The sequence below is a fragment of the Mytilus galloprovincialis genome, chromosome 2 (assembly GCF_965363235.1).
Source record: "Mytilus galloprovincialis chromosome 2, xbMytGall1.hap1.1, whole genome shotgun sequence".
Lineage (NCBI taxonomy): Eukaryota > Metazoa > Mollusca > Bivalvia > Mytilida > Mytilidae > Mytilus > Mytilus galloprovincialis.
In genome coordinates, this window is record NC_134839.1 from 75,302,730 (window position 1) to 75,564,000 (window position 261,271).

At 31.6% G+C, this 261,271-nt stretch overlaps 6 protein-coding genes, 1 long non-coding RNA gene and 1 pseudogene across 12 annotated transcripts; 2 read left to right on the forward strand and 6 right to left on the reverse strand.

Moving 5' to 3' along the window:
- Positions 1-2,985: 2,985 nt before the first annotated feature.
- Positions 2,986-152,105, reverse strand: LOC143064395 (secretin receptor-like). Of its 3 annotated transcripts, XM_076237201.1 has the most exons (14): positions 151,760-152,105; positions 112,256-112,338; positions 18,377-18,476; positions 17,299-17,409; positions 16,779-16,915; positions 14,500-14,594; positions 13,313-13,481; positions 10,685-10,841; positions 7,869-7,929; positions 7,223-7,292; positions 6,696-6,787; positions 5,907-6,045; positions 5,016-5,057; positions 2,986-3,629 (listed from the first exon to the last, which is right to left on the reverse strand). In XM_076237201.1, the coding sequence occupies exons 2-14, from the start codon at positions 112,256-112,258 to the stop codon at positions 3,267-3,269; spliced, it is 1,539 nt and encodes a 512-aa protein (XP_076093316.1). In that variant the 5' UTR covers positions 112,259-112,338; positions 151,760-152,105; the 3' UTR covers positions 2,986-3,266. The 3 variants fall into 3 exon arrangements, with proteins under 3 accessions (XP_076093316.1, XP_076093314.1, XP_076093313.1); XM_076237199.1 differs by lacking the exon at positions 112,256-112,338; XM_076237198.1 differs by lacking the exons at positions 112,256-112,338; positions 151,760-152,105 and adding an exon at positions 32,857-32,987.
- LOC143061947 (uncharacterized) lies at positions 105,152-109,894 on the reverse strand (annotated as a pseudogene).
- An 11,506-nt stretch (positions 152,106-163,611) lies between the features above and the next one.
- LOC143064397 (integrin beta-1-B-like) lies at positions 163,612-191,165 on the reverse strand. The gene is made up of 8 exons (XM_076237204.1): positions 190,938-191,165; positions 171,228-171,277; positions 169,410-169,567; positions 168,122-168,231; positions 167,367-167,453; positions 166,796-166,946; positions 164,168-164,269; positions 163,612-163,794 (listed from the first exon to the last, which is right to left on the reverse strand). Exons 1-8 carry the CDS (start codon positions 191,007-191,009, stop codon positions 163,712-163,714), a joined length of 813 nt encoding a protein of 270 aa, XP_076093319.1. The 5' UTR covers positions 191,010-191,165; the 3' UTR covers positions 163,612-163,711.
- Positions 173,831-205,341, forward strand: LOC143064396 (uncharacterized). Of its 2 annotated transcripts, none has more exons than XM_076237203.1 (5): positions 173,831-173,849; positions 200,206-200,358; positions 201,753-201,885; positions 202,304-202,672; positions 204,749-205,341. In XM_076237203.1, exons 2-5 carry the CDS (start codon positions 200,321-200,323, stop codon positions 204,944-204,946), a joined length of 738 nt encoding a protein of 245 aa, XP_076093318.1. In that variant the 5' UTR covers positions 173,831-173,849; positions 200,206-200,320; the 3' UTR covers positions 204,947-205,341. The 2 variants fall into 2 exon arrangements, with proteins under 2 accessions (XP_076093318.1, XP_076093317.1); XM_076237202.1 differs by lacking the exon at positions 173,831-173,849 and adding an exon at positions 195,100-195,533.
- Positions 205,342-217,067: 11,726 nt separating this feature from the next.
- Positions 217,068-224,343, forward strand: LOC143064398 (uncharacterized). 2 transcript variants are annotated; one of them, XM_076237205.1, is made up of 6 exons: positions 217,068-217,643; positions 219,338-219,566; positions 220,302-220,372; positions 221,076-221,099; positions 222,367-223,506; positions 224,247-224,343. In XM_076237205.1, exons 1-6 carry the CDS (start codon positions 217,343-217,345, stop codon positions 224,324-224,326), a joined length of 1,845 nt encoding a protein of 614 aa, XP_076093320.1. In that variant the 5' UTR covers positions 217,068-217,342; the 3' UTR covers positions 224,327-224,343. The 2 variants fall into 2 exon arrangements, with proteins under 2 accessions (XP_076093320.1, XP_076093321.1); XM_076237206.1 differs by lacking the exon at positions 221,076-221,099 and having other exon boundaries at positions 217,069-217,643.
- Positions 224,344-225,301: 958 nt separating this feature from the next.
- LOC143064399 (uncharacterized) lies at positions 225,302-230,809 on the reverse strand. The gene is made up of 5 exons (XR_012975239.1): positions 230,646-230,809; positions 229,048-229,551; positions 228,003-228,182; positions 226,768-227,054; positions 225,302-225,855 (listed from the first exon to the last, which is right to left on the reverse strand). It is a non-coding gene; the product is annotated as an uncharacterized LOC143064399 (long non-coding RNA).
- A 2,967-nt stretch (positions 230,810-233,776) lies between these two features.
- Positions 233,777-238,278, reverse strand: LOC143064400 (uncharacterized). The gene is made up of 4 exons (XM_076237207.1): positions 237,795-238,278; positions 236,068-236,247; positions 235,278-235,555; positions 233,777-234,626 (listed from the first exon to the last, which is right to left on the reverse strand). The coding sequence occupies exons 1-4, from the start codon at positions 238,266-238,268 to the stop codon at positions 233,894-233,896; spliced, it is 1,665 nt and encodes a 554-aa protein (XP_076093322.1). The 5' UTR covers positions 238,269-238,278; the 3' UTR covers positions 233,777-233,893.
- Positions 238,279-246,915: 8,637 nt separating this feature from the next.
- On the reverse strand, positions 246,916-259,564 carry LOC143064401 (uncharacterized). 2 transcript variants are annotated; one of them, XM_076237209.1, is made up of 5 exons: positions 259,429-259,564; positions 256,817-257,411; positions 254,833-255,012; positions 249,398-249,678; positions 246,916-248,591 (listed from the first exon to the last, which is right to left on the reverse strand). In XM_076237209.1, the coding sequence occupies exons 3-5, from the start codon at positions 254,944-254,946 to the stop codon at positions 248,012-248,014; spliced, it is 975 nt and encodes a 324-aa protein (XP_076093324.1). In that variant the 5' UTR covers positions 254,947-255,012; positions 256,817-257,411; positions 259,429-259,564; the 3' UTR covers positions 246,916-248,011. Both variants share the same exon structure in this region, with proteins under 2 accessions (XP_076093324.1, XP_076093325.1).
- Between the last annotated feature and the right edge of the window lie 1,707 nt (positions 259,565-261,271).

Genomic DNA, 261,271 nt, shown 5'->3' on the forward strand with positions numbered 1-261,271 from the left:
TTTTACGGAAATTCGACCATACGATTTTCTTACGGCATGTTTAAAATATAAGTTTAACATGTATTCTTTCATTTAAAAAAATCCAGGTGTGTGTTCTTTGTGTGCATTAAACTCCTTAACTAAGCGTCTTTTCAGATTTCGCCGCTACACTATAGTTCGATCTGAAAAATCAGAAATGAATTTTCCGTTTTTGCGAAGCCTGTACAGATCATATGTCGATATCCAAGTATCATTACATTTCTGTGGAACATTATTCATCGCCGTTTTATGCTGTTTTGCTGAGAAATCAAAATGTGACATTATCATGATGTCCTAGAAAAAGTCATAAAACATATTTGCCGTCACAGTGTCACGACAATTTGTAAAATACTCTTGAACAGTCATAAGCTGGTCGCATTTCACCTATTTTTATGATCATGCTTGCTTAACAATTATGCATGTTGTAAGATAACAGATTGACTGCCTTTAAACTACTTTCATAATGAAACACCTTAATAAATCCAAACAAGTTTAGTAGGTGAATGAGAACCATGCAACATACTTTACATTTCCGATCTTAAGTCACAAGCCTGTAGGTTCATGTTTTTTTTCAGTTTTGTTTCATGATATTCAGTTTGCTTCGGCTATACTTTTGCCTTTTTTGGTTTATCAATTCTTCACTTTAAATAACTTTTGGGTTTTCAAATAATTTGGCCCCGAGCAATCTGATGATTCATATATTGTCATTTAGTGCAGAAACATTGGAACCGTTAATTTTATTACTTTACTACCTTATAGTGAAAGCACAATTTTCGACTTAGGAAGTGCGGGAGCGCCTTTTAAATGATCCAAATTAAGTGTACGGTAAACACTTAAACGATACTCTTCGACTTTTCTATTTTTTCTATTTTATATTTATAAAGAAGATATTATAGATTACCTTTTAAGTTCGCGAAACTAATTCAAACAAGTACATCGAATTTGATATAAAAAAATGAAGTATTTGATCGACGACAAATTTTGATTTCAATGAACTTATATTTCAACAGACAGTCGGTTTTCCATTTGAGTACTGAATTGTACATCCCAACAGGCGGATGAGTTTTTGTACTTGTATGAAGTAGAACGAATATACATATACTGATCATTCTCAAAGACAAAAAGAAATAGCATCTTGCAAATTTTTAATTTCATTTTCAGATACTATAGTATATTGATGATGTCCTGTCACTTAATATCCCACCTTTTAGTGAATACTGACATCTCATATATCCAAGTGAATAATGATATTTTTGAAACTTCGTATATTGATCTTTTCCACGGTATTGACACTGATGGACGATTTAAAAATAGAATCTACGACTAACATGACGATTTCAGCATTCCGTAGAGTGTCAATGTCCCATTTCTCAGCAGTAAGATATATAACCTCTGTCCAAATGTACATTTCTCAACTATTTGGTTTCGCTCGTACGTATTGCGGTCTTATATCTTAAGATACTAGGATAATTGTATCTATAAATTTATCGATTGTGTCATATTCTTAGTTTATTTTTACTGAGTGTGGATAACATGGCTTGTGTTGCATGCTTAGAAGGGGACAATTATCCTGTCGATGCACACGGTTTCGTATCTTTGGTGGTTCATGTGGTTTTTGTTCTCTTGATTCGTATATTCCAATGGATTTATAAGATTTAAACTGTTGTTGCCTTTAATTTAGATAGTATATTTTATGGACATATATAGTCAATGGGAATGTTAAATATGATGCACTGTTAACTGTCTTGTTTTGTTAATTGTTTGATTATTATATTTAAAAAAAAACCGGTTTTTGAGCGTTCTTAATGAAAGTAAATGCAGAAAAGTTTTGTTTCTGACGCATGCAATTTTGAACTCGTTGACTTCATTTTTTAAAACACATCGATACATCGATACATCTGCAGGTGGACTATTAGTCCCCCATGGTATCAGTAGCTTAGTAATCAGTACTTTTTGTCAGTTTATGAATTGATATATTATAAAGAAATTAAGGGTTTCATATCTCTCAGACAAATTTGACATTAGCTGGATGTGGTTATATTCAGGTCCTTTTTGGTCATACTACTCTTCAACTTGTTCAGTTCCTACACATTTTTGGCATTCGGTTTGAGGGTTTCTTATGAAGGTAAATGCAGAAAAGCGCTCCAGAGCGCCTAAAATTTACAACGCGTTGTTTTCATCTTCACAGCACTGGTTTGATACCTCTGCTGGTGGACTATCAATCCTATAAGATATCATCAGTTAAATTGTAAGTACTTCATATTTGGCTATAGGTTGGATTCCTTTGGTCATGTAGCTCTTCAATAGACTATTTTCATATTACCGACTTTTGACTCCGGTTTATATTTTTTTCGACAGGTTACCTACGACACCCTGATACTCGGTCAATTAAGAGCAAGTAAAATCAAACATTGAATCGGTGTAATTTGAGGGGACATTACTTTTTTCCGATGAGTTTGTCGTGTAAAGAAAATATGAAGAAGTTACGTTGCTCTACCTTGACTTGATACCATGAAGTCCTATGTAAACTTCAGAGTCAAAAGCTGGTAATATGAAAATAGTATGTTGATTCGGTTCTTATACAACCTCAGCCGTCGAATATTCGACTAAAAATGAAGGTATATCAAGATAAGCACTTTGGATGCATGAAATATATACGTATTGTTATCTTTTGTCTAATGATATCGCGTATATGCGGTATACCCAATTTTAGTCTTCGGTAAAATAAATCACATAGAACATGAAATCTCCAAATTGGACCTCATTTTTGTTAACGATAATTTTTGGTCTCAACTAATTCACCAGTACTTATTTTTATCAAACTTTTATCGCAGTCACAAGAGACAATACATCAGTTTTCTTTTGAACAATCTCTCATGAGGGTTTAATGCTATACATATGCTCTTTGTATGGGCTTTGTAATTTATTCTTTTCCTCAATCTATAATAGTTTTGCTTGTCTTTGACGTTATCTGAACATATAATTTTAATCATCAAAAAAATTAATTCATGGAAACATCTTTGAAACAAAATAAAATCAACAGATTCCGTATGAAATTCAAATTTGCAGGAAACAGAATTTTAGAATAAGATATTTTTTTATGTTTTTCATAAGACTTCTTATATTTATCAATTCAGAGTAATGGTCAAAATTACTTTTTCATTGTTATACTTGAACAATGTATATTATATAATGTTTTAGTATTACAAACAGTTTTAACAACAACACCGTTACATAAGGATCGTACGTCAAAGACAACTCTGAGCTCGTCTAAGGTTGATTTGTAAATTACAGTATTTGTTTTCATTTCTTTTCATGTAATGCCGACATAAATGGCCTTTAGAGTCTATGTGCCATTTGAAAATCCTGGATCGTACATTTCGTGGAACATTATCTGGAGTAATGTCCGTTGATTGAGTGTTCGAAGAATTTTTGTTGGTGTCGTTTACTGTTCCTGTTGAACGAATTTCAAAGTTGTCATATATACCCGACTGTGCCCGGTCCGAACATGAATTTTGTTCTTGAGATGCTAATCGAGCTGACCTATAATATCGAAGGTAGTGGTTATATGGTCGTCGCCTACATACTCTCTTTAAGATTTCAGATTGAACCTAAAATTAAGAGATTAGAAACAATAAAACTCACAGATTAGAAACAATAAAACTCACATATAAAGTTAAACTCTTGAACCCTAATTATTTATTATAACAAATGGGGTGTGTATATGTATTAATAGTTCTGCGAGGGGCATTTCAAGAAAACAAAGACAAATGTAGAAAGGTATTGAGAAGAATTGAGCAACAAATTTAAGCCCGCAACACTCTTTTTGGTAACGTTCCAAACCCGGAGCCTGTAGTTAAATGGTTGTCGTTTGTTTTCTTGTCTGTCATATGGTTTATTCGTCAATATTTGTCACACATCAGTTTTAGTTGGCCTTCTTAATTGATTTGTTTCATGTTTGCCACTTCAAGCCTTTCAATAGCTTATTATACAGGATGGTTTTTGATCATTGTTCATTCAGTGCGTTGATCTTGTAGTTGCTAGCATACACAGAATTAAGGCACATAGTCTGGTAGTTTTCTAATTGGCAATATACGTTTAGTGTGTTTTACAATTTTGTAACCTCCTGTTTTGGCCCTATTAACCCATATTATTGTTGTTTTAAAAGCTGTATATATAGTGATCATTTCCTTAACAGAGCAACGGTTTGATTTTAACCGTGGGTGCCAAAGATTAAAATACGGAGGACCAAACTTTTGTATATATATAAATTGGAATTACATCTATTAGGATGGTCAATTATACGGCTTTCAGTTCAACAATACACACACACACAGTTGATACTTTATAATGATTTTATGCATTGATTTTATATGGATAAAAAATAATCTGGTATACAATAAAAAGATGTGGTATGACGTCCAATATGACAACTGTCAAACAATGAACAAATGAATCATTTATAGGTCATCGTATGGTCCTCACCAATGAGCAAAACAAATTGTATAAAAGTCAGCTATAAAAGACCCCGACATGACGAAATGAGTTAAAAATTAAAAGAACAAGCCAGCAGTCTGTTTTTTGACTAAACAATAATAACGAACAACAATTATGACAGACATCAAACGACAACCATTAAAATATAGTATAAAAAAAGCGTGTTTTGAAAATAAGAGAACTTCAACTTCTTAAAACGAGAACAAGTTTTATTATGAAAGAATAAGCATAAAACAATGCATGTTATCGTTAAACTTTGCTGACCTACATTTAGCGCTTCAAAACCAGGAATCAGTTAATTAGCTTTAAATTCTTATGAGGTTTACATAACGAATCTTATTCATGTTATTCTTTTTTTATACTGAAGACAAATTTGTTAAAAAAAGCATGTAATATAAATGCTATTTTGCAACAAGGATACTTATACGGTAGCAAGCAATGAAGTCAACAACATAAAGTAATAGACTAATACATTTGTATAATTTGTTTATTAAAATTACCTCTCCGTTCATGAAGCAAAATAAAATTGCTACTACTAATCCCTGAAAAAGAAAAAAAAAAGTGTGTAGAAATAAATAAAAATTGGCATATCGAAAAACATCATATGGTAAAGTTGTTGTCGACCATCATATATTGAGTTATGAATGACACATGAATGTATATTTGAAAGCTTCAGATAACAAAACTTCTACTTTACACTCACTATATCCAATAATATTGAAGGGGATAAAATCCACATCTAGAGATGTGTCTGTTTAATAAATTTTGAATTCCATAAAGGATTTTGAAAGATATCATGATATTTGGTTCTCTCGTCAGACACAAAAGGAACCCATCATTTGTTTGTTAAATGTCCTGTACCAAGTCAGGATTATGGCAGTTGTTACCGAAAAGTCCAATTCTGTCTGCGTTTGTTTTTAGCTGCATTTCAGTTTTTCTGTTGTTCCGTTCAAGTTGTTTGTCGTTTAAAAGTTCATGTGTTTCCCTCGGTTTAAATTTGTGACCCGGATTTGTTTTCCCTTAATCGAGTTATTAAATCGAGTTATTACTATTGAACCGCAGTAAAATACTGCTGCTTATATTTTTCACCAACAGAAGCCAAATATAATTGGAACAAATTAAATAGAACAATCGGCATATCGAAAAACACCATAATGATTTTAATCTTAATACATTTAAAATAAATGTAAAAGTTTTATAAAACTCTTTATGTTTTTAAGTTTTATTCGACATCAACTGGTAATTAATTAACATTGAAGATTTATAATACTTTTCTGTCCATATTGTGTTCAAATAATTCCTTTAAATCTTTATCAAACGTTAAAATCTGCATTCCAATATTTATAACTGTAATTAAATACATGAGTAGGACTGTTATTCAAGTAAATTACCTGAAATGAGCTGAAAAACATTTCAAAATAAAGTTTGACTACTTCTGCCACAGCAGGAATATCATCAGGCACTCCTATAAATACTATATAATGTATCCCAAATAATGGAATCAAAACTAATGTGGATTTCGCTAGACGCCTGAAAGTAAAACACAACAAACATTACAAGAATATAAACAATAACGGTGGCAATGGCAATATGACACCGAAACACCAGTTGTACAGTTATTTATGTCAAAACCACCAATCGTATCTGGTGTAAAGAAATTTATCCATACTTTATAGCATAGTTTTTAGTAAGCAGTTGTTTTCAAATAGTTCGTTTCTATGTATGTTGTCGTTTGTTTTTGTTGTAATTCAATGTTTCTGTTGTTCCTTTAATTTCCTCCTATAGTTGATGTGTTTCCCTCGGTTTTAGTTTGTACCCGGATTTGTGTCTCTCAATCGATTTATGATTTTTGAACAGCAGTATACGACTGTTGCCTTTATTTTTGAATGTCTTGAAAATATGAATGATACTCGGTAAAGTTGTTGTCAATCACAAGACGTTGGGTTGTGAATGACATACACATATATGTGAAAGCTTAATATGACAAAACTTTTTAAATGTACACATACTATATCAAATATTACTAAAAGTGATCAAATCCACATAGCTGTGTATGATACCAATGATATTTGGTTCTCTCGTCTGACGCAAAAAGGTGTGCTGAGATCTGATTACTCAGCCAAACTAACTCCATTAAGGTATATCGCATACCACACGATAAAACAACACAAATTATGTACCTGTACTTGTTCTTTCTTGCTGACCTTGACAACGCCTTTCTCATCTTAGTATTCAAAGACCATAAAATATTGATGAAGAAGAAAAAGTTCACCTAAAATTAAAATCAATGTTAAGTAGAATGTATTTAATAATAAGAAAGTGCGACTGTGATATGTTGTAACATATCCACTGTTCATCTGTCGAATATAATTTTTTAGGTTTGTAACTATTTCAACATAAACATATTTATCTAAAAATAGAAATTTAAAAAAAGCGTTGGCAAAAGTTATATTCCGGAATAGAAATTCACTGATCAGAAATGAAAAAGCACTGAAATAGATGTGAATTCTATGCATAGTTTTTTTTTCTACTGTTGATGTGTTTGACTTTCTTGCTTTTATTTTTCTCTCTTAGATATTAGCTGTTTAAACTGTTTATATGTATCGGTGTTCTATAATTCTTGCATTTTTTCTTTAAACCAATTCTAAAAATGACGAATAACATTTGATAACATTTTAAAACTTGAGTCTAAAACTTGAATAATTACCACAATACTTAAGACGACGGGTCCTCTCAAAATCCAAAAATAACCAGGTGTAGGATTAGTATTCCAACATCTGTAAATAGTAAATACATTTCAAGATTATGAATGTTTTTGCATGTGTTGCTAACTGCAAAAATGAAAACTGAAAAATGGGACTCAAGTTTTCTTTTTTTTTTTTAAAGGAAAAAAAGTGCATGTTCAGAGATACCACTTAGACAAACGAGGAGTAGCTAACATATAACACCACAAAGGAATAGTGTGTTTTCTCTCTCCATTTTTTATAGACTTACCCTATTTGAATTTACCTTGGAGTTCAGTATTTTTGTCATTCTGTTTTGATAGTATTTGATTTGTGTAATAGACGTGTAGCTGATTACTTCAGGTCATAATTCTAAGTCTATATAACTAATTAAATTTTGATAAAACAAGGAGAAAATTTTGTATTTTACATTCTTAAAGAATGCTGGAATTTAGAATTTTAAAGTCGGACAATCAGAACTCTCAAGCTTAAAACCAAAATGAGACGATCGTGTATCAACCTTTAGAAACAGCATGAAATAAGTATCATAACCAGAATTGTTTGTATCCGAACACAGTAAAGGATCACCAATTACAGTATTCTGGAACATAACTGAACGTACAAACTTACAAAGTGTTTTCAAATTTTATCCTTAATCCAACCCATGGAAATACAGACAATGTTGGTAAGCCTGTAAACATACAAAACAAACTATAAATACATATTTTTATACACTACAAAAGTCTATGAAACTTAATCACTCAAATATTTTTTTCCATACTATCTTAGTCGGAAAGGTTAGTTATATACAAATATTTGCAATATTCATTGTGTATGCTTTCCTTTGCTGCAGTTAATATTAATATTTATATAAATACTTCGATTTAAAGGAATAACTTGTAAATTTAAACCCCAAAACGACTTGAAATGTTGCAAAGAGCAGGAGTTTTCAGCGCATTTATAAATATAATAAGCTGATCCTGACAAACAAAAGTCTTATCTTCCTCGTCTCTTTTAAAGCATTCGTTTAGAAGGATTGTGTTGAATATGAAAAATAACAATTGTCTAGACCAAAATTGTTTCTATTATTTGTTCATATAAATGCCCATGCAACATCCTATCTTAATAAGTACACGGATAACACAATAACTTCCACTTAATGCCGAGGTATATCAGATTAGTATAATTAGGTTCATCAATAATATAATTCAAAGACCGTTCTAGTCTCAATTATTGCTTATTTACATATAATTACCTACAAATTACTGTACGCTTTCTCGATAATACATTTAATTCAACATATTTATGATTAAGTTTTCCGATTATATATAAAGGACAAAAGTTAAGAATTATAATTTCGGAACATATCAACTCGATAAGTAGAACTAGTCTGGCTAATGAGCTAAAAAAGAAGAAAAGTCCTTTTTCTGAATAACATTTAAAAATGATCAAAGTGAAGAAATAACCAAAACGATTTCTCAAAAATTTAGAGAGAGGGATACCATAAAATCTGTAACACGTTTGCATGTGTACCATCATTATCAATTTCAGATAGTTTTAACCGATAATAAATCCTCAATAACTAATGATGCTAAATAATATACTAAATTGATTTTTATATATTGTGGGGTTCACGTTGCTTAGTCTTGGGTTTTATATATTCGTCGTTCATGGGTTGTTTTTGCTGTTTTAAATTAAAATTGTCGCTTAACTATGTTCGGACTTTCTGTATTTATATATTTCTCGAAAACAGCATATAATCTACCACAGAAAGCCAAAAAGTATTTAGATTAGGACAATCAACTGTATACATGTGATAAATTGTAGACAATTCTAATGTGTCTAAATGTTGTTTATATGGCAACAATTACCACAATAACAATAATAACTGAATATGCTGACAACAATTATGTATCTGACATGCTTTCGGTGTTTAATGCTTATATTTTTATATCCATTTCTTAATATACCGTAATGTAATTTTACAAAAAGAATTTATCGGAAAACATTTAAAATTAAGCAACGAGAAACGTACTTTTATACAGACATTTCCTTTTATCTCCTTTGATAAATATTTAGTTACTAATGAGGTATTACCGTCTATACAAAAGAACATATCATTACGAAAAAATACAATTATTTTAGAAAATGTTTTGCTATATGAAAGTACTTGTTGGATTTTTATGCAATAATTGAAAGATATGATTATGCATAATTCTATTGCTAATATAGATTTAATGTGGAAATAACTTTTGTAATAATAGACTGTCAAATCCTCATCAAACTGATTATGGTAAATCTTGATTAGAGAAGTCTTTATATTTACTTCCTGGTATTTAAGATGAGTTTATGTATATGATATTTAATTGTGTATTGGCTTTCTACATAAGAAAGTGCCTGTTACAATACCAAGTCAGGAATATGAAAGTTGCTGTTCATTCGCTTGGTGTGTTCATGGTGTTTGAGCTTTTAAATTTTGTCATTTGCTTAATGAATTTCCGTTAGAATTTTCCTAGGAGTTAGTTATTTTACTTTTTTAGTGTGCAGATCAAATTAAGAAAGAAAATCATTTAAAGTAATTTTTGGCAATGTATTACTAGATTTATTTCACATGACTGGGTGGGGTTTAAGAAGTTCGCTTATTTTAGACCGGTCCATCTATAGACAGGAGTTTTGGGATAAACTCATCAATGAAGTGTCTAGTTATTCGTCCCATATCATATACTCAGTTCATTTGTATATGCGTTTGGTGACACTGACAGGTGATTAGAATTCAATATCAATTATAACGGCAATCATCCTTATCACACACATCTTCAAATAGGCTGTCCTTATGCAAATTAAAACATAAGCTCCGCCCGATCAGTTGAAATAACATTGGTAATACCATTCCTGACATTTGCACAAAAATCCAAAACCCAAACCATATGCATAATACGTACTCTATCTATAGAATTTCGAATTGTATTTTTTTTAAAATTTTGAATGCATTTAGAAGTCTTAGAACTGAATCTGATTATCGAAAAATTGATAAATGTAGCTTTTATATTTTAAGTGATAAAAGCAATAAATACTAAAAAACTATAAAATGTATCGCATTCACGCGAAAACGGACAAAAATACTTTTTTTTTGCTTTAGATTTGATTTCTCGTATAAATTAAGTTATTTAAAAATCATGTCTGCTTTTGTTTCATTTTCATTTATATTAATTTATAAGAGTTCCATTAGACTTGTTTCTTTAGTAAAAATCAATTAGGAGATATTTTGAAATGATAAATTGTTTAATTTGTTTACATTTATCATTTAATCTTATCTTGTTTGAACAGCAACAACGAAAACGAATAACAAAAGAAACGATGCAAATTTTCAGATTCCTAGTTTTTCCCGTATAAGTAACAAGAAAAACCCAAATATATTATTAATATCAAATAATGAAAATACGTACCCCAACCTAGTAGTATATACCATCTAACGCATTTCCGTTCCGAAAATACTGAGACCATTATTAATATATACAGGTGTAGTCCCTCAACAAATATCCACATATAACTTGCAGACAGTATATAGTAAAACGTTGTAAAGAGGAGCTTACATTCCCAATGCTGCAATTAAAAACATAATTACTCAGAAAAAACCTTTGTATTCCTTAAAAACATGATCTATTGATTTATACTCAACCTTATCGTTCGTGTATATTTTGAGTTTTTGGATTGAAACAATCTCAACTGCAAATGCCCTGTGATGACATGGCAACAATAACCCAACCAACACTGGAAATTGAAATTAGGAGCCCAAAAAGGTTAGCAGGTCATGCGGCGCATGTAACACCCATCGTATTGTTCGTGCAAATAAAATGCAAATAAACATTCGGTGACATATCGTACTCGGACTCTTGGTTACTACAAATGGTACATATCCGAGGTCACCAAAATACTGATAGCGACCATAAAACTCTGTAAAGGATGACTTCAACTATATAACTTGTAACCGTTGATTAGATAGCACCATGTAAACAGTTACCCTCTACCAAGAAAATTGTGTTATGAAACGCAAACTTTAGATTGTTTTATGAACTTGGAAATCAATAACCCATATACAGGAGTTGCACAGAATAGAAAGTTCATTATTGGAATATAGAAATCGTCCCGTTTTCATAAAATAAAGTTCTCAAACGATTTTCATGTTCAATTTCACATTCCTAGATGTAGGTCAAGATATGAAATATACTTTGATATTAAGTTCTTGAGATACATATTGGCAACATAATCACTATTCCGAGAAAGGCTGTCATAAATATAGCGTGAATTGAAGTTAAGCGATAACGCCTGCTTCAACTTTTTCTTTCTTGAAAAACTACTACATGTCAATGCAAAAATTATGTGAAACACAATGATTGACTACGCTAGTTAAAAGATGTTGATCTACTGTAACAGCAATTTTGTTTGAACCGAAAATGTCTTTCGATAAATATTTTGAGATGTCCACTTCAAATTCAGTCTTGTTAAGACACTAAGCTAATGTTCAAGAACAACCGGTTGGCTGTTTTGGTAGTTTTATTGACCTTTGGCAAATCAAAAAATAAACTGCATAATAGAATAGGATTGACATCACTCAGTATGCCTACGCAATACTAGATTTACATACGGAGACACACAAAAAAAAACCTTTCTAAATCTCATATCAAGAATAATTTTCTTAATATATGAACTATAAATTTTACAGACAATCCTAATCTTTTAAATTATGTCATGCAAAAACTGACGATAAAAAGATAAAACAATGAAACTAAAGCAAGTAAGAGATATATTTCCCCGAGGGTATCACCAGCCCAGTAGTCAGCACTTTTTGTGCTGATATGAATTAATGTATCATTGATATGGTTATATTTATAAATTAACTGTTTACAAAATTTTGAATTTTTGAAAAACTAAGGCTTTTTCTACCTCAGGCATAGATTACCTTAGCTGTATTTGGCATACCTTTGAGGAATTTTGGTCCTTAATGCTCTTCAACTTCGTACTTTATTTGGCCTTTTAAACTTTTTTGGATTCGAGCGTCACTGATGAGTCTTTTGTAGACGAAACGCGCGTCTGGAGTATATACAAAATTTAGTCCTGGTATCTATGATGAGTTTATATACATGCATGATATATGGTATAATGCCTTTAAAATCATATTTTGCATTAAAATGCAAAGATCACTGAACATTGTTAGAGCATTCATCAAATAGCACAATATACATTTAAATAATTCATCCAAATCTATTATATAATGTGGTACTTTTTACACCACGCAAACGCTCTGTGCATCTGAACTTTTCAAATTGATTGTAGTAGCAATCAAGGAGTTTCTAGTATCATTAAATAATATTTCATTGATTGTATATCTAATACTGAGAATCAAAACAAAAACTTGTATCATAAATCATTGCAATAAATGAACATATGAATGAATTCTCAGAAATTTACTATATAATGATAAAAGGATCGTTGTAAACAACGTTGAAACAAGTAGACCATTAAACGTTACACGATAAGTGGCAGATAACAGGTATGGTTTATCAGTTGATTTTTCTTACGTAAACAAAGGAGGATATCATGCTTTCAATCTACAAAATATCAATATGGACTCTACTTCTGAACAGGTCTTCCATGGTTTAAAAAAACAGAACTTATTTCGTTGGCAATTTCTTTCTGTTGTCTTAAACGAATCTTAATAACCGTATTTCGATCATCAAACAAAAATACTTATAGTTGGTTTGATCAAAGGTATAAGATTCGAGGAAATCAAAACATTGTCATTGCAATGTCATGTACAACTTACGGATACTATTAGAGATAGAACCGACTTTTTATTTTATTTCAATAAAGTCAACATTTCAATGCTATAAGATATTGTCTGACAATCATTTAGTTTAACACTTTAACCAAGTTACTAAATTTCTTTAGTCTTTTGTTTAAATGATAGACCACATTTCGTTAACTGCTTTCTTGTAATGGAACCTGATTCTTCCTTCAAAATGAAAATTATGTTACATGTAAGTCTGCCTAGCTATATTCACTGGAAAACTTACCGTGCCATTAGTTATAAATATCACAGTATCATAAGGCGTCTGCTCGACGTCCCCTGGTAGACCTAGTCCCTGGACCAGTACATTGTCTCGTATGATTGTCACCAAAGAACGTAAAATGAATGATATGAACAAATTCACGTGAACCGTGTTTCTGGGACAATGTAGGCGCCTGCAATTAGACAATTTAAATTGATACAGAAAAACTTTTATTTTTGATACAAAAGGCGAGTTCAAAACAGTTAATTGAAAATGTTTAAAACAATATGTATAACTTATAATTGCCGAGATATGATTGAAAACAAACAGTGTGATAAACTTAAAAAAAACTGATGAAACAATATTTTTGCTGTCTTACTAAATCCATACTTAAATTTGACATGTTTCTACAAAAATTAATTATACTTTCATGTGAATTACTAGTCCATTGAATTAAAACTTGGTTTCCCTGAATATCTATGTCCCCTTTCTTTTATTTCCATTCAACAAATTTAAAAAAACAGGGAATATCAAGGTTTTAACTTTATGAATCTATCACTAAAATATACTTTACGCATCAAATATGTAAAAGCGCAATAAGTTCTAGATATTTGACAATAGGACCCCGAATTTCAGTTGAAAATACATACACGTTTATTAAAATGCAATACGGTTCTTATAGGATTCTTTTTCACATGGAAACATTGTACATCAGATTTGATGGACCATAAAGTTTAAGTTTCATACAAAGTTAAAATTTTGGAACCAAAACGATCGTCGCCATTGGCGAGTTTTAGATAAAACTATATATATCCTGTCTTATGAAAAAAAAAACAAAAAAAAACATAATCATTTTGAGGAGGGTTATGGTGAGACTCTTTTCTGTTCTCATATGATACATTTTATATTATAAATGAAGACGTGTATTAAACAAAAGACGGATGCTATCATGACGAGGGAGGTTTTTAACAGAAATTAAAAAAAAAAAAAAAAAATACTCAACAAAAGACCGAAGATCATAGTAATATAGTATACCCAACACTCTTCTGAATTTCCTTCCATAACAAAACAATGGGACATTCTATCTTGTATTTGAATGTTTTCAATATATTTTCATTTCTTTTAATAGCAGTTTAACATGAGTAGGTTTAGATATTCAATATGGGTAATTGAATCTTCTGGCAAACAACATATTAAACTGTAAAACATACCTAAAATATACCATAACAAACACGGCTAAACTCAATGACACCAGAGATATACCATAACCGACATTGTACATAATTTTGATGTTTTCTAGATGTTGCTGAAAAAAGAAACAGAAATTAAATCATTATAACTAATAGCTTGATAACAAATAAAATCTACCGTGAAGGTATTTTTATTGGCAGTTTAGGTTGGCTCAACATTAGGTTGAAATATGATGAGCATTAAATCCAAATATTTGCAAATACTTGTGCAAAACATGTTTCCAACTATGCAAGCCTTGGGTAGAAACAAGATTAAGTGTTTTGAGTAATTCAATATTTTAAAGACAGAACAATTCTGATTCATGTCTTTTCAATGGAATTTCTTGTCAATAAAGGAGTGTTGACTACTGAGCTGGCGATAGAAAAATCAAGGAGTTAAGTCTGAGGAAGTCGCAAGAACTACATAGGGAGAGAGACCTGGTGCGTTGTCTACATGTTAAAATGTTTTCAACAGGAATAGTGCACAAGGGGTATAAATTACAGATTAATCTTGTACAGAGAGTTGTCTCATTGGCACTCATTCCACATCTTCTTATATTTATACACGTATATTCTGGTATCTAAAGAATTTTGACATGTCTTCAGTGAATGAGAAGTGGCAAAAAAGACCAAAAAGACGAACTAATATACTAAACACAACATACACATCTTAACACTGAGCAACGTGAACAATACAAAACCAGGGTGTGATATCAGGTGCTACGTAAGATAGGCACATTCTGATTCACATGTTGTACCTGTTATGTTGCTATTGTAAGTACAATCCCTGTGATAAGTCTAATTAAGTAGGTCACATTTTGAGGAGAGAGGACGGGATTGCGGTTACAAGAATTGGAACATATCCGTTGTCATCTGTAAAGCACATATTCTATAACAGTCAACAATCTCGAGATGGTATCCATATAATTTACGAAGGAAATACCACTTTACGACTTGGTACTCTAGGTTTAATAGTTTCCATCTGAGAAGTAACTCTCTGTCAAGAAAATAATGATAGGAAATTCAAGACCTGGAATATTTTATAAACTGGGAGATATATATACACCTTCTGTAGGATGGCTTGAATGTTAAAACATAGAAACGGAAAGTTCACAACTGAGGTAGAAGACGAAACGTCAACAAGCAGGTGCATCAATTGGAATCAAATGAACATCTTTGTCAAACGATATATTGTTTAAAATCTGATTAAAAGCTTAGATGTTTCTGCTATAGTAATCAGAAATCAAATATTAAGTTGTGAGCGTTCATGAATAAGGCAATAAAAAAAGCGCTGCTGACGTATACAACTTACAAAAAAGATTTCTTGTATTTCGTTCTGGTAAAAAAAATCCGAAAATTTGCTAAAACGACTACCATTGAATCCTACCAGAAACTGAGAAAAAACTGATATATCTACAGAGAACGACCGATCTTGCACATTGAATTTTGATCTCTTTGAATGTTGACCGATTTTGAATTTGACACATAAAAAGGCAATTTGTTGAACTGAAATGTTGTCTATACGATCGTATAACCTCTTGCTCGTATATTCGTATCTTATATCTTATTAACATCGGGTTTAATTTGTAAACCGGCTTTGTTTTTGCTTAATCAATATATTATTATTGAACAGCGGTATACTACTTTATTCATAGCAATATCGTTGCACAAATCACAAGACCTTTATAAGCTAATCAATTCAAGTTGAAATTCTAGCATAAAAAGATGATTTTCGTTGTTTTGTTTGGTTTATAAAAAGTGTATTCCTCTCCCTTGTTCAACAACAAATTTGCTTAGCAACATATGGAGCATAACAAATGTGTAGTCATACCTTTTCATAATTTTGCCGAAACCAATTAAAAAATGAAATAGACAACATTGTGTATATGTTTGTTGTTCTCGTTTTTTGAGGTGTCCATCCAAGAATTTAAAACGGTATACTCATTTAATATTTGCCTAGGAAATTTCTGATATTATGTAGTCAATCGGTAATGAGTTATATTTGTTAGGAGTTCTCGACACTGACGGCAAGGTCATAATCGATTGAAAGTGATGTCAAAATATCTTGAGTTTCATTATCATTTACTATTATACTTCCTATTATTCCGTATCATTTCCTTCGGTCATCTCTAGATACTGGTTTATTTTAGTAAAGTTAATTCAGTTAATACGCGCCTCTTATTAAGATAAAAAAGCAAACATCTGACTTTCAATTTCAACTCTAACGCAATCTTATTGTAATGATAAATATACCAAATTACCTGTACTAATGTTGGAACCATTGTCGGTTGATTTTGCTGCCTTTGATTATAGCAAGATGTATAATTTGTCCATGTCTTATTCAAACCATTGTGAATGTACCATCTCCCGTCTGACATACAATGTTTCGATGCATTATCTGAAGGAAAATTTCTCATCAATTATTTATGCATCTTGATACCACAACTGAAACAAAAGTACATACTTTTATTCCGCAGCCAAGGATGTCGATAGTATTGTCTCTTATTAGTTTTGATACTCACAAATTTTGACTACATTAAATGTTTCAAGTCTGGTCTAGACTTGGAATGATAAAGTTTGTTCTATAAAGGTTTCTCCTATGCAGTAAAATTATAAGTTGATAAAACTAAAAAAAAAAAAAAAAACATAATATTTTTACATGGTCCATTTTTAATTAAAATATGCAGACATTTTACCTTTCCTAAAATGGTGTAGCATATACAATGAAATTACAAATTGTTGAGTTCTCATATTGTAAACGAAGAGTATGCAGGAACTCACTGTTGTAGTAAAATTCATGGATATAATCTGGACATGACAGGATAACCTCTTCATCTGCTTTGGTCTCTGGCCAACACAGTATACCATCCCATGTTCTATTGCAATATACATCTGATGATCAGAAAAAAAAGTAAAAATAAAATGTGAATTGTTTGTAAACTACTGAGTATTCTTTTATTTAAATTTCGTAAACCTCTGTGAATACAGATTTTTTTTGCATAACAACTTATGGGATAAGAACCGTAAATCTCTGTTTTATAGATAATAGTCCCTTTTTTCACAAACCGTAAATGGGTTGATGCCCCTGAAGTCAAGGTCAAATCACTCTGGTCAAAATATAACAAAATTGACATGTAATGACCCGAACTCTTTCCATTATTCAAGACTTCGCTTCGAACGCATGTAATTTATTACGTGTTGTTTGAAGGTTTTTTTTCTGGAATTATATAACTATTTAACAGCATCCCCTTTTAATGTCTAAGGTCAAAGTCTTCTGACAATTATATGAGTTGAACATCACATGTGTCTACATCTAACGGTTACTGTTTTTTCTTGTGGTTTTTGTAGCAAACTGATTTCTGTTAATTTTCAAAATACATGATTCTACTAAGGTGTCTTTAATCTTCTATACCTATAACTAGTATGAACCACTTACAAGGGTTTTTAGTTTCTGGCAGATAACTCCATATCGTAAAAATCTTACGATTTACAGGGTGATACAGGTGTGAACATGATTGCGACAATGTATAGGGTTACGGAGGATCATTGTCTAAAGGTTGGCGGAAAATGCACTTTACATAAGTAGGTAAGGTGGATCACTTTTGTAAAAGGAAAGACCCTTAAAAAAATATCTTAAATAATTGATAGCTTAGCATTACAATATATTGAATATACATAACAACGGATGTACTGTGCGACATTCAGCTGTAGAACATAAAATTACTGAGGCTAAAAACAGTATTCATGGTTGGCAATTGCTTTATAACTTACAACTATTATGTAAGCAGATAACGCAAATATGAGTAAAGCAATTAGTATACAAATTTCAGAAGTATATAAATTTAATCTAAATAAGTACCATTACTAGAATGTGGTCTGTGTGAAGGCTGTGATAAACAGTCAATATGTGCACGTAGAATAGCCTTTTCTTGATCATCTGGACTTATAAATACTTTACCCTAGAAAGAAACATAAACAATACATTCAATTTGGCAACAAAACAGTATTTACAATTACATTTCATTTTAATGCGTTAGAGGAAACCTAAGTGATATATTCATGAATTGATTAATGAATAAAACTACACGACACGAAGAAAATGTACAAAAATATATAAAGAGGCATTATATACGAAAGTCATATTTTGAATGGAAACTGACAAAGCGTTCAATTATGGTAATTTTAAAGATACCAACGAAAACAAATGTTTCGTGTCATTAACTGTACTATATTGATAACAGTTACCATTTGTTAGAGCAGACCTTAATAATCATACAAGAATTTTAATTCAAATCACAAGTGATGACATACAGACGGAGAATATATATCATTGACCTGCATACGGACTATATATCTACCAATTGATACGATATTCCTGGGCCTGTATTTCCTATCATGATTTCCTTGATAGCGGGTTGCTGCTTACAAGGAAGCTATTAAACGAAAAGTTTCAAATGGTGCAGTTGAAATCATCCCTTCGTAAATTTTACGGACGCCATCACGAGTTGGTTGACCGTTATGGAGTAACCGTGTCACAGATGATACCAGATATATCCATTGTGTCGTACATACAAACCCCTCCCCTTTTCACGAATGTGACCTACCGATTTATACTATTTACCGGGTTTGTAATAACACGAGCACCACGACGGGTGTCACATGTGGAGCAGGATCTGCTTACCTTTCCAGAGCACCTGAGATCAACCCCAGTTTTGGTGGGGTTCGTGTTGATTAATCTTTAGTTTTCTATGTTGTGTCTAGTTATCTGTTTGCCTTTTTATTTTCTAGCCATGTGTATTTTCGATCTAAGAGTTTGACTGTCCCTCTTTTTTATAAATAACATTTTATAAATAAAATGTCCAGAATAGCATTATATTAATTTTCAATTCACGGAACTTAATTTGAACATCATGTAAACAATCAGTAAAATACAGATAACACGACAGGATATTTCAACGAAAAGATGCAGGTTTCTTAGTTCCTCTTGTCAAGACTTTATAATTACAACATCCACGAATGAAATAGATATATCATTGGTTTTTTGAAAGTTGATTGTCATATTTTTAGTTATTTTTTTTTTTTTTTATATTGTGAAAACAAAATCGGTCAGGAAGAAGTTGTCATATTAATGTTTTCATTTCTCAATTTTATTAAAGAATATCTGATATAATATTCAATTTCAGCTCCAGGAGATTTGAAATATCATTTGAACAAAGATTGACATGTTTATAAAACATCATTTCAAAACTATTTACATGCATACAACTTGAATTGTATTTTAATCAATATAACAAGCTGAATGGCTAGTGACGACTTAGATTGGTAGTTTTATCTAATCTGATCATTTCATGTTTTTCAATTTACACGAGTGACATCAAGTAATGATATAATATTTGGAGTCTTAATAGGTAAAGTTTGATGATCATTCAATACACACCTTAATTGTATTTCATTTTAAAATTATAATATATTTTTCGTGAAAAAAAAAAAATTAGTTCCGTCACCAAATGATATATGTACACTATAAGAATGACAAGATATAAGCGAAAAAGAATTGGAGATGCTCGAACATAAAGCGACATTAGTTTCGTTTTTTTTCCCGTTGATTTTTTCCATTTAACCATAACTAGTGTTTTGTGTTACTTTTTTCAATATTAAATTTTAATGAATAAATACAAACGGAATGTGCACTAATGCAATTACGTTACTTAATTTGAAAATCTGTAAACATGCAGTTAAAGACAGATGAAATGGCAGACTACTTCAACGAAAAACATGCAGGTCCCCTGTTCCCGACAAGCTTATTATAATATCCTCATTTGAAATAGACCTCATTTTAGACGATCACATGTCCGCATTGAGTTGGATATTAGACACAGCTTTTCTGCTATTCAATTCGAGATGATGAACGTTAAACTTATGACACGTCGATTTCGTCAAGTGTTTATTCAATTTTTCACTCGTGTTTTCTTGTATATGTAATTCTGTAGACCATGTTTTCGTCAGTTGAACGCTCTTAGATGAAGTCAGTTAAACGTGAACAAGAACGAACGTTAAGTTTAATTTGAGATAAATGAAATTTTAAATATTGGGCAGCATGTATGGTATTGTTGAGAAATGGTATTCAGTACGTTGGAGAAACTGGACGATATTTATCTAAACGCACTCAAGAACATCTGTATCGTTTCAAAAGACCAAATAAATTCAAAAGTATCATTTACCAACACCTTAAGAAGCACAACCATCCTTTTAAATATTTAGCAGTTCAACCTTTGGAAGTAGTAAATAAGCAGCCTGGTGAATCTCATTCAAAGTTTATACGATCACGGAAAATAATTGAATTAAATTGGATTAAAAAATTACAGACAGTCTACCCTCTCGGTCTTAATGATAATATCATGGGAATTGGTAATATATCTAGAACCGATTCCGTTAACATTTTGGATATAGTTTCTAAAACTGTTCGTAAAACCCGTTCTCACGGTCGTAGAACAAATCGCAATCAAAGAAAATTTCGGACCAATCATACCAATATTTCGGACCTAATTTATATTTCAAAAAACAACGGCAGACATTATCTGTTAACAAAACTCTGTTCATTACCGGTTAATAAGTTAAATAAAAATTTGGAGGATTGCAACACAATTTCATATAGCAGTCCTAAGTATGAAATTGTTCAAATTATTATGGCATATTGTTATTCTAAACTATTTCCCAAAATTGATCGCCCTGAAGATCATAAAAAACATTTTATTAAAATAAAGTATGTCAATAAAGGTTTTGATTTTGTAAATATTGCCGGTATATTTAACGACCATTCTGTTAAAGAACAAATTCCTGGATATTTTGACAATACTGAGCTACCTCTTATTTGTTATATTTACAAGAAATCTACCCGGAAATTTGTGTTTAATTATAGTCAACTGTGTAAAGATGTTAATAGCAGTGAAAATACACCTACTTCATGTAATTGTAGTACCTCCGAATATATTTATGGACCCATTTCCCATGTTATAACAGGAGATCTTAACATCGTTCAAGACCGAGAGTTAAAATCATTCCTCAGTAAAGGACCTAAATATCGTCCCCCGTCAATTATTAATTGGAATCAGTGTCGTAATATCATCCACGACTCACTCCATACTTACTGTATGAAATGGATAAAACGGGAAAAAGCTGACAAAAAATCTTTGGACTCTTTTTTTAATTCAGTAATGAAGATAGTTGATATACGTATTCAACATTTTAAAGAACATTTTACTATTAACAATAACCACAAAAAACCTATTTCTCGTATCAAACATAAACTAAAAGAACTAGCCAAGAAATTTGTTTTTGTCCCGGCCGATAAAGCTGCTAATAATATTATTGTTGTTTGACGTAAATTTTACATTGAGGTTCTGAAAAAAGAAATCACCAATTCACCAACATTCCAACTGACTCCATTTTCAGAAAACGACATCTGTAACAAACATAAACTTTTAGCTACCGCTTTACAAGCAGAGCCAAATACAATGAAAGTCCCAACTATGTACTGGCTTCCGAAGCTACACAAAACACCTTACAAATATAGATTTATTTCTTCGTCAAGCCATTGTTCCACTACTAAATTGTCTATTCTTCTTACCAGCACACTTGGTACAATTAAAAACCTAATAATAAATTGTTCAAATAAGGCCTTCGAAAATAGTGGAATTAATTACTTTTGGAGTGTCAAGAACTCGTAGGAAGTACTTGATAAATTGCATGCTTATATTGGTGATTTTGAATCTGTTCAAAGTTTTGATTTTTCTACCCTGTATACCACATTGCCTCACATTCTCATTAAGAAAAAATTCACACACCTAATTAAATGGGCATTTAAAAAGTCAGAATGTGTTACAATTTATGCCAAAAATAAGCAAAGACCCATCGAAACAACATCTGATAAACAAATTTAATAACACTTTTAGATATTTGGATGATATTTTGGCTCTCAATAATGACGACTTCAGTATGTATATTAAAGAAATTTATCCTGTTGAACTTACTTTAAATAAAGCTAATACTAACAATGACCACTGCCCTTTCCTCGATCTTGATATCTATATCACTAATGGAAAGCTGAATACTAAAATTTATGATAAAAGAGATGATTTTTCATTTCCTATCGTTAATTATCCATTTTTAGATGGTGACGTTCCCTTGTCACCATCTTACGGTGTTTATATATCTCAACTTGTACGATTCGCTCGTGTATGTAACAATGTTTTAGATTTTAACGAGAGAAATTTATGTATTACTGAAAAATTATTACACCAGGGTTTTCGATATCACAAACTAGTCAAAACATTTACTAAATTTTATCATCGGTATAAGGACATCATTCGTAAATATAGCTCAACATGCAGACTTCTTATACGTTCAGGTATTTCACATCCAATTTTTTATGGAAATATTCTTTATAAAGCACAAAGGTGTCAGTATTCACCTCAAAAACTAACAAAACCTTTGAATAGACTTATTAAGAAGGGATATAGTTACGATACTGTTGTCAGGTCATTAAAGATTGCATATTTTGGCGTTAATATTGATTCAATTATAGGGTCTTTGCATCGGAACTTAACACATTTATTCAAAAACCAGTTGTTGGCATGACACGGGTTATGTTCTTCTCATATATGTTATGATGGTATGATACTAAACCCCTAACGGGAAGGATTGTGCCTGATGTTCATATGATGAAATCATAATCTTTCAGTCAGTTTAATTGAAGTCTGGAGCTGGCATGTCAGTTAACTGCTAGTAGTCTGTTGTTATTTATGTATTATTGTCATTTTGTTTATTTTCTTTGGTTACATCTTCTGACATCAGACTCGGACTTCTCTCTTGAACTGAATTTTAATGTGCGTATTGTTATGCGTTTACTTTTCTACATTGGCTAGAGGTATAGGGGAAGGGTTGAGATCTCATAAACATGTTTAACCTCGCCGCATTTTTGCGCCTGTCCCAAGTCAGGAGCCTCTGGCCTTTGTTAGTCTTGTATTATTTTAATTTTAGTTTCTTGTGTACAATTTGGAAATTAGTATGGCGTTCATTATCACTGAACTAGTATATATTTGTTTAGGGGCCAGCTGAAGGACGCCTCCGGGTGCGGGTATTTCTCGCTACATTGAAGACCTGTTGGTGACCTTCTGCTGTTGTTTTTTTCTATGGTCGGGTTGTTGTCTCTTTGGCACATTCCCCATTTCCATTCTCAATTTTATTATTAAGTTCATCAATCGCATGTCTAGAAGTATTCCGTTTGCCATAGACAATCATTTGAAGTCGTACATCTGTTGCAAAATCAAGGACAAAGTCATCATTTTGAGCAGATCTAATGACATTACAATATAAATAGTGTTCTATATAGGGTGTTTTGTGCAGTTAAGTGACCATCACTCCTTATGTGAATAAAAAAAGGAGAGAAGGACGCAAATCCGAATTTATAAAAGTTCGGGATTCAATTACATGACTGTTGGATATAAAAGGAACATGTTTTAAGCTTTTTCTGATGGAACTAATATGTATTAAAAAATTCATAACTCACGGTGCTCATGGTACAAAGTAGTTTTTGAATTCACTTCAGAGTTTATGAACCACCAGCTATGATCGACTGATATGAAGTGTAAAGTTCTTTCGACTTTCTCTTTACCAATTTTATAGCATATTCATTAACTACATAAGTAGCATAACGTTTTCTAGTTTATGGACTTGCGAAATAGATATTGTGGGATTTTAGGTTCTCGACAGGAATGCAAACTGACGGTTGAAAACATATCACCAAAATGTAACATTTTATAATGGCATTTTAATGTTTATTACAAAGGACGCATTATCACCTAATATATGGTATTTGAATCCATATTGAACATTTCCAATAAATGTAAACAATGATGATTTACTTCTTTCAACCAGTCTGTCGATTTGAAATAGAGAGTATCTTAGGGGAGAGTTAAGCTTCTGCTTACCTTCCGAAGCATCTGAGATCAACCGCAGCTTCATAAGTATTTTGATTTGAGCGTCACTGAAGAGTCTTATATAGACGAAACGCGCGTCTGGTGTATGAAATTATAATTCTGGTACCGTTGATAACTATTAAGTGTAAATAATAGTCTAATAAACTGAAAGATTATGACCTAAAAGTGCATTTGTTTAAAAGAATATATAACAGTATGGGCGTACTTATACAACACTTGGTTTCTGGTGGAGAGTTGTCTAATTGGCAATCATACCACATCTTATTTTTTTATGTCATTTGAATGATCAGTATTTATTTGCAATCAACTTCACGAGTCTTTTCGGAATACACCTGCGAAATCAAAATGTCAAATCTTGAAATCATTTGCTTAACGGATATGTTTCCCTTTTTATATACTTCTAATAACCATTGTTCTTATAATATAGTCGTTTTAATATCAATCCTCAAGTTAAGAGCAGTGTCGATAAAATCCATCTTTTATATTATGCTGTAACTAATATGTCAATAAATCGTAGAATTGTCGACTTTTCAAGATCCTTTGACAGTAATAACTTTATATTCGAATCTTAGTAATCACCAGATAATTGAATGTCAAGATTTAATTGAAAAGTATCCTAAATTATTACAGCTGAAAAGTGTACTGTTTAATCTTGAGTATAACTATGCTAAAACTCCATTACATTGAAAACACTTGTCTACGTTGAAAATATGCTACGTTTGTCAAATTTGAGCATTTTTCAGAAAATTATCTTCGATTGTCTCTTTAATACAAGACAAGCTTTGAAAGCAATTATATGGATTCTATAAGTAGAGGGAATCAAATACTGTATATTTACATAGCATTTAAATAACCACAGCTGTCTAGAGATACATTGTAGTTATAATTATTCATAAAAAGGAAATATTGAAATTAAATTGTTCTTAAATAAAAACATACTCGTGTTATCACAATAAAAAAAGCAAACATATTTACTTAAGAAAAATTATATTAAGTTGTCATTTAGCTGAAATTACACAAAAATTATATCCCTGATCACATTTTAAGTCAGGTAAATATTTTTAAGGGTTTATGATAATATCATAGAAAATAAAGATCTCGTTACAGAATAAGACATCATTACAAACATCATCAACATCTATCTGAAATATTCTCAAAAGACTTAAATGGTAATTTGTCTTCATTTTGCTTTTAATTGATTTATAAAATCTGATTTCCTGCTGTTCATGCATGTTTCACCTGCCCTGCGAATCAACACTCTGTAACAATGTTATAATTGGTAAATCAATAGACTAGACATGTTTCTATTATCTGAAAATCTAAGACCGCGAAACATACCACTAGATAGTGGGGACACGTCTTCCTAGAAATTAAATATAAAATAAAGATAACTATGGAGCCTTTTGTTAGGATTGACGTATCAAACATTTATTTTTTGTTTTTTGGGGCGTTCTTATGAAGTACCTCATACTTTGTGGATTTATCGCAGGCATTTAAATAGTGAAGCGTGACGGATTCTCTGTTACATCACAGCAAAGTGGTATGCAAGGGAAGGTGCGGCACCTAATTGAGAAAATATCCATTTATGTAGAAAATAAGGTTTTAATTTTGTGGCATTGAAACTATATTTGTTAAATAGGAATAATATTTTAAACGTGGGTGTATATTTAGGTTACAAGGAAGTAATTATTTACATAGGCGACAATGGTAGCCTTATTTGGTCCTGCCTTTTCACTATCAAAGATCCATTGAAAAAAATTTCGAATTCTGAATTATCAACACCTTTGGGTGTAATTACAATGGTCAAACACATATGGTGCCGCAGCTTTTTTGATAGAAAAATGGCATTTTTTAAGGGTACTCAACGGTTCCGGAATTTTCGAAATAGTATGAATGAAGAACACCCCTTGCTTAATTTGGCACAGAAAATGTTGCTTGTCACGGAGAGTTTTCTCTAAATTTCTCGTTATTTCTACACCAATGGCCAACACCCATTTCTCACTATTTCAATTTTAATTTCTTATTACCAAGGCAGCAGAAAATAAATTTACTTCTACCTATTATCTTGGATGTAAAATCCAGGTGGCGCCAGCCATCTTTAGTTACTTCCTTTTAACCTATACTGACACATATTGAAATAAAATCGGACAACCTTTACGTTAGTCGATTACTATATACTACTGCTGCTTAAGTTCAAATTTTTGGATTAAAGATACAATTGTTCACCATTTAAAATGACTTTCTTTACAGGTACCCCCTTTACAGAAAACGTTACTTTTTACAGACTTGGGGCCATTGACCAGCTTATTTTGACTGTTTTGTTATGTTTAAAACGCGGTTTTTGATTGATGAAGTTCGATTAAGGTCTTTTAAAGACTTTAGGCTGATGATTTGATAACTGTGTCCAATTTATATGTCTTTATCACGAATATACGGACACCGTTGCATAAGAGTCAAAATATTTTATGAAATAGACTATAAAAATGCTGAAACTAAGAATTCATCATTGCTGTTATGTGTTTTATATGAATTGTGTTCAGAATATTCAATTCGACGATATCAAGGAGAAACATGTATAGCCTTTGATTTTTTACCTAATTTTTAATATTTTAGGGTCATTTTGGCACATTTTAGCCATTAAAAATACAAAAATTTCGTGAATATGAGCAAAAATAAGCCCCCCTTTTTTCAGATATGCATAAATACATTCAGTGTTATTAAGGATGAGGAGAAATGATTAAAGACAGAGTCCTTGACAGAATTCTCGTTTTTACAGTAGATTAATGAACCCTACCCCTGAGGCAGAAGAACAAAAAAAAAACAGTAAAAATTTGATATAGACTATAGTTTCATGGCGATCAGCAATTTTCTTCTGTTATAGTGTATCACTTAGTACCTTATTAATTTACCGATCCAATTTCTAAAATATCTCGAAAAATACAGTGATGCGCCAGAAATCGTCATTTCGCTTTAGGTTACAAGGAAGTAATTATTTACATAGGCAACAATGGTAGCCTGCCTTTTCACTATCAAAGATCCATAGAAAAAAATTTCGAATTCTGAATTATCAACACCTTTGGGTGTAATTACAATGGTCAAACACATATGGTGCCGCAGCTTTTTTGATAGAAAAATGGCATTTTTTAAGGGTACTCAACGGTTCCGGAATTTTCGAAATAGTATGAATGAAGAACACCCCTTGCTTAATTTGGTACAGAAAATGTTGCTTGTCACGGAGAGTTTTCTCTAAATTTCTCGCTATTTCTACACCAATGGCCAACACCCATTTCTCACTATTTCAATTTTAATTTCTTATTACCAAGGCAGCAGAAAATAAATTTACTTCTACCTATTATCTTGGATCTTTATTTACTTCCTTTTAACCTATATCTCCTACGCCTTTTCAGTGCTTATGAATGAATTATTTGATATATCATATAAGCGTCGTGTGGGCTTTAATCTTTTGCAAAAACTTATAAATTTTCACATTTGCAGATGGTATTGATCTAATTGTTCAATTATAAGATCTACAGGCGTTAATCCACGATTCAAACGATAGGCATCTTGAAATTTGATCATAATAATATAAACGATACCAATTTTACAGCGTCAGACGCAAAAGAATTATAACAAATGTCAGTTAGTCTTTTAAATGTTTAAATTTGTCATCAAATGAATGGTTTAGTTTTCATTGAAAGTAAACAATAAAGGCAAATAAAGGCAAACTGCAGCAAAAAAAAGTTTGAATAAAATGCATTTGAATGTCATATATCTAGGTCCAGAAATGGTTCCAGTTGCACAGGTTTGTCTGAACTCAGAATAAATGTTGTTGTGATGAACATTGCAATTTTTATCCAAATGTAAATATGAGGAAACATGAACCTTACAAAATGTTGATTTTGATTCAACAAACACCAATATGCAAGCTTTGAAATAACAAAGAAGTTAACAATTATATATTAAGATAATCAACATTTACATGCTTTCTGATATATTAGAAAAAAAGGACAGAACTTGATCATATTAAGGATGTACGTAGGTGAAGTTTGGAATTTGTGTAAGATATTCGGACTCCTTAGTGTTTTTCCATACAATACAAGGTAAAATATTTTGCCCAATAACACCTATTTATCTTTTGATATAAGAATTAATAGCTCATAAAAGTTCATTTGAGAAAATTCTAGCAGATTCTTGTTTTTTTTTTTTTCTATTGATTTGAGACCCAAATAATACCAACGCAAATATAAGGTAAAAGTCATAGTCAGCCTTTATCCGCCAAATTTTATAAATCAAATATCTCGAAAAGGAGCTCCATGACCTATCAATATTTTAGCTTATTTTGATCCTTAACTAATACTCTATCAGCATATATAATTAATTTTAAATTCTTGATTTATTTAATTTCACCTAAGATCACCTAAGTACATCCTTATGTGATTATGGGATGAAGACGTAGTTCGCTGTCCAATTATGCTTATGTCATGATTGTAATGTTATCGAGACATTGTTTTTAGAAATTTTATTAAAAGAAGACCTCATGATGTGAATTTTATTGTAGTTATTCATGAATATTTACTGATTTTATGGTTCTGATCCTGCTTAGAATAAAATGTAAAGGATTTATATAAGATGAAGAAATATATGTAGGTTAATGATTATATGCACATAAATGTCTTATTCCATTGTGAATATATTTTAAGAAATCTAAAAGTAATGCTTTGTATGGGAATGGCATGTGACTCATTAATGGCCATTTATTCACTTTAATTTTACCTTTACTGTTAAGCCTTTTTTTGTAATATCATTGACCTGGTTCGGTACTTACACATCCCGTCACTGTGTTCTTGTGCAATGGTAAATATTCATATTCTTGTCTTTCGTTTTTGTAATTGTGCTTTGCTTATATGCTTTTATGTTTTTTCTTTGTTTGCATGTTTGTTTGTTTGGTTTAAGGTGATAAAGATTATAACACAATGTTGACTGATGTACCCCTATTTTGACATATTACCTAGTATATCTGTTTGTTCTGTTCACATATTGTTGTCAATAAAATGTTTTTTTTTGTTAGCTAGATAATAAAAATATGCATGTTCCAAATCAGGAGTATGATACTTGTTATCAATGCGTTTGATGTGTTTAAGCTTCTGATTTTGTAATTTGCTAAGGAACTTTCCGTTTTGAATTTTCGTTGGAATTCAGTATTTTTGTTATTAACTTTTGAATGTGAAATCTATTATCATCAGGGAAAGTCAACTCCGACCAGCATTGTAGATTCTCAGGTCTCTACAAAATTAATTATAATTTCTGTTACTCGATAAGGCTTTCATTAGAATTTGAAATCACCATATAATTATTTCATGTAATTACATTTTTGAGACTCACCGGTGAAAAGTGAGGAGCTGAATGAATCTCTCCTTTGCATTATAACCAACATACGATTTTGTTTCACTGAAAAACCAGAAAAAGACTCTAAATCTGATATTGCGTAGACAGAGTTAGGAAGGTGAACCTGTTAATTCACCAACGTTTAATTAAAACTGTAACTTAATACTGTTCGGGTTTAACTACCAAAGGTAACTAGGTCAAATTTATTTCTTTGATCAGGGAAAATGGGAAAAGTCAAAAACTTAGTCAGCTAAAAACGGTACCGTGATTGGATTATTCTCGTCTAAGTCCATCCAAGATTCATGAGATGATATTGTATCCAAGTCTGCTATTTTTTTTTAATCGAAGCTTCCTTTAATCTTTGTTACTATATAAACATTCATAAAAAAAACTGTGACCTAGAAAACTTGTACCAGAAAATTATGATAGTGACGGCGTGCCTTGATATCACACATGATATCTTATTATATAACAGCTTAGGAGGCGTAATTCGCCAATTAATTCGTCTTAGGCTTATGGTCCCTAATTGGGTTATTTTTGCAACAGACACGATTGGTTTACGGTAACTAATTGTATTATTTTAACAATAGACACAACTGGTTAACGGTCCCTAATCGTGTATTTTTACAAAAGACACGAACAATTTGGAGGAACAAACTATTCATTTCTTTAACACTTAATTCAAATAATGCTCTTCAGCACAATGAAATATAAATACAAATACAATGACTGATTAAGCAATTATGAAATATATCTGAATGATGAAATTCAACGAATGGATACTCACAAGTCGGTTCTACGTTTAAATACATGGAAAAGAAATGAACGTAGGTAACATATGTGTTTTACAATTGCGCATATCATAATGCTAACTAGGGATTAATTTTAAAGCATTGTAGATTCATTATTATTCGTGGGATACCAATTTCCGTGAATTTCGTTGGTACAGGCGAACCACGACATTAAATATTCAAGAAATGACAAATTTTATCCAGACTTTGACAAAACACGAAATTAAATACCCACTAATAAGCAAGTTGTCCTTTATCCACGAAAATTGGTATCCATGAAAATAAATGAATCCACAGCATTTAATACCTCATGTCAGGTTATCTATTCAAACACCTTCAATACACACCAAAAGTCCCACTCAACACTGCAAACTTTTAAACGATTAGATCAACATACTTTTCTAAGAATCAAGCAATCCCTATTAAATGCAATGAGTGCCACGGTGAAATATAATCATGCCGTTTTGCGACATACTATGTTCTTTTATCGAGCCACCGTGTAACACGATAGCTTTGTCGTGTTAATGAAATTGCACGTTGTAATAACAACAATATGACTCATTATGATAGTATAGTTATCTTTCCGACATGTAATAAATTCGATATCGTATGTTAAAATCACCAAATAATTATGTCGAAGGACTACAGAAAAAATGACATGTCCAACTAAAGCACCAAAAACTAAGAAGCTATCGCAATAACTATATATTATCGTTGGTTATCTCAAAGAGATTTATTTACTCGCTTTAGCCGGTACGGCGAAAGTAAGAAAAACAATCTAGTTGAGATGACCGATGATTATCTGTTTATCGCTATTGTAGCTGTGATGACTTTGTTTTTCAGTGTTCATTTAATTGACAACGGCACGTGTGTTCCCTTACAATGTAGTTTCTGGTGATAATATTTTATATCACTCTACTCCGCTGAGAAAGGAAATTATCAGTCAGCAAAATCAAAGGAAATTGTCGTAAAATAGCGATAAAACGACATATTTTATTGTATTAAAGAACACACAAATAGTCTTTCGTACTTTTTATGTAATGTCGATTTATCTTACATTTTTTGGTAAACAAACTTTTGCTCAATTGTACGTCATTTTTTGGAAAGTTGTATCGTTTGCAACCATACCACATCTTCTTTTTATTTCAATATTGACAATATTTTGATAAAAACAAAATTATTGTTTATAATCACTTTTAATAACGTTTATTAACTCTTAATGTGAATATTCTTATCCGAAAGAAATATTTTTATAATCATAAAAATCCTTCAAATTGTATAATACTCAGTGAATAACACTAGTGCTTTTAGTTTTAATGAGGTTTCAAGTTCTAATTTTTCAATTCGCAAAATACAAGAAATTGCGGGCCCTCGACAGTAAACAAACTAAATAAAATCTCACTAGATTCTTGAATTTATATACTACGAACTCCTTCAAACGTCAACTTATCAATATTTCTAGACGATATACACATAAAGATATAATGTCTCAACTATGAACAAAGTATCATCCAATTCTGCTGTGTGTATTCAGAGACGTTGCGATGACAATCTGTTGTAGTAGTTTATAATTTGTCTAAAATTAAATCTAAAAAGGGAAAGAACTCCTAGAAATAAAATTAACTCATAAATTCATGTTGTCATGCAAATCTAAGTAGTATGTCAGTGTTATTAACAAAGTGTCAGGAAATTATGTTGTGTGGTTTCAGAGGAGTACAGATGTCACGAATATTATTTACGAAACGAGGACGGACAACTAGACTAACAGACGGTCGGGTGACCGGTCACAAACATTATGTCCTATGGAATTTTGTATTGTGGAGTATAATTAGAAAAATAGGTAAATAAGTTGAAAAATATATTGGACAGCAACAATAATTTTCAACATTTGAAGTCTATTATCTAGTAGTTATAAAGTATCCTTTTTTTTTAATTCAAAGAGACCAAAAGAGTGGCCTTACAATCCTTCATTTTGCAATAAAAATGAATATTGTTTCACTTGTTAAAAATAAATGCCGTATACATAATGTTTTAATGATATTAAAAAAAACCTGTATGCGTATGCTTTATTATAAAAAAAAATGATGAACTGTTTGAAGCAAAATAAATGATTAAATCGATTAGTGATATCGTTTTGAAAGAAAATGAAATATTGAACGTTTTACCTCATATGTTATGAATCCATGTGCACACCACTCAATCAAAAATAATACAAAACAAATACACGTTCCTCTTGTGATATCCATGTTAATGGTTCACTGTTGTATTCTGTTGATGGATATATTGCATTACCAATGAGTGGGCGAGTCTTTATTTCTTTCTAGTAGCACAAGTAGAAAAGCTAAATACAGAGGAGTTGTATATACACATTTAATTAGGTATGGTATTATCTCGTATTTATCATAGAAGATTGAACTATGATTTCTTAATCAATTGTTCCATATTCATAAATGAATTCACAAGCAAACTTTATTTAATATACTTGTTTTTTTTTCAGCAATCGAAATAAAATCCAACTAAATATCGTGTGTTGCTTACACCAAGGTTTCACATACATATATAAGTTGTTTTACAACCATTTAAAAAACCCTATACTATAGTAAATAAATTTTAGTCTTATACAGTCATTTTGTTTTCAACGGCATCATTAAAGTTTGAATAATAAATTCTTAAGTTATATTCAATCTCTCAATAAATTTTCAGACTTATACACTGTCGTAAATTCAGTCTTGTTCAGACAATAAGCTTACAGTCAACTTATAACTGTTTAGTAGCTTTTATTTAATTCAGTATTATGTATATGTTGAGTGTACAGGTAAATAGCAACTACTGAACAGTCTGAACAGAGCTTCATGGACAGCAAGCGAATTATCTGAACAGAATTGAATAAAGAGTTATGGATGATTCAGAAAATCAATCAAAGGTCTGAAGATAGAGACAAAAGATACCAAAGAATATTCAATCGAAAGTATACTGGAAACGACATAAAATAACATAAGGATTTATTGTTCAGTCTATTTAGATCAGTTCAGCTCTAAACTGGTTTACTGGTGATGTATTCAGCAAAAATAAAAACCCAACTACCACAGGTCGCTTAATATTTACTTTTAGTTTTACTTTAGTATACTATGCATATCTGAATTATTCTAATTTCACCTTTTAAATGCCAGTTTACATCTCATGTTTGAATTAATGTATTGAAATGGGACTTTACGAAAGTCACCTTATACAAAAAAACAGTGTACATACTATGTTACTATTCTTCCCCTAAAGTGTAATTAAAATTCATGGACAACTGAGTTTTTTATTCACCAAAAGTTTTCTTCGTGTTTATTTATTTGCTAGTTTTAGAAACAAAAATACAACATCAGACTATATCCTGTATGAGTAGGGTTACGTTTACATTCATTCTCAATACAGATTAGTTGAAATGGTGTCGTGGATATTCCTTTTCAATACGTCATTGTACTTGTATTACCCACATTAGTAATATGTGGTTATTTTCAGAATACCTGGTTTGCGTTCCATATCGTAGAGGATACATAGGGCTACGTAAATTTATGACCATTGAACATGTACCTAGCTAAGTTGCTACATAGATATTGATAGCAGCTAGACTAGCTACTCGTTCAATAGTTATAAATCTACGCAGCACTACGTAACCGCTACAATATTAAACGCAATCATATTCTACGCATATTGATCAGATCGAGTATTACCTTTCAAGTATATGGGTATTGTTTTTATTTATCTTTTTTAATAGTACCTTCGATATTTTCAATTTGTTTGAGAACAAAACTAGCCCTTAGCTGTATTTGGCAAAACTTTTAGGAATTTTGGTCCTTAATGCTCTTCAATTTCGTATTTTATACAAAATTTAGTCCTGGTATCTATGATTGGTTTATTTACAACCACTTGGTCGATGCCACTGCTGGTGGAGATTTATTTCCCCGAGGGTATTACAAGCCCGTAGTCAGCACTTTTTGTGCTGATATGAGTTATCATTGAAATAGTTATATTTACAAGTTAACTGTTTACAAAATTTTGAATTTTTGGAAATACTAAGGCTTTTCTACCTCAGACATAGATTGCCCTTAACTGTATTTGGCAAAACGTTTAGGAATTTCGGTCCTCAATGCTCTTCAACTTCGTATTTTATTCGGCCTTTTTAACTTTTTTGGATTCGAGCGTCACTGATGAGTCTTTTGTAGACGAAACGCGTATCTGGCGTATATACAAAATTTAGTCCTGGCATTTTTTGTGCTGACATGAATTATCATTGATATGGTTATATTTACAAATTAACAGTTTACAAAATTTTGAATTTTTTGAAAATACTAAGGCTTTTCTACCTCAGGCATAGATTGCCCTTAGCTGTATTTGGCAAAACCTTTAGGAATTTTGGTCCTCATTGTTCTTCAACTTCGTATTTTATTTGACCTTTTTAACTTTTTTGGATTCGAGCGTCACTGATGAGTCTTTTGTAGACGAAACGCGCGTCTGGCGTATATACAAAATTTAGTCCTGGTATCTATGAAGAGTTTATTTACAACCACTGGGTCGATGCCACTGCTGGTGGAGATTTATTTCCCCGAGGGTATCACAAGCCCAGTAGTCAGCACTTTTTGTGCTGACATGAATTATCATTGATATGGTTATATTTACAAATTAACTGTTTATAAAATTTTGAATTTTTTGGAAATACTAAGGCTTTTCTACCTCAGGCATAGATTATCCTTAGCTGTATTTGGCAAAGCGTTTAGGAATTTTGGTCCTTAATGTTCTTCAACTTCGTATTTTATTTGGCCTTTTTAACTTTTTTGGATTCGAGCGTCACTGATGAGTCTTTTGTAGACAAAACGCGCGTCTGGCGTATATACACAATTTATTCCTGGTATCTATAATGAGTTTATTTGCATTAGAATATAGTTCATATATCTAAAAATAAGAAGATATGATATGATTGCCAATGAGACAACTCGTCACAAGAGACCAAAAGGACATAGAAATTAACTATATAGTTCATCATACGACCTTAAACAATGAGCCAAATCAGTACTGCATTGTAATCTATAAAAGGTCCCAAAATCATATATGTAAATCAATTAAAAGGAGGAGATTAAATGCCTGATTTATGTATAAAATAATAACCGAAAAACAAATATGATCTACAGCAACAAAAGACAATCACCGAATTACCCACTCCTAACTTGGGACGGAAACATTCAGAATGTGGCGGGGTTAAACTAGTTGGAAGACGCCAATTCTCTCCTAACTTGGAACATTGGTGAAACATAACAACATAAGGATAAAACGTTTAATCTACTAAAAATTACTAAACTCATTTAATCGATGCACAGCAGAAATATTTTTAACAAGAACACAGACCGGACGTGACATGGTATTTATACATCCCAACAACATAAACGACACTAAGATCTGGAAATACTTGCAGTTATTGAAACATAGTACAAAGCCAAAACAAAACAAAACAAAAGCCAAAACAAAAATATAAAAGCAATTGTACATCTAAGACTTAAATGTCAATCAGTACACATCCAACATCCACAGGAATTAGTGTAGGTACGTCATAGTCTTCTACCTTCATGGGTTTTTAACTTTACCTCATAGTTATATCAATGTGGCAATGTGACATTTATTATACACATTTATCGCCTGTTGTTTATCTGTTTGTCTTTTACTTTTTTAGTCATTGTTTTTTTCTGTCTTTGATTGATATTGATGGTTTCCCGTTGTTGTCTCGTCTCTTCTATTTATTTGCGGGAATTTACAAACGTAATATGAATACTCGGATATCACTATAAATGTAAAATCAAATTTGGACACTGGATTTTTTAGATTCTATAGATATAGCTACTTAACAAAACAGTCACATACTAGTAGAGGAAGATCTGTATAGAGTACACGTTAAATAGACAAAAAACAGAAAATATCATATTGAATTGCTGAGTACTTCGGCTTTCTCAATAAAAAAAACAAGACTTCCTGATGTCCCATAACTTCCGTTTTGTGGGTAGGGACTGTCATTGTAGATATTGTTGTTGATACGTTAGTGCCAAATCTGCCTTTTAATCATTATGAGTGTATACGAATTTCATTGTACCCTCGCAGCTCTCGAGTGGTGCTTATATACTTAGCCATTAAGGGGAGATAACTCTTTTAATTAATCTTTTCTACGAATGATCGTAAAATTTTCAACTTCGGTAACACTTGTTTTGCTTTTTTTCCTTAAAGCATTTTATAGAATTCATCTCAAAATTCTATCTCAAAGATTTCTTTTTTTCACATACATAAATGCTTTTTATGAACTATCTGTACACATTTGGCAATTTTGCACAACTTGTAAGTTAAAAAATTGCATAATGTTCCATAATTTTATTATATTTTTGAAAAAAGCATAATCAAATCATTATTTTGGCAATAAATTAGAAAACCGAAAAGACGTAATATATATCTATGATCATCTTAAATGGTACCAATTTCTTACTACCAAAATATTGTTTTTTTTATAATAAAATAAATACTACTACTATAAAATTTATAATTGCTGTATTCATCATTCAAGAGTGTGTATGTGTTGTGTATAAAATCTTTTTGCAGTTAAAGTGTTTGACTTATTCATAATATTGAAGTGAATTCATATTCATTCACCTGCTTTTAAAAATACAAAATTTACATAGATTTTTTTTATCCATATTCACATACAGCTCTTTATTTACAAGCAAAAATTAATACATGCAAATGATCATCGCGTCTTACTAAAAAAAATGTGTATACAAGACATTGATCAGAAACTTTAATTATTTTTTTTTCAAAATAAACTAAGACAGACACTCAAAAATGCCTTCAAATCCAGATTCATTTTGATAATGAATTGATTTTTTTGCTAATATCTTACTTGCTTTCGAGTTTTACATTAGAGTCAGTTTAGATATACCAACAATTGACATAGAATTGTGTTTTGACTGATATTTCTACAAATATAGATATCAAAAGTTTCGTTTAAAAAAACAACAGTTTTACGGTAAAGATAAAATGTATAGTACGCTTCGATTTTCGGGTGAATATGATTTAATTATGTAAGACAACTGATATTTTTTTGACTTGAAACCGAGTTTAATATGAATATAAAGTATATGTGATGAATAGTATTTTTAACTACACATTAAAAAAACATCAGGGATATTAAATTTTCTTGTAAGTTGATTTCATCTATTCGGATGTCGCAAGCTTGTACTAGAACAATTCTAAGAACATTTTCATTTCAACATGTGAGACATGTTAGACGATAACCTTTTGGTATACATGCACATGTACAACAATTCTATATTACTTTACATTTACATTTACCTTAATACTTGAGTGTAGATGAATGAATACAGTCATTTTGAGATAAAATAATTTTTATATGCATCCATATATTTTCGAGAACTACTGTTTGGATTTTTGTAACGTTGCATCCAAGTTTGATTTAATGTGATCTTTAAATGCATACACGTGACAAAAAAAATGAAGTTTATTATTATAAAGGAATAGTGAATAAAAAATAAAATAATACACAATAATTACTTTAAACGACTTTGATAATGGTGAACGTACACATTTCCTAAAGTAATTGTCCTTAATTTTCCAAAAGTGTGCTTTTTGACAGAAAACGCTGAACATTTGAAGTTTTCCCGATAGAAAATTTATTTTTCATTTATCGTGCAATTAGAAAAAAGTAAAAACATGTAACACTTGGATAAGAGCTTGCTTTAATAATTTATTTATTTATTTTACAAAGTAATATATAACAATAGACAATACAGGAGTATGGAACGCCACAACTGCTTTATGATAAGAAAAACCATATCATTAAGGTTAAAATATTTCATGAAGCAAATGTTCTATACTATAAAGACATTTGACTATTAAACTCTGTCAATTCGCTATATCACTAAGATACATTTATATACTATAAAGACATTTGACTATAATACTCTGTCAATTCGCTATATCACTAAGGTACATTTATATACTATAAAGACATTTGACTATAATTGCCAATTCGCTATATCACTAAGGTACATTTTTATACTATAACATTTAACTATAATACTCTGTCAATTCGCTATATCACTAAGATAAATTTATATACTATAACGACATTTGACTATAATACTCTGTCAATTCGCTATATCACTAAGGTACATTTATATACTATAAAGACATGTGACTATAGTACTCTGTCAATTCGCTATATCACTAAGGTACATTTACTACTATAAAGACATTTGACTATAATACTCTATCAATTCGCTATATCACTAAGATACATTTATATACTATAACGACATTTGACTATAATACTCTGTCAATTCGCTATATCACTAAGGTACATTTATATACTATAAAGACATTTGAATATAATACTCTGTCAATTCGCTATATCACCAAGATACATTTATATACTATAAAGACACTTTGATATAACATTGAGCTGCCTTTTCATACTATTCTGTCATTTCAATGTGTTACGAAGATAATATTTCATACTATGAAGACGTAGACAATAATAGTGCATTGACTTGACATATCGTTGATATGTCAAGTCAATGCACTATTATTGTCTTTATACTGCAATCTAAAAAAAAAACATTTTCAATTGTTGTTTAATGCGTTAAGGTTATTTATTTGATTTAAATATTGGGGGAAATACCCTTTAAAAATACATCACATCATGCTCGCGGAGAAATATACAACACAATGAAATTTACATTTACCTGTTGAAACCAACACTCGATGGTGAACGAAATCGTTTGAGTGTGGACTTAAATATCAACCATAAGCATAAAACATAATGATTTATAGGTTGCAAACAAAAAATATTAACAAATTAAATATGTTTTTCCAATAATTGCAAAAGAAACAATGTTGAGTCGTTCCACTCATCTTTGTATGCATTTGAAACAAGAACAGGTTGAAGAGGTCGTATGAATAATTCAATATCTTTTCGGTAATTTCTATTTAAATATTCATGAGGAAAGGTGATATCGGGTCAGCGACTGTATATGACATAGAAATATACAGTCAACGCATTTTGACTGCTCAAATAGAACGAGTGCAGTATAAATCTGGATATAGCATGGAGCTACGTTTTCATACTGATTTGTCATTTTACTAAACTGTTATGTGATATTGCTATTGCATAAAGATACATTTTATACTACAAAGACATCTTAATATAAGATTAATATAGTGGGAGATATTATGGACATAATTGTGCAAGTCGTGATACAAGCATGAAATTTTGTATACAGGTTGGCTAATTGATAATTAGAAAAATTCAGCTGCTGGCCATCAAAAAAATTCATTTTTTCAAAATGGCCACCGTTCATTTGTAAATGGCGTCATATCAAATTGGCTTCATTCCATAAATTCTGTAAAAGATGTTTTATAGGTATAATCCAATGTAAGTTTTGATAAAACTTCAATTAGAATTCCTACAATACGATAAAACAATGCATACATGAAGAAAAAGGTGACTTCCGGTTCCAAAATGGCGGCAACAACGTGGAAAATGTCAAGTTTATCATTTCTTTTAACTTAACAAGAGATGTCACGGTCTTTGTTAGGTTCAAATGCATATATACAGGTTGCCTATCTTATAATTATCTGACAGTTACCAATACACACACCTGTACAAGAAAGACCAGAACGGTAGCATTTACAGTTACCCACACTGCTTGATTTCTTGCATTCGCATTTCAAAAAATCCTGACACGAGGATACAACGACAGCCAAAGAAGTCCATTTTTGTTACCAACTTCCATTGTTTTCTTTTCTACCATCCAACTCCAGTGTTCGTGACTTGGTACATTAACCTGTCGAAAGCATAAATCCGGATGAGCCCAAACATGTCCACCTTGATATGATTCTCTTTTGATCCGGAATAGAACCTCTGGTAGGCATCATAAAGCTGCTGCTTCCTAACAAACGATTCAAATCGTGCCTTGTTAACAGCAAATGTTGATGTTGCCATCGTGATGCAAAGAAATGCTTCTATTGTGTCAATGTCTGTGTTCTAATACAAAAGCGGGGTAAAAACGTTCGTTACATCTGGAAATACTTTCCATGTCTGCCAAGCTGACCTCTTCACTTTCCCATGAAATGCCTACACAGTGTCACATCCATTGAATGCATGGCAGAAAGGAAGAACAGCTACATGAGGACCAAACCAATTTGCTATGACATGTAGAGGAAGCCATAGAAAGTCTTCAAAAACCTATTCACAATTTGTCCACATCTTATCTTACGATTGTTGCAATTTCTAATACTACTACATCTGTGTCAGAACTACTAAAAATTCCTTTGTACAATCATTTTCAGCGGCATGCATAACATTACCAATGATCTGTTTCTTCATGGTTACAAGGAGATAGCTGGGAAGTTTCCATATTGAAATTGCAAAGAATATTTTCCCCTTAAGTAACATAAGCATTTTAATAAATCACTAAAGAAGCCATTTTGTCAGCTAGAAGCATGAACAAATCCGTTTTGTTGTCATCTGCACAGCGAAATCTACTCCAAACCCTTAAGGTGTTACCAGAACCAACAACTTTACGTCTAGCACCAGTACCTTACCTTTTTTCTCTGCTCCCAGCCTTTAAATTTTTCATTTAGTAAACATCAAATACAATGTTTACTCTTGGATACTTATCGTTAAAAGATTTTAGGTAAGGCAGTATGACATCATTTGAATAATCATCAAATATTCATGCCCCACGTTGTGCCCCACCAACAACAAATGCGTCAGAATTTGGATCAGTTGATGCTCAATCGCAAAATGTATTAAGTAGACCCATTTGTTGCGATTTAATACAACAGTTTAAAGTGATATTGTTACGGCCAGAAATCGCCTTTAAATTGTAGCCAACAAAAGACACAAATCAATAATAAAAATTAACAATATTTATTATACAAAAGTTTACAAGAAGTATTACACAAATATTACTGTCAACTTAACTGTCAAAATATGAGTCCAATCTTTTATCTTTATCTGTATCCGGATATCTTTCGGAATCCAATCTGAATATTACGGTCACAATCCAGTATGATGTTGTTTGTAGAATAAAAGTGTCAATCCAAAGGCTATGAATATTAATGTCTATCGATGTCTAAGTCCAAATCCAAGAGTAAGTCCTCGAGTGACTTTAACTTTAGTGTCTGTATAAATATATATTTGTCATGGAAGATTCTAGAACAGTCTATAATGGAACATCCTAGAAAGTTACAACAGAAGTTTCTAGTAAAATGTAGAAGTTTATATAATGCATCTTTTATTAGGATCATTCTGGAAAGTTCCAATCATTCTGTAATTGTTCCAGAGATTTCTACACTGCACAATTCTAAAATTACTCTGTAAACAACTATCAGGCCACACAGTACAAATCAGGCCAACATAAATAAATACAATAATTACAATATCATAACACCTCCCCCATTAAAAGAAGTTTTAGTGTAACAAAAACTTATCATGAATAAAATGAACAAAAATACATAGTATATACAAAGTGTTTTAATAAGCTCTAGATAAAGCATCTACTATTACATTATCTTTACCTTTAATATGTTTTACAATTACATCATATTCCTGTAACAATAAACTTCACCTAGTCAACCGCTGATTCTTGTTTCTCATTTTATGTATGAAGGTGAGAGGATTATGATCAGTACAAACAAGAATAGGATATACAGTGGGATTCAAATATACATCAAAATGTTGAAGTGCTGACAACATTGCAAAACACTCTTTTTCAATAGTTGAATAATTTTTCTGATGTTTATCTAATTTCTTGGAAAAATATGATATAGGTTTCTCAACATTATCATCTGTCTCTTGGTATAAAACAGCTCCAATTCCTACATCGCTTGCATCAACGGCAAGTTTAAATTGTTTTTCAAAGTCTGGAGTAATCAGAACCGGACTATTAATTAAAAGTGATTTGCTATTTTCAAAAGCGTTTTGACAATTTTCACTCCAGATAAATTTAGAATCTTTTCGTAAAAGATGAGTCAGTGGTTGAACCACAGTAGCAAAATTTGAACAAAATTTTCTGTAAAATCCAATCATGCCTAAATATCTCATAAGTTGTTTTCTATTTGTAGGAGGAGGAAATTTGGAAATAGCTTCCACTTTAGCCATAATAGGTTTCACTTGACCTTGGCCAACTGTATGCCCTAAATAATCAACAGTGGCCTGACAAAATTCACTTTTACCAAGATTAACAGTTAAATTTGATTGTGACAATCTATCAAAAGTATCATACAAATGTGTTAAATGCTGTTCCCAGCTATCGCTACATACAATTAGATCATCAATATAAGCATAACAACAGTTTAAATCTTTTATAACATTATTGATCATTCTTTGAAATGTAGCAGGTGCACTTTTCATGCCAAACGGCATTACAGTATATTGAAATAAACCATCTGGTGTAACAAAAGCTGATATTTCACGAGCTCTCTGTGTCAGTGGAACTTGCCAATAACCTTTCAACAAATCAAATTTGCTCACAGATTTTGCTTGACCAATGTTGTCAATACAATCGTCTATCCTTGGAATCGGATAGGAATCAGATTTTGAGACTGAATTTACTTTTCTGAAATCAGTCACGAAACGAAAGGTTTTATCTGGTTTTGGCACAAGGAGACAAGGAGAGCTCCATTCACTGTTACTCGGCTCAATAATATCATTGTCAAGCATATATTTAATTTCTTTTCTCATAACTTCAAGTTTGAGTGGATTGAGCCGGTAAGGATGTTGCTTAATTGGAGAAGCATCTCCTACATCAACATCATGACAAACAGCAGTGGTTTTGTTTGGCACATCTGGAAAAAGATTTTTAAAAGAAAATACCAAAGTTTTTATTTCTTCTCTACGATCAAAAGAACAGATGTACAAGTTTTGAGTTTAAATTTGACAAAATTTCTGAATTTTTCAATCTAACTGTCTCTTCCATAGTTTTAGATCTAAAAGGTGGTTCAATTACATCTGGTTTGTCATGACTGTTCTCAAATTTAACCATGCCTAAAGTGGCAACTGGTTTACTCTCACATTCATTAGTACGTTCAAAATATGGTTTTAACATATTAATATGACACACTCTGTTTTGTTTGCGCCGACCTGGAGTTTTTACAATATAATTCAAATCATTGATTTTACTCTCTATTGTATAAGGACCACAATATTTAGCCTGTAAAGGATGTCTAGGGACTGGCAAAAATACAAGTACCTTATCACCAGGCTCAAAAACTCTATCCCTGGCATCTTTATCATATCATATTTTCATCTTGTTCTGTACATTTTTTAAGTTTTTCTGAGCAATTTGACAAGCAGTATACAATTTTTCTTTAAATCTAGATACATAGTCTAAAAGATTCAAGTCAGTATGTTCAGTAAGCCACTTTTCCTTAATCAATTTTAACGGTCCCCTTACAGTATGACCAAATACCAACTCAAAGGGACTAAATCCAAGGGATTCTTGAACAGCCTCTCGGACTGCAAAACGTAGAAAGTGAACTCCATCATCCCAGTCTCTGTCAAATTGAAGACAAAAAGTTCTAATCATGTTCTTCAATGTTTGGTGAAAACGTTCTAAGGCACCTTGAGATTCTGGATGGTACGCACTTGATCTATACTGAGCAATCCCTAACTGGTACACGACTTGCTGAAATAAACCTGACATGAAATTTGATCCCTGGTCGGACTGTATAGACTTAGGAAGTCCTACTAATGTGAAAAATTTGATAAGTGCTTTGACAATAGTAGGTGTCTTGATATTTCTTAGCGGAATAGCATCAGGAAAGCGAGTGGATGTACACATGATTGTCAATAAATACGCATTTCCAGTTTTGGTCTTTGGTAAAGGTCCAACGCAGTCAATTAGAACTCTGCTGAAAGGTTCGTCAAAGGCTGGAATAGGCAGAAGTGGTGCTGGTGGTATTTTCTGGTTAGGCTTACCAACAACCTGGCATATATGACATGATTGCAGTATTCTGCAACATCATTTCTAAGTCTTGGCCAGTAGAAATGCTGCAAGATCTTAAGGCAAGTCTTCCTTATACCTAAGTGTCCAGCCAAGGGGGTGTCATGGGCAAGACCAATAATTTCTTGCCTATAAACTTTAGGCACCACCACTTGGTATACCACTCTCCATTCCTCCTCTGGGGTAGCATCAGGAGGCCTCCACTTCCTCATTAAAATGCCGTCCTGATGGAAATAGCATTCAGCCACATTGTCTGCTTCCTCCTGTGGTTGAGCCCTCTTGCAGAGCTGAAGAACCTCAGGGTCTTTATTTTGTTCTTCCAAAAAGTTCTTTCTGTTTAATGAATGGCTGTTTACGTCTGGCCATGGCATAATTACATTCTTGTTAACATAAGTTGGTCTTATTATGGCCTTTTCTGAGCTACCAGGACCTTCAATGTCAGCTAGGAAAGTGTCAGAAAGGTCCATGTAATCAAACTGGTTTTCTTGCAAATCCTCATCTTGTTGTTTTCTAGCCATCACCCTAGTTACAACACAAGCTGGATACAATTCAGCATCATCTTCAGGTAATTTAACATCCACCACCGGTTCACTGGTAACAATTGGTTCAGCAACCACTTTGTTCCTAGCTAGATCATTTCCTAGCAATAATGTAACACCCTCAACAGGGAGATTAGGACGAACACCCACAATAACTGGTCCAGTTATCAAATCTGACTTCAGATAAATACGATGGAGAGGAACATCTATACAACCTAGCTCTACACCTTGTAACAAAACGGAGGCACCAACAGAAGTCTTCTCGGACAAAGGCAACACACCTTCTAACAATAAAGACTGAGAAGCTCCAGTGTCCCGTAAAATCTTAATAGGCTGAAGAGTGGTATCATCAACAATAGAAATAAACCCATCAGACATAAAGGGTTTATATTCCTCCATGTAATCACAAAAACTGGACTTAAAAGCCTGACTCGCAGGACATTCCAACGTACTGGTAATATAAGGTGTCGTACACGCACTGGACTTCGGCTTATTATCTCGTTCATTCTTCTTCTGGAGTCTAAAACAATCAGCCATCAGGTGACCATTCTTCTTACAATAAGCACAAATCAGTGACTTCTTCTCAAAAGTATCAAATTTTGGACTAGACATATTAAAACTGGACTGACTCTTATTTTGTGCAACAGGCTTACTATCAGTACGCTCAGTGCTTTGATTTTTGTAATTTCCACTTGAATTATTAACATTTTGACCCTTGAAACTTCTTGTATGTGAAAGGGTATAATTATCTGAAATTACAGCTGCATCATGTATTGTCCCAACAGTTTTGTCGTCTAAATGTGTTTTTAAGTCTAAATGAACACATTGTTTGAACTCTTCTAATAACATCAATTGTCTTAGGTTATCAAAATTGTTATCTGTTTTCTTTGAAGTAAGCCATTTATCAAATAGATCTTCTTTTTCCCGAGCAAATTCCACATAGGTTTGCGAATCAAACTTTTTATAAGATCTAAATTTCTGTCTATGTGCTTCTGGTACTAGCTCATAAGCTTTCAAAACTTCCTGTTTTACCGTGTCATAATCAGAACTTTTTTCTGATGGAAGTGCGGAGTATATTTCAGCGGCCTTGCCCTCCAAAACACTTTGTAGCATTGTAGTCCAATATGGCTTTGGCCAATTCAAATTATGAGCAATTTTCTCAAACTGTGGAAAATATTTATCGACTGTTTTTTCACAAAATCTGGGAACCAAACGTATATTTTTTGCTGCATCAAAATATTCTGATTTCTGCTGGACTTTAGTGTTGCTTTCTTCCTTGACCATTTCAATTTTCATTTTCTCCATCTCTATCCTTTCCTTCATTTCAAGTTCTTTTAACTTCATTTCAAGTTCTTTTAATTTAAATACATCTTCTTTTTCTTTTTTATCCATTTCCAACCTTTCCTTCATTTCCAGTTCTGCCTGTTTTAATTTAAGTTCATCTTCTTTTCTTTTCTCCATCTCTTTCATTTCCAATTCTTTTAATTTAAGTTCATGTTCTAATTCAAGCTGTTTTAATTTAAAGGCGTCAATATTTTCGACCTTAAGTTCAAGAGCCTCTTCACCTAAAATTTCTGCGTCAACTAATTTGTTTATAACTAAATTTTTTATAATTTGTTTTCTCATAGATACTTTAAAATCTAAAAATTAACAATATTTATTATACAAAAGTTTACAAGAAGTATTACACAAATATTACTGTCAACTTAACTGTCAAAATATGAGTCCAATCTTTTATCTTTATCTGTATCCGGATATCTTTCGGAATCCAATCTGAATATTACGGTCACAATCCAGTATGATGTTGTTTGTAGAATAAAAGTGTCAATCCAAAGGCTATGAATATTAATGTCTATCGATGTCTAAGTCCAAATCCAAGAGTAAGTCCTCGAGTGACTTTAACTTTAGTGTCTGTATATATATATATTTGTCATGGAAGATTCTAGAACAGTCTATAATGGAACATCCTAGAAAGTTACAACAGAAGTTTCTAGTAAAATGTAGAAGTTTATATAATGCATCTTTTATTAGGATCATTCTGGAAAGTTCCAATCATTCTGTAATTGTTCCAGAGATTTCTACACTGCACAATTCTAAAATTACTCTGTAAACAACTATCAGGCCACACAGTACAAATCAGGCCAACATAAATAAATACAATAATTACAATATCATAACAATATTCTGAGACAAAGACGGAGGAGCATATTGGTTTTCATGGCTAATGAAATCTTTAAAGTCAAACTGTCAGTTTGACAAGAAAATAAGGTATAGAAAAGAGATCGCAGTCACTTTTCAGGTTCTCCAGCTTTGTTTTGACAAAGAAGTTTTCAGTTTCATTTTAAACCTTTTATAAGGAATTGCTCTTTTTTATCTGGTTATAAAAAAGCAGATTCACCTTCGTTTTGCATTTGCTTCAAAAGGTCTTCGTATTGGACCCAATATCTTGGAGTTGATAAACATATATTACCCGCTTCCGAATCAGCAACATCCTAAGGGGAGTCAATTTTGTACAAATTTTATGACTAAAATGAATTTCTAAACTCGTTCATTACGTTGGAAAGCCTTTGGACTTTTTCGTAGAAATACTTTTGTGTATCGTAGAGTCTTCATGATGTCGTTTATCTGTTGTAGCATGACTCAAACCACTAGATCTTTCAAATTTATCTACCAGTCTACTGACTTCTGGTCCAGCTACCATTCATCGTCTCAAAAGGATCTTCGGTTAAACGTATAGCACCAACATCGTCCTTCACAATTGCATTATTCTGTTTTTTTGTCTGATCAATTGTAATATAAAAAACAACTTTCTGGTCTTACGCAAAGTGAAATTACTACTTGCAAATTCCATTGATACCTTTGGGTGATGTTTGTGAAGGGAAATGAATCAGTAACCATCGAACAAAATTAACATGATCAAGACAAACAAAATACGGTATCATGCTTTGTAAAGTACGATATATGACTTGTGGAATGGGCGTACTCCCGAAAGCACGAGAAGTTCTTAATTTATAATTGATCGCGATATATTAAACTGTGGTCGGAATGACTCTTTTTCCGTTCACCAGTTGATCAAATACTTATACGTCACAGAGTCATGAGCTATATTTTCCGCGTTTACGCTTTCATAAGCTGACATTATTAATTCAAGCAAAACACAAGCTGTTATCTGATGCACGTGTTTAGTATTTATTACATTTGAACATTGAACATGTAGGTGTTGCAATATCGGCTTCAGTGAGGGCACTTGTCCATGTTCTATCACACAATATTTCACTAAGACTTTTAAAACAAGCCATTGCATTGTACAATCCACCAAACATGACGATAAACTTATCTTCTCCGTACAAATCTGGCCATTCCCACTGAAATTGCTTAGTCTGTACCAAAGTGGTTGATCTGCAGCTATAATACATGGTTGACCGGGATTTAGAAAGTTAACCACCTTCTTCACCTTATCCAATGAATGCTTAATCATTGCACATGAAAGGGCGTGTTTGTTAACAGTGGCATCATAGAAGTTAAACTTACTTGATCAGAAGAGCCTAGATCTTTAGAAGAAAGAAATGACGACAAAGATAGTTTTATGAAATCCAAATCCTCATCTGTTAGATGATCTACGATTTACATCATTGTGTCCTTGTAGTGCGTGCAAATCGCTCTTAATGCTTTTGAAAAGTGTGCGCATGCACGAAATTGTTAAACTCATGGGTACCGTCACCTCGAAAATGTTATAAAACAAATTCATAACATAATTAAAAATACCAAGGAGCTAAGTATATAATGAATAGTTCAAATATTTTTGTGTGAATTTTGTAACATTTTCGCGCATGCGCAAACCATGAACATGTCAAATATTAATTTCTAGTATATATGTCACATGTAAAGAAGTTAGCCACCTAATCTGATAATATTTTATTGTAAAAAAAGGTCAAAGACAACATTTTCCAGAAAAATAAGTATTTTAGAACTGGAAAAAACAGCCATTTTAGAAAACGTGGTGGCCATCTCGAAAAAGTTTTTTTTTTTTATGGTCAGCAGTTATTTCTTAAAAAGTATATAATAATGATGCTTCGTGCTATTTTTAATGCTTGTATCATCATTTGCACAATTCCCTCGATTTTGCTTGCTAATATCTTCCACTAATATAACACTTTCAAGGTGCATATCATCTGTCATTGTAAAATTTCTATATCTTTATTCAACCTTTAATACAAATATATCTGACACTCTGCAAGTAAATCGAACATTTTTACCCATGGTCAAAAATTTGAATAGAAGTGCATTTTCCCTGGCACATAGGTTGTCGAAATACACCCCTTCAATTACTTGAACCTTGCCTTCAGAATTATTTCCCAAGTCATCTATAGTGTTTAACTTCTGATATACATTTTAAAATATAGTAATCTACTCCTGGATCGTCCGCGAAAACGGCTAGTATAATCCCGGGTTTTTATTAATTCGATGAAACGGGTTTTTGTCGCTGTTTGGGATTCGTCTTTCAATTACCTCCATTTCATACACAAGTTTATATTGACGAAACGTTCCGGCAACGACAGTTATAACATGAATAGCAGGACAAATCGCGAAGTAAAACATTCCGTGAACTGGTATTAAGTCTTTTAATATTGGTGATTGCACCTTACTGAAGTGACGACTTTAAATGATCTATTTCGGAGTACTTCCGCAACATAAATTTCAATTCGCATTTTACATTTAGAGGACTGTCTTGATGTCTCCAATTTGTCTTTGCAAAAGTTGGACGAGGTTCATATAATGAGATTCCCCCCCCCCCTCCCATTTAACCATTCTTTTAAATAAATCGTTAAAAGCTATAAACGATTAATAAAAATTGCAAAATTTAGCCCGTGTACAACCTATGTCCTCGGGCGGAGTCTATAGCAACATGCAATATTCTTTTTTTATTGTCAGCAATAAACAACCTCTTTTTTCCAAATTTCATAACACAATTTTTTTCAATTATCATGAACATTTATTTGAAACTTTAGCACATGTAACGACGGAAATTAGCGTCTTTCGGATTTTAGACGTTTTCAGACGTTTGGACAAATTGACTACCGTTTGTAATGTGTGGAATCATTTTATTCCTTTAAGACCCAAATATGTAATTAATAGGAGAAGAATCTTTGCATTTTTTACTCTTCATGTATCTAACTTTTGTTTTGATCAATTAAAATAAAATACGCGTTAACTGCTTTGAAAAATGAAATATCAACTTTGACAAAATGGCTACCGTTTGAAAAACGACTGTGTAGAGAAGATTTTATTGATTCAGCAATATTTGGACTCACGAACAATAAGGCAAATATTTGTACTTTGGTAGATATTATTATTGTCTTACTCTTTTTATTCATTTTCTGCTATATCTACTTATAAAAATCACTTTTAGTCGTTGAGTTAACGAAAAACGTTTTGGACATTTTTCTTATTCCAGCTTAATATGCAGCCACCGAGTCAAATGAAATTTGGCAAAAAAACGGAGTTAACGCCACAAAGAACCGACACATGTCGTTGTTCCTGTCAAGAATCAAGAAGATCAGTGACTAAGAAATAGGATCACTATACATAAGAGTTAAAGCAGTTTTTCATAAATGAACGTTAGACATCCGTTTTTTTCACATGGCTTTGTCATTTTAATCCTCAAATATACTAGATATTACTTAGTATATGATCAAGAGCTGTAAAAACTTATTTAAAGCATAAATTGAATTTGTTTTAATATTGGTTCGTGTTTTCTAACATTTTGATTTTGTGAAATTTCGAATATTCTGTGCCCAACGTTTGAAAGTAGAAATAGAGCAATCAATACTTCAATAAACCCTTATTACAAGAAGCCATGTAGTGTGCGCTTATTACCAGGGAGGTGGAAAGCTTGGCTTTCCTTCAAACGAGTGAATGTCAGGCAGGCCTGATATAACTGCTCATATTATTCATCCACACATTAGAACGCGTATCGCCCTTGACTGGCTTTACAGGCCTACCACGGACGACAGCTTATCAAACTTAAACAGGTTTTTCAAAATATACAAGTTTCTAACAGAAGGTAACAAAAGAAAGTAACGAAAGATTTTGCGACGATGCAAATATTAAACTTTACAATATAGATAAATATCTTTAACCAATGAATTCAAATAGCAAAAGCTATGTAATTAACAAATATATACTTATTAAGCTTCATGTTGATTATTTAACAATGACATACATTAAATATGAAATTTGGAGTTTTACCAAGGGAGCTTATAATTAAATAATAACACTGTTTGTCATACAGCCTTTTGTGGACTTTCCCTCTTGTATCTTTCGTCCCTCTTTTATAGCTGACTATCCGGAGGCTTTTCTAATTATTGGGGGCATTATGATGACCTATAGTTGTTAATTTCTGTGTCATTTAGTCTCTTGACAATCATAATACATATACTATTATATATATATAGCGATGTCGTTATTACGACATAACTTTGTTATTAAAACGACACAGTGATGTCGTTATTACGACAAGTTATATCAAAACTACGATATAGCGATGTCGTTATAACGACATGTTATGTCGAGAAACCACATAAATATTTTTTTTTGAACGGCCCTTATCGGCTTCCGTACATTTGCCCTCAGCAATGCGGAGTTGAAAAGACTCGGTGTCGACAAAATAGGCGACACATTCAGATCGGTACCCCTAAAAATAAACAAACAAAAACTAAATAACATAAAAGACAAAACCAAAAAGATGGCCTTTATTCTTTTCGCCATTTTCAAAGTTCAATGATCTGTAAAATGAAGTTAACAAATCCATGTTGATAGTTGATAAATCTTAACATATCTATATAATTTTTACGAATTTATCTGAGACAATATCTGAAAAAGTCCATGTCCATGTTCCTCACTTCACCAGCAATGATTTTTTTATTCAACCATCTTTTTTGAAAATTTTAAGTTTCAGTATAAACTAAATTATATAATGCACCAACTCCTGTCAATTAAACACTCATTCTTATATTTCTTCCAATAAAATATTGTAATTTAAATGTTCACCCCCCCCCCTAAAATCATGTTGTCCCCTGTGTTTTTTTGAAAACTAAATCATTCAAATAATATCCAAATTAATTAAACAGGCGTCCGATTCTCACATATATGATATATTATTTAATAAACTTGCCCCTAATTTGTCTTTTTATATTATAACTATAGCATGTAATAAAATTTTGCAAATTTTAAGAGAAAAAAAATTTGTCCCCAGGGGTGATTTCCCTCCTGTTACCACTGGTTTTTTTTTACCTGTGGAAACGTTTACAAGACCAAGAGTTATTTTCCCATTATGTATTGTGAAGAGCATCATTCCCTGAATGTATTAGTACAAAGAAATAGTTGGAAAGGCGGCCAGGTTTGAAAATTCAAGCCCATCCAAGGTAAGAATTTATAGAAAAATACTTATTGGTGTTCTATCCTGTTATAGCCTTTTTTTACACTTTCTGAGAATATTTTTAAGTGTGCATCACAACATTAAGTGTGTTTTATATCATCTTTTTAAAAGTTATATGCCACAGGAAATACACTTACATTTAATGTGATAAAAAGGACAAAAACTATCGCGTAATTCCTTTCTGTTACGTTCTGTCATGTTACCTGATCAAAAGTAACAGCATAACCATCATCAGTAACAGGAAGGTTGTTCAAGACAATTTCACTGAAGAATCGAACAGTTAATTTACTATATGCCAACCATTTCATTTAATATAAGTTATCACCACCATAGCAAATAAATTTCAAAATAATATACAGTATATTGAATAAAAAAATAGGTTTTTTGCTTTTGATAACAGCAGAGAACATTGTGCAATTCTAGTATAGTAGATAGTAACAGAAAGGAATTTATTTTAGAATTTTTCATTACCTAGGCAGATTTTTCATTTTGCAAATACAGTTTCAAAGGATAAATGACATTGTTTGCTGTTATCTTCCAATTGTGACCAATCTAAAATGATTTATTTTTCTTAAACTTAGAAAGTAGAAAGTAGAAATAGAGCAATCAATACTTCAATAAACCCTTATTACAAGAAGCCATGTAGTGTGCGCTTATTACCAGGGAGGTGGAAAGCTTGGCTTTCCTTCAAACGAGTGAATGTCAGGCAGGCCTGATATAACTGCTCATATTATTCATCCACACATTAGAACGCATATCGCCCTTGACTGGCTTTACAGGCCTACCACGGACGACAGCTTATCAAACTTAAACAGGTTTTTCAAAATATACAAGTTTCTAACAGAAGGTAACAAAAGAAAGTAACGAAAGATTTTGCGACGATGCAAATATTAAACTTTACAATATAGATAAATATCTTTAACCAATGAATTCAAATAGCAAAAGCTATGTAATTAACAAATATATACTTATTAAGCTTCATGTTGATTATTTAACAATGACATACATTAAATATGAAATTTGGAGTTTTACCAAGGGAGCTTATAATTAAATAATAACACTGTTTGTCATACAGCCTTTTGTGGACTTTCCCTCTTGTATCTTTCGTCCCTCTTTTATAGCTGACTATCCGGAGGCTTTTCTAATTATTGGGGGCATTATGATGACCTATAGTTGTTAATTTCTGTGTCATTTAGTCTCTTGACAATCATAATACATATACTATTATATATATATAGCGATGTCGTTATTACGACATAACTTTGTTATTAAAACGACACAGTGATGTCGTTATTACGACAAGTTATATCAAAACTACGATATAGCGATGTCGTTATAACGACATGTTATGTCGAGAAACCACATAAATATTTTTTTTTGAACGGCCCTTATCGGCTTCCGTACATTTGCCCTCAGCAATGCGGAGTTGAAAAGACTCGGTGTCGACAAAATAGGCGACACATTCAGATCGGTACCCCTAAAAATAAACAAACAAAAACTAAATAACATAAAAGACAAAACCAAAAAGATGGCCTTTATTCTTTTCGCCATTTTCAAAGTTCAATGATCTGTAAAATGAAGTTAACAAATCCATGTTGATAGTTGATAAATCTTAACATATCTATATAATTTTTCCGAATTTATCTGAGACAATATCTGAAAAAGTCCATGTCCATGTTCCTCACTTCACCAGCAATGATTTTTTTATTCAACCATCTTTTTTGAAAATTTTAAGTTTCAGTATAAACTAAATTATATAATGCACCAACTCCTGTCAATTAAACACTCATTCTTATATTTCTTCCAATAAAATATTGTAATTTAAATGTTCACCCCCCCCCCCTAAAATCATGTTGTCCCCTGTGTTTTTTTGAAAACTAAATCATTCAAATAATATCCAAATTAATTAAACAGGCGTCCGATTCTCACATATATGATATATTATTTAATAAACTTGCCCCTAATTTGTCTTTTTATATTATAACTATAGCATGTAATAAAATTTTGCAAATTTTAAGAGAAAAAAAATTTGTCCCCAGGGGTGATTTCCCTCCTGTTACCACTGGTTTTTTTTTACCTGTGGAAACGTTTACAAGACCAAGAGTTATTTTCCCATTATGTATTGTGAAGAGCATCATTCCCTGAATGTATCAGTACAAAGAAATAGTTGGAAAGGCGGCCAGGTTTGAAAATTCAAGCCCATCCAAGGTAAGAATTTATAGAAAAATACTTATTGGTGTTCTATCCTGTTATAGCCTTTTTTTACACTTTCTGAGAATATTTTTAAGTGTGCATCACAACATTAAGTGTGTTTTATATCATCTTTTTAAAAGTTATATGCCACAGGAAATACACTTACATTTAATGTGATAAAAAGGACAAAAACTATCGCGTAATTCCTTTCTGTTACGTTCTGTCATGTTACCTGATCAAAAGTAACAGCATAACCATCATCAGTAACAGGAAGGTTGTTCAAGACAATTTCACTGAAGAATCGAACAGTTAATTTACTATATGCCAACCATTTCATTTAATATAAGTTATCACCACCATATCAAATAAATTTCAAAATAATATACAGTATATTGAATAAAAAAATAGGTTTTTTGCTTTTGATAACAGCAGAGAACATTGTGCAATTCTAGTATAGTAGATAGTAACAGAAAGGAATTTATTTTAGAATTTTTCATTACCTAGGCAGATTTTTCATTTTGCAAATACAGTTTCAAAGGATAAATGACATTGTTTGCTGTTATCTTCCAATTGTGACCAATCTAAAATGATTTATTTTTCTTAAACTTTAAAATAAAGCAGAAAAATCCTTTCTGTTACCAACTCTGTCCTGTTACCGTTGTCCTGTTACTCAAGATTCTTTCATGTTACCGACATATATGACTATATTACTATACTAGTAAACCACAAATGGTGTCTTAAACTTATTCCTTATTTCCATTAGAAACTTTTTAAAAATTGATTCACTTTGGTAACAGGAAAGAACTGGATTTTTTTTGTACCATTTTTTAAAATCCCATTGTTTCCTTATTAAACAATTATTTGAATTACAGACAACAGTTCCTAGATCCCCAATGTGTGTTCTTCGATTTGTGCTATTAAAATACCGGGTCTAAAGAATTTTTTTTGGTTTTTTCTTATTGCCAAAAACTAGACTTTTTCAGATATTGTCTCATCTAACGTTTTACATAGACATCTTCGGGTCAAAGGAGCCCGGGAGGGGTGCATTTCAATACTCAATTAATAGAGGGTGCCATTTGGTTTCCGGTACCCTACCCTTTTTGTATAATTAAGATTCTACAAATGCACAACATTTAAAACTTGCATATGCGAAAGTGTGACCTTTTTCCATTTTGATTTGGTTTCATGAGGTGTGTTTACTACCAAAGTGACTATCAGGAAAATTTATGGACAGAAACACAGCCATGAACACCCCGATTTTTGGCTTTGAAAAAAATTCCGAGATTTTTAATTAACAAGGAAAGGGATTTTTTTAATTCTTATCATATGTTTCTGATATTTTTTCCCTACCTATTCACATAATAATTAGCAGAAACATGAACAAATTCAAGCAGCACACCCTATAACCTAGTATATAGGAAGTCTAACCCCCCTGTTGAGATGACGACATGCTGAAAACATTTATGTTTTGAAATATCATTCCGTACCCAAACCGAACAGTAACCTCCGTACCAACATCAGGCAGGTGCGATACTATTGGGTGACAATAAAGTGAGAAACGAAATAGAAACTAATGAATAAACCGAAATGAAGGATTCAAAATGAACACTAATTAAATAACATCGATGCGAAATATATATACTATATCCCGTTGAATTTCAAGTCTTATGCTGGATTGTTTAAAATTGGAGAAAAATGGATGAAAGTTATGAACAAGTGTTTATCGTCCAGTAACAAATATTACATTCATATCGGGACAGGAGATAGTTATGGTGGTTTTAATATCGGCATATTTTAAACAAGAAATGCATGCTGAATATGTGAATAGGTAGAAGATTATGTCAGAAATATATGATAATTTTCCCTCTTCAACATTTTGGTACTCAATTTCTTAACACACCAGATGAATCCAAACCATGCATAATGGAAAAAAGTTACACTTTCACATAAGCAATTTTTTAAATGTTGTAAATTTTTAAAATCTTAATTATACGACTGTTATTTTCAATAAATAATGATACTAAATGTACAGTGTATCATAATTTAAAAAAAAAGAAGATGTGGTATGATTGCCAATGAAACAACTAACTATAAGAGACCAACATGACACAGAGCTTAACTACTATAGGTTACCATACGGCCTTCAACAATGAGCAAAGCCCATACCGCATAGTCAGCTATAAAATGACAATGTAAAACACTTCAAACGAGAAAACTAACGGCTTTATTCATATCAAAAAAATTAACGAACAAAGATATGTATTACATAAACAAACGACAACCACTGAATTATAGGCTCCTGACATGGGACAGGCACATACATACATAATATGGCGGGGTTAATCATGTTAACGGGATCCCAACCCTCCCACTAAATAACATGGGACAGTGGTATAACAATACAACACAAGAACGAACTATACAAATCAGTTGAAAAGGGCTTAACTCATCAGATGCACAAAAATACAAGTGGACGTGGCCGGGTACTTGTACATCCGAACAACAAAAAGACAATAGGAACAGATCTGAGAGTACTCACAGTTATCTGACAGCTAGTGCTAGTTTAAAGCCACTAACAACATATAAAAAAATCATGCATCTAAAACTAGATCGTAACCCTATTTGGAAGACTGAAAATTACTTGTATATGTGAATGTAATTGTTTGTTATAATTCAGGTTGCACTTAAATTTTCAAATATCCATTCATTCTTATACGAAAAGGTTAGCGTACAAGACCCAAAGATGTGTACATGTATATGTAAGCCGCTAGATAAGTTCGTAAAATGTAGATAGAAAAGTAAAGATTTATCGACTTTCAGCATAGATTTGTTAACTTCATTTTACAGATCATAATGATTTTAACATAAATGTCAGTTCAAACATTTGCCGATCTTATTTATCTTTCAGCTTTACGTTAATAATAATATTCAAGAATACGGCTTAGTTATAATGGGTACGGGGAAAGTTGGTACGGGATACGGTTATACATTTTGCATCGTACCAGTATACCTGTCAAAATGATTTGCAAACACGTGGTTTAAGTAAACTATCTAAAAAAACAAGTTGCTTAAATGATGATCAAAATATAGGATATCTTTTTGTTTTCGTCTTTTATGTTCTTTAGATTGTGCTTATCTTTAGGGGGTACCAATCTGTATGTGTCGCCTATCTTGTCGACACCAAATATTTTCAACTCCGCATTGGCTTGCTGAGGGCAAATGCAACATTAGAGTCGATAAATGCATTCATCTTAAAAAAGGTCCGCAAAAAAGATTTCCTTCACGGCTTTTCTTTTTAATTACAATCGATGTTGCGGATGAATTTTGCAGGGAATTTTCGCCGCTATTTATTGCTTTGTCTTATGGTACGATGAAATGGACTTATGGTATGATGAAATGATCTTATACTGTAATCAAATAGTCTACTGGTATATAGATGACACCCTGTGATATAAGAATTGTTAGCTTGATATTGAAATATGTCTTTATAAGATAGTTATATGACATAATAGTACGACAAAATTGTTTCATGTTATATCGAGATGATTGTATAGTATAGAAATGTATCGTTATAATATACTGAGGTGACAACTTGGTATGAGAAAGTTGCTTAATGTTATATTAAGATGTCTGTATAGTATAAAATGTATCTTTATGTCATAGCAATATCACATAATAGTTTATTAAAATGACAAATCAATATGAAAATGTAGCTCCGTGCTATATCCAGATGTCTTCATAGTATTAAATATTATCTACATAACAAAGTGAAATGACAGAAAAGTATGAAAAGGTAGCTCCATATTATATCAAAGTGTCTTTATAGTATATAAACGTATCTTAGTGATATAGCGAATTGACAGAGTATTATAGTCAAATGTCGTTATAGTATATAAATGTACCTTAGTGATATAGCGAATTGACAGAGTATTATAGTCAAATGTCGTTAAAGTATATAAATATACCTTAGTGGTATAGCGAATTGACAGAGTATTATAGTCACATGTCTTTATAGTATATAAATGTATCTTAGTAATATATAGCGAATTGACAGAGTATTATAGTCAAATGTCGATATAGTATATAAATGTATCTTAGTGATATAGCGAATTGACAGAGTATTATAGTCAAATGTCGTTATAGTATATAAATGTATCTTAGTGATATAGCGAATTGACAGAGTATTATAGTCAAATGTCGTTATAGTATATAAATGTACCTTAGTGATATAGCGAATTGACAGAGTATTATAGTCAAATGTCTTTATAGTTTAGAACATTTGCTTTATGATATATATCTAACCTTAATGACATGGTTATTCTTATCATAAGGCAGCTGTGGTGTTCCAAACAGGAGCTTCCTATTTTCATGAAATGTTCTAGTACAAGCTTACGACAACGGAATAGATGAACGCAACAAACAAGATTTGAATATCCCTGAATCTTTTAAAATTATAAACGAAGATATACTGTATCTATAAATGAAAAGGAAAAGTGCGCAATAGATGTTAATGCGACGGCATCAGTAAGTCTTTAACAATATCAACGTTTCTATACCATATCTCTAGTTATTAATTGTCCTTTGTTCATAAATAATAGCAGGAAACACATTAAACAGAGAAAGGCAAAGATCTAGAATTGACATCTTCATGAACTTTGATATTCGCAATAGCTACACTCATCAAATAATTCAACACGTTGTTGAAACATAAAAAGTACAAAGCTGAAAACAAACCAAATAAAAAAAAATAATGATTCTCTATGTTTCCGTAAAATTGCAACGTTGTGGTGAAATTTACTCACAGAGCGTAGTTTAAGTTAAAAACTTGCATAATATTTAGAATAAGTTGGGAAGTAGTGAATTAAACTAGTGTATTTTCAAAATAAGGATTAATTGCATTTATCGTGTGTTATTTCACTCAATAAAAAAAACTGGTCTACACTAGAAATCGTGGTCAGATTCACTCAAAAAACCTAAACACAACAAAACCAATCGTGACTTTGACAATATGGTTTAAATATATGCTTTGTTTACGAAATTCGTTTTAAGAAATGAAAGAAGATTTGTAAAAAATATTGATTAATTGGTACTTTCAATATTAGAAAGTTAACACAAAGTAAGCTGTAGCTTCTTTGGAAATGTCATTTCAATAATGACGCAAGTACATTAAAATTAATACAATTCTCGAAATATGAAAATAGAAAATTTAGTTTATTGCTCCAATGGGAGCATATGATTATAAAACTGACAAAGTTGATACATTGTAATCCATGACACAGAGAGCATCAACAATATTCGTAACAGTAAAAATTGTCATATGAACTTTAAAAGTCCAAGACGAATGCTTGTTAGGAGAAAGTAAACCGATGTTAATCTCTTAACATTCATGACTGACGTATCTGAACAATTCTTAAACAATATTAAAAAAATAAAATAACAATAATATCGAACACCAAGGAATATTCAATTCGGAAAGTCCCTTATTAAAATGCAAAATTTGTCAACAAGGGCGTGGTATCTTCTGATAAACTTTATAGAAAAAGGACGAAACTGAGTAGCGTAGCAGCTGCAAGCTCTTGAATACCAATTGAGTTGGGAAATGGCGATCCCTATTGCAGGTAACGCGTAGGCAGTATACGATGATATACCAATTCATACATTAACCCCAATCGGACTTTGGTGTTTACAACACTATCACAACTCCTTATTTTTATAAGAGTTAAATATTGGTCATTTTAATCCATTTATCTTTCAACGAAAAAAAATAGGCTATATTCAAAGCTGCATGAATAAAAAAAAAAGATGTGAAATATACGTTAGACTCACATCAACCAACGACATAAAGACATCTGAAGAGTAAACAAAAACTTGAACAAAAGACAGGTTTTTATACAATGTGTTTTTACAAGATGTCAAGCTCTTATTCAGCGTTTACAAGCTGTGGATATTTAAATCAGAAATTATCAAAACACTGTGATCATTATCAAATTCTCAAAGTAACAAACGCATATTTTACAGTCACACAATCATATGCCTTACATTTTATTTGATATCCGAATCTTACATCTTCGGATCAATCTGTTGATTAAGAAAGAGTAAGCAAAAAAAAAAAAAGCCCCCAAAAACCTACTCAATTATAAAAAAAAACCAAATAGTGTAAACGAAGTGAAAGCAAGCCCAAAGTATTATTTTGATATGCAATCATGCTGACCTCTACTCTCATACCTGTTGCTGTGCTTAAGATTCCCCACTTTCATATCATTTTTTTTTATTAAGTAGTCATTTTATACACCTTATCGCTATTTGGAAATCTGTCTCGCTTGACCCGAGACTCTGTCCCGTTTGATCTTTTGACGATTTACAACAATCCCTTTTCATTTATAGCGTCAAATATTTTCAATTATGACGTCAGCATTTTACAGAAACTTTTGTGATGTCCCGTAATGGCGGACACATAGCGAATCCCCGATAATGTGTATTAAATTGGCCAATATTCTGAATTTATAATCCATTTCCATGTTAATGCATACAGTGCAGGAAGATACGATCTTATACAATGCATTTAGCAAGCTAACAGAATTTCATTGCATGAAAATATTATTAAATGAAATAAACACATACATGAAGATAAATGTACCAAAATTGTGACTAGTATTGCAATCACAAAAGTTTTGCTGATGCTAGACAAGATATAACATAAGATTTGTGAAGGATTAGTAGATTAACTGTAGGGATAAAAACCACACCTTTTATATACATAAGTCTGATCTTTACGACTTTGGTACACGCTTGTTATATCTCCACTATTATAATCAAAAGTCAGGGGAATGCACACATTATTTATATAACACAACGCTAAGTGAAGATGGTGTTATTATTATTATGAAATTTCTACAGATATTTTCGAACCATTATTAAAAACGAATGACGGTATATGTTCTTATTGTAATAACAATCCACCTTCAAGTTTGTCTATATTAAATAACTATAAACAAGTGAAAATAAGGGTAATGTTTAGTAACTTTAAGATCAGTTTATCCGCAGATTTCTTATCAAAAGCCTGTACAAAGTCAAAATTATGACAGTTGTTTTCAATCCATTACCTCGGCTGATATAGTTTTATTTAAACGGATTTTTTAGACTTCACCCTTTTTGAACGTATCTTGTACTTTAGTATTTTTGTAAAAACATTTTGATGATATCCATTGATACTCATTTTTCCATGAAGTATTTGTCTGATTTCTGATCAAATGTTCATATTTCGGATTTTTGAGCGCTGGGAATTTATCGTGTCAATAGCTTTCCATACGTTGTGAACATTTTTTTCTTAAATTCTTAAATTGAGATGAGCGTTTTGCTTTGAAATATGAGCTCACTTTTTTGCGCAGAAAAATGAAAATAAGCGTCTTTATGTATACAGAGAATTAAGGTTTTTAGATCTGGCGTTGCAAATGACTTTGCTTAAAGAAAAATCGTACAAACCAAATCATCTGTTATGTGGTGATTTATTCTTGAAATATTAGAATTAGACAACGAATTGTGTAAATGGCTGACACTATTGACGTAACAAAATCAAGGCATCGAAATCTCATCGAAAGGGAGAAAAAAAATCTTCTGGTGGTAAGTTTGATAAAAAAAAATCGTTTATATTTAATACGTCCTTTCAATAACGAAAAACAATGGTAGGATAGAATGCAACATACTCCCGATCCCTTTTCCATGGGTAATATGGCACTAACCGTGATTTTTTTAACGACATTATGAATACAAAAAAAGACAACAAATGTTCAAAATATATCTCTTGGTTTGAGAAATGCACAGGTTTTTTTCTCGGTAGTATATTACACACTTTGCGTTTAGAACTGTGAACATTATTTTTCCCCGTGGACATTTTTAGTAAACATCATTTGGACAATACCTAAAATTGACAACTATAGTAGACACGTACAATTATCTTATTCGCGTAATATGTTATATCGAAAAATGTATTTACTCGGATAATTGTCATAGAGTGCATAAAGTGAAATGACAATTTCATCTCATAAATTTATGTCTATATATAAACCCTGAAGTCACTTTCATCTAAATATAATAACTACAATATACTAAGCTAGCGAATGTTGACTCTTTCTCCACAAGTACAGGAAATAATTAGCGGCAATAATGAATATGACCATACATAGACGTCACTTTCTTCAGTAGCAGATCAAGTTTGCAGGTTGTTTCTATCGGTGTTAACTAATAAGCTTTCAAACACTTAATAAAACAATATTTATTCATCAAACTTAATTTTAAGAAATTATTACTTGCAGTCAAGTATCGTTTGTATATGTTTATAGGCAACAGTAGTTTACTGATGTTCAAACCTCATTAATTCATTACGAAGATATGGCTACAAATTTAGTTCCCTAGTGTTAAAATTTCATAGCTACATTTAAGAAGGTGTGGTATGAGTATAAATGAGGCAACTCTCTACCTAAATCACAATATATAAAAAGTCTAATTTGAGAAAAGGAGAACAGGATTGTCTCCAGATACTTGATCATTCCAATACTCAATAAAAGTCAGATGCATAATTGTATAGATACCAACATTAATAATAAATCGTGAATTTCTGTGCGGTATTGAAATCTTACAAAGGCATTTATTTTGTTAGGAAAAGTTTTTTGGTACATAATTTCACAACAGTTAATAAATATCGTTTCGCTTTACACATGTGATAGGTGGATATTCATTTATGGAACGCCACAGCTGTCTTATGTGGAACTCTGATATTACTTTATGTTGTTTTATCATTACTTAATAATAGTTTGTCTTTATTTGATATGGTTTTGACATTACGTAATGATGTTTTAATATAACTCAATACGGAATAGTCATTAATATAATGATATTTCGATATTACACGATATGGTTTTGTATTGACTTGATATAGTTTTGTAATTACTCAATATGGTTTTGTCATTACTCGATGTGGTTTCACCATTATTTAATATGGTTGTGTCATAAGTCAAGGTGGTTTTACCATTACTTGATGTGTATGTGACTTAACGTAATGTAGTTGTTTCATTACATGATGTGGTTTTGTTATTTCGTAATGATGATTTGTCTATTCTTTATATGGTTTTAACATTACGTAATGATGTTTCAAAATTTGGCCATTTTACACTACTTGATGTGTTTGTTTCATTATTTGATGTGGTCTTGTCATTCTTTGATGTGGTCCTGTCATTCTTTGATGTGGTTATCCCATTACTTGATGAGGTAAAACCACGTGACCAATTCCGAAAAACCTAATCTATTTTTAGATAGATTTCAATATTGTATGTGATTTGAATGCGTTTGGCCATCCATCTAATTAGTGTTCAAATTAAAGTTCGGGTTACTGTTTGAGTTAAACTTTTACTTAGTTTTCGAATTCAAGTCATACTTATAATTAAAGTTCTAGTTAGCATTGAGTTTTGAGTTGGACTTCGGAGTTCGAGTCACATTTAAAGGTTCTAGTTACAACTTTGAATTTGAGTTACTTCTTGAGGTAGAGTTTGAGTAAGATTCGAATTTAAGTCTATTTTTTATTAATTAAGATTTCGAGTTGAAATTCGAGCTATTTAATATATCTTTTTGAGTTCGTAATTAAATTTTCTATCGCGGAACAAGGGGTGATGCTCGGGCTTCCGAAAAGAGGGCTCCGAGATATGCGTACTAAATAAACAATGTTGCAGTATACAAAACGCAACATAGGACTTGAAATAAAGTCAGATGTAGTGTGATTGTCAATTAGACAACTATCCACCAGAGTTTAATGCAGTCGATGTGTAGTAGTGTCATTTTTAAGTCTATTAAATAATAGTAAAAATATCTTTAAAGTACTTCAAATTAATTGTATTTATTACAAATGTTTCACTCTTGAATTTTGAAAAAGGAACATTATTATTTAAATCCAAATCTACACTTTACTTTTTATATTTAGTTCATGAATATTCTAAAGGTTCTTTGTTAAAATTACGTATCTGATTGGTCATTGTGATTTCGCGGTCAATTTATATTTTGTATTGACCAGGTAGATTTGCATGGGAACTTGAAAATTGCAGAAGTATGATTTTGTGTGTCCCGAATTTATATACCTGTTATTGATTTAATTTATTGTGGACACAACATATTACCTGATTATTGTAAGTTAACTTCTTTGTTATATAATTAATATTTTCACATGTAAATGATAAATTTAGCAAAGTTTCTATTAATTATATGATTTCGTTCTCCTCGTAAGGTTTGGTTATTACATAAGTATGATAGATGTACCCGAGAATATTTTATTTAGCTTCGTGCTACATATATTTTATTATCTACCGTCAATTTGTCACGATAGAATGTATAGAACTAGATAACTTGCATAGCTATTTAATTATTGATAAAGATAATTGGTATTTCATAAATGGCGGCATATTAGACAAATTAAAATAAGGAAAAATGTTAAAGTAGATATTTATTAGTACACTTATATTATACATTGTAATGATAAAAGTATAACTATACATGAACTTGAGTTATTTTGGTCATATTGTATATTTTTATATTTTACGAGTCTGAATGTTTATGATTGCATTTTGGTTTTAGGATTCCATTGATGTAATTATATAGAGAATGTATTAGTGAACTGTGCCTTGTCTTTGCCAGTAAAAACTCACTCCACAAGTGGTGAGAGTCAATCTATTTTTTAATTATGTAATGTTGTAAACAAAACGTTCTGGATTATTTCCCTTTAAATATGCGGTTTTAAGCATATTTAATATATTGGTTTAATTAGTCTTTATAAAAATAGTATTTACAATTTAATGATTGTTGTAATGTAATTGTATCTAAAGAACAAATAATATCGTATGTTCCGATTACCTTTAGTTATATTTGCAGTTTTAACTTTAGTTTTGTACCGTACACGTAGTAAACCAGTAAACACTAGATGTGAGAGAACATCGAACTGTAACAGTAATGTAACAGCACAACACGAGAAAAAAAATGTAAACTAGACAAATAGATGCCACGCACTCCACTCATTTAACCGCTTGTACCCCAAAAAGGAGAAAGTTAATTTTTCTCCCAAAAGAGGAAAAATAATAATAATAAAAAAACCTGACCACATGCACATCATCAATACACGTACAAACAGCTAGCAGAGTGATAAATTCCTAGCATTTAATCTGTAGGAGGAGTAATCTGGAAACGCCCTACTTATGCAAGTAAATTTCCCAAAAATGACAAAGTTCAACTTTCTCCCGAAGAGAACATATTAATAAAACTTCAATATATGTACAAACAGACAGTAAAGAGAAAACTTCCTAGGATTCAAACTGTTGGAGAAGTTATGCGGAATAACTATATACCCATAATGGGACGGAAAGACGGACGGACGGACAAATGTTAAACACTCTACTCCCAACTTTTAGTTGCTGTAAAGTTGCGGTGGCTAAAAAAACATTTCAATTGGCTGGTTCAATAGTATGACTGGGTAATTTAAACCCATCGGGGTGATCTCGGATTCCCCAGAAAGGTAAGGAGATTCTGCTCACCATGTGGCATCCGTCGTGTTATTTGCGAAATTACAAACCGAGTGATTTGGTCTTATTTGGAAGTTCACATTCACGTAAAAGACGAAGGTATTATGGTTACGACAACTGGAACATGATCGCCGTCACATGTGAAACAGATATTCCAAAAAGTTTATTTTTCAATTAGTGCAAGGTAGATCAGAGAATTCAATTGATTAAAAGTAAAAGATTGATATTCGTATATATGTTCAAATGATCATTATTATTTTTTTTTTAGAGAATTCTTATTTTATAGTATTGGTGCTTTGTCGCTTAGTCCGAGCCAAACCCCCCCCCCCTTTTCCGATTTTCGTGTGAGTTGATTTGAAGTGTCTCATTTTGTTACAAAAACGTATTAGTCTTTTGATTTATGTCGAGCCTGCGACATAAATGTAGCGGCAGTGAGATACAACAACGTCATCAAAAGTGGCGTCATTTCGGGACCTTTTATAGCTTAGTATGGGGTATGGGTTTTGCTCATTGTTGAAAACCATACAGTTTTGTTTTAGTAAAATAAAAACGAATTAAACTGTTTTGACATGATAAATTTATTACCTCCATGAAGTGTTGTAAAACTTGTATAGGAGTTTTTCTTCAATATCAAGAAAAACCATCTACAGAAAAACATTTTTTTTTATATTTTTTGACCGATGAATGTACAGCCGATCAACATTACGCTTTTACACTGAAAGTAGCAATATCAGGCGAGACACAGCGTTCCGTGGACTTTTTTTACAAACTATTATAATACTGTTGTATTTGAAAACTTATAGATCAAATAACAGGACCAAGTGGTTTGGGGATATCCCAATTATGTCCGAAATTCTGTAAAATTTTTAGGATTTTATTTTTTTATTATTGTCTGCCGTTCCCCCTTTTCATACCAAATAACTTTGAACAACCAGTCGAACTTTAATTTGATTTTTAACTTTGGCGGTACCCATCCAAAGCACATTAAACAAACGACACATTGAAATGTGTTAAAAAATAGATTTTTTCACATTGTGCATGGTGGCCTTTTGTAGCTGACTATACGGAGTGTTAAAGGCTGTACGGTTGCCCATATATGATTTCTTACATCCACTGCATTTAAACTCTGCTGGATAGTTGTCTCATTGACAATCACACCACATCTAACTTTATTTCAACTCCTATGTTGCGTTTTGTATACTGCAACATTGTTTATTTAGTACGCATATCCCGGAGCTCTCTTTTCGGAAGCCCGAGCAAAAACCCTTGTTCCGCGATAGAAAATTTAATTACGAACTCAAAAAGACATATAAAATAGCTCGAATTTCCACTCGAAATCTTAATTAATAAAAAATAGACTTAAATTCGAATCTTACTCAAACTCTACCTCAAGAAGTAACTCAAATTCAAAGTTGTAACTAGAACTCTGCCTTTAAATGTGACTCGAACTCGAAGTCCAACTCAAAACTCAATGCTAACTAGAACTTTAATTATAAGTATGACTGGAATTCGAAAAGTAACTAAAAGTTTAACTCAAACAGTAACCCGAACTTTAATTTGAACACTAATTAGATGGATGGCCAAACGCATTCAAGGCACATACAATATGGAAATCTATCTAAAAATAGAACTGTTATTTTCCGAATTGGTCACGTGGTTTTACCTCATCAAGTAATGGGATAAACACATCAAAGAATGACAGGACCACATCAAAGAATGGCAAGACCACATCAAATAATGAAACACATCAAGTAGTGTAAAATGGCCAAATTTTGAAACATCATTCGGTAATGTTAAAACCATATAAAGAATAGACAAATCATCATTACGAAATAACAAAACCACATCATGTAATGAAATAACTACATTACGTTAAGTCACATACACATCAAGTAATGGTAAAACCACATTGACTTATGACATAACCATATTAAATAATGGTTAAACTACAACGAGTAATGACAAAACCATATTGAGTAATGACAAAACTATATCAAGTCAATACGAAACCATATCGTGTAATATCGAAATATCATTAAGTAATGACTATTCCATATTGAGTTATATTAAAACATCATTACGTAATGTCAAAACCATATCAAATAAAGACAAAATATTATAAAGTAATGAAAAAACAACATAAAGTAATATCAGAGTTCCACATAAAACAGCTGTGGCGTTCCATATTCATTCCTATACTAACACCATAATAGAAAAAAAATGGATTTTTGCTTGTTGGAGTATATAGTTCTTGTACGTTTGTTAACTTAAATATTTTTTTCTTCAGTTGATGTGATCGAATGAGTACTCACAAAGGCAACGACATCTGTTTGTTTATATTGTCATTTATATCTGTGGTAACGAATTCTGTGTCCTATGGTATGAGGTGTTTTATGTCATTCAAAAATTAATGTGGATACATGTTTTATTTTCTGTATTTTGACCAAAGAGTAACCAAATTGGATTTTGAGGATTAAATACAAAGCAGCTTAAATGAAACATTTCTCTGACAATCGTTCGTTTATTTATTTTCGTAGTAACTTTAATATCCATTCACTGGATTTTTCTGAATTAGTTTGACTGTATGATCGTGTCAATACAAATGTTAGTGAGATTAAACTTTGCATATATGCATTAATAGCTTTGCTGATAGGTTAATCAATTCCTGAGGACGAAAAGGTCAATATATTATTCTTATGTAACTTTTTTAGCGATTCAAATATTTATTGCAATTATATTACCTCAAATCAAAGGAAGAATAGTCAAAGACTTCTTCGTTTTCTGTTTAAATTTTTGCCTTATATTATGATGTAATAAATAAACTATGCAAGTACATCCAATATGTGTTTTCAAAAGTTTAATTTTATCAATCAAACATTTATGAGACAAAATGAAACAAGCAACATTTGTATATTTCACCAGGAGTTCGAAAGCCTCAGTGCACTTGATACAGATTGTTTTTTGCTTTAATTCCAATGTAATGAAATTGCTGCTGAAATATATTTATTCAGCTTTTCAAAACAAATGACCTTGAGAGTTTCTGAATAAACAGATAAACCAGGAAAAGGATTTTACTTTATATTTTTATAGATAACTTTGAATCTTCTTGAAGATGTCATGGTCAGTGCATGTCATAGTGACCAGCTCTTGTTTATATTATTTAAAAGCTTGATATTGTGTCTGGTTAACATCTTTTTCGTGTCACATTTGTAACAATAATATTTGTTTACCTATTAGTCAGCTTTGGAGAAATAATTTAATATACAATTCTGTATAACTATTTATTAAACATTTATTTATTGTTTAATTGATATACTTGGCAGTGATGATGTATTAAGTAGACTCGGAAACATTTGTTTACAAGAATCTGGCAATCATTTGACAGTTTATTTTACATGTAATCATTTGTGATTAAGTTGCTTTCAACATTTGTAAAAACATTTACTTATAACTTTTTTGCGCTTATCACAAGGAAATATTATACATTAACTGATTACTGATTCGTGTAAATAGGAAAAGCCTTCAGGTAAAAGATGCTTACTTCATGGAGAAATTATCTAAAAGAATTCATACAATTATACTAAGAAATCTTTTATTAAGAATTCTAATATGACGTGTTTCGTTAGCTTTGTAAACAACACTGTGATAAAATTCTCGATGAAGTATACTTAGCGCAGACTCAAAGATATACATAATAATGGCTGTTACAATATACTTCCCACGTAAATCTATATGTATTGCAACCTATTTGCAGACCCTCTGCCGGTTTTATTGTTTTAAAAAGGGCAATTAAAAAAAGACAAAATAACGTTTTTTCTTATTCTTATGCATAATAAAAAGAAGTAATGCACAAGAGCTCGGATAAATCAACAAAATAAAAATTAAATAAAATTCCGCGAAAGTCTATTAATCTTTTTGGCGCATTTAAGTCATTTCAAAACATGACGTCATACAAATGAAACCGCTAAAGTTGAAAGTTTTCTGTTGCGTGAACCATCGGAATTCGTATGATATTGTATTAAAACTGATTTTTGAGGTAGGTTTTGTTTTATTTTCTATTATATTGCATTATTCGCATATTTACTCGTTTCAGCAAGTCAACATGGAGGCTCCTTAGTTAAAAAATGTCAACTTTGGATTTAACGGAAGCTTACGAGAAAACATGTAAATTAAAAATGGCATATGTTGAGTTTGAGAATTTAAAGAATTAAAAAGTTTTTTTTTCTAGCAGTTATTCACGAACTAACCTACGCACGCTACATATTTATAAAGATATTTGAGCTTTATCTAGCAGGGAGTAAAAAAGAACAGCCACATATTTTTCTTGCACTTCTAGGCTTTGTTAATTTTATTTGTGTTTGTTTTTGTTCAATTCTTTTGTATTTGTATGTTTTGCACGTTAATGAAGTGTCTATTTCGCTGATTATACATGATTATTTCGGACTAGCAGAAGACAGCCTCCGAGTGCGGGATTTTCTCGCTGTGCGGAAGACACATTATTGGCCTTTATCTGTTTTCTGCTATTTGACTGGGCTGTCGTCTCTGTAACACATTCCCAGTTTCTATAAGACATCTCACTTTTAATGATATGCGAAGCAGACAATATTAGCACAAATATTTTTGATAATAACCTGTTGTTGTATACTGTATATTATCATTAGAAAGGCAAAAGATACAAAATGGATATTCAAACACAATAGCTAAAAGTTTAAACTGCCAATATCATGACTACACTTTTGGAATCACTGGCTATTCTCTGACTGTATCAATTGAGTGTGAAGTTAAACTGATATGCAGATACCTATTACAGATGAATAATCGAAATTTCAAACCATATCTTATATTGATGATACTAGTATATATATTGACTAACAACTGATTTTTATCATCGATTTCATGGCAAGGGAGATAATCCTTATTTATTTTATTTATTAAAAACGACTGCCAGAACTTAGAACGCTATAATTGCTACACAGTTTTAATGTTCTTATGACAGGAGGTAACATGAATCTATGATGAGTTTATTTAAAACAAAATATGTTTAATACATGCATATTCATAACAAATAATTCAAAGTTTGACTACAATATATTATTGTATTCTCCAAAGTAAAATATTGAATAGGTTATAATATTAAAACTTTAATGAGATTGTGCACTAGTAGCCAGATTAAAGTCTGAAACGGTCATTTTGGTCTGATCAAGTCTTGATCGACTTAATTTACCGCTAGAGAAATACGTTGAGACTTTTCAGATTTTAAGACACTGTTCAGATATGTTATGTCAAGTCTGTTCAGTCATGTCAAGTTAATCAAGATGGAAGGCTCTAGCGTTCAATTAAGTCTGTTAAGACTGTTTTGGACAAATTAAGACCAATCATAAAAAGTAACTTTCAAAACTTTCAGATCGGGTTAAGATCCGTTTAGTGTGTTAGAATGAAATTAGGAGTTACGCCCCTTTATGTGGATGATACATTGTATTATAAATGCTAGAATAAAAAATGTATATTATTTTGAATTATTAAACATAAAATCATTCGTTGGCTTTTTATTTCTGTTGGTCTCTGTTTAAGGTATAAGAGAATAAATTATATATTATACAGTTTTGTTAGCTTGTTTTGTTGTAGAAATAAATTATTCGCCAATAACTGTTTCTGATTTTATTTTTTTTTTTTCTATTTTCTGGTGTTAATTTATGTATTTATCTACTTATTCTTTGAAAAAAGTAATTGCAAATTTTGGATGTAACACTAACAAAAGAGTGACAACAACATCTTATAAATTTCATACGTCCAAATCACGTTTCTGGATTTTACTTCATCTGGAACGATCAACGCAAAATACAAGTATTTTATATGTCAGATAATTTATATCGTTAATTTCGTTATCCTCATCAGGCCGCATCAGGGAACCATGTCTCCGTTTGAACTAAGCTTCTGAAACTGCTCTAAGGCCGTGAAGTGAGAGTGTTAAAACTATAAGTAACATACCATCGGAAAGAGAAGGATGTCGATAGGTTTTACAGAAAAGAGAATGATCGGCTATAAATATGAATAATAGAGAAAATGGAAAAAAATATAAAGAATGGAGAATAATAAGGTGCTTGAATATAAAGAATTGATAATAATAGACAAAAAGTATAAAGAAAAAACTAAACATTAAAGAATACAGAAATGAAGGACCCCCCTCCAGATCCTCATAGATTAAAACAATATAACCTAATTTTAAGTTCAGCATCGAGTATATGTCTTAGTACATCTTTTTGTAAATGCGCTTATCCTTTCTTTCATTTGAATAAAAAACTTATTTGATATAAAATATGTATTTATTTGTTTTTTCAGATTGCACTATTATAAATAATTCTTCTTCGTCTTTTCCTTCTCAACTGTAAAAGTAACGTATGTATGCGTTAATATTCGGTCTATAAAGATTAAGCGCCAATAATCCAAAGGTAATAAAATCAACGATCCATAAAATAACGTGGCAATTACAATGGCTATTTCACAGTTATATCATACGTTCACCTGTCATGGTATCATACATGTACCTCCGTATGTGTAGTATAAGGTTCTAAATCATTTTTGATAGCTTCTTTCTAACACTATTGACGACATTGTTTAAACTACATGCTCATGTCACAAAACCGCAAATTTGGTATAGTTAAAAAGATAAACGATATTGAAAATGCATTTTTTTCTATCAAAAATGTATGGTCGTATATTTGTAACTCTAGGTGTTTACCTAAAATGTATTGAATATGTAAAAGTTGAGATTTTTTTTCAAATATTTGCCAATAGAAACATTTTCCGAAAAAAAAACCCCAATCCATATAATAACGTTTTGTCCTTTAAATCTTTTTTTGGGGGTCCGTAGAAATACCGCAAAAGACCCCTTTAGTGCAAAGAACAAAAAATTGCACTAAGGACCTGATGGAATGATAAAATTGACACAAAGGGCTGAAGTAATTAGAAAGTTATTTAATGTTCTATCGACACGCGCCACACTCAGTTGATTGTAATCTATAGAAATTCATGTTCGTTCAACCATGACCCGTTTTGAATACACTGGTATACTTATTAAAAATGTATATATTATGTTATTTTATGTTGTTCTCGTTTTTTATGGTATAGTTATTACTGCCGTATCTATTTTGCTTTTCTGTCTGCTATAGTTTTTACTTCTATGTAAAAGTATTTTCTACTTATTTTTGTTTCTTTTAATTTCGTTTGCTTGTTCCGTAAGATCACTTTTTTAAGTTTTCTAGTAATATTTTATAAAGATATTTTAAAATAGTAAAAAATGTATAGAGTTTGTTTACCAACACATACTGACATAGAAGATACACATGTTTCGCAAAGTATAACAGTTTATTACATTGTGTTGAGCCTGCGACTTTTGTTGCAAAAGCGAGACATAGCGATCCACAAACCACAAATATTCACTTTATGGTTAAAGTGTTTGAAACTCTAATAACTTTCTTAAACTATCCTGGATTTCTACTAAACTAGGACAGAAGTTTGTTTTTGATCATAAGATAGCTGAAAAAAAAAGAATTGTTTATCCGTATTTTTATTTATAACTGACTTTTTTGTTTTTCTGTAAGCTTATATAAATTCACTCTGTTTAATAAAAATCACATTTTTATGTCGGGGCCTTTTAATGATCGGTCGACTATATGGCAATGTTTTTCTCGTTATTGAAGGCCGTATTGTTGCCTATAATTGCTTTTCTACCTCAGGCATAGATTGCCTTAGCTGTATTAAGCAAAACCTTTAGGAATTTTGGTCCTCAATGCTCTTCAACTTCGTACTTTATTTGGCCTTTTTAACTTTTTTGAATTTGAGAGTCACTGATGAGTCTTTTGTAGACGAAACGCGCGTCTGGCGTATATACAAAATTTAGTCCTGGTATCTTTGATGAGTTTATTTGCTATAAGACGTCTATGACTATTTTCGACCTTGTCGTCTTATTTTTTAAATTACGTCATTGATGAGCTGATCACTACAACGTTTAAACAAAATATTCGTTCCCGTGAAAACTATAAGATTTGTTTAACTTTCAAATTTCATCGTGATCTCTTCTCAGGATATAACGGCTATCTGTATGTTGGTTTTACAGCTAATTTCCCAATGCATGTAAAGCGAGACTTTTGTTAGCTTGATTGCTTAGTTTGTATATTTTACAATTGTAATTGGGATAATGTCCAATCAAATTTAAATATAATATATACAGATTAAAATGTGCCTCTACATTGTTTGAAGATGTCAATGTTATTTACAAAGCTTGAATTCATGTTTATACCAACAGAGCAAGCAAGCCTACCAAAATTTTACTCTACAAGCATTAGGAAATAAGCTGTAAAGTCGACAAGATAACAGGTTAATGTATTCAAGTGATTTTCAGAATTTAAGATTTGTTGCAATTCTAAAGTACAATGGTTAAATCAATCTTATCTTTGATGTGCCACATGGGCATCCCTATAAAAAAGACAGTCCATTCGTGGCCCATGACATTAGATATTATGCATGTCAGTAGATATTTTCTTTGTGAAGCTAGCACTAATAACCTATATTATTTACGTGTCTGAAATATTTTGAAAAGTGTAACTAAACTCTTGAACAGACCATTTATAAACGTCGTTTGTGTGAATTCGGGATTTACACGTATTAAAAACTCTTCACTTTTCGGCATTCGAGAAAACATATATTTAGCAAACACTATTGAGGAACACAAATAAAAAATAAATTTAATTTGTTAATATTTGCAACTCTTAAACCCAGCTGATATTTTTTTCATTTCTCACCTGACAAATGGGATATACACGACTTCCCAAATTTAATCTAATATTCACCTAATATATGCTCAAAGTCAACTTATTTTAAAGAAGTTTTAAAAATAAAATGGTTAAATGCATTTTTTTACATAAAGCACAAATATATTTACATGTTTCATTATCAGATCAAAATATCTTAAATACCCAAGTCCAGAGATACCGTGTATATTCGGCTGAATATACATGTACCATATCGAGAATTTTACATTCATACTTGGTACGTAACGAGATATGTGCCCAGGTAAAAAGATCCAGCAGGTGGTGTATATTCTAAAGTGTTTATCGTCTTCTATTATACATGCCGATGACGATGACATTTAGCTTGAGGGCCATTTTGTTTTCGCAAAGAAAAACAAAAATTAAACAATTTTATAGATATAATATTCTGTTGAAAAATCATTTTTAAAGGTGAACAGATAAGCATAACGTCTTCGCAATTTCTTGTTAACAGCCATGGACACAGATGTCAGAATGAATAAGAAAACACTAAATTCTTAAACAATATTATATATTGTAAAATGGACAAACACATGTTGATAGAATAGTGTACTGATAGTATAAAAAAGAAGATGTGGTATGATTGCCAATGAAACAACTATCCACAAAAGACCAAAATGACACAGACATTAACAACTATAGGTCACCGTACGGCCTTCAACAATGAGCAAAGCCCATACCGCATAGTGAGCTATAAAAGGCCCCGATAAGACAATGTAAAACAATTCAAACGAGAAAACTAACGGCCTTATTTATGTAAAAAAATTAACGAAAAACAAATATGAAACACATAAACAAATGACAACCACTGAATTACAGGCTCCTGACTTGGGACAGGCACATACATAAATTATGTGGCGGGGTTAAACATGTTAGCGGGATCCCCACCCTCCACCTAACCTGGGACAGTGGTATAACAGTACAACATAAGAACGAACTATAAAAATCAGATGAAAAAAGGCTTAACTCATCAGATGGACAAAAATACAAGTGGACGCGGCCCGGTACTTATATACATCCCGACACAAAAAGACACAATGAACAAATCTGAGAGTATTCGCAGTTATCTGACAGCTAGTTCAAAGTCACTTACAACTAATAAAAAAATCATGCAACTAAGACTAAACTATCAATCCGTACACATCCAACATCCATCTATCGTTTTCAGATATTTCTTTTCCGCCATTCATAAGTGTAATGTTTACTTTGACTTAATGCTATACATGTATAATGTGTGTTCAGAGATGGATTTATAAACTTTATGCTTAAAATAATAAACCCAAACAGACAATAAACAGGTGATTTGGTGACCATTTAGACTTCGTTTAGATAACACACGTCTTCAAAATTAATAGTTTAAAATAAAATTTTGGGGATTTAAAATGTATATCCAAACCTATCCTATTACTTTCCTCTGAGCAAAGTCTTAAGAAAAATATATATTGAAAATGTAGGAGATCATAGTGCGTTGAACGACAACGAGACACTCGCAACCAAACAACAAAAATCACATAAGGACGGCTAGTGGGCAACATATAAGTGTTCACCAATAGATAGGTGTATACACAACATGCCAATTTCTAAATCATCCCTTATGTCTTTATCATTGTGAATAATTTATCCCGGGTAATAGAATACACGTACTAGTCATGTCTTTGATTTAACAGAACAAATGATAAAAGATTCAACAATTTGTTGTTTGTGATTATTCATAGTTGACTAGTTCTACATTTACCAGTGACACGCGTCCTAATTTTTAAGAAAAGGGACAGAAAAAGTATTAAACAAAAATAACCGGTTTTTCAAAACTATATTTTTGAAAATTCACTGCATGATTTAAACAGCTTTAAAGTGTTTCATTTAATTCTATCTTTTTGCGTATACGAAAAATTGATAACAAGTTAAACTTCAGTGTTCATGACTTACGACTATTTTATATTTCTTGTGAAATTGATAGATGAGCAGGTTTTCACAAATACTGAACAAAAAATATGGCGTAAACGTCAATTAATGGACAAGCAACACAACGAGAAAAATAAAATTTATATGAAATAAAGTAACAACATAAGTTTACGAATACGTACTTACATGTTGTAGGTGCATTTAATAAAAACAACATTTGAACTTATTATTAACATTTTTTTTTTCAATTGTAATTTTATGTGTATGTATATTTAATGTTACCCGAAAAAATCACTTGAATGGGTATTTCTGGTGTATATACATGTATCACACGTGCTATCTACATGTACAATATACGGAAATGACACGGCTGGGTATTGTAAAGTAACTGAAGGAAGATTAATGTCAGCTGCATATCCCCGGATGAAGAATTTACTGGTTTGTCAAAACGGTCAGTTGTAATTTGCCAAATTGTAAAAGTTTGAATCGCGCCCATCTCTTCTTTCTTTTTTATAATATGAATTGCGTCAATAAATGGAACTTTACACATTCCCCATTTCCATTTCCAATTTTATTAGTTGTGTCATATTCACCTCGAAACGATTTACTTATTTGCACGTACATGTTACATTATAAGACTGACTTCAACTGTTAAATAACTTTATAATTACTAAAGATATGATTATAAAATTTGAAATTAAGTACTTTAAGAAAGTCTCCATTTTTATGTCATGTTTTTGTGTCAGTTCTATTAAATGGTTGTTTTATTGGCGCAAATGAATGCTGCAGTTTTTACAATAAAGCATGTAAAATAAGAATTGGCGTAATTAAGTTGTTGCGCAAATTCATTCTTTTTCAGTGAAACTAGATATCCAGTGGCAGATTCAGAGGGGGCGTAGAGGATGTACGCCCCTCTTCAATGATATCTCAATGTAAATGTAGTCCTGCTTTTTTTTTAATTTTACACTCTATTCTGTCCTGCATTTTTTAGTTATTAATTTATCCTGACTTGTTTTTCATTAAGTCATCATGACTTTTCTATTTCGCAAGATGGACATACTGCCTTTCTTCGCTTAACTCCCGTCATGCTTTATTTCAATTTTTATACGTCAGACAAACTTCTTCATGCATGTAACTTCATATTTCAAAATGGATACGAAATGTTTTAATTGATAAGTTCTACATTGCATTTAAAACATCCATTGAAAGAATATTGTATAATAAGAAATCCTTGTCCGCTGTTGGAAGTTCTGTTTCGCCATTTTTCGTTCTTGTCATGAGACGATATTTCAGGGGTTTTGATTGTTAAACTCGTTAAATCAAATAACGAACATATTCCATCTCAACCTGAGAAAGAGTGGCTCATTTACATTTATCAATGATTATCGTTTATAAGATGTTGTACTTTCAATGCTATTTATAAACGCCGAGTAAAATTTTAAAAGTTTGGTATACAAATTTTAAATTATTGATCTTAAAAATATTCAGTAGACAATGGGACATATCAAACAATCATTATTCATCTATTATATTATAACAATTTTTATTCACAAAGGCTGACAATGATAAATGAAATCAATGTTTTGTTGTCAATGTTACAATTTATGTATTGTTCTCTGGTGACGAGTCTTTGAGTTCTGACGAAAATTATAGTGTTTTTCTATCTTTCCACAAAGTATATAAAAGTACCAAGCGTTTTTCTCAACTTTGACAACCTTCTTCTGTAACAGATGTTGGCAAAAATTTTCAACGGCAATGTTCAAAGCGCTTAGACAATTCCAGTGCACCGTTACGATTAAAATATGATGTAATGGTATAGAAAAACCTTGCAGCTGAGTAACTGTTGACAAAAACATGCTACATTTGAGAAAAAATGGCTGTAAAAATTTTACATATATCTGCCGTCGCCATATTGGGATAGTCGTAATTCCAGTTACGGTTATCAGTTTAATACCAGTGCAGTTGAAAAATATGGTACATTTATTCAAATGCAGATATAAACCTTATCAATATTAAACCCAATCCCGCAAGCAGCTGTGGTCATCCTGTTGAGGATAGTATTCACTATTTCTTAAGTGCCCTTTTATCAACGAAGCAAGAGAAATATTGTTTTCAAAATTAGAAAGATCTACTATATCCATTTTGCTTTCATTGGCTGGTGACGGTGACCTTTCATTGCAACTATTGTATCTGTAATTATATTGTATGTTTCTCTGAAAACTTGTATTTAGTTTTTAGAGAATAAAGTATCTATCTATCTATCTATTTCAGAAAAACAAAGATATTTTTGAGTCTGTACAATCATATATCAGTAATACACTAAGATTTAGAACATTAAATTAAAATTCGAAATTCCTACTTCCTATCTCTTCACTCTAGTTCAGTTTTAAATATTACTCTTATAAGTTTTGTTTTTGAAACAAGGCTATTTTTTGTCAAAAGACAAGCACAATAACCCCAAAGCGAATTGCGAGAAGTGGTTTCGTATTTCGTTAAAGAAAGAAAATACTAATAGTTTATGTAAAATAACGATTAACGACTCTCGTACGGTGTCGCGTTTATATCTTTTTAATGCATTGGTGCAATTGGATGCAAACAATAATGACCATAAAATATCAGGTTTGCGAGATCAGACAGTAAACTAACAACTAAACAATTGAAAACCTAGAGATCAATGTTTAACATTCGCCAGCAATGAGCAATTTTCATTAATAAAACATGATTTAGTCGAATACTTTGCGAGTAAAGAAGAAGAGACTACCATAGATTTGTTATTAACCCCAAATGCTTGATGGGTACAAATCAGTATTCAGGAATTAACTTTTTTTTACATTACACCACATTACTACAGAAAATAGAATATACACGTAGGACCTTGAAGTATTTCTAATACATTGTTGTTTTCCTGTTCTACGTAGCTTTCTTTCTGGCAAACACGGTTTTAAAAATGCTGACAGGCACCGACCATTGAAAAACAATCGATCTGATTAAAATAAGTAATGCAAATAATTGTTTTTTTTTTTATGGCAAATAAGAAAAAATACCGTTTGATTTAAAATTGTTTAAAATTATTTAGAATAGATTTATGAAAATAACGTATATTAATGTGAAAAGGCTAGACTTTAATTTGTGCCGTAGGGATGTTATTGAGTGGTTTTGTTTACAATTATTTCCCACGTATTTCCCTAGTGAAATCTGCAATAATTATTATATCATCATGTTGTTGGATTTTCACATTATAACAAAATTAAGAATATGACGGATGAATTTATAGTTAGCTGTTTAGTGTCCAGTGGCAACTATTAGATGTATCATTAGGAGGACATGTACAATGTTATAATAACATTAGATATATGTTTCATTATAATACGTTATTCTAATTGGCTTCTCTGCAATCTTGCGTTATTCCTTAATCAGTTTAAATACACAATAACATGTATCATTCATGATGACACGAGCCGGAGGTCCCACAATAGAGTGCACAAGTAAATAAACACAACCGTCCTATTGATGATCAATTTGTTAACTTGCTGGGACTATCATTCTAATAGCATAATAGTCCCCGTTAAATCAGAGCTCTACCGTTAAATAGTACTGTAATTGTTATTAATGTTATTATTTTATTTTTAAGCTGTCTTAATTTGTAATTTAATATAGTTATTTTTAAAAGTATAATATAGTGTCTTGTAAGTCATTTTTGGGCAGGATATTGTTTGTTTTAGAGTGTATGAATAATTTTTATTGCAATCAACTTAAAAAAAAACTAAACTATGTGGACCGTATGTCATCGAATACATTTTACCTTATACAAGACAGCTGATTGGATAAATATGATAGGTTGTTACGCCTACATTGATACTGATGTCCAATCGAATACCAGCAGACACAAGCGTGGCCGATTTATTTGTTTATTCGATATTTGAAAAATAATTTAGATAGCCGCTATTCGTTTACTCTTTTTCAGGTGAATTTCAATAACTGTTTTTTGTCACTTTCTTATTAAACAGAAAGGTATTTAAATATGAGCGTACAACCAGTAACGGAATACTACAAGCATTTTATATACCGTGTGTATAAAAAACATTATCAAATTATATTTGTAGATTGTAAAAGATTAAGAATATTTTTATATCTGTTCTAAATCATCTGAAATAAAATAAAACATATTTCTCTCTGCCTGAATGCAATCGTAAGCAAATTTTTGTTTTACTTTTTTTTGTTTGTCTATTTGCAAATGACGAAGAATTCTCCTTAAACTGAATTATTAAACAGACAGACTAACTTTAAAGGACAAAATACTAGCGTGTACTTCCATCCAAGGAAATGAATTTCTATAAAGTAACTAATCTAAGTGGCCATCGATGTGTAATATTTGACACTGGACATTATTTTTGAAGCCATGCAATACGTATAATGCATACTATCAATCAAAATTAAAGACTTTTGAATGTAACAATATGGTACAAATCCATTTGATTTATTGAATTTTTATATTTTTTTTTTTTATCTAAATGAAAATGTTGTAAACTGCTCCCAGTTAATATAAATAAGAAGATGTGGTATGTGTGTCAATGAAACAACTCTCCATCATTCAAGTCACATGGTATAATTTAATAAGAGGTCAAAAGTACGACCTCAACACGGAGCTTTGGCCCTCATCGAACAGCAAGCTATAACGGTCCCTAAAATGACTAGTGTAAATCAATTAAAAATGAAAAACAAAATTCTATTCTATAAATACGGTCATTTCGCTACGTTATTTTATAGCTTTTTGGTCAATTCCGAAATAGCAAGTAAGCGTCTCACTGTTTTTCAAAATGAGTAGTAACACTGGTGCTTCAAAATATCTGATACGAAACAGAAATATAAACCGTACATTAGATTTTATCAATCGTGTCTTAACTAACGTTGTTTGGTATTTTTCTATGATAAGATTTACTCTTGTATTTAATTCGTGCGAAAAAAAATGGCGAAAAAAAAATTCAAATGAGTTATCGACATCGGTCTTTATATGTATATAATGGTCAATTTAAACTGTCAATTAAATTTTTAAAATATGCTAATATAATTGTTGCATTTATTAAAAAAAATATAAAGTAATGTTTTATTTGTAAATGTAATAATTTAACCCGATTTAACCTTATACATCTTATATTAAAGATAAAACATGGAACTTCATTCATTATACGTCCAGTGACACGAATGCGTAATTATTTAGGTAGTTTATGCTCATCCGTTTCGGTTGACTGCTTAAATAATCCGTTTATTAAAATGTAAATAACTTTCACCAAGCATCTGTCATCTGTGTACAATTTTAAAATAAAAAGTAAATTATATACTTAAAATATACGTTTCTTGACCAAATATAGATAAGAACTATTACTCTACATTAGAAACAAAAAATGTTTAAGAACATCTTTGAGATATATTTAATACTGATCATTATATCTTTAGAGGCGGAATGCATACATACAGGACTACTTTATGTGAGACTGCAAAGTTTTTATGACAAATTTTCCGGTTACAACTATCAATCTTTTCTCATATAACCAATGCAATGTTAAAGATCCTATCGGAAATAAATGAATTGTTTTTAAAGTTTGCATACTTTATTTAATTAAATAGATATACAGTCATATTAAAAGATCACAAAAGAATATCATCCAAGATATAGAGATTATATTCATAAAGGGGGAGTAACCCCTGATAAAAACAGATAAAGTGTCGCCCGTTTTATTCAAAATATTTAAAATCTTAACACAACTGAACACGATCTTACTGCAACGAAACAAGTTGTTCACCTTTGGTCTTATTTAATCTGAACGTGATCTAATCAAGTCTTATTTGAATGCTAGACGAATCTGTCTTATTTATCTTGACACGACTGATCTGACTGAACACAATATATCTTAACAGAGTCTGAGTGTCTAAACAGGTCTTAACGTTTTTCTCTAGCGGTAAATTAAGTCGATTAAGACTTGATCAGACCAAAATGACCGTTTCAGACTTAAATCTGGCTACTAGTGGTGGGAGAGAAGATGAAAATAACTTTACGACGATACAGATTTTAAATAACTTACACCCTCAACACCATATTATAAATAGAACAAGTTTCCCGTCAGATTTTAATTTATACAAATTCAGAAATTATTGGGAAATATAATCGCAATAATTTAAACTCGCATTTTGTCAATTTGTATATGAATTTAACAGGATTTTTTCTAAATATCGCAGAAATTGAAATTGTGCATTTTAGTCTTAAATGACAGAAACGCAATGATAAATGCAAAATTAAAATCTGATAGGATAAAGGGCGTCAATTATACTGCTAAAATTGTTTAAACGTACAGCCGTTAACACAAAGACCGCCCCAACAGCCATTCAAGTAGAGACTTGAGTAGTCATCACGTCTGTGTTCACTTGAGTTATCATTGATATGTTCACTATCATAAATTACCTGTTTTCAAAACTTTGAATTTTTGAAATACTAAGGCTTTTTTACCTCAGGAATATATTACCTCCTTAGCTGTATTTGGCAAAACTTTTATGAATTTTTGGTCCCCAATACTCCTGAACTTCCTACTTTATTTGTTTTTTTTAACATTTTTTTCGAGAACGCGCGTCTGGCACAAATACAAAATTTCAATCATGGGACTTTGATGTCAGGTTATTGCAATCGACCTTTATTAATGTATAGTGATGATGACGGATTTGTTGCCTCATACGATTTATCGGTGTTTCAAATCAATAATGACATGTGTTTGTAGTTTTAGATATGTCGATACCAGTATAGTCGTTTGATCTGTATTTGTATGGATAGTGAAGTTTTGACTGAGTGTAAATTTGCATGCCAGTTGATGGAAGTTTACCATCTCATGTGATTCACTCACATTTCATTTGTTACCCTCATTTGTTTCTTCTAATTAATGTTTGGCTATTACCATTTTAAGACTACTGTCGTCCAAAGCAATATACAATATCATTGCTTTTCGTATTATATCCCGCATACAAAAAGGAATACAGTTACATTTCATAAGCGGCTGAAATTTATTTTTACAATTCTGTTTGCTAAATCAACTAGAAATATTCAACCACTAAGAAGGTTATGATGTCATTTATAAAACATAACGCACATGACCTGGAATTACTCTATAAGGACCTCAAAAATACGTAAGATTCAGATTATCTGTTCCGTATTTGAGGTTACCGTTAGTCTCGCCCTTTTTTGTTTTTTAAGAACTGTTGATTTCCGGGACGTTTTTATTCTTAAAATCAGAGTCCATTGTCGTCAATGTAAATAAATAGTTGCCCCGACGTCACACAACTTACGTACCTTCATGTACAAAAGAGTTCTTGACGTTCGGTAATCTGAATCTTACGTATTGATGTACAGTATTACAAAATTCGGTAATTATGATTGAATATAATTGAAATAATCTGTATAGATTGAACTGTAAGATTGAAGAAAGAGACTATATGCTCGATAGTGTGACTAAAATCTATCTAAATAAGAAAGAAAAGAATATATGTTTTTATGAACATAAATCACGAATGGGAAATATCGAGCACATGCTTGTACCACATAAATATTAACATGATTAGATATGTTCATAAAGAAGAACATTTGGGTAAATAATTCTGAAATAGTATCATGCAGAGAACTCTATCTTTTCTGGTAAAAACAAATACGAAATCTATATAATTTTGTGTAGAATGGTCTTTTCAGTGACGACACAACTGCAAATATAGTGACGTCATATATTGACAACTACCTTGGTTTTTTTTATTTTGGTATTACATTATCTGTGAAACATAGCAAACGGAACTCTCAAATCAGAGTTCAAATTATATGAACATAAGACCATACATGACTATTATAGCATTTTGTAAAATTTCAGTTGAATAAGGAGTTTAATATAACACGCTGTTATCTTCCGATAAGAGATTTTTCATTACTGCTATTTCTGCTTTAACCTTTGTATTTCTCGTCAAATCTCTACTTTTTACTTTATTAGACACGAAAAGGAAAAATAAAGTTAAATACTCAAGTACATAGAAGTACCAAACGTTATGATTATCACCGATGAACATTAAACGATTACAATAAAATACAAAAGTGATGTAAAAAGATATTTATGAAATATTTCTCGATCATAACCCATGAGCTACAACTTCCCTAACGTATTTCTCATCAATTTATTGTTTATATAAATACGAAAAAGGGATGCAATTTCTCCCAGGAGTATAATGTATAAGACAATCAGACTTGTCTGGTTGTTTTTTTTTATGTATGTAAGTTTGATTTCAACGCATTTGAAAAGTCCTTTTATACTATAATCTGTCTATTCATGGCAAATCTGCACGTAGTTGTCAGATAATCTATCAAAATCATTGTAACTGCACGAAATAGAAATGTATTATATAATAGCACTAAAACACACTAACAATTGTTATAAATTTTCTCTATTGATTGTGACTTTCAAAAGAAATGAAGAGTAGATAATTTCTACCCTAGAATACCTTTTAGCTCTCCATGCTCTCTAACCTCGGTCTTTAGATGACTTTAAACGTTTTCAGTCGGGCGTCACCGATGAGTCAATGTTTAGACCAAGTCAGAAGTTTGTTTTCACCAAATTAAAAACCAGTTATACTTGTTTGTCAGTTCTGTCCCAGAAATGATTTTGACAGGTCTATCCTAGAACAAAATGATTATGACAGTTTTTCCCTAGAGCGAATCTAGAATAGAATAAAAAATTAATAAAAGTTTAAACTGAACCAAACTCTATGTTAATATTAGATGTTCTGAATACATTTTATCAACATTCATTCAATGTGTATGAATTCCTGAAATAGCATAGGATATATTGTTTTTAATTGATTACATATACGGGGAGAAATAGTGCGGGTGACAAAATGCTTATGTTATATACAGTGCTTTACGTTTTATTTATTCTTGTTTTATTACAGATTTCACTAGTTTACGACGGGGAGTAATATTCGTTTATGTTGTACATAACAATAAATGGAGATTATACAACCATTAGTATATACTCCTATCTTGGAATAACAGATTGTTAGAGTACTTTCACGACTACGCTAGTCTCTTTATATTTTTAAGGAATGACTGTAATATTTTTCTGTCTATAAAGAAATAACATCAAGAATATTGTGCACGCTGAATAACACTTGTAGCATTTCTTATAATTAAGTCTTTCCACTTTTCTGTGGAAAGACTTATTGTTTTTGTTCTGATTATTAAGTCTTTCCACTTTTCTGTGGAAAGACTTATTGTTTTTCTTCTGATTATTATTTTTTTTTTTCCGCCAAATTTTGTTCTTGCGATAAATGTTTGTTTCGCAATATGTCGCTTAGATATTTCTCATATTGTATCGTATAGTTTATGCGCTTTTAAATTTCACCCTGCTAAGACGAACCATTTTCTTTGTAAGAGTTATCTCCCTATTCACTGTTTATCATCTGTGTGCATCTCCTTCGTAACAAAAAAAGATATCGACAAAATTCTTTTTACAAATTGTTCGTTACATCCTCAGTAATTTTTGGCTAATTTGGATCGAAGCGATTCGATGAAATTTTATAGGAGTTATCTACCTTTACAAAATAAATTTGTCGGTATGTTTATATAATTCATAAACAGTTAACCGTATAACCCTGGAATGTTTTTATTTGAGTCCCCTAGGTCCTTACTTAGAAAATGAGGTCAAGGTCAAAGGTCATGGTCAAGTTCTCAATTGTGACTTTTGCTTGTTTTTGCATTTTCTCTGACACTTTGAGAGATACATATAAAAGAACAAGTGCAAAATGTCAGCTTTATTGTAGTGAAGATATGCTACATTTAGTCTTATACAATTAAGTGGCATTTTATAGGAGTTGATGCCCCTGAAATGTCTTGATATGAGGTTATTTGATAATAACTTCAATTAAGTTCATTATAAAGACATTTGACCTTATACAAAAGGTTAAGTGACAAATGACCTTGAAAAATGGCTACCGGAAGTGACCTTGGGAAAACCGGAAGTAGCTTTTTTTGCAATTTTTTCACATAAAAGTACTCAGAATCCATATATTTTGTCATAAAGATACATGAACAGATAACTGAAGACTAAAAATGACTTCCAACAAACCGGAAGTGGCCAATTATCTCCCATTCTACATTCAAAAGTATATAGAAACTATATATTTTTGGAATCAGTGTGAAAGAAGCTATCATATGAGACCGGATGTGACATTCATTTCACCGGAAGTAGCATATTATCTCCCTTATATCACTGAAAAAGATAATTAAACCATTATTTATCGCATCAGTATGAAGAAACTACCTTCTTATCCAAATTTCTTTGGTGTGGAAAGACTTTCAATTGTTCTCTGAACAATTGGTTTTTAATTAAGTCTTTCCACTTTTCTGTGGAAAGACTTATTGTTTTTCTTCTGATTATTAAGTCTTTTCACTTTTTTGTGAAAAGACTTATTGTATTTGTTCTGATTATTAAGTCTTTCCACTTTTCTGTGGAAAGACTTATTGTTTTTCTTCTGATTATTATTATTTTTTTTTTCCGCCAAATTTTGTTCTTGCGATAAATGTTTGTTTCGCAATATGTCGCTTAGACATTTCTCATATGGTATCGTATAGTTAATGCGCTTTTAAATTTCACCCTGCTAATCCGAACCATTTTCTTTGTAAGAGTTATCTCCCTATTCACTGTTTATCATCTGTGTGCATCTCCTTCGTAACAAAAAAAGATAGCGACAAAATTCCTTTTATAAATTGTTCGTTACATCCTCAGGAATTTTTGGCTCATTTTGAACGAAGCGATCCGATGAAATTTTATAGGAGTTATCTACCTTTACAAAATAAATTTGTCGGTATGTTTTTTTAACTCATAAACCGTTAACCGTATAACCCTGGAATGTTTTTATTTGAGGCCCCCAAGTCCCAACTTAGAAAATGAGGTCAAGGTCAAAGGTCAAGGTCAAGTTCTCAATTGTGACTTTTGTTTGTTTTTGCATTTTCTCCGACACTTTGAAAGATACATATAAAAGAACAAGTGCAAAATGTCTGCTTTATTGTTATGAAGATATGCTACATTTAGTCTGATACAATTTAATGGAATCTTATAGGAGTTGGTGCCCCTGAAATGTCTTGATATGAGGTAATTTCATTATAACTTCAACTAAGTTCATTATAAAGGCATTTGACCTTGTACAAAAGGTAAGGTGACAAATGACCTTGAAAAATGACTACCGGAAGTGACCTTGAGAAAACCGGAAGTAGCCTTTTTTGCAATTTTTTCATATAAAATTACTCAGAATCCATATATTTTGTTATATAGATACATAAACTGATTACTGAAGACTCAAAATGACTTCCAACAAACCGGAAGTGGCCAATTATTTCCCCTTCTACATATAAAAGTATATAGAAACTATATATTTTTGGAATCAGTGTGAAAGAAGCTATCATATGAGACCGGAAGTAGCATATTATCTCCCTTATATCACTCGAAAATATAATTAAACCATTATTTATCGTATCAGCATGAAGAATAACTTCTTATCAAAATTTCTTTGGTGTGGAAAGACTTTCAATTGTTCTCTGAATTATTATTATTATTATTATTTTTTTTTTTTTTTTCTTCCGCCAAATTTTGTTCTTGCGCAAAATGTTTGTTTCGCAATATGTCGCTTAAATATTTCCCATATGGTATCGTATAGTTTATGCGCTTTTAAATTTCACCCTGCTAAGCCGATCCATTTTCTATGTAAGAGTTATCTCCCTTTTCACTGTTTACCCTCTGTGTGCATCTCCTTCGTAACAAAAAAAGATAGCGACAAAATTCTTTTTACAAATTGTTCGTTACATCCTCAGGAATTTTTGGCTAATTTGGATCGAAGCGATTCGATGAAATTTTATAGGAGTTATCTACCTTTACAAAATAAATTTGTCGGTATGTTCATTTACCTCATAAACAGTTAACCGTATAACCCTGGATTGTTTTTATTTGAGTCCCCTGGGTCCTAACTTAGAAAATGAGGTCAAGGTCAAAGGTCAAGGTCAAGTTCTTAATTGTGACTTTTGCTTGTTTTTGCATTTTCTCCGACACTTTGAAAGATACATACTAAAGAACAAGTGCAAAATGTCAGCTTTATTGTAATGAAGATATGCTACATTTAGTCTTATACAATTTAATGGCATCTTATAGGAGTTGTTGCCCCTCAAATGTCTTGATATGAGGTTATTTGATTATGACTTCAACTAAGTTCATTATAAAGGCATTTGACCTTGTACAAAAGATTAGGTGACAAATGACCTTGAAAAATGACTACCGGAAGTGACCTTGAGAAAACCGGAAGTAGCTTTTTTTGCAATTTTTTCATCTAAAAGTACTCAGAATCCATATATTTTGTCATATAGATACATACACTGATTACTGAAGGCTAAACATGACTTGCAACAAACCGGAAGTGGCCAATTATCCCCCCTTCTACATACAAAAGTATATAGAAACTATATATTTTTGGAATCAGTGTGAAAGAAGCTATCATATGAGACCGTAAGTAGCATATTATCTCCCTTATATCACTCAAAAATATAATTAAATCATTATTTATCACATCAGTATGAAGAAATTATCTTCTTATCAAATTTTTTTTGGTGTGGAAAGACTTTCAATTGTTCTCTGAACAATTGGTTTTTAATTATTATTTTTTTTTTTCCGCCACATTCTGAAATTTTTGTTTCGCAATATGTAGCTTAGATATTTTGTATATTGTATCGTATAGTTTATACGGTTTTAAATCTCACCCTGCTAAGACGAACAATTTTCCTTGTAAGAGTTATCTCCCTATTCACTGTTTATCATCTGTGTGCATCTCCTTTGTAACAGAAAAAGATAGTGACAAAATTCCTTTTACAAATTGTTCGATACATCCTCAGGAAGTTTTGGCTAATTTGGATCGAAGCGATTTGATGACATTTTATAGGAGTTATCTACCTTTACAAAATAAATTTGTCGGTATGTTTTTTTAACTCATAAACAGTTAACCGTATAACCCTGGAATGTTTTTATTTGGGGCCCCTAGGTCCTAACTTAGAAAATGAGGTCAAGGTCAAAGGTCAAGGTCAAGTTCTCAATTGTGACTTTTGCTTGTTTTTGCATTTTCTCTGACACTTTGAAAGATACATATAAAAGAACAAGTGCAAAATGTCTGCTTTATTGTAATGAAGATATGCTACATTATGTCTGATACAATAAAATGGCATCTTATAGGAGTTGGTGCCCCTGAAATGTCTTGATATGAGGTTATTTGATTAAAACTTCAACTAAGTTCATTATAAAGGCATTTGACCTTTTACAAAAGGTTAGGTGACAAATGACCTTGAAAAATGACTACCGGAAGTGACCTTGAGAAAACCGGAAGTAGCCTTTTTTGCAATTTTTACATTTAAAAGTACTCAGAATCCATATATTTTGTCATATAGATACATAAACTGTTTACTGACGACTAAATACGACTTCCAACAAACCGGAAGTGACCAATTATCTCCCATTCTACATACAAAAGTATATAGAAACTATATATTTTTGGAATCAGTGTGAAAAAAGCTATCATATGAGACCAGAAGTGACATTCATTTCACCGGAAGTAGCATATAATCTCCCTTATATCACTCAAAAACATAATTAAACCATTATTAATCGCATCAGTATGAAGAAACTATCTTCTTATCCAAATTTCTTTGTTTTGGAAAGACTTTCAATTGTTCTCTGAACAATTGGTTTTTAATTATTATTATTAAGTCTTTCCACTTTTTTGTGGAAAGACTTATTGTATTTCTTCTGATTATTATTATTATTAGGTCTTTCCACCTTTCTGTGGAAAGACCTATTGTATTTCTTCTGATTATTATTATTTTTTTTTTTTTTTTTTTTTTCTTCCGCCTAATTTTGATATTGCGACAAATGTTTGTTTCGCAATATGTCGCTTAGATATTTCTCATATTGTATCGTACAGTTTATGCGCTTTTACATTTCACCCTGCTAAGCCGAACACTTTTCTTTGTAAGAGTTATCTCCCTATTCACTGTTTATCATCAGAGTGCATCTCCTTCGTAACAAAAAAAGATAGCGACAAAATTCTTTTTACAAATTGTTCGTTACATCCTAAGGAAAATTTGGCTTATTTGGATCGAAGCGATTCGATGAAATTTTATAGGAGTTATCTACCTTTACAAAATTATTTTCTCAATATGTGTTATTAACTAATAAACCGTCAACCATATAACCCTGGAATGTATTTATTTGAGATCCCTAGGCCCTTTATTAGAAAATGGGGTCAAGGTCAAAGGTCAAGGTCAAGTTCTAAAACAGGAATTTTCCATGTTTTTGCATTTTCTCCAACCCTTGAAAAGGTATATATTAAAGAACAAGTGCAAAATGATTGCTATATAGTTATGAAGATATTTTACATTTGGTCTGATACAATTAAATAGCATCTAATAGGAGTTAGTGCCCCTGAAATGTCTTGATATGAGGTTATTTGATTATAACTTCAACTAAGTCCATTTTAATGGCATTTGACCTTGTGCAAAAGTTTGGATGACAAATGACCTTGAAAAATGACTACCGGAAGTGACCTTGAGAAAACCGGAAGTAACCTTCTTTGCAATGTTTTCGTATAAAAGTACTCAAAATCCATATATTTTGTCATATAGATACATAAACTGATTACTGAAGACTAAAAATGACTTCCAACAAACCGGAAGTGACCATGTATCTCCCATTCTAAATACAAAAGTATATAGAAACTATATATTTTTGGAATCAGTGTGAAAGAAGCTGTCATATTAGACCGGAAGTGACATTCATTTCACCGGAAGTAGCATATTATCTCCTTTATATCACTTAAAAATATGATTAAACCATTATTTATCGTATCAGTATGAACAACTATCTTCTTATCAAAATTTCTTTGATATGGAAAGACCTTCAATTGTTCTCTGAACAATTGGTTTTTAATTAGGTCTTTCCACTTTTCTGTGGAAAGACCTATTGTATTTGTTCTGATTATTATTATTTTTTTTTTTTTTTTTTTTTTCTTCCGCCAAATTTTGTTCTTGCGATAAATGTTTGTTTCACAATATGTCGCTTAGATATTTTTCATATGGTATCGTATAGTTTATGCGCTTTTAAATTTCACCCTGCTAAGGCGAACCATTTTCTTTGTAAGAGTTATCTCCCCTTTCACTGTTTATCATCAGAGTGCATCTCCTCCGTAACCGTAGAAAAATGCGACAAATTTATTTTATAAAATTGTTCGTTATATCCTTCGCATGATTTGTCCTATTTTAACCGAAGCGATATGAACACTCCATATGAGAGTTATTCCCCCTTTTGCATTTGATATTAGTAATATGCATTTCTAACTGGTAAACCATAGGTAATAGAGACCTAGGGTCTTTTGATTTAAGGTCCTTGGTCCAAAAAGATGAAAATTAGGTCAAGGTCAAAGGTCAAGGTCATATTATAAATTTTGATTTTGGCTTATTTTCACTTTTCTTCAAAAACCGTATAACATATCGACATGCTATTTTTACTAAATTGTTAGTAACGACATGTCGTAACTTCATAATTTTGGTTGAAAGGGTGCGTAGTCAATAAATGGGAGTTTTTAGCCCCTTTCATATCTAAAATTATGCGTAAAGTGATATAACTCATTATCCATACATATTAGAGACCTAGGGTCTTTTGATTTGAGGTCCTTGGTTTGTGACCTTGAAAATAAGGTCAAGGTCATAGATAAATTTGACGTTCTAGATTATGACCTTTGCTTTAAATTCATATCTATACATCATAAAGCCATAGGAACTGACATTTTAGACTGATTTTTAATATTTTAATATCGAAATAGTTATTTACTGGTGGAAAGACCTTCAATTGTTCACTGAACAATTGGTTTTTAATTATTATTATTATTATTTTTTTTTTTTTTTCCGCCAAATTTTGTTCTTGCGATAAATGTTTGTTTCGCAATATGTCGCTTAGATATTTTTCATATTGTATCGTATAGTTTATGTGCTTTTAAATTTTACCCTGCTAAGACAAACCATTTTCTTTGTAAGAGTTATCTCCCTATTCACTGTTTATCATCAGAGTGTATCTCCTTCGTAACAAAAAAAGATAGCGACAAAATTCTTTTTACAAATTGTTCATTACTTCCTCAGTAATTTTTGGCGTATTTGAATCGAAGCGATTCGATGAAATTTTATAGGAGTTATCTACCTTTACGGAATAAATTTGTTCGTATGTTTTTTTAACTCATAAACCGTTAACCGTATAACCCTGGAATGTTTTTATTTGAGTCCCCTGGGTCCTTACTTAGAAAATGAGGTCAAGGTCAAAGGTCAAGGTCAAGTTCTCAATAGTGACTTTTGCTTGTTTTTGCATTTTCTCCAACACTTTGAGAGATACATATAAAAGAACAAGTGCAAAATGTCTGCTTTATTGTAATGAAGATATGCTACATTTAGTCTTATACAATTAAATGGCATCTTATAGGAGTTGGTGCCCCTGGAATGTCTTGATATGAGGTTATTTGATTATAACTTCAATTAAGTTCATTATAAAGACATTTGACCTTATACAAAAGGTTAAGTGACAAATGACCTTGAAAAATGGCTACCGGAAGTGACCTTTAGAAAACCGGAAAAAGCTTTTTTTGCAATTTTTTCACATAAAAGTACCCAGAATCCATATATTTTGTCATATAGATACATGAACAGATTACTGAAGACTAAAAATGACTTCCAACAAACCGGAAGTGGCCAATTATCTCCTATTCTACATACAAAAGTATATAGAAACTATATATTTTTGGAATCAGTGTGAAAGAGGCTATCATATAAGACCGAATGTGACATTCATTTGACCGGAAGTAGCATATTATCTCCCTTATATCACTCAAAAAGATAATTAAACCATCATTTATCGCATCAGTATGAAGAAACTACCTTCTTATCCAAATTTCTTTGGTGTGGAAAGACTTTCAATTGTTCTCTGAACAATTGGTTTTTAATTAGGTCTTTCCACTTTTCTGTGGAAAGACCTATTGTATTTGTTCTGATTATTATTATTATTTTTTTTTTCTTCCTCCAAATTTTGTTCTTGCGATAAATGTTTGTTTCGCAATATGTCGCTTAGATATTTCTCACATGGTATCGTATAGTTTATGTGCTTTTAAATTTTACCCTGCTAAGCCATACCATTCTCTTAGTAAGAGTTATCTCCCCTTTCACTGTTTATCATCAGAGTGCCTCTCCTCCGTAACCGTAGAAAAATGCGACAAATTTATTTTATAAAATTGCTCGTTATATCCTTCGCATGATTTGTCCTATTTTAACCGAAGCGATATGAACACTCCATATGAGAGTTATTGCCCCTTTTGCATTTGATATTAGTAATATACATTTCTAACTGGTAAACCATAGGTAATAGAGACCTAGGGTCTTTTCATTTAAGGTCCTTGGTCCAAAAAAATGAAAATTAGGTCAAGGTCAAAGGTCAAGGTTATATTATAAATTTTGATTTTGGCTTATTTTCACTTTTCTTCAAAAACCGTATAACATATCGACATGTTATTTTTACTAAATTGTTAGTTATGACATATCGTAACTAATAAATTTTGGTTGAAAGGGTGCGTAAACAATAAATAGGAGTTTTCGCCCATCTTATATTTAGAATTATGCATAAAGTGATATAACTCATTATCCATACATATTATAAGACCTTGCATCTTTTGATTTGAGGTCCTTGGTTTGTGACCTTGAAAATGAGCTCAAGGTCATTGGTTAATAGGACGTTCTAGATTTTGACCTTTGCTTTAAATTCATATTTATACATCATAAAGCCATAGGAAGTGACATTTTAGACTGATTTTTAATATTTTTATATCAAAATAGATCTTTACCGGTGGAAAGACCTTCAATTGTTCTCTGAACAATTGGTTTTTAATTATTTTTTTTTTTCTTCCGCCAAATTTTGTTCTTGCGCAAAATGTTTGTTTCGCAATATGTCGCTTAGATATTTCTCATATGGTATCGTATAGTTTATGCGCTTTTAAATTTCACCCTGCTAAGGCGAACCATTTTCTATGTAAGAGTTATCTCCCTTTTCACTGTTTATCCTCTGTGTGCATCTCCTTCGTAACAAAACAAGATAGCGACAAAATTCTTTTTACAAATTGTTCGTTACATCCTCAGTAATTTTTGGCGTATTTGGATCGAAGCGATTCGATGAAATTTTATAGGAGTTATCTACCTTTACAAAATAAATTTGTCGGTATGTTTATGTATAACCCTGGAATGTTTTTATTTGAGTCCCCTAGGTCCTTACTTAGAAAATGAGGTCAAGGTCAAAGGTCAAGGTCAAGTTCTCAATTGTGACTTTTGTTTGTTTTTGCATTTTCTCTGACACTTTGAGAGATACATATAAAAGAACAAGTGCAAAATGTCAGCTTTATTGTAGTGAAGATATGCTACATTTAGTCTTATACAATTAAATGGCATCTTATAGGAGTTGATGCCCCTGAAATGTCTTGATATGAGGTTATTTGATAATAACTTCAATTAAGTTCATTATAAAGACATTTGACCTTATACAAAAGGTTAAGTGACAAATGACCTTGAAAAATGGCTACCGGAAGTGACCTTGGGAAAACCGGAACTAGCTTTTTTTGCAATGTTTTCACATAAAAGTACTCAGAATTTAGATATTTTGTCATAAAGATACATGAACAGATAACTGAAGACTAAAAATGACTTCCAACAAACCGGAAGTGGCCAATTATCTCCCATTCTACATTCAAAAGTATATAGAAACTATATATTTTTGGAATCAGTGTGAAAGAAGCTATCATATGAGACCGGATGTGACATTCATTTCACCGGAAGTAGCATATTATCTCCCTTATATCACTGAAAAAGATAATTAAACCAGTATTTATCGCATCAGTATGAAGAAACTACCTTCTTATCCAAATTTCTTTGGTGTGGAAAGACTTTCAATTGTTCTCTGAACAATTGGTTTTTAATTTAATTTTAAATTCTATTTAAAGCCGGAAAAAATTATGAAAAAACGTTGATGACCTCACGGTCAAATGACAAAATTGTGTCAACCAATCAGAAGACGTTTTACATCCAACATCAAATTATTTACACGTCGAAAGTTAAATTATATAATAACAACCAAACAAGTAGCAGTATTTTAAAAAGTTGGTATTGGAAACGAAATATTTGAACATGCCAAATTGCCCATAACAATAATAATAAGAAAAAAGGTTAGACGCATTAATCACTGACAGAAAAAGAATTATCACATTGTAAGTATGAAATCAACATATGAAATAATAGAACAAAAACCGATGGAATTGTAACCACGACCAACGGAATACAATTCTATGAATCACATTTTTAAGTTGTAATGGCATCTGCAACCCATATTCGAAATTTTATATGGTATCATAAGCCCAGAAATCAGTCCTTCATGATTTATAAAAAAACTAGTTCAAAATAATCCGTTGATGAATTTATAAATATAAGAAGAACTAGTGAGATTTCAACTGCCCTAGACAAAGTCGACCATGGAAAGATTTGGTATTAACTTTTATGTTTTTATTTGGTCATGTAGCTCTTCGACCGCTTCAATTCTTATATATCCTTTACTTTTAATTATTCGGCTGTTAGAGTTCCTTATGAAACCAGAAACTGTTTCCAGATCCATGACGTTTATAAAGAATCGGTGTGTTATCATGTTCTAAATTCAGTGGTTGTTGGAACACTGTTGCTTGAGAAATGAAACATTCTCAACGGGAAAGTTGCAGTCATCTCTATGCGATAATTATAGATGATCGATGATCATCTTAACGATATTTCTGTTTTCGCTTGAGCAGGTACGGCGAAAAGTAGACAAACAATTGAGTTGAGATGACCAATGATAATCTGTTTATCGCTATTTTACCTATGACGACGTTGTCAATTTCATTGACAACGCTACCTGCCGATTAGTTTCTAGCGATAATTTTCATATTATTCGATTCCGTTGAGAAAGGAAACTATCGGTCAGCAAGATCAAAAGAATATTTCGTGAAATAGCGATAACATTTATTCTCTAGTAGATGTCACTCTCAGTTTTCAACAGAAAATCAAAAGATTAAGTTTTGTTTCATTCAACATTATGAGATATCATGGTACTCAATAGATTATTCATTTCTTAGTTTAAATATTTTTTCTATCACAATACTTAGTATTTACTAGAAATCATCGATATCAATGTGAAATGCATTAAAGATATCTTTAATAACTACAGGTTATCTGGTAAGCAGCTGACATTATGTTAAGAAAGATTAAATAAATATCAAAGTCGTTTGGTGATTTTGTCATAACATCGAAAAATATGCAGGATAAAATTAGTATAATAATAAATAAGTTGCGTATATATCCAATACATATAAAGCAAAATCTGAAACAGATGAAATAGTTATACATCCACCAACCTTTTGAATACAAGCTATAGACAGACACATAATTTTGAGACATAAAACCACATTTCATCGAACCCTTGTTATTTTAGTATCAGTGCCACATGCAAAGAGGTGCTATTTAGCATTCTATTGCACCATGTTATATCCTAGATCCATGTCACAAAATATTTATTTAGTTTTTCGTAATTTGTTTTGTGTTTGTTTCTATATTAAGAGGGCAACTATTTGATTTTCTAAGGGGATGACAGGCGGTTGTTTTCTTTTCTGTATTCATTTTTAATACCCTTCAATCGCAACCGGGAAATCAAATCATCGTTTTCTTAGAGAATGTATCAAAATAAGAATTAATTGGGCTTAACACAACTTTTGTCTTGTTTCATTATTTGTTAAGTAGAAAAGAAACAAGTATAAATAGATATCTTACTGAATTATTTTTCTGGCGTGACTTTTGGTCATGATTTGTCCCTATTTCAGGAAATATATGCAGATAATTTGTAATGATATAACATAACATCTTAATTGCATACTGTATCATCTCTATGTTTTTCTAATTGGTTTAGTTGTAACTTATAAATGAAACTGACATTGACATAGATCTTTAGCATGATTATCTGCTATATATGTCAACATTTTTTAGTTAAAAGTTGATCTGTTGAAAATTATGTTTTTTGTGAAAACATTTTTATAAAAGTGATAACATTATATAAATACCAAAGCAATTAATCTGAATTCCAATTTGTATACAAGATACATTGTGTACATTCACCGATGATGACTATTTGGTCATAAGGGAAAATTATAGTGTCCTATTCATACGAAGCACAAATCTATCTTGTGTCAAAGGTGTCTTCTATTTCATCTATACAAATTTGCATGAAGCAGGCATAATATATATTAAGGTCCTAACAGCAATGGCAATTGATATTTGTTTGTTTGTACATGTATGAACTCTTTTATTACCTGTAAAGACGTATTAATTTGTTCCTGATGGAGTGATTAGCACGTTGCCGTAAAATCTAAAATTGTAATAACTCAAAGGCGTTTTCCCCTACTCCTTTTCATACTAATTTTTGAAAATCACATGAACATTTAATTTTTAACATGCAATCCTTCCTATGTACAATTTCTTAAAGGAAACGTAAACGATGAATAAGCAAGATAGTCTATCCGAGCTAGCTTTAGAGATCTTAAAAAAAAAATATAAAAAAACAAATAACTATCAATAATATTTAAATTGCAGTAATGTGGCAGCTTTTCTCCGTGTTGAAACCCTTACTGTTATTCAGTTTAAGAATAACAGTAGTAAAAGCAATATTTCTTTGTTTTTTTAATTTGAAGATTGAATATATTTATCTTGTGTCATGTACGTATATACAAATCCCTTGTTTTTCCTTGATTAAGGTTTGCAATCATAGGGATACATAACATTTTCATCCTCTGGAAACACTTAACTAATTGTCTGGCTTTTAAACGATATCATTCGGTCTTAAAAAAAGGAATATCGGTTTAAATCAATGACAAATAGCCGGTATTGTATTACAATCTGTAAAACATGCCGTGTCTACTGTAGAGTCTGTATTTTTTAAGGTTTGTCAGTGCGACGAAGTAGACAAGATAACCTACAGGCATTTATACTTTTATTAGTATTCAATGCTCCGGTCCTCCTATTATCTGTATAAGTGGAATAATGAACATACACTGCACTGAACATGATGACAATAATAAAAATACAAAACGGTTTAACAATCAATAATATTGGTACTCACTTTTTTTAAAGGAAACTTATTGCTAAGATATGAATCAGAAAATAGTACACAACCTAACTCTTTTTTTAGAATTATCAATTTGATTGAAAAATGGAAATTATTAATCCTGGTCTTCCAATCTATAACTCATTTTTTTTTTATTATTATGCTACAATAATATAGAAATATCATATTTATTAAAGTTATAGCAAACATTGCCAACCCCACTTTTTTCTTTTATCTATCTGACCTTGCTTTTTCCTTATTCTATTTTTATAACCCTGAACATGCATTTCATATTAATGCAGGCTTTAAAGAAGTTCCCATTATTTACAAATCATTTCATTATAGTCTGATTAAACATATACTGACACTTTACTGCACGAACAAACTTGTGAAGATCTGTGATGTTGCAACAAATGATGTGATGTCTAATCAAAACAGAACTCCAGATGCATACGTTTGCCAAAATTCAGTGGTATAAATAGAAAGTAATGACACATTAAAAATCTGATATTTGGCAACTCAGTATGTATATGTCTGGCTGATCTGTATACAAAGAGACGTTTGATCCTTATAACAATATTATTACCACAATTGTAAATTCTCCAATACAGAAAGCGCTTATGTTATCTCAAAAACAAAACCAAGAAATTGAATCGAAAGTTTTGATCAACACACATCTGAATAAACTTATTCTGTAATGCCAAAATCAACAAAAATGAATAAATTCAAAACACTGGAAATTAATAAGCATGTTTCTTGGTTTGCAGGTGGGCAATACATTTTCCAAAGTTATGGTTGGAGCCTTAATGGATCGATCGATAGACAAAGTAGGTTGTGCAACGACTTGAAATAATACCGGCTAATTTGGCACTTGATATAGACGTATTTAGAGTTGTTTGCTGCATAAGACATTTTGCCTTACAGCATTTCACTTACATACCCCTCGCTAATGTTGAGAGAGGGTTGCACTCTTCCAGCTACGCACTAACGAAAGAATTATTATAGGAAGCGAGATCAATAAAAATATTTTCAGGGGTTATGTTCAATCTATGTGATGTTTATTGTCAAATTTATTTATTATTGATTATTTAATAAGCGATAAAATGTTTTCAAACTGTTGGATTGCAAGACAATTTCAAAAATATCTTTAAATGAACTTCATTGTCTCGTTATGGCTGATCAAGGTTGTTCCAGAAACTATTATCAGACGTTTATATAATTAACACGAATTGAACTATCCGTAAAATCTATTAATATTGTTTAAAACGTCTGACACTGACATTTATTTTTACATAATTCAAACTATAAGACAATTTATACCTATTCAACATACCTTTTTCATAACTAATTCTGACTAAACTGAACTCAAACTAGTGAAAATTAATCAGAATGGAAAGATAAAACAAAATCACAAATCTTCAAACAATATGTACAGCATTTCAAAATGTATTTATACAAGTTAGATCCTCTATGTTTTGTTAGTAATAGATATAAGAAGACGTGGTATAAGTGCCAATGAGACAACTCTCAATCCAAGTCAAAATTTACAAAAGGAATACCAATATATGTCAAAATACGGTCTTCTACACGGAGCCTTAGCAAGCTATAAAGAGCCCCAAAAATACCTAGTATAAAACCATTCAAAAGGGAAAACCAACGGTCTTATCTATAGAAAAAGAGAGAGAAAAGAACACTTATGAACCTAATCGACAAACGACAACCACTGACCATCAGAATCCTGACTTAGGACAGGTGCAAACAAATGCAGCGGGTTTAAATCTTTTAATAGGTACTAGCCGTCACCCTTACCTGAAACAATAGTGTAAAATCAAAACATAGAAAGACACACTATAAAATATCAATTGAAATGACTTAACTTAATCAAAAGAAATATTAACAAAAGTGAACACACACTGAACGAATAAATTTAATCTATGACACAATGTAATTATAAAATCAATAAAATAAGGGATGCGATGTTGAATAATTACAGAAAGTCAACCATAATATTAAACAAAATGCTGCTTAATAAAATAATGTACACAGCAAAAGGAAAATAACTTTGTTGTAAGGAAACTTTTTCTATTTTCACCAAGCTAGCATTTGCAGTCAAATAGTCATGTATCAAATTGTTATATACTAACAAACCAAAAAAATATAATAACAAAAATATCGACCTTCAATGAATAATCAGAACGGAAAGTACAGTTTCAAATGGTAAAATCCAACACTAAAGCACTTCAAACGAATGGTAAAAAAAGTCATATCTCTGACTTGGTACAGGCATTTCCTTATGTAAAAAATGGTGGATTTAAAATTGGTAATTGCAAAGCAAATTTCTTCATGATGTTTATATAAATATGAATTTGGGTTTTCTCTTGGTTGTAAAGGTAGCATAACAAACTTTACCGGCTTACCCTTTTTTTAAAGGGGACGGTGAGCAAATGATAATATGCTGATTGTGATAGCAAATAACAAATACAGTTAATTTTTGAAGAATTATACTTGATTAAATCTTTCAAAATGTTTTACAAAATATGGGATATTTAATACTTTGATCATTAAAATATTTGCTCGTCAATTAACTTGACTTTCACACAAAGGATTCACCGCGATTATTAATATAAAATGTCAGCATACTGCAAACAATGCTACTAAGTACCATAACTATGCTTTCAATATTTTACGAATAAACGTTTGAGTTTTAATGTAAAACTATTACATTATGTTTATGTCTTTTTTTTTAGTTTTTTTTTAATGACAAATGTCAATTATTAACGACTGTATATTCCTTCTGAACGTTTTATTTATTGTGTTTTAAGGTTATTGTCTTACTGGACACGTTACTAAGTTGAAAAACTTGTGTCTAATCCTTGCGTCCTTTTTGAACAATAAAATACGTTTAAACCTAAATGTCTTATGAAATATGTATATATCAAGTATATATGCATAACGTTTTACCTTAATCTTTTTAAAAGCCCAAACAAAAATTCAAATGATATGATTTCCGTTCTATCAATAGGGAAAAAAACAAATGCGCTCGGGACCAAACGTTTTGAAAGCCTAAAACAAAACTATAACATTTATGTTGTAAAACTGAAAACTGTATGCAGACAACATCAAAATACGTATTAGGTTAGCTTTATATTTTTTTTTTATAGCTTTTACATATTTGGGGTGGACTTATCTTTCTAATGGTAATTACAGGTAAACGCTTCGAACGTACAAATTATACAAAGAAAAGTATTTTATCTATTAGCACTATGTCGGTTCCACTGTTGGTGGGCTGTTAATTTCCGATGGTGTCATAAGCGCTTAGAACGTACAAATAACACAAAGAAAAGTGTTTTATTTATTAGCACTAGGTCGGTTCCACTGTTGGTGGGCTGTTAATTTCGATGGTATCATAAGCTCATTGGTCAATAATGAGACTGTCGTACGAAGTCCGAGGTTTAGCGCTATAAAACCAGGTTCAATCCACCATTTTCTACATTTGAAAATGCCTGTACGAATTCAGGAATATGACAGTTGTTGTCTATTTGTTTTTGATGTGTTTTTTTCATTTGATTTTGCCATGTGATTAGGGACTTTCCGATTTGATTTTCTTCTGAGTTTAGTATTTTTGTGATTTTGACGTTTTATATTTTTTTTATACTGACATGAATTTTAAAGGGGCATTTGATCCACAAAAAGAAACTCATTCTTATATAGGTAAAAACGATTATAAATACATATTGTTTTTAAATTCATTATTAAATACAACAGAACTACGCGAATAAAATTGGACGTATCTACATGCAGGCATGTTTTAAATATTGACCTTTTATGACTAACTTTAAGTAGTGAACGGTATTTTAAAAATACAATAAAATTTCAATTTTGACGTGTTACATTTATCATGGCAACAAAACATGAGGACGTTTGTATATTTTGTAAGATTACTTGATTTTCTTTATTTGTATCAATTTTCAAGTTGATTAATGATTAACAAGTATTATACACCTAGAAAAAGGCATTATTTTCTTCAATGTCAGGAAATGTGAGCATATAATGACGTTGATACAATAAAAGTGTAGTTTTTTTTATATATCTTCATTACATGCAGTTTTCTAAAATATGTGCAAATTTAAAGTAATCAAAAATCCTTTACAAAATATCAAAGGACTATTATATACTAGCAGATATTATTGTTTGTACTGTGATATCTTAAGATATTCCTAATTTGTTGAATATTCAGAGGCATGACACTTCAGTTATGAACGAGGTATATTAATTTTGTAATTAAGAACATCATTGTTTACTTTTACTTTTTGATCAAATTAAATATGCAAGATGTTTATAACCTCTTCCGTTTCTGTTATACCTTATTCATTTACAACAGAATTATTTGTTATAAAATATTAGGTAACAAGTAAACTACTTTACGATCTAGATACTTGCAGGTGTTATGTGATCACAAGAATGTACTGAAGTGTTTGTATAATTATTGATAGTTGCTTAATCCAGATTCAATCATTACTTTCGTTTATAATAGGCCAATTTATCTTATTCATAATTCATTGCTTATGATAACCTTTAATACCGGGCAACAAAAGCAAAATGGGAATATCTGTTTCCTTAGAGAATGTACACCGCTTAGCAACAACCAAAATATTAAATTGCAACATATATATTTGCGCTAGTTTCTTTAGGGTAATTCTAGTTTAAACCGAAGAGTATCATCCTCAAATAGTGGTATTAAATTGGTACGGATTTATTGTATACCATACATTGCAATTTCATTCCAATATTAGAGTTTTGCGTTTTCATTACACCAGGATATTAGCCTTTTAGGTAAAGTTTACGGTCATTACTACTAGGTTTAATTCCAGGCTCCGTGTTGTGGGCCGTAATTGACCTATATTAGTTTACGTTTTACACATTGTGACTTCGACGGAGAGTTGTCTCATTGGTAGTAATAAATTATTAAAATTTTAAAATGTTTTACTACTTTAGTCAATCCATGTTGTTTTTAATTCTTTTGTCTCTGGTCTTATACAGGGGGTTTTCTTATAAACATTGCATTTTTGCGACCGACCGCATATTGTACGTTTTATTGTTTTCCAGACACAACAAGCATAAATAAAACTTAACTTTGATATACCTAACCAGGATCGTTTAAATAAGATAATATCAATCTAGATAATAGTATAGATTGGATGATAACTATTTGTCACAAACCACATAGATGATTCTTTAAGTTCGTACTGTATACTTTATATCATAAAAAAAAAATAAAAAAACAACACGTTTAATAATTTATTGCGTCCGAAGCGCTTTTCTGGATTTACCTTCATCAAGAACGCTCAAACATTTGAAATCCGAAGATGGATAAGTACCGAAAATCGTTGAAGAGCTATATGTAAAAAAAAACCTAAAATAAATAGCCAATTCATCTAAAGCCAGCTTTGCCTGAGGGAGGTGTAACCTTAGTTTTATAATAATTTCAAAATTTATAAACGTTCAATTGTAGTAAAGTTAGTTAAATCATGTCAGTATTCTCTATACTACAGACGACAGACACACAAATGACACCCTTTTCTGCCGTTGACAGCACACCAACAACACCTTCTTTGTACACATGGCAGTAAAAGAAATAAAACTCAAACACAAATTCAAATTTGCCGACAGCCCGTCGTACGTGATGGACGCCAGATATAATTGTATAATACATCTATAATCGTGACATATAAATCAGTAATCAAATTGCATTTTTTTTTTTTTTTTTTACCAATCATTTCATTATGTACAACCACAGTAAAATATTGTCTACTGTGCGTTTAATAAAATTACCCCTCATTGATAGCCAAGGCCGACCAGGAAAAACCGTATTACGGAAACCTGTGCCCGAATCAATGCTCGAGCCTATCTCAGGATAATGATGTCGGACCTCGTCATTTTAAAAAACTGTTTTCGAAAATCAAGATTTTTGTTATAATGTACAACAGATAAATATCATCATTTAGAAAATGTAGTTTACACGGTCAATACGACGGCTAGAAGTGAAGCTACCACAGAAAACACACCTTATATATGACCACAACTCAGTCCTCTGAATGGATAGATTTTCTTCGGCCTACCGAAAATTGACGATTCCCATATCGAGAATACAACATTTTCCCGCTATACTGATCGAAACGCGGGAAAATACTAGTATTCTCTATACTACAGACGACAGACACACAAATGACACCCTTTTCTGCCATTGACAGCACACCAACAACACCTTCTTTGTACACATGGCAGTAAAAGAAATAAAACTCAAACACAAATTCAAATTTGCCGACAGCCCGTCGTACGTGATAGAAAACCAAAGAAAGGGGTAGTCTATAGGCCTAATACCTTAGATATCTTCAAACGTTTCTCAGTGGAATCTACTATGTAACCGTCTTTACTAGAGTCAGACTTCCATCTACCATGCTTCTTTAAGCATCTGTCACTAACATCGGCGTTTGCCGCCATTGTGGCTCCATCGGATCTGAATGAATGAAGACCTATGTTTCCCTCTGGACAAATATTTCGAATTCTCTTAAGAATGGACTCTCTAGCCGCCGTGTAACTTAGCTTTTTGTCTTTAGTAATAAGCTTGCATGTATTACGAGATCTATAAATAGGCCGAAACAAATAAAAATTTTGCTGGCAAGAATCACTGAAACCTGCTAACCTAGTGTACCTTAAAAACATTGTGTAAGGACAAGCAGATGAATTACCCTTGGAAATCAAGACTTCGGAACTTTGCCTATATTGGTCTGTTTTGCTTTTTTCGATACACAAAATTAAATGAGATTCGTGTACTTTTACATCACAAAAGCGTAACGAACTGATCTCATCATATCTAAGAAATCCTGAAAAACTCAAAATCATCATTGCCAAATCCCTTATAACAAGTAAATCTAAAGAATTTTTAAACATATCACAAAGTTCGATTAAAGTTTCCGGAGTAATTGGATCTTTCTTTTCTGTCTTTTTTGGTGCTACTCTTTTAGATGCTTCAAGAATTGATGTTACAAAAGTGTTTGATGTAGGATCGTTTAGACCATTTATCTCATGTGCCCATTTTATACCATACACTGCGTTCGAAATAGGGTGACAAGTAGAATTATTGTTCAATAAATGTGTTAAATACAGTGCAACATGAACTGGCTGAGCTGGCAAAGATTTGTGTCCTTGTAAAGTAATGAAACGTTCCCATCGTTTGTAAGAATTAAAATATGATTTAACGGTATTGTCACTTTTAGAGTTTATCAACAGTTCACACATCTTCGGATAAAGCTCGTACATATAACTGCCAACTTCTATACCACTGTCCCGGACGGCCTCCTTCACTGTGTTGTCTAATGTAATCCCTGTTGAAATAAATAACGTCATAAGTATATTGAAAACTAAAATTCTATTCTTAAAGCAATCAATCTAAATTTGAAACACTGTTGTCCAAATACTCCGCACTGCCCTCTGCCTCTTTTAGTCAGATTTTCCCCTTGAAAAAACTTTCTGTCAACTATGAAATCCTTAAAATTTCCAAATCGATCCACCAACATAGGCCAAAATGGTGCCGATGTCCATTCAGGGATGACTAAAGTGCCATTGCATTTTTCTATTCTAATCTTATTAATAACCTTTGGAATCAAACTTGGTGGTGGAACTATCCAATTATTATGTCCACCCCATACTAATGTAAACGAGTCTCTCCCAGCAGTCCCGGGGCACCAAAACTTTGAGTTAAAATGCTTGCACTTGGCATTGTAATCATGTGCGAACCTATCTATGTCATGTGGACCCCAAACGTGATTAAGATACAGAAAAATCTCATCTTGTATTTCCCAGTCATCAGAATCTGTTACCCTACTTAAAGTGTCTGCGTACTGGTTTGATTCTCTTGGTAACCAAACCAAGCTCAACTTAATTGCATTCTCTCTGCAAAATTCATCAACGAGCAAAGCGTTCTTGTGCAAAACCATCTTCCTACTACCAATATTAAGTATATGTGTGATATTCAGATTATCTGTGAAAACTCTGATAGTCTTACCAGAGAGGATATTGACAAAATTTATCAATAATCTTTTTACAGCCTCGAGCTCTCTCCAGGTCGAACTTTCGGCCTGTTCCGCCATTGACCAACTACCAAACATTTCCAAAGGTTCGTCCTCTGAAACAGTGGTAACAAAACCACCGAAACCTGTACCAGATGCATCACTGAACACATAATAATCTTGTGGTACATTATAAGTCAACTGACTTAACCGAGATCCTATCTCGTTAAAGCTTTCAACTTTATGTTCCCAAAAAATGCACTCCTCGAATGCGTCCGTACTAACTAGTACTTTGGCGTTCCAACTTGCCCTTTGCAATATACATTGGTACAAATACCTTGTTCTTAAACGTGCCTGATCTCCTAATACAGGCTGCATTGATATGATCTGTCCTACAAGACTTGCAATAAATTTCACCCGGAAAAGCCTTATTCCGTAGTGAAATTGTATCCTGAAAACTTCCAAAATTCTTAAAAGCTTCTCTATTCTTTTTTCTGTAATTCTTATAACCCCTTCTATCATATCCCAATGAAAACCTAACCAGTCTAGACCTTGAATAGGAACCCAATTGCACTTCTCTGATGCAAGAACAAACCCAAATTTCTCCAAATCGGAATGGATTTTTTCACTCGCTAACATAGCCTCTTTCATGTTTTTGCCCCCGCGGAGACCATCGTCTAGATACATGACAATTTTTAGACCCGTACTTCTCCAATATTTTATAACTTCCCTGACTACCTTTGTAAAAATATATCCGCTGGTTGACAACCCAAAAGGCAACACATTATACACATAATATTCATGCTCCTATTTAAAACCTAAATATGTAGTATCTGTTTCAAAAAATGCTTATATGATGATATGCGCTTTTTAAATCGTAAGAAAATACAAAATCTCCTTGATCATATAATTGTCTAGCAGTTTTTGCATCTTCATATTTTTGTTTAAATTTAACTACATGTGGATTGATATGTCTTGCATCTAATACTAATCTGAGTTTTGAACCTCTATTATGAGCTACAGTTAGAGGATTAACTACATATGGCTTACGAGACACTTGAGTAATACATCCTTTTTCTAGCAATTTTTCAATTTCGCTCTTAACAAATTCGGGATTGTCTCTTGCTGATTTGTTATTTTGTAATTCAACCATGCATGGAATGCTGCTGAAAGGAATTTTATACCCGTTTGCTATAATATCTAATACAAAATCCGTGGCACCTATTCTCTTCCATTCGCTCAAGCTCTCTTTTAAATGACCTACACCTGTACCGTTATATTTTACTATAGTAGTAGTATGTGTATTGCTCATTGACTGGACATCACGTGATGTCTGTGTTATTGAATTAACATTCCTCATTGAATAGAGTTCACCCGATGCTAGATCTGTTTTTGGGTGAGTATACATTTCTACTTTATCAATTTTACATATAGTAGTATCAATACTTATCTTATGTTTTTGCTCAGCAGCAGACTTTGGACAATTCCTAATCCAGTGCCCGTACTCATTACAATAGAAACATCTACCGGGTCGTACATCAGACCTGGATCCACCACTAACGTTCACAGGGATCGAATTTGCTGTTTTTCTGGGGCCTGTTGTGTGTATGGCACGCTCTTGCGGTCTGGGCGTCTTTTTAACTTTTCCTTTTTCAGCTTGCTTTCTGCTCTACTCTGCGCTTTATACATCTTCTTCTCGTCCTCGGAATCTTCAGCGAGTGGGTTGGTAACGTATTCTTCTACCACGCGCCAACCCGCGTCTGAAGAATCGGCAAGTTTGATAAGCTTTTGTCGATTTTTTATCAAGTCCATACCTTCTGAGATTTTTCTTTTTGCACTGTTGATATTGGACTGCGTCAAGTTGTCCGTCTCAAATTCTGCATGTACTTCTCTGATTTTGGCGTACACTTTCTGGTTATGTTTGTGTTGTTCTTCGTTCCCCCTCTTTCGGAATTTATAACTGTCGGTCAGTGATTCGTCCATCCTAGCTATTTGTGTGTCCGACAGCACTTTCTGGTTGTCCTGTATCCTTCTTTGGAACCCTTCTAAACGCGAATCCAGTAACGTCGTCATACTGTTCAACATCTGGTCCTGTGTGGATTGAACGGCATTCTGTACTTCTGTCTGGATAACTTGCTGTAATTCGGCGTCCATTTGTTTACACGGTCAATACGACGGCTAGAAGTGAAGCTACCACAGAAAAAACACCTTATATATGACCACAACTCAGTCCTCTGATTGGATAGATTTTCTTCGGCCTACCGAAAATTGACGATTCCCATATCGAGAATACAACATTTTCCCGCTATACTGATCGAAACGCGGGAAAATACTAGTACCGACTGACTACTGAGCTGATGATACCCTCGGGGACTGAGTGTATAATAGTTTCAATCAAAAACATTAACAGAAAACTGCCTTTTCCTTCCATGTCATTTACATAAAACTTAAATTGTGTAATATACAATATGGGTCTCAGTGGAAAGCTGTTTTATTCTAAGATGTTCAGTTGTTTTATTAATGTTTGGCTGCTCTCAATTTTGACGATGTTTTCTTTTGAAAAATGAACATAGCAAATCAACGCCCAAAAACAACTAAAACGCATATTTTGATATTAAGATTTATTAACAGATCAGAAAAAAATACATTTATTCTAAAACCAGTTGCTTTTCATTTATTCTATGATGGTATGATACTTAACCCCTAGCGGGCGGGATTGTGCTTGATTTTATTTATGATGAAAACCTAATCTACCAATCGGCTTAATTAAAGTCTGGAGCTGGTATGTCAGTAACTGCTAGTAGTCCTTTTTAAATTCATGTATCATTGTCAGTTTGCTTGATTTCTTTTGTTACTTATTTTGACATCGGACTCGACCTTCCATTGGAATTGAGTTTTACTGTGCGTATTGCTGTGTGTTTGTTTTTCAACCTTGGCGTGAGGTATAGGCAGCGGAATGAGATCACACTAAACATGTTTAACCCGTTGCATTTTTGCACCTGTCCAAAGTTAGGATCATCTGCCCTTTGTTAGTCTTGTATGGTTTTTAGTTCTAGTTCATCTATATGTTTTGGAGTTTAGTATGACTACTTTCACTTAACTAGTACACATTTTTATTTAGGAGCCGCTGAAGCCTGCCGCATGGTGCAGTATTTTCTCACTGTGTTGAACAACCTTTCAAGGCCTTAGGCTGTTGTCTGTTCTATGATAGGGTTGTCGTCTCATTGCCACATTCCTCATTTCCATTCTCAAGTTTATTTCGTGATTGTACTCAAAACTACTTATAAAATGCATAGCACTGTGATATTCACACCAACAAATCCTTATTGATTTAACATTCAGAGATAAAACGCTACAATTATGAACGATGTTTATTTATTTTGTAATCAAGAACATCATTGTTTACTTTTACTTTTTGATCAAATTCACCACAAAAGATGTTTATAACCTCTTCCGTTTCTGTTATTTCTTATTCATATACAACAGCCAGATTTGTTTAAAAATATTAGGTAACAAGTACGTAACGATCTAGATATTAGCAGGTGCTGTATGATCGTAAGGATGTACTTAAACGTTAGTATACTTATTGATAGTTTCTTTCTTTCTTTTTTTATATAATCCAGATCCATTACTTTCTTTTAAAATAGGCTAATATATCTTATCCATAATTCAATGGTTATTATAACCTTCATAATTGTGCAATAAAAGCAAAAGTGGGAACGTCTGCTTTCTGAGAGAATTTAGACACCTCATTAGTAACTACCAAATTATTAAATTGCAACATATATTGACATTAGTTTCCTCGGGGTATCTTTCGTTAAAACCGAAGACTATCAACAAGATTTAGTATTATCGTATGATCCGGATGGTCTTGTATACCACACATTTCTACTGAATTCAAATTATAAAGTTTTGAATTTTAAAACATCATGGTAATATCTCATTAGTAAAATTAACATTTATAAAGTTGTTAAGATTTCTTTTTTCCTTAGTCGTTATTTAGTTTTCTTTATAAATAAATTTCCCTCATGTTTAATAGGATAAGTTCATCAAAACATTTTAATTTGGTGTCTTTCTGCGTTATCATCTTTATTTTCGTTTTCAAGACATATTAAGGCTAAATAGAACTAGAATTAAGAAATCTTCAAGAATAGTTTCTTTTGTATTCCACACCAGGTCTTTGATTCATCAGTTAAGACGGTGTCAAATAATGAGTTTAGTAAGATTGAACGACACTTTTTTTTTTATTTAAACCTAAACCTGAAGTTTTCGATTTTATACTTTTATTATGTACTACTACAGTTTGAATTAAAAAATCAGTGTTTTTACTAAAATGTTCAGTTGGTTCATTACTGTTAAGCGTCTCTTAATTTTGACGATGTCATAAAAAACGACAATAAACGCGCAAAAACTACAAAGGCAGAACACGTTTTTAATTAAAATTATGATATGGCTAGTGCATATTAACCTGATATATCACATCACAGAATAATAGGTGTCTTTTTCAAAATTAGAAGTTATTGGCAAGATACCTTCATACAAATTAATGTTTAAAATGAAATTGGGTTAAAAGTTTTACTAAGGACTTATCTCAAACCTATCCCTTCCATGGGCGGCATATAGTGTTAACATCTTGATACATTGAACAACGCATGCAATAACAAAAAGAATGAAATAACTGCACTTACCATTGTAACTTTATTGTTGAGACTTCATTATAGTTGTTGTTATTCCTACTTTGCTTGTTGAGTAGCTGTTACTCTGATGTTTCCTACAAACTAATTTCAGTGTGATTATGTCAAGTATGCAGCACCAACTTGTAATATTTTGTAAGACCAAACAAACAAAGAGTTAGTTATATCTTCCAATACATCATTCAACGATAAGAAAGAATTATGTGAGAAATCTTCGGAAATATTTCTTGATGTCCCATATGGTCAATGTTCGTATATTGTAGTAATTACGTATCAGCAAATAATCTTCAAAATATAATACAAAAATTGCAATAAATCACATGCACATGATCTAATGTCAATCTATTTCAGGAGGACGTCCTATAACTAATTCTAATATGTATCGACTTTGGCATTTAAAGGACAAAAAGGTATTCTTACATGACAATCAACGAACCTTATATGAGTCCTTAAACAATGTTTTCCCAATCGAGTAACATCAAACCAAATTCTCGCAGTTTACACTGATAGCAATTTTCATATTCACTTTGAAAAAGGTCTTTTAAATATAAATCGTATACTGATCAGCTGAATCGATTCTACTAAATAAAAACAATTCAATCAAAATTAATATATTCTGTTAGGATTTTTTTACAAGAAATTCACACTGACACTAAACCCCTGAGCATTATCAAATGAGCCGATTGTTTATAAATTTGGTCATGTTTGATCCGAATATGACAAAAAACATCTACAAAAATTTACTTTGCACGGCACTATCACCTAAATTTCAACAAAAAAGTCGTTAAAAAGATTTCTTTTATGCATTGCATTGTGTAAACAAAAACAACATTGTCTTAATAGAATTAATAAGTCTCGGTATTGGTATCAATAGCTCACGTTTAGTTACTGTATATCTAAGTGTGAATGGAACATTAACTTATATTTAAAAATATTTTGGTTTAAGCACCAAGTAAAAAATAGGGGTATTATATTACAGGGACATTCAAGAGAAACTGACATGCTCATTGCAAAATAGGAAAAACAAAAAAAAAAGGCCCACAGAACATTACAGAGAAAACAAAAGACTGCGCAACATGAGCAAAATTTAAATTTTGGTGTTTTCATGTGATCTGACAGGGTGAACAGATACTACTCCACTAGTGCCAATCGTCATGTTGCTAATGTTAAGTACAATTTGGTGGTAAATTCACAATTAAGTCAAAGATGTAGTAACCAGAAATTAGTAGATCTTGTTCTTGTCAATAAAATAACTGCCTGTCTAAAATTTTAGTGTTACCGCTAATATACACAGTGTAGTCTGTTATGGAAATGATTTAAAACATTTGCACACTGACATATCTATAATATTGAGAACTTTTATTATATATCATTATGCATTATTAGTTTATGGCTTAATATTTTTACAAATAATCCAAACCGAGCGTTTGCAGTTCTATACCATATTCTAAAGCATATGGGTTATTTATTTATAGATATCACAGATGTTATTTAACAGCACGTCTTTGTGAAAGAGCTTGAGATCTCTTTGCACTTTTCGATAAGATAAATCATTGCCGAATGATGTAGTTTTATGTAACAATGCATCAATAATCTGTATTACTTGGTAAATATATTTCAGTCTAAACATTGCAACAAAAATAGACGGAGTAATATTGAAATAATTTATGAACAGCAATACAGTACAGAATAATTCGATAGATTATTTACAATGTATAGTATGTGAGGGGCACCTTCTTACAGTGAACATTAGTGTTTCATCAACAATTTTACCAGATACAATTAATCAAACTTTACTTGTAAGTTCTGTTTATTATTTGTATTGAAACGCCAGATTTGGTAAGCTAAGGAAAACCAATATTCAACCGTTTTACAAACATTTATAAAGGCAATAAGTGATAACTACAGTTTTCATTACTGTCAACGATACAAAATAAAAAAAAAAATAAAATAATACAGTTATTTTTCGTAAAAATGTGGGTCTAAAGGCACCATTGACCAAATAGGATTTTTTGGGTAGTTTATAACTGAAAGACAATGCGCAGATTTTCTTCTTTTATAGAGTTGATATTTGATTTGGTTAAGATTTTAATCTCAATTTCAAATTTAATTCAAATATTGATTTGTTTCACAGCTTTGAGACACATTGTTAGCATTCATAATCAATCATATAACATGACCAGAAACATAACCTGATGTTGCTAAAACATCTAGAATTACAAAAAACAAATCCGTGTGATACTGTTTATTATAAAAAAATATATTGGAAAAATGTTTTAGATTTTTCTGTTAATACCACACACCCATTGTAGTTTTCAAAGTCTTGTTCGATCGAAAAATACAGTGTACAAATTATAGCGCCGATGTGTATTTGCAATGAAATTACATGCAAATTTGCAAACATAACACACCACGTCGTGTCATATAACATTATTATATTTTGATTTCTGTAATTTACTCAAACTTCTTTTCATTTGTTTAAATTGTTAAGTGCTTGTGTTGTACTATAATAGGCCTCTGGTATCAACTGAGTTTTAGTTGTAAGAAGTTATACTAGGGTTCCACATATCATATTTATCATCAAACTAAACATTAAACATACATCGAATACTAATTGAAATTACCTGAAATCATGACGATAGCCCTTGTTCAGAGGTCATTATAGATATAAGAAGATAAGGTATGAGTGCCATTGAGACAACTATCCACCCAAGTCACAATTTGTAAAAGTTAACCATTATATGTTAAAGTACGACATTTAACATGCAGACTTTGCTCACAACAAACACCAAACTATGAAGAGCCCAATCAATTACTAGTTTAAAATCATTCAAACATGAAAACCAACGGTCTCATCTATATTTAAAAACGAGAAACGAGAATCACTTATGACCTACATCAGCAAACGACAACCACTGAACATCAGGTTTTTAACTTAAGACAGGTGCAAAAAAAAAAAGGGTTTAAACCTTTCAATAGGTGCCAACCTTTACCCTAATTTGAAACAATAGTGTAACATCACAACATAGGAGGACACCTATAAAATAATATTCGTTACAAAAGCAATGATATTTTGATTAAAACTTAAAAATAAGGGCAGGTTATTGAATAACATTAAAACCCAAACTGATAAATGACCAACTTGTGTTTTATTCCATAGATTAAAAACATGTTTTGGCTCAATCTAAAATGAAAAAACGGAATTATATCTATAATCGCATCCCATCATTTCTCATCGCTACCAAAATCATACTTTAACTAGCATATTGTATAGAGAAATGACACTTGTTAACACTATTTATTATCAGGACTATATCATAGTTCTATTACATTTACAGACACTAATTACATTCAGAGAATAAGATAAACGTAGTTTTTTCAGAACTCAAAACATGCCAGTAATAATTAGTCAGAAAGAAGTAGACTAAAGTATGCAATTATTACGACGCTGATGTGGTTTTACAATACCACTTGTTCTGATATTTTCAGTTCATAAACAATTTCTCATTGATAATAGCTATGCTTAAAAGTACATTTCATTAAAAAAAATATCATCCTATTGCTTTATATCTATTATGCACTTCAATGATATGGTTAGAGATGAAATGAAGACGCAGATTGCAATGATAAGTTACATAGTTATTTTATAATTGACACTGAAACCAAACAGACATGTAGGTTTCTCGCGCATTATTTGGCGATCACCAATTGGATTATTTTCCTTTACGACCCAAACTATATCGAGGGAACTACAAAGGGTACATGTTTAAAGAAATTGATGATGCATGAGCAGATGATTTAATATCTATGGATATAAATTCGTCTCAAACTCTGATCAGTCAAACATAAAAAATACGCTTCAACTTTTCAAGCAAAATCAGGTTTCATTTTATCAAGGTCAAAATTATCAGAGATTCATAAAAAAAGGGAGATAAAAAATAAGAGTCTGTGTTTGTATGGTGAGTTTCATGTAAAAAAAATACGCCCAACATCTCTTGTTTCCGCCACTTCTATGATGTTTATCTTATATCCTTTACCACAATTAACCGGATAAATGTTTATTATCTAGGTCAATTATAGATTATTATTTTGCAGGGTCATAACCAATTTATAGAACAATCAGAACATGGAAATCGGTAATAATAATAAAAAGTGCTTTTAAAATAATACATTATACACGTAAATGCTTAAAGATTAAGCTACTAATTCAGCAAAAATAAACTATGAATTCAACAGTAACAATACTGTAGGGATAAGTGTGATCGCCCAATTTATGAACAAGCAAACGATGGAAAATAATCAACTCATTTTTCAACGGGTTCATATTTTATTAAATTAAACCTTCATGCATAATAGATGGTATTCATATGGCAAGTGCTGATTTTATCAATGGAAGCAATTAGACATTTCCTTCTTTTCTATGTTATCTATAATTATGTAATGTAGCAAGATTTCATATAATTGACATTAAAATCTGTGATCGATCAAATATATTCATGATTTTTTGTTTACAACAGTATTAATCTTAGTTTCTACAAAAGTATCCTGACTGGAAATTGTCGATTAATGATATTTATTGCGCATTTAAAATTAGTTATGGGTTTGTACTGCTTGTTCCAAAAAACTTATTAACTAGTACAATTTTTCATCATGACATTTGTAGGTAGAATTTGCATTTTCCTTAATTTTCTATATTGAATGATCATCAAATGGTAGTACACAAAAAGTAAGAGCAAGTGTTACTTCCCGAATAACCCAACAAACCTGACATTTTTTAAATTTTGGATGTGTATACCTACAGTTTAAGGGTTTGTACAGGGCAAAGTTAGAGGTATGATTAAGTCACTCGTTTGGAACCTTGAGTTCGGAATTAAACAAATGTAACAAATATTCCTAATGACATCTTTTCAGATATCCTAACGACATTAGTTTGACAAATATTAGTATGTATAGTCTTTGAATTTGCCTTACATATTTGCATTTAAGATTCAAACTTGTTTTTGAGAAGGAGTAATATTGCAAAAAATGCCAAAATTTCCTCTTTTTGTGATAAAGGTTACATAAGCAACTTGACGGGTGCCACATGTGGAGCAGGATCTGCTTACCCTTCCTCACCCCTAGTTTTTTTCATTTTTAGCCATGGCGTTGTCAGTTTGTTTTAGATTTATGAGTTTGACTGTCCCTTTGGCATCTTTCGTCCCTCTTTTACACAATTTTGTGAAAAGGCCTTAAATCATGCATGTACACATTTGTCCAAAACTATGTCAGAGATAGACCTGTTTTTTGTTGTTTAGCATGTCAAATTCGTCTTGTTTATGACGTATTAGTGTATAATTATCATCAACGATCAATTGGATTTTATGATTTAAAATTAATTGTTTTCTACCGAACATTTTCTAGTTTTTTGGGTTACTGATTTCGTTTTCGATTCATCATTCAATGAAGAGTTGTGTTTACGGGTAATAACATACTCTGAAAGTTCGTAAGTAAGGGAAAATGGGTCAATGGATGACTGTTTAACGTGCATCTGCAAATTTGATGCAACATGTACATGTGATATAACTATTTATTTGAGTGTCAATGAAAACCCAACACTATTTTTTTAATTCAAAATACTATTTTCTTTACAGTAATTGTTAATGACAGTGGTTAAATGGTTTATCTAAAGATATTGTCAAACAAAAAGTTCAATTATCGTGATTCGAATACAATGAATGCATGCCACACAACGCTACAATTCACTAACTCACAGTCTCAATAACGAATATGTCCACTGCGTGCTACAACTCAATCTCTACAACGAAGTGGCATTGATCCGACCAGACGACGGATACGGTGTTGTGGAATGTTTGTCCATTCTTCCAGCAATGCATTTTCAAGTCGGCGCAGCGTAACTGGTGTTTGCTCTCGTCGTCTTACGGATTGTTTAATTTGATCCCATAAGTTTTCGATTGTACTCAAATCCGACAAAAAGGCTGACCCAGGTAATGTCTGAACATAGTTGTTATTGATGAACGCAGTTGTGCGTAGTGTGCACAAGCGTTATCTTGTTGAAAAAGTTTAACATCGTGATGCCTAGCCATAAACGGTATAACGATCGTCCGTAAAACTTCATAAATGTAGCGTTGGGCGTTAAATTTGCTGTCAATAGCGATGAGAGGAGTTTTATGGTTGAACAATATTCCTTCCAATACCATGACAATACCACCACCCCAACGATCTGTCTCTTCGGTACACGAATCTGCACAGCATTCTACTCTTCGTCTCCTCTCACGAGGTCGTCCATTACTACGGTGATTTGTCCGTCCATAAGACAGTTGTCCATTGCCTGTGTAACCATATATGACGCTGTTGTGTCCATCTAAGGTAATTTTTGCGTCGTACTGCTGTCAGCATATTACCACGGAAAGATCGCCGTGCTCTTAATCCACTGTTTCGCAAACGGCGTCTTACTGTATTTGCTCCAATGTGTCTCCTATTGAAGCCGGCAGTTTCTCGTGCTGATTGGACACGGAAACGATATCGCAGGTGCGGGACAAATGTATAGGTCCTGTTGGTCAGCAGTTGCTCTCTGTCTTCCGGGACGTTGACTATCATTCTAAGAACAAGTTTGTTAAATATTTGGATGAGCCTGGTAATTGTTGAGGCCGAACACTGCATTCTGTGTGCAATTTCACGACTTAAAATGCCTCTCTGTACCATGCCCCAAACTTCATGTCTCTGGTAATTTGAAGTACGCCTTAGTTTATTGCAGTGGCTCACAAAACAATCATGTCTTAAGTAAGGCTTTCCAAAACAAACACGAGAAAATCAGTCGTGTGTAAAATAGCGGTGCACTCGACTCTCTCACATTTCTGTTACAAAACACGTAACTTTTTTTCTAAAATCATACAAGCGTAAAGTTGTCGAAAGAAGTCTGATAATTCATTTTCAAGCCGATATAGGTAATCATTTTAATAAAATTATTTGTAATTTGTTTTAAATATTTGAAATTAACAAGTGTTGTGTTTTCATTGACACTCAGTATATATGAATCCTGTTTTATACGAAACCGACACGCTGAGCCAATTTAATTAATAACAGGGTACAAAACACATTATCAATGCAAGTTGGTAGATTTAACAGATTGATTTATACATATCGTTGGTACCGCAAAAATTAAAATATCAACGTAAATATAGAATGGCTTTGACCCATAGCTTACATGTGAAATTGAGTAAATATACATATTTCATAGGCAATAGCGCTATTGCATTAAATGTTAACATACACAATGAAGTATTATTTTGGGAGAATATACTTTGAAAATACCATCATCAATTGCTGTTCGAAGAATTCGCACTTAATAATCTATTCCATTTGGTTGTGTTTCAGAAAATTCTATTTACAATATTTCTTTCGTCTGCATTTTAATGTTTGTTATTATTCCTTTTGTTTTATTTAAATCTTTCGAATGCTTTTAAGATATCATTTGATGATTGATATAGACCATTTTTCTTAAACTTACAATACCGTTCAACCATTTTAGATGCATAAACATTAAACAACCAACACGATAACGACTATATTATTTATTGATATAATTATTGTGGCATTAATGGCAACTCAAGAATAAAGCGAAGCATCAATCATTGTCTATATCAATACAAAAGTGCATTTAAAATTATTTGTGTGTAATATTCTGTGGTTTATATTGTTAAAGAATACCACATTATACAAATAATCGTGATCACCGATTTATATGAACATGCAATATTATATTTGTATTAGACACCATAAATTGTTGCGATCTAAAATCGTTTGATGTTTTTGTTTATAAGACGACCACAGAATAAAGCATTCATAGTTATACTCAAGATGGAAAGGTTGATATGTTCCAGGCAAATATGTCTATCAAAATTTTAAAACGTTATATTATTATATATCTATCCTTTCAATATTTGAAAAATGATATTTGAAAGTCCCGAAATGTTTAAATATTTTCGGAAGGGTTGAGCACTTACAACAAGTTAAACAGTGTTACAATATGTATATGCCTCTCCGTAACCGGGAACCAGTTTTGCAGCGGTTGCCATTGGTAACTGAATCCTACATTTGCATTTCAATATTTATTACAGTATACACCAAATATGTTTTTTTTTCTTTTCAAATATTTCTTGTCTTTTCATACCTAACTCCTTTATAGCATACTTATTACTGGTTGAATGCGAAATGCTGACATGTAACATATTTGTCTTTTGGTCTTTATTGATCACCATTGTTGTTTTATTGACAAACCACATCTGTTTGTTTTTATGGGCATATCTTATGGACCAAAATACCTGGATTGTGATCATATAGTATGTGACTACCACTTGGTACAGACTTATTAATTATTGTTACAATTGTTGCACTAAACCTTTCATTTGTTTCATAATATATTTAAAGGATGTCTGACAAAAACAACAGACATCCGAAAACAGCTCAAAATAATATATGAAAAAGGTATTGAGTGTACTGAATTACCATTATAATTTCAAAATCGTTTCATGAGATGGTACAATAAGATTCACTGAAAATTATTACTAGTAGATACTTATTAGTAGCAAACAGTGATTTTAATCTAAGCATCATGTGAAAAGTTTGAACAATGAACTGTTCATTCATTTTCAGTCTTTCGGTCAATTTCCTGACTCAGCCACTTCGTTTATTCAGTACTGTTCAGACCATTCGATGAGGTTAGTTAAGTGCTGTTCCGTAAATTTGCTTGCGGTCAATTGAATAATTTTTAATACCTTTAGTATGTTGCTGATGTGAACAGGTGTACAATAACTACTGAAAAGTCTTAACTAACTACAAGCCATTTGTCTGAACAGTACTAAATTAACCGCAGTTGATAAGTCTGAAAATTGACTGAAAATTACTTATGAATTTATAGTTTAGTCAACTAAGTTCTGTTCAAATCAAAATTGGTTTACGTGTGCTTGTTCGGTTAAAATGATTTAAATAATTAGATTGTTTTAAAATTTTCATCATACTATATCTTTAATATAATCCGGGTACCTTTCATTACTTTTTGTAAGGTTTGGCAACATATCTAAAGCTGTTTTACATTGTTTATCTTTCAATACAGCGCATGCCTTTGAAAATATGCGACACACTTTATTGTGCAACTGCTATAACCAGTGAAACATGGACGGTGACCACTCTATGAATAACGCTATCAGTACTCAAAATATTGAGTGTAAAACTTAAAAGAGGATTTTATGAACCGCAAAAGTGCAACAAATCACATAAACCACAAACAACAAATACTTCAACAAGATTAACGTACAGTTTGTCACTGTAAAACATAAATCAAATTTTGATAGTTTCTAGTCAATGCATACAATTTAACTTATTCACAACAATATTAGGCATGTTTCACAAATCTAACAGCTATAATCTGTTATTTTGACATTTATCTAAAGTCAAAAACAGTCAGTTTAAATCTTTCAAATTGATGACTGTCATCCCTGGTATGGGAAGTATATTGTATAAGCAGTAGCTATACGAGTTCGTATGCAAACGGTTTTTATAAATGAAGCGTACTTTCTTAAAGGCGATCTAGTAGATATTAGTAGTAAATATCCAGAAATTAAGACACCACTATTACAATAAAATGTGCATAATTGACAAAGACACAATTTTACCCCAGAGACTAAACGGCATAGAAGTTAACAACCGGAAGGACTTCAACAGTTAATTAAACCAATACCGTATAATAAGCTATAATAGGCCTCTAAATACAATTTAAAAGTATGCAAACGATACAACTAACGGCCTGATGTATGTTATGCTTGCATTGTTTTATCATAAGATAAACTATATTGATAATTTATGTTATTATTATGATTAATATCCTATGGCAAAGTACTGTAATGTATTTTCATCTGTTACAAATGATGTTCGTTCGTTAGATTAACTCGATATTCTGTTAAAAAATGCAAGATCACTTTGACATTATGTGAGGTTTTCAATCGATTTCACAGCATTACGTTATTCTATTCGCACTAAGATTACTGATAATGGGAAAATATTAAAGATATCATATCAAAACTTGTTTGAAGTCATTTTGATTAACTAAAATGAAATATGTTAAAACATGTTACGATAGATAAAAAATGTCACCTGATGCAAATTGAAAACAAACATTCATCCAATGCAAAAACATAGTTAAAATTATTTGGTTTTGTCTAGCATAGTGTATATTCCGATACAATACAATTATATTGTTCAGCTTTATATATGTCCTTAAATATTTTATTTTCGAGCAAGGGTTACAGAAAACCATATCACAGTAGGTTATTATTATCCGGAATTGGCCTGACATCTTTGATTAAATTAGATATGAGATTTATGTTTCCTATATCTCTTTTATGTCGTCGAAAAACTAGCTTAATGTCATTCAAACAGAACTTTGTGATAGATTTACATACAACATATTAACCTATTTACCTGAGTCATTCATTAAGCCACAAAAGCTGCCTTCCATTATCAAAAAATAATACTTTGTCATCTATCTTACTATTGAATCCTATTGAAATTTCAATGATCTTTGATGACCGCTAAAAACAAATCTTAGGAGAAAAGGAGAAAAAAAAAAGAAAATTGAAAATTAATTTAGAATTATTTTAAAAATATTCCGGACACAAAAAAAAAAAAAACATTTAAAGGTCATTCATTGAAAAGACATAGTAAACTCAAAATGTCCGTGACGTTTGTCCGGCTGTCATAAATCGCCTGCTTCTTAAAGAATTAACTATAGGAGATATAAGACTTCTGTTTTACATTTGATTACATGAGATCCATTTCTAGAGAAAAAACAAAGATAAACTAAAATATTCAAATTTTATCGAAAATAAACTATTACTTACCATTTGTACTATATACTTTATCACGGGTCCATATAGAGATGTTCAAATTGCATGTCGACTTATCTGAATTGTGAAAGATTTGTCCAATAGCAATATAAATAGCTGTTAAATTCAACATAACTATATATGAAACACATGAAATGTAATGCAGTTTTACCCACTTTAAAAACCTTTAATGCTAAAATGATACAATAAGTTTGTCTGGAACTATTGAATAGGTCATTGATAACATAGCCACATCTCAATCTAGTTACTTTTACATCTTTTCAGGTCTTAAAAATATTTACCGTTCTAAAAGATTTAATCGTTTATAACAGAATCGATTATACAACGAAAAATGAACAATCATTTTTACCAACAATATTTCTTTCCGATTTTAAACAGAAGACTGTCGACAAAATCATTAAATTTATTATTTTCTATCCACAAAAAAGACTAAATGATTTATGAATTATATGTGTTTGAAATTGCACAATAGCTTTTTCTTCAATTAAAAAAAATAAAAGACTTTTAAAAATATTTAGCTTTTAAAAAGGTTGAACACGCGTTTAATAGTCTTAAATCAAATCGGGTTCTTAAATTAAATCGGACAAATATTTATTTCTTCCGTTCTGACAAAACGTAGACTCCAATCATTTGTTTGCTATCTTGAGACTAATAACTTCTATAATAAACATTGTAAAACAAAATATTCAAACTTGATAATCGGGTCTCATGATTTTCCAATAATCTTGGGAATTCATATTTTGCAGGTCCTAGTATCACAAGTATAGACAAAAGTAGCTGGTTTTTTAAGGTATCGTTAAAGATAATAAAATTCGTGGTCTAAAATACGGGATCGAATTGTAATAAACCGAGAAATTATACTTTGGATCAATATGGTATACACATTCAAATAATTTCACTGACCTCCCTGTGCAAAAACATTAATTTGGACAAACTGAAAATTGTATGTTTCAACGAACTTGTACAGTTTTTCCATCAAAAGACATTAAATTGATTCTTAATTCCGTATGAATAAATTTCGACCTAAGATAAGATTTGGGCAAAATGATTTTTATCAATACAATTTACGTACTTGTTTAAACATACCCAATATAAGAACAATAAGCAAGCGAACAAAACAAATTCATTTTTGAAATACCTGTATTAGAATCTGTATTTAGGGAAAACGGTAGTATTTAATTTTCCCAGCATTAGGTTGGCCCTTTGTGTACCCAAGGCAGGTTAAGGAAGTCAAAATAGGAGCGCTGTGATTGGATGTAAGGGTACAATATATTTTTTATTTATCTATGAATAACTGCAGTGTGTATATTTACAATATAAATTTTGAAACCTATTGGAATATTTTCTAGAGAATTATTCGAAAAGACTTGCAAAATTTCATAAATTTGGTGCAAAATAACGGTGGGCATGGATAACATAAACAAGCTCCGTTGGAAGTTGGTCATGATACTAATTGGCTTCAATTTTTAAAACAGAATAATAAGGTACTAACACAACATATAAATGTTTTATCCAGGTTTTTATTTTAAAAAGTGGTAAATTAGAAGATGTTACTATTGTCGCCTATGGCAGAATAAATAGTACCGTTTTCCCTTAATCTGTATTGTATATATAGTAATGGTGTCCTTTAATACTAAAAAAAGAACTTTATCACACTTTTATCAATTTAAACTATAAATAGCTTCTAATAGATGGTAAATGATGAGTGATAAGTGTATGAAATGACCGATTATGGTTTGTAACGTGGTAGTATTTTAAATTGATGTAAAGTCTAAGGGAACTTGGTTAAATAAAACAATTTTGCACATTTTTCTTGTATGTTAAAATATTTAAATGGATATTTGAGTACACTCTATAAATAAATGAGTTAGTTTTAAAAAAACAGTAATAATGGTTCGCTAACATTCAAAGGTTGTTTTGAAATGGATTTCTTTTTAAGTGATGAACGCAGAAAATTTATAAATATCATGTAACATGTGATCATGGTAGATATCGGAATAAAAACACATTTCTGAAACACATATTGAAGGCATTAATCTATTTTTCAGTCCAAATAAATGTATACATGACTTCACGAATAACATATTAAGAAACATAATATATTTTACGGTTTTGCTGAAATATAAGTATTGATTTTAAACTGTTTAAAATGCCTATAGCTTTTTGTTATTGTTAAACGCGTATATGAAATTGCAGATGATACCGTAAAAACGTACTTTACAAATTGCTTTGTCGCATTCAAATGTACCTCATCTCCTTATAACCATATAAACAGAATTATATCATCAATCGAAACATGCATTAAGGTGTCTACACTTTAACTGATCAAACAATTGCTCTACAGACTAGAATATTATCATTGATATATTAATTTTTCCTCTGCTCTGGTTTTGTAAAGTTTTTTCTGTTTCTGTTTCATTCTTAGAAAAGTATGGCAGTATCTAACAAAGGTGGTTTGATAATCCGAATAGACTTACCACAAAAGACCATTTTCTTCATACGGAAAAAGTAGAATAACAATTATACCGAACTCCGAGGAAAGTTCTAAATGGAATGTCCCTAAGCAGATGACAAAATCACAAGCTCAAACACATCAAACAAATGGATAACAATTGTCACATTCCTGACTTGGTACAGACATTTTTTTTAATGTTCAAAATGGTGGATAAAACCTAGTTTTATAGCTAGCTATAGCAAGTATAAGAAAGTAATATGACAGTTGTTTTTATTTCGTTAGATATGTGTAAGCTTTTGATTTTGTCATTTGATAATAGACTTTCTGTTTGAATATTTGTCTTTGGAGTTCGGTGTGTTATTATACTTGTTTTCCGCGTTTTCTTTTTTGCGACAAAAACAAATATCGATTTAAATCCTGAATATCAATCCCAAATCTCATTATATCTGATTCCACCCAAAATGTTCTTGAACCCATATTTAATCTTCAAAATGACAAAATGAAAAAATTCTAGCAAATAACGTTGATTTCACTTTCTGATTTATGGATTATACTAGTATTCTTTCTCTTAAAATTCCCTTAATAGCTTTTACATACATGTTTTCAGCTCAGTCAGCTTAAAACTAAGGATACTCAAAGATACTTTAAAGATAATCATTCTGCTTTATATTTGGATCTTGATCATAAAAAGAATGTCCAAAGTTATTGAAAACAGGGATATATTGTCAAACACAATGCTTTATGTTTTCCTATGTTAACTTCCTATTTATGAATAATAAAATACATATCTATATGGCTATATGCAATCTTACTAGAATATGGCGTTTATGGAGATCTTTTGTAGTGCATTGTTTAATAAGGCAATTGTAAAATTAGATTATACTCTAATTTAAAACTATTAATGTAATTCTATGAAATTACCACCTCACCTTCAAATCCATCCGCTCCTATCTTGCATTAATTTATTCTAACATTTCTCACATAATTCTATCATATTTTCCAAATAGAAACTATATGATATGAGTATTTATCTCCCAGTTAATACGATATTTCCCCATATATTGATTTCGTCGGTAGGGGATGTCGATTAAACAAAAAATATGAGTGGTGAAGTTGAAATCATCCCTTTGTTAATTTTACGTACGCCATCACGAGTTTGTTGACCAATTTGGAATATAAAAGATGGACGAAAGATACCAAAGGGACAGTCAAACTCACAAATCTAAAACAAACTGGCAACGCCATGGCTAAAAATGAAAAAGACAAACAAACAACAGCACACATGACACAACATAGAAAACTAAAGAATAAACAACACGAACCCCACCAAAAAACTAGGGGTGATCTCAGGTGCTCCGGAAGGGTAAGCAGATCCTGCTCCACATATCTGTTTTACAGATGAAAATGAACATGTTCCAATCGTCGTAACTATAATCCCGTCCAATTTACATGATTGCGACCTACCGAATAAGACTAACCGAGTTGTTACTAACATGAGCAACATAACGGTTGCCACATGTGTAGCAGGATCTGCTTACCCATCCTGAGAACCTTTCATCATTCCCATTTTTAGTTGGATTCGTGTTGCTCAGTCACTAGAATTCTATGTTGTGATTTGTGTACTACTGTTTGAAATTGGTATATTGATGCTAAGCTGGAGGATATATAGAATTTCAAAATTAAAATCGTACTGAATGAAAACGTAACATCATGTTCACAATGTTTTCCATCTTACATGTGTCTATACTATGCTCGGTTTATATCTTAGTAAATCCAAACTAACAATATGACTACTTCTGTTAAAAAAAACCTTCAAAAAATAGCAAAGAAGTAGTAAGCCTACTTGAAACGTTAAGTAAATATTCATAACTCATTACTCGTCGTCTATTCATATCCACAATTTTGAAGAAATCGTTTATTAATTTTAACAAGTTCGTTTTAACAGAACATGTTTTTAATTTTAATGGATTGCATGGTGTAAAGAAAAACTGAAGCAGGTTACAAAAAAAAACACATCTAAAAATTTACTGACCATTTTAACTGTATACTTTATTCATGGTTCCGTATAAAGATGATTAAATCGCATGACGACTTATACGAATAGCAATGTATACGTAAATAACTGTTTAATTCAACATACTTCATACGAAACACATGAAATTTAATGCAGTTGTATCTACTTTAAAAACTTAAATGTAAAACAAAAACCTGAATGATTCAATACATTTGTCTGGAACTTTTGAATAGGTCATTGATAACATAGCCACATCTCAATCCAGCTACTTTACATCTTTTAAGGTCTTAATAAAACAAAATAAGTGGCTTTAAGAATAGTTTGCTTTAAAAAAAAATTGAACACGCGTTTCACAGTATGAAATAACATCGTGGTAAACATTTATTTCTTCCGTTCAGACAAAATGTAGGCCGCAACTTGGGGCTTATAACTACTCCCAATATCAGGTCAACAATGTAAAATAAAAGATTTAAACTTTTATAATCGGTTCTCATGATTTCACCTGTACTTGGGAAGTCATATTTGCAGGTCCTGGCATCACATGTGTTCACAAAAGTAGCTGTTGTGTAAGGTATCTTTAATGTTAATGAAATTCGTGGTCTGAAATACAGGATCGTATTGTTATTAACTGTGAAATTATCCTTTGGATCAATACGGTACACATATTCAAATAAATATACTTTCCTGCGCAAGAACACATTAGTTTAAACAAACCGAATAGTGTATATCTCCATGAACTTTTACAGTTTTTCTATCAAAAGACTTTAAATTGTTTATTTGTTCCGTATGAATAAATTTCGACCTAAAGTAAGAGTTGGTAAAATTAATGTTTTTAATATAATTTACGTTTTATCTATTACAGATCCATTTACACAATTGATATTTACATACCTGTTTAAGCATAACCAATCAGACAAACAATAAGCGAGTTAACTGATAATGCATAGAAACTGAAGCCTTGCAATACCATGAAACATCTTTCTTCTTATACAAAACTGATAACAATGATTTGCATTAAGAAATCGCTATGCAATGTAGATTTATAAAATGACATAAACAATTACAGATTCATTTAGTGTAAACATATTTTATTAATTAAATTCAGGTAAAGTAATGTACACAAATAGGCATTTACGAAATAATACAAGTGACATAATTTATAGGATCCAGAAACAAGTTGTTAGCTTATATTAATCCGTTTCCTAATAAGAACATTTCATATTGTAATACTCAAGGAGTAAAATGTTAAAAAAATAACAATGTTACACTAGATTAATTTAAGCCACCATTAACATTTTTGACAACCTGACATCTCTAGTCTAAGGTTCCGGATACATTGCCATTACCTTTCCCTTTTTGAAATTCCTGTTTTAGAATCTGTATTGAATTTAAGGGAAAACGGTACTATTTATTCTGGCATAGGAGACAATAGTAACATTTTCTAAATTTACCACTTTTTAAAATAAAAACCTGGATAAAACATTTATATGTTGTGTTAGTACTTTATTATTCTGTTTTAAAAATTAAAGCCAATTAGTATCATGACCAACTTCCAACGGAGATTGTTTATGTTATCCATGCCCACCGTCATTTTGCACTAAATTTATGAAATTTTGAAAGTCTTTTCGAATAATTCTCTAGAAAATATTTCAATAGGTTTCAAAATTTATATTGTAAATATACACACTGCAGTTATTCATAGAAAATAAAAAAAAATATATTGTACCCTTACATCCAATCACAGCGCTCCGAATTTGACTTCCTTTACCTGCCATGGGTACACAAAAGGCCAACCTAATGCTGGGAAAATTTAATACTACCGTTTTCCCTTAAAGTAATGGTGTCCTGTTATACCAAAAAAGAACTTGATCACAATTTCATCAATTTCATTCCATTTATTAGCTATTTCTAAAATACGGTCAATGATGAGTGGAAAGTGTATTCTATGTCCGATTATTGTTTCAAGGGGTTAGGGTCATAAATTGGGGTTATTACTAACTTAGTCTAAGGGTTGCTAAAGATTAACAGTTTAGCATATTTATCTTTTATGTTTTAATGGATATTCAGGTAGACTTGTAAATAAATTAATGAGTCACTTCAAAAATGTTTCGTTAATATTCAAAGGTTATTTGTGAATTGATTATTTTCTAAAGCTTCGGTCACACCTTATCGGAAAGCTCGAACGGACGTCTAACGGATAACTTTTTTTCCATCCTTTCATGTCCGTTTGACGTCCGTTCTTATCCGTTAGACGTCCGTCCATATCCGTTGCATGTCCGTTAAGCGTACGTTTTATCCGTCGATATCCGTTCTGTCCGGTGGAAAATTTTGAGCATGTTCAAAACTTTGAACGGACGTCCAACGGATAACATGTCCGTTGAACGTCCGTTAGGCGTCCGTTTTGTACGGTACTCGTCCGTTTCGTTTCCGTTTTGTATCCGTTATGTGTCCGCTTTACATCCGCTGGAGGTCTGGAAGATAAATTCACCAACGTACTTCTACCGAACGTTTAACAGAAAAAATGGATGTTGAACGGATGAGAAACGGACTTCTACCGGACGTATAACGGATAAAACGGATGATGCACGGATCTGAAACGGATAACAGCCAATTGAAAATTTCGCGTCAGAAATGCCAATTATTGGTATGTCAGATTTCTTAAGGTTCATGAATTTTTATTATTCATAATCAATCTAAGAGTATAGGCACGTCTTCACAATCAAGCAGTTTTTATTCAGACCAGACACTGCCCTTTGGCGGAATTTTGAAGAACAAACCAAAACCAGTTACACAGAAACATTTTGAATATTTATGCGATTTACATGTATTATTATTGTCGCCTTTGATTTTTCCGTATATCTTGTTCATCCGTTTTATCCGGTACGCTTTCGTTAGGTGTCCGTTTTATGCGGTACTTGTCCGTTAGATGTACGTCCAACATCCGTTCTGTCCGGTACGTGTCCGTTTCTCGTACGTTGCATATCCGGTGTTTGTCCGTTATGCATCCGTTACACGTTTGTTTTATTCGGTCAGTACTTCAACAGACTCCAAACGGATAACTATTTGGCAACGGACAACTTTTATTTTCAACCGTTAGTCAGCCGTTCGTGCTATCCGGTAAGGTGAGACCGAGGCTTAAGTGATGAAGGCAGGACATTTATATATTCCATGCAATTTGTTATCATTGCAGATATCTGAATAAAACATATTTTTTACATATAATCTGAAGGCTTTAATCTAGTTTCTCAATCCGGATTAATGTATGTATGACTTCACGGCTAACATATTAAGGAACATGATATATATTTTACGGTTTTTCTGAAATATAAGTATTGATTGTCAACTGTTTAAAGTGAGTATATTCCTTTGTTATTATTAAACGCGTATATAAAATTGCAGATGATACCGTTAAAACCTACTTTACATATTGTTTTGTCTCATTCAAATGCACAAACTGAAGCAGGTTACAAAAAAAAAAAAACACGTCTAAAACTTTACTGACCATTTTAACTGTATACTTTATTCATGGTTCCGTATAAAGATGATTAAATCGCATGACGACTTATACGAATAGCAATGTATACGTAAATAACTGTTCAATTCAACATACTTCATATGAAACACATGAAATTTAATGCAGTTGTATCTACTTTAAAAACCTTAAATGCTGAATGATTCAATACATTTGTCTGGAACTTTTGAATAGGTCATTGATAACATAGCCACATCTCAATCCAGCTACTTTACATCTTTTCAGGTCTTAAAAAAATCATTTCCCGTTCTAAAAGATTTAATCGTTTATAACAGAAAAGATTACGTAACGAAAAATGAACAATAATTTTTACCAACAATAGTTCTTTTCGATGTTAAACAGAAGACTGTCGACAAAATCTTTGTAATTTTCGTAACACAAAAAAGCCTCAATGATTAATATGTTTTTGCAATTGCACAATAATCTTTGCTTTAATAAAACAAAATAAGTGGCTTTAAGAATAGTTTGCTTTTAAAAAAAATTGAACACGCGTTTCACAGTCTGAAATAACATCGCGGTAAACATTTATTTCTTCCGTTCAGACAAAATGTAGGCCGCAACTTGAGGCTTATAACTACTCCCAATATTAGGTCAACAATGTAAAATAAAAGATTTAAACTTTTATAATCGGTTCTCATGATTTCACCTGTACTTGGGAAGTCATATTTGCAGGTCCTGGCATCACATGTGTACACAAAAGTAGCTGTTGTGTAAGGTATCTTTAATGTTAATGAAATTCGTGGTCTGAAATACAGGATCGAATTGTTATTAACTGTGAAATTATCCTTTGGATCAATACGGTACACATATTCAAATAAATATACTTTCCTGCGCAAGAACACATTAGTTTAAACAAACCGAATAGTGTATATCTCCATGAACTTTTACAGTTTTTCTATCAAAAGACTTTAAATTGTTTATTTGTTCCGTATGAATAAATTTCGACCTAAAGTAAGATTTGGTAAAATTCATTTTTTTAATATAATTTACGTATTATCTATTACAGATCCATTTATACAATTGATATTTACACACCTGTTTAAGCATAACCAATCAGACAAACAATAAGCGAGCTAACTGATAATGCATAGAAACTGAAGCCTTGCAATACCATGAAACATCTTTCTTCTTATACAAAACTGATGACAATGATTTGCATTAAGAAATCCCTATGCAATGTAGATTTTATTCGGTCAGTACTTCAACGGACTCCCAACGGAGAACAATTTTGTCAACGGACAACTTTTATTTTCATCCGTTATACAGCCGTTCGTGCTATCCGGTAAGGTGAGACCGAGGCTTAAGTGATGAAGGCAGGAAATTTATATATTCCATGCAATTTGTTATCATTGCAGATATCTGAATAAAACATATTTTTTTTACATATAATCTGAAGGCTTTAATCTAGTTTTTCAATGCAGATTAATGTATGTATGACTTCACGGCTAGCATATTAAGGAACATGATATATATTAACGTTTTTTTCTGAAATGTAAGTATTGATTTTCAACTGTTTAAAGTGAGTATATTCCTTTGTTATTATTAAACGCGTATATAAAATTGCAGATGATACCGTTAAAACCTACTTTACATATTGTTTTGTCTCATTCAAACGCACACTCATCTCCTTATAATCATATTAACAGAATATCATCAATCGAAAGATGAATTAAGGGGTCTGCACTTTAACTGATTAAATAATCGCTATTATTATATAGTAATAAATATTTGTTTGTTTATTTAAATAAAAACACCCGAGAAAACGACCGTGCAATAAATCTCTGTATTTGCACGCATTTCCGGAAAAAAGCTGAGGCGTTCCGAAATCGGCATGCATATTATTGCACCCTTGTTGTCGTTTGGAAAAGCAAGATGGCGGACGTCGGTCATACAGATAATTTGACAGAGTCTATGATTGATAAGCAAATGGTGATGAGTTTTATTGACGATCAAAAGAAAAAATCAACAGTTAACTGCACGAAGCGTGACTTGAAATTATTATACAAATGGCTGGTTGGAAAGGGGGAGTTGAGGTCAATCGAGGACATCCCTCACAATGAACTTGATGCTTTCTTGTCTGAATTTTACATAACCTTAAAGAAAGAAAATGGACAGGAATATGAACCGGGGACGTTTGACGGTATTCGTGCCAGTATCGAGAGGTATTTAAAGGAAAAAGAGTACTCACATTCATTACGTGACAAGGAATTTAATTTGTCAACAAGAGCACTTTCTGCAAAAAAGGTCCAGTTGAAAAAACTAGGAAAAGGACATAAGCCGAATGCTTCAAAGGCAGTAAGTAAGGATGAAGAAGATTTGTTGTGGGAACAGGGGCAGCTTGGTGATGGTACACCTAGAATACTTATATTTTCTCTCTGGTACTATTTTACAAAATGACTACGTGGTAGAAATGAACATCGGCAATTACAATTGGGAGATATTCTAATGAAGAAGGACCCTGTGGATAACCGACAGTATTTAGAATTTTCTGAGAGACTTACCAAAACTCGTGATGGAACCAAGGGAAAAGAGAATCGTAAAGTTAAACCGAGAATGTATGAAAATAAATCTGACCGTTGTCCAATACGACTTTTTAAAGCATATCTTCTTCGACGTCCGGAAAATGTAATGGAACCAGAGTCACCGTTTTATTTGACATGTATTCCAATGGAAAGAGTTGAATCCATGATATGGTATTACGCAAGGCCTATGGGAGAAAATACGCTGGCAAACTTGATGCCAATGGCCGCAAAAGAAGCTGGGATGGACCGTAAAACAAACCACAGTGTGCGTAAAACAACAATAAAAACGCTTCGCAAGGCAGGTGTACCTAGAGACAAAATTAAACATATATCTGGTCACAAAAGTACAAGTTCAATTGAGGCTTACGATGATGATCTCTCCGATAATGAGCAAAGGGAATATTCAGATGTATTAACTGGTGTTAAATCGTCACTTGGACAATCAGTGACTGCATATGAAAGTGACAATACATGTAACAATGTGGCTTTACAAAAGATTGACCGTTCTACTGCTTCACACCAAATGAGCCCGCCGATGGCCACATCTTCACAGTCCGTCTGTTCTTATACTGCTGCGCCTAATAATATTCATGAACAATCTTCTAAAGGTGCGTCAGAGGCATTATCTAACATGTTCAGTAAAGGCACTGTTCTGAATAACTGTACTTTTAATATTAACTTTAACATGGAACAGTCTAATGGAGAAGGTCAGAGACATTCTAGGCAAAATTACTGTTATGAACCACCAAGGAAAACATTCAAGCGAATTCTTCCGTTGGAATCTTCAGACGAATCCCAAGAATTCTAGCCAGAGACTATTCGAAACCTTTGTGGAATTTAAGGACACTTTTTTATTGTTGAATTTATATTACTTATTAAATTGTTGAATTTATATTACTTATTAAATTGTTGAAAACTGATTTATTTTCTAAACAAATACAAAAAAGACATCAATGCAATAATAGATTTATACATGTACATTTTAAAAGAACATTTTTGTCAAACAATTGGCAGGATCGCAACAACAACACAAATCTGTATTCATCATTCAATTTATTGTCGTCACTTGGTGTCCTTTGTCTTTCATCGCCTTTAAAGAAATACCATATTAATATCGCCCTTGGCAATAGTGTTGACTTGAGTTATTGGAACTGTACACAATATATATTTCGTCCTTTTTATGATATTGGAACGCTACAAAATATATTTGCACAAACTTTCATTCTTTTATAGGAATGCTACCAATATGAAAAAGAACAGATATGGGACAATGTCACAAAGGCATCACCAACTCACTAAATGTAACACAAAAAAATATAAATCCTGAGCTGACAACACAGGAAATATACTTGCACAATACCTCCTTCCTTAATATTGGAAATCGGCAAAATATACCAACTGTCATCCGGTCAGAAAAATCTGGTTCAGTTTATTGTCGTCAATTGTCAGGCTGTCTGTTTTCCATATTGTCGCCACTTGTCCATCTGTATTGAGTATATTCTGTTACTAAGTTAATTTCTTATTCAATTTATTGGTGTCCATTGTCTGTCTGTCATCCGTCAACAGGAACAAATGACTGTTACGAGTCTCATCACAATGATCAAATTTACTCTTAGTAAAAGTTTTAGAAAAAATTACAACTTCAAAAAAAAAAAAAAAATCGAAAATATTATTGCACTAGTGCAAATAACATTTATTTGCATTAGTGCAATAAGATATATTTTTCTTTAAAAACTTGTATATTGACTGGATAAAACAGAAATTTTGTGTGTAAAATATTTATTACTATATAATAAAAGGGTTATTGCATTAATATTGGTGGATATTGCCCTCGCAGTATATCATATTGCACTCGTAAACTCGTGCAATATGATATACTGCTCGGGCAATATCCACCAATATTAATGCAATAACCCTATATAACGACCAGAATGTCATCATGAATACATTTATCCCTTCTCATTTCTGTCTTTGTAAAGATTTTTTCTTTCTCTGAAGTATTCTTAGAAATACATGTCAGTATCTAAAAAGAGCAAAAGGTTTGATAATCCGAGAAGCTTCATCATAAAAGACTGTTTTCTACATAATGAAAAAGTAAAACAACAAACAGAATAATATGTGCCAATACTACAGAAAAATGGGTCAAAAAATAGAAAAGTGGAATAATGGGTCAATACTCCAGAAAATGGGCCAAACAATAAAGAAAAGATATCGAACTCCGAAGAAAGTTCTTTACGGAAAGTCCCTAAGGTAATGGCACAATCAAAAGTTCAAATATATCAAACGAATAGATAATTCAACTGTCATATTCCTGACTTGATACAGGCATTTTCTTATGTAGACAATGGTGATTTAAATCTGGTTTTATAGCTATCTATACCTATTACGAAGAAAGGAATATGACAGTTTCTTTCCTTTCGTTTGATGTGTTTAAGCATTTGATTTTGCCATATGATAATGCACTTTCCGTTATGAATTTTCCTTGGAGTTCTTTTCTTTCGTGATTTTACTTTGTTTCCTTATTTGTTACAAAAAAAACCCTCAATTTTAGCCTAGAATATCAATCCCAAACCTTATAATAGACATAAGATTACATTTTAAATTGACAAAAGACAAAACTTCTTGATTTCATTTTCTGATTTATGGATGATACTTGTATCCTTTCACTTGAAGTTCCAATAATAACTATTATTTAAATGTCCTTCAGCTTATTGTGCTTAAAACTAAGAATACTCGATAGACAACAATTCTGCTTTATATTTGGATTTTGATCATAAAATAAATGCCAAAGATTTTTGAAAACAGGGATGAATTGTCAAACGCAATGCTTTAGGTTTTCCTATATGAACTACCTGATGAAAAATAAAATACATATTTATATGGCCAACTGCAAACCTACTAGAATGTGGCGTGTATGTATATCGATTGAAGTGCATTTTTTCATAGTAGCAATCGTAAAACAGCGGTTTTATTCTTAACTTGAAACTATTGATGTAATGCTATTATATTACCACTTCACAACTCAAATCCAACCAACCGCCACTATCACGAATTGGTCAATTGTCACATTTTAATTCTATCATGATTACCAAGTTAAAACTTAGGTATGTCTTTTTGATATTATTAACGATTCTGCCGGTTCCAGTTTTGTCGCTTACTCATGTGACTGGACGTGTGTGCGTTGTGTGATGCCTACGTTGCGATTGCATTCCCTAATTAGGTACCTGACAGGGTGGTGAAATGGCATCATGGAAGAGGGTGCCACCTGTATGAAATGATGCGTCAGGTGAATTGTGAATTTTGAGAGAACGTGGATGCTTCCTTTTACAAGCATAACATACAAGTTTCGAAACCGCCTGATCTGAAATCGTTTGACGGTAATTCGTTTTCGTTTACCACGCACACTCATTTTATTTTTATTTATACATAACAGTAGTGTTAAAAAAAGAATAGAATGATTTTTCTTTTTTAAGATTTCAAAATTGCATAACATCACTGATTATCTACTGATTGTTAGATATGTTTATTTTATGGTAAGATTATTAAAGGAATGAAATAAGGCACTGGGGAATTTGATGCAAGAGACAATCAATTCTGAAAAGAAATCATTGCATTTAAAGAACATTAAAGAATTAATCATGTTGCTTTACATGATCACATGAATCTGTCACAATTCGTCAATGTTCGTAACAGAACTTAGCGGTTCTAGGTAATTCAGAAAAGTCTTGCTTCCAAACTGGATCAAAAGCTCAAACACATCAAACAAATGGTTAACAATTGTTGTATTCCTGACTTGGTACAGTAATTTCCTTGTGTAGAAAATGGTGGATTAAATCTAGTTGTATAGCTAGCTAAACCTCTGACATGTAAGACAGTCAGTTATATTGACAACCATGTGCGAGCAAATGGAAGTGGAATATACCTGTGATATCCTTTGCCTCTTTTTCGGTGATCTTTTTTTTAGAAAACGGACAGGACGATCTGTGACATAACCCCGGTTCTGCACATTAACTGGTGCCGTTGTATAAAGTATGGGTAGCTGATGCAAGTTCCTGAATATCGAATGAGTTGGAAAATCATTATGTATCAGTATATCCCTTCATTTCCATATATAGATGAATTTGAAATATTGATGCGCAGGTGAATAAAATTTAAAACTTCAAAACTAAAATTGTTCGTTTGTTATAGATTCTGGTACTCTATAAAAACAAAACATCATATTCACAATGTAGTGCCATCCTGCATTACCATTACTATGGTTCATATCTAAGTAAGTTTAAACTAACAATATCACTACTTCTGTGCAAAAATATTTAACTAAATAGCTGCGAAGTGGTAAGCCTCATTGTAATGTTAAGATATTCATAACTCATTACGCGTCGTCTATTCATATCTTCAATTTTGCAGAAATCGTTAATTTATTTTGACAAGTTCTTTTTAACAAAATATGTTTTTAATCTTAATGGATTGCATGGTGTAAGGAAATACTGAAGCAGGCTACCAAAACAAATATTTCATTTTTAATTTAGAAATATGGCAAAAAATTAAAGAAACATCTCAAGATAGGCTATTGTATTTTATGTAATGAATATTCAAATGTCAAAACATTAAGATTCAGATTATATTTATACCAATTAGAAATTTTACAGATCACGAAAAGTTTGAATAATGACATTAATGTATTTATCTTCGGCATAATGACTACTTACTTGATGTGCTATTCAACATAACGACCTGATAGCACAAAGTCTAGAAGGAACTTTGACAACAACTGTCCATAGTAGATTTGAGTTGTGAATCATTTATGATATGAAATTAAATTAATAATTGTTTGAAGTGAACATCGTCAGAGTTTATCAACAAATGACAAATACTTGAAATATAGACCTTTTCGCATTTAAACAAGCTTTTTTACGTGAAACGAAAAAGCATGACTGTATCAAAAATGAATTAAAAAAAATACAAAACGCTACGTGAAAGGCTATTAAAATATTTAGCTTGTGTTAACATGTTTTGTAAAAAATTACTAGCGGATCGCTAGAGTAAACAAACTCATCTAAAATACCAGGCTTATACTATATATTTCAAGTCAGGTGCGTGTTTCGCGTTTAAGAAAACTCATCAGTGACGATGTAAAAAACAAGTTCATGGCTAAATAAGGTATAACGTTGATGCGCATAGCGTTAACGATGCGTCTTGTGTATTGCAAAAAAATGATAATTACACACTGAATAGTTTAAAGACGAAAGAGTGTCGACGACTCATAACAATTATTAATCATTAACATCTTAATATCTTGAGCGATTCTGAGTCCGGAGTAGAATTGTTCTTATTTGTTCTCCTGCTAAATTCCTTGTCCAACCAATTTAACTCTATTCGAGAAAACATTTACTAGCTTCAACATGTCTAGAATTTTATGAATGAGGCATATAGGAAGGACTAGCATATTGCACAGATGGTTCTGCAATGGAATTAACAGTACGTTTAGAGCATTAGTTTAATAGAGTTGAAAACAAAATGTCTGGGTTTGTTGGTTGTGAATTGATGCAAACAACGCTTTTACTTGTGTTTCTAGCTTTTGAACATTGTGTTCGTCCACAATGTGAGCTGCTGAAATCGTGTTTGGTGTTTCATTGACAATTTCTCTGGTTTCTAAGTTTCCAGACAAAAGGTAAACAGACTGGTTCCCTTACATGAAATAAAACATTACAAATTTGAATTTAAGTCACTTAAGGTAGATGGGGTGTCTAAATTATAATCCATAGAATTTTTTAATAATTTGCCAAAATGTAGTTTATATCCTGCTTGTTTAAAAACATTAACAAAAAGAATGGGTCACCGAACTTATTTCACACTACAGGTTGTGCAAAATTGTCAGATTTTGTATAGATTATGCATGGAAAACCCAATTTTCTGCCATAAAACGAAAACTACACCATAGAATTTTGAGATAAAATTTGAGAAGATAGCTCCAATATTATGCTTTCAAATAAGAAAAAGAAAAAACGGAGTCACCGGACTCGTTTTCTTGCTACATTATAAAATGGGTAAATTCCTAACACATTCTATTGTAAAAGTAACATTATTTGAATTATCTGACCATGCATTTGAATTGTATCCCCTTATTTGGCAAAGTTGAAAAAGTTGAATCAAACAAAAGTATTAGTTATTTTGTAAAATACAATCATAAATATGATAAAACATGGCATTTCCTATATTATAATGAAAATTTTTACACATGAATTACCTACTAATCTCAAAATTTGCACATTTTATCAAAGATCTAGACCTTATTTTCTGGTATTTTAGGTCCAAGATGGAGGAAGACACCCTATCTACCTTAAGTGTGTTTACGTTGACACAATTGGAGTGCTACCATAGATATATTAGAAAAAAAGATTATCTTGACATTCTGATTATTGAAAATGATTCCGATTGTTATATTTGTCTCACTTTAGATCAGAGTCGGAAAATGCGAGACATTAACTACTGTTGCATAGCTAGAACTTATCAGAACAATGCTCCTCCTTCATATGGAATAAGACATGTTTTATTGTTATTAAACCTGTGTCATATTCAAAAACCGTTGATATTCTTTCTTTCTCGATAGACTTCCAGATTGCTGTAACTGTCTGAATCCAATGGCTTGGATATTGCAATGTTTTCAAGAATTATCTGTTGTATATTTGCTAAATCTAAACATTGCAACGTTCGTGTGTAACCTCAGATTTGAAATTTATTTTATGTGGGATAACATTAAAAGAAAATGTTTTAGCATTAATCAATCTTAAGTATCAGTGCTCCTGTTCAACTGGATGAATTGAATGTTCTTTGCTATATTGACAAAACGATAACAACATCCAAATGTTACGTTGTATCTAAGTATGTTATCTTTTGGGATGGATTCAAAGTAGACTTTTTAAGGTTAATAATGAATCTTAGTTCGATGAGGTGATTAAGTACTTATTCTCGATCTGCAATAATTTGATTTTTTTCTGATTTAAATCAAGCAAATTATTCAAATAGAATACAAGGATTTTGTCCCTTGATTACAAGTAGACTGCTTCTACTTAAAGGATTGTTATAAAATTATTGAAGCTGAGGTTGGCCCATAGTGAAGAGCTCTTCCATCTTATAAACACATCACAGATATCTCTTGTGGGTTTTGTTAATGTGTATATCAATAAGACGCCGTTTAAGTCAAAACTTAGTCGCCGATATCTTTTGTTTATCCTATTGATAACAGATATGCAGAAAAGGAATCAATTTTGAAATGTTTTTAAAGATACTTTGCGTCAAATTTCAGGAGTTTCAAATTTATCATCGGAATTTTGTTTTAACTTTGATAGTTTGGGACCATAAAGAATCTGATTTTAAATCATAAAAAAACTCATTTAGAGGAACATGTTTTACAACTCCAGTGATCGACAATTATTTGTGTCCTTATATTTCTTCAGACAATGATCAGATACTTTAACGGGTATCTTATGATAACAAGCCATACTATCCCATTTATATGACATATGTTTATAGTTCCGTTACATCGATACGATTGGTTGATCAATCCGTACATAAACAATGTAATTGGTTAATATGACAATAACTGTGATTTAATAGCAAAACTGTGTTAAAATACACATCACATAATAATAAACATACAGCTAGGAAAACATTTTTTATCATTTAGAGATATGCAGTTCACGTTGCTTATTTCTGAATTGTTCGTTGTAATTCTAAATCTAACATCTTAAACGTGTATCATGTGTAATCTTGCATTTGTAATCAATTTTATGCAGGATGAAATTATCCCTAAAAGATATATATAAAATATCTAAACATTATCAGATCTACAAGATTCAGTGCTTCTGTTGAACTAAATCACTTAAATATGCTGTTTTATATTGACAAAACGATATCCGTATCCAACTGTAACATTGCATCTAAGTATGCTATCTCATGAAATGAATTTAAAGTAGATTTTTTAAGGGTATTAACGAATGTTAGTTCGACAAGGTGATAGAGTACTAATTCTTAATCTACAATTATTTGATTTTTCTTATTCAAAAGAAACCAATCATCTAAATAGAATACAAGTATTGTGTCTCTTAAACTCAAGTGTTGTTACAGCAGGGATTGTTGTAAACTTATTGACGCTGAGGTTGGACCGAAGAGAAGCTCTACCGTATTGTTAACATATCTCAGATAATTATTGTGGACGATGTTAATTGGCATATGATTAAGATATCGTTCATCCCAATATCCTTAGTTTGTCAGATTGAGACCTACCGAAAGGAATCAATGATAAAATGTTTTTGAAGATACTTTTCGTCAAATTTCAGTCGTTTCAAATCTATAAATGGACTATTTGTATTTTGATTTCTTGTGACCGTAAAGAGCGTGTTAAAAACTAGTATAAGGCATTTAATAACAAATAACATATTTAATTCATTTGTTAAATCTTTAGGAATTATGCAGTTCGTGTTGCTAATTTCTTAATTGTACGTTGTAATGTTTGCTAAATCTAACATCTTAAACGTGCATCATGTGAAACCCTACATTGGGAATTAATTTTAAGCAGAATGAAATAATTCTTAAAGATATATAAAATATCTAAACATTATCAGATCTGCAAGATTTATTTCCTCTGTTGAACTAAATCACTTGAATGTTCTGTTCTATATTGACAAATCATGATACCCATATACAACTGTAACATTGCATCTAAATATGCTATATCGTGGGATGAATTCAAAGTAGATTTGTCAGGGTAATAATGAATGCTAGTTCGACAAGGTGAAAGAGTACTCATTCTCGATCTACAATTATTTGATTTTTCTGATTCAAAAGAAACCAATCATGTAAATAGCATACAAATATTTTGTCTCTTGATCTTTAGTGCTATTACGGCAGAGATTGTTGTAAAATTATTGACGCTGAGGATGGACCGAAAGGAGATCTTCCATGTTGTAAACACATCTCAGACATTTTTTGTGGGTTTTGTTAATTTGCATATGAATAAGACGTCGTGTATCTCAAAACTGATTCGTCAGTATCCTTTGTTAATCAGATTGAGAACTTCAGAGGGAATTAATTTTGAAATGTTTTTGATGATACTTTGCAACTAATTTCAGGGGTTTCAAATTTATTACTGGCATTTTCCAAATTTGTTGTCTTTTGACCATCACGAGTGTGTTGTTATACGTGTTTTACAGCTGCAGTTATCGTCTTAGTTTTGATCCTTATATTTCTTCAAAAAAAAAAAAGAAGAGCAGGCACCCCAACTGGTATCTACGAATGACAAGCAATACTGTTTGCTACACAAGGAACTTAAATTATGTCCCGGTTTTCCGTTTGAATTGTTATCCTTATCAGGCTTTACACAGTGCAAGTTCACTGCAAAGATTGATGACAACAATGTATTAAATCTGAGCTTTTCTGATTATTTATACTTAGTCTAATACGTTATGTTTGCCAATCATTAGAACGTTTCTTTCTTTTTCTTGCAAAGAAAACGCAAGCTTTTTTTCAAAATGTGGCCCTTGAAGTTATTCCTCTACCTGATTATCTTCCTCTATTCTATAATTCAACGTTTGTTCAAACTTTTTCTCAACAATTTCATTGTTAGAAATTAATACAAAAAAAGTGGTCTTTAACAATGGTTAACTTAATTAACAGATATGTCGTGTATAACGTATAATTGGCCGATTAAAATGACCTGCTCGAGCCTCTTGTTCAATACTTTTGTTTGATAAGTTAATGTCAGGTATTACTGCAGTTTGTAATTGACACGCTTATTTATATATAGATTAATTAAAAGCAAATATAAAATCCTCACCATAAAGCTGGAAGCCATTATTTTTAGGAGGGGAAATTTGGCAAATGAAACCCGTATAACTGTTATTTTCACGATCTGTTACTGTCACAACCCTTTGATATCGGCATAAATCAGCAAAGCGGAATCAAACCTTAACTGGATCTGTTACTCATCTTAGTAGACTCACGTACTAAAAACCAGCCTGATATGTGAAGCCGTTTAGGAAAAAATAGTCTGTATAACTTATTAATGCGGAATTTTCTACATTCGATTCGGAATAATCTCGAAAAAAAGAGCGAAATGACTGATAAAGGTAACACTATATGGCTCCTTGGTTGGCGACGACAGCACCACAAATGCCCAAAAGTCATAAAAAGACTAATTTTTGTCTTAATTTGCATGTACAATTACTCAACAATCTCCAAAAGTATGACTTGTGTCTCAATTTTTCTTGACAATTTCTGCGTTATATTGAATTGTATGAAATTTACTTGACAAATTCCCAATACACTGAATATTGTCTTAAAAATTTATTGACAAATCTCGACAATTGAATTCTGTCTTGAAATTTCTCGACATTCTTATTTGTTTCCATTATGGCTTGACATTTTCTGAACATTTTGAATTATGTCTTAAATTTACTTGACAAAGTTTTACAAATCATGACCAATATACATGATATATCTTTATCTTTATTTCTTTTTATAGAATACACTGATATTTCATGTTACACTACTTACATCAAAAACAAAAGCAGCTGGACATGTTGGTTATATAATGTTTTTTTTATAAATACAATTATGAGTATGAAATTTAAAATATTAACAATATACCAATGTGAGTATGTTAATATACAGCAATTTAAATGTGGATTTGTAAATAATTACTGATGTTGATTTATAACTCATATGAATAATTGCTAAATGATTAAAACCAATCATACTATAGACATATTTCATTTTTCATGCATAATATTTAATGTTAATAGGGTAAATAAACAATTATTGTACCAAAATTTGGCTTTTTATGATAAGCAGTGTATTATGTAAGATAATTCTAACTTTAGTTTAGCGATAAAAGAAATTACTATAAAACAGCAGAAGAAAGTGTTTAAACTGTTAGGTATGTCTATACAGAATTTAGCTGAAATTTATATTGTTGAAATATAGGATCAAGATATCTTTAAGACCGTCAAGAATGTTTGGAGATATGTTTAGACAGCTTGAAAACAATCGAGAATGTGTCAAGACATATTCAGACATTATTAAGAATGTCAAGAAAATGTCAAGACATATTCAGACGTTATCAAGAAGGTCAAAATATGTCCAGATTAATCGAGACACATCAGATGATAAAGAATGTGTTTAGATTTCTTTAGACAATAGAAATAATGTGAAGACATATGTCAAGACAAATCAAGAAGTTCATTATACAAATTCAGACTTCGTCACGAACATTTCAGACAAAAAAGAATGTCGAGTAAAATTTCATGCAAATTCAGACAAAAATTGTCTTTTCAGACTTTTGACTTTTGACGTGCAGGAAGGCTTTGAACATTGTCTGGCAAACAAGGTCCATAAAAAAAATCTTTTATTGATAATAAAATATGATCTTAACAAAAATGTGTAGAGCTGTTTTGCTTACATTCATCAGTTTCTGACAGATTTACTGTGGCACTTACATGTATGTGCAAATGACACTGTCACTCTGTTATATACAAAGGATAGAAAGCAAAGTTGTAGACATGTTTTGAATTGAATTATAAATTATGGTAAAAAAAAGTTATAAACAAACTTTCAACATGTTAAGGAAAATGCAAAAATGTCCATAAAAAAAGAAATATTCAAATGTTAAACTTTATCAGCAAACGTAATGAATGTAAAACAACTTTAATATTCCTGAATTGGTACAGGTATTTGGCGAAGAAAATCGTATTGTAAACCTGGTTCTTAAGCTAGCTACACCTCCCATTTGTATGACAGCTGTTTATAGTTCAGTTACATTGAAAAAACTCGGTGATCAACATAAACAAAGATATAAACAATGAAACAATGAAATTGAATAATGTTCATTTGACAATAATTGGGATCATGCATCCAAAAACTGTCTTAACATACACATCTTAGACAAATAAACAAACACCATGAAAAATGTAAAATTACAAAAACACTGAACTCAAAACGGAAAGTCCCTCCCTAATGAAATGGCAAAATCAAAATTAAGCTCAAACATAACAACGAATGGATTATGCAGAAATGGTTGATTGAACCTGGTTTTAAAGCTTGCTAAACCTCTCACGTGTTTGACAGTCGCGTCAAATTCCATTCTTTTGACAACGATGCGTGAACAAAACAAACAGACATAAAGGGTAAAAGTGTCAGAAATAGGGGTACAGGGAATTGGGGAATGTTACCAAAAAATGAACTGTGTATGTATGTTTCCTATAGAAACGTGAAAGAGGCAAAGATCATCATATTTTATTAATTTGTATTATCTGTAAGAAAGTTGCAGTTCTATATGCTTATTCTTTAATGTTCTGTGTAGTGTTTGATATTTGTTAATTATTGTTTGTCTTTTCAAAGTATCACATTTTGTTCAGGGTGTGTTATTCTACAAAGTATGTTAATCGGTTATTCCTTTTGTAACTTCTACCTGTTTCTACACTCTAGAACAGTTAACTTGTTACGTTTAAAGTTAACCTGTTACGTTTAAAGTTAACCTGTTACGTTTAAAGTTAACCTGTTACGTTTCAAGTTAACCTGTTACGTTTAAAGTTAACTTTAATGTTAACTATAATGGTTTACCTTTTTTTAAATTCTTATATGGATGGAGAGTTGTCTCATTGGCACTCACACCACATCTTCCTATATTTATTGTAACGTTTGCCAATTAAACTCTAGAATAATCTTTTGATTCGTTTCAATATACCTTTTCGTGTATCAAGGTGCTAATACATTAAAATCGTAAGGAGCAAGAATTAGTTAAAGATGATTTTTCGAATCCCCCTTTCATGATAAATGGTTTTATAAGGCAATGAATCCTGCAGTTCAACTCCTTACCTCTAAAAGCATATACCATAGAAGGATTAAGTAAACATTAATATTGGATCTTTAACAGACCACATAAGAACCCATTACGAAGCATACTTTTCAAGCATATTTGTATCTTGGTTACTTAAAAAGATAACAGACGGACTTATTGTAGAATAAAAACACGTTGGACCAAATCTAAGTTTCACATTTTATTCTTGCTAAATCATTACAAACATGAAACTGCCTAGTTATGGAGTATTTTGTTCAAATTTGTAAACACATGACAATTAATTTATACAGGTCGTAAGTCAAAATTGATAGGATTTAATGCATGCTTTTCTTTTATCCGTAATAGTTAATCGCGCATAGCTTGTCGAAACAATCAAACGTTGTTCTATGAGATTTTTAATCAATAGTTTTGTTTTACCATTAAAGGTAATATATAAGGTTGTAAAATATTAATATTTCATTCATCTTATTCATTTGTGAACATGCACTTTTAGATATCAGTTCTTAAAACTTGCTACTGTTTTATCCTGTAATCAGACAACTATTTTACAAATAACATTCAGGTGTTCAAATACATATTTGCTTTTTGTAATTGTTATCTGTTGCAATCTTGATTGAAGAGTAATATTAATATTAAGAAGTACACACCAATTATTTTTGGTGTTCTCTTCGCGGTCCTGTGTTTAAGCCATGTCGATTTTCTAAAAAGAATATAAGACAACGATGTGGAGTAACAAAAACCGTTACATTGCTGGATTTGATTGCAGGATACAAACAATATGTGTATATTGTCTAAAATTATAAAATTCATATATATCTTGAGAAAATTACGGCGCGTCACGATTTTTGTCCAGTTTCTTACGTTCGAATTCAATGTGACTTTCATACAAGTGAGAGGTTTAGCTAGCTATAAATTCAGGTTAAATCCACTATTTTCTACGTTAGAAATTGACTTACCAAGTCAAGAATATGCTAGTTTTTATCCATTTGTTAGATGGGTTAGAGCTTTTGATTTTGTCATTTGATTAGGGCCTTTTTGAATTTTCCTCGTTGTTTTTGTGATTTTACTTTTTACACTCAATTTTGATTTTTGGGTAGAAGATTTATAATCATATTTAAACATAAAGCAATATTAATTATTGTTGGTGATTAACCGGTTATATATTTTCGTCGTTGCTAAGTTTAAATAAATCTCAATTAAGAGTTTCGACGTTTTATATAATGATGAGATAATGTGAGAGCTAATTATCAAATGTGCTTTTATGTTACAGCTGTGCACTATGTTATAAATCATGAGTGTACTAGTACTGCTGCCACAATAAAAATCATTGATTGTCGATTCCATCTACTTGTCGTCTGCAATACATCATACAAATAAAAAAATATTTTTCGTCAGATTTTCTTTGGATTCATGTCAAGAGTTTATATCAATTATATTTAATATATGTTAAAAAAAATCAGTGCCGATAAAATTTTATAGAAATTATGTCCGCTTACAATGTAAATTCTTAGGTTAATATTCATACGCTTACATTTCGTGTTATGCTTAATAAAAGCAACAGTAGTACAGAACTGTTCAATAGACATAATTGAAACATAATTGAGCAAAACAATTTAAAAACACCAAATCCAGGTAGCAAAATGAATGCAAAGAAAACACATCAAATTTAAGAGGAAAACAACGTAACAAGAGAATTACTGAACTACAACAAAAGCAAACGCCAATATAAATAGAAACCGTACTTTTCTTATTTGTAAGATAAGGTCTTATGTAGATATAGGAAGATGTGGTGTGAGTGCCAATGAGAGAACTCTCCATCCAAATAACAAATTTATAAAAGTAAACCATTATAGGTCAATGTACGGCCTATAATACGGAGTCTTGGCTCACACCGAACAAAAAGCTAAAAAGGCCCCCAAAATTACTAGTGTAAAACCATTCAAACGGGAAAACCAACAGTCTAATCTATATAAAAAACGAGAATATCAATTGGAAGGCTTAACTTATTTACTTACATTAAGAATTTAACCTTAAATTCTGACGTAAGAGTTCCTGACAACCCCACAGGTAATCCAATGAAAAACGCTTGTCGTAAAATTCTCGCATACTTTTAAGCGTATATGATAAAATTAAAATATGTCGTGACGACATGGTATGTAAAACTATCATTCTTTACGACAAATCTTCAATGTATATACATCGAACAATCTATGATTTTACATACTAACACCAGCTGATCTGCAAGGTATACTATCTACTTGCCGCTATATAGTAACTAGCAGAACGAGTGTCACCATTTCACATCAAGTTACCGAATATTTGTATCTGTTGACTATTTGATGTTTATTTGTGGTCAATGGATTCATGGAATACAGTTCACTGAATTTATCGTCGATGATACAGTGGAAGGCATGTACAAATAATGAATTAATCGTCAAGGATAATTAGACGACAATTCACTGAATATAACAGCAGGGCAAAGTAGTTCTATGAAATTAAAGACATATAAAAGTAGGTTAAAACAAATTCCAAATTGATTTTTATCAGATTATAATCGTGAACTATGAACATAGTAATCCTACACCGCATAATTGCTGATAATTATCAAAGAAATAAATTATTCAGGAAAATATTTTTCATAATCAGACTGCATACTTAGTAGACAATTGCAATAATCCAAACAATCCATGATATTAAGGCTACATTGACAAGCAGAAACGAACTAAGTCCCAATTTTGAAAAAAAACCACAGAGTCTTTGAGTAGAACTATGACCAAAAGAGATCTGTTATCAAGGTAAAACTGACCAAAGCAGAGGAATTCTCAAATAAAATTTTCAAAAATAATACTGCAATTACAAAGGTTAATAAAGGACGAGCCTGATTTTCCCATTCTTGTTTTTCTTTTTGGTATTGCGACTTTCCGTTGGCTTATTAATGAGTGTATATTTTTTCTCATTTGGTTCGATTTGCGCGTCTTAGAAGTTACGTGTCATGTTTTCTATCTGCGTTATTATTTCACAACAAAAGCACTTCTACCACCACTGCCGGGCACCACGATATAGTTAATGTCATATATTGGTCAAAAAGTTAACATGTTAAGTAATTGTCCTATATTTTTTCGTACAAATTTACTTGGTTTTATCGATAACTGCCATAATAACAGTGTTATACTGAACAGTTCAGTTTGTTGTCTGCATTAGACACATGCTAGTCACGAATGTTTTATATTTATTACTGTGGTAAACTGTTTGAAATATACGTAAATACAGTCAGGGATATATGTGTTTAGGAGACCATTGTTTCTCATTTTTTAGCATGCGAGCATTCTCTGAAACAGTTTTGTTCTTTAATGCGTTATTTGTGATTGTGTTTTTCTAATCTATTATACTGTTATCATAAAGGAGTTTGAAAGATACAACAGGGACATTCAAACTCGTCAGTCGAAAATTAACTAAAATGCTACGATTAAAAAAGGAAAAGACCAACAGAAAATTGATAGTACATAAAACATAACATAGAAAACTAAAGACTGAGCAACACGAAACCAACCCAAAAACTGGGAATGATCTTAGGTGCTCCAAAGGATAGGCAGATCTGTATCAACGTGTCGTTTAATTCGTGTTGATACATTCCCGGCAATACTTCTTAATCGGTATGCCACATTATTAAAGAGTTAATTCCTTTCCGTGAAGTTTTATATTAAAGAGAGGATATGTTACTTTGTTAGTTCACTGAACGGAATAAACAAGGAGGAAGGTAAAATTTCTAAGAAAATTTAGAGGAACGCCACAACACGTCATGTGTATGTCTAAAATAAGGCACCTTGTCAGTAGCTGTTTAATTTTAACATTGCTCATTCATTAAGTGATTTGATGTATTGTATTTATATTACATTTCATTCGGATGTTGAATGTGTGTCTGTTGATCAATTGTGTCGCTGGGTTGTTGTCTCATTTATGTAAATATTCTCCTTTTTCCTTTTATAAAACACGATTTACACTCTTAATGAATTAACCACATAATTATAACATTCAGCGTTGAATGTGCCACACTCTTATACCATATTGAATTAAATTTTGCTTTATCAAACCAATTTCCTTCAAATAACGAAGTAGTAAATGTTCAATCAAATACAAATCAAACAATCTGTTTAATGCCGACTTTCAACACATTTTTTAGATGGTTACAAACAAATAAATAGTTAGATCTTCGCAATTTAATCTATCATTCAGACATTTATGTCAATTCATATTTCATAATATATTATCTAATCTCATCGTGAATCGTTTTCCATATGCAATTACACGGTCATTTGTTTTCTACTGTTATAATATATAAGCACATTCATTTCATATCTTTTTGATTTTGCATTCAGAAAAAAAGAATTATCGGATTTTTTTTTAACTGTACAAAAAAAGTGTAGTTAATCATGATAGAGAATATGAAACCCAGTAATGTGAATGACGACTAGGCGTTTTGTGTCATTCTTGGTATTAAGCGATATTCTGTTTATGTGCTTTTTGTGTTTAAAGGTCCTGTGATGTTTTTGTGCTTTTAAAGAACCTCGTGAAGATTTTCCCAGCGAAACGAGTCAACGCATGAACAATTGCAATATTTGATTTTTTTTTATCTACATATGACTTGAATAGTGTTCTTAGCAGCTAGACGTTTCAAATGATTTATAGAGAAAATATAGTTCTTACCGCTTTTTGGGCAAATCGTTTTTAAGAAATATATATCAAATTTAGATGAGATGTTACCAACTTGTGAAAGAAATCAAGTTTAGAAACAAAAATCAGTAGAGTGAACAAATTTTGAACCTATACTAAGTAGGAATTATTCCGTAAGCCTTTCATTTTTTATGACAATCTTGTCCGAAAAAGTGGGAAGGAGGTTTCTTATTTTATTCCTTAAAAATTACTCAAAAAGCAATTATAAGAAATAAATGCTCCGCCATCTCTCTTATTGGTTATGAAAAGTACAAGTGCATTATGAATGTGCAAATGCTATATTTATTGTAACAAATTCAACAATATATATATTGTTGCAATTTTTAAAGCATAAATACTACTATAATTTAGAGGTCTTTTGGGTGGTTTTCTTTTGCCAAATTGTTTATTTATCATGTAGAGAATCTCATATGTTTATATTATTAATAATATTTTACGAAAAATTAAATAAACCAAATATACAAAATAAATGTAAGAAGAAACTCACCTGTAGTACGGTCTCTAATCTTTGGTTCGTGTTATTAAGCATATGAGTTTCCATCAGGAAAAATAGTGTTATCATAAATTATCCTCTTGTAATTAAAAAGCAATTAAGTGAAAGTTGAAAGATGTAATTCATATAAATAAATACGCGGAAATGTTATGTCTTCGAATACCACTAGTTCGTACGTTAAATATTTCTCTATATTGGAATACACAAAACTTCTGATTATTACAACAGTAATAACAAAGTTTGTTCTCTCATTGAACGCTTATTAAAGTAACTATTTAAATGTTAAAAATATTATTGGTTTGAAAGTAACATGACTGGCAATAAAACAATTTGAACAAAAGTAAAGAAATATACGAAGACAGTACAAAATCGGAAAATTATGTGATATAAATATTCATTACATACTATATATACTGACTGCAAATCTATTGATCACGTGTTTTAATCTCAAATGAACAATATTATGAAAGGGAAGTATTTAAGTGCATCCAGCAGTAAAATACAAATTAAATTGCATGCAGAATAACTATTATGATTATAAAAAGCAATACACAAATGATCATCAAGGAAGTCAATATTTGGTTTTGATTGATACACATTGCATGTATCGAAGGATTGAGATTATTCTAGTAATAATAACTTAGTGAATTCAATAATTATCTTGTACAAAAATTACTAGCTTTTTTTTTATTCCAGTCAGTGGGTCAGTGGTTGTCTATGGTTGTCTTAATGTGTTGTGTGGTTTTTTTATTTATATATCGGTTAAGAATTGATGGCAGATTTTTTATCGTCTCCGTCATTCCCTTAATTTCTATTTTTGGTCGTTTGTTTATACTTTATGTCGTTTGAGTCATGTCCAATTTCCATAAATTTATAGTTTTTGGCCAAAATAGAATGTTAGCATTAGCTGTACCCAGAAAAGATACTCCTTTCTTTTTTATATCTTTGAATAAAACATTTTGTAACACAATATGTTTTTGAAAAATAGTGTAGCTAATTTATATATATTACTGGTAATCCGTTTGTTTGGCAGTCGCCAATTGCAGTCAGCAAAAGCAAAAAACATGGTTGGGTTGATGTTTAGACGAGTTGTATATATATATATATATAACAAGTCAAAAAGGGTACAACATCACCATTAAATAACTATAAAATGAACAAATATTATATATTTCGGATAACTGATATCCTTCTTCAATAATAGCACGATGTCAAATGAATCATGTAAAATTTTCAAACTGAGAATTTTTTTCTAAATCTCGAAATTTATACAATTTAAGCGAACACAACAGACGCTGATACAATTTAAAAATTTACATTTAAAAACATCTAAACTGTCACAACCTTTGAAAATTTAAAATTGTGCCGGTTCACATTAACTATTTTCATTTGGCATATCTTTGTAATCTTTGCGCCGTGTTTGGAAATTTTAAAATCCAAAGAATGACTTGGAAAATCATATATAGTTACTTTGAGTACTCTCAGTTCAGGACAGTGCGTTTATTTTATTATTGTGTCATTTTGTTAAGACTTTTGTTGTGTTTCGTGCCGATCTGATAGGTCAAGCTCTTTTTCAACTGACTGCTACAGTTTTATTATGTTACACCACTGCACTAGGTTAAGGGAAGGTTGAGCGCTTGTAAACATGAAAACCGCTCCATATTCAGGATTGTCTGTTCCAAGTCTTCAAATTGAAATTCCGAGGTTATCTAACGTTAGTTTCTGTCTGTTTCTTGTTAAACGTTATGCGGATTTGTGGTTTTCTGTCTAGGCTGTTTCACATTTTGTTATACCGGGGAACAATTGTGTAGCCTGTTTTACGGTACGAGTATTGCTTAATATGAAGATAAGACAAATAAGCTTTCTTTATGAATAAAATAGTACTGTGCTTTTGCAGTTATTTTTCAAAGCATTGCACAGATATGAGAAGTTTTATCGTATCAAATTAATTATACATATACAAAACGACATTTCTTCTAGTTCACCGGCTTTTGACCTGACCAATTTCAACATGCCGTTTACCGATGTATAAAACTTCATAATATATATATTATTCTGCCTTTATAGTTTTCTGATGACTGCTAAGTGAGCTATTATATTTTTGTAATCAATTTTCTTTTTGTCTGTCTGTTTGTCGTTCGTTGTTAGACAGTTAATCATCTCTCTGAAACTACCAGGCAATATAATAAAAATTACAGGAATAGCATATGGAACTGCATAAACCATCCTCATTTCGTTCGGATCATTTAAAGAAAATATTGATGACAAAGCAGTTTTGGAATCTGCTGAGCCAATCTCCAAAACTTGATCCGTTGAAAGTAAAATTGAAACGCATTGATAGCATTATCGGTTAGCTCTATTTGACCAATTTTAACAAATGTTTATAGAAAGATGTGACACATGATCTGAAGCCCCTGATTTTTATATAGTAATTCTTTTTAAAACTTTTCTGAAACAACTAGTCTTAAGTTTTTGAAACTTTCCGGAATTTTTACTTTTACTCTTGACTAAGTGATGGATACAATAGACGGATAAACGATTTGAAAAGAATAGCAAACCGAACTTAGAAACGCAAACGATCATAAGACATATAAAGAACTTTTAATTCTAAACAACTCGAACCGACTTCATATAGGAATTTCAAAACGTTTGATTTACATAATTCTTACTTACAATGTAAATCTATTTATTGAAAAGAATAGACAGCAGTCCAGAAAACAGCATTCGGAAATCTTAAAATTGCGTAGTAGTAACCCAACTTTTACTTTTACTCTTGACTAATTGATGGATACAATAGACGGATAAACGATTTGAAAAGAATAGCAAACCGAACTTAGAAACGCAAACGATCATAAGAAATATAAAGAACTTTTAATTCTAAACAACTCGAACCGACTTCATATAGGAATTTCAAAACGTTTGATTTACATAATTCTTACTTACAATGTAAATCTATTTATTGAAAAGAATAGACAGCAGTCCAGAAAACAGCATTCGGAAATCTTAAAATTGCGTAGTAACCCAACTTGAGGCCGGAGATTATCTCATGTGATCCAGAATGGTAAGGTGACACTCATCATGCTCATGACTAAACAAATTTTGTGATACGTCGCAGTCTGTTCAGTTATCAACGAAAACAAACTAAGCGGGAGTTTGACTTCGAAGATGTCCTCTGTGAAACATAACGAACACGATTAAAAAATGCATGGTAAATTAATTGACTTAAGTTTAACCTTTCAAATAAGTGTTTACCCGATGTTGGATTCAAATAACTTAATTTATGTATAACTTATAAAAATTAATTTTGTTACCATAAACGATTTATTCATTTACAATACAAATAATAAAATTGGAATATATACAATTTATGTGATCAATTCATTTGATATAGTATTTGGCACAACTTTTTGGAATGTCGGGTCCTCAATGCTCTTCAACTTTATATTTGCTTGGCATTCTTACTATTTTGATTTGAGCATCACTTATGAGCCTTATGTAGTCTGGTGTATCAAATTATAAGAATTATAAGCCTGGTACTTTTGATAACTATATAGTCAGATATTTGTATAAAGATACTACCATATTTTTTTAATGTAACTTATCACTAAACATATATTGCTGTCCTGTTTTTCACACACATGATCATACCCCCTATTGATGCTTTCTTCTGGAATAACGCAAAGGAAACATTTCACACACTACTGCTAAATCATTTGGACGTATATTTATTTATATTTTAGCCTGTCAAACAAAGACGTTTTATTTGTAGAAATTGGACTTGAACTACTGTATAGTTACTGAAAGTACTCCAATGTTGATTCATCTTGTGTTTGTTGTTTTATTTGCTAACTTAATCATACATCATGTCATTTTTTTTACGTACCGATTTGACGAGTCTACCTTTTCAGCTGATATTTACAGTTTGTACTTTTGTTAAAGGTTTGGAAATGAGCTCTCACGAAATTCATTGTGGGTTCCGTAAGCAAGAAGGCTGAAATCCAGTGGTTGTTTTTTTCTCTTCCTTTGAATTGTTTACATTGTGTCCTCCCTATGCCTTTCATTACTTACTATACGTATTGGGTTTGCAAAACATTTAAAGAATGCAAAAAGAAAACTGAACACCGATTTACATCTGAGATAGATTCAATACTCAAAATAAAAAAAATGTTGGTTGCCATATTGTTGATCTGGTACAAGTACTTCCATACTTTAGTGACATTAAACTTTTGACTTTCAATTACCTAATGTTTCTAAAAGATAAGGTCTACAAAAGTATAAGGGAAACACAAACCAACGCACTTCTATCCACTACTAATGATCCACATATAAAACAAATTTTATAATTTGAACAATGTCGTTTTTTTCTTCCTTCAGAACACTTACGTTTCATTATTTTAACACACCCACTATTGTGTGCCTGTCAAATTTAATAATTTATCCGAGATTAACAAAGCTCTTAAAGCAACTCGAAAATGGAGAAACGGACAAAAGCATTAAGGAACAACGACAATAACTGACTATAGAAGTAGTTAGAGATCGAATTACTGTGAATGACGTCATTAATTCCATTCGTAGAATCGAAAGTATTTGTGTTTTTATTTTGAAACACATATATCACAAAAATAAGGCACTCCTGTGGTCAGTATAGTGAAGTATATTTACCATTCAATCAATGTTACATTTTAAAATAGAATCTTTTTTCAAGAAACATGTAACGAAGAACAAATGTAGTATTTACATACTGTCTTGAGGACTTGATACTGATTTCAAAAAGAAAAAAAGAAAACCATAACTTGTAAACATACGCATAAGAAAATCGAAATCCATTACCTGATAATCGTTTGGTTAATGGACCATTTTAACAATTTTAGAAATCCTACAAAGAAAATGCATAGTTTTTCAAAAAGTGGAAAATAATATCCTGTCTTTTCAAAACAAAATATGGCAAATAATGATATCCCTTCTTTAGTAGTGATTTCCAATATATAGACATGTCTACAAAAAAGTCTTTGAAGTTTACTGGTAAATAGGTATGTTGGGTTAACGTTGTAACTATGTAGATCATTATGCGTACGTAATCAGAGTAATAATGTTATATATACCAGTGCAGAAAGGCAGCTTCTTTAACTATGACGTAACATTGAGCAAATAGTGGAGGATTGAAACTTTTTTGGGTAAATGTTTTAAAATAAAAAAAAGGACATGAGTTCTTACTTCGCAGAAACAACGGTGCACTTACTGATTATTTCATTCAATAAGAAGTTTACCTCCATCTTTGTTTATCAAACAATTTCAGGAAACAACGACCAATCAATGTTTAGTTACAACGAAGGTTGCCAGAGCAACGTCTAGTATATTCTATCTTCTTCAAAAATCGGCAACATTAGTAACCCTCATATTAAGAATGTCAAATAATTTACTAGTAGTTATATACCCTTCTATTCAGTTTACCATACATCTTAAATGGTTTTTTTTGTAATTTCTAATTCTTTTAACCTGCAGTTTAGTTTCATAAAACCTACTTAACTTTTGAAGCAAATAGCATTCAATGATCATTTGATTTGTTGTTCACATGTTGATCTTATGTCTTAAACTTATACGCATATAACAAGGAGACAAACATGATAAGATTGAAAATAAGACAGCAATCCACCAAAGTTCAAATACAGGCTATTTTTAAAGTATACGTACCTATGGATCACCATACAAGGATCAATAAGAGGAAAACCAACTTCGTAAAATCAGCAAAAACAAATCCGGATTCCAAACTAAAACCAAGGAAAACGATAGGGAAAACAACGGAACAACAAAAATACTGACCTGCAACAACAACAACAAACACCAACATAAATAGAAACGATTACTCCATATGTTGATCTTTATAATACATATGATGACTTTAACCTTTTATTTATAAAATTCCAATTTCTCAGCAGTGATATCCCCTCTGATCAATCGCATGGCGTTTACAAGTTGATAAGGTAGCTCGTGAATGTTCACAAAATACAAAGTCCATCACCAGGGGCACGCTACTTTGATTAGACTGCTCCAACAGAGTTAGCTGACAGATCGACAGAATTAGTTACTATATAAGTTTAATGTCATCATCCTGAATAGATTGGCCGATATGATGTGTCGGTGTCTCAACTCATAAGCGACATGTTTTGTCGTGAAATGTCTTTAGATACCAGGACAGATCTATTATCTTACCGATTATATCTTATTCTTGACATTTTGGCTGAACATGAATACAGGTGATACATACATAGCAGGAAACACTTACCTAGTCGAGGAACCCGTCTCGCCCCTTTTCAAGCGATTAACCCAGTTTTTGTTTTTTGTTTCCTTGCTTTGTTTCTTCCTAATATAAATATTTGTTTTATTTAAAACTATTTTTGCCTTAATTTATCACAAAGCTTAATCAATATATTAATTTTGGTTTGACTACCTTATCAAGAAATGAACTAACAAATAAATTATAATTCTAACATTAGAATATAAAATTAGCAATAAATGACACAAACAGAAAGTTTTTTTCGAAATCATGCAAGTTTTTGCATTTTATTATTGTCAATGAAAGTCATAAATGAACAGCTGCGCCATGAGCGCATGATACGCCCGACGTCTTGTGTGGAAGTTTTATGCAATAATCATAAATAGTTTCTGAGAAAGTTTTAAGCAATAACCATATATTGTATTTGAGACACGGCGGGACATGTGGAACCCCCCAATGTTTTTTTTTTTTTTTTTTTTTTACAAAAACCTAAATATCACTAAAATACAATTTTGAATCAAAACCAAAAAGTATACAGATCTTAAGATTAATATAACAAAGAAGTGTGTAAAGTTTTAAGCAATAATCATAAATTATTTTTGAGATACGGCGCAACATATAAAAAAACCTCCCCTGTTTTACAAAATACTCAATAATTCAAAAATGAAATTTTGAATCATCACCAAAAAGTATACAGATTCCATTCCCAATTTTAAATCTTTAGATTAATATAACAAAGAAGTGTGTAAAGTTTTAAGCAATAATCATAAATTGTTTTTGAAACACGGCACAACATTTAAAAAAAAAATCCTCCATCTTTTTTACAAAATACTCAATAACTCAAAAATGAAATTTTGAATCATCACCAAAAAGTATACAGATCTTTAGATTAATAAAAAAAAGACATGTGTAAAGTTTTAAGCAATAATCATAAATTATTTTTGAGATACGGCACAACATGTAAAAAAAAACCTCCCTCTTTTTTACAAAATACTCAATAACTCAAAAATGAAATTTTGAATCATCACCAAAAAGTATACAGATCTTTAGATTAATATAAAAAAGACATGTGTAAAGTTTTAAGCAATAATCATAAATCGTTTTTGAGATACGGTACGACATGTGAATCCCCCCCCCCCCCCCCCCGTTTTAGTTACAAAGTGCTGTAACTCAAAACTATTAATCTTATTTTCACCAAAAAGTATACAGATCATTTGACCATCATAAAAAACAACTATATTAAGTTTCATGAAATTTGGATAAGTCGTTCTCAAGTTACAGTGCGACATGTTTAAGCCGGACAAACAGACGGACAAACAGACGGACAGACGTACAGACAGACGGACGGACACCGGACATTTGTATACCATAATACGTCCCGTCAAAATTTTGACGGGCGTTTAATAAAATTCGTTGAAATTTTTTCTCAATTTAGATGATTTTATCCATCCTTATTCTATTGTAATCATTGTGACAATGTGAGGCTTGTAAACACATCATTCACTTTGTATTGTTGACAAATTCCCTTCATATCTTGTTTTCTCGATATCTTTTATGATGTGCGAGGATACACGATATTTCGATCTCTACTCCATTAAGGACGGACATGCTTTTATCATGGTATACTTTAATTCGATTCAATTATCCATTGAGTAATCTGAATGCTATTAGAAGATTGTCACGTTCATATCATTCTTGCTCAAGATATGATGATCATGGATCATCAAACCAGGAAATGTTACTATAAAATGTGAGCTCTACAACGTGGTAACATTTATATTGATTAAGTTATTACTCATAATTGCAGTACAGTTCAATAAACAAATTACAACAGACTTATGGATGTTATACAATTCTTAAAATTAGATTTCGATACACCTTCTACTAAGCACTCACGGCCACAAATCACACTGAATATTACTTATAGGGTATACAAAAAAAATGTGTTGATGTGATAAAGAGATATTGAATCTTCAAGCGTTGGTATTGGCATGATTTATACCATATTTGTATATAATTCCCCATTGATTAATTAAAATTGCTCAGAAACTTAAGTTTCAACTGTCTCCATCAAACTGTAACTTTTATGTTATGGAATACTTGTTTGCAGATGACGACGAATAAGTTCCAATTGTCGTTAATACGATCTTTCTTCGCCTTTTCAAACCATGTTCGGTCTTCCCAGGTGTTTATTGTGGTTCGTGTTGCTCAGTCACTTGTTTTTCATGTCATGTTTTGTATACACTGTTGTTTGTCTTGGAAAATTTTCATTTTGCCAAGGCATTTTCAGTTTGTTATAGACTTACAAGTTTGAATGTCCATTTAGGTTCTTTCGCCATTACTAGTTCATCGGTAATAATTTCAAGGGTTTTATGTTTACAAGACATTTTACGCTCGGTAAATTAAACGAGTACTCAATTAGTAAGTCTTTACCGAGTTGATATCAATATCTATAATAATTCAGTATATCTAATAATAAGGCATATAAAAAAACTAGCGTAAAGTTTTCTGCCTATTCCTAGATTTACAGCTTTTCTTTAAACTTAATTTATAGGAGGTAAGATGAATGTTAGTCATTAACCTTTTAAAACACAGCATATCTATTACCAATCTCGAAATCCTGTCCTATAAATGTAGCTCTACTACATGACATATATCTTAGCCGTATTTTGTACAACGCTAAATGCCTTTTGAGTGTTTATGCTCTTCCACTTCGTATTTGGTTTGCTTTCAAACTGTTTCTCTCAGAGTGCCACTGATTAGTCTTTTGTTGACTGTTGATGAATATGTTTGGAATTACAAACCAGATATTTCAAGTGAGTGTGTACAAATTTTGAAAATAATGTGTTCTTTCTACAGTAACTGAAATTTACGTTTTATTGGTATAGAATGTATAGTGGTTGTTTAATATGAACATTTGAATGTTCTGATCAGAGTGTGAAAGTTTCGAAAAGGCAGCAGTAGGCCAGTTGACGTGATTTCATAGTGAATCTCTTAATCTCGAAAACACACATGCAATGTGGGTATCCAGTAGATGGAAGATTCAGATCATCATCATTGGTTTAAATACCAAAGGAACCTAAAGAGACCTACGATTGTCCACGTTTTGATAAAAAAAAAGTTCAGCCTTTTAAATATTTTTGTATAATAAACGATATTGCAGTTTCAACCCATTCGGAAATAATAACTAAAAAGTAAAATCACAAAAAATACTGGACTTTGAGGAAAATTCAAAACGGAAAGTCCCTAATCAAATGGCAAAATCAAAAGCTCAAACACATCAAACGAATGGATACCAAATGTCTTATTCCTGATTTGGTACAGGCATTTTCTTGTGTAGAAAATGATAGATTGAATCTGGTTTTATAGTTAGCCAAACCTCTCACTTGTATGACAGTCGCGTCAAATTCCATTATACTGACAACGATGCGTGAACAAAACAAACAGACATAATAGGTAAAAATGTAAAAAAAAGAAATAGGGTACAGCAGACAACATTGTGTTATAATCTTAATCACTATAAAAACAAACAAATATGTAACAAAAAAGCACAAAAAGGCATACTAATATATCTATAATACTAAAATAACGAGGTCCAATTTGTCAGCCGTCATCACGTTAAAACGATGAATCATAGAATTCAACTTTATATATAACTAATATAGTACAATGCTGTTGATTAAAAATTACACCACTCCAGATCCTTGTTTTCCACATAATTAATATTCATATAATTAACAAGTTCCGGGTCGAATCCGATACCAATGCCAATAGTATATTCACCTGTTACATATTAACTTATCTGTACGTTCCGCATCTGACAGGCGCACCACAAAACGCTGTATTTGTTATATACACGGGTCGTAATCACAGGATTGACACTACTAAATTCAATCATTGTCACATTGTTCCCGATTGTAGTATTTTAATCAGTATGACTTTCTAAGATGACAATACGAATAATACAAATATGGACTTAAAATAAGGCGTATAGGTACAGTTTTCAATTTGTTAGCCTGAATAACGTAAAACAGCAAATCAAAGAATTCAATTTTATTTATAACTCATAAAGAACAATGATGCTGATTAAAAAATACTCCTTTCCAGGCCCTTTTTCCAAATAAATAATAATACCAATAATTTAAAAGTTCCAGGTCGACGGGTTCAAACAGAAAGATGTTGAAAGCAGAGATTTAACGCTGCTCCGCTGAGAGTCCGCTATTATTGTATTGAATGTTCAAACATGCAATATGTCAATCGGAGACTTTACTTTTTGGCCCACATTAGGAGTGTTTCATGCCCCTGTATGAAAAAGACCCAACAATCATCTTAATTTTCCGAGACTACCCTTTCCCGCATATATTCCTTGTAGTAGTCACATTTCTAGTCATTTCTAGTCATTTATTTTCCCCTCAATTTTGTGTTTTTTCAATATCAACTATTTCATTTCGTCGTCTCGTTATAGCCGTATGTACTGCTTAGAAGGAAAAGACCAACATCAAGCAGTATCTTATATCGTATCAGAAATTTAGTCGTAGATCCCTGTGGTGTGCACACTAAAACATTTGTCAATGTTTTTTTTTTTTAATTAAATCAAATCTATTACGGGCTAACGAAAATATCTCTGGTTAAATTATAATATTTTATTATTTTTAATTTCAAAGATTTCGAAAATCATCTACATTTTATGAAAAAAAAACAAAAAATATGCTGACCCACAAAAAAAGAACTTGCTTAATGTATTATTGTGGTATGTATAAACTTAATAAGGTTATGAAACAAATTGAGATCATGAATGTCATTTAATTTGTTGTTTGAGTGACATAAATATGTGTTAAACTTATAATGTGGGTTATTCGAACGTCTACAGATCAGAAAGGATTCCATTTGTCATTTTGATTTTACTTCTGTGGTCTTCGATTGTAAAGAATATAAAATATAAAGTAAGCAAGATAGCATCATAACACGACAGACGGTTTTAAGGGGATTACACCTAAAACCTAATAAGACACAACTCAATTATCTAACACAGGATTCAGTCTTCAACTGTAAGTACAATGATTATAGAAAAGATAAATATGAAAAAGATCCTTTTTGGGTTAAGTGTTAATAGTTATCAAAAGGTACTAGGATTATAATTTAATACGTCAGACACGCGTTTGTTTAAAGCAAAAAACGGAAATGCGGATGCTGAAGTTAACTTTGAAAGTTTATGATATTCAACATATCCATAAAGGAACAATAAAGTACGTCTTAAATATTCATTTATTTGTGCTTTGATATTTAAAAGAGCATTTAGCTTTTTTTTGCCTAAAAGGTATGTAAAGTATTGTATATCATAGCGCTGTCTGCATATTCTTCCAATTTATTGTATTTGCGGACTATTTATTTATTATGTGTAACTTTGCTATATATTATATGTATATTTAGTAGTACCGTTAAACAATAATGTTCAGAGCCAATAAATCTAATATAATACACACAAATCTACACAACTAAACACCACCAGAAATTTCCAAATTAAAGTTAGTCTGATGGTTATTAATAAACAAATCAATGATAGATCCATTAATGTAATTTAAAACAATTTATTAAGAAAATATATTGACACTGTTATTCATATTGACACAAGTACAACGTTACGTATTATAAGTCTCTTCACAAACTGCACATTACTGAAACACCCATTTCAATACAGCAAGCAGTGGTACAACAACCATAGATGAATACCTAACTCCACTGCTTTTAGGGTTTTCTACAAAGTTAAAGAATAAAACACATTTCTTATGAATAATTCAAATTACTTATATTATATTGATACTGGTATTGAAGCATCTACTAAGTGTATATGATCGCTTATGTGTTAAATAGCTGCAGGTTAAAGCTGGTTTAAGCTTAAAAGTAACTTCAATTAGTAAAGCTAAATTTAGTTTGCCGTAGATTTTATATTGTAATATCAGAGTGCTTTTATTTTGTAGGGTTCTGTCACCACCTGCTAACTTTTCCAAGCGAATGTGATACAGTCTTTTGTAATTGTTATGCTGGTTTTTTTTTAGAAACATGAAAAGAGCATTGATTCCATTGAATAATGTCAGATTGAATATCTCTGTAGATATCTTTCATCTTACCTTCAATTCTAGAAGCAGCTTTGATCTGTATTCTTTTGATTTTATCTGTTTGTACAATGTAGGTTATTCCTTCATATTCACACAATATTTCAGAATCAGTATCTACAATAAAATGTATAAATATATGAAAGTTAGCTAGCCGAGTACTCAGTTGTTCTAAGCACTAAACAAAGTACAGTTGGGGCTACCAAGATTACATGACACATAAGCATGAACTGAATCAAAGACTGCAAGTTCCTTAATTTTTCAGATCTTATCAAAAAGAAGATGTGGTATGATTGCCAATGAGACAACTCTCCACAAGAGATCAAAATGACATAGGAATTAACAATATTATAGGTCACCATACGGCCTTCAACAATGAGCAAAGCCCGTACCGCATAGTCAGCTATAAAAGGTCCCGAAATGACAATGTAAAACAATTCAAACGAAAAAACTAATTACAATGTTGGGTTATTAAAATCTAGTTTTCAAAATTAATATTAGTATATTCTTTGACTCAAAGCGAGACAACTTCACTTTTATTTATGTTCATCTTTGTTGTCTTTCCTTGTTTAAAAGTATTATTTTTTTAAAAAGAATAGTCTACTATTTCCTGTTTAAAGAAAGAAAACCTCACAAGACAGAAATAGTGTCCATGCAAAACAGTGACGTCTTCTCTCTTTTGGGTTGTTGTCTCAAAGACGTATACCCTTTTATTCGTATTAATCCACTTCCATAATTCAAAAAATAATACCAATATACAGATTAAAACTTTTACCCTTTACCAAAACAACTTGTCGCAAAATACGCTGTAATCATATCATTTCAGTTTGCTACAGTACCTAAAGACTTCGATAGGTAATTATGGCCTAAAGGAGTAAAGGGTACATTATAATGGAATTTTATGCGACTGTCGTACAAGTGAGATGTTTATCTAGCTATAAAACCCACTTTAATCCACCATGTCTACACAAGAAAATGCCTTTACCAAGTCAGGAATTCGAAGTTGCTTTCCATTTGTTTAATGTGTTTGAATTTTTGATTTTTCTATTTGATTACGGATTTTCCTTTTTTGTATTTTCTCACGGTTCGGTATTTTTGTTACTTTACTTTTCTTGAGACTTGGTTTGTGACTGATTTATTGGTGATAAGTTAACGACACTTTCGGCACTATTGGCAATTTTGTGGCGGTCAGGTTTTTGGTAGAGAAATCGGAGTACCCGGAAAAGAACAACCGAGCTTTGAAAACGGATAATCTTTTTCAAACAAGATATGCGTCGAGTGCACCTGCCAAGCGAGGGGTTCAAACTCACAACCTCATATTGACAGGCTAGTGATACATTAGTCTTAACCCTTCTTTTCTAGACAGTTCTTGAAACTAGTTAGAACAATCGACCACCGAGGCCCCACTTAGTTTGTGAGGTTTCCTCTTAATTTGTATGCTTTTTCTAATGTACGTAGACAGAACTTGCTGCAAGTTTCTCCGTGGAAAACAATCTGCGTTTAATAAAATTCAACTGTCTGTCATAGTGTATTTAGATTAAAAAAGAAAAAAATACCAAGCACATAGTTAAATTGTAGATCTGTTCAATACATGTATTTAAAAACGTCTAATAGAGGTTTTTCAAGAAACACCTTACCTGAGCCCTGAAATAGAAGTATTGTGAAATAAGAACTTTCGAAGATAACCATATAATATAACGACTCCATATAATGAATATTTTGATTCGCTGATGTTCTTTCAGTTTTCGTATAATGACATAGATTCATATGATATATTTCTGCACTAATTTAAAAAAAAAACAAATAATTGGACACTGAAATCAGAGACTTATGATATACTAGAACACACCCATGATATCGCGGTCCGTGACTGAATTAAAGTATATAACTATGCTTAAGCCTTATTTTAGAATTGGTATTGTCATCTGATTAAGTCATTAAGATGCACTAGTAGCTGTAACTTGTCAATTATAATTAGTAATATTAATTATTTGGAAAACAAAAGGGCCTGGAATGTAGTATTTTTTAATCAACAGCATTGTTCTATATTAGTTATAGATAAAGTTGGATCCTTTAATTGTCTGTTTTATGTCATGCTGGCTATCAAATTGAAAACTGTACCTATACGCCTGATTTTAAGTCCAGATTTTTAGTATTCATATTGCCATCTTAGAAAGTAAGTCATACTGATTAAAATACTACAACAGGGAACAACGTGACAATGATTGAATTAAGTAGTGTCCACCGCGTGATTATGACCCGTGTATATAGCAAAATCCTAAATACACCGTTTGGTGGTGCGCCTGCCAGATGCGGAACATTCAGATAAGGTAATAGGTAACAGATGAATATACTATTGGAATCGGTATCAGATTCGACCCGGAATTAACATGTTAATTATTGGCAATATTAATTATGTGGAAAACAAAAGGATCTGGAGTGGTGTAATTTTTAATCAACACCATTGTCCTATATCAGCTTTATGTAAAGTTGAATTCTTTGATTTGTCGTTTTTACCCTTTGACGGCTGATAAATTGGACCTCGTTATCTTAGTATATAGATGTTTGTATACTTTTTAATCTTTTCAATATTGTATGCTTAATTAAGGAATGAACATATTGTGAAAAAAGAAGAGCACATACTTTTTAAATCTGTCTTTTCTACGTCGTCTACAAAGTTGACATTAATCTGACTACATTGTTGTTTACAACTCGTCTCGCCTTTGGAATTATCAGACCTCGCTAACATACATTTGACACATTCTTTGTTGGCATCACACGTATGACGACAATTCTATAGCAATAAAAAATCAATAAAAAATCTATTAACTGAATTTGATAACTTATTATATGCAAATGTATTCACCTTGTGTACATCGTACATACAAATGCTATGACTTTTGTGTGAAATGTTCATTATAAATTGCCTTAAAATCTTATACCACAAATTTATTTTCAGTGTTTATTAGATATATTTCTTATTTCACTTTAGAGTTTACAAAAAACTAATGAATTTATTTTGTTAAAACAAACACACAGGGCAAATGGAAAAAAAGAAGATCCAAAATGAATGAAATTAACTCTATGTAGAAGTAATATGTAAACTGAATTTTTTTCAGACTCATCATTGGTTTGACATTTCTACATGTAATTTTATGTGCGTTAAAAGTCGAAAGTTGTCATATATGAAACACATAACATGTAACTACTATACCTTGCATTCTGTGCATTTTTCTCCTGCGTAGTCTTTGTCACATTTACACTTGTTACACATACATTCCCCGTGTCCTCCACAAACAGTCTGGAAATAGATAAATGATTGATTCTTGATTGACATACAGCGCCAATTGTCACTTCATATGCATATTTAGAGACAAATCTTTTGAGTATTCCATAAATTTGACCAACTCACATAATCCGATATTTAGCATGTTTAGAGTGTAGTTTAAAGAGGAATACATTGCAGGAAATCATAAATTTATTAACATTACCTTGAATGGAGGAGGAAAAGGAGAGAATTAAAAGGAGGTATATTGTTCTAGAAATCCCCGCTGTTGTGATTGTTTCATAGCTTATGTCTCTGTTGTGTTTTTTTTTTTTTTGTTGTTATTTGGAATTTTGTTGGACAATAGATTGTTTCTTATCACAACTTTTAAATCATGGGTTTAATTAGAGCTTAACATTATAGAGACAGCTTGCTATCGTTGGTTGAGGACTGCAAGTTGGCCCTCTAGATGACTTTTAGTTATTTGTTGGGTAACTGACTTATTGACGCATACACCACATTTTCTTCTTTTGATATCTACACCTTTTCTACAATAAACATGTCAGTTTATCATATCAATTACCATTGATTACCGCTATGAGAAATTGGTCTAATACACAAGATTTTTCAGTTCGTCGTTTGTACCACTTTTTTTTTTATTAAGATCGACAAATATCAAAGGCAAAATGTATTTTATCACCTACTCCATCATTTGCTGTACACATATCTTTCTTTGTTGAACATCCACAGTTTTTACCATCGAAGTTTTTATAACATTTACAGAATCCACAATCACAGATGCCATGATCACTGCCTGTAATAAATTATACAAATTATATCTTTCTTTATCAACATGAACAGGTGTAGAACTAATTCCTTTCTGATATTTAAGCTGATTTTTTTAGTGATCCAGCATAGGATTGAATCTATAAATTTATTATTTGAACAGCTGTATACATATTTTTCTTAGAAACCCTACCCCTCAAAAACACACACACAAACACATCAGTAAAAAAATGGACAAACATATCGATGCAGTTGTGTTTTTGGACATAAATGCACAGCAAAATTAACAGTTCGTCCATATATTGGCTATTGAGTTGATAATTAAGGGCAGATAAGTATAAGTCGAATTGAATTCTTCAACTCTGGTCGATTTCAAATTTTACTAAGTTAAGAAAATTATAGCAGAACACGGAAAGCATCATTATTTTTTACTTAAAATACCGTTTTAAACAACAAACATACATGTTGTAATTTCTAGTGTATCCGTATTCTAAAACAATAATAAGCACTTACTATTCTATAAAAAAAAATATTTACCTAAACAAACAAACCCATTAACTGATATTAATGTCCGAGACCACTATTGTCGTCCCTTTATTTTCGTTGAATTTAGTCCCTAGTGTTGACAGTGTGTTACTTGCGATTTTTTTTTTTTTATATACCTTCCAAATTTATTTCTTCATGTTTTATGCCTCAAAATGCAAGTAAGCCTAGGGTGTGAAATAACACTGTCAAAAAACTTGGCAGTGGCAGATCCAGAAATTTTCATAAGTGGGGGCCCACTGACTGACCTAAGAGGGGGCTCGCTCCAGTCACGCTTCAATGATTCCCTATATAAGCAACCAAATTTTTTCCCAAAAAGGGGGGGGGGCGGGCCCCCTGCCCCCCCCCTAAATCCGCCTCTGCTTGGGTTTAGAATTTTAAAGTAAAGAAGTGATTTGGTCCAGCTGAAAAGGGTTAAATATAAGCACTTCGGAGGCTGTCAAAAGATTTCAAGACCCCTAAACATAATATTGTTCATATTTTGAGTTAGAGCTGGTGACGTTTTCTATAATGTTCAAATGACATAATTTGTCCTAAAAGTAGTACAACACACTGTAAACATTTTATTGAGAAAGCGCAGGTGGGATTTTTTTTATTTTCATTATTTTATTGTTCAAAAGAAATGCACTACGAAATAATGTGGTCTCGACCATATATATTTACCTCCACAAACCAACCCATTAAATGACGGACAACTAGATGGATCACATTCACACCATGTTCCTGTGTATGTCAGTGGTAAATCGCCTCTACTTGAATAACAATGGCAGTTACCACAAACACAATCTCCTCTGCCAGAACATACATCTGTTGATCCGGGACTACAAAGTGATTAGAAGATTTGCACAATTATTAAGATTTATTAAAGACAACGCTGTTTGAATTAAAACATCATTATATTCAGTAAAATATGTGTGAAATAACAATACGTTATTGATAAGTTTCCATGTGGAGATAACCTAAAACAATATTCTTTTGAATAAAGACTTTTTGATAGAAAAATTATTATCTCCCCATGGAAACTTCCTACAAACATATTGCAATTTAATACATATTTTCCTAAATATGAAATGTTTTAATTCACATTATGTCTAATTCCTATGAAATTCATATAGAAAACTTTTCGGAAGAAAAACTTCATGAAAGCTTAGTTTGGACATTTGTATAGCAATTCAAAATAACTACATTTCACCTTTAGCATATGGTAATGACTTTAATATATATATATACCAACTGTTATACCTCTTTTGTCACAACACCATTAAAGTGGAATTAAATTGTTATGGGATTGTAAGTATGTTTTTTTATCACCTTGCACTTTCATGACTTGGCTGTGTTTTTTCTACAGCAATTTGTTTAAAATTCTGACCAGTTGAACAGTTTGATTATATAAAACAAATTGCAATTTGGTCAGAATTTTGAATAAGTCGCAATTGGTGGAGAGCAACACTCACAGTCAAGTCACAGTAACAAAAATGGACCTTAAAGGAGTAGTCAACTTCATATATGGTTAACTTTGCCTGAGATGAACAAATGTATGTTTTAATACAATGACCTATATATCTGCTAACATCTACGTCATTTGGTGTCTTGTTGATACTTGTCTCATTGGGAATTAAGTCAGCACAGATACTAGTACGTGATTATAATGCATCTCTTTATTTTGTTTAAAGTAATATATTTGATAGTATTTGAACAGTAATACACTCTAGATATTTATCCCGCACTGAAGATTTTCATGTAAAATTTCAGTCAGATACTTTGATGATTTTTTAATGAATTTTGATACATCCTTTATGCAGTCGTACAAAACCTCATTTAAAATAACATGAACACTCAATAAAGCTATAAAGCTTCAATACATTTTGGTTGTTTTGGAACATGTGCTTGGTGTTTAGTATAACTTAAATTGATTTGTTTCATACATGTATAACGACTCTGTCTTTAGTTGATTATTATTAGCACGGAAACACGAAAAGTTTGAAAGTTTTGACTCGATGGAAATAATTTCAGGTTAAGTATAAATTTAAGTGTGTTCTTGCAAAAAGATGTAAGTGTTAAAGGTGCAAAAATAGCAACAACAAAAAACAATGTTTGCAGTATTCGCCAAAGCTTTTGCTTAAATGTTTATAAAATTGAATAATTGTTCAACTGAATTTTTAAAAAATAAAAATATCAAAGCCAGCGGTGTAGCACTGACTACAACGCGAAGACACCCTATTTGACTTGCAGTCTATTATCGGTATTTTGGTGATATGGGTGAATACAATGGATTACAAAAACAAATAGTATTTTATCTAACAGCGTTTTATTAACTTATTTTTTTTGTGTTGCTTTGCTAAAGACATTTATATAATAACTTCTTCATTTTTCACATTTAATTTTATCAACTGCGGGTTAGTCGTGCATAGGGCGTTTTAGTTTATTGAAAGATTTTATACGTTTTTATCATCTTTATCTATTTTTGAAATAACTACTCACAGAACACATTGGCTTTTTTCATCTGTGCAGAGCTTACGTCTGTCTGGAGGCTGCAAAGTAAATTACGAAAGACAAGATGAAAGTATAAACATTTATATGATAATTGTATAACGCATCTTAACATATATAATAAAAAATCATCTTGGGAGAAAAAACTGCTAAATCAATTATATTGTTTAATACTGCTAGCTGTTTATAAACCAAATGATGTGAACAACTATTAATTAAAAACAGCATGATTCACTGACATTATAGAATTCAACAAAATTTAAGAGCGTGCCAAACTTAGTTGCAGAAATTAAGTCAATTAAAAAAGATATGGATTATAATAGTTTCGGACGAGACCTGAAATATATACGAGAAAACTGAAATTATACCGAAAAGAAAGAAAATAATGACCTTGGTCACTGTATGTCCTCTGTGTTTGCATATGCACCCTTTTATAATTGCTTGTATCAAGGCGTAATAATACTTTAACAAATACTAAGCATGAATAAAATAAGGAAAGATTAATAGCAAGGAGTTTCATTTTTTACAAGCAATCATTTTCAAAAAGGTATACAGTAATAAGAAAAAAACTACAAATGTGATCTCCTGGTTTGAAAGCACAACTGATGATAAAGAATCATCAAAACATTAAATGTGTATATTGTGCATAAATTTCTTCAGTGTTCATGCAATTTGTTGGTTATGTTGGCTTGAAAAGGTGTCAATTACATTGAGGTCTGGAGCTGCCATGTCATCAACTTAGAGTAGTCCTTAAGAAATTTATGAATTATTGTAATTTTGCTTAGTTTCATCTGTTACCTATTCTGTCATCGGCCTTGCACTTCTTAAAAACTGATGTTTACTGTGCCTATCGCTGTGCGTTTGTTTATTTTACATTGGATAGAGTTGTTAGGGGTGGGTGGAAACTTACAAAACATGTTTAACCCTGTCGCATATGTGTACGCCTGTCCCAAGTCAGCAGCCTTTGGTCTTTGTTAGTCTTGTATGATTTTATGTTAGTTCATTTTTACGTTTTGGAGTCTAGAGTGACGTCCATTTTCACTGAACTAAGACGCACTCTGGTGCGGGATTTTCCTAATGAGTTGAAGATTCATATTGGTGGCCTTGGGCTGTGTTACGCTTTTTTTTGTTTGTTATTGTCTCTTTCGGCAAACTTTGGATTTTGTCACATGGAATAGAAGATATGTTTGAACAACACAGAAATGTTCTCCTGCACGTACGATTCCTCCGAGAATTGCCCCAAAAATGTGCATTTAAGTACAGAAAGCGAGTAATTCACCCTACTCAACAGATGGCATTGCCAATAAGTTAGTTTCAAGTAAATGCGAAAGAAATGACAAAATTATGAGCATCACTAAAACTGTTTTTCAACAAGTTCCATGGTAATTAAGTTAAAAAGTATGTCTTGTTACCTTAAAAACGTTTTAAAGGCTATTGTCCAACATACATGGATATATGTTATAAAAAAAAGCTGCGAATGATACAAAGGGAACATTCAAATTCATAAGAAAGAAAATAAACTGACAACGCCATGGTTAAAAAAGGAAAAGTCAATCTGACAAACATCATTACACTAAAACTCATAGAGAGACTGAGCAACACGAACCCAACCAAACTCTGGGGACGATCTCAAGTACTCGGGTCGTGTTGCTCATATAAGTAAAAACCTATTAATATGTCTAGTTCAATAGGTGACATTCTGGGGAAGGGGGCGAAATTGTAGTTATAATACAATTTGAATATATCCGTCTTCATCTGTCACACAGATATTCAATAACCGTTAATCAACTCTTAATAGCGTCCGAACAATTTAAGAGGGGATTATTTCAACTGGAATGTTGTTAAATAGAAATGGAAAGTTCCCAATTGGAAAGCTGAAATCACCTGTTTTGTCGTAAAGTTATGTATTCAACCGATCCTCATTGTCAATTTCTAGATATAAGTCAAGACATGATATAACTGTATCAGTTTTATCATTTACCTTAAATTCGATGAGATATGTGCGTTCAACAGAGTCACAAATTTTGTACTATGTAGTGAGAGAACACCATCTACTTAGTACATAGTGGAACGTGATATTAAAGAATACTGACAACTGCTTTCTATTCTCTCTAAGAAGACCATGTTTGAAAAAGAATTTAAAAAAAAACACAAAAATACTGAAATCCGAGGAAAATTCAAAACGGCAAAATCAAAAGAACAAATACATCAAACGAGTGGATAACAACTGCCATATTCATGACTTGTTGTCAATTAAGAAATCAAACATCCTGATAATGTCATTATCAGAATTTTTCTGTTTGAATCAGAGTGATTTTTTTTACAAAGTATGATTTATCCCTCCCTTAGGCAACAAACTTGAATCTATACGTAAGCAATTCTTTTTCATGCAGAACAGTATAACCAGTCTTTTGTCTTTTAGTTTGGAATGGGGAATGCTTGTGTAAAGTGTAGAAAAGTCAAATGTTTTTAATATTATTGCAAGATGAAAGAGACTTAGATTTTATGTATTCTTTGGAATTTTAGAGAAGGTATGATCGCTGATAAAACAGCTGTACATTATTAGGAAAGACACATAGAACAGACCTAGGATTATCCATGATTTCCACCTTGGTAAGTGTCGTGAATATTTTTTTTTTTTACAAAGAATTATTTTGACTGTTCATAATACAATATATTTGTATTATGTATATATATACATTCTTCATTTTTAGCTCACGAGTGAGCTTTTCTCATCACTTGGCGTCCGGCGTCCGGCGTCCGTAAACTGTTAGAAAAATCTTCTCCTCTGAAAGTAGTGCGCCAAATTTAACAAAACTTGGCAACAATCATCATTGGTTATCTATGTTTAAAAAAATTGTCCGATGACCTGCCAACCAACCAAGATGGGCGCCATGGCTAAATATAGAACATAGGGTAAAATGTAGATTTTGGCTTAAATCTCTGAAACCAAAACATTTAGAGCAAATCTGACATGGGGTAAAATTGTTTATCAGGTCAAGATCTATCTGCCCTCAAATTTTCAGACAAATTGAACAACCCAATGTTGGGTTGCTGCCCCCGAATTAGAATTTTAAGGAAATTTTGCAGTTCTTGGTTATTACCTTGAATATTAAAAAAGACACAGATAAACTGTTAACAGCAGTAATGTTCAGCAAAGTAAGATCTACAAATAAGTCAACATGACCAAAATTGTCGGTTGACCCCTTAAGGAGCTATTGCCTTTTATAGTCAATTTTTAACCATTTTTCCAACATTTTAGTAATCTTTTTAAAACATCTCCTCTGAAACTACTGGGCCAACTTTAACCAAACTAGGCCACAAAAATTATCATCATTGGGGTATTTTGTTAAAAAAATGTGTCCGCTGACCCGGCCAACCAATTGAGATGGCCATTGTGGTACATAGGGTAAAATGCAGTTTTTGGCTCATATCTCAGAAACCAAAGCATTTAGAGCAAATCTGACAAGTAAACATTTATTCGATAAGTCAAGGTATGTCTGCCCTGAAATTGTAGACCAATCAGACAACCCGTTGTTTGGTCGCTGCAACTGAATTGGTAATTTTAAGAAAATTTTGCAGCTTTTGGTTATTATCTTAAATATTACTAGAACACACCCGTGATATCGCGGGTCCGTGACTGAATTAAAGTATATAACTATGCGCAAGCCTTATCTTAGTATTAATACTGTCATCTGATAAAGTCCTGCCGATTATAAGATACACAATTGTCTCTGCTTTCAAATCGGTCTGTTTGAACCCGTCGAACTGGAACTTATCAATTATTGGTAATATTAAATATTTGGAAAACAAAAGGTCCTGGAATGGAGTATTTTTTAATCAACAGCATTGTCCTATATTAGTTATAAATAAAGTTGAATTCTTTGATTCGCTGTTTTACGTCATGCCCGCTAACAAATTGAAACTTATTTTTAGTCCAGATTTTTAGTATTCGTATTGTTATCTTAGAAAGTCTTACGGAATACTACAATAGGTAACAATTTGACAATTTAGTAGTGTCAACCCTGTGATTATGACCCGTTTATATAACATATTAATCCTGAATACACCGTTTGGTGGTGCGCCTGTCAGATGCGGAACGTACAGATAAGGTAATAGGTAACAGGTGATTATACTAATTTGGTATCGGTATCGGGCTCGACCCGGAACTTCCTAATTATTGGCGATATTAATTACGTTGAAAACAAAAGGGCCTGGAGTGGTGTAATTTTTAATCTACACCTTTGTACTATATTAGTTGTATATAAAGTTGAATTCTTTGATTCGTCGATTTTACGTGATGACGGCTGACAAATTGGACCTCGTAATTTTAGTATAATAGATTATAGATACAGATAAACTGTAAACAGCAATAATGTACAGCAAAGAAATACCTACAAATAAGTCAGCATGATCAAAATGTCAATTGACCCCTGATACGATGCTTTTTGTCCGCAATTTGCTTTTTGTCCGCTTTTGCTTTTTGTCCGATAATTTTGCTTTTTGTCCGACACGTTTGCTTTTTGTCCGTTGCTTTTTGTCCGTTTTGCTTTTTGTCCGATAATTTTGCTTTTTGTCCGACACTTTTGCTTTTTGTCCGTTGCTTTTTGTCCGTTTTGCTTTTTGTCCGATAATTTTGCTTTTTGTCCGACACTTTTGCTTTTTGTCCGTTGCTTTTGGTCCGTTTTGCTTTTTGTCCGCTGATTTTGCTTTATGTCCGATATAAAAACGTGTATTTTTTTGCAGGTTTTATTTTGAACTTTGAAAAATCATCATTAGGGTATCTTATTTAAAAAGAAATATGCCTGATTTATACCTCGCCTACCAACCAAGATGGCCAACATGACTGAAATAGAACATACGGGGTAAAATTAAAGCTTTGTCTATTATTCTGAAAACCATTAAAAAGAGAGAAAATCTGACAGCAGGATGTTGAGCTCTACCAATTGTCAAAACTGTCAGATGACGTCCAAAATTGGTTTCCATTCTTTAACTATAGTTCGCCCCAAACCAATGTTATGGAACTTAAACGCAATGCTTATTACCACACATCCCAGATCAAGTTTGAATTTTGATGGCGTCACTTTTACTGCTCTAGAGTTTGGACATGGAAAAACTGCTGAACTTTTTATATACGTTCTTGAACTGCAGTTTGCCTTAAAAAATGGCATGGAACTTATATGCAATGAGTATACCACAAAAAACAGGTCAAGTATGAATTTTGATGACCTCACTTTTCCCCTTATGCCCTATATAAATGGGGAAAATACTGACTTTATCGTTTGTGTTTCTTAACTTAATATAAAAAAGAAGTATGGTATGATTGCCAATGAGACAACTCTCCACATGAGACTGAATGACACAGGAATTAACAACAATAGGTTACCGTACGGCCTTCAACAATGAGCAAAGTACATACCGCATAGTCAGCTATAAAAGGCCTCGAAATGACAATGTAAAACAGTTCAAACGAGAAAACTAACGGCCTCAAGCAAATTTTATGAAACTTATACAAAATACTTATTACAACAGAAGTTAGATCAAGAACACATGTGGGTAGTGTCACTTTTGTCGTTATCAAGTTATGTCCCTTTCTAAAGTAATATGAAAGCGGGGGCATTATCTGTGTGTCCCATTGACTCATTTCGCATTTTAATATAGGATTAATTGCCCTAAAATGACAAATTGTTTTGCCTACTATCTTGAAAATTATAATAGATACAGAAAAACTTAATGGTGATCAGCAAGGTCAGTTCTACAAATGAGACAACATGATCGAAATCGTTAATCGACTCCTTAATACAGATAATGTCTATTGATGATGATTTTGACTATTTTTTGACTATTTTTTTTGGGGGGGAGGGGGGGGGGGGCTTTTTTTACCTTATATCTTGGATAGTAAATAACAAGAAAGCTTAAGGTCTAATTTTAAATCATTGTAACAAAATTCAACTGATAAATATTAATATTTTCACAAACGTAGATTTTATTTGTTTGATTTTTAATGTTTTTAAATTGGCATTTTTAGTGCATTTTCTGAAAGAATATACATGAACTTTTGCTATCTTAAATTTTAGCAGGAAATAAAGCACAGTGACCCTATTGTATCTATTGATATTCTCAAAGCAGTTTCTTAAAGCTATCTTCTCGCATTTTGTTTTCAATTCTAAAATTTAAATTAGCTTCTGATCACATAATGCTGTTTTTCTCCGTATAATCCATACAAATACCGCGCTGAAGTACGTCCACTATTCATTTTCCATTATTCAAAATTCAATATTGAATAATGAAATAGTTCATTATTCACTATTCAACGTTAAGTGTTGAATACTGAAAAATGAAATAGTTTAAATTTCAGTATTCAAATTGAAAAGTGAATAATGAAATAGAATTATAATTTTTTACTGTGACACTATATATATCCCATATTTCATAATTCGTCATTTTCGTATGATCTAACTAATTTAAACAATTTTGTAAGAAATGAATCAAAACACTATGTGAAATAATGCCTGATCTTTTTAATTTATTTATTTTGTTTCGAACGATAAACTAGTGGGTTTTCCTAACTATTTTTAACAGAAATTCCTTGGTTTAATGTATGGACGACCTAAATACCAAAATACATGTATATATAAAAATTAAAATACTAAACATTGTCTTTTTTATTTTCACAAGATCTTTGCTTAATCTTAATCTTCTGATGATAGATATATCATGTCGATTGTGCCGCAATGACCATTAGAGGGGTTACGGAGATTTAAATGCCAAAATACGCGTGAAATTAAGTACCTGTCTTTGTAAAAATCATGCAGAAGGTGATTCATGACATGTCACAGAAGTAATTTTTTTTGCCCTTTATCATAAGAACTTTGGTAGATGAGTAAAATTCTGTCTTTATTTTCCCTGTATTATGCCCGTTGCCATGGTAACCATCAAATCAACATTTTGCTTGAATATGTGAAAAAAGACCCTTTTTGAAAATATAAAATAACGGAATTTAAAGTCCCATAGAAATATTGTTAATCAATACAAACAATATGTATATTTACAGTATTGACAAACAAAACCCCAAACTATACAAAAACATTAAAATTGTGAATTTTCTAAATAGTTTGTTTCCATAGCAACCATTTAAAAATGTGTTAAATTTCGAAAATGAAAAATTTCAAAAACTCCTAAATTTTAAATCTGTTTATCTCCCAAGACCAACAATACCATGAAATGTCATTGACAAATTTTGAAAGACCACATTCTATATCTTCATAAAATAAAAAGAAAGTCGTGCGTTTTTTTTTCTTTAAAAAAAAATTTTAGTCAAAAATTGTCAATTTTCACCAAAATTCAGATTAACAATCAGATGAATAATCAAACATTTAGTAACTTAAAAAGCTAAAATATTCCATTTATATGTGCAATTCTGACACGCATTTGTTAATTTCAAACAAAAATATATAGTAAATGAAGATAGACTTGTACAAAATGAAAAATCATCACTCTGGGTATGGTCCATCCCCCTTTTTTTTCGATTTTTTTTTTTTTTTTTCAAAATTGTAAAATTTGTTGAAAAAAAACGTGGTATCTCATTTAGTTTACTTGTGAACTAAGTATTTTAAGAATTTAAGCATAACACAACTTCTAAAGTTGAGGGCATCATATGTACCCCCTCCCTTCAATCTTATATGTAAGATTTCTCAGAAGTTTAAAAAAAATTGGTAATACGCATAACCCGTTGTCGTATCTAAGACTGATGCTGTCAGTGAAAAAGAATAATGTTGAATCCAAAACTTAATTACTAGTAAATCTATGTATAAAAATAAGACGATGTGTTGTAATTGTCAATGAGACAATTAACTCTCCACCAGAGAGCAAAGACATAGAAATAAACAACCACAGGTCACCGTATATCCTTCAACAATGAGCATAACATGATTATCTAGAAAAACAAATCTTAATGAACATTTTAAAAAAAATAGCTCAGGATACTTTGTCTTTCAAAATGGCTATAAAAAAGTTACAGGAACAATTTAATGCAACTCATTGTTGGTTTTTGAAACAGATTAATGCTTTAAAAACTTTAAACCTAGACTAAGATCTGTTAAGCAAGAAGGTTCACCCTGAAATGTCTGGTTGGTTTTATTTATCATTGAATTACTTTTGAAACTCTGTAAGTGTTATGTAAAGATTTTAATACAAGTATCATATTAACTTAACATTATCAATGTTCTAAGAAAATGAGGTCAGTGTAAGATGAACTGCGGAAAAGAGAGAACGGAAACGGAAAATTCAGCATTTTTTCCAATTTATAAGGGGCATAACTTATTGACAGTACATGTTAAACCAATAACATTCTAACTGTTCTGAATTTTATGGAAATAAGCATTGTGTATAAGTTTCAAAACATTTGGTTGTGGCAAACTTCATGAACTTAAGTTAGAGAACGGAAACAAAAAAGTCAGCACTTTTTTCCATTTATAGAATGGTATAACTCTGGAACGGACGTACTTACGGACAAGGGTACAACTTAATGCCCCCTTTGCTACGGTGGGGGCATACAAATTCTACATGTTCTATCTGAGGAAAAATATACCAACGATCTACATTAAATTGTGCAAGAATTTGTCAATGTTTCTATTGTATATGGTGGAAAAGGACAGCTTGTCTATTATTATTATTTTTAAAAACCTAACTGATTATTATTTGTATACGGCAGAATAATCGATTTTTTTTATGGTTCTCAAAACATATTTTCCTTGTGGCCTTGAGGACAATTTGCTGGTCCTAACTATTATATACTGTTTTGATTCTCAAACCTTTATGACAACCATGTGCAATGACCATTCATTGAATTTTGCCTAATTTAATCAATTGTTATATTTACACATTTTTATGCCCCCGCAGTGGAGGGGGCATTAAGGTTTACCCTTGTCCGTCCTTCAGTACGTCCCAAAGTTGGTTTCTGTTCTCTATCTTTAGTTTGCCTCAACCAAATGTAATGAAACTTAATCACATTGCTTATTACCATAAAACACAGACTTAGTTTGAATTTTTGTGGTGTCACTTAAACCGTCCAAGAGTTATGCCCCTTTACAGATAGAAAAATTGCTGAATTTTCCGTTTATGTTCTCTAACTTTAGTTTGTCTTTACCAGATGTTATTAAAATTATACACAATGCTTAAAACCACCAAATACAGATCAACTTTGAATTTTGGTGGTGTCACTTTCACTGTTCTATGCAATCCCTCTTTATAGAGGAAAAAAGTTTTTGTATTTCTTTCTTTAGTTTACCTCAACAAAATGTTATGAAACTTCTACACAATACTTATCACCATAAAAGTTAGTACACAATTGGTAAGTGTCACTTTTACTGTTCTTCAGTTATGTCCGTTTATGACTTTTATGATATGCAAGCGCGAGCATCATCTGTGTCCAATGGACACATTCCGCATGTATTTCAAATCTTTTACATAAGTTAGATTAATTTATTATATATTAGAATAGAAAGAAAGGTTCTGTAGTTCTTCTTCAATTTCAATTTTAACCCAGTTAAATTGACATAGTGACAAATAAGTGTTTGCATAAAGGTTTTGATGTACATGTCGATTTACATTGGAGGTAAATAGTAACAGCCATTATGTGTACATAATCTGACTCTGCGCAATAGTATACTAGTCCACAAAAGAAACGATACAAGGCAATGTATTTTCCATAGATAATGAAATTGGATACACTGTACCAAGCTTAAAACTGTCCATTGGTCTAATCTTTACAGAGTGTTATTTTCTTATCAAAACCACTGTTTTAAGACAAAAAAAATAAAATATTTTTTTTATTTTTGTTATATCAAAAATAGTATTTTTATAAATAAAAAATTCGAAATTAAGTTCTATAATGATGGACAATGGACTTTTTTTTAAAGAGTTATGACCCTTAAAAATATTAAAATTTATGGAAAGTGGCCTCGTTTGCGCTCTCGATGGTACAAGTTTTTAATTTTTTATTTTCAGTTTATTTCTAATAGGACTGACGTAGTTTTTTTTAGCTCACCGTTTCAAAGGAACTGTGAAATTTGCCATCACTTGGCGTCCGTCGTCGTCTGTTCGGTGTTAAATATTTGAAACATTTCCACTGAAACTACTGAACCAATTCCAGTAAAAGTTAAACTGAATGATCCTTAGGATATCTAGAATAAAGTTTGTGTTTTATTTTCAATTTTGTAAAAAAACATGGCCGCCATGGGTAAAAATAGAACATAGGGGTAACATGCAGTGTGTAGCTTATATCTCAAACACTAAAGCCTTGAGAGCAAATTTTCAGATAAATCTAACAACCCATTGTTGGGTTGCGGCCACTAAATTGTTAATTGTACGGAAATTTTGCAGTTTTTGGTTATTATCTTGAATATTATTAATGACAAAGATAAACTGTAAACAGCACAACTTTCAGCAAAGTAAGATCTACAAATAAGTTTATATGACCAAAATTGTCAATTGAATCCTTCTGGTGTTATATCCCTTTAAAGAATTTTTTCACAATTTGTTCATCTAGTTTGCTTACTTTAAAAAAAGTCTTCTTCTGAATATGCTAAATCGATTTCGGCCCAACTTGGGAGTATCTTGTATAAACTTTGTATTTTATTTCCTTGTACTTCAAGAAACTTAGCCACTATGGCTAAAATGGAACATAGGGGTAAAATGCATTTTTTTGCTTTTGAAGAAAAAACGACAGATACAAAGAACATTTAAATGGAATTTTTAAGCCACTCATTGATATATATTGAAAGACACAAATAATCATTGATGCAAAATTTATGAAACTAGGACAGAGTCAATTTTAAAGACCATGAAATAGCACTTAAAGATTTAAAATTTCAATTTGCACAAAACAAGTGTAATTAGGGACGCAGCTACCCTTCATTCAGTTTTCAGCCTTTCGGCTATTTTCTGTTGATTGCTTGGGTTGTTGTCTCTTTGACACATTCCCCATTTCTAAAAAAAGATCTTAATATATAACCAGGTGCTCCGCAGGGCGCAGCTTTATACGACCCCAGTGGTTGAACCCTGAACAGTTAGGGCAAATTTGGTCACAATATTCAAGCTTGATTCTGTCTGAATTTGGATTGTGATCAAATTTTTGAAATAATATAGGTTTTTGTCACAAAATTAATGTGGTCAAAGATCTAACAAATCTATTGCACAATACTGTGCAATTGAAGATTTCTTCTTGAAACTTTTCGAAATTCGAAATTTGAAAAATTTTGAAAAAAAAGGAAGCCCTTCAAAAATCGTAAACAACCCCCCCCCCCCCCCCAATTTTTTTAAACCCCCTTGGAGCAATAACCCTTAAACTCAATCCCATGCTTTTCATTGCAGTTTTGAACATTGTAGTACAATTTCAGAGAGATCCATACAATTACACATAAGTTATTGTCTTGAAACTAGAAAAATGCTTGTTTTGACCCCTTTTTGGCCCTTAAGTCCTAAACTTTGACCCCATTACCCCTAAAATGAATCCAAACCTTCTACTTGTGGTTTTAAACATTGCGATATGATTTCAGAGCAATTGAAATACTTCTACACAAGTTATTATCCTGAAACTAAAAAAATGCTTGTTTTGGGCCCCTTTCGGCCCCTAATTCCTAATCGGTTGGGACCATCATCCCTAAAATGAATCCAAACCTTCTACTTGTGGTTTTAAACATTGCGATATGATTTCAGAGCAATTGAAATACTTCTACACAAGTTATTATCCTGAAACTAAAAAAATGCTTGTTTTGGGCCCCTTTGGACCCCTAATTCCTAATCGGTTGGGATCATCATCCCCAAAATCAATCCCAACCTTCCTTTTGTGGTATTGAACCTTCTGAAAAAGTTTCATGAAGATCTATTCACTTAAACTAAAGTTATTATCCGGAAACCAATGTGTCTTCGGGCGACGACGACGCAGACGACGTAGACGACGCAGACGACGTAGACGACGCAGACGACGACATCATACCATTATACGATCCCAAAATTTTTTTGGGGTCGTATAAAAATGGTGTAGGGGGTTTCTATTATTGAGCTCACCCTTTGAAGAAATTTCATGTTTTAATGCTCAAAATGTTCACAATTGAATTCCATCTTTTAAATTTTTAATAATTTTTTGAATTTTGAAAAAGGGGGGGGGGTGTGGCACCATGCCCAGAGAGAAAAAAATTCCTTCTATACCAAAATATCTCTATCAATCATATATTCTCATTTATAATTACCAAATTTGTGTCAGAAATGCACGTATAAATGGAATGTTTTAGCTTTTTCAGTTCAAAATGTTTCAGTATTCATCTGTTTGGTAATCTGAATTTTGGTGAAAATTGACAATTTTTGACTAAAATTATTTTTTTAAAGAAAAAAAAACACACGACTTTCTTTTTATTTTATCAATATATAGAATGTGGTCTTTCAAAATTTGTCAATGACATTTCATGGTATTGTTGGTCTTGGGAGATAAACAGATTTAAAATTAAAGATTTTTTGAAATTTTTCATTTTCGAATTTTAACACATTTTTAAATGGTTGCTATGGAAACATACATTTTTAAATGGTTGCTATGGAAACAAACTATTTAGTAAATTCAAAATTTTAACGTTTTTGTATAGTTAGTGGTTTTGTTTGTCAATACTGTAAATATACATATTTTTTGTATTGATTAACTTTATTTCTATGGGACTTTAAAACCCCTTATATTTCAATTTTCAAAGGCTACTTATGAACGTATTTAGGCAAAATTTTGTAAGGATGGTTTCCATGGCAACCAAGGTTCAAAAGAAAAAAATTAATACATGAAACTTATTTTCATACCATACCCTCCTCATAAACAAAATATAAAGCCATTTGAAGATGGGTCATGAATCGCCTATCAACAGGAACCTGCATGATTCTTACAAAGACCGGTACTTAAGAAATAGCCAATTTTGAATAATGAAATGGATATTTTGAATAATGGAATGGACTGCTGCGACCCTTCAGCCCCTAATAACAGATATACCTTATGACTCATTCGAAAGCTTAATGTATTGCTATACATTATACGTCATTCAAAAGCGTACCAACAGAGAAACAAGAGGTATATAGCCTATAGCTATACAAAGAGGAATAAAATGGGTATATAAATATTGACCATTACAGGGGTTACGGAGGACGTAAATGCCAAAATACGCGTATTTTTTTTAATTTTTTTTTTGTAAAATACTTCGTGTAGAAAAAAAGCGTTTGTAAACAATTATTTACATTAATTTCCGAACCTATGGCCAGTCTAGCTATGAAAATACGGAGAGTCAAACAGTAAATAGGCCATACAACATGTAAAAAACACTCAGCTGTCTAAAAATGAATTTTATTGCACTATAACTTTCATATCCACCGGGGCCAAAATACGAAACCAAACTCCTTACTGTGTATTGCTACCTTATACGTCATTCAAAAGCGTTACAACAGAGAAACAAGAGGTATATAGCGTATAGCTATACAAAGAGGAATAAAATGGTTATGAACAGTATGTCCCGCAATGACCATTAGAGGTGCCAAAATATACGTTGTTAAAAACAGTTTTGTTACTCTATCAAGGTTTCAAATGGTGTATTAAGGTTTCTTGAATTAGAGGCTGACTGGTTGCAGCAGTCCATTCCATTATTCAAAATAAGCTATGTCTTTTAATAGTCACATGTATTTCGATATTTAGGTCCTTCGTTTCTCCTCTAATAGGCGACGAGGAACACACTGACTATATACCTTTTGCTCCTCTATTAATAAGCTTTCGAATGAGGTATAAGGTATAAGTGTAAATAGGGGTTGAAGGGCCGCAGCAGCCATTCTATTATTCAAATGATCCATTTCATTATTCAAAATTGGCTATTTCTTAATTTTCACGCGTATTTTTGCATTTTGGTCCTCTCCGTAACCCCTCTAATGGTCATTGCTGTACAATTAGCATGTCATATCTCTAATCAAGGGATGAAGAATAGCAAAGGTCCAGTGAAAATAATAAAAGACAACGTATTTGAATTTTTATATATTTATGGTATTCAGGTCGTCCATACATTAAACCAAGAAATTTCTGTTAAAAATAGTTAGGGAAACCCTCTAGTTTTTCCTCCGAAACTAGATAAATAAACAAAGTTTAAAATTTCAAAGAGTGTTTGGATTTTTTTGTCTGATATTAGTTTGAATATTTGTAAGATCAAAATTACGAATTCTGTAATACGGGATATAGTGTCACAGTCAAAAAATATTATCTATTTCATTATTCACTTTTCAACTTGAATACTGAAACAAAAACTAATTCATTATTCATTATTCATCACTTAACGTATAGTGATTAATGAAATAAAATATTTCATTATTCATTATTGAATTTTGAATAATGGAAAATGAATAATGGACGTACTTCAGCGCTGTCATACAAATTGTGTCATTTTGTCACAACCTGTAGCTTGCGAAAAATGCTCGGTGACCTATCATATTTATTAAATTTTTGAACATTTATTTATACAGTTCATATATACATTTTTGTACTACGTTTTGGCACATTCTAGCGTTTTTAATCTAAACTTCCATACCGCCTTAAAGAAGATTTTCATCTATCTTTTTTTAAGTTTTGTCATATATTGTAGAAAATTATTATAGATTAAGATACACTTTAAATCACAAAAATGATCAGCAAGTCAAGATCTACTAACAAGTCAAATGTTGTCGACAAAGTTAAGTAGACTGTGAATCTTTATAGAAGTAATTGCACTTAAATGAGGATTTTTTTATCCTCTTTTGTGTTTTGAGCAAAACTAAACAAGAAAGAAGGAATCGAAACAGCACATGATCAGCAATACAAGATCAACAAAACAGATTTTGTCATGAATTATATTCTTGTGTATAATGTTGGAGAGTGTCCTTTGTTGAATATGCACATAGACCCAGGTGATCACAAAGGCTATTTAGAGCTTCTAGTTTATTTTTATTAGAACTATGCATAGTTGGTTAAACATGACTGTTAAGACTAATGTCGAATACTTTTCGCTTAATAGATTTTTGGAACATATGTGAAGGACAACGGTTATTTGAACGGACGTAATTCGAGTTCGAACGTTTTCTAACTCAAGTATGACTTTTTTCTTGCTTTTACTTTCGACTTGTAAAGTTTAGCTTATGTCATGAATGTCACGCCCTTATTGTAAAAACACTTCAATAAACAGCAGACTATATGCCAGGTCTTTCTAACAACTAATGACAAACAATTTGGGGCGTAATTTAAGGAGGCTTTTCCAAGGATGCAATTGCTTGTAGACTGTATAATTACCCTCTACAGTATACCAAATAATCCACAAGTCCTCAAAAGGGACCTTTTAATGATAGGCCATGTCAAGGGAGATATAAAGGAACAAACGCCCAGCAGGATCGATGCATTTGTCTTAAACATCTCCGATATTGATTCCGCGTGGCTTCCAAATTGACATGAGTATCCATTGGTGTTCATGTAAAACCTATGGGGCTATATCAGTTTCATGGAAATTAACAAAGAGCATGGCAACCTTTCCTTGGTGATGTTTTACATGGCTGTCCGGCATATTAAAAAAAAATCTATTAACCAACAAAATAAAATATCTTATGTGTAACAAAAGCCGCCAGCGATGGTCACACAGACAATTTGCTACCTTCGTGGATCCTATTAAACATCTAGTGGTGTCACTACATGTACCATGTGCTGTAGAGATTTCGTTGCACAAAATGACAGAAACATTCTTTGTTAAGAATCAATATTGATTAATTCGACATTGGATGTTTCATATACCCATTGTAGCCGAAAAATGATAATGAAATACTTTTGTTTGATATCGATCTATTGTTTGAATTGTAAACTTTCATATTCATTTTTTTTTTTTTTTTTTTATATACATTATCATTTTGAATATAGATTTTGTTTTTGAAAAAGCAAGTGTTGGACTCACTCTTTTATTGGCACTTATTTCATGTTAGCTGTCATTTTTTAAATGTGCTTATCTGAGACCAGGAGTGCATTCCAGCGGCTTTCTTTCGTTTACTTTAATACAGACCAGTGTTTTTTTTTTGTATTTGTTTCACCACTCTTAACTGCATGTAACATCTTGAACACTCAGAACAGCGAAACAAGATTTAGATTTCAGAAATAAATATCATTTAGCCATCAACCAATAACTTTTCTAGAGATGTTTTCGTTAAAGTATAAATCCATTATTTTTGTGCAATTCTAAGTCTTAACGACAAAAAAAAAAAAAAAAAGATAAACAGCACATTACGTAAAGCATTAAGTATTACCTATAGTATTTTATAACCTTCATTGGTGGTAGTTCATATATATTTCTGCTGTTATTTTTGGATATAAGTTATTGTCCTGAATAAACATCTTTATGCGTTTGTGCGTTTTTCCGCATGAGTTTCAATCTTATGATGAAAATTTCTTTCATTAACCAAGACAAAACTTTAAATTCGGCCGTTATAAATGTTTTCGCCAGAAATCCATGCTTAAACTAAATGAACTAGCCAAGGAATTTGTTTTTGTCCCGGCTGATATAGCTACTATTAATATCATTATTGTTTGACGGTAAATTTTACATCGAGGTTCTGCAAAAGGAAATCACGAATTCACCAACATTCCAACTGACTTCATTTTCAGAAAACGACATCTGTAACAAACACAAACTTTTAGCTACATCTTTACAAGCAGAACCAAAAACAATGAAAGTCCCAACTATGTACTGGCTTCCGAAGCTACACAAAACACATTACAAGTATATATTTATTTCATCTTCAAGCCATTGTTGCATTACTAAATTGTCTATTCTACTTACAGGTACACTTGGTACAATCAAAAACCTGATAATAAATTGTTCAAATAAGGCCTTTGAAAATAGTGGAATTAATTACTTTTGGAGTGTCAAAAACTCGTTGGAAGTACTTGATAAATTGCATGCATATATTGGTGATTTTGAATCTGTTCAAAGTTATGATTTTTCTACCCTATATACCACTTTGCCTCATATTCTTATTAAGAAACAAAAAACACATCCCTAATTAATTGGGCATTTAAAAAGTCAGAATGCCAATACATATGTTCAAACTCTTTTCGGTCATTTTTTAGTAACAACAAACAAATGAAATATAGTCAATTGGACATGCTTTGATACTATATTTGCGCTTGAATTTTTACTTGATAACAATTTTGTTCGCTTTGGAGATTTCGTATATCGTCAAGTTATTGGAATTCCAATGGAGACTAACTGTGCACCACTTATTGCGGACCTGTTTTTGTATTGTTATGAGTTACAAACTATGACTTAAACCAGCAAAGATCCATCGAAACAACATTTGAAACAAAAATTTAACAATACTTTTAAATTTTTGGATGATATATTGGCTCTCAATAATGACGACTTCAGTATGTATACTAAAGAAATTTATTCTGTTGAACTTACTTTAAATATAGCTAATACTACATGTAACAATGACCACTGTCCTTTCCTCGATCTTGTCGTTAATCTATATCATTAACGTGAAGCTTAATACAAAAATTTATGATAAAAGAGATGATTTTTCATTTCCTATTGTTAATTATCCATTTTAGATGGTGACGTTCCCTTGTCACCATCTTATGGTGTTTATATATCTCAACTTGTACGATTCGCTCGTGTATGTAACAACGTATTAGATTTTTGCGAGAGAAATTTATGTATTACTGAAAAATTATTACACCAGGGTTTTCGATATCACAAACTAGTCAAAACATTTACTTAATTTATCATCGGTACAAGGAAATAATTCGTAAATATAACTCAACATGCAGATATCTTATACGTTCAGGTATTTCACATCCAATCTTTTATGGTAATATTCTTTACAAAGCACAAAAATGTCAGTATTCACCTCAAAAGCTAACAAAACCTTTAAACAGACTTATAAAGAAGGGATATAGTTACGATACTGTTGTCAGGTCATTAAAGATTGCATATTTTGGCTTTAATATTGATTCACTTATAGGGTCTTTGAAATTTTGCGCCTGTCCCAAGTCAGGAGCCCCTGGACTTTGTTAGTCTAGTATCCTTTTTAATTTTAGTTTCTTTGTATAATTCAGAGTTTAGTATGACGTCCATTATCACTGAACAAGTATGCATGTTTGTTTAGGGAGCTGAAGGACGCCTCCGGGTGCGGGAGTTTCTCGCTACATTGAAGACCCATTGGTGGCCTTCGGCTGTTGTCTGCTCTATGGTCGGGTTGTTGTCGCTATGACTCATTCCCCATTTCCATTCTCAATTTTATTTATTATCTAATAGCAACAAATTTAATCATTATATTATTATCAAACATCACATAAAAATTGTGTATTTACAATAAGTAGTTTTTAAGTAAACGAGTTAGTCAAGTGGTTTAAACGAGTTAAATAAGTCGTTTAAACGAGTTAGTTAAGTCGTTAAAACAAGTAAGCTGTGTTGTTAGTTAAGTCGTTATAACAAGTAAGCTTACTCGTTATAACGACTTTAAAATAAAATTTCAATCAAACTAAAACTAAAAAATGCTAATTTACCTTAAAATTAAAATATCAGGGGCAGCAACCCCAAAACGCGTTGTCTAATGTAACTGAAAAATCTCGGGCTATAGATTATGACTTGATGAATATTTTTATCCCAGAACTAAATGCTTTAGTTTCAGAGATATAAGCTGAAATCTACATTTTACCACAATGTTCTATTTTTAGACATGGCGGCCATCTTGATTTTTGGGCGGGGTTGTCGGATACCTTTTTGAAACTACATACCCTAAGGATGATTGTGGCCATATTTGCTTTAATTTTGCCATTAGTTTCAGATTTTCTGAAAGTTATCGACGACGACGGATGCCAAGTGATGAAAAAAAAAACTCACTTAACCCTCTGGTCCAGGTGAGCTAAAAAGGCAAAACGGACAAAAAGCAACGGACAAAAAGCAAAAGTGTCGGACAAAAAGCAAAATTATCGGACAAAAAGCAAAACGGACAAAAAGCAACGGACAAAAAGCAAAAGTGTCGGACAAAAAGCGAAATTATCGGACAAAAAGCGAAACGGACAAAAAGCAACGGACAAAAAGCAAAAGTGTCGGACAAAAAGCAAAATTATCGGACAAAAAGCAAAAGCGGACAAAAAGCAAATTGCGGACAAAAAGCACCGTATCAGACCCTTTAAGAAGATAGTTCCCGTTATAGTCAATTTTTAACAATTTTCATACATTTTGTAAATTTTGTAAATTTTTACAAAATACTTTAACTACTGGGCCAAGTTTAATATAGATAGAGATAATTGTAAGCAGCAAGAATGTTCAATAAAGTAAGATCTACAAACACATCACCATCACCTAAACACAATTGTATCATGAATCCACTTGTGTCCTTTGTTTATGATATGCACATAGACCAAGGTGAGCGACACAGGCTCTTTTAAGTTAGAGCCTTCAGTTATGAAAACGATAGAACTGAGAACTTTACCTCTCTTTATATTTTCTAAGAAAAATTGTATGTGCGATGAACATTTTGTTGATTTTTCACGTTATGTGCAGTACACTTAGTCTATAGGCTCGATTTAAAAATAGCTTTCACTATTAGCTAGTGTATCAGTAATTCTAAACAATCTTAAAACGCGTGGTTTACAAAAATATGTATGATTACCTGTGTAGTTAGCTCCCCAGAAATTCGTCCAAGAACACAAATTAAAACAGCAAAATCGAAAATCATATCCATTGATTTATTCTCAAACTGTTTTCAGTCATATATATCGAACTTCTTTTTCCTCTGCCAACTTTGTTGTATAAATGTTATCACTCAACGCAGTAAAAAAAAATCATGTGTAGATGAGCGTGATTAGTGCTTCAACAGAACAACTGCGTAGGTATTAGTGAATATATAAAAGTATATTGAATTGAAATAGTATAGCTAATAACACCAATGACCTGCAGTTTCCGTCTCTTAGTATTTCCTTTATTAATTGCCTTTTTAAAGAACTCCGCTTGTTAAAAAGTTACTATATGATATTGCAATTTTAAGTCATGTAAAACCTCAGGCTAATACATATAAAGTTTATCTGTACAATTTGATATCTATATGTACATGTAATACTAGGAACCAGAAAAATGAATAAGAAATGTACATGGGAACTATCAAGTATAATTATAATTTGAAATCTTTTTGTATCAATTAACGTAAAAATGCTTATTTTAGATGCAGGAAGTCGAAAATTGTCGTATCGTTGAAGTAGGAATGATACAGTTTCTTCACTAATTTGACGACATCATATTATATCTATGTAAATAAAATCTTTGATATTATGTTCAGTTACATAATATATCGTTTGGCAATCATTTAGGAGTGTCAAATTTAATCGGCTTCGTATCATTTTAGGAAATGAGAAAACGAATTCAAAATGTCCACATTTGTGTCCGATTAGAACAAATTTATATATACATGTATATTTGGTTGATGCCATCGGAGAATAAATGTGTAATCATAAATTATACACATAACTCTATTTAAAAACTGCAAATTAAGAAAACGGAAATATTGAAACAATAGCAAGCAAAGAGTCGAATCAGAAAATCCAACACTGCTTAGTAAATTATTTAGGATCCGGAATGGAAAGGAAACCTGAGAAACAATTAAAAAGATGAAACATAATTGTCTACAAAAAACAAAATTTAATTTGACGAATTAAAGATAGCAAATTAAAGGGTTTTTATATTATCAAATTTCAAATGGTCTTACCAATTTAATCAGATATCTAATAAAATATATACAAGAAAGTTTCCCCATTAAGGTATCGTGTATTGTTTATAATAAGATATCTTATATCTTTTTAATAAATATATATATATGTTTTGAACAAATACTTTATGGGATGTCTTGTATTGTTTATAAGATATCTTTAAAAGTATAAGATATAGTATTTTCCTTATTGGATATTATATAAAGGCGTAAAAGTTTTTGCAGACGGACAAGTGCCTGTGACAAAATGTATCATTCCCCAAAACTTACATGTGGATTTAAAAACAATGTCCTGAAGTAATCACGATTAGAGATTTTTTGTTGTCAAATTATCGAATAAAAATGCAAATGTCATTATATGAACATATCTTAACATTAATATGATAACATCTGGAAACATCAATAGATACATGTATGTTTAAAGATTAAGCCCATTAGCAAACTGTACTACTTGTAGAGGTATGGGGAGGGTTAAGATCTCACAAACCCTGCCGAATTTTTTGTGGCTCTCCTAAGTCAGGAGCCCGTCTGGCCTTTGTTAGCCTTGTATGTGTTTTTTGATCTAGTACAATTTTTGTTAGGGACCGGCTGACCCGCATCCAGCCGCAGTAATCTCTCGTTGTGTTGAAGACCCATGATTGGTGGTATTTTTGCTGTTTTATGCTCTTTGGTGATTTTTTTTAAAGCACATTCCCCATTTCCATTAACAAATTTATTGTGTATTGTCTATTTTTGAAGAGCTTGTTAACCCCCTTATTTTGAAAACATTTTTTTTTTTTTGTATTTTTCTTGAAGTTTTATATATGAGACAATATCTGAAAAAGTCTAGTTTTTGGCAATAAGAAAAAACCAAAAAAAAAATCTTTAGACCATGTATTTTAATAGCACAAATCGAAGAACACACATTGGGGATCTAGGAACTGTTGTCTGTAATTCAAATAATTGTTTAATAAGGAAACAATGGCAATTTAAAAAATGGTACAAAAAAAATCCAGTTCTTTCCTGTTACCAAAGTGAATCAATTTTAAACAGTTTCTAATGGGAATAAGGAATAAGTTTAAGACACTATTTGTGGTTTACTAGTATATCCTGCAATAGTTTATCAAATGCCAATTATTGATTTTAGCATTTGTAATACAAAAGGTTTAGAAATATACTTAAATATAGTCAGATATGTCGGTAACATGAAAGAATCTTGAGTAACAGGACAACGGTAACAGGACAGAGTTGGTAACAGAAAGGATTTTTCTGCTTTATTTTAAAGTTTAAGAAAAATAAATCATTTTAGATTGGTCAAAATTGGAAGATAACAGCAAACAATGTCATTTATCCTTTGAAACTGTATTTGCAAGATGAAAAATCTGCCTAGGTAATGAAAAATCCTAAAATAAATTCCTTTCTGTTACTATCTACTATACTAGAATTGCACAATGTTCTCTGCTGTTATCAATAGCAAAAAAACTATTTTTTTATTCAATATACTGTATATTATTTTGAAGTTTATTTGATATGGTGGTGATAACTTATATTAAATGAAATGGTTGGCATATAGTAGATTAACTGTTCGATTCTTCAGTGAAATTGTCTTGAACATCCTTCCTGTTACTGATGATGGTTATGCTGTTACTTTTGATCAGGTAACATGACAGAACGTAACAGAAAGGAATAACGCGATAGTTTTTGTCCTTTTTATCACATTAAATGTAAGTGTATTTCCTGTGACATACAACTTTTAAAAAGATGATATAAAAACACACTTAATGTTGTGGTGCACACTTAAAAATATTCTCAGAAAGTGTAAAAAAAAAAGGCTATAACAGGATAGAACACCAATAAGTATTTTTCTATAAATTCTTACCTTGGATGGGCTTGAATTTTCAAACCTGGCCGCCTTTCCAACTATTTCTTTGTACTAATACATTCAGGGAATGATGCTCTTCACAATACATAATGGGAAAATAACTCTTGGTCTTGTAAACGTTTCCACAGTTAAAAAAAAACAGTGGTAACAGGAGGGAAATCATCCCTGGGGACAATTTTTTTTTCTCTTAAAATTTGCAAAATTTTATTACATGCTATAGTTATAATATAAAAAGACAAATTAGGGGCAAGTTTATTAAATAATATATCATATATGTGAGAATCGGACGCCTCTTTAATTAATTTGGATATTATTTGAAAGATTTAGTTTTCAAAAAAACACAGGGGACAACATGATTTTAGGGGGGGGGGGGTTGAACATTTAAATTACAATATTTTATTGGAAGAAATATAAGAATGAGTGTTTAATTGACAGGAGTTGGTGCATTATGGAAGCTGGCTTGTCCTGTTTTAGATTTTTTGTCAGATTTTCGGAATCCTCTGGTTTTATCCATTTGAATACTTTGAAAAAATTTGCCCGGTGACCCCCATTTTTCTTTCTGTAAATCTTTAACATGTATAATGATAAGTCATCTGTAAAAGTCTTATAAAATTTTGATTACTTTTTAACAGTTTTTGAGAACTTCAACATGTCAATGATAAAGCTATGAAAAGTCAAGAGAGAATATTTTCCCGCCAAAATTTCAATGGCTAATATCTCGAAAACAAGCATGGTGACCTATATATTTTTTTTGCTCTTTGGATTCCTTTATTAATCCCCTATCTTTATAAACTAGTGTTTTGAAAAGTTAATTACTTTGAAACTGAGAAGCGAACTCCCTTATATAATTTAGTTTATACTGAAACTTAAAATTTTCAAAAAAGATGGTTGAATAAAAAAATAATTGCTGGTGAAGTGAGGGACATGGAAATTAGACTTTTTCAGATATTGTCTCATATATGAAGCAATTAACTAAATTTGTAATTAAATATTATTCATATAGTACTACTCTATCTATAAATATATATATTAAAAGTTGGGACAAATTGTTTGAACTAAATTAGTTGGAACGAATTGACCATCGATTGACTTGGTACGAATTGTCCAAATCTGGAACGAACTGGCTTGGAACGAATCGGACTTGGAACGAATTGACTTTTGTCGTACGAGACAGAATGAGGACGACAGTATTTGGGGCGAACGAATACGGTATCGGACCTAGTAAAAATGGCAGCTCTCAAAAGAAAACATGACTTTGATGCGCCAACTTCAAATTGTACAAGCAAGGTCTTGCGCACGAATGTTTCGTGTTGGAATTTACAAAAATTAACATCTTTAGGTATTTCGTATTCAAAAAATAGTTTAACTTCTCCATTAGAAGTTTTAGATAGCGTCCCGTTTATTTGTAAAGACGTTTCAGACGATTGCGAAAGTTTGATCAATTACCTGTCAGACTGCATTGATTTTACTATATCAACAAATAAACATGGTATTATATTTGAGGAATCTCAGGACGAACATTTGTCAAGAAGACGAGAGTACAGATCTGACGTTGCGAGAAGAATGGTTGAAACAATTGACCAGAATTTGAATAAGTTGAAATTAAATTACTCTACTTTTGTAGAATCAGGATCATTAGTTTCCAGGTACATTGTATTATAAACAGGCAGCCCCCTTTTCTGGAAAAAAATTGGTTAATTATATAGGGAATAACTTAAGCTTGACCAGAGTGCCCCCCTTTTCTTAGGCAGCCAGTGGGTCCTCACTATTCATCACCTGCCACTGTGGATAACTGGTCATGTCATGTTAATAGTATCTTAAACTCAGGAAATTTTCCCAAAATTTGGGCAAAAGGATATATAGTTCCTTTATTTAAAAGTGGTTCAAAAGATGATCCTTCAAATTATAGAAGAATTACCTTTGGGAGTTGTTTAGGCAAGTTATTTGTGAAAATTTTAAATATTCGTTTAGAGAAATTTTTGGCAAATATAGAAATATTATTAAACCGGAACAAATTGGTTTCTGTAAAGGCAAGCGCACCAGTGATCATCATTTAGTTTTGAGAACTCTTATAGAAAAGTATACTCAACAAGGCAATAAAAAATTCTTTACATGCTTTGTTGACCTACGAAGAGCCTTTGATACTGTTAATCATGATGGACTTTTTTATAAACTGAGAAATATTGGAGTCAGTGATTTATTATATAACACTCTTAAAGATATGTATAATAATATTGAACTTTGTAGACAAATATTCTATGACTGAAAACTTTACATCTAACATAGGAGTCAAACAAGGGGATAATTTAAGCCCCACTTTATTTAAAATTTTTATAAATGATATTCTTGACTCTTTTGATGAGACCTGTATTTTAAATTCCTTACAGCTTAATTGCTTATTGTATGCAGATGACTTAGTATTAATGTCAGAAACAGCTGATGGTCTACAGAGGTGTATTGATAAACTATATAATTACTGTGATAAATGGGGACTCCAAATAAATATAAAGAAAACTAAATCAGTAGTTTTTAATAAAACAGGAAAACTAGATGAAAAAATATTTAATATTAATAATATACCTATTGAAAGGGCTAGGGGCTATAAATATTTAGGAATTTATGTGAGTGCAAGTGGAAGCTTTACAGAGGCTAAAGATGATTTATATAAAAGGGGATTGAAAGCTTTATTTAAATATAAAAAAAGTTTTAACTTATATAAACCTAAAATTAACACACTTGCACATATAATTGGTCATACAATGTACTGTGAAACCTGTGTTGTTATATGGGAGTGAAATATGGGGATCTTCAGTAATAAATAAACTAAATAAATATGAACATAATCTTTTTAAACTATGCAAGGACATGAAACAAGAAAGTATTCATGTCAAATTCTGTAAATTTTCTTTGAGTTTAGGTAAAAAATCTACAAATATAGCTGTATTGGGTGAAATGGGAAGATATCCCTTATTTCTTGAAGTAATTTTAAATATGTTTAGATATTATAAATATATATTAAAGTCTGATGATATCCTTCTCTCTGAAGCCCTGAATGTCTCTAGATCACTAAATAGTTTAAACAAAAATAGTTGGTATAGTTGTATTGCTATTCTTATGAAATATCTTGATATAGATCTTAAACTTGTTAAAAATTCAAAGATGGATTTAAAATCACTAATTTACCGGAAATTAAAACAGAAATATTCTTGTATCTGGAAATCTGAACTTTACAATGATAGACAAAATAAACAGCATGAAAATAAACTAAGAACTTACAGATTATTTAAAGAAAATATTTATATGGAAAAGTACTTATTAATTTTAAATGAGGATGAAAGGCGACTGCTCACTAAGTTCAGAGTCAGTGCACATAAATTAGAAATTGAAAGAGGCAGATATGTGGGGCTTCGAGTGGAGGATAGAATATGTAAATTATGTAACACTGAAGTTGAAGATGAAATTCATTTTCTTCTTCAGTGTCCTGTTTTAGAAAATAAAAGATCTGAATATATAGATTACTTAAATAAGGTTAACAAAAACTTTAAAAGCCTCCCAAATAAATCAAAATTAATATGGTTAATGTCATCTGAGGATAATGTTATAATTAAAAAAGTAAGTTTATAGTTATTGTGTACTTTATTCAAAGAGAGAAAATTAATTCTAGATACAGTTTAGTCACCGGTAGTTTGTCCATCTATACTATATTGTAAAACTATATATATATATATCTTTTCTGCAAAATTTATTTGGTTGAAAAAGACTTGACTTTGTTTAATTGTTAAATAATCAATGTAATCAATATGTAATCACTTGTATGAAATTGAACTTAATTGTACTGCTCAAATTATTGGGCGTCATAATTGACAATAAAAAACTTTGTATTTTGTCAGGTGATGAAATTGTATTGAACCTGGGATGATGAAGGTTTCAGGCCTGTTAGCTCCCAATACAAGTTTGCATCCTACATGTTCACACCTCACATGTTTGCCCCTGAAGTCCGTTTGCACCCTACACGTTTGCGCCCAATGTTTATTAGAATTTCAGTTGGATTATTAGATATTTTTTATGCGTTACAGTGTATATACGATGTATCAAATAACTCTATTTTCTGGAATACAATTTGTGGAATTATTTTATTATTAATTTGATTATTAATTTTATTAAATGTTTTAAATTATATATGATTACTGCATTACTGCTAATTGGTATTTACAATGTATTTATATGTTACAGGGAATTTGTGAAATCAGGGATTGCATGAAAATTGATACATAAAAATAATATCATTATACACAAGTTCTAGCTCACAGTGTTTATTAAACAAATATATTTCAAAATCATTAGTGATCATTAGTCTACTTTTATATTATGAAAAACACATTTCTAAAAGCATGTTATACTTAATTGTAACAGGGATTTTTCCAAAATCCCTAGCCCTATTTTCAGTTATTTTGTAAAATGCCTAACAATTTCAGGGATTTTACAAAACCACTGAAACTGTTAGTGAGTTTACAAAATCACTAAATAGTCCAGTGATTTTTACAAAATCCCTGGTTTTACAAATTCCCTGTAACATACAAGATGTATACACAGTAAAAAAAGAAATATGTATAGCAATACAGTAACCAAAACATGATTAGGAATTATTCAACACAAAAAAATAAAATACTGGTTGTCAGAATCTTACTTTATTTAGAAACAGTGAAAAAAAAAATATATTTACAGCAATACACTTACCATAACTCAATTACAAGTTATCAAACACAAAACCAATAGAAATTGGGCTCGAACCTGTAGGATGCGAACAGACTTTTGGTGCGAAGGTGTAGGGTGAGAAAGAGAAAGGGGGCGAATGTGAATGGGCTGTGAACATGATTGGGCGCAAACAGACCCGTATTCGTGCCTTTAAGTGGGTGTACCCCAAATGACCAGCCAAGTAGTTTAATTTTGTTTTATTTTTAGTAAACCTCTATTTTAATTGTTTTCACTTAGAAAATATGTCATGTATGTCAAAGTTACTGACAAACACCATTTGAGATTTTTGCCTGTCAACTTATATATATCATATATATAGAGGGATAAGTCAACCCGCAAAAATCTCAAATGGTGTTTGTCTGCAGTATCTTTCGACATATATATATATATAAATGACTCGTCTAAACATCAACTCAACAATATTAGATCTGTAAATTTGCTTTTGCAAATTTTTTGTTCTTCCCTCGCCGGGATTCGAACCCATGCTACTGAGATATCGGGACACCAAATCGCCTGCACTGTATACAGTGCGCTAGACCACACAACCACCTTGGCTTCACAAAAATAAAGCTTTCGGTGGCCGTGTGTTACCTTTCCTCGTCAGTTTTAATCTAGCGTCGTAATACAGTACATGATATATAAGGCATGGAGATGTTATTGTTACAGATCAGCTCAATTATTTATAGTAAAGGATCCTTCAAATTAATGCAAGATACAGTCACAGAAAATAATTATATTCATAAGTACATGTACGTCTGAGTCAGAGACAACTCTACAACAGATTTATCCATGGGATCACCAGCAATGAATATATATATAAACGCCTAAAAAAGTGTACACAACAACTCCAAATACAAAAAAACGTAACTATAAATGTAATTATTTATAAATATTTCGGATAACAGATATCCTTCCTCAGTCAGATTCTGATGTTAAATGAATCATCTTTCAGTCTTCTTAGATAAAACTATTACAATCTTGAAATTTATACAATAAAAAATGTCAAACCCAACATCAGTTAAGACGCTTGCACCATTCTAAAAATTTGTTAAACATGACATAGGTATTGTAATAGTTTTATCTAAGAAGACTTAAAGATGATTCATTTAACATCAGAATCTAACTGAGGAAGGATATCTGTTATCCGAAATATTTATAAATAATTACATTTATAGTTACCTTTTTTTGTATTTGGAGTTGTTGTGTACACTTTTTTAGGCGTTTATATAATTTATTTATTGTGTACATGTATCGTTACTCGTAACGATCCAGCGCCCTCGTGGGGAAAATCGTTGACTACTATTCAGACGTTTTATATATATATATATAAATGTATATGTTTGGTAATAGTTTTGCTTTAAATTCTGATGTATTTGCATTTTATATTTGATACTATATTATAACATGAATTGATGTACAATGTACATGTTGTACATACCACTGCCTACATATTTATGTACAATATACAAAATGGTTTTAGTACTATGTATAAAACTGTAAATTTCATAAATCGCAAAAAACAAAAATGATTTAATTCCATTATTATTATATTGTTATTTATAGAGAAAATATTCCATTGATATATGCAGCAGCAGTCCACTTCATTCTTCGAGTTAGAGAATTTGTTGTTAGAACATTAAAAGGCAATAATTATGATGAGCAGTTCTTCACAGAATTGATGTTAAAATTTGGAGAGATGTTTTGTATGATTTCTGAGTAAGTATGAAAGTAAATTTCCAAAGAAACGTTATCATGATTTTATGAATGGGGATTCCTGTTTTCAATCTTGTTTTGAAAGTTTTCATTTGAAATAATTTTTAAAGTATCAACATGATCAATATTACAGTACAGCTGGAAGTATAAAGCAGTCAAAACAAAACAAAACTATTTTGTTTAACATTGTGCAATTCTCTGCATATCTGAATCCTGTTTTAGGCAAAAGAACCACAGAATTATCAACCCTTTATTCTCTGAATTATAAACTGAATACCAAGTGCATGAAGAGCTGATAAAATAAGTGCTTCTTAACATGAAAATAACTCTCAGGTCACTCTTTCCTAATTTAAGTTGATATGTGTGTATGCATGTGGTTGTTGAATTAGTATTGAAAATGTGGTATATTTAGATATTGATTGATATAAAATGGATGTACTGTCAGTGTTCTCCCCAGGATTTTTGGATAGGGCTGTGGTAAGCCCGTGATTTATGACAATTCTGAGTAACTTTGTTGTGGCGCGGTTGGTTTGTAAGTGATTTGTTATGTGTTTTTTTTATATTATGCTATTGATGTTTTCTCTTGTAATGATGTCCTCATCATGCTCATGGAAGTTACCCCTTTGTTTGCTAATGTTATTGTCTGGATATAGACATGATAGAAGAAAAGTCTTTTTTTCTCCATTGTAAAGTTTTTAAGAGTGTGTGTTATACACCCATGCTTTTAAAAATTATAAATTACTTGTTGAAAATTAAAAAAATTATAAATAGACACGACTTTTCAAGTCTCTTGCCTGAGGTGTGCCTCTCTGGAGGTGTACCGGTACCTACATGTAGATTGTCAAAAGTTATAAAATACAGATAATGCATTTTTGTTAACATTGTATAGGAACATTGAAAGAAAGCAAATTGTGCAAGTTGAAGAGTAACAAGGCAAATAAACATGTATTAATAATTGATATTTCAATATGGAATGCATCTGTGAAGTATGTACATAATAAAACGAACACGAATTAATGACAGTTGATCAGAACTGAAATACACATAGTTAATTTTCTGGCATTTGATGTCTTGTTCAGGACGTAAAGTCGTTAATTCTTTATCTCATTTAAGGCAATACTAAAGTGGTTGCTGTATCTCAGCTGCATCATAATGCAACCAATCAGAATATATCATGTGATAAGTAATTAATTCAAGATGGCGTGTATGTCAACTGAAACTAATAGCTGTGCACAGTGATGCGAAGCAACAAATGTTTTGAGCATGTTGAATTAAATTAACATTTGCAAAGAAATGACATGCAGTTAATTTACATTTACATGATTAACATGATTTATGAATATTGATATTATATCAATTGTTTCACAGCACTGATAGACCTCTGATTTATTTTTTAGTTCTGGTGGTTCAAAACAAAGGTTTTTTAGAGTTGGTGACACAATGGTTTCATCTGTTCCTGATATCCGTTACAGTTTAATAGATTTAAGAGATCTGCCCTTTCAAACAGTAGCTGTTGTTTCTGTTGTTAAGGTAAGTTCTGAAAATTTTGGATGATATAGATTCTTTGAGCATTTGATACATGTAATTAAGTAAATTAATCATTGACATGTGGCAATGATATCATTTCACATACCATTATCAAGTGGAATGGGGGTTAAAACAAATTACAAAATATAGTCTGTAAAATATTTTACATTTAACTTTTTTCTCATGAATATTGCAATTTCAATGCATAACTGAGGAAGTTTTTTGTAAAGATTTTGGCATGTTTATTTATATACCCCTCCATGGAGCCGGTTAGAGCAACAAACTTTTTTAACTTAGCTGCAGTGAAGATAATGCCACCAATAGGACATATTCCTTGAAATATTTCTCCTCCAAAAGTTAACAAGTAGAAATATTAATGTTTACCAAATGAACTAAATTTTGCACAATTTCATTTTGATAGGTAAAAAAGATGAGCAACTTTAAATGCAATGGTGAAAATTGTCCAAAATCTAATCAAACTGTAAACTCAATAGAAGATCAATGTGCAACATCAGATCATAGAGAGCCATCCGTCATCCATACAGTAAATAATACAACTTCAACATCATCAGTGATGAGAAGTTGTCAGTTCTCAACCACTACAGCAGTTTCATCAACTGTTAGCTCCACAGAAAATACAGACCTTGGTTCTTCTTCAAGAATGAGTGATTTCAATATACACACACTTGATCCAACAATACTAGGAGAACATGGTGGAGAACTCTTGGCAGAATATGAAACTGTTGCTACCCGTCCCTATGTTATAGGAATGATTGTACATGGAACAAAGGTATTTTAGAGTTATAGTCATATGAAGTGTAGTACATGTACAAATGATATATTTATTACTGTGAAAGTACTTTTATTCGTGGGGTACCAATTTTCGTGGTTTTCGTGGATGACTTTATCCACGAATTTAACTGTCCAACGAAATAAAACAACCATTGTCCAAATCAAGACATGGAAAGATCCCCATCGGTAGGTTAGACTATTGATATGATCTAGAGAATATATATTGAATAACACCAAATCTGAGAACACTTTAATAGCAGTCACAGAACTACAACCGCATGCAGGATTATACCCATTTAATCTTTAATAACCTAAACTACAATTTTTTATCTTTTAATTCTCATAAAAAATATTTTTGATCGATGAAAGTCAGTTTTCCGGTATTGATATGCTAGTATGATAAAGTGTTCATTTTATAGCCTCATAGTTCTCGTACATTAATTTGAAGAATTATTTGACAATTCAAGATACGTATATAGCATTTGTTTATGTTACTGTATTCTTTAGGTGACATGTTTATGGCCTAATTAACACCTTTGATGGTTTTTAATCTGTTGATCACTTTATCATGGGTTAATAAGTGTTATCACTACGATTTACACGGGTCAATGTTTATTTTGCAATTTCCTTCAATCTAGACTATTTGTAACCTTCGTTTCTAAAGGCTTTAATTTTCATTTATTTTTTTTAGAAAACTTAAATCCACGAATTTAAAAACCCACGAACATGTAAATATTGCTCAAACCACGAAAATTGATACCCACGAATTAAAGTACTTTCACAGTAATATAATCACAAATCTTATCGCATGTATCATGTGTATGAAACATGATAGTATGAAATTCAAAACAGTGTAGCTGTGGCCATTGATTGACACATTAAAATCATTCATTGACTGGGACAATTTAGGTGAACGTTTGTATGTAACGACCAATGCTCACTATGTACTTTTTAAAGACACTTAAACTATGGGGTCACCAAAGGTTCTCAACACCTAAATAAAGTAATTCGAAAAATTAATCAGAAATAATACGATATTTTGATTTATATCAATTATATAAATCAAAACACAAAGGTTATTCCTGATTAATTTTTCGAATTATTTTATAATTAAAGGCGTTAAGAAACCTTTGTTGACCCCACAGTTTAAATGTCTATCGTAGGTACGTCATGAACAGTGGTTGTTACAGACAAACGTTCACGTAAATTGTCCCAGTCAATGGATGATTTTGATGGGTCAATCAATGGCCACAGCTACACTGTTTTGAATTTCATACTACATGTAGATCTATATAAAAATTTTCTAAAATATTTTTTTTCAATGTTTTTTTTTTATGTAAAAAATGTTCCATTTTGAAACTTATAAAAAAATGAGTAATTTGTTGCTTTTTTAGTTTCAGATAGGTATATAATTTTATATGTCATGTATGTAGTCCTTTAGAACTCTTGGAATTTATATTTTGGGCAATTTTAATAATCATGATAATGGTTGAAATGGAGACTAGTATATATGTACCAAAACAAATTAGAAAAATAAACCAAAAGTTGTCCATATATAATTTATTCAGTGCTTGTTTCTAAAACTACATATTAAATTAAGGTATATTTTCTATGGGTATTGATTAATAAAAAGGATGTTCAGCATGTTCAGGAAAAATCATAGGTGTATTATTTTTTTTTTCAAATATGAATATGGGATTTTGAGATTATAATGCACCATCTAAAATACACCTGTATTTTATATGATTTGACAGTAAAATGTCTTAATTTATGGTGGGGACAGTTATTTTAATGAGAAATTGATATGTACTTTTATCATTATCTGTTAACATGGTGGAAGTGGATTAAATCAAAGTAAGTCATGGTTAAAGGTACCCGGTCAAGCTTGAAAATTTTGAAAAACAATATTTTTGAAGAAAAAAAGTGTGAGCTTTGTCATACAGCTATTTTTTGCTACTCAAACATATCACAGAAGTGCTACTATATTCAGAGAAATGATAATGCACATGCTCAACTTACAAACAATATTTTCAGATATAACAATAGTAATGTATTTATTTACCTTTAATTTTAGATAATTGTTACTTGTTTGAAGTTACAAGAAGATGACTATGATGAAATAAAACAAAATGGTAAACTTTCTGATGATCATTCAGTGAACATAACTTATTCAAGACCATTTGATATATTCTATCCAGAAGACAGAAAGATTTTATACAGAGTATTTTTCAGACTATCAGACAAATGTTGTGCTAACTCATCTACAAGCTGAGAGGACATAGTCAATTTGAAAAACAAAATAATGCACCATGCATAAAGCCAAAGCTAAGTTGATCAGTTCATCTCAACGAAGTTTAGGAAGGACAAAATAGAAACCCTTGACAAAGTTTGGTGTTTTAGTGCTTATTTTATAAGACATATCTGAGATCTTATCTCAATAACTATATATAACATGTATAAATCATGTTAATATGTGTAGGGATGCAACTGAACATAAGAACAGCATCCAGGCAACTTTTGCTCACAGAGACCTACAAGTCATGGGCCATTGACTTTGGTTTTACATTGGCATTCATATCTCATTGTGTTGATCATTTAATCCTCTTGAACTGTGAGATTGTCATTCATGTAAAGGATTGGTTACTTTGTAATAAAGTTAAATTGACATGTGTTATACTTAATGTTCAATCTCAATAATAGGTTATTGTGCAATCATCTTAGTTGGGATACATGGAATAGGAATACACCTTGAAGAGAAATTACCTTAAATTTAAGCTCTCTTATATAATTAGCTAGTTCAATTGCTTTTAAAAAAAAATATGCACTGTTTTTCTCTCAATAAATTGGTTCAAGCACCAGTGTCAAGCAGTAATTTTGTAAATGAATATATGATGCATCAAATAATTTCACTACCCTGTAATTTTGTTTTGAGTCAAAACTTTTGACTTTGTGAAATTTAAGTTCAGAAATCATACTAATTCATCAAATTGTGTGCAGAGATGCACTTTGAAGTACTAATTGACAATATAAGTTCACTGTTGCTCATTTAATGGTGAATTGACTTTGGTCAAACGTAACTTCCAAAATCACATCTCAGTATCTTATTTGTTTTTACCCCCTTACATGAAGCAAACTTCATTTGTTTTTGTAGGATTTTTTTCTTAATAAAGTTTCATATTTGAATAAATATTACTATGCATTTGATCATTATATCAAATAGTTTTAAAACTTTATTCTAGATTTCAGAGAGAATACATTGTGCATAAGCTGTTAAATGGCATCAGGATTACGGAAATGCAATATACAACCAATAGAAATCCTTTAAACAAAACCATTTTCACATTTTATAAGGCAAAACAAATGACACAAAAATGATTCACAGCCAATTAATCTCTCTGTTTTAGTTAGGCATGTATACTTACTTTATTTAAGACATGTTTGTTTTATAAATACCAAATATAGAAATAGAAACATGTGTTTTGAATGCCAATAAGACTACTCACCACCAGAGACCAAATAATGTAGAAGTTAACAACTTAAGTGCACCATATGTCCTTCAACCATGAGCAAAGGCCATACTGCATAGCAGGCTATGAAAGGCTCTGATATGACAAATATAAAACAATTCATAATAGAAAATTAATGGCCTGATATATGTAGTAAACAATATAAGAAAAATCATTTTGATGTTCTGCAACAGAGGACAACCACTGATTAACAGACTCTTCACTTAGGACAGACACATACAGAATGCCAGGTTTTTGTGATACGATTGCTTTTAAGCAATCTGTAGACTTAATATACCATTGACTCAGGGCCATACCCTCGCGTCAACCGTTTTATTCTAAACATCAAGGAACATCTCAGATTCTTGAGATTGTCTTGCTTTAAATGGTATAAAAAACAAAAGGATTGAATTTAAACAACTGTCCTATAATGTTCTTCTCATAATCTTCATGACGTTTCGATATTTCCCTGGACTTTTATGCATGTTTTTAACAACACGGAAAATCAGAACTAAGCAGTATTTATATTTAGTGTTTTTATAAATTTAGAAACACGTCAGAGGGAATTCCACATTTTTGATAACATGCGAGAGTTCTCTGAATTCCGATCGATAAATCTATTTCTGTCAAATAAGAACTGAAGTGTAGTTTTCATATATGTCACCGTTATGAAACTGATATTTGATATTGTACTTCCATAAAGAAATGGAGGTCGTTTAATTAACATTTAATATACGTCCTTGCTACAAATCACAAGTGTAGGGTTTGTTTAAGTAATTATGCGTATATATAGTTTTCTTGTCTTGATTGCTTGCCTTGATTGAATGGTTGCTCTGGATTCCCCACTCCATTGATTAATTTGAAACTCACAAGATCCTTCTATGTATGTATGCTATTGAGGGTTATTGTTGTTGCATAATTTTAAATCATATGCATCATTTAAATTAAAATAAATGTAGTCCACAACGTAAATGTGTAACTAGAACACGCCTTCAGCCAAAATGGAGTCTTCCATATTATCGCTTCGAGTTGTCTCCCTTCCGTAAGTAACTTTCGTCAAACGACGATACGTCAAGAAAAATTAACTCGTTCTGTCGATAGAGTCTATCGGATAGACGTCGTATTATATTAAAACCGATCGCAATTTAAACAGAGGAATGTGTACGGAAAGGAGTCATGCCCACTGACCCAAAGGAAATTTAATATTTAAAGAGTTAGGAATAGGGGTTACACCTAGAATTCACGTAGGATAATATGTGATAAGGTACAACATGTACGACTCTCACTCTCAGTGACTGCTGTGGAAAATTCAAATTGGAATTAAAAGTACAAAAATAAAAGACAATTAGTACATTGTTCATACACTTGTATCGATGATTGACTATTTTTTAAAGTTTAATAACTATTCAGATTACGTAAATTACATTTTACGAGTATTTTACACCTGCAGTCGAATTATTTTTGAAAATAATACTAATACATGTATCAACGAAAACAATGGCAATCGTATCTCTAAGAGCAATCTGCTCTTTGATTAAAACAAATTCCTGCAACAACCCTTCCCTGACCTGGGACAGTAGTGTAACAGTACAACATAAGAACAAACTATAAAATTCAGCTTAAAAGAGTCGGATATGTCTCTGAAAGAGTTTATCTTTTTTGCCAACTTGTTTCTTTATTCATATGAGGCTGACTTCATACATGAGCTTCTTAGGAAGATAGTTAAGCAACCTCACATTCCGCTATGTAAATGAAGTTTTGCATCTAGACATTGATATTGATGGTCGGTTGGAAAAAAACTTTTAAGACAAAAGGTATGGTATCAGCTTCACAGTTGTGAACGTACAATTTCTATGTAGCAATATTCCAACAACGCCTGCATATGGAGTATATACCTTCTAGTTGTAACGATACTCCAGGGCTTGCATTTTCTATCATGATTTCTTTTATAGATGGTTGTTGAGCACAAGGAAGCTATTACCTAAAATCACCCAACGTTTTCGGTTGCTTTGTGTTAAGTTTTCTATGTTCAGTTGTGTTTTATCTTGAAGGCTTTTCGTTTAGTCTTTTTGATTTTTTAGCCATGATTTATTATCGACTTATGAATTTGAAGGCCCTTTTGGTATTGTTCGCCTTCTTTTAATCAACGAAAACATAACGACACCATAAAAGGTTTCCCGAAAACGGACAATCATTTGAAGATATGATAGTGTTGAACTGGGTTGATAATTAAAGATATGTACCCTCGCCCTTTATAAGCGCATATGCACGATTGGAGGATCCAAATGGACATAGACAACGGAGTTTCACATTCAAACCCTCTGAAATATTACATTTGTTGTTCTTTTAAAACTTGTTTAACTCCACCACATTCTGAAAGTGCCTGTCCAAAATTCATCATTTTCTACAAAAATTAGACATTTAGTTTTTTTTGTTTGAATTGTTTTTCATTTGTCATTGCGTGGCCTTTTGTAGCTGTTTTTGCGAAATGGGCAGTATTCATTGTGCAACGATCGACGATCAACAGTTGTTAACTTGTGTGTCATTTGGTCTCTGTTGGCAGATATTTCTCTCATTAACAATTATACCAAAACTTCTTTTATTATCATGATTATATGAAGCAATGTAGAAAGTTAAGATGTACAAAGTGTCGTTGCGTTTGTACTCATGAAAACTGTAGTTGATTTCAAGGGATCAAAGATCAATTATTTGAAAACGGCAAGATTTTGTAACAAAACAGAGAAACAACAAGCTATTTATTTCGAAATGATCAATCTAGTAAAAATACAATTATAGCTTATCGTCATCAAATACATGGATATAGCAAATACTTATATATGTATACGCTGAATGAATATGACACTAGTCCTTCATTTTCTCCTCGAAAGGCTTGAGTTTTACAACAGAAAATATTTCAAACAAAATTGAGTGACAACACATTTAGTTTTGAATTTAATGCAGTAAATGAAGTTTTCTAATCTTAATCTCTTTGATTATCAAAATGTACCTACCAAATGACTTGTGTGTGTTGGTGTGTCATTTGGCGATCAATGAAATGCATTTCCACATTTCAATTCCAGATTTGCAACTTAGTTGTCAATGCCGATTTTTCTAATACATTAATTAAAAAACGGTACTCTTGACGAAACGGTTTTCATTACTTTAATGGAAACTTTCTTCGCTTGCTTCGAAGTTTAAATAAATATTCATATGATTTCAAATGAAATAAAGTTGTATATATTGCTGTCCACTTGATTTATCATAGCGAAATTCATCTTATATTCACGCTTTGTATACTAGTATATATATATCCAAATGCATAGTCTTTTTCTTCTAAAACAATTTTTAAAACCCTTCCTCTGGAAGTTCGAAGACCAAAAGTGTATTACTGTTACAGCTAGTCGGGTCTAAAGACACTATCAAGCTATCTTCATTTGAAGTCAAACATACTGTTTGAGGACTAAACGAACCATTCCATCGATTAACAACTTCCCTTATAAAACGTCCGTTGTGGTCTATGAAATGAATGTTGTCCGATCCCCATCCAACTACAAAAAAATCATCATTCTTTCTCATAACTAAACCTCTTGGTGCGTTCAACCGATCGTGAGAATAGACAAACCGACGAAGTGTAGTACCGACACAACAGTAAATCTGGGCACGGTGACAGTCCGAGACATACAAATGTGATCCACTATTATCAAACTTTACATACCACGGTCTCAAAAACAGTGATTGGAAATTTACCTCTGGACATATTGTCATTATTGCATCACCATTGTCAGTTATCATTTTTACACATGTGTCCTTCGCAAACGGACATGTGTACGCGAATCGTTTGTTAGAATGGGCTATACCATAACAGCTATCTTTAGTGGCTATTGTTTTCTTCAACTGTATCGAAGAACCTATGCTGAAAATTGAAATTACGGATTGTGATGGTATTGTAGCAGCTACTTTGTTTTTACCTACAATAGTAACATCAAATGGAGAAAACTCTAGTTCATGTTCATTTTGTATTTGGAATTCTGCATCAAATACTTTCAGTTTTGAGTTATTTTTGTCTGTACACACCAGAATATTGTTCGGTAGCATTACCATTCCAGTAATAAAGCTTGCGTGTTCATCAGTTTTGGTTTCCACCGAAAATTGTTGCAATGGCAGCTGATAAGATAACATCGACACATTATCTTGGTACTCATTCTTGTTTTCTTGCATCAATTCCTGTACTTTTCCTAATCCAGTTATAAGATTTACGTTTTCTTTTTTAATACTTAAATCGCCCAAGTTACGGAGAGACTTTGTTATTTTTTCAAGATCATCATTTATAGTGAAAGTTACCCGTGAACTGGTCAGCGGTTCATGAATATCAAAAATCATGTCGTTCAACATTTGTGCTTCTTTCTCAATCTTGTTTTGCCATTGTATGAAATGGACATCATTTGAATGTTTAGAAGCTGCTTTCAAAACACTGTGCATGTTGTGTGACGTGTTATAAATTCCCTGGACACCCTGTACATCAGTATCCAGGACTTGTTTCTCCTTTAAACATATATCGTCCAGTTCTTTCAAACTTTGGTTTTCATATTTTGTTAGAATATCATTAATTTTACGCCTTACAGACATAATCTTTTCTTTTAATTTTGATTTTGTAACTTCAAGCATTTCTTTTTCGCTTTCACGATTTTCTAAGAGTATTTTCGCGTTTCTTTCGTGTTGTCCTAGCGAGTGTGATAACGTTTTACTGTCATTACGGATTCGTTCTGCATGCACTGATACCAGGAAAACTGATTTACAAGAACGATGAGTGGAAGCTTTACAAGAATTGCAAACAAATTCCTTGTGATCATAACAATAATGATCTAAGTCTTCTTGGTGTTCCTCACAAGGAGGAGGAATTAGCAGTTCTTTTAACGGTTGATTTTTTAATTTTGCTAGATCGGTTATCTCATGGCCCATGGTTGTTTTGAAAGAACTGTGTGATTCAACGCACGCATCGCAAAGTGGTTCTTTGCATTTGATACACCACTGAGTTGCGGGTGCTGACTTCTGCTTCCGGTTACATGGTTTACAGTTGACTTTTCCCGTCTTGAGATTGTAGCCATCAATTACATTTGATGCCAGTTTATTTTTGGGTAAATGTTCACCCCAATGTTTCATCGTTACGTCATTTGGGAACTTAGTCACCCTGGAACATATTGGACAATAGTACGTACGACTTGTTTCCGATTTATTTCGCTTCTTTATATCATCATCAATACACGAGCGACAAAAAGTATGAAGACATGGAAGATTTCTTGGATCTTTTAAAGTTGTTTTGCATAGTCCACAGTGAATTAAAGGCTTCAGTTCAGTATCCATTTTATTACGCTTCAGATCTAAAACAAATATAATAAAGATTATTATTGATTGTGGTTACAAGCTTAAGATAAATGTACCAACAGGAATATGTACTTACTTATTGGGATCCATCCCCACATTTCGTACGCGTATATACAAATTATCGTTGATAGTTCAATACATACAATTTTGATTGTTAGTTTACTTTGCATTATTAAGAAATTTGACCTTGAAATAAATTGTATTGATTGGTGAATTTAAAAATATTTCAAAAATTTTACAAAACATACATGATCACCTGCATGTAAATTCATTAAGATACGAGGTTGACAAATCATTTGCCAATGTTTAACTTAGTAATATTTTTGTGCTTTAATTTCTTGGTCAATCAGTTAAACTTTTCACAGTTTAAAAGAAATATATTAAAGTTTTATTATATTTTCTTCTATATGAAATTCTAAAGCATATTCTTTGATATAAAATCTCTACTTTTACCTAACATTTTATCTTTACATTCACGATGAATTAAATCTAAAGTTGTCAATACACAAACGATCAATGAAAAAATCATTTAAAAAATGTACAATGAAACCAAAAAATAATTAAAAAGATTATTGAATATTTTTTATATTACAACGATCGATAAATATTTCAAATATAAAGCCTACCATATTATATATGTTATTATTATAGTAAGAAATTCTAATTGTTTACTCATTCAAATTGAACATCATTTGCCAAAGAAACATTTTGTTAAAAATCAATATTTAGAGCTGGTTTTGAGAGTAATTATTATCTATCTTGGATTTTTATTTTCACCACTGGAGAGCAAAACAATTAAATGTAGATCTAAATGGAGCATGACATTGATCTTCTTTTTTTAAAACAGATTTAAGTATTTTCAATTTCTTCTGAAAAAACTATTTGAACTCTTGATTTCTTATTTTAACTTTTGATTTTTTTATATATAATATTTTACCAAAGTTTATCAACACATTTTACTCCAATGATTCCATTCTGTTTCGCGTTTGAAGGAAATGTGCCATTTTCATTTATTTTATTTGGTTATTAAATTCGAAATCCGTTTTTTCTTAAGAAATTGTTGCCATATAATAAAACCTCATTTTTCAAAAGTTTTTTGGCAAGATCAAATTTTGTGTGAAAATTTGTTTCAAAAATAATACTAAGCAACAGATTGATAGTAATATCCTGTTTCAGCCGACTTTAATAAAAATAAATGCTGCATATAAGACAGTTATTACAAAAACCTACAAACACAATACTTATATTTGGAGCAAACATATTGTTTTCAACAAAAGGCAACAAAGCAGAAGTGGCTTCGATCGTATTATTTTTAAAACAAGTCATTAGTTGATAAATGAAGGGTTATCTAGAATGCTGGACAAGTGAATGAAATTGTTGCAATATATCGTTGAATAAAAAAAAATGTGTTTGCTTGTAAGTGACACATACCTGAATATTATAAAACTTCTCCCTGAATTGACTGTCATCCATAGTTTTAATATGAGATAGTCATTGAACTACACGTTGATCGTTTTAGATCAGTTATATTGAATACAAGTTTATGATTTAAAATTCTGTATATACCACTCAATAGGTGCGATACTATTAAACTCTATACCAAAAATAAAGTCATTCAAACCTCATAGCGTAATATAAGAAAGTTTTTATAAAGGTTTGCGTCAATGAATTTATACATTTTTGATTTCAATAGATCTGTTGAATATGTGTGATGGTTTATTTGATTTGTTCAAACATTTAAACAATTTTGAGTTTAGCTTTGTTAATTTATTTGCCAATCAACTTCATTTTGTAGTCTCTATGGAACATATATGGTTGAATATATCATTATATTTTTATAAGATCATGTATTGTGGCATCCGGTATGTATGGCAACCCTGAATGCCATCAACCTCACTAAAGCCTGAAATAAATATACAAGGTTGCTGTCACCCTGATAAATTCATACTTATTTCCTTCGAACTCATTGTATAAAAAACATTATTTGCACATGCTTGCCTGGAGAGCGGACGGTCCCTGGCGAGAGAAAATAAAACCTGCACATTTTGTTTGAAGCTTCTCCAAGCACGATGTGTCAAAGAACAAGAGAACAGACTGACGTCTCAGAGTCTAGAATATATGCCCGGGTGGTCCTGTATGTTTTATGAAGACTCTTACCTAGTGAGTAAACACGTTTGAACACTCCAAGTGTCAGTATATTACAGACAGGGTTAACTTTATATCTCACTTTTAAAATGGTTGTCCCAACCGGTGTATTATTTCTGTACTTCATAGAGAATGTTGGACAAGTATTTTATAGTTTTCTTTGCCATATAAAATGTACAACTTGTTGATATAACCCTCGCAGTTGTTTTTCCAAATACATATGTTTGTTTATTTGTTTTTTCTGTACACGTTGTGTTTTTGTGGTGAATTGTGGTGAATTGTAACACCATATCCCTTCCTTTCCATTATTAAATATTTGTCGCTGGACGTTTATTACCCATTTATCATTTAATTATGTTTATATGATTATATGATGTTTAAAGAAGCTATAGTTGCTTTCATCCACGTCCTCTGGTGTCTGGTTGACATTTGTTTCATTCACAATCATACCGCATCTCTTTATTTTTAATTCTATAAACCTTTTTACAGCGACAAAATAGAACTACTTTTGTCGAAAACAGTAACTGCGAAATAAGTACTAACAATCCATACGCTGTTTACACTCCTCAACATCTATCTAATATATGTGGTTTGATAGTCAATGAGACAACTATACAAAAGAGGTCGAATGCAGTGGATTAAAGTAACTATAGGTCACTACACGGCCTTCAATGACGAGAAAATAAAAAACCAAAACCCGTTAAGTCAGCTATAAAAGAACATACGTGAAACATTTCAAACGAAACATTCACCGACTTCATTTTTGACAAAACAAATGTGATATACAGCAATCAACGACAACCACTGAATTGCAGACTCACAACTTGGACCGGCATATATAGAATGTTGAGAAGTTAAACTTAATTGTGTGTAATTGCTAACCCCCTCCCCAACCCCCAATCTGGGACAGTGATGTGTACGTGCATGTTACATAAAAACAAATTGTAGAAATCAATTTGAAATGGCTTGACTCCTTTTACCCCTGGTAATATAATTATGGATTTCCGGATTTATTCAAGGCTACTATGATAACTTAACTTTTCGCTCGGATTTATGCTTTTTGATAGTATTATAATATACCAATTGTTACATGTATATCACGCATATTGTATACCTTTCTTCTGTTGAAGAAATCATAACATAGTACCATTTGTATGTCGCTCGGTTGCTGCCTACGTTATTTTTAACATTCCCATTCAATCACGAAATATGTTTTTGAAACCGAACGTAAAAAAAATTACCCAGAATAAAACACAGAAAAATAATCATTGAAAACACTTAATAAACAAACAAACAAACAAGGGAAAAAATAAAAGCAAAATAACGGCGCTTATCTTACTACAGAGAGTAAAAGCACCCATCTAACGGCAAGTTCACGGCGGTGCATTGCACCAGTTTGAAATATGATTTATTTGCTAGTCAACTTAAACATGCCAGATTCAATTACAGTCTCGTCTTATAGATATGCTTAATATCTCACAAGCACAAAAATAATCTACGAATACCTATAGCCATATACTGTAGTTGAAAAGTCCACCAATTTGAATACATACATGGCAAAATCCATGATTGGCTAGGGAAAACACAAAAATCATTAGAATTAAAAACAGGAATTGTATATTGGGTTATTAAAACGATGTCTCTCATATGTGGTTATTCATTTATATTCCGCTTCCATAAGATTGTATGCTTACGATGTTAGACATCAACGAATTTACAAGGCTTCAAATGCATCGAAACTACTAAATTAACCTGACAATCACTAAACACTTGATCCCAATGATAGACGGGTATATGAATACGACCATCAGGATTTATAACGGCCAGTAAACCCAATCTCCATTGATGAGATTATTTGGTTATGTGGGGATTTATAAATACGCAGCCACGCAAACATCAATACGAATGTTAAGTTTGAAAGTATCAGAACCTCGTTCGTGTGCCTGTTGTAATTAAAAAAAATATCAGTCCTATCCAATATGCCCGCTTTGTTCAGTGACAGTCTATGTTTCCCGCCTTCATCCCAGATAACATTTTTTTCTGTGTAGAACTTACCCTTTAGATTAATATATATATATATATATATAGTAGTTTGTCCAGAATATGAATGAGATATATGTCACTGAGAGTTAAACAAACAACAAACAATCAATCAATTTCTCGTAAATAACATATTTTTGAACTAAAACGATGATTAACTTATTAACATCATCCAAACTGTGATGGAGATATACTATTAAAAGGTGAATGTACATAAGGAAACTATGTAGTAAATACTACAAGTTCACTACAATTAAGGTCAATCCAACGAACTGTAAAATAGGCGATATGTCACACATTCTTCTGCACACAACATGCATGGATGCCATGAACTTTAACCGGAAACCAATGGTACTGCAAGCAAAGCTAAAAAAAATGATATCTCGACCATTACAATGTTCATGATTTAGTTAGAAAAAAATTGCTATAGTATACTGACAAAATAAAACACACTAGCATTTTAATAAACTGTTATATGTGCAGACATGATTAAATCCAATTGATATAGAAGTGAACGACACAAATCATTCAAAGAAAGAAATGAAATAAGAAGTGCAACTACACCATATATATATATCTATAAGTTACATTCTGCGAAATTCTGTTTCATACATCTGTCAAACTGTTCAGGATGGGTTAATGATACAAAGTGGGTCAGGAGGACTTATAGTTTCAAATAGATATATATCGCTGTTTTGGAAATCTGCTTGACCATTATATTTTTTTCATCAAATTGGGTATTAAAATGATAACCCCCCTTTTTTTAAAGTTAGATTGGTGTTCCCTTATCATATTTCATAATTTACTCAAACTTTGGGTATTTGAATCGGATGTATATGTCAAATTATATATTTATATAAGGAAGATTTGACAGAATTGACATATTTAGGTACAATCATTTTGTAAGGCAATTTGGCTAAATTGCTAAAAATAGTCAGTTACGTATAATGTTTTGGTCAAAATGCATGTAACATGAGGGTACTAACTCGACCATCACATTCCCTTATTGAGGTGAAACTAAAATAAAGATTGATTCAAATACGCTATAGCTCACCTTCCTCTCGTTTTTCAAATTTCTTTCCAATTGCAATTGAAATTGCATTGACTTGGATATTTTAACTATTATATTTCAAAGTAACGTTTCTTTGTTTTGGATTTAATATAACTGATACCAAAAAAGAATTCAAAGTTATGATTTTCAAATGTTTATATAATTCTAAATGACGATGTAAAGACGTGTTTATGTGAAGACCGCGATTACAACACATATATACACGTTTTATACCCGGAAGTCGTGATAACATATGTTAATCATACAGACATATCACATTTGATAGAAACTTCAAAACATGTGCGAAAACGAAATTTATTAATGAAATAAATTTCATTAAAAACTAAAAGTCAATTGCATTATTTTTGGACACAATTATTCAAAGGACATGCTCAGGATTTGTAAACCAGTATCTGAGTTTTAATATGGATTTTTACATAATTATGAAACTAGTACACATATATTTGACAGGACATACCTACCTACCTGTCGAAATTTGATTGATTGCAAATGACCAATTAATAAAAAATTTGGTTCGATATTTATGTTGATTTTAACTAAAAGGATATTTTTTTGGAAAGTTCAAATCTGTGGCAAAATGAATTTTCGTGTATTGCAATTGTGTTTTGTAAAATTGATTTTCGTGAATCTGATACTAGGATATCCGAATGGAGCACCAAGAACCGAAGATTCATGTCTTAATTTACAACCTATACATTCAGACCCAATAACAAATCAGCAGTTTCCAAACCAACAAGGGCCAGCACCCTTCAGAATAGAATTATCTACAGGAGTTTACCAGCCATGTGTGATGCCAATAGACTGCCGACGAGCTCCTATTACAGGTACAGTAAGATATTATGAAACAGTCTTATATAAAAAAAAAAACGATTAGCCAGCATTCTGACAGAACTATAATTTAATTTGTCGAAAATCATCAGAAACTTAATTTATTTTATGATATGCAATCTGTTTTTAAAAAATGTATTGATATATAATAATCTCAACTGAAATCAGCAAAAATCCAGTATCAAGTGGGACTTCTCCAACCACTATATCATGAACAGTTACTTATAAAAAAAAAAAGCAGAGACATTAAAAATATAGTACAGATCTGCATATAAGTTTACTCTATTTAAGCATAGAGGTTCTGATTTTATTCATCATTGAAATTATATTTACTAAATACGATTTAATCCATCACACATGGTAGAACCAAATACATAATTAATATGTGGTAACTGCGGAAACGGTAGTCTTTAATGTCGTTTTGTTGTGATAAAAGGATTTTAAAATAGACATTTTACATTTGTGATTCAAAGTATAATAGTTTGTTGTATTCTTCCTTGTATTATACTTTTCAATTTTCTCATGAAAATGTGTATAAAGTATTGCCTCGCATCGTACATGTAATATGCAAGTGGAAATCAGCGATAATGACAAAACGTCATGACATAAATAGCTTCTGGCATCGAACTTTGGACATGTTTTGATAAAGTTAGTATGATGTCGGTATATATTTTCTCGTATGTTCCTCAACCAAACATAAAGTATTCAATCATAAAAACAAAACACTTAGGCTAATAGATAAACCAACAAAACACTATATTGTATTATTAAACAAGAAAGAATATGTCCGTTACATTTGACATCTGCACTGGCCGCTGCAATGATGAAATATCTACAAAAAACAAAAAATAGTATACAAATGACGCCTCTGGGTGCGGGAGTTTCTCGCTGCATTGAAGACATATTGGCGACCTTCTGCTGTTGCCTGTTCTATGATCGGGTTGTTGTCGTTGTTGTTGACACATTCCCCATTTCCATTCTCAATTTAATTATGCAATAATAAAAGTAATCATAAACCAAAAATCTTTTTGACAATTTTCTTTTACATAATTTTATCTGTCGTTTGCTTTATCGTTTTTCCGTGACCTTGTTTTTTGAAAATAGGATCTTTCATACCAACGCTTGCCGCACCCGTAGCACCACACGACCCCAGAGAGTGAAAGCCAAATTGAAATTTGGTAAGGCTATGCTTCAAATAGTAGAAAGTAAAATTTCTCTAGCTCTTGCATCAGAAAGATATTTGTCAATAGTAAGAATTAATGTTTTTTTTACAAAAACTAACAGATAAAAAAATAAATCACTTGTTTCTAGAATAGCAGCTAATGTTAAATATCATAAATAGCATGAAAACATTTAAACACGTAGAATTATTTGTAGCAGAAATAACTACATCTTCTCTGTACACATCAGTTTTACTTTTATATAGACGTAAAACATCATAATTCGAATGAAAAATAATATTGTGGCGCTTAAGGTAAGCTTATTCCGAGAAACGTAATAATCTGTATAACACACAAATTGCAAGTCACATATCTTTCAGATAAGAACTACTGTTACCAGACTTCCAAATACATATGGCAAAAAAGAGTCGAATCACATTTTGGTACAATTAAAGTGCCTTCGTCCTTACCGTATAACAATTGTTTAATTTTTGTCTTTCATGATCATTTATGTGTTTTGTTTTTTTCAGTTACGATTCGTGGACTTTCTCGTTATTTCCGAGGATTTATAATACAAGCTAGGACAGAGTTCGGAGGTGTTAAATCCTATGGTAAATTTATCCCATTGGGAAACATGGTGTCCAAAACTGTTGCATGTCAAAATGGACAATCTCTGACTCATTCTAATAACAACGACAGAACAGTTGTACAATTCCAATGGCTTCCTGAACCCAACATGAGAGAAACCTTTCGGTTCATGTAAGTACTATATAAACTCCTATTACTATAGGATTAGAATTTTATACACAAGCTGCACCTTTCGTTTACAAATTAATCATCAGAGGTATGACGCTCTATTATAAAAATAAAAATGCAAAATAACGTACAAAGTTGAAAAGCATTAAAGACTAGTGATACTTTTCCCCCCTAAATATTGATGATTTCTACACTTTAAAACAACTTTAATATCATGATATATCGTACTTGTCCTTCTCGAAACAAATATGGTCTCCCGTCAATGTTTTGTTCAGATGATAGAGCCACTCCGAAATTTTGGAGAGTAGAAAATCTTAATACATTAGAATCCGACAAAAATAAGGCGCGGTTCTATCCTATAAAGTGACAATGGACTCTATGACAAATATATACTAATGCTCATCTATAGAAGTCGTTTTCATATTTAAGTAATTTATTATCAAATGTGATATAGAAATAACACAGTACGAATTATGGTGAATGAATGAATATGTACTTTGCATTTTGAACAAAATATATATTTGTATAAAGCACTAATCATAAATTAAATATTCATTAATGAGATTGACGATGCTGATGCTTTAAATTATAATATCATGAGGGCACTGTACAAGTAATACGCATCCCTGTAAAAAAAAAATCCTAATCAAACGATTTTTGCAGAGAAATTTGCTAGCTTTCAATAATAGAAGAGTCTAATATATGTCATTTTAATTGAATACTTCTTGTTTGTTTCAGATCTACAGTTGTCCAGGATCTTAGAACGATCTACACCGATGTAATGTCAACAGAAATATCTCCTACCGGCAGTAAGTTGAACAAAAATGATCAATTGAAAACGTTTTGGTTAAATTTCATTATCAATTCGCTCTAGCTGCGCAATTAATTTCTAAGAGTAGCGCAATTCGCTCTAGAAGCGCAATTAATTTCTAAGAGTAGCGCAAATGACTCACAACAATATCAATACGTTGTTAACTACATGTATCAGTGTTGTGACGCTCCTTAAAATTTGAATAATAATCGTAAAAAGCCATGTTTCAACTTTGTTACAAACTACATGGTGTATCTTTTTAGGCAATATGAATCACATCATCAATTTAAAATAGTTGATTGATGGTGATTTCAAATATACACCATATATCTGTAAATGATTATTCTTACATGTTCCCATCTAAAATAAGTATCAGGTTTTCGTACATGTATGTGCCTCGGGTAACAATATAGAATAGAGTATATTAAGTGCAAATAATTGATGATTTACTAACGGATGACATATTCTTCTTATCTTCCCATAGTCATAATTTAGAAAGTTATTCGTTCATTCAATTCGATGGCGGGTCCATCCGACGGGTTCTGGGGGTCGGACCCCCGCCCTTTTTTTGACGATCAATGCATTCGCATGGAGGCATATGGTTGGTAAACCCCCTTCAATAATGTTTGGATCCGCCCCTTCAATTTTGACGGCACTTGTTTTAAACAACTAATAACTGTACATATTTTGACAAATTTCAGTTTCGACAACACGGGATAAAAAAGGTATATTAGTGTGAATCATCATGTATACAATATTAAAATACTAATTTACCTACCTAACTATTAAACTAAACTTTAATAATTCTGCTTTTGGAAAGGAGTTACAGTATACTAAAACACAAATGCGGTATATAATCCATTAAGCCTTAACCGCCATTACATAATTTGTTCTGTTTATGTTCTCATTTGATTTTTTTGTCCCCTGAGTAGGAATGATTGTTTTCGAGGTAGCTATTACAACTACCTGCTGTGTTTATTTTCATTCGTCAATAGCTATTATAACATCTTAATATTAGCCAATCATCCGAATGTATATACATTTTATAGGAGAAAGCAATTGTCAAAGATAAAAAATTAACTGGAAACAATTGGCCTGTCGAAATGTCACAACTAATATTGATATGAGAAGTGAATGTCCTATATTACTGAATGTGTTTAAAATAAAAGTATTTTGGGGTATACACTGTACTGATGAAACAAATCGACAAATTCACCAGGTCAAACTGAGAAACAACGCGCCTCTAAAGCTATGTAGTTTCTGTATTTGTAGTAAAAGAACATTAAATTTTATTTGTGATACTAATGTCAAATAATAGGTTACAGTATATTCTTGTTTTCTGTAATATGCAGTTAAGAAAGAGTGTTTGGGGCTTTGTAGTACTCCGTTTTATCTTCAAATGAAATAAAATAAAAAAAAACCAACAAGACAAATAAAGCACTGGTGTTTTTGTTCAAATCCTGGCTGGTCCATATAGACACTCATGAACGTACTGTATATTATTATTGGTTCAAAGAAAAAAAATGGAAACCGTATTGTAAATATTGTTCGAGATCAGTAGTCAATAGTAAAAATTCATTATTTCCCTATATAATAATTTCATATAAGCATTGTGAATGTGAAAAATGTACCTGGGGAATTAATTGGTCAATTCTGTAAACATTTCAGGAACATGTAAAAAGAAAACAGATTCACAAAATTTTGCAGCAATCAAATTTTAGAATGTTTAAAATGAAAATAAAATCACAATTCCTTTGGCTTTTGTTGGATTAATTGAATTATTAGGAGGGTAGGGTTTAACAACTTTATAGAAAACCTATTATATATGATATTAACAGAGTTGCATGTGTATGAATGTATTTTAGTGAACCTATTTCAACACACGATTCATTAAGTAACAGATGGCCTAGCCCAGAACTGTGTTATAGAGAATACGTTATATACAATAAGTAGACGAGTAACTTTATTTATTTGGTACATTACGTATTTCAGTTGTACGCCAAGATAATGAACGAAAAACATCAAATGTTATTCAGCAACCGCCCTCTGGGCCTCGTAAAATGTTTATTCTAAAGGCGTCTCCTCAAGAACCATTTGATTACACATGGAGCAGTAATCAGAAAAACGTTCCGGCATCTTCCGTGCGGCAGAATATTCAAAATCAACAAGTTAATCCTCAGTCGTTTAATCAACCAGGAAATCCTAATAACGCACCGTCATCTTCCGTGCGGCAGATTATTCCAAATCAACAAATTAATACTCAGTCGTTTAATCAACCAGGAAATCCTAACAACGCTGCGTCATCTTCCGTGCGGCAGATTATTCCAAATCAACAAATTAATACTCAATCGTTTAATCAACCAGGAAATCCTAATGTACTTTCCTCTACTTTGCGGAGTCCGTCAAATCAGCAACCAAATGATAGAGTTATTGGAAACGTCAGAAGTAATGTACAACAAATTGCTCCCCAAACGAATAACGGGGTGCAATTTCCACCAACGAACATTATTGTACAACCGTCGAATAATATTGTACAACCGTCGTTGAATAGTTTAACTAATATGCAACGTTCACGACCGGCTCTTAACACAGGTCCATCTAATATAAGACCGGCACGTAACCAATTGACAGGAGCGCAAACCGCCTTAATTTCTAGTAACCAACAAATAACAAACTCCAGAACTTCAATGATGAAAAATTTATCTTTACAAAGAAATCAGCAACTTATGTTACCTGTGTCTACAAATATAAGTAATCAAAATGTGCCAATGCAATCACAATCAACAAGTATGCAACAACCTAACAATGCACTAATATTAACAGGTGGAGCACAATTAAGTGATCCGAATATGAGATCAGTACCGGCTGATCTATTGAATCCAGGAATGCTACCCGATATTCAACCAGAAATTGTAGCTCAGAAAATCGAAGTAAGAACGACAATTCGGACACCTTTGCTATTGCGAATTTCAAAAACAATATCAATGGGAGTAACCACTAATCCAGTAACTAAGATTAACCGTATTAATAAAACTAATAAAGTAGCCATGCCAGTTAACAATATTGGAGAAAGGCAATCTAATAACTTAGCGGCGTCTATGAAAAAGGACAATGAATTTCGTCAACTTAATGGTAAGTATGTTGTTTTACTGTCCTCGAAAAGCACTCGCCAACAAATGATCGGACTCTGTACAATAAGCTTTAACAGGATAGTCAAACATGCATATTATAACAGTTGTGAATTAACTATTATTTTTGTTAATTATATGAGTAATTATCAACCATAGAAATTCCATTAATCATAACATATTACTTCCAATAAGCTTTGCTTTCTATTATACAACAGCTTTATCAGGATAGGATACGATGTGATGATAGTTATTATGTGCAGGACTGCGTCAATTGTTGTATTTTTCGTGTATAGGTCAGGCATTTCCTTTTCCTTTATTTGTCAGAGTCGTTTCGAAACGCCTCTAAGGTGTATATAAAAGACAAGTATTCCTATTAAGCTCCTGGACACATATTTATTTGGTAAATGCAACACTTTTATGATTAAAGTTAAGCTGCAAGGTCAAATAAGATTAAAGATAATTTTATAACAGGAAATGCGATGGAACTGACATACATTTAGTAGCAATAAAACATGTCAAGAAGGTTAGAGTTTTACCACGTTTGCAAACTACCAAAGCTACATTCGCTTATGATAATGCTAACATAAAATTAAATCAACCAATAGTATACATGACCATATTGCATACGTCTGAATAGCGATATTTTGTTTTCCAAACATCTATTGTAAGCCAATGTATTAAGTTAGAATACTTTATGAGTTATAATTTAAAGCTCAGTTTATATTTCTGTTTTTTTTTCAGATGACAAGAAGAATTCTGGATGCACAGCTGTGTTATCTACCTTGATTATGTTAATACCTCTTGTTTTTATAATTCTGTAATAAATACGAATAGTCTATTTAAGTTTATTATCATTCAGTCGTCATTATTTATACGACGAAGAGCTCCTGGCTTGTTTGGAGATTGAAACAATTTGTTGTAAATATATACCGTAGTTTTCCAAACTGTATGTGTCGTTTCCATATATGTTTTGTTTGTTACTTTGTTCTCCTTTAAATGCTTTTTGTTTGATATCTTCATTTTTGTCACGTGGTATACATTCAAATAGAGGTATAACGAAACTAGTTTGCTGATTCGACCAGTTGCCACGACGTCCTCATGGAAATAATAAAATTTTGTTTACTACATGTATTTGTATTGCAGTGAGAAGCAATTCTACAATTATGGAATAAACACAATACAAACATAGAAAGGAGGGACAAAAGATACCAGAGGGACAGTCAAACTCATAAATCGAAAATAAGCCGTTTAAAAAATGACGTTCAATCTCTTTGTTGAATTTCATTTTTAAGTACTATGACTTGTATATAAAACCAAGAGATGTAAGATGATTGACAGAGAGACCAATTGTCTACCAGAAATTAAAAGATGTATATGTTAGCAACTGAGTAATTTTGTACCTGCTCTGCTCTTCAAATTGAAAGAAAGACGTTCAATAAACCGATGACTTCCAAACGATCCACCTTATCCACCTTAGTATGTAGGTCACATTTATATCAAGCGAAAAGTAATTAGAAGAAACTATTGTCAAATACTATCAAACAGACATACATATATACACTACAGTTGTTGTCCATTCGTTCCATGTGTGTGAATTTTTTTATTTTCCATTGATTAAGGACATCCGTTTTGAATTTTCATCAGAGTTCAGTATTTTCGTGATTTTACTTTTTACTCTCTATACATTATCAGGTATGTATAGAGAATTGAATACGAAATTGCTGTAAGTAATTTGTCAGAACTAATAATAGAAGACTGTATAGATTTAATCTTTTTATGTTTGAATATACCCTTCTCATAAAATAATGTATTTATATGTTAATCCCATGCTCTTTATTTTTTATTTGGTTCTAAGTATCTTGAAAGTAGAAGATTACTGATATCGAAATCTGCTCTGGTAATATTTCCTCGCCTATGATTATCAGCAGAAAATTCTAAAACGGCGTTCATTGCAATTCCTAGCCTTCCAACAAACTCAACTGAAAAAGATGTAAAATTATCTCTTGCAGTATACATAAAATACAGAAAGGGATGACGCCCGTCACCCTTTTTCAGTTTTAAAGATCCCTCGGGGCGAATTCGAATCCGCTGATGGGAAGGCAAAAAAAGATCTCCCGATCTGTATGCCAAGCTGTTTTTCTGTTTTTGATGCTCTAAAAGTACAGAATCTACACGTTGTTTCAAGCAACATTCTGCAATGAAATAAATTGTTTTGTCCGTTTTCTTTAGAAAAAACACTAAGACTGTACACAGCATGCGGGTACCATAAAAAGCTTCTAATTCGTCCGTCAATATTGTTGTAAGTTTCTTGTGGTCAAGCTGGTTTGGTTTAATTCTTGCAAAAAGCACACTGAAATAAAAACAATTATTGATAGTTTTAACAACCCAATAATCAAAACACACAGTTTCAAAGATATATATATGTATTATTTTAGGAAATCAGCGTGCCGAAACTATAACAGAAACGAAAGTATTACAATATTGCTTGATATTCTTTGAGACGAGTTTCAAGCTTCTAGTATTGCATATCGCAATAATGACTACTTAGTCAGCTTCAAACATTGTACGTTATATTTATCTTTGAAGGTGTTTTGTCTTTATTATAAGAATGGTATTTATTACTATTGATGATTTTAAACCATTTTTTTTCTCATGTAAATTTTGTGAGTACTAGATATGTTGAAGGTGATTATTTTTCTATTGATTCAGTACTTTGCAAATGTCTAATTGACATTAAGCTAAATAGTCACCAACACACTTCATGATCATGAATATTAATTATGCGTAACACATCATCATGTTCCAATTACTGGTCATCTACACTGGACATATACTAGTTAAACCATAAGGAGACAAGTAACGAAGTGATTTTATTTATATCACAGGAACTGACCAAAAGCGCGTCAAAAAAGTTTTTGAAAAAAAATAGTAGAAAGTAAACGTTCGTTTGTTTCTTTTGACAAGTGTTTATTTGTGGTTGCTTTATAGTGATATTTTTCGTTTTTTATGCCCTACCTAGGTATCCAGTATACAGATTGGATGTTTTCATAGTATAACAAAGAAAAAACAAATTTATGATATATACAGATTTATAAGCTATATGACGACCACGGGCTGAAAAAATGAGAAAATATTTCGGTTTTATTTATAATATGACTTGCTAAGTAATATCATGACATTGCATAATCGAAGCGTTGTGAAAATAACCATCATAAAAAATAAAATAAACTTATCGTTATTCTCCTGTGTCTTTAATATTTACCCATCAGAGTCTCGTATTTGACCAGTATACTCCTTTGTGTCAGTCTTTTTACCTGTTGGCAGAACTACGATTTCACTCTTATTGAAAACAATCATTTTTACGTGTGGATTATCTGAACCAACTAGTTCTTGGCTACTTTTCGGGTCACTGGTTAGTCTGGCAGAAACACTGATGGATCCCTTTAGTTGTGTCTTGTTAAAATCTAATGTTATCTTGTGGCTCACGGCTTCAACCAATGTCTTAGAATAAACGTCCTTGTTCTCAAGTTTTCCAATAGGTCTTTGTATCTAATAAATATGTTGTAGCAATATAATGTTCACAAAAGGAGGTGAAATGTTTGTTATTACATTTTTTTCGTGTTTCCAAAATGTCGATTTTGAAAAAAAATCTAAGATATTCTGTGGTGTTTGTCGATGATTGAATAGTTCGTTGTTGTTCTGCGATTTGCATGTAGTGTCGACTATTGTATTATTTGTTTGTCCGTTTCTCTTTGATCACTGTTTTTGCCTGTATTTGTGCTGTATTTCTGTCACGTAGTGTTGTCATTTTAACGATATTATTTAACATTGTCATGAAGCAGGAAGTTTGGCTAGCTATTCAACCAGATTCAACCCACCATGTTTTCTTAAATTGTCCTGTACCTAGTCAGTAATATTGCAGTTGTTATCAAATAGTTCATTTCTATGTATGTTGGCGTTGGTTCCGCTTCCTTTGTTTTCCTCTTATAATTGATGTGTTTTCCTCAGTTTAAGTTGGTAACCCGGACTTGTTTTCTCTCAATCGATTTATGACTTTTGAAATTGGTATACTACTATTGCCTTTATTTAAGATATCGTGTACATGATATAAACCTAGATGAAACATTTGTTTTTATGATATTGTTCTTAAAACACTGACAACAACGACGAACTTAGCAAACATATATTACGTAACGTTAAAGTCAAAACAAACGACTGTCAATCGATTTGACAATAATGGAATTTATGTATTATACTAGTACATGAATTCGGTTATTTTAGTGAAACGTGTGTATTTCGTCGTTACAGTGCTTTCTTTGTCATATTTTATTTAGTTGTTAAGATCTACAGTTATGACGTCAAAATTTGAAGTAAACGTTCTTTTTAACTTTTAGCAGCGAGAGAGCAAAAATAATTAGATGGAAGACTTTTTCGAAAAAAAACCATCCTCCATCCAATATATATAGAAATAAAATAATAAAAGTGATATATACATACCATATACTCTATTTTTAGTTCTACCTCTGTACAGCCTTTCGTAAAGTTAACTGTCATGCAATCATCCCCTCCAGTTTTTATCACAGATCCCTCAGACTTCACGTCATGTTTAAATTTTTTTGGGCGGGCCACAAGCAAAAAGCTATTCATTCGACAGCATGGAAATTCAATATAGTCAAACTGTCATTATAATGAACAATTAGCATTTAATTTCAAAACATCAGTATTTTCAAAAATTTTGTTACAGAATATTTTTTCGTAAAGTACTCGTAACGACACATATACAGTGTTCGTAATAACTCGTTCCAACCAGCGTAAAACATCGTTACCTGACTCCGTGGACAATTTAGAGATGATGTTTGTCATTTATTCATTCATGTAGGCGATTGTATTCGATCTTGCAAACCGTAAGGGTAAACCTGTGTATGTGTAGGCACAATTCGTAACATTCAGGCAAAAAAAGGTGAACATGTTTAGCTTGTTCTAGAATTAAATACACACTAATCGTAATGTCGTCTAAGTACAGTTATTGCGTCATTATTTTGGTCTTGTTTGTCATTGTTTAGTTAAGTGTTTCTGAATATCAAAATAAATTAACATTGTAATATGACCTTAAAGATGTTATGAAGATAAGGTAAGTGTTTTAAAGTGTTTAACTAATATGTGTGTACAGGCATTTGTTTTAATTATATAGATACTGGTAATAAAGAAAATATAACGCTTGCCTACACAATTTAAAAGAAGGTAATACGGAGTCCTGTTTCTTTTTCCTGCGTGTTTCAACATATTATTTGTTATAATTTACAATTGCTTTTAAATATTATGAAAAATAGAAACTAATGAAAAAATTTCAATATGAAGATTTATTGTCATGGTTTGTTAAAGTAATGTCAAGCCGTTTTTAAAACATTTATGAATCATACATATAACCCAAAATGAAAGAAAAAGGGTATGACAAGGAGAGGCTTAAATATTATAGAAGTTTGTGCAAACGTCCGACTTGTATTATGCTAAACTTTATGTGATGAGGTTACCAGTTAATTACCTTTACATATGCTGGCACCTCCTTCCATCTGTTCTCTGCATCTTCAATGAGCGCCCAATAATCATTAATGTCGCTGTCCTTGACGAAGGAGTGGTATACCGGAACTTGAAGGTACACTTTCTTCTTATATTTATCGCGGACAGAAAATACACACTGTTTTTCTTTAAAACGTTTACTTTCTGAAGGATCGGTCAATTCTTCCAATCCGGGTGTATCAGGTTGGCCTAATAGTCTATATATGTCCGACACCAGCGTGATATGATTTGGAAGACTTACATCATTAAGATAGTCGTCTCTTTCCTTAGATGTCCAATTTTCCACTTTAAAACATTTAAATGGTGCTGAGAGTTCTGGTTCTGTCCGTAATCTGATCCCCTGCCCTAAAACTACAATACCGTGTCCTTCAACGTAATACAAAAAATCATTCAAAACGTGTGGATCGGGTGAATGGTCGACAATCCTGGGGGTGGGTGGTGTTGATGGTCGTTCTGGACTTTCTTCTCTCTTAAATCAAAAACATGACTTTTCAAATAATAATTTATACAAATTATCAAATGAAACTTTTTATCAAATGCGTACTTGTCATCCTCCACCTGGTGTGTACCCTAGAGAAATAAGAATCCTTACATACCCGTTCTGATCACCTGAATCCCTGTCACTTTTAATAAATTTGCATTTCTAAATTGTTATGCCCCCGCATACTTGCATAAAAGGTGCATATCATTTCCGGATAGCATTTCCGGATAACTCCCCCTACAGTTTGAATGCTAGGAAGTTTTCACTTTGCAGGCTGTTTGTACATATATTGAAGGTGTGCATGTGGTCAGGGTTTTGATTTTTATTAATATTTGCTCTTTTGGGAGATAAGTAAAAAAACTTTGTCATTTTTGGAGTATATCGTTATACTTGCATAATAAGTGTATAGAATTTCCGGTTAACTTTTTCATTAGTTTGAATGCTAGGAAGTTTTCACTATGCAAAAATAGAATTAACTGTAAAAAGTTCATATTCATAAGAACAAATTAAAGAAAATTATAACACGCGAATAAGATGATAATTTACCATATCACTATAGCACAATGACGGGATGTTTAAGAACAGAGACACGTCAAATGGATATTTCCACATATGAACTTAGCAGTAAAAGCTTTATTTATAAAGACAAATTAAAGAATACTATAACAATTTATAAGGATGATAATTTATAAACTTGATATGAAAATCTAGAGTTTTGAGTATCGGTATATCATTGTTGATCCTTACTTATTTAATTCAGCGTGTATTAAGTATTTGAGTAATTTACTGATATTTGTTTTCCGATATTTGTATTGTGGTAAAAAGTACTTGTTTTTAGTTTCGTACAATTTTTAAACTTATATGTTTACTTTTTATTCCATAGGTCATTCTTAAAATTATGAAACGGTAGTTTTTTCTGCAAGAGCTATTCTAATACTTTATTGCATTTTATACAGGATTTTATACCGTTTCAAACTATATCATTTGCATATATTTGAAAGGCTGGATTTTTGTTTTACAATAATATTGTTTCCACTGTAAGAAAATATTTGTACTTAAAATTAAAAATGATAATTCATTACCTTTTCTGGTCGCGGTTTTGAAGGTCCAAATATACGCGAAAACATCATACAGTACTTAGAAGTTTATCATTTGACATTACACGTCCAAAACCACATTCTTCCTGATTGTATGCGTAAATCGATGATTTAACATTAAGACATTGCTGAATAGCATTTTTAATTGATTGAATTATAACTGAGATAATGACTATTTAAATGACTATTGTAATCTATATATACTTTGTGTAAAACATCATGATAGTATGACGTCATTGCTCATAAGGTTCAAGTTTAAATTAACGATAGACAAATTGTGCTGATTAAATTCCGATAAGTTGAAGTATTATTACAGTAAAATTATCATTTTATCATAACATGTTAGCGTTTATGCTTACAATATTCGTTTTAATTCTTATGATCATTTCACAGCTCTCTGGTCAGTTCTTCGGACAATATCGACATTTTAAGATTAAGATAATAACACAATGTTGACTTCTGTCCCCCTATTTTTGACATTTTTACCTTTTATGCCTGTTTGTTTAGTTTACAAATCGTTCTCATTATAATGGAACTTGATACGACTGTCATACAAGTGAAAGTTGTAGCTAGCTATAAAACTAGGTTTAAGGTAGCACAATACAAATATTTTTTCATTCCCAATCAGACATCTTTAAACTGATGTAATTTATTTCATCCTTCTTTATAATTTATAAATGAGGTACCAAAAGAAAGAAGAAAGAATAATCTTTCAAATTGTGATAATTTCATTATGACATAATTATTACATAATCAATTGTTATGTAATTAGTTGCTATATTGTGATGTCCACACTTGAATGAATTTAGCGTCTTTGTTCTTCATAGCATCCCAAAATATTTTATAGATTCTTGTACAACACAGCTTGACCTCAAAAACTTTGTCTCAGATTTCCAAAAACATCAATAGAACAAGTTTTATACCCAATTGAGTTTAGTGATCTCTTATGAATTGATGTTGCAAACTTCATTGAAGATTTATGAGAGAATGAAATACAATAGGAAAAATCTGAGACACTGTTTTGGAGGTCAAACTGTGTTGTGCAAGAATCTATAAAATATTTTGGAATGCTATGAATAACAAAGAAACTAAATTCATTCAAGTATGGACATCACAATATAGCAACTAATTACATAACAATTGATTTTGTAATAATTATGTCATAATGAAATTATCACAATTTGAAAGATTAATCATTCTTCTTTCTTTTGGTACCTCATTTATAAAATTTAAAGAAGGATGAGTGGAATTACATCAGTTTAAAGATGTCTGATTGGGGATGAAAAATCTTTGTATTGTGCTACCTTAATTTGCCGTTTTCTACATCTTGAATTGCCTGTACCAAGTCAGGAATATGACAGTTGTTATCTATTTGTTTGATGTATTTGATTAGGGACTTTACGTGTTAAACTTTCCTCGGAGTTCACCATGTCTGTGATTTTATATGTAATTTAATTTTATAGCCATTATTTCTTTAAATGCATTTGAATCTTTGAAGTATATCAGGTGATATGTTGAAATTGAGAAAAATCAATACGTTTCCATTGTTTTTTAACGAATCGGTTTTATCAAGTTAGAGACTGTACAGATATATACTTATTTATTTAATGTTCTCAAAGTTTGACAGACACACACACACATACAATTGAGCTATTCTGATATTTAATATGTGTTTTCTTTATCACAAAAATTTTGTAAAAAAGTAAGAACTGTCTATCGAACTTTTAATTCCGTTTGTTTTATTGATTAAAAGAAAGAAAAAAAAACCGCGCGCTGAGGGTCTTATATTCAGCAGAATTGAAATATTATATACATGTAGACATGTTTTCAGATACCAAGTTATCTATATAATGGATATACTTTTATTTTTTCTCCGACTTAATTTTTCAGATAAAAAATTTAAATGATGCCATGAAAGTTAAAACCCTTATGTGTACCTTTTTGATATAAAGCATAGCGATGCGATAATGTTTTTTTTTCATACTTAATATAGAAGCAGGAAAGAAAAACCAAATCAGTTATAAAATTGATAATCGACAAACAAAACATGACAACAACTCTTTTAAAAAAAAATAATCCATGAGTCCGAAGCGCTTTTCTGGATTTACCTTCATCAGGATCGCTCAAAGCTAAAAAATGATTTTGTTATTTAAAACAAACTGAAATAGAGAGTTGCCATCACTGTCTCTTGTTACACAATAATATTCACTTTCCGATTTGTCACACAGAGGGAAATTTTCAAAAAGTAAAGGTGAAACAAATAAATGATAAATTCATCGAATCGATTGCATAAGATTCAATAACACTGACCAGAGCTTAAAAGTCCATATCAGATTGAAATAAATCCGTTGGAAAGGGACGCTACCTAAAGTTTTATAAAATAAAGGTTGAATCAATTATAGTATTTGTCTAAAAAATGATTGACAAAAGATAGAAACATGTGTATTAAACCTATTGACAGGATTTTACTTGACCACCAACATATTTTTGGAACATATGGATTAAGTGATCCCTGCTCTTGAATAATAGAATCCTGTATCAACTTATCAGAAAATGATAAGCACAGTAAGCACAGTAAAACAATATCAAACGAGTTAACCTATCACAGATTGTTGAACTGTACGAGTTTTGCAAAATCGATTATTTTGTATGTTCCCTTTACAATATATGGTCTAATATAGAAACATGGTAGATTTATGTTTTAAACACGCTGCAATTCCTTGAATGTTATTTTACATGCTTTCTAATTGAAAGGTAGAAGGTCTGTTTCTATATACATGCATTCAACGTAAGAAACAGATGATAAAACCCTTTCCCATGTTAAAAAACAATATAGAAATAAAAATATGTTGCATGTTTACCATAAAACAGGTATCCATCGTATAATCAAGTCAACATAATCAACTACAGGGTACTATACACCCTTCAACAAGACTGATTATACTAATATTGAGCACCTACTAAAACTATTTTTTAAAGTATGATTTAATTCGTAGTACATATTGGTTTCATAATATTGTGTTGGAACACTTAACATTTATCTTATCTACTAATACAGCCTGCGTGTACAGATCCTTTTGTCAAAATATACTCGTTTGTTTCCACAGAGAGCATAATGGTGTAGGAATTGAAGTTATATCGAATTATTTATGTAACATAGTTTAATTAAAATATTGCTTATTGTATATGCATACATTGCATAATTGATTCAAGATTACATTAAAATCCATACGTTATTGTTCGTATCGTTCTAGTGTAGTGTTTGATAATATAAGACCTCCGACATTTGGATGTTTACTTTCCGTCTCCGAAACGAAAGTACTACAATCAGTTGGACAATGTATCGAGGAAGCAACGTTATCGACACCTGCTTCTATTGATTTCAAATCACTGCTTTTGGTAATTTTAACAGTTTCTATTTTTTTGGTGTCTATTTTAGATTGGTTCAATTCTCCAATGTCCAATCGATTTTGAAGAAATGGCAAACTATCTAGATTGAATTCAACTTTCATTATTTCTGTGTAGGTTTTGGTATTTGTGTCTGTTGAAAAGCATAGAATGGCATTTGGTGATCCTCCCATTGTTCTGTTTATTTGAACCTGGAAAGTTAACGCATTTTCACTTGAGACTGACAAGAAAAGCATCCACAAATGAGCACCACTGCCTGATTTTAGTCCGATACATCCTGCCGGACGTAATTTGAATCGTTGGTATGGTGTTAAACCCAAATTCTCGGACTTGTGAATAAGAAAGTGTCCCTCTTGCTGTTCCTTAGTTATCAGTAACTTGGTCTGTTCTGCGCGACAACAATTGACTCTTAGCCGTAATGTTGATGAATTTCTCTTCAGAAAATGAACTAAAATGTTGCACAATATTCTACTGCCATAAAACAAATTCAATTCATCTGTCAATTCTATCTTCGAGATTTTTTCTTCTTTAATCTTAAGTACTGCTGCAAAAGATACTCTGTAAAAAAATGCCATATAGAAGTTCAGTTATAATGGTCAAACACCAAACATATAAAAAAAAGATAAATAGTCAAGCATAAACTTTTGTAATAGCATTCACCCTGTTTAATGCGAAGTCTACTAACTTTCTTTTTAAATTGAGTGTGAATTAATTATTTCTTTCGACGTTTCCATCAATCTCTACTTTAAATTTCTTTGTACAAAGTAAATAAAAATATGTCGCTTGTTTTTTGTTGCACTTCAGTGTTTCTGTTGCTTTGTTGTTTTTCCCTTCTTCTTGATGTGTTTCCCTCGATTTTAGTGGATTTGTTTGTTTCTCAATAGAATTATGACTTTTGAACAGCGAAATACTTCTGTTGCCTTTATATAGTACAACATATTTCAAAATAGGGTTTATTGGATCAATTTTGTTTAGGTTGTTAATGAATCTCTTGTAAACCTCATAACGACTTTCAGAACCAAGAATATTACAGTTTGTGTTCTTGTCAAATATAGCCTATGGTAGTTATTTACAATTGCGTCCTTTGGTTTATTGAAAAAGTTGTCTCATTGGCAATCATATCATAAATGATTTGGAATCATCGAAGCTTACTTTAGTGGTGGTAAAGTACACATCATTTGAAAAACTTATTATAAAAATCACAAATACCCGTCATATCCATAAAGAGAACCACTGTAAATAGAATCTGCACTCTTCTTTACGGAATCAACAATAGAAGCGAATCCATTCTTGTAACCAACCAATAAAACTTCTATTTTTGACTTATTCTGAGGCTTAAGAGGAACGTTGGTGAAGGATACCACTACCTTAATTGGTTTTAAGAATTTCGCCTTATCATATTCAAAGTTGACTTTGTTGCTCACATGTTTGACATGTCGTGTAGATGTGTGAATATTTCTGGAAAACTCAACGTCTGGGGTGTGTACCTAAAACAATCCAAGTACAAAGTGTACAGCTATATGCCAAAATTTCATTTAAAATAAATGTGTAAAAAATATGTACATAAAAAAATAATGAGTACATGTTTTCATTCTTATATTGTGGGGTTGTTTGTCGATCATTCAGACATCAAAATATTGCTTTCTTCAATTCTTCAATTTGTTACATGTATTGTAGTCTTCACCAAAAACCAAAGAGAAATTATATTTTAATAATTCAATCGGGATTACATGTATTGTGTATTTGGCCTTTTACGCATTTTTTTATTCGATTGTCACTGAAGAGTCCTTTGTAGACAAAACGCGCGTCTTGCGTGAATATAAAATTGCAATCCTGGTATCTATGATCAATTCAATTATTATATTATGTTATATGCTCAATTCAATGATCAGATGTGTATCGGATTCTGATTAGATTAAAACAATTCCGAAAACCACACATCTAATGGACAGGTTTAAGGCAAAAAGGAAACATCTCTTGGTTCACATTCTATACTAACCATATACCTAAAGTTTTCATTTGATTTTACACAATCCTTATCAAACTTTAGAATACATGCACAGCCATCACGGATGTCTATTTCAGTTCCCAATGGATTAACAGTCGCATTCATTCGCTTTGTCTGAATAACTATTCCAAAACTATGAAGTTGATTGCAGTAAAATTCAGCAAAACCATTCTAAATATAAATATAATATCATATAAGTAAGGGAGAAAGCATCATATATATCATATCAGCCATTGTTGTCTTAAATAGCAAGACAAATTTCCATTTTCAAATTTTATTTCTGAAATAAAAATAATCTGTAGATAAAAATAAAAATATTTGGTGTGAGTGCCAATGAGACAACTCACCATCCAAGTAAAAAGTAAACAATTATAGTTCAAAGTACGATCTCCAACACGAAGCCTTGGCTCAAACGGAACAGCACGTTATAAAGGGCCCCAATATGACTTGTGCAGAACAATTCCAGTAAAACTGTTTTATCTTTTAAAAACGTGGATGCTAGATTTTGTTTTGTAACAATATTTGATTTTTTTAACACCGAAAAAAATTAGTTATTTTATAAAAAAAAACAAATCCAAATTCAAAACAGGTAAAACTATCAAAACAAAACAAACAAAGCATAAAAAATCTATCAAGACATAATAAGGTAACCAAAGCTACCGTTCTAAAACTAAGAACACTCTTCCAGAACTTTTTTTTGTATTGAAATTAGTTAATTACGAAATATTTTAATGAATTTTATGTGATATATCAAAATAGATAATCACTTTTTGAAGGACAATACATGTAACTCATAATAAGATGGTTTCAATTATATTACATTTAGGAAATGTTCTACTGCTGATAATTTCTATGGATGTTTTTGGAGAGATAAAGATAAAAAGCAAAACAATAGATTGATTTTGAAATACATATTGAAAAAAAGTTTTAAAACATTCATGAAAAAAGAGATTCACAATTTTCCTAGAACTCAAAATATTGTATACACTAACTTAATTCCTTTAATAACTTGTATGAGGCAAACAACCAGACAATGTCTTTTTAATTGATTACTAAACACATTTCATAAACTGAATGAAAATGTTGCGATCTTTGCAAATTTTTCGATTTTAGGACTTTATTCATATTATGTTTTAATTCATGGCAATGTTTGATCATTCAATATGACTGTCTTTAATTACCCTTTCAAAAAGTTTTTATTCTTCGATAAGATATCAGTGCTACAAATTAACATTTTCTTAGTTTAATTTTCAAGTGAAGAATAGCAGAAGTAACAGGATGTTACCGCTCTGACTTGCCTTATCTCTGCCAGAACCATTCTGGCACGCATTAGTTCCGCTCATACCTCTTCTGACTCGTCTTACTTCAGTCCCGAGTTTTAATGGTGTTCATGTTGTTTGCTTTAAAGGTTTTTTTTTGTAAAGCTTTTTGTTTGATTAACGTCAAGTGTATAGTGTTTTGGACTGTTGTTTGTTCGTCCTTAACATTTGACCATGTTTTTGTTAAAGGATTATGAATACTCTTTTATAATGTACCCTCCAAAAAAAAATAACTAAATAGGAAAATGATGCGTTTTTAGCTATTTATTGGACATAAATCTGAACAATAAATACTTAAATGTTATAAATAAGAGGACATGTGGATATTGTTAGGAAAGACACGAACCCAACTATTCAAAAACAACAAATTACTATAAGTATAGGTGTAGCAAAATTTACCTTTACAGTGGCTTGAAACATTTTCCACTCTAATCCGTCATTTATCCAAGCAAAAACCTCGTAAAATTGGCTCACAGTCTTTTCAACGAAAGAATCTCTAATTTTGACACTGAAACTCACTTGGTCGTTGTACTGGGAAGGTATATTAAATTTAAAAGAACATGTCTTATCTAATTTTTCTTTCTGAACTTTAACACAAGGATTTCTATTTTCTTCGTCCTGCCGTGGAACAGTTCTGAAGATATCAGACACAAATGTTTGTTCCAAAGGGAGGTTTAAGAATTTGAGTGAATTATTTTTCTCATCTGCTGTCCATTTGGTGGTTATGAATTCATTCAAAATACTATATAAACTGCTTGGACCTGTAATACTGACATCATTTTCTAGGTTGATAGTACATGTAGTAGTTCCAGGTTCTGTATCATCTTCAAAGTCGGACGAATAGCAGTCATCACTTGAGTTTCTATCATCCATTCCAATTTTTCTTATCTTTTATCAAAATAAGAAGATGAAGTAAGACTGACAATGAACAAACTATTTATACATGTAAGATCAAAAGACAAATATATGAACATATATTCTAGATCACCGTATTGTCTTCGACAATTAGGAAACTCATACCGTAATATAAGCTATTATAATGAATAATTATAATAACAAACGGTCCCTGCCAGAATGATAAATTGGGGTAAAAAATTCAACTGAGAATTAAAAACTAATTTTTCAAAGAGCAATTAAAGGTTTTTTCCATCCCCAAATGATCATATTTTGAAACGAAATTATAAAAAGCTTGTTTAAAAAGTCATGTGTGGTGTCAGACGATAGCTTACGTAAAGCGTATCCCAAAAATATATGATTTCAATACATTTTTGCTTAAAAAAAGTAATGTGTAATCCTAAATGCAAAAGACCTTACGTCCCAGGCACTTCTGGAAATCGGAAAATATCACCTTATAGTAAACAGATATTTAACAGAGACTAGTACCTCTGTATATAGACATAGTATACAGTTATTTTTGTTAATGTAAAACTAATGGTTGTGGTGTGATTATTACTTCCTTCAAAATAGTTATCAAAGGTACCAGGATTATAATTAAGTACGCCAGAGTCGCGTTTCGTCTACACAAGACTCATCAGTGACGCTCTTATCAAAATATTTATAAAGCCAAACAAGTACGAAGTTGAAGAGCATTGAGGATCCAAAATTCCAAAAAAGTTGTGCCAAATACGGCTAAGGTCTGGGATAAGAAAATCCTTAGTTTCTCGAAAAACTGTAAAACAGGAAATTTCTAAAAATTACCACATTATTGATATTAATGTCAACCAGTAATATAGTTATGAGTTGACGGTAGTTGTGTTTGCTCCACAAGATTTTACCCTAGTTTTTAATTGTGCAATTTTTTTATTTTTTTTGTGTAATTTTTTGTGAACTGTTGAATTCGTATTATTGTTTTTTAATGATGGCTTTATCTGTTTTCCTTATCTTCTGTTTTGCTTGTCTGCATAAAATCCGATGCCCCTTTCAATTACTTTGCAAAAAGCAAGTGTTTTAACAAAACATTGCAACCAAACTATATTTTGATTTCCTCCCTTTACCTTCATATACGTTTAAGGTTTATGACCCCTTCTGTGGCATTTCAATTATAAAATTTAAAAAAACGCAATAGTATCTTAACAGAAAAGACAATGAAAAATATAGATGGACCATTTTTGTATATATGTCAAGGGGAAACTTCGTTCAAAGCATTATTATTTATAGTTTAATTGCATTTAGTATAAAAAGAGAATTTGGTGAAAATAAAACCATGATGTTTGTAAAAAATCCGCAGTCTTTAATACAGAGATTTTTTTATAAAATTTTTAAATTACTCTTATGACTTATTACTCTATTACTTCTTTTCTATATGATCAGCTAGCGTTTAGAAACAGTGTACTTGAATTGGTCTATATTTATATTAAAATTTTGTTTTAAACAATATCAAAATTTATAAACTTGTTTTTAGGAAATCATTGCTAGCACTGCATGCAATAATCCTCTTTCAATCAAACATCGAATTGCCAAATATGAGCGTACGAAGGGAAAGGCTGTGGATTTTCTATAAAATTTTCATATGTTTAGCATTGAATCAACACAAGTGTACATAATCCTTAAACATTAAAACTCTTCAGGCATACCAGGTTTACAATTGTATATGCCAGATAAAAATAAAAGGTTTACAGACACTATGACTAGTTTTTTACCGTTATGTAATTCACAGATGATGACGGTTATGTCCGTATTATTGTACTACATGTAACAATATTCCCATCCCCTTTTCTTCGAATGTGACAATATTAGATTTATCACTGAGGTTATACTTACCTGAGCATTACGACGATACCACATGTAACACATGATTTCTTTACACTTCAAGAGCATATGAAATAACTCCGGGTTTTGGTGGGGTTCATGTAGATCAGTTTTCAGTTTTCTTTGTTGTGTTTTGTGTACTGTTGTTTGTATTTTAATTGTTTTTCTTTTCTTGTCATGCTATTATGAGTTTGTTTTCACCTGTAAGTTTGAAAATCCCTTTTGGTATCATTTGCCTAGCTCTCTTTACAATGCTGTTTTTATCATTTTACATCAATGTTAATATATACCTAATATATGTTTACATATATTTATTTATTTAATAAAATGCAATAAAATTATATTATTGTACTTAAATGTAATACAAAATATGAAACTTACCAACGTGATTTTAACAGTGTAAGGTTTGAATTATTTTAAACCTAACAAAACAAAGACTTTCACTTTTCTGTTTAAACGTAACTTGATATATATTAATCGTCAAATCCACTAACAATATAAAACGTATTATTATTTGAAACAATAAAAAAGATATACCATATCCTTATTGTTTACCAATAAGATCATGGTTTCTAAACAGGGTATTGTCTAATCCTTATGAACCATAACTATGTGCCTCCCTCGATAATTGAAAATAAAGTGTACCAAACCACTGTGCATGAACTCGTGCTGAAGTTTGCAAGGCAAACATTTTCCTGTAGTCCATTCGAACTAGTTATTAGTTTGATATATTAAAAATAAGTACGCATTTTAATAATGATTTATAACACAGTGATGTGTGCTACCTTTGTAATTTAGTCGCACACAGTTGAAACAATTGTTTATTTTGCCGACGCCAAAAAAAAACTGTCAATGTGTTGTCAGAAAACGGCGATAACACAAAATTATCAAATAAGTATATCAATCTCATTAGAAGAAATTGTCAAGTTACTTTTAGAAGAAATACATATTTTTTCATACTGAATCCATTTGTAAAGTCTATACGCATCTGGTAATCATGCCGTCACCGAGCATGCATATATATTGACAGATTGACACGAATCACACCAAATAAAACGTTGTGATCTCAGATACTCCGAAAGGGTTGCAGATTTTTCAGCTGGCACCCGTTGTTTTGCTAATGTAAGTACAAACCCTATGACAAGTCTAAATCTGTGAGTCTTGTTCGGGTGAAAAGAGGACGACCATGTGGTTACAACGATATGAAAATATTCGTCATCATAAGTGAATACAGATATTACTTATATCCGAAAATGAGGATGATAAATACAAGCCATGGAATATCGTATCAACTGAGATTTATGCTCCGTATGCAGACGTTCCTGGAATATTACTACATAGAACACACCTTGTTGTAAATGTGGTCATATACTGTTCAGTGCCCTTACTTGTATAAATCATGATTTGTCAAAGTAAAATGGATAATGATTATAAAAATATTTGGTGGGAGAACATTATTTAAAGGTTCAAGGTTAGGGATGAACGCCCACAAATATAGTTAAACCCTCCATTATCTACCCGACTCAAGCCAGGGACAGTTAGCCTGTAGCAGCTGCTAGTTGCGGTATGTCATTAGTATTTTTTATTAGTGTTGCAGCATCAATCTGTACATTAATATTGTTGGTTTTTTTTAAATCGCTGCACAATTGCCATGTCGTACACTTTGTAGCTTACCAATTTTTTTTTTAATTTATTTTGCTTATTGTAGAGTATCGTACGGTGATTTACTATTGTTCTAATCTTTGTCCTAAGGCGCCTTAAATGGATAGTTGTGACATAGCAATAATACTACATCTCCTTACTTTAATTTTACTACAAACAAACATAAGCTAACCCTGTTGGATCTAAAAGCATTGCTTTCGAATAAACGAATCAATCGGGATGACCGTATAGCTATCAAATAGCATATTAATAGCAACACTGTCAAATAAAATTGAGAATGGAAATGGGGATGTGTCAACAACCCGACCATAGAGAAGACAACAGCAGAAGGTCACCAACAGGTCTTCAATGCAGCGAGAAATTCCCACACCCGGAGGCGTATTGTATTGATAAAAAATAATCATCATCCAATGAAATTTGTTTATAAGTTAATTTATGTTTGTCTATGATAGTAATGTATTTTTCACACTGAACTGTTTCCTTACAAGGCACATACATTTTGTGTTCTCGAATGCAGAATTAAACAGTGTTTTTTAAATCACGAATATTAGTGGCATTATTTGGTTGTAATAACACTTAATGTAGAATTAGCTCGATTCAAATTTTGTCTTTGATTCCCACTTGACAGAAAATCTAAACTGAAATCCGCTTTTGTAATATCTCCTCTTCTTTGGTTGTCCGCTGAAAATTCTATAACAGCATTTGTTGATCTGCCCATTCCTCTATTTAATTCAACAGAAAACAACGTGTTATTCTCTTTCGTAACATACATGAAGAAAAGAAATGGATGATTTTTTATTCCGGGTTTGAGTCCTAAACAACCGGTTGGTCGAATTCGAATCCTTTGATGTGGAGGTAGTAAAATATCCCCAGATTCGAAGATAAGTTTGTGGTCCTTGTGTGTAGCAATCATGTCATCAGAATTTCGTTGCAAGCAACACTCAGCTTTAAAATATAAAGTTGTATTATTTTTCTCGTGAAAAAAAAAATAAAACTTTCGATTTCCGTAAATTAAATCCAGTTCGTTTTTTAAAGTTTCTGCAAAATTCTCATTACCCGTCTTCCCACGTTTAATTGCAACAAAGGCTGCCCTGAAAAATACCAATACCAAGTAATCAATGTTTCTGTTTTGAGTAGCAGTATTTAAAACGAAACAAGACGGTAAGTCTAATGAGTTGTAGAGTATACTTCAATGAGACAGCAGTAGGATATACTGTTCTCCAATGAGACAGAACATTATTGACATTTTTCCGATATACTGTTCTCCAATGAGACAGAACATTATTGACATTTTTCCATCTTGTTATTATGAAGATGCTATTTATAAAAAAAATTGACACATGTGAATATTTAAAACACAAGTAAATTATGTTCTGAAAGGTTGGTCAACATTAAGAAAAAGAAACCAGAAGTTTCTAGATACGATGAACAAAACTAACATACAGATCCTGAAAATAATTGTTGCAAGTCTACCTATTGATAAAAAAATTGAGACTTTAATGTACAGCATTCCAATTTGCCATCAAAATGTCACAAATCAAAATAAAGCAGCCAGAATTTTTTCGAACCATAGCCATAAAAAAAAGAAGACAAAAAGCTGACATAAAACACTACTAAGAAAAACGAAAGATTCAGCAACACGTGTTAACCAAATATATCATGTAAAGTCTCGGGTAATGTTTTGACATTTTTGTTCATTTATAAAAAAAAAAAAAAAGCTTTAAGCGAAATATCCTTTTGCATATATTGGTAGATGGAAAACAAATATTACAACACATCACTCATAATGTAGTAAGACTTGAAAATTGAAAAAGGAAATGGGGAATGTTTCAAAGAGACAACAACCCGACCATAGAGCAGATAACAGCCGAAGACCACTAATGGGTCTTCGATTTTGCGAGAAACTCCCGCACCCGCAGGAGCCCTTGCCTTTTTGTAGTTTGGTGCATAACATTAAATATTGTCCTGTATTGATACTATCATAGTGCAACTGAAAACAAATGTTTAAAACTATTTTCCATAACATTTAATACGCCTTCTTATACCTGTTCTCTGTTCAATATTTCCATAGACATAATGATTGCTGATGTAACTTTAAAATTAACAAATAATGCTTAAAATTACCCGTCATAACCTTCCACTTTTCCGGTAAATCTTCCCGCTGTCACCCTTTCTGCTATTGTATCTAGGATAATAGGGTTTTCATCTTGGTAGCCAACGACCTTAATAAACCCTAATGTGTACCTTATTTGACACATATCAAAGCGATGAGAAAATGTTTGTTTTCTTCTTTTTTCCAATTTGGACTTAAAAACGGAAATCATGTGCCCGAAGAGGTTTTTTTTATTTACCTTCATCAGGAACTCTCAAAGCTCAAAAGTGATTTTATTGATTTTAAAAATATTTTTAGTTCAGAGTTGTCCTGGCTCTTGTTACTCAATAAAATTCGCGTTCTGACTCAACATATACAAAGACATTATCACAAGGTAAAGGAACTAAATGAGTAGCTCATCGAATTGGTTGCATAAGATTTAACAACACTGATCGGAGCGTAACAGACATATCAGGTTGAAATAAATCAAGGGAAAACGGATGCTACCAAATTTTTATAAGATTAAAGGTACTAGAATCAATTGTATTTGTCAAAAACCTGACTGATGAAAGATAGAAAAACAGGTACATGATTTTGTTTGACCACAAAAGAAAATAAGATAAAACTATTTTGAACAAAATATTTTTGGAACAGATGAATCAAGTGGTACCTGCTCTTGAATTACAGATTCCTATATTAACTTATCAGACAACAACATCAAACGATTTCATCTACCACAGATTGTTGAACTGTAAGAGTTTTGCTTGATCGATCTTTTTGTATGTTCATTTTACACCATATAGTATTAATGAAAGAAAAGGGTAGATTAGTGTTTTAACCAAGCCACAACTCCTTGAATGTAATAAATATTATACATATGCTATCTAATTGAAAGTTAGAAGATATGTTTCTACACCCATGCATGCAATGTAAGAAACATATGGTCAATCTCTTTCCCATTTTCTGGAAATTTTATTGAAAGACCAATATTGAAATATATTATTAAGATGTTGCACATTTACCAATATATAACAGGTATTCATTGTATAAACAAGACGTTATCAACTACAGACTGCCTTTATCATTATTGAGCACTTAGTTAAACTAGGTGGGTTTTTTTTAACTATGATTCAATTCGTAGAACATATTGATTTCATAAAATCGACTTGGGACACTTAACATTTATCTTATCTACTAATACAGCTTGGGTTCGAGTATCCAGACCTTTTGTCAAAATATACTCGTTTGTTTCCACAGAAAGCATAATGATGCAGGAAATGAAGTTATATCGAATTATTTAGGTCACATATTTTAATTAAAATATTGCTTATAGTATGTGCATACATTGCATAATTGATTCAAGTTCATATTAAAATCCATACGTTATTGTTCGTATCGCTCTAGTGTATTGTTTGATAATATAACCCCTCCGACATTTGGATGTTTACTGTCCGTCTCTGTAACGGCAGTACTACAATCAGTTGGACTATGTATCGATGAAGCGACCTGGGGTGGTTTTCTCGAAGCTATCTTAGGACTAGGACGTGTCCTAAGACCATCTTATGTCTAGTCTTTGTCCTAAGTCGTGTTCTCGAAGCTCTCCTAACTTAAGATATATCACATTTTTCGTCCTAACTTTAGGACACCTAATTAGGTGTCTTAAGATCATCATATCTTCATCCTAACGTTACATGCATGCTTTTTTCTCATATTTTAACGTGAAGATAAACGCGAAAAGAAAAGCACCATCGGTTATTAACTCGTATAAAGAAATTGTGCATGATTTGAAACTATGAACTTCGTGTTTTTACGATACGATGACACTACGAATTCAATATTCTTATTTCAAAACAAATTGTTTTACAGTTTATATCAAAATCCTATTTGATATTATTTTATAATTACATTTGAAATCATGCATTTAATTAAATACATGTTATTACAAAATTTTATATTAATTGGGTTCGTCTCTAATAAATGTTTTATCAAACAATTACTTTAACTAGTTAGATTTTCGCACATAAGATATGTTTAGGACGTCCTAACATAAGGTGCGTTTGAGATAGCTTCGAGACGCAACTTAAGAGTGTCCTAAGTCGATCCTAAGTCCATCCTAAAATCGGTCTTATCTATGACTTAGGACGAATCTTAGGATACTTTCGAGAACACCACCCCTGATCTACACCTGTTTCTATTGATTTTAAATCACTGCTTTTTGGTAATTTTAACAGTTTCTATTTTGGTGTCCAATCGATGAAGAAGGGGCAAAATATTTAGATTGAATTCAACTAACGTTATTTCTATGTAGGTTTTGGAATTTGTAACTGTTGAAAAGCATGCTATTGCATTTGGTGATCCTCAAATTTTGAAAAAGGAGCATTGTATATATAAGTGTGTTTAATAAGGGTATATCACATTGTAGATGAACGTTATCACGATTTGACTGACTGCATAATTACAATGTTTTATTGCACTTTGTAATGTCGGTGCATATCGTCTCCTGTAGTGTCGATATTTTTAAATTCTTAAATGTATAAGCTGGCTTATTTATATTGTACGCTTTGACTGTATGATGTTTTACCCAACTTGTTAAATACTAGTAATAGCTTGGAGAATCTATAATATATTTATGTATTAATCCCAAGTATGGGATATCATTACATGTAATTGTCAGATTATTATTATATTTATTCAATCATCTTACTGATAAGACTCATGGGGTAAAGCGTTTGTCATATGGTTAGAGTCGTATTCATTTTTTGTATCTTTATAATGTATATGACGCCTCCGGGTACGGGAATTTCTCGTTGCAATGAAGACCTGTTGGTGACCTTCTGCTGCTGTCTGCTATATGGTCGGGTTGTTGTCTCTTTGGCACATTCCCCATTTCCATTCTCAATTTTATTCTGTAGAATTTTCACTTGCATGTTTTATTTGTGTTAACATAACATTACAAATTTATTTACTTTTATTTACATTAAGAATTTGAAAATGACCTTTATTACCTGTTGAGACTTTAAAATACAACTCAATATCTGTTAACAGGCAATACATATTTAAGCATGAACAAAAACTAAAATACGCAAACCTAGCATAAACATCTAATCAACAAGCAGTCGTAAACAATTATATACAACATAATCTGTGAAGAAGCATAAAAAACGTTGCCAATTCATACATGTTATAGAAACAAATATGAATCGAAAAAAAACCTTGTCAATACGTTGTCAGTTTTTTCTTCAACTTATGGGTGATGAATGCACTTTACTTTGTTTCATCTTTTTAGCAACCCTTATTCAGATGTCCATGCGTTGTTTGGAAATAACATCACAACAATCATCAGTAGTGAGTGTGTCATTCTACTTTTAAAAGAAGGTCGAACATACTATTATCGGGATGTTCATCGACCAGCTTGTGGCTGTTCTTATAAATGGAACAAAGCAGTAAAATCGCTTGTTTTATCTTATCTAAAATTAAAGCAGGAAGAAATACTGATTTTCATCGTGAAATTAAACTTAAGAAGACAAAGATAAACGAAAAACAGCAAATAATAATAAATAAAACTAGATCTTCAAATAAACTGGCACAAATAAATTCAACAGTTGACGCTTTCAAAGACTTCTTGTCGTTCAACTATTTTATCAATGGTTTTTGTATTGTTTTGAATATACAGAAATTTTAAATAGCAAATGATACCAAGAAATGAGTCAATACGTATTCTAAATCATCAGCCGACTAATTATAGGGTTTTGTCCGTAATTGACCAAATAATAATTTTGTTTGCGAAAAGTATGATGTAATTATAACAGGGAAAAAAGCCTATGTTTGTAACATAAGTTGTTTTTCTAGAATATATAATAGTCTATATAGTAAGAACAGAAATAGGTCTTAAATTGAAAATCAAATGGAATCAGCTAAAAAAAAATACACATACAATTTTGACGGAATTTTCCCGTTTTGAAAGGACACTGTTTCGTGTTTTGTGTTGTAACAGTGCGGACTCCGTGTAACCGATTACCACGTTGTGATGTATCATTTCGGTGAGAAATATCATATAATGTTCATTTCACAATAAAGTACATTTTAATGGACGTTTTTGTGTCCGAAATTAGAATCAAACGGTGAAGTTAGTCCCACGGGAACAAGTCGAACCACTTCTAAAATCATCACTTAGTGTCGATTTTGTTCGTATTAAAGTTTCTTTTAGATTCCCACTTGAAAGAAAATCTAAACTGAATTCTGTTTTTGCAATTTCTCCTCTTCTTTGGTTATCCGCTGAAAATTCGATAGTACCATTCGTTGATATGCCCATTCTTCTTTCTAATTCTACAGAAAAAACCGTATTATTCTCTATTGGAACATGCATGAAGAATAGAAACGGATGGATTTGTTTTCCAGGTTTTAGTCTTATACTACCACTTGGACGAATCCGAATTCTTTGGTGCGGAGGTAGTAAAATATCGCCGGATTCGAAAATTAACCTGCGGTCATTATTGTTAGCAATAATGACACTTGCATTTCTAAGTAAACAACATTCAGCTTTGAAAACTAAAGTATTATTGTTTTTCTTTTGATGAAATAATAACAACTTGCACAACATTCGATTTCCATAAAACAAATCTAGTTCGTTTAGTAATGTTTCTGTAAAATGTTCGTTTTCTTCCATTCCACGTTTTATTGCAACCAAAGCTGCCCTGTAATTGAACAAAAACGTATTAAATATGTCGAATATGCTTGTTCGATTTTATGCAAGCTAGTTAGTGATTAGTGATTAGTGAGTGTTATGTACATTGTATATTTGTGTGTGTGTGTGTTTGTTTGTTTGTTTGTGAGAGAGAGAGAGAGAGAGAGAGAGAGAGACAAACAGACAGACAAACAGACAGACAGACAGACAGACAGACAGACAGACGCAGCGAAATATTTAAGAACAGTTTTTGACCATATTGTACCTTTTTTGTGTTTTTGGCAAAACGTTAGAAGATAGAGAGTAACTGAAACAGAAAAATGATCAGCGGTTGGTACAAGATCAAAACTGTAGAGTTTTTTTTATGAACCATATTTTAGTCTAGAATGACGAGAGAGGCCATTGCTGAAGATAAACATAGACATAGGTGAGCGACACAGGGTAGAGCCACTTGTTTATCTTATAATAAGTGGTTTTATATTAAGCGATGTCTTCGTTGTCAACATGTGAATGCTGAAACTCAACGACCAAAATCAAATATAAGTAAGTTTTATATTTTACATTAGAAATGTTCAAAAGGCAATATATTTGATGCAAATATTTAAAAAGAATATGTGGTATGATTGCCAATGAGACAATTCTCCACAAGAGACCAAATGACACAGAAATTAATGAATAGTCTAGATATCAATCGATATATCAGTAAAAAATCATTACAAATGCATCCTGCCTTTTAAAATTTACTTATTTACATATTCGTGTACAAGCGGATTTATACCTTTTTCAAAACCGGAGGAACAGAATTTTTATAATTACCCATCACAACCTTCCATTTTCCCTGTATATCGTCCTTCTGTAACCCTTTCAGTTATTGTATTTAGGATAACGGGTTTTTTATGTTGAAAACCGATGACCTTAACGTCACACTCTTCAAAATCAGATCCTTTATTTTCATCACAACTTAGCGTTCCACTCAAACTTATTGGCTTTCTAAATCTTGACATTTCGTAATCTAAGCTTATTTTGTCGCCTACAGATGCTACCAAGCTATGAGAATTGCATGATTGTTTTAAATATTCCTGGTCTGGTCTTTGTATCTGTAAAGATTAAATAAAATATGTATCAGTTACTTTAACTGCTTTTGTTAAGACATCATATACATACAGTACTTTCTAAATACTAGACCCATTCATGGAAAATCAAGGAAAAATCGTGTACAGAATTTCATTTCCAACATTTTCTAAGCGAAAATTTTTTTGCGGAACTATCTGAAGTGATCTATGTAGACAAAGTGTTTAATGAGGTTTTAACTTGACCTGTTGGTACAATTTGTAATATTTAAGAAATAATTCATGAAAGCCATAGATTTGTTGGAAATTTACACATGGCCTGGGCCGTAATATTCGAATTTTATCTTGAGCGTTAGCGAGGGATAAATTAACGAATATCACGGCGCAGGCCATGTGTAAATTTACAACAAATCTATGGCTTTCATGAATTATTTCGATTCTAATAGGACAAATAAGTTCATTCAAATACTTAAGCAAGGATGGGTATGCCGTGTGTGTAGCTGTTCTTTTTTTACTCCTTGGTAGATATAAAGCTCAAATATTCTCATAAATCTTTAGCTTGAATTGATTATTTCGTTAATAACCGCTAGAAAAATTGTGTTTAATTCTCACTGAACCCATACTGCAACTTTAACTAGTTTATTGATAGCTTTTAACATCGTAACATCAAGCTTATGTTCACCCCTTAATGAACCCCTGATTGTGGAGGAAGTGTTCCATGATGAAATTGACATTGCACAAAATATAGCTGTGTTACTATATTTAGGAAATAAACACAACTAGTTGCAGTATACCAATTCTTTTTATTAAGCATACGAATACATGAATAAGAATAAAAGTTCTTTTTTCTTTTGTCTTATCACAATTTCTATTACAAAAAAATCTGCAATGCGCTTGTAAATAGGTTCAAATACATGTGGATTTACGTGGGAGGTATATTGTAACATCAATTATTCTGTATATCTCTGAGTCTGCACTAAGTATAGATATATCGAGAATTTTCACAAAGTGTTGTTTACAAAACGAAAGAAGCACGTCTTACTAGAAGTTTTCGTTTTTTTAACATCTTTACTTAATTTAATAGGGTTATATCTCGTCTCTCTATTTTCAATATAAACCAGCTGTAATAAGTGTTGGGTTTGACTATAAATTTTCACTTCTGTTATGAACTATGAACAACAAAATTATTTAGTTTGTAAACACTATTTCCGTTCTCTTTTTCCTTAGTTCTTTATTCATCATTATAAAGTGATATTAGAATCATATTCAAAACAGTGTGGCTGTGGCCATTGATTGACGACCTTAATTATCCCATTGACTGGGACAGATTAGGTGAACGTTTGTCTGTAACGACCACTGCTCACTACTTACTTATTATAGAATTTAAACTGTGGGGTAACCAAAGGTTCTTAACGCCTTCAATAATAAAATAATTCGAAAAATTAATCAGGAATAACCTTTATGTTTTGATTTATATTATTGATATAAATCATAACATCGTGTTATTCCTGATTAATTTTTCGAATAACTTCATTTAGGTGTTGAGAACCTTTGGTGACCCCACAGTTTAAGTGTCTTTAACAAGTACATAGTGAGCAGTGGTCGTTACAGACAAACGTTCACATAATCTGTCCCAGTCAATGGGATAATCTAGGTCGTCAATCAATGGCCACAGCCACACTGTTTTGAATATGATTCTAATCGCTCGATAATTGTTTTCCCCTGTTGTCTAAATCGACATTTATGAATAAAGAAGAACAACGCGAGGAAGTCGGTGATGATGTTTCTCATCGAGATATCATGAAGGCAGTCAAAGAAGAAGGTATATTATTTTTAAATTATGCAAAGAATACTCCGATTTAAAATATGGTTTTCACAGCTCAGCTCAGCTTTGTCATTTAAACGGTTAAAAATAGAGGTTTTCAAGAGCCTGAGTTGTTCACCTGTTATTTTGTTGCTTAAATCTTTTATCAATGATTATTTTTGCTTTTCAATATATATATATAAATGAGTGGCTTAAAAATGCCATTTGAATGTTCATTGTATCTGTCATATTTTCTTCAAAAGCAAATAAATGCATTTTTTCACATATGTTCCATTTTAGCCATAGTGTCTAGATCTATGACTCTTGACGTACAAGGAAATAAAAATACAAAATTTATACTAGATTCATTTGAGAAGATTTTTAAAGTTAAAAAACATAAACAACTTTTGTAAAATTGTCCTGAAAGGGCAAAAACTCCATCAGGGGTCAATGGACGATTTTGGTCATATAAAAACTTTTTTGTAGATCTTACTTAAAGTTTGCTGAACATTTTTGCTGTTTACAGTTTATCTTTATCTTCAATATTAAGATAATAACCAAAAACTTTCAAATTTTCTTTAAATAACCAATAAGGTGACAGCAACCCAACAATGGGTTGTTCGGTTTGTCTGAAAATTTCACTGCTGATAGATCTTGACCTTTTGAACATGTTTATCTCATGTCAGATTTGCTCTAAATGCCTTTTTTTTTAGGAATTTTCATTTGTGTTAATCAAAGCACATTATACATTCCGTTCTACTAATAAATCTCTTAGCTGTTCACGCATGAGAGAACTCTTCATAGAATTTTTCTCCGTTGGTAAGGGATATTTATTCTTACGGCTTGCATAGTTTGAGAGATGGTGGTGCAACAGCGACAGTCAATTTAGGATTAGGAAATAGACTTTTTAAACGCCACGGCCGATTTAAGGTAACAGGTACGTAAATGGGTTGGCCGGTGATTTTTAAAAGAAATTGTATACACGTAGAACTTTTAAAAAGATAATGAAAAATCGAAAAATTAAAGTTGGTAACCTATCTAATTTCCGAGTTTCAGACATTTGAAAATGGTAAGGAAACAACGTATTAGACATAACGTCAAATTTACATCAAAAATAAGAAATTTCAAGCTTTATTTATTCTGCAGTTTAAACCAATCCTACGATTTTTCTATAAAAATTAAATGTTTTAAAGGTATTATTTTCCTTTCTTTTGATATATAATTTTCATGAGGTTACTGAACTCCCTTTTTATATATCAGCCGTTGAAAGGGGTTTGCTGACGGGAAAAAAGAGAAAAAAAAATCATGACGTCGACGAGGGGATTACGCAACGTCAAGGCTATATAAGCAGAATTGTCAAGACCACAACCGCATCATTATATTTTTTTTCGCTATACTAATGCGATATAGAACATAGTATCCTGTCTAAAAAGAAAGATTTTAAATAAAAGTTATGTAAGGGCATACGATACAGTTACAGAGGAGGTAATGACGTTGCTAGTACGTAAAATGTTATTTTCGCGACGTCAAACTGTGACATATCGGGGAAAAGATGCATTTTTCGACTGATTTTTATCATTCAAACTAATTTAATTTGAAAACGAGTGCATGGACCACTATTTTTTAAAACGACATTTTGTTTCATTTTGCAGGGAGATTATGTGGACCAAATTTTATAAAACTGTAAATAGTGCAATTTTTTTTAATTTTGATAAATATACAGCAAAAAAAGACGTTTTATTTTTTCAATTCATGACCATTTGATAAATATGAGTTATTTCTGAATAAACAGTGCATACATTTTTAGGATACTTATAAAATACAGAAATTACAAATTATTTAACAAAAAAAAATTTGTGTTTATCTTTTAAAACAAAAAAGTTATGTCTTTCTTTCGAAAGAAAAATACGGCCACAAATCCGAATTTTGAGCAAATATACAAAATTTCGACCTCATTTAACTCAAAAAATAGCACATGAAGGTATATTTTTTATTACATATTTGATTTAATCAGGCAAAAAATAGCCTATATGGAAATTTTCATCAAACTGTAAATACGGGATCAAAACTGTATCGTATGCCCTAAATTCCGATTTCTCAAAAGAATGTTACGCGAAAGACATGTTAAATCTCCTTTCCTTGTTTCGAAAAATGTAGGGGTTTGACATTTAACTCTTCCAAAATATAAATTTTTAATTATGAAAAAGCAAAGTCACAAAAATACTAAACTCAGCGGAAAATCTTATTGGAAAGTCCATAAAAACATGCCAAAATCAAATGACAAAACACATCAAAAATGAATTGACAACAACTGTCATATTCCTGACTTGGTACCGGCATTTTCAAATGTAGAAAATGGTGGATTAAACCTGGCTTTAAAGCCGCCGGCTAAACCTTTCACTTTGACGATTTATTGTTTTATATCTATATCTCGTCTTTTGGTTTCAATAGCGGCGGTGTCGTTCGGCTATCTACATTATATACGTTTTATTTCATTTTATTTCATTTTATTCATTTTATGCATATTATACAGACTTTCTCCTTGCTTGGAATTCACTATCCTTTTTACTTAAATGTATTTAGTCATACAAGGAACGTTGTCATCGGGAGAAATGTAAAACCACATGCACTGAGGACTTTCTTACAATATATGTAAGCATGCATTGGTTCAATTATTTCATTAACATTACAATTACCTGCAACTTGTTACAAATGATTTTAGAGCTTTTCAGTGTCTCAGAAAATAGCTGAGAATTCAAGCGAGATTTGTATGTTTCAGTTATAGATCAGCCTTATATTATTATCATTTAGATTGGCAAAAACTGATTAATCTAAACATAATGTGATATTTTGAATTAATTTGTTTTTTTTGTGTGTTTTAACGCCACTTTTGAGCTATTCTTGCGTGGCGACCAGTTTTTATTGGTGGAGGAAGCCGGAGTGCACGGAGAAAACCACCGACCTTCGATAGGAACACGGACAATTAAGATTGGAGGAGTCGAGTGCATCCGTACGAGCGAGGTTCGACTCACAACCTCAGTGTTGACTAGTTAGTGATAATAGTAGTAACTACTTCGACCATTTTGCCACCGAATGCCCCGAAATATTTGCGCCTGTCCCAAGTCAGGAGCCTCTGGCCTTTGTTAGTCTGGTATGATTTTTAATTTTAGTTTCTTTTGTATAATTCGGAGTTTAGTATGACGTCCATTATTACTGAAATAGTATGCATATTTGTTTAGGGGCCAGCTGAATGACGCCTCCGAGTGCGAGAGTTTCTTGCTACATTGAAGACCATTGGTGGCCTTTGGCTGTTGTCTGCTCTTTGGTCGGGTTGTTTATTTCATTTCCACTCTCAATTTTATTATAGTTTGTCATACCGAATATTTAAGACTTTGTTCTTTGTCCACACTTCCTTTATCAAAATGTAATACTAGTCTGTCATCTTTGCTAGTAGATATAGTTGTTCCATAAGGGTAAATAACATTTTTCATTGTCCTTGGTCCCACAATTATTCCAAAACTGTTCAGGCGATCGCAGGAAAATTCAACATATCCATTCTGAAGAAAAAGATAATTGAAGACAAACAATACATACCATACATCAAAAAAATTATCTTGTGCAGTGTTTCCTTATTTCAGAAGTTAGACACTAAAAATGGCACGAACTTATTCGGTATGTAAATTATATTCCTGAATTCTGCACTGAAGCAAAATAAATGATTACAATGGCAAAAAGCTTTATTTAAATGCAAATTTATTCAGCATTTATTTAATGTTACTAAAATAGCTTTCAATAACCATTGGTGTTATTTCAGAATAGATAGGAAAGACCATTGTTTCTTGAATTTATTTACATCAAATGCATACATATTCAATTGTTCACAAAATTCACGTTATGGAAGATTGATAGGGATTCTTATGTGTATGTAATTTTTCGAATTATATCCACTAGTATTATTGAAACTGTACTAAAATCATAATACTATTAACCCATGTCCTTTCCGTTATCGGTTGGATCAAATCATTAATTTATGATGAAATAAAGGGAACCAGAGTCAACCAGTTTAGTATGCGTCTTCAATTTATTCCAAAATAATTATCTTATGCTAAACAAGAATGTGTCCCAAGTACACGGATGCCCCACTCGCACTATCATTTTCTATGTTCAGTGGACCGTGAAATTGGGGTCAAAACTTTAATTTGGAATTAAAATTAGAAAGATCATATCATAGGGAACATGTGTACTAAGTTTCAAGTTGATTAGACTTCAACTTCTTCAAAAACTACCTTGACCAAAAACTTTAACCTGAAGCGAACGGACGAACGGACGCACAGACGGACGGACGAACGGAGGCACAGACCAGAAAACATAATGCCCCTTTACTATCGTAGGTGGGGCATAAAAATCAAAACTTTAAGTTAAATTAATGATAAAATGAAAGGCCTTGGCTCTGAAATGTAGTCAATTATTTATCTTAAATTGTCATATTTATATGATTTCATAAATGTTTCGAAAGTGACTATCGTTAATGTTCGAATATATACACTTTTATATCAAATTATTGTTAAAACAAGAATGTGTCCATAGTACACGGCTGCCCCACTCGCACTGTCATTTTCCATCTTCAGTGGACAGTGAAATTGGGGTCAAAACTTTAATTTGGCATTTAAATTAGAAAGATTATATTATAGGAAACATGTGTACTAAGTTTCAAGTTGATTGGACTTCAACTTCATCAAAAACTACCTTGACCAAAACTTTAACCTGAACTTTGCACTATCATTTTCTATGTTCAGTGGACCGTGAAATTGGTGTCAAAACTTTAATTTGGCATTTAAATTAGAAAGATCATATCATAGGTAATATGTGTACTAAGTTTAAAGTTGATTGGACTTCAACTTCATCAAAAACTACCATGACCAAAAACTTTAACCTGAAGCAGGACGAACGGACACACGGACGAATGAACGGACGAACGAACAGACAGACAGACAGACGGACGAACAGACGTATAGACCAGACAACATAATGCCCTCTACTATCGTAGGTGGGGCATAAAAATTTGTTAGTTTTGATAGACGAATTTAGTGCGTTTTGTCCACACGCAATTTTGTCAATTGGGACTAACTATCTAAGATTATCCACCACTTTGCCATAGTTAAGCATTATCAAATAATCGCGGACAGTTCGAGCTTTATATCTAGAGTATATTTTTCATTTGGAAATCCCATTTTGTTGCATCAATATTACGAATTTTGTCTTCATAAATACAGAAAATGCATAGCACTGTCTTATTAGCATACTTAATTATTTCTTAAATATATCGACATTAATAACAAACTAATGAAAGAATAAAATCACCTTTAATTATGCTTTTATAGCCTTCCAAGTGTCTCCACACTCTATCCATGCCCAAAAAGTATTTATATCTTGGTCGTTAAGTTGAACTCCCGTGTCTCCAACCGGGACTTGGAAATGAACTTTCCCACTATATTCATCAACTAAGGAAAATATACACCTTTTTCTCTGAGTGAGTTTCTTTTCTTTCGAATTGATGAGTTTTGAAATATTCAAAGAATTTGTTGGTGTATATAATTTAAATATATTTGTCACAAATTTGACATTGGATACGTTTTTGGGTGGTTTTAAGCTTTCATTTCGCTCTTCGGTTGTCCAAATAGATGTTTTATAATGTTCTAAAGCTCTAGACAAATCTGTTGATGTTTTTAATTTGACACCATTGCCAACGTCAACATATTGAAATTGTTCGTTCTTATTAGCGTCTTCCTCTTCGGAACTAGTATAATAGTCCTGTAAACAGTCTTCTGAATCTGTATCAAAGATTTCATCAGAGTATGTTTCAATACTGGGTGTTTCACTGGAAGCATCGTCAGGACTGTCGACGACTTCCACTTCATCCTTAACATCTTCCCCATCTTCTTCTTCAGGTATTGATCTGAAAATATTCCAACTTCATTCATCTCTGGTAATACCATTGCAAATCAATTGTGCTTTTTCAACAAGCGAATAAGGTACACAAAGTTTTATATTAAGTGTAGAGGAAATTGTACTCCAGTGCTCGTAATGAGGTTTAAATATACGATTGCTAGTTTGATTGCAATTTTGGGAAATCTCCGAAAGAGTTTAAGACTCGCATTAGAAAATATATACGTAGCAACTTCTTTTTTGGAATACTATTTAGTACATTAACGTTAAATGCCGATACATAGATGGTGTATCTGCAATAAATTAATCAAAATTTGATTACTATAATGAGCTTTTCTTGCCCATCGAAACTGGATACATGTACCATAGAGACATAAATGTCTTTCATATGATACGACATTGAAAAACTTACGTTTTCATTTACGATTTCTTGATAAATAGTTGCTGCTCTCTAGGAACCATTGAACCATGGATTTCTAGAGAGTACATTTGAAATACTTCCCTCGGAAATTTAATAGGCGCATTCATGAGTTGCCTGACGGGTATGTCATATCCGTGCCACAGATGATCACTAATATCCTCCAATTGTCTTTGCTAAGTTTACATTGACAACATACTTAAAATGCGAAACACGATGAGTGCCATTCGTTAAACAGGATAGGACTATCCTTCCAGAGCACCTGACATTTCCAACGGTTTATAAGGGTTATTTGTGGTGCTCTGTAACTTGCTGAGATCAGTCTCTAGTTGTTCTGTAATGTTTTGTAGACCGTGTTTGTTTGTCGGTCGCTTTTCGTTTCTTGTCACATTTTTGTTGGTCTCTCTTTGATCTATTAGTTCTGATTCTAACTTTGGTACTTTCTCCCACTTTTCAATAAACTAAAGATTTTATGCGTGGGATTGAATGAAGTAATTTCCCTGAAAATTTCAGGCCTACAATGATTTGGAGAGGCATTGAGCAATCCTTTAACATTGTGAACTAGGATAAAATTGATGATGATAAAAACATTTATTTATTGATCTTGTATTGCTTATTGAATTAATTGTCTACATTTCTCTCTATCTTGTTTTTCCCAAAACACAAAAAAGATGGAAAATAATCGTCATTTAAGGGCAATCACGTCAAACCTATAAAGAATCCACAAATGAAAACGGCAAAACCAGGTTTAATTTAGAACTTTTGTAACATAAGGAAGTGCCTGTACTAAGTTAGGAATATGATATTTGTTTTCTTTTCGTTTGTAGTGTTTGAGCTTTTGATTTTACCATTTGATAAGGAACTTTTCCGTTTTGAATTGTCATTTAAGATCCTGCCATTTTATTTAGTCGTGGATATTATTTTGCTGATAATCTTTTATTCTTTAAGTATGTATCTATCTATCTATAGTTTTCAAAATCTCGACAAAAACTCGAAACATGATTAAAATCGTCAAGGGACAATAAATTTAAAAAGGGACTTTTTTTGACAGTTTTGGATTTTTGGTAAATATTGCGAATCTCATATTTTTTTTTTAAATTCTAACATCTATCTATCTATTTCCCTTTTCAAGATAAAAGGCAAAATAGGGGGAGAGGTCGTGATTTTAGAACAATTACTCGTTGTTTTTTTTTTTTTTTTGATAATAACAATAACTCGTAATATAATGATGTTATAGCCATGTTGAAAATGTTGTTTGGCAGGCGGTTTCACCGTCCGGATATATTTTTTAACTAGATAGACCAATGCCAATTGTGGATAAATTTGGTTAAAATTTGGTTATTGAGCCAATTAGTTGAAGAGGAGAAGATATCTGTGAAAGTTAACGGACGACTCAGAAGGACCATGGACGTCAAGTGATGAGAAACGATCACTTGTCCCTTTAGCTAAATCTTATATTAATTATATAATTACTAGTAGTATCATTTCATTATCATTCTTGACGGCAAACTGAATATAATTCACATTATGCAATTCGAAACACTAGTACCGAGAAAGCAGGATTTTTATAACACACACTCATATATATATATATATATATAAAACTTACGGTGCCACCATATACGGCAAACCTGGTTCTATCGGGTCAAGATTTCCTGGGACAATATTTCTTGGTGATCTTACAATTTGTCCGGGGTTTCTAGGGAAACCCTCTGCCATTCTCCTGCAGTAAAACCATAAACAAATACAGACTGTCACATTACTAACTTAAACAAATGAGATTTTATTACGTATATACGTAGTAGATAATATGAAAGTTTTTATGTTAATTGATCCGCATTATTGAAACCTTTTCTCTATATCGAATTGTTTTTTAAAGTTTGTTTACCTTGAGCGACTTTTTATTTTTGAAAAGAAGATTCGCCATATTGCACATTTTATTGTGCTGAGAACTCTTCGGGATATATTAAATGTCTACATGTAAATTTGCATTTGATTTAGATTGCTGATAATAATTTCAAATAAACAATATAGGATGACAACTTCCTCCACAATCTAGATAGGGATTGGGGATTTACGTTAGAATCATGATAAGTTTTAAGGAAATTTGCCTGCATTCATGTTAGAGTAAACAAACCCTTCTATCTTGCATTTACAGTAATGCCAAGGTAGAAACAAACACCCCCCTTGTATTAAACTTCTTTTGGGCATAAACATATTTTGAAGTGCATAATCTTTACATATTTTTCAGTGTAGTTTGTCTATTTTTTTTTATAATTTTGACCTTTTTTTTTCGACTACTGGGATTTTTAATTGCCCTTTAAATATTTTCTCCCATTGAACTTCCCTGGTCCATTGGGCCTAGTGAACTGTTCCAATCACCTGGTGCCCGTCGTTCGTTGTCGTTGTCGTCATCCGTCGTCCATTAACCTTTACAAATCTTTTCCTGTGAAACTGCTGGGCCAAATTAAACCAACTTTGCCACGATCATCATTATGGTACTTTGATGCCCAAATGGCCTAACCTGCCAACCAACATGGCCGTCACGGTTTACAAATGTAAGGGAACACAGGGGTGAATTATAGTTTGTGGCTTATACATCTGAAACTAAAGGATTCAGAGCAAATCTGACATTAGTAAAAATGTTTATCAAGTTAATTTCTTAAATTGGTAATTTGCAGCTTCTGATTACTATCTTGGATATTATTAATTTAGATAGAGATAAACTTTAAACAACATAATTGGTCAGTAAAATAAGATCTACAAATTAGTCAACAAAACTAAAATGTTAAATTAACCCCATAAAGAGTTATTGGTCTTTATGCTAGTAGTCAACTTTTAACCATTTTTAATAAAGTTATGTTATCTTTTACATAGGGGTAAAATGCAGTTTTTAGCTCATATCTATGAAAGCTGAAAACTCATTTGAATAATAAAAAGGGGTCTTCGGTAACTATTGTAAGAGTACAAATAGATGACCTGCTTTTAATTTAACTATTGACCTGAATAAAACCAACTTTGTTGTCAATCATTATTAGGGTATCTAATACTAGTAATTATGATTTAAAACTTATTGTACATGATTTCGAAAACAAAATTAGATACATGTTAGCGATATAGGCTCTTTGGAGCCTCTAGTTCTTACTAAAAAACTGAAATTTTAAGTATGAACAGATCCTAAGCAGCTGCTAGAAACATTGTATACGGTATAGATCAGACTGATAAAACAAAATTAGTAACCCTCGATCGCATGCTATATCTGATGATTTACACATAGCATAATCAATCCGCAATGTTAGGATCAATCTTTAAGGTTGGTGTAAATAAAGGGATACCATTTACTTTAATAGCGGGCACTGTCATTTCTTAATTCTTTATTTCATAAATGGCTTTAATAGACTAGTCCTGCATTTTCAGCTCGTAATAAACAGACTAGTATGTCAAGATGAAAC

Coding starts and splice junctions, on each gene's coding strand:
- LOC143064398 (XM_076237205.1), top strand. CDS start 217,343: ATGTTGATTTTAACTAAAAGGATATTTTTTTGGAAAGTTCAAATCTGT. Junction 219,567..220,301: donor AGAGAAACCTTTCGGTTCAT/GTAAGTACTATA, acceptor TGTTTGTTTCAG/ATCTACAGTTGTCCAGGATC. Junction 220,373..221,075: donor AGAAATATCTCCTACCGGCA/GTAAGTTGAACA, acceptor GACAAATTTCAG/TTTCGACAACACGGGATAAA.
- LOC143064396 (XM_076237202.1), top strand. CDS start 195,115: ATGGCAGCTCTCAAAAGAAAACATGACTTTGATGCGCCAACTTCAAAT. Junction 200,359..201,752: donor ATGTTTTGTATGATTTCTGA/GTAAGTATGAAA, acceptor TTTATTTTTTAG/TTCTGGTGGTTCAAAACAAA. Junction 202,673..204,748: donor TGATTGTACATGGAACAAAG/GTATTTTAGAGT, acceptor CTTTAATTTTAG/ATAATTGTTACTTGTTTGAA.
- LOC143064395 (XM_076237198.1), bottom strand. CDS start 32,937: ATGGATATCACAAGAGGAACGTGTATTTGTTTTGTATTATTTTTGATT. Junction 17,410..18,376: donor CAGACCACATTCTAGTAATG/GTACTTATTTAG, acceptor TCTGATCATCAG/ATGTATATTGCAATAGAACA. Junction 7,293..7,868: donor ATAAAATTTGAAAACACTTT/GTAAGTTTGTAC, acceptor TACTATTTACAG/ATGTTGGAATACTAATCCTA.
- LOC143064397 (XM_076237204.1), bottom strand. CDS start 191,009: ATGGATATGATTTTCGATTTTGCTGTTTTAATTTGTGTTCTTGGACGA. Junction 168,232..169,409: donor TAATGGGTTGGTTTGTGGAG/GTAAATATATAT, acceptor AATTTATTACAG/GCAGTGATCATGGCATCTGT. Junction 163,795..164,167: donor AGCTGCTTCTAGAATTGAAG/GTAAGATGAAAG, acceptor TTAACTTTGTAG/AAAACCCTAAAAGCAGTGGA.
- LOC143064400 (XM_076237207.1), bottom strand. CDS start 238,268: ATGGATGATAGAAACTCAAGTGATGACTGCTATTCGTCCGACTTTGAA. Junction 235,556..236,067: donor ATGAAAACTTTAGGTATATG/GTTAGTATAGAA, acceptor GGATTGTTTTAG/GTACACACCCCAGACGTTGA. Junction 234,627..235,277: donor TCTCTTTATGGATATGACGG/GTATTTGTGATT, acceptor ATTTTTTTACAG/AGTATCTTTTGCAGCAGTAC.
- LOC143064401 (XM_076237209.1), bottom strand. CDS start 254,946: ATGAAAAATGTTATTTACCCTTATGGAACAACTATATCTACTAGCAAA. Junction 249,679..254,832: donor AACAAAGTCTTAAATATTCG/GTATGACAAACT, acceptor TAATCTTTACAG/ATACAAAGACCAGACCAGGA. Junction 248,592..249,397: donor AAAATGGAAGGTTGTGATGG/GTAATTATAAAA, acceptor GTTCAATTACAG/GGCAGCTTTGGTTGCAATAA.